This window comes from Bos javanicus, chromosome 5, assembly GCF_032452875.1.
Source record: "Bos javanicus breed banteng chromosome 5, ARS-OSU_banteng_1.0, whole genome shotgun sequence".
Lineage (NCBI taxonomy): Eukaryota > Metazoa > Chordata > Mammalia > Artiodactyla > Bovidae > Bos > Bos javanicus.
In genome coordinates this window covers 89191880-89413543 of record NC_083872.1, presented here as the reverse complement: position 1 = coordinate 89413543, position 221664 = coordinate 89191880, and the positions used below count along the sequence as shown (strand labels likewise).

The 221664-nt window shown below is 38.3% G+C and overlaps 5 protein-coding genes and 1 non-coding gene across 10 annotated transcripts; 4 read left to right on the top strand and 2 right to left on the bottom strand.

Moving 5' to 3' along the window:
- Positions 1–6482: 6482 nt before the first annotated feature.
- SLCO1A2 (solute carrier organic anion transporter family member 1A2) lies at positions 6483–119639 on the bottom strand. Of its 3 annotated transcripts, none has more exons than XM_061417677.1 (15): positions 119400–119639; positions 59052–59173; positions 54371–54512; positions 52242–52374; positions 44427–44533; positions 40062–40208; positions 35485–35583; positions 34180–34395; positions 32078–32242; positions 29474–29669; positions 25588–25750; positions 23130–23302; positions 15184–15248; positions 14520–14637; positions 6483–9327 (listed from the first exon to the last, which is right to left on the bottom strand). In XM_061417677.1, the coding sequence occupies exons 2-15, from the start codon at positions 59109–59111 to the stop codon at positions 9111–9113; spliced, it is 2001 nt and encodes a 666-aa protein (XP_061273661.1). In that variant the 5' UTR covers positions 59112–59173; positions 119400–119639; the 3' UTR covers positions 6483–9110. The 3 variants fall into 3 exon arrangements, with proteins under 3 accessions (XP_061273661.1, XP_061273662.1, XP_061273663.1); XM_061417678.1 differs by lacking the exon at positions 119400–119639 and adding an exon at positions 118870–119111; XM_061417679.1 differs by lacking the exon at positions 119400–119639 and adding an exon at positions 59290–59429.
- Positions 95362–101060, top strand: IAPP (islet amyloid polypeptide). The gene is made up of 2 exons (XM_061419199.1): positions 95362–95447; positions 100576–101060. The coding sequence occupies exons 1-2, from the start codon at positions 95362–95364 to the stop codon at positions 100763–100765; spliced, it is 276 nt and encodes a 91-aa protein (XP_061275183.1). The 3' UTR covers positions 100766–101060.
- Positions 119640–140735: 21096 nt separating the features above from the next.
- PYROXD1 (pyridine nucleotide-disulphide oxidoreductase domain 1) lies at positions 140736–167372 on the top strand. Of its 3 annotated transcripts, XM_061417688.1 has the most exons (14): positions 140849–140934; positions 141987–142212; positions 143765–143845; positions 146220–146326; positions 148957–149076; positions 151540–151668; positions 155328–155401; positions 158736–158896; positions 159607–159707; positions 160980–161115; positions 161991–162103; positions 162966–163088; positions 165009–165146; positions 166669–167372. In XM_061417688.1, exons 5-14 carry the CDS (start codon positions 149005–149007, stop codon positions 166915–166917), a joined length of 1296 nt encoding a protein of 431 aa, XP_061273672.1. In that variant the 5' UTR covers positions 140849–140934; positions 141987–142212; positions 143765–143845; positions 146220–146326; positions 148957–149004; the 3' UTR covers positions 166918–167372. The 3 variants fall into 3 exon arrangements, with proteins under 3 accessions (XP_061273670.1, XP_061273672.1, XP_061273671.1); XM_061417687.1 differs by lacking the exon at positions 146220–146326; XM_061417686.1 differs by lacking the exons at positions 141987–142212; positions 146220–146326 and having other exon boundaries at positions 140736–140934.
- Positions 166998–200089, bottom strand: RECQL (RecQ like helicase). The gene is made up of 15 exons (XM_061417685.1): positions 199729–200089; positions 196105–196152; positions 187258–187455; positions 186227–186406; positions 183273–183379; positions 179345–179543; positions 177339–177505; positions 175927–176008; positions 174665–174813; positions 174460–174577; positions 173802–173940; positions 170113–170204; positions 168781–169000; positions 168333–168462; positions 166998–167737 (listed from the first exon to the last, which is right to left on the bottom strand). Exons 1-15 carry the CDS (start codon positions 200087–200089, stop codon positions 167585–167587), a joined length of 2343 nt encoding a protein of 780 aa, XP_061273669.1. The 3' UTR covers positions 166998–167584.
- On the top strand, positions 197199–197270 carry TRNAW-CCA (transfer RNA tryptophan (anticodon CCA)). The gene has a single exon. It is a non-coding gene; the product is annotated as a tRNA-Trp (tRNA).
- On the top strand, positions 200029–215907 carry GOLT1B (golgi transport 1B). Its single transcript, XM_061417689.1, has 5 exons — positions 200029–200112; positions 208553–208644; positions 210234–210412; positions 211186–211267; positions 213396–215907. Exons 1-5 carry the CDS (start codon positions 200088–200090, stop codon positions 213432–213434), a joined length of 417 nt encoding a protein of 138 aa, XP_061273673.1. The 5' UTR covers positions 200029–200087; the 3' UTR covers positions 213435–215907.
- The last annotated feature ends 5757 nt before the right edge of the window (positions 215908–221664 follow it).

Below are 221664 nucleotides of genomic sequence, written 5' to 3'. Positions count from 1 at the left end.
CATTCATAGGGACCATGCTAGTCTTGTCTCAATTTTAATATTCATCTTTGTGGAGACTGTACCTCCTGAAAAAAGTATTAAGAATGAATCACAACCAATTTGGCAGTGGTCATTGTCACTTTCCTCTTGTGCACCTTCATTAAGGTGCCCTTGTGCACTGTGCTAAGTTGCTTCAGTCGTGTCTGACTCTTTGCAACCCTGTGGACTGTAGACCACCAGGCTCCCCTGTCTATGGGATTCTCTAGGCAAGAATACTGGAATGGATTGCCATACTCTCCTCCAGGGGATCTTCCCGACCCAAGGGTCGAACCCATGTCTCTTCATTGGCAGGCAGGTTCCTTACCATTAGCACCACCTGGGAAACCCTATATAGGCTTGCTCACCACATGGAAACCAGGAACCAACGTGATGAGATGATTAGATAAGCAGTGTGGTTTCAGCAACATCAACTCTAAACCTGTAGTTTATAAGACTACAAGGTTTTGTAAAGGGAATGTCCTCAGAAGTAGATGAAAAGTGGTGTCAACTACACATTGGCACTTGCCATCTATCTCTACAAGGATTAAATCATATGCTGCTGCAGCTGCTGACTTTCAACACCCTCTAAGAGGAGTTCACGGTGGAGGGCAGAATTGAGGTACTCTGTGCTCTGGGAAAAATGGCAGAATAGAGCTTCAGATAGTCAGATATTTTCAGGAGCCAGTTCTTGTTCCTGTACCTCTTCATCTCTAGAAAAGTTCTAAAATCCTTAATGGTGATGACTACTCCTCATGACTAGCAGAAATCTTCTGCAAAAAATATGGGCTTGATTGCATGTATTCTCCCTTCACCAAAACCACATACATACTGACCTTGCCCTCTGCCTCCTAGAAGTAGTTTCTCAGAGCTATCCGAAATCTGTCTCCTGGGTGATAGTCCTCATTTTGCCCCCAATAAAACTTAACTTACAACTCCCACATTGTGCATTTTTAAGTCAACAATAAAATTTTAAAATTATCACTAAAAAAAAAACCCCACAGATACACTTCTGAGTCTCAACCAATCTCCACTGTTAAACTTGAGGCTGTTTCAACTTATATCCTTAGAACATTATGCCTTTGAATTAAGACTTCATCTCTAGTTCGGTTGGAAGAGATCATATATTTATCCAGAGTGAGATTCCAATCACAGTGGGCATGAAATTTAAATCATTTTTAAGCAATATATTTTTGAAAGGAGTGGAAGTAGAAAACATGAAGATATTCAGAAAGCAAGAGCAAAAGTAACATAAAAGTGAGATCATAAGCACTAAACAGCTTTTGTCTATTCACCATTATGTTTAAGACTGATCCTCCCATAATGATTCTATACATTTAAATCCTCTGTAAAATTGTCCTTTTGAGTCACATTCACTTTTTTTAAGTTATTTTTTTAATAATTCTAATAATTTGACGAATCTGTTTTATATCTGGGTTTGGGGTTGATGATTGTCTATTCTGTATTTTTTATTACCTTTTTATGTCTTGTAATTCTTTGTTGAAGGCACTTTCATGCATTGGAGAAGGAAATGGCAACCCACTCCAGTGTTCTTGCCTGGAGAATCCCAGGGATGGGGGAGCCTGGTGGGCTGCCGTCTATGGGGTCGCACAGAGCTGGACACGACTGAAGCGACTTAGCAGCATACATGTAGTAGCCGACAGTTGACATGGAGGTAAGTGTTTTTCAAACTTGGAGATGAGCACATCTTTCCTTCTGCTAGACCTTTAGTGTGGGCTCTGTATCAAGAGTGAAGCTGGGTTTGAGGTGTGTTGTTGCACTGGTTACCCTCAGGAACTTCCCAGGTGGCTCAGTGGTAAAGAATCCACCTGCCAATGCAGGAGACAAAGGTTCGATCCCTGGATCACGAAGATTCCCGTGGAGTAGAAAATGTAAACCCACTCCAGTATTCTTGCCTGGAAAACTCCATAGACAGAGGAGCCTGGCAGGCTAGAATGCATGGAGTCGCAAAAGAGTCGGACACCACAGAGTGACTGAGCATGCGTGCACACACGCATGGTTACCCTCAGTGCACCAAGAGCTTCAAATTCCTCTGGGAAAACTTTATTTAGGATCTTTACCTTTGTGGATTTGGTTCTCCCTTTGCCATGCTACCCATGAAAAATCTGTCTCTTGCCACTCACCCAAATATATCCCACTCTTCTTTTTACTGGATCCTTGTTACCATGGGTGTGATCTCGGGTGGCCTCAGTCTGCAGCAGCTTGAAGCAAGGTTTTGGTTCCCAGCCCGAGACGGAGGTCAGGCCAAGTCAGTGAGAGCACTGGATCCCAACCACTAGAACATCAGGGACCAGTGACCAGAGACAAGGCCCTGGCCCACCAACTGCACAGAAATGAATTTCCACATAGAGATGGAAAGTAATAAAACAAGTTAAGTGTTTGTTTATTAGGAGGAAAAAGAGTCCATGTGGATAGCAGGCACATAGGCAGGCTCAGAGAGAGTCAAGCCCTCATGGTAGTTTGAATCCCTTTTATGGGGCATTTCTTCTGGTTTTTTCTTCAGCAAATCATCTTGCTTTGCTTGGTTCTGAATCTCTATTTGGCTGATCTCAGGGTCGATAGAGTCAAAGCTATGGTTTTCCAGTAGTCATATATGAAAGTGAGAGTTGGACTGTAAAGAAAGCTGAGCACCAAAGAAACGATGTTTGAACTGTGGTGCTGGAGAAGACTTTTGAGAGTCCCTTGGACACCAAGGAGATCAAACTAGTCAATCCTAAAGTCAACAACAATAGGATCCTCCATGTGTGCACGTGCATCTCTTAGCCAAGATGAATTCTAGTGAAGAGGCCTATGAGTAGGTTGATATCACTATGAGGTGATGCCCCCTCTCCTTTGACTTCCAAGGAGCCTTTCTGTATGTTTGTAGTCAAGAAGGTCTCTTTGACTTTGAGAATGAGGAATATGAGGTCTTTGATCTCTTATATGAGCAGAACTCAGCTCCTCTCTCACTCCTGCTGTTTTGGAGGGCACCAATTCCACCTTCTTAGCCTGGAGCCTATCTCTTGTCTCATGTGGACATGGCTATGGAGACAGGAAGGTTTGGTGAACCAGGGTCTTGGGGGTGACCTGTCCTTCCCTGGGTGGTGGAGCTTTTCTTCCTGCTGCCCTTCCCAGCCACAGGAGTTTTCACCAACACCTCAAGCTACAGTTTTTGTTGCCCGTCCTCGTGGAAAAGCTTCTCTTCCTTAGAAGTTGTTGTTGTTCAGTTGCTCAGTGGTGTCTGACTCTTTGTGATCCCATGGACTGCAGCACACCAGACTTCCCTGTTCTTCACCATCTCCGGGAGTTTGAGGAAACTCATGTCCATTGAGTCAGTGATGCCATCCAACCATCTTATCCTCTGTCATCCCCTTCTCCTCCTGCTTTCAATCTTTCCCAGCATCAGGGTCTTTTCCAATGAGTCAACTCTTCACATCAGGTGGCCAAAATATTGGAGCTTCAGCATCAGTCCTTCCAATGAATATTCAGGGTTGATTTCCTTTAGCATTGATTGGTTTGATCTCCTTGCTGCCCAAGGGACTCAGCAGGAAACCTTTATTAAAATTAAATTTCCCATTTAACTCTAATGTTTGCATTGGGATTAAAAAAAAAATCATGATCCTCTTGAAGTATAGTGCATGGAATTTGTTATGACTTTTTTTGATTCTTATTCTAAATAAATATTCACTTTTAACTTTATTTTGTATTCATCATCTTGAATTTAGTAAAAATATTTATTTATTTATTTGGCTGTACCAGGTCTTAACTGCAGGATCTAGTTTCCTGACCAGGGATAAAACCTGAGCCCCCTGCATTGATAGCATGGAGTCTTAGCCACTGGGTCACAGGGAAGTCCCCATTTTGAATTTTTTTATAGGCCTCTCTCTCAAATTTGGTAAGCTTAAAAATCCATAAAACTCAGCCCTGCCTCTGCTAGTGACCAGGCTCTTCCTGTCTCCCTGCCACACCATGTTTCATCATCTTTCATCCCAGTGCTTCTTGTCACTCCTTGAGTCTAGCATCCTCACTTCCCAAAGGAAGAAGGAAAAAGGGCAAAATGTCTTCCCAGAAAGCTTTGTCTTATTTTGGAAAGAAATCCCTTCCCATCTATGCCTCTGCCAGTATCTCATTGATCAAAGCTTGTAGTCTCTGTAACTGTAGCCAGCAGCAAAAGAGATGTTCTTACATTTGTTTCTACCCTTCTGTAAATCAAGACACAGTGTTAATCTTTCTTTTATCAACCCAGAGTCATCATTACCCTAAAGACTGGATGAGAAGCTTTTGGGAAAAAAAAAAAGAAAAAAAACTCTGATTACTTAGTGATTCATCTTATGTCCATAGGGTTTGAAATTACTTTGTGCTGTTTGTCGTTCTGTCATTGTTTTCTATGTATATGTATTCACCTAATAAGATGGCACCAACTTGAATTTTACAGCCTACAACTTAGTTTATTACCATGTCCTTACATACATGCAACAACACGCATATCCTCTAGAACCAAGCATAGAAAATAAATTGTTCAATAAACACCCACTGGAGAACCTTTGAAGCTCTCACAATTGGAGGATTCAGTTTCTTCCCTGACTGTAAAATGCCCTACTTCTTTTTTTATTGTTTTTGCTGATGTGTTCTCTGTGAAACATTACTTTTTCGTTGTATTTTACATGCACAGGGAAAGTGAAGTCGCTCAGTCATGTCCAACTCATTGCAACCCCATGGACAGTAGCCTGCACCAGGCTCCTCCATCCATGGGATTTTCTAGGCAAGAGTACTGGAGCGGGTTGTCATTTCCTTCTCCAGGGAATCCTTCCTGACCCAGGGATCAAACCCAGGTCTCCCGCATCTGAGCCACCAGGGAAGCGAATCGCAGGGAAAAGAAATCAGAATACAAAAGAGACGAAAATGCATTGCTCTTTGCATCTCTTCCTGGGTCTGATGCAGCAGAGGCAACCACTTCTCTGTGGTTCTGATAAGATGTGTTTGCCAATTTTATCTGAATTTATCATGATTAAAACACATTTAACTCTGTGCTATAAAATATGAAACATTTCTCTCCTTCCCTTTATGCTTTTCCCCAATTTTCATGGTTTTTCTAAGTACTTATTTGTAAAGTTCCCATAAATATTAGTTATATTTACAATTATAAATAATATATTAAATCATTTCTTATTCTAAGAACTTAGGCTCCTCGCAATATTAAATAAGACCATGAATGACTCTAGGCTTCCCATTACCTGTTTCCTGCTGTTTCTCTCCTCTACTTTCATCTGCTATACTTTTACTTTTACCCTATCCTGAGAGAGGCCAAATGCCCAGAAAAATAATTGACTTTCCCAGGCTTCATGAACTTGAACAACAGAGGTCAGGAGTGGTCACAAAGCATTCCAACACTCAAGAACCATCAAAATAGAACCCTACAGTAAAATGTCATCTTTCCCAGCAAGGAATAAGGGTGAGCCCAAGACACTGGGTCCAAAATCATATCTCTCTTGACCTACTTTGCTCCATTTAGGGTATTCAAGTGGGTGAACCGTGCATAGAGTTAAGACTCAGCTTTCCCTGATCACTTTAAACCCATCAATAGTAGTCAAGAAAAAGCCACAGGTACTCAAGCAAGACTCTGCTTTTTCAGTTTGCTTCCGTGACAAGGAGTCATGAGGGAACCCAGTCATGACACTGCCTGATTTTGACACTCATGGTCTTGCCAACACCATCTGCCCTGAAATCCATCAGGACTCATCTCTCTGTGTCAGTTACCTAAAAATTCCCAGAATTCCAGATGATCTCTCATCCCCTTTCTTCTAGTTTTCATTGTCTAATTTCCATACTTCCAATTATCAACTTTTTCTCTCAGACTCAAATTTTGAAATCTTCCCACTTTCAGTGCATCCTCTGGAATTCTGAGTCCCTCATCTCCAAAACTGTTCATATTCTAAAACTCATAAACCAGCATTCTTTTTCACAGCTTCAGCCTCACCAAAATCTGGGTTTCTCCTGAGGACTCTGCTTCCCCCAAAAGCTTCTCATATGGTAGCTGTTTTTCTCACAACTCTCTGGATACAAGGTGAGTCCTCGCTCCTCTTTTACCTTCCAGACCACTGTCCCATTTCCTCCCTTCCCAAATACAGCAGATCCAAGTTTCATTTCACCCCAATACCCAATGGTCCCTCATCACAGTTGGCACACCTCTCCTGAGTTGGAACTCCTCAGTTGCGATGATTTTAGCTCCATTCTCCAGTGTCAACACTCTTCCTGTCTTGAATCATGGTTCTTTTTAATACAGTCAGAAATGAAATCTCAAATTTCACAAGCACAGAATTTAACTTTTAATCCTCCACCCAAACCTGTTCTACTCAGTCCTCTCTGTGGCTTTCTTCTTAAATGATGCAACCAATTTTCAGGGGATCATATTGGTCTGCAGAGTTTAGTTGCTAAGTTTGAATAGCTGAAGAAAAAAAAACCAACAATCTTTGCTACATGATTTTTAATTACTTGCTTAAGTTTGTCAGTACTCTGGAAAAATGAGAAATATATGATATGAATCACAAAGGAAGGAATGAACAGAAAGCAAGTGATAGCATATTAGTGAGTCAGTTCAGTTCAGTTCAGTCACTCAGTTGTGTCCAACTTTTTGCAACCCCATGGACTGCAGCACGCCAGGCTTCCCTGTCCATCACCAACTCCTGGAGTTTACTCAAACTCATGTCCATTGAGTCAGTGATGCCATCCAACCATCTTATCTGCTGTAGTCCCCTTCTCCTCCCCCCTTCAATCTTTCCCAGCATCAGGGTCTTTTCCAATGAGTCAGTTCTTTGCATCAGGTAGCCAAAGTACTGGAGTTTCAGCTTCAGCATTAGTCCTTCCAATGAACATTCAGGACTGATCTCCTTTAAGACAGACTGGTTGGATCTCATTGCAGTCCAAGGGACTCTCAAGAGTCTTCTCCAACACCACAGTTCAAAAGCATCAATTCTTTGGCACTCAGCTTTCTTTATAGTCCAACTCTCACATCCATACATGACTACTGGAAAAAGTATAGCCTGACTAGATGGACCTTTGTTGGCAAAGTAATGTCTCTGCTTTCTAATATGCTGTCTAGGTTGGTCACAACTTTTCTTCCAAGGAGCAAGCATCTTTTAATTTCATGGCTGCCATCACCATCTGCAGTGATTTTGGAGCCCAAAAAAATAAAGTCTGACACTATTTGCCTATTTGCCATGAAGTGATGGGACCAGATGCCATGATCTTAGTTTTCTGAATGTTGAGTTTTAAGCCAACTTTTTCACTCTCCTCTTTCACTTTCATCAAGAGGCTCTTTAGTTCTTTGCTTTCTGCCATAAGGGTGGTATCATCTGCATATCTGAGGTTATTGATATTTCTCCCTGCAGACTTGATTACAGCTTGTGCTTCTTCCAGTCCAGCGTTTCTCATGATGTACTCTGCATGTAAGTTAAATAACCAGGGTGACAATACACAACCTTGACGTACTCCTTTCCCTATTTGGAACCAGTCTGTTGTTCCATGCTAGTTCTAACTGTTGCTTCCTGACCTGCATACAGATTTCTTAAGAGGCAGGTCAGGTTGTCCAGTATTTCCATCTCCTTCCGAATTTTCCAGAGTTTGTTGTGGCCCATACAATCAAAGGCTTTGGCATAGTCAATAAAGCAGGACTAGATATTTTTCTGGAACTCTCTTGCTTTTTCAATAATCCAACAGATGTTGGCAATTTGATCTCTCGTTCCTCTGCCTTTTCTTTTTTTTTTTTTTAATTTATTTTATTTTTAAACTTTACATAATTGTATTAGTTTTGCCAAATATCAAAATGAATCCGCCACAGGTATACATGTGTTCCCCATCCTGAACCCTCCTCCCTCCTCCCTCCCCATACCATCCCTCTGGGTCATCCCAGTGCACTAGCCCCAAGCATCCAGTATCGTGCATCGAACCTGGACTGGCAACTCGTTTCTTACATGATATTTTACATGTTTCAATGTCATTCTCCCAAATCTTCCCACCCTGTAGCTCTGCCTTTTCTAAAACCAGCTTGAACATCTGGAAGTTCACGGTTCACATACTGTTGAAACCTGGCTTGGAGAATTTTGAGCATTACTTTACTAGCGTGTGAGATGAGTGCAATTGTGTGGTAGTTTGAGCATTCTTTGGTATTGCCTTTCTTTGGGATTGGAATGAAAACTGACCTTTTCCAGTCCTGTGGCCGCTGCTGAGTTTTCCAAATTTGCTGACATATTGAGTGCAGCATTTTCACAGCATCATCTTTTAGGATTTGTAATAGCTCAACTGAAATTCCTTCACTTCCACTAGCTTTGTTTGTACTGATGCTTCCTAAGGCCCACTTGACTTCGCATTCCAAAATGTCTGGCTCTAGGTTGGTGATCACACCATCATGATTATCTGGGTCATGAAGATCTTTTTTGTATAGTTCTTCTATGTATTCTTGCCACCTCTTCTCAATATCTTCTGCTTCAGTTAGGTCCATACCATTTCTGTCCTTTAAGGACAGAATTTCATAATCTATTTTAAAAGAATCATTTCTGGAATGAATAGGAAGAGTTAAAGAAAAATTCCAAAATAGAATAAAAATATTTAGGCTTCTTTCACTTAAAGTCTTTGACTTTGTTCACCTCTTTTACTTTGTTCACTTAAATTTGAGCAAAATCCTTAAATATTCACATTTGAAGAAAAGAATTTCAGTCTCCTAATAATCATTATATCAAAGCAGGATTTCAATAGAATTAAATAGATTTTCATAATAGGAAATTTTAAAAAATCATTTGGAAGAGATGTGGGAAATATTTTGCATGAGTTAAAAGAGAAATTGTTGTTTTAACAATTTAACATAAAAATAAAGCTGGTTCTAATATCCTGTTTTGTTTATAAATGTCTCTCTGAGGAAAATCTCAAATGCCATTGTTGCCTCAGAAATACTATTATGAATATTTTTTCTTCTTGAGTTAAAAAAAAATGTTGAGGTTCTTAAAAATAAGGAAAAGTTATCTGCCATACCTCTATTGATTTTAAAAATGATTAAGTTGTATTGTGTTTTCCAATTCTGGAAAGCATGATATAAAAGAGTATTATAGCTTTGTTTTCAATTCATCGTCATTCAAAACTTTGGCATTTTGATCCATTTCTTTGCCCTCATTTTCCTTCCCTGTAAACTTTGCCACAAGCATAGTTTCTGAAGAGGCATTTTCCCCAGGTAGTCGATACTTCCTCAAAATAAAGAGGATCAAAAAGGCTGGAATATAGCTTGATCCTCTTAGTGCTGCCGGTAATCCAAGATAGATGTATCTATTTTAAAAAAAAAAAAAAAAAGTTAAAATATATTAAAACTTACAAAGATACAACTAGTTTTGCATATTTTTAATTATTAATATTTTACCCCACAAGGACAACAGCAGCTAATTGTTTTGCATGTCAGCCTTAGGAATGAATCCCATGAATCTTAGGAATGAACCTAATGAGCTTTCATTCATTAGCTGATGAATTCTAACTTTTGTTAAAATGATTTGGGGAATTTTTTATCCAGGAAAATCAAAATTTATTTTCCTCTTTTTAATCTTGTGTTACTGTTTTTATTTTATCTTTTTACATTAAATATACTAACTTAAATTTAATACTGACAGTGATAGCAGTTTTTTTCAGAATTAGCAAGAATGCTTCCAAAGAATCACCACTAATTGTAATATTTACTCCTGTGTTTCCTTACATGATCTTCATCAGGTTAAGGAAATTGCTTTTGCTTCTGAGTTTGCTCAAAGTTTTAGTTTTGAATTTGTAAAATATCACCAAATCATTTTTCTGTATGTAGTTAGCAGAATAGCCAAGACTAGTATTATCATTCAGAACAAACTCTGTTAGTTTTTACACATTAATAGATTCAATTTGTTAACTTTTTGCATGTATGACTAAAATCAGCTTGTACTTTTTGCCTTGTACTGAATTTGTCCAATGTCAATATCAAGATTGCAGTAGCTTTATAAAATGAACAGGGAAATTTTCCCTCTTTTTCCATTATACAAGAATAACTTGTATAATGCAGGGATCATCAGTTCATTGAAGATTTGTAAAACTTGCCTTCAAAGCTTCTGGACTTAATGCCTTTGGAAGATGAAAATTTGTGACTCATTCACATTTTTTAATGACTATGAAAATATAGTACTATATATTTATAGTAAAAGTTGGCAATACATATTTATCTAAAAAACTTCTACTTAATATGCTTCCAAATTACAATGTTTAAAATTCCTAAGTATCTGTATTTATATTTTTTCCATTTTTAATAGTGCTTATTTGCGCCTCTTCTCTTTATTTGCCTTTCCAGATTGTTGTTATTATATTTTAATCTTTTCAAAAGCACAGCTTTTTTGTTACCTCGATGGTCTATAGTCTATTTATGAATTTCTGCTTCTTGTATTCATTTTCCTAGTTCAAAATTTTCTCTTATTAGGAAACATATCAAGAATTAAGGGAAAAAAGAGTTAAACATATTTATACTCATCACCCAGGTTTTTTAAAAGATTAAATTTTGCCATTTTTGTTTCAGACCAATTTAAAAGATATTAATACATTTAATTCCTCTGTGTATTCCTATGATCCTATTATATTCTAACCCACTCCAGATGTAACACTATGTTGAATTTTATGGATTTTGTTCCTACTTTATTTCTATAGCTTTACAAATTACGCATGTATCCACTCATACTTTATACAATTATTGCATATATTTTTATATTTTAAATAATTGGCATAATATTATATTTTTATTCTGAAATTTTTTTCTATCAGTCCACCATTTTAAAACTAGGCTTATACATATAGTTCTACATTGTTTATTTTTAACTATTGAACTATATTGCAACATATGAACATAAAAGCGATTGTTTTGCCCCTTTTCTGTTTACCCATTTCTGTCCCCTGTAACTTTAAAAACCTAATTATAGTAAAGAAATCACTAAACAATTGAAACTAATTCCTGATTTATGCTTTCTTGAATGTACACCATGTGTTGCCTAACCTGTTGATTCTTTTCCTAGATAAAAAGAAGTAAGAAAGAAGAATTAAATAGTTAAAAAATGATATGCTTTCTGCCCTCCAACAGCCCTTTTAGCAATCCTGCAGGAAGATCATTCAGGCAAGTTAACACCTGAAGAGAGAGTCAGCCAGTCTGCACTCAAAGGAGAAGAAAACAGAACCAACTCTCCTGCCTCGATGATTCACTGAGATCCTTCCCCCTCAATATTTTTCCTTTAAAAACAGTCATGACTGAGCAGAATCCTTGGAGTTGGTCTCTGGACATGAGTTCACCTTCTCCCAAGATTGGCAGCTTTTCTGACTCAAGCACATTTCCTCTCTACCAAACTGCCTCTCGAAACCAAACCTGCTGCTGCTGCTGCTAAGTCGCTTCAGTCGTGTCCGACTCTGTGTGACCCCATAGACGGCAGCCCACCAGGCTCCCCCGTCCCTGGGATTCTCCAGGCAAGAACACTGGAGTGGGTTGCCATTTCCTTCTCCAATGCATGAAAGTGAAAAGTGAAAGTGAAAAGTGAAAGTGAAGTCACTCAGTCGTGTCCAACTCTTCGCGACCCCATGGACTGCAGCCTACCAGGCTCCTCTGCCCATGGGATTTTCCAGGCAAGAACACTGGAGTGGGTTGCCATTGCCTTCTCCGAACCAAACCTGTTTTCAGTAATAAACACACCACAGATTATTATCCATTTTCCTATTGGACACTTTTGTTCAGATTTTTTCTAATATTAATAAAACTGCAATAAACCTTGGTTGACATGTCTCCTTGTGCATGTGAGCAAGAGTTTCTCTAAAATATGTCTAAGGATTTTAGAGGATGCAACTTAGTAGAAAGAAAGAAAAGAAAGAAAGTGAAGTCGCTCACTTTCTTTTGTGTCCGACTCTTTGTGAGCCCATGGACAGTAGCCTGCACCAGGCTCCTCCATCCATGGGATTTTCTAGGCAAGAGTACTGCAGTGGGTTGCCATTTCCTTCTCTAGGGAATCTTCCCAAACCCGGGATCGAACCCAGGTCTACCCTCATTGTAGACAGATGTTTTACTGTCCGAGCCACAAGGGAAGTAGGTACGTTTTGATGCCTGCAACTTAGTAAATATTTCCCAAAAGTTTTTTCAGTAGTTTTGATTCACCACCAGCAGTGTATGAGAGTTCCTGATGCTCACGTTTATGTTCTCTCATTCTTCATTGTCTATAGTGTCTTTAATTACAAACAAGTTTTTAGTTTTATATGCAGTCAGTCACATTTGCCCATTTCTTGTTCTCTAGTTTGTGTTTTTGTTTCAACCCAAACCCAAGGCAATAAGGATCATAAAGATATTAGGATCTATGGTTGTTGATAATCTATCCCTATTGGTTGAATCATATTTCTTTATAAGCCATATGTTTATTTCTCTGGGTTGTGCTTATGTTTTTTTCTTAATTTGAACATTTGTAATTTCACTTTGATATGTCTATTTAATTCATCCTACTAGGCATTTAAAGAGCACTTGTGATCTGAAAATGTATGTCTTTATTAAATTCTAGGAAATTCTAAGCCATTAATTCATTCGTTTATTTCTGCTATTTCTTCTGCTCTCTGTTTTGAAAATTTCTGAGATATATCTTTTAATTTCTAATTGATCTTTAAAATTATTAAGGTGGTTCTTTTGTGTTTATGAGATCAAATCATTAATTTTCATTCCAGATAATTTCTATAATACCCACTTTCAGGTCACCAATTCTCATTTTAACTTATGTGGACTTGAAATTTATTATCTATTTAGAATTCCTTTTATTTCAATGCTACCATTTAATCTCTAATATTTCCAAGAGTTCTTATTCATATTCTTATTTCTCCTAGAATTTTTTTTGTTATTTCTTATTCATTTTAATGGGTATTATGCTATCAATTTATTATTTTTAATCCTATTGAGCTGGTTAAACATCTTAAAGTTTGTCAGACTCTTACATTAGAGTAAATTTAATCTGGAATGAAGTCACCTTTCAACTGGTAATTTATGTGCTTGTCATTTTTACTATTGGATTTATTCATGTATTTTAATGTTTTAGTTTACAAGCTCTTTTTGAGTATTTTGTTGTTTGTTTATTTTGGTTTCCTTTGCTTGCTTTGTTTCTCAGTATTTACTCCTCCAAATCTGCTCATTTTCCCTTTGCTTTTCCAACTTCCCTGGGTTCTTAGGTCTTTCCTAGTTTTTTTCATAGTGATACTATAAATAATCACAGAGGGAGCAGATCATTTGATCTAGTTCTTGGGTGTATCTGTATCTTATTCCCTCCTTAGTATCACAGCAATAATATGCAAAATATTTTTTAAAATCTATTTTACAATGAGATTTCTATTATTTTCCTATGGTTGCTGATAGTTGGGTTAAAAAAAATCACTATATTAGATAATACTTGCATAGTCAGATGGTTCAAATCTACTATATCCTCATGAATTTTTCACCTGTATTTTATATTCACTTGTTGTAAAAGTTTGTGTTTCAATTTTCTACTCTGTAGACTGCTGCTTGTAATTTTGTGAATTTTTGTTTTATATATTTGAAGTTATAGTGATAGATTTATATGGATTCATGATTGTTATATATTTTTGGTAAAGTATTTCTTTTATTATTACATAATACCCTTTTTTAACTCTATAATTTTTTCTTACTTTAAATTCTGTTTTGTCTTATAGTCAGTATAACCGAGGAAAAGGGAACTGATGAAAACATGAATCTCATTGTCTGCTTTCTTCACAGTTCTTGACATATATATCCTTTTACTGATCAAGAGAAGACCTTAGCCTCTTTTAAACAATACCAAATCATTTTTTAGTTATTAAAAGAGTTGTCTTACTGCCCATAGTGAGCAATTAAGACAAATCTAAACAGAATTCAGGTCTCCAAATGGAAAATAATCTGAAAATAAAGAGAAAAATGGAAGAGTTTTGTTCAAAAACAGGTTGGTATCAGATGAAGTTTGTTCAAAATCAGATCTATATTTACAAAAAATAAAACTTGAAGAAACACGAAGAATACTGTGTCAGTGAAATTTACTAAGGGAGAAAAATATTTTAAAGATCAGAAGTGGATGGCCAAAGGAAGTAAGGATTTAAGCTAGTAAAATGCTGGAATGATGTAGGATTAAACAGGGATACTTGACAGTAATATAATTTAGATAGGTAGTTACTCCACAGACATGGCCTTCAATAATATACTGATTGCAACCAATTTAAGGAACAACCTTTTGAAAGCCACCTGTGCTTATATTTATCAAGTGCTTTGAAAATATTGAGGAAATAAAATGAATATGTAAATAAGAAATGGCGATATAGTATCAGTACCTATTTTGTAAATAAAACCAAAGTAGTCTAGTCACTTGACAAAGAAAAGTGTTAGACATGTACTATGGTACCATGTACCATTTTATACATTATCTCTGCTTAGAAAGCAAATTTTAAATTACTATCTTTACCTGAAGCTGTTGGAATCGTATATCCTGCATGCCCCTGACTCACCACACTTCAAAGTTCCCCAGTGTAAACATGTGGAGTCCACTAAAGCTCCAAAATATATAGGTGCAGGAATTCCAGCTACAATTAAAAGGGAGAAAGAAGAATCCATTAGCAAGGTAAGAAGATACGTTGTTTTGTTTGAAAGTATTAAAAGTTTCTCTATTTGTAGAACAGTTTAACAGAATATAAATCTACAGCTTTAAATTTTACTTTTAGAAACTAGAAGTTACTTTTAGAGTTAAGTTTCTAGATTTAAAAAGGTAAGTAATTAGATGGATAAAGGCAAAATTAAAAATTATCAGTAGAGAAAAGCATTGAATTAATGATTATTTATACTTTTTTCTGCAATATTTTGGGTGAACCACAAGCACATTTTATTTTAACAAAGCATTGCCTCTTTGCTTTTCAAGTTTATTGATGAAAAGTAGAATGTCAGCTAGGTCTTTTTCAAGTAAAAGGAAGAAGTTTTTCATTTCTTCTTGTTCTTTATTCTCATACTAATTACAAAGTGCTATTTACAAGCAGAAGGGATATTTGCTAAATTGTTACTCTGAGGGAGTGACTTCATTTACTTAGTATTTAATAGTGGTCTGATGTGATATTGGGAAACGTAATTATTTTTACCTAATACTCGTGTACAAAATGCATGTAATCCCACACCAAGAGACTTCTCTTCAGGCTTGACACACCTAAAAAATTAATGAATTCAAAAATTTAAAAACTACCATAGTTTCTTAAAACAACTATTTGTATGCTAGTAACACATTGAGCATTAGCAAATTTTCTTGCATATTCAAGTCTTGGCTATTCAAGGCCTAATTATTCAGTTCATAAGTTTCACAGAAGCCCCACCTCTGGTCTTTGGCATTTTATCCATCACTTTTTGCTCACTCATTTCTATCATAAAGTTATCAAAGAAGAAAACATTTCATATCAATTGATTTCTACCTCAGTATCCTCTTCTCAAAGTAGTCTGTGATTCTAATGGTTATACCTTTAGCCTCAAACCAAAGAAGAATGCAACCCTAGGTGTATTTAAATTATTCATATTAACAAAATACAGAAAAGCCAAGGATTTACATAAGTAAATGTAAAGAGAAAAGAAAACAAAAATAAAAGTTTTCCAAGGAAAGTGATTAAAAAAAAAAATCCAAAGCAAACATATTTTAAGTGATTTGGTATCTATTTAAAAGCTGCACAGATTCATCCATTCTTTCCAAAAATTCCCCCACCTTTTCACCATTGCCTGAAATTCCTTACACAGAAATGTGTGTGTGTGTCTGTGTGTGTATAAGTCACTCAGTCATGTTCAACTCTTTGGAACCCCTTGGACTGTAGCCTGCCAGGCTTCTCTGTCCATGGAATTTGCCAGGCAAGAATACCAACTCAGGGATCAAATCCAGGTCTCCTGCATTGCAGGCAGATTCTTTACCACTGTGCCACCTGGGAAGCCCTTACATGTAGAAATAAAGACTATCATTTCCCGTGGCATTTTCTATGCTCCACTCACTTTAGCATTAGCATGGCTATCTGCTCAATGAATTCACTTAGAGATTTCCTCTGTATTCCCTTCCCTTCTTTGACTAACCAAAGCTGAGAAAATGAAAGCAAATTTTTAAACAAAAGGACACAATACATTTTTAGCAAAAACATCATATTATTGGTTCTTACCAATTATCATATTATCTTCTTAACTTGCTAATGGATTCTTCTTTGTCCCTTTTAATTGTAGCTGGAATTCCTTCACCTAAATATTTTGGAGCTTTAGTGGACACCACATGTTTACAGTAGGGAACTTTGAACTGTGGTGAGTCAGGGGCATGCAAGATATATGATTCCACCAGCTGGCAGAATAGGTTAAGACAGTAATTTTTAAAATTTGCTTTCTAAGTAGAGATGATGTATAGTTCATGATCTGAGCTGACTGTGGCTCAGATCATGAACTCCTTATTGCCAAATTCAGACTTAAATTGAAGAAAGTGGGGAAAACCACCAGACCATTCAGGTATGACCTAAATCAAATCCCTTATGATTGTACAGTGGAAGTGAGAAATAGATTTAAGGGACTAGATCTGATAGACACAGTGTCTGATGAACTATGGACGGAGATTCGTGACATCGTACAGGAGACAGGGATCAAGACCATCCCCATGGAAAAGAAATGCAAAAAAGCAAAATGGCTGTCTGAGGAGGCCTTACAAATAGCTATGAAAAGAAGAGAAGCGAAAAGCAAAGGAGAAAAGGAAAGATATAAGCATCTGAATGCAGAGTTCCAAAGAAAAGCAAGGAGAGACAAGAAAGCCTTCCTCAGTGATCAATGCAAAGAAATAGAGGAAAACAACAGAATGGGAAAGACTAGAGATCTCTTCAAGAAAATTAGAGATACCAAGGGAACATTTCATGCAAAGATGGGCTCAATAAAGGACAGAGATGGTATGGACCTAACAGAAGCAGAAGATATTGAGAAGAGGTGGCAAGAATGCACAGAAGAACTGTACAAAAAAGCTCTTCATGACCCAGATAATCACGATGGTGTGATCACTCCCCTAGAGCCAGACATCCTGGAATGCGAAGTCAAGTGGGCCTTAGGAAGCATCAGTACATCAGTACAAACAAAGCTAGTGGAAGTGATGGAATTTCAGTTGAGCTATTTCAAATCCTGAAAGATGATGCTATGAAAGTGCTGCAGTCAATATGCCAGCCAATTTGGAAAACTCAGCAGTGGCCACAGGACTGGAAAAGGTCAGTTTTCATTCCAATCCCAAAGAAAGGCAATGCCAAAGAATGCTCAAACTACCACACAATTGCACTCATCTCACACGCTAGTAAAGTAATGCTGAAAAATCTCCAAGTCAGACTTCAACAATGTGAACCGTGAAATTCCAGATGTTCAAGCTGGTTTTAGAAAAGGCAGAGGAACCAGAGCTCAAATTGCCAAAATCAGCTGGATCATCAAAATAAGGAAGAGAGTTACAGAAAAACTCTGTATCTCTACCTTATCTCTGTTTTATTGACTATGCCAAAGCCTTTGAATGTGTGGATCACAACAAACTGTGGAAAATTCTGAAAGAGATGGGAATACCAGATCACCTGACCTACCTCTTGAAAAATCTGTATGCAGGTCAGGAAACAACAGTTAGAACTGGACATGGGACAACAGACTGGTTCCAAATAGGGAAAGGAGTACGTCAAGGCTGTACACTGTCACCCTGTTTATTTAACTTATATGCAGAGTACATCATGAGAAACGCTGGGCTGAAAGAAGCACAAGCTGGAATCAAGACTGCAGGAAGAAATATCAATAACCTCAGATATGCAGATGACACCACCCTTATGGCAGAAAGTGAAGAACTAAAGAGCCTCTTGATGAAAGTGAAAGAGGAGAGTAAAAAAGTTGGCTTAAAACTCAACATTCAGAAAACTAAGATCATGGCATCCAATCCCATCACTTCATGGCAAATAGATGGGGAAATAGTGGTGCAGTGGCAAACTTTATTTTCTTGGGCTCCAAAATCACTGCAGATGATGACTGTAGCCATGAAATCAAAGACGCTTACTCCTTGGAAGAAAAGCTATGACCAACCTAGACAACATATTCAAAAGCAGAGACGTTACTTTGCCAACAAAGGTCCATCTAGTCAAGGCAATGGTTTTTCCAGTAGTCGTGTATGGACGTGAGAGTTGGACTATAAAGCTGAGCACCAAAGAATTGATGTTTTTGAATTGTGGTGTTGGAGAAGACTCTTGAGAGTCCCTTAAATAGCAAGGAGATCCAACCAGTCCATTCTAAAGGAGATCAGTCCTGAGTGTTCATTGGAAGGACTGATGCTGAAGTTGAAACTCCAATACTTTGGTAGCTGAGGCAAAGAGCTGACTCATTGGAAAAGACTCTGATGCTGGGATAGATTGAAGGCAGGAGGAGAAGGTGAAGAAGGTGACGTCAGAGGATTAGATGGTTGGATGGCAGCACTGACTCAATGGACTTGAGTTTGAGTAAACTCCAGGAGTTGGTACTGGACAGGGAGGCCTGGCATGCTGCAGTCTATGGGGTCACAAAGAGTTGGACACGACTGAGTGACTGAACTGAACTGAACTGATGGGCATTTTCTTGGCATAAGTTTTTTACTACTTTGAAAAACTCTTCAGCAAATAGAGTTAGATACAGTTGACCAGTTCACTAACACAGATTGTTTAGGCAACATCAATGATTTTACTCAGAAGGAAGTAATAAAATCAGGAGACCTCACATGACCCTCTTGCTCCCATGGTTGCCATTTAATATAGAAAATATGGTATTTAAATTTTACTGAAGAATTTTTCTTTCTCCTCTACCTCTAACATACCACCTTATGATCTCACAAAAGCATGAAATCCTTATAGCTAAGAAGTTACAAAACAGTTAGAAATAAAACTTCATAGAAAATATTAGCTGAGGTATAGCTAAAGCAATACTTGGAAGAAAATTCATCATTTTATATATATATTAATCAAAATGAACAAATTATGTAAGTGTTAAGCTCAAATAGTTAGATATAGAACAACAAAAAAAGACCAAAAAAAATTTTTTAATAAATAAAATAAAAAGCAGAAATAGATGAAATAAAGAGCAACAAAACTAAAAATTGCTTCTTTAAAAAAGAAATTAAAAGCAACCTCTGGCAACAATGATCAAGAAATAAAAATGCAATAAACAAAATAAAGAAAAAATGGAAAATCCTTCAGATAGAGAATATCCAAATGATCAAAGAATATTATAAACTGTTATGCAGTAACATCTGGTATAAGCATAAATGGAAAATGTAAATAGACACTAACATTAAATTGAAATGTTATAATGAAACATTTATGAAAATAATGAAAATAATAACCAAGTATCACTGACCAAGTAAGCCCAAAGTACAAGTAGTTTTATGAGTGAGTTCATAAAACTTTCAACAGATAGATATTTAATGTAAATAGTTCCAGAAATTGAAAAATAGAAAATTTATCAATTCATTTTGTGGGTCTAGAATGATTCCAAAACAAACAAACAAAAAGAATAGAAAATAACATTTATGTTTTACCAATCAACATAGACGCAATAATTTTAAATAAATTATTATTTAAATGTGACTAACTATGGTTTTTCTTAGATGTCCAAACAGCTCAACATAGAAAAATCTATCACTTTTTTCACTACACTAAAAGTACTGAATTGGAAGATTATATGTAAAATTTTTCCTAGAAGAGGAAAAATAGTAGTTTGATGCTGATTCTATGATTAAAAACTCAGAAACTAGATGAAAATATATATACTAAAAATCTATAGCAAGCATCATATTTAATGGAAAAATTTTATATGGTTTCCATTAAAAATACAAAAGAACAAGAATACTCATTATCACCATTACAGTTTAACACAGTTTTGGAGGTCCAAGTTGATGCTATAAGAAAATTTTTTAAATCTAAGATGTATAAGCTTTAGAAGCAAAGAGATAAAACTCTCCTTGTGTGCACATATTTCTATAAAGAACATGTAACAAAGTCAGCAAGTTATCAGAACAAATAAGAAAAGTTGCTGGATAAATAGTAAATGTTAAAAAATCAACAGTATTTCTCTAAACCAACAATAACCAACTAGAAAATATGAGAAAATAGTACCATATTAAATTACAAATAAGCCCATATCCATATATATATATGGATATGTATACATATATATGCATGTTTGGATATAAATGGGTACATATATAATTGTACATGGTGCCATTTTCTGTGTGTGTGTATATATATATATGTATATATATATAAATATATGTATGTATGTGTAGTATCTATACAGGAAATTTTAAATAAATGGAAAAGTATTTCATGGTCACAAATATTTGATGTCAGAGTTTCTTTAATTAATATATATAATCCATACAATCAAAATTTATATGTAAGTATAAAGTTTCATGCATCAATAGCTAAATCAATTTGGGGGTGAAAAAGGGAAGAGTGAAGGTGAAAATGACGAGTGGGTGAAGAAGAGCTACCGTATGACACATGAACATATGCAGTGTCCCTAATTTGAAAACAGACAAATAAAACTCTGGATGCGTGAAAACATCCTGTGTTACATAAAAACTTTAAATATGATAAAGATGGCACCATGAATCAATGGAAACAGGACTTCTTATTTGTGCTATCATGTTGGGAAAACAATTGTTTGGTTTAAAAATAACACTGAATCTCTCTCTCCCTGTCACCACACATAAAGATAAACTTATGATGATTTAAAGAACTAGGTAAAAGCTATATAGCTGGTAAGATAAAATTTAGGGGAATATTTTTATAAATTAGTAATATAAAAACCCTTTTGAAATGGGACTCCCCAATACATAAACCCTAAGGCAAGTAAATTGTCAGATTTCAGTACAACAAAAGTTAGGATTGAATTTCACACACACAAAAAAAACTATGAAAAATTATGAAGAAAAGATGAGAGATCAGGAGAAGATAATTGTATCAAGTAAATAATATTAGATTAACATCTATAATTCACCAGAAAACTATAGGAATTATCATGAAAGTGGACAAAAATAATGAATAAACATCTTGAAGTAAAAGTACTAGTAGCTAGAAAAAAAGTTTAAGGAAATTCTTAAACTCATTGATTTAGGAAATCACGTATTAAAACATCAGTGAGCTACCATCTAATACCCATTGGAATAGTAAAAGTCAGAAAGTTCAATAATTCTAAATATTAGTGAGGCTATGAAAGTGAAAATGGAAGTCGCTCAGTTATGTCCAACTCTTTGAGACTCTAGTTCATGGAATTCTCCAGACCAGAATACTAGAGGGTAGCCTTTCCTTTCTCCGAGGGACCTTCCCAACCGAGGGATCGAACCCAAGTCTCCCGCATTGCGGGCGGATTGTTTACCAGCTGGGCCATAACGGAAGCTCAAGAATACTGGAGTGGGTAGCCTATCCGTTCTCCAGGGGATCTTCCCGACCCAGAAATTGAAGCGAGATCTCCTGCATCGCAGGCGGATTATTTACCAACTGAGCTCTGAGGAAAACCCAATGAAGAGGCATGAATTGATGGTATGAGAATAACTCATAAATAAAAGCAGTATTTGGTGAATTTATGTTTGCATGTGCATTTTGAACCAAAACAAATTTGTAGCACAGTATTGTTTCTGTGCATATAAAACACAATACACAACAAACACGGAGAAGGAAATGGCAACCCACTCCAGTAATCTTGCCTGGGAAATCCCATGGACAGAGGAACCTGGTGGGCAAAGAGTCAGACACTGAGGGAGGGGCAGGCGTTCGCTAGAGGCCCCAGCGCTTTTGATGGCAGAGCCAGCACTGTGGCTGAGGACTCCCGGCTCCCAGGCCTCTCTCACCAGATAGGAGCGTGGAAAACTAGTCTAAAATACGCCTGAGGGTTTTCCTAGTGGCTCAGTGGTAAAGAATCGCCCCCCTGCCAAAGCAGGGGACGCGAGTTCCACCCCTGGTCTGGGAAGACCACACGTGGCAGAGCAGCTGAGCCCATGCATCACAGCCACTGGGCTGGGGCTCTCGAGCTCGGGAGCCGCAGAACTGAGGTCTGTGGGTACCAGAGCCCATGCTCCGCAACAAGAGGAGCCACAGCTAGAGAAAAGCCCACGCAGCATGAAGACCGTGCACAACCATAAATAAAATCGTTAAAAACAACAACAACAACAATACACAACAAACAGTATTTTACAAAGGAAAGCATGTATTTAAGACTGTATGTCTATCATATTAATGTGGATGCCTATGGTGATAGGAAGTGGGAAATGGAATGAAAAAAATAAAAATAAAGTAAAATAAAATAAGAGAAAAACCTCACCCCACCTAGAATGAACTATGAACTGAGAATTACAATCAATTTAACTCTTCTTCAAGATGGAAAAACCTATGGACTTCGTTTACTAGCTATGTTTAAAATTGCTTATGAGGCACGAAGATGCTGTCATTGAAAAAGCTTGTGTGATAAACCTAAGTTTACAATCTAGCTCTCCAATTTCCTAGTTTTAGTAAGCCCTTCAACATTTGTGTTTCACAAGAGCCTCTTAAGACAGTTGAGCATTCATTACTATATCCATTTTTTTTATTAAACAAAAAAAAAGAGCTCAGAAAGATCAATTCACCTGCCTTTGCCCTATTGATAATAACTGGTGAAACTGGGACTTCCAACAGCTTTTAATTCCACTGTCCTAATACATCAAACTACAGGAAATGAACTATAGGCAACCACTCTTACCTAGGAAAATGACCATTTCATATGGTTTACCCTAAAATATAAATGTGTCTCTTCTTGTGTTAAACCATGAGCGTTTGCTTATTTAACTCTAAGTAATAAGGTAGGAAAGATAGGGAGGGAAGTACCAGCAGATGAACATTTAAATTTGCTAACTTAAAAATTTTTGTAAAATTCAACAATGCTTATTTGGAAAATCTTATATTAGAGCACCAAGTTCTTAGATACTGTGAGCTTCATGTGACTTTCTTAGAAAAAGCTTCCATACTAAATAACCAGAAATAAATCCAAATAAAGAAAATAATTCTTGTACCTCAGGAGAACCATATATCCAGGGATGGCAGATAAGGAAAATATGAAACTACTGAACACGGACAAGATTAAAAAGTACTGTAGCATCATGGAACAGTCTTTTCCTTTGTCACACAGCCCAAGAACTGCAGATGAATTTCCTGGTGTTTGAATGCAGCTACAATTTTGGAACACCTGCCAAAAATAATGTATTACCTTATGTAAGGAAGGAAACTCTTGAACACAAATCTTAAATATTTTCTTTTCCCAGTTAGATCAAGAGAGACGTTGTTTACTCCCTTTATTCTCATATCCTTTATGATCTCTCTCAGGATTATAGCGTGTGACAAAACATAGAAGGGTGGTTTCCCAAAAATGGTACTTCTTTCTAAATTTATTAAATAAATTTGCAATAACTTAGCTGTCCTAAAATCATGCTTTTTACAAACACACACTATTTTAACAGACGCTAAATATGACAAATAAAATTTGCTTCAGAATGCCCAATTGAAATATTTAGATACTTACCAATAAACAAAGCTTTGTTTAAAATAAAGCTTATTTCACAAACAGAATAAAGTCAAGCCTTTTTGAATTCTTACATTCCCAGGTTTTAATAAGAATCAAAATTTATATTCTATTTTGATCACCAACCAAGATTTTAAGTGACATTTTGTAAGCAATAAAACATGCCCAATTCCATCTTCTTAAAAAGCTGTCAGGATGTAAAAAACACCGAAAGCACAGGTGCATATACACAGAAAGAAAGAAAAAAATAGCAAAACAATTGACTGGATAATTGAGATCAAAACTGCCAGCTTTATCTCAGTCGATAGTATTATTTTTCAGTCTAGATAGTTTTAAATGAAGTTAAGTAATCATGTCAATTGCTATGAAGCTAAAGATCAATGCTCAGGAATGCTTTAAGCATTCAAATAAGATCTAGGATGTAAAATGTAAACCAAGTGAGCATACACAGTAAGTCCCCTACACGCAAACCTTCAAGTTTTGAACGTTCAAAGATGTCAGTATGCGTTCACATACCCGATCATGTAAGTTAGCTCATGTGTCTGGCATACACTGTCACATGTGTGTATCATCTACAAGTGGTTGTGCTTCTGTGCACTTTACTGTGAAAGTGAAAGTCTCTCAATTGTGTCCGGCTCTTGGCAACTCCATGGAATTCTCCAGGCCAGAATCCTGGAGTGGGTAGCCTTTCCCTTCTCCAGGAGATCTTCCCAACCCAGGAATCGAACCCATGTCTCCCGCATTGCGGGCGGATTCTTTACCAGCTGAGCCACAAGGGAAGCCCAATACAATACAGTACAGAACAGAGTGCAATAGTGCAGTATGTTTATTTCGAGCACAGGATGTCTGGAAGCAAGCGTAAGAGCAGCGATGATGTAGCTTGTACTGCTAAGAAGCACCAAGCAATAACGATGGAAACAAAAGTGAAAATAATTAAGAGAGTGGAGTGAGGTTTAAAGATGGTAGAAGTCACTTGTTCTTATAATACTGAACTCCTTGCTGTGCAACACAAGGAGCTTACTAATAAAGACCTGATAGAACTGGAGGCCCAGAGGAAGGACAGAGACACGAGGAAGAAGTAACTGAGGAACGGAAACGATTCACAACACAGGACTGGGCAAGGGCGTTTTCTTGATTTGAGGAGGCACTGTTAGTTTTTGAGGCACGGAACACAAACGTAGAGCAGTGCACGATCTAGTGCTACTGCGTCATCTGCGATGAGAAACAAAGTGCTACTATCCAGAAGTCAGGATCTTTAGTGATCCACTTCTGGATCTAGTGATCTTTAGTGCTACCATCCAAAGTGCTACTATCCAAAGCGCTACTATCCAGAAGTCACTGCATCAGTTTTTCAAGAGGGTAGATTACGTTGAATCCAGCAAGAAACAAGGACCTGTGCCACCAACATCAGGTGTGAGTGAAGTCGAAGCTTGCCCTCCATCTCCTATTGCTGATGATCCTTCAGTCTACCATCTCCCACCTCCTCTCCCCGCTCCCATCAGTAACTCTTCTTGATTGTTCACTCAATGCCAGCCCCTGAATGCCAGCTCTTGTACTGTACTACTGTACCTTTCAAGGTAACGTACTGTAAGATTAAAAATGTTTATTTTGTGTGGTTTTTTTTTTATTATTTGTGTGAATGTGTTATAAACCTATTGCCATACAGTATTACAGAGCCGATTGTGTTAATTGGGTATCTAGGCTAAATTTGTTTGATTTACAAACAAACTGGATTTACAAACATGCTCTCAGAATGGAATGCATTTGTATGTAGCAGATTTACTATAGAAAGTAACATTTTTTTCACAAAAGTTTCTAATTTGGTTTTGAGGAAAGACTTTAATTTTACTTTTGTCAAATATGGACCGAGTTCATAGCTGGAATGTACCAATGCAGTGCATAAGACAAAAGTTCTGTTTAAAAAAAAAAAAAAGGCCAATAGGATATTTTACCATTTTTCTTCCTGTGCCAGAGGATATCTCACAACCAGCAAGACAAGCTGATGTGTATGACAAGCCATTGTTTCCACACACAGGGTCCCATACTTTAGTCGGACAGTTACAATCCATGTTGCAGTCAGCAAGGAAATTTTTCACATGTAAATTTTGATGTATTCTGAAATGATTTAAAATAATGCCATAGATTTTTGAAAGAATATTAGAGCTTTTTCTTTTTATCTCAATTCACAAGTGTATTTCTTCTGCTCCCCAAAATAAAAACAGAAATTTTTCAACTGTCAATATATGGCCTGTATATCATAACTCTGGCCTAACAGATACCTTGCTTTGGTGACCATAGCCACTTTTTCAGTGATTTCTTTCAAGTAAATAAAAGCCAGTAAACAAGCATTAACTGAAAACTTACTATACAGAAAATATTTTTCCAGGTATTAATCAGAACTCAAAAATGAAGATAAATCCCTGTGTTTGGTCCATGCATGCATGCTAAGTTGCTTCAGTCATGTTTGAATCTGTTTGACTCTATGCACTGTAGCTCACAAGGCTCCTCTCTGTCCGTGGGATTCTCCAGGCAGGAATACTGGAGTGGGTTGCCATGCCCTCCTCCAGGGATCAAACCCATGTCTCTAACATCTCCTACATTGGCAGGTGGGTTCTTTACCACTGGAGCCACCTCCATGCTGCTGCTGCTAAGTCACTTCAGTAGTGTCCAACTCTGTGCGACCCCATAGACGGCAGCCCACCAGGCTCCCCCATCCCTGGGATTCTCCAGGCAAGAACACTGGAGTGGGTTGCCAACAAGAGAGATTATTGCTTTATAAAAGTGATCTCAAGGGCTCAAAATCTGTAAGTGTAATTTATAATGCAGATAATATATTTAGTTCCAGAAATGTAACTATTTGAGTAAACAAATACAGTTCTAGTAAAAAAAAAAAGCTGTTCACTGATCATCAAGAAGACCAACTTACAGCTACCCTTAAACAGACACTACTGTGAAAATCCCAGAACCCAGCAGTGAGACCAAAACACCCTCTGAACCACAGAGACCAAGAATGATGACCTCAGAAGGATAACAGGAGCAATAAAACTCTGACTGGATGGCTCTTCCCCCAGGTTAGCACAACACCACATCAAAAGAGCTCCCCTCCGCTTATGGTTTCTCTAGTGCAAAAAGAGAGCCCAGTGCCCCCAGATTGTGGAAAGCTTCCCAGGAGGCCCACTCAGGGATCACTGGGGGAATCTGCAGAGTCTGACCCTGAGAATATATAATGGATCAAATCATCAGATTATACCTGATGGTTTTTGTCATTTATGTCTTAATAAAATCAGGGGGAAAGGGGCATAACACAGAGAAAGACAAATATTATATGATATAACTTATATGTGGAATCTAAAAAAAATGATACAAATGAACTTATTTATAAAAACAGAAACAGACTCACAGACATAGGAAACAAATTTATGGTTACCAAAGTGGAAGGAGAGGAGGGATAAAATTAGAAGTTTGGGATTAACTGATATATACTATGAAAATAAATGGAATTATATAAAAAATAGTTTATGTAAAATAAATAAGAACCTACTATATATATTCAATATCTTGTAATAACTTATAATGGAAAAGAATCTGAAAAATATATGTGTGTGTGTGTGTGTGTGTGTGTGTAAATGAATCACTTTGCTGTACACCTGAAATTAACCCATTGTACATCAACTATATTTCCATTTAAAAAGAGGGCTTCCCTGGTAGCTCAGTTAGTAAAGAATCTGCCTGCAGTGCAGGAGAACCCAGTTCAATTCTTGGGTCAGGAAGATCAACTGGAGAAGGGATAGGCTACCCACTCCAGTATTCTTGAGCTTCCCTGGTGACTCAGCTGGTAAAGAATCTATCTGCAATGTGGGAGACCTCGGTTCAATCTCTCGGTTGTGAAGACCCCCTAGAGAAGGAAACAACTACCCACTTCAATATTCTGGCCTGGAGAATTCCATGGACTATATAGTCCATGTGGTCACAAAGAGTTGGACCCGACTGAACGACTTGCACTTTCTTTCAATTTAAAAACAGATCTAAAAGTCTAATTACAATAGTTTTCTTGTGCTTAACATAAAATGATAAAAAGAACCCTAGCATGGGAGTCTAGAAACTGAATTAAAGTCCTGGCTTATGACTAGAGTGTGCCTTTTTATACATTTGCTCTGGGAATCAGGATAATTGGACATGGAGGTAATCTTTAAGATTTTCAGTTCAGTTAAGTTCAGTTGCTCAGTAGTGTCCAACTCTCTGTGACCGCATGGACTGCAGCACATCAGGCCTCTCTGTCCAACACCAACTCCCAGAGTTTACTCAAGCTCGTGTCCATTGAGTTGGTGATGCCATCTAACCATCTCATCCTCTGTCATCCCTTCTCCTCCTGCCTTCAATCTTTCCTAGCATCAGGGTCTTTTCAAATGAGTCAGTTCTTCGCATCAGGTGGCACCAGTCCTTCCAATGAATATTCAGGACTGATTTCCTTTAGAATGGACTGGTTGGATCTCCTTACTGTCCAAGGGACTCTCAAGAGTCTTCTCCAACACCACAGTTCAAAAGCATCAATTCTTTGGCACTCAGCTTTCTTTATAGTCCAACTCTCACTTCTATACATGACTACTGGAAAAACCATAGCTTTGACTATACAGACCTTTGTTGACAAAGTAATGTCTCTGCTTTTCAATATGCTGTCTAAGTTGGTCATAGCTTTTCTTCCAAGGAACAAGCATCTTTCAATTTCATGGCTGCAGTCACCCACCATCTGCAGTGATTTTGGAGCCCCAAAAATAAAGTCTGTCACTGTGTCCATTGTTTCCCCATCTATTTGCCATGAAGTGATAGGACCAGATGCCATGATCTTAGTTTTTTTAATTTTGAGTTTTAAGCCAATTTTCACTCTCCTTTTTCACATTCATCAGAAGTCTCTTTAGTTCTTTTTCACTTTATGCCATAAGGGTGGTGTCATCTGTGTATCTGAGGTTATTGATATTTCTCCCTGCAATCTTGATTTCAGCTGTGCTTCATCCACCCTGGCATTTCGCATGATATACTCTGATTACATTTGCACAATGTAATCTGATAAATACTCATATTATGTATTTTATATGATTCTAATCATATAGTCCTTGATAATTTTAAAGGAGCCATTTTATGATGCTCTTAATTTCATCTTAACTAATTACTCCTTTATCCTAGATATGTCCTACAAATGAATTTTTAAAATTCACATCAATATGCAAAATCTTCCTGTGAACCCATGTAACCCTCAAAATGTGAATCTAAAACCATTCAATGATATAGTTATATATATTAAAATAAAATATATAAATTTATAAAAGTATTGCTATACATGTGTTAGGATTCAGTTAAGCTAAATTTAAGCCCATCGAGGAAAGATATAAAGGTGATTGAGACTATATATATATATATATATATATATAATCAACTCTTAATTTTACCTATTTGTGGTTGTATAAAATGTATGCATAACACATCCTAATGCAACCTAAAACCATAGGTAGTTTCTTCATTTTACTATCTACTAGGATATCACACTCCAGTGTTCTTGCCTGGAGAATCTGAGGGACGGGGGAGCTTGGTGGGCTGCCGTCTATGGGTCACATAGAGTCGGACAAGACTGAAGTGACTTAGCAGTAGCAGTAGCAGGATATCACAAAGACACACAAACACAATCATAGACTCACTAACTCTGTGATATATTCCCAACCTTTTTAAATAAGATGGAGAAAGACCACAAATTAACTCCAATAGGCAACTAATCTGGTCATGGATAATCATTGTGGAAAATATTAACAGTTGAAAGAGTATAATATTCATTAGAAAATAACATACCCTTCATAAGACGTGGTTAGGCCAGCAACTGAAGAACTATCACAGATCATGAAAAAACACAAAAAATGGAGAAGATATTCGGTAAAAGATAACCAACATCCTATGTGGGCAGCTTGTATGGCAGTAATCTTGAACTTCTTCATAAATAAACCACCAACTATATATCCAATGCATATTGGAGGGAAGTTATAAATACCTATAAATGCAATTAGAATATGATATACAAAGTGACATAGCAAAGGAACAAATATAACATATTGATCTACTATGTCTTACGTAAAAAATCATTTAGGTCCAGCTCATAGTGAAGAAGTTTAATTTAAACTTATCCCCACTTAGTTACATATTATATACAGAGAGATTTTTAAATGCCTCACAACATCAAAGTAATTTTGGAAGACTGTTATCATTATCATGCATTTAATTAATAGCAGAAGTGTGTAAATTTCTTGTCTGAAAGGGTTATGTTCTATGTCTCTTTTCTTAGGATGCAGGTAGAAGTGACAAATCAAAGTCAACCAGCCATTTGTTACTTTCTGTTCTTTGGGTGGGATTATATATATAATGATTTGTATGTAATGTATATTGTTAAATCATGAATAGTAATAGTAAATCATAAATAGTATGATTTGTATGATTTTACAGCTGTTTATTCCCACTCTGATTCTTAAGAATTTGACTCAGCTCAAGGTATTTTAAAGGTATTTTGCTGAGCTTGTAATTGTCAAGTGTCTTTACATTCCATGCCTTACTGCTACTGACTAGCACTCTCCCTCCCCTAATCCCCTAATAAAGGAAAGAAAAAAGGGGGGAAAGACAGCCCTAGGTTGCATCCTTATAATACCAGGGTCTGTCTACTGAATCACATTCTTGGAAGAGCTTAATATCCATTCTTGAGTCCCGTACCAGAGAGTCCAATTTAGTACGATTGAGATGGGTCCTAGGTATATGGACTTTTAACACTCTAAGTGATGTGGATACATGTAATCTGGAAATTTTCCTTTCAAAACAGTAAAAAAAAATCTCAGGAAAAACTCAAGGTGGAGTAGAACTATGGAGTTAAGAAATAGACTGCTTCCTGCAGTAAATAAGTAAATAAGTCAGTAAATAAAGGACAGCACAGTCATCAGCAATTGCAGCCACCACAGATGGCGAGCAGGTAAGCCCGGAAGGAACTCAGGAAAGAAAGAATAGGTGATATCTAGCAGCCATCAGGCTGCAGCCACTCCCTATCAGACTGCAGCCACTCCCTATGGTGAGCCCTGAGGATGTGAAACTCAGCAGGTTAAAACACCCAAAACTGGCCCCAGATAGCTGAGATGCACTTCAAAGGAATGATTTCAGTGAGCCCAGACTCTTGTATCTTTCCATACATAGGAAAGTGCTAAATTCCTCAACTTGCCATATCTGGTTTCCTTTAATTAGCAATCATCTTTTGATGTTCTGACTACCTGCCCTTTGTTGTAAAAGTTTATAACCTAGCTCCTCACCCCCTTACCTCTTAGGAGCAGTTCTCTCAGGGGGTTACCTGAGATGCTATTTCCCAGGCTAAGAGTCCTAAAAATTTCTCCTGAATAAACCATAACTCTCAGCTTTTAGGTAGTGAATATTTTTTAAGTCCACAGAGATTAGTGTGGTAGCAGGAAAATCAGAATATATGCGCTGCAGAGATATCTCAAAATTCCAGAAGAGGGTCTTCCCTGGTGGCTCAGTGGTAAAGAATCTGCCTGCTGATACAGGAGACATGGGTTATATCCTGGAGGATCCCACACACCATGGGACAACTAAACCCTTGTGCCACAAATACTGAGCCTGTGCTCTAGAGCATGGGAGCTGCAACTACTGAGCCCATGTGCTTTTCAACTAAATGAAACCCACACACTCTAGAGCCCCTGCTCCTCAACTAGAAAGTAGCCCCTACTCACCACAACTAGGAAAAGCTAGGACATAGACACAAGGATCCAGCACAGCCAAAAATGCATAAATAAATAAATAAAATCAGAGGAGCTGAGGAGCTAAGTTAGAAACCATGGAATTAATGGATTGGAGCCAGAAAAGCAAAATCTGGGAGTGAAATACAACTCCTGATGAACAAATTACCAATGTGAAACTTTTATCACACGTGCATTCCCCAAGATTTCTACAAACATTTCAAATTTGCGTTCTGACTAGGGAAAGACCCAAGTGTGTTAGTCACTCAGTTATGTCCAACTCTGCGATCTCATGGACTGTAGCCCACCAGGCTCCACTGTCCATAGAATTGTCCAGGCAAGAATACTGGAGTGGGTTGCTATTTCCTTTTCCAGGGGATCTTCTCAACCCAGAGATTGAACCTGGGGCTCCTGCATTGTGGGCAGATTCTTTACCTTCTGAGCCACCAGGGAAGCCCAGAGAAAGACCCAAAGAGAAAAAGAAAACAGGATTCTATGCCTTCTTCCCTTCCCTACCCTCTCACGATTTCCCTGGAAGCAGAAGGGCGAGAGTAGCAGAGGCAAAAATATCCTAACAGATTTCAATTGAGGAGTTTCCTAGATTCATCATCACACTGTTTAGCATTTCATTGGGGAAAAAAGTAGGCTACAATACAGACAAGAACAAACATACCAAGGAGAAAGATTGCCTCTGAAGCTGATTTTCCATAGTGCTGTTCCATATATTTAGGCATGAAGGAAACCATACTGACAAATGCGTTGAACTGCAGCACACTTATCAGTATGAAAAGCATGTAAATTGGGTTGCACAAAAGACTTTTCATGAAGGGTAAAAAATCTGAAAGGAAAGAATGACAAAGGTGTCAAACTAACTAGGCTTTGCATTTTATGACTGACTTTTTCTGAAATACCAACCTCCCCTCTAAATTCTGTTTTCCTGTTTTGTAATGCACATTTACAAAATGTGCATTACAAAATGATTTTGATTCTTTTTACCCTTTGAAAGGTAAAGTTGTATCATTGTTTTGGTAGCTTCTTCGAGTCAGTGAAGCTGCTGACTGGACAGGGTTCAGAACACAATCATTTACCTTCACTAAGTTACTATCGTGCCTTCAGGAAAAAGCATATGAGTAAAATATTGTTCGAGTTCACACCATTTCCTTTTTTATCCCTTTTTCCTCTACTACTATCCTCTCTTCTCTAGATATCATCTAGCATGAGAGATACTTGCTCTCTTTTTCTGTTCTCTGAAGTCAGGAAGGAAATTAATTTGATAGGTATCAAAATTGATATTATCATTCCTGAGCATTTAAAATGAAGATACATGTGGAAATTCACAGCATAAAAATTTTCTCAAGTACCACGTTCTCTGCTTCTGCAGTACAATTTTGGTGGTTCTGCTTATGGTTCACACATAATCTCTTAAAATAGGTCTCATGCCTGAGATCCTGATTCATTTGGTATATACTAAGAATATACCATGCAAATCATTTGGTATATACAAAAGGTACATGGTACATACTGTGTAAATGCTTTAACCAAAACATTTTCCTGTTTGTATGGACTAAGAAGCTCAGAGTCAAATTTGTGACCTAGCTCTGGCAAAGATTCTGGGTCATGCTGCCTGCATTTAGGGTCAAAGTGTCACTTACGGTTTCTTTTTATTTCTCCTATCTTCACATTCTTCATCTTGATTTCCTTACTTATCATATATTATCTTAGTTTGCTTCATAAACTGCCTAATAACCATTCTAGAACAAAGGATCAATAAATAAACTGGAAGAGAAGGAAAGAAATTAATCTAGTTGTAGGATTCATATTTATGAATAAAGTCCTGGCCAGGGAGAAACTTATGTCAGAGCTCTTTGAAGCTTCTTAAGTTACCCATGTTTGTTGACATTCTGTTCTAATAGATGAGTCTCAGTAGTTTCTATTTATTTTCTAGATTTCTTACACTGAGTTAAGCCCTTGATATCCTTTCCTCTATCAAATATAGAGAATTACATGACCTGTCACTTTTCTTTTTCTGCCTTAGCTTCCAAGAAGCTCACAGATAAACTAGTATTTTTGTTTCAGAACTATATGGTACTGATACAACTATATGGTACTGGTACAAAATATGGTATATTTTGATTAGCACGTATCGTTCCTCTTTTTTTTCTTGGTATGAATTTCTTTTTTAATTAGATCTATGCCCTCTATTGGAGAAGGCAATGGTAACCCACTCCAATACTCTTGCCTGGAAAATCTCATGGACAGAGGAGCCTGGTAGGCTGCAGTCCATGGGGTCGCTAAGAGTCAGGCACGACTGAGCGACTTCACTTTCACTTTTCACTTTCATGCATTGGAGAAGGAAATGGCAACCCACTCCAGTGTTCTTGCCTGGAGAATCCCAGGGACAGGGGAGCCTGGTGGGCTTCCATCTATGGGGTCGCACAAAGTCAGACACGACTGAAGTGACTTAGCAGCAGCAGCATGCTCTATATAAAATAGTTTTTTAAAGAAAATTGGGACAAATTTATTTACTTACTTATTTGAATGCCCAGGTTGACATAAAATTGTATATAAATGCTGATCTGAGATAATTCAGCTTCTAAATAATATCGCTTATTTTCATATAATAGCATGTGAAGAATCAGACTAGCTAGAAATTGCTGTCTGCTAATATCAACTTGTCTTCATGTAGCCTAGCACACTGTAATGTTAGACTAAAATACAGACACAATTATAGAAAATATAAAGTAAATTATATAGACTTGAAATGTTTATATTTGCCTTTAGTGATTGCATCCCTTTTCTTCTTGATGTCTTCTTGTTTCTCTTTGTCATTTTTAATGATCTCAGCATTATCCTCTAGTCCTTCCTTTGGAAGCATTTTGGGCAAAAAGAAAAAAGGAATGGCAGTGAGCACATTCACTCCTGCACAAATCAAAAAGCCAATCCACCATGCACCAACCCAACGAGTATCAGAGGGAGTTATGGTCAGATCATCTGCAAAGAGATATATACATTTTTTTATTAGCTAAAGTCACTATTTCCTGTACAAGCTATAGAAAATTATTACCATTACAACTGTCAAGTTCTAGCCAAGTATAGAATTTGCATAAAATTCAGACATTGATAAAACTTGTCTGAAAACATATGGTATTACAATATCGCCTAGTGGTAAACTAGTTTGACTATCTGTCCTACCAGGTAAGGAATTAATAAGTAGGTACAAGGGCTTCTGAGGTGGTAAAGAACCCCCTGCCAATGCAGGAGATGCCAGAGAGTCGGGTTTGATCCCTGGATCAGGAAAATTCCCTGGAGTAGGAAATGGCAACCCACTCCAATATTCCTACCTGAGAAATCCCATGGACAGAAGACTGGTGGGCTACAGTCCATGGGTTTACAGAGAATCAGACACAACTGAGCACACACAAAAAATATATAAATAGGTACATATTAATTAGCTATAAGGGGACTTCCCTTATAGCTCAGTTGGTAAAGAATCTGCCTGCAATCTGGTTTGATTCCTGGGTCAGAAAGATCCACTGGAGAAGGGATAGATTACCCATTCCAGTATACCTGGGCTTCCCTTGTGGCTCAGCTGGTAAAGAATCCGCCTGCAATGCGGAAGACCTGGGTTTGATCGCTGGTTTGGGAAGATCCCCTGGGGAAGGGAAAGGCTACCCACTCCGGTATTCTGGCCTGGAGAATTCCATGGACTGTATAGTCCATGGGGTCACAAAGAGTCGGTCACAACTGAGCGACTTTCACTTTCACTTTCTACTTGTTATCCACAAATGATTGCTTGATTTTAAAAAATTCAAACCTATGTGCTTAAATCTCCTGAAAAAAAAATACGATTCATGCGATAGAATGAGTATTGGATTCTGTGTTAGAACACCAGCATTTTATGATGCTCTCCTGTTCACTGGTTTGAAATACTTGAAAAATTATTTAAACTCCTCAACCTCAACTTGGTCACCTGAAAAGTGGAGATTCTATCTGAGGGTCAAGTAAGCAAAATTTAAACGTGATGACATACTTGATGATGCTTTGTGTACTATAGACATTGTATAGATTTTATGGAATTACCTGTGTTCACCGATTCAGTGTCAACATAAACATTTGCACAGAATGACGCTAATGAAAGACCAATCAAGGGACCAATGATACCTCCTGTTTTGATTAACCCTAAAAATGAAGGTAAACGTAAAGTTATGGTAAAGTACTACACCCACATAAAGAGTTCTAATCCCATGAAGAGTCTGAGGATCAAATCGTTTTTACCCTAGATATTTTTGCCTTATGTACTCAATCTGTTGGAAACTTAACTTGGTTTACAATAAGTAACACGGTTGTTTCTTTAAATGTTGAAAAAGGAATCTCATAATTTGACGCCACTTTCTCTAGGCCTCCAAATTCTCTTTCACGCCAGGTTACAAGTAAAGGCTTGTGATTAGAAGAGATTAGCTGCAGCAGGATGAGGATATTGTATGCAAACTTCCTTCTCCAAGATGAAAATATCCCTTTTTACTTATGAAAGACTAACTTAAAATGATCAGAATGTTTGTATGACCCCATTCCTTAATAATGATTTTGAAATGAATCTAAGGAAATGCGAATCTTTAAATTCTATGGCATCATATTCCACAATCTCAAATTGACCTGGTAAATTGATAAGACAAAGATTAGATTAATAGACTGTCCATATTATGATTCAAAACCATTTTCTCTTGTGGTATTATAGGTTGGTTAGAGTGATGGCCTTTTATGGCAAATTCTGTTGTGTTTTGTGAGTAAACCATTACTGTGTCCCATATTGGAATAGAATTTTCAATACTGTATCATGGGTGGATATTTTGATTACAGCTGAGATCTTGCTATTGAAAAAGTCACATTATAGAGCAAAATCCTTTTGATTTTTTCCACAGTTATACTTCTGAATGAATTTTAAAGCAATATCAGGTTATGATAAATTTCTTGGGGCATATTTTCAGAAAAATTTCATTCCCAAATCAACAACTTGATAATGTCCTTAAATGTACAAACTTCTAAATTTTGATAAAATCTAAGTATCTATTTTTTTCCTCTTGTTGCTTGTGCTTTTGGTTTCATATTTAAAAACTGTTGTCTAATTCAAAGTCATGAAGATTTACACCTGTGTTTCCGTCTAAGAGTTTCATAGTTTACCTCTTATATTTGGGTCTTTTATCCATCTTGAGTTAAATTTTTGTATATGGTACCAGGTAGGAATCCAAGTTCATACTTTGGCACCTGGATAGCCAGCTGCCCTTTAACCATTTGCTGAAAATAATCTTTTTATATATGGTACCAGGTAGGAATTTTTGTATATGGTACCAGGTAGGAATCCAAGTTCATACTTTGGCACCTGGATAGCCAGCTGCCCTTTAACCATTTGCTGAAAATAATCTTTTCTCATTGAATGATCTTAACATCTATCTTAAAGTCAATTAACCATAGAGGTATGGGTTTATTTCTAGACTAGCACTTCTATTCTATTGATCTATATATCTACCCTTGCGGCAGAATCACAATGTTATTATTATAATTTTGTAGTAAATCTTGAAATCAGAAGTGTGAGTCTGTTTTTTTTTTTTTAATTTTATTTATTCATTTATTTTTGACTGTGCTGGGTCTTCATTACTACATGGGCTTTTTTCTAGTTGTGGTGAATGGAGGCTACTCTCACTGCAGAGCTGAGGCTCTAGGGCACACAGGCTCAGTAGCTGTGGTACATGGATTTAGTTGCCACAGGCATGTGGGATCTTCCTGGACCAGAGATCAAATCTGTGTCCCCTGTATTGGCAGATGAATTCCCAACCACTAGACCACCAGGGAAGTCCATTGTTCTTATTTTTAAGGATGTTTTGGCTACCCAGTGTCCCTTGCATTTCCATTTGCATTTTAAGATCAGCTTGTCCATTTCTCCATAAGTAAAAGCAAGTGGTACTATAATTTTCCTAGGCATTGCACTGAATATGTAGATCAATTTGGGGAATACTCTCAAGTTAGAATACTTGAACTTTTTCTGGTTCTATCCTCACTTTTATGATACTTCTCTTCCATCTTACTGTCATATCCTTTCTTATCCTCCACATCCCCCTCTTCATCCTTACTTGACTTTTTACTCGTCTGGATTGTTATCATCAGCTATCTCATGACTTGTCTATAATTCTGAGTGTATAGTGATCCTTCCCTGCTTCCATTAAAAATCAAGGCATGAGCTTCTTCAACTTTCTTCCTCTTTACTTCAGGATAGATCTTCATTTATTTCCTATGCCTTCTCCATAGTTCTATGGGTTAGTCCACCCTGTACACACCTGACTTCTTGATGCTAACCCTTTCTTTCTTCTCTAATGTCTTGTTCAACCAAACACTCTCTCTTGTGTATCTGTTCAATCTCCCTCATCCACTGATTTCTGCAATATATCAAATTCACACTGATTTCTTTCCTGCCGTTACACTCTGCATCTACTTCCTCACCACTCACTCTGCTGCTGCTGCTGCTGCTGCTAAGTCGCTTCAGTCGTGTCCGACTCTGTGTGACCCCATAGACAGCAGCCCACCAGGCTCCCCCATCCCTGGGATTCTCCAGGCAAGAACACTGGAGTGGGTTGCCAACAAGAGAGATGGGGGAGCCTGGTGGGCTGCTGTGACTCTACTCAAATGCTATCACTTTCTACTCAGAAAACTCTCAGTGATCTCTTTGCCACTTATCTATGTTAGTTGCTCAGCCACTTATCTACTGTCCTTTTTATCGTCTTCGTCTTCTTATCTGGCCAGCTTTCTTTTGACACTCTTCTTCTTAAGACTCAGAAATCTATACATTCATCTATTGTTCTACTTTTTCCCTTATGACTACCCCTTTTTTAAATTTTCTTCCTTCTACTTCCTTCTACTTCCTCCCTTACTTCCTTCTACTCTACAAATAAGAATTGTTGCTTAGTATATTATCCTGGGACCTTTCACTATATAGCATAAGTCATCCTATCACAATCTTATTTCTCTCTCTTGATTTTATTTTTGTCTCTGTATAGATGATTCTCAAATTTTATGTCTAGCTTTTGTATTATCTCCTAAACTCTAGAGACATACACGGAAATTTTTTCTTGGTATATAGCTAGTTAAATTATACCTGGCCATATTTATTTCACTTTCCCCTAAGTTTAATGTAACTCTTGAAATTTAATTATATACATATTTATCAAATTTTATTTATTTATAATTATGTAGTTATTTGGTTTCCCAGGTGGCTCAGTGATAAAGAATCTAACTGCAGATGAGGGTTCAATCCCTGGGTCAGGAAGATTCCCTTGAGGAGGGCATGGCAACCCACTCCAGTATTCTTGCCTGGAAAATCTTGTGGACAGAGGAGACCAGTAGGCTACAGTCCAGATGGTCACAAAGAGTTAGACACAACTTAGCAACTGAGCACATGTAGTTATTTATATACTAAATTTTATATGGACAATGTCTTACTAATCTTAATACATCTAGAGATTATCAGTTCTTTCTATGTATTATATACTCTAATATTTGTTGAAGAAAGAAATACATATTTTAATAAGGCATTTGTTAATTTATTGCAGGTGAGCATTTTGTATTCTTTCAATATAAGTATGTAGAGGGATTTGAAAGGGTTGAATAGAAAGACACTGAAAAAGATAATTGTAAAATCAATGTCATCAAAAAATCTCCCAAAGTTGCTTCAAATAATGGTTCCTAAATATTTTAACTCCTCATTATGTGTAGCTCTGTTCCTACCTTTTCTCACCCTCTTTGATTTTTCTGGTTTTAAAAAGCTATTTCAACATTAACAGCAAAATGTCCCAGTATTCAAAGTTATGATTTTACAATTAACAACAGATGGAATAACTAAGGAATATAAACAAATTATGTACAATAAATTAAGACTTTTTAGGAGATTGTAAGGCAATATACAAAGGTGGATGTTAAGTTGCCTATTGTGGGAGGTACTGATAGATTTTAGGAAAGGAAATTTCAGGAAACATAACCAAAGGTCTGAAGACAGATATTTATGGAAAATGTTGTAGAGAGGTTGTGATATCATAGAGAGATTGTGATAAAGAGAAACTATATAGGAAACTAAATAGATAAATTGAGGGCAGAGCTAGGAATAAGTGGAAGGCTCATATTTAATAAAGAGTCAGCATGCTTCATCAACATGAGAGAGGACATTTAATATATTTGAGAAAAAGTATACTGCAAAAATTTTTATAAGAAATTGATTTTAAATACTACAGATCAAATGACCAAAGCTAACAAAGACCTGAACAAAAATAGAAGTAATGAAAATAGAAAGATTTTGAATAAATGACATTTTAGAGAAAACACTGCTAAATTTCTTCATAGATTGGGTATATATTGGTGCCAAGAAACTAGAGAAGGCAAATAGAACTCCAGGGGAACTAGATTATCAGTATTTTCAATAGTAAAAAGCAATTTTAGCAAAGTGGCTTACTTGGAGATAGCCTATAATTGCTCTGTTCAACAAACTTTAATGATGGCCAATTGCGCCAAAGCCCTCTGTTCAACATTCAGGAAATGCCTAAGCATCTAAATAAATAACTCATATCCATTCTCAAGGAAATTACTGAAAAGAAGCTAAGGTAGATTTTCCAACTCACCAATATACAAAGGAGAGTTTTCAGATTTGGCAAAATCTTCTATGTAGGAAATACCCAAAGGCATGATGGGAGTTTCACCAATTCCACGTATAATATTTCCAACTAGTACATACACCCACATTAATGATTTAACTTCTTTCACACATTCTGCATTAGAAGAAAAAAAACATTGCATTAGTGTTTGAGTAGTGAAATATTAGCAATATTTAACTCTGAGTTTTTGGTAAGCATGTCACAGTTCTTATGTGACCTCAGCACTTGTCAACAATTTACTATGCCAGAGTCTGGATGGGAGGGGAGGTTGAGGGAAATGAACACATGTATATGTATGGCTGAGTCCCTTTGCTGTCCACCTGAAAGTATCTCAACATTGTTAATCAGCTATTTTGTTGTCATTTCATTGCTACATCATGTCTGATACTTTGTGACCCTAGGGACTGTAGCCAGACAGGCTTCTCTGTCCATGGAATTCTCCAGGCACAAATACTGGAGTGGGTTGCCATTTCCTTCTCCAGGGGATCATCCCAACCCAGGGATCAAACCCAGGTCTCCTGCATTTCAGGCAGCTTCTTTAGCACTGAGCCACCCCAGGGAAGCCCATTAATCAACTTTTTCGTTGTTGTTATTTAGTTGCTATGTTGTGTTCCATCCTCTGAGACCCCATGGACTGTAGCCCACCAGGCTCCTCTGTCCATGGAATTTCCTAGGCAAGAATACTGGAGCGGGTTGCCATTTCCTTCTCCAGGAGATCTCTCTGACTCCAGTATAAAACAAAAAGTTATAAAAAAAAACAATATTGAATTCAAAGCAATATTGCATAAAGTGAAAAAATTTACTATGCCAACAAAGACTCATCGGGCCATCTTTTTTGCATTTTCTAATAGTTAGGTATGGCCAACAATAAGTGGTATCCTGGAGCCAGTTCCTACTGGGTTAGGAGAGATGAGTATACACATGTCTTCCCGATTCAGTATTTAGCAGTAGTTTCGTGAGAGTATTTACACCACAGAAATTTACCAACACTAAAAATCATAGCTTTTTTTCCCCTCCAGAGACTTAATTTACTAGCAACTACTAAACTTAGTTAACTGCTATAACTGCTACCCAATTTATATACTAACTTTGGGGAGAGGAAAAAACACAAATATCTCTTTCTAGAATTGTTACTATATTTATAAGATTCAAGAGTTTAAGTTCTCTACAGTTATAGTTATTTTATAGAAACTAAAAATATTTAACTGGGCAGTAATATAGAGTCCACTATGTACTTGACCACCAAATAACTTTTTCTAAAATTGAAGTACAGTGACTTACAATACTATATTAGTTTCAGGTGTACAACATAGTAATTCAATATTTTTATAGATTATACTCTATATAAGGCTATTATAAAATATTGGCTATATTCCCTGTGTTGTACAATATATCCTTTTGTCTAATTTATTTTACCTAGTAGTTTGTATCTCTTAATTCCCTTCTCCTGTTCTCCCCTCTCCTATCCTTCTCCCCACTGGTAATCACTAGTTTGTTCTCTGTACTTATGAGTCTGTTTTGGATTTGATATATTCATTCATTTGTTTCATTTTTTTAGATTCCACATATAGATCAAAACATACAGTGTTTCTCTTTTTCTGACTTATTTCGCCAAGCTTAATACCCTCCATGTTGTTGTAAATGGCAAAATTTCATTCTTCTTCATGGCTAACATATTCCATTGTGTATATGCCACATCTTCTTTATTCATTCATCTGTTGATGGATACTTAGCTTGCTTCCATATCTTGGCTATTGTAAATAATGCAACTGTGAACATTGAGATGCATGTATCTCTATGAATTAACATTTTTGTTTATATATATATATAAATATATATATATAATATACATACAGGAGTAGAATTGCTGAATCCTAAGGAAATATTAAAAAGCAGAGACATTACTTTGCCAACAAAGGCCCACTAGTCAAGGGTATGGTTCTTCCAGTGGTCATGTATGGATGTGAGAGTTGGACTGTGAATAAAGCTGAGCGCTGAAGAATTGATGCTTTTGAACTGTGGTATTGGAGAAGACTCTTGAGAGTCCCTTGGACTGCAAGGAGGTCCAACCAGTCCATCCTAAAGGAGATCAGTCCTGGGTGTTCACTGGAAAGACAGATGCTAAAGCTGAAACTCCAGTACTTTGGTGAAGAGTTGACTCATTGGAAAAGACCCTGATGCTGGGAGCGATTGGGGGCAGGAGGAGAAGCGGATGACAGAGAATGAGATGGCTGGATGGCATCACTGACTCAATGCATGTGAGTTTGAGTGAACTCCAGGAGTTGGTGATGGACAGGGAGGCTTGGCATGCTGTGATTCATGGGGTCGCAAAGAGTCGGACATGACTGAGCAATTGAACTGAACTGAACTGAAGGAAATGGCTACCCATTTTTTTTTCCAGTATTCTTGCCTTGGAAATCCCATTGACAGAAGAGCCTGGCAGGCTGTAGTCCATGGGGTCATAAAGAGTCAAACATGACATAGCAACTGAACAGCAATATGTTAGCTCTATTTTTAATCTTTTGGGGGCTTCCATACTGTTTTTCACAGTGGCTATACAAATTTACATTCCCATAGGGGCCTACAAGAGTTCCCTTTTCTCCATATCATCGCCAACATTTGTTACTTGTCATCTTTTTGAGGACAGCTATTCTGGCAGGTGTAAGATGGTATCTCATTGTGGTTTTTGATTTGCATTTTCCCAACGAGTAGTAAACTGTGCCACCTGCAGAAGTGAGGGTCCTGAACACAGCTGGGTCTTGAAATTTCTTGTGAGGCTATCTGTCAGTCATGTCCAGTCCAGAAAATCATAATCACCATTTCCTGGTATTCATATTTTATCTTTGATGAGCATAAAGATTTATGTCTATAGATATTAAGCAAATTCTAGGTTTTCTCTAAGGCAAAAATGAATATACCGAGCAATCAAGGAATCGACACACTCTCCTGGAGGCACACCATATTGGGAAGGCAACCATATTTATCTACTACAAAGCACATTAAGAAAAATAGGAAATAGGAAATAGGACCTGAATCATTCTTTGGTAAAAACCAGCTCAAGGAGAACACAGGCTACTGCTGATGTCACTGTTTCCCTTTGTTTCCCCAGGGGGTTCCTTTAGCTCAGAGTTTCTCAGACAGCTATTCTTAAACTCCTTTGAACTATTTAGAATAAGGACCCACTACACAATAGCACAGGAAACTCTACTCAATACTTAATAATGGCCTATATGAGAAAAGAATCTAAAAAAGAATGGATATATGTATAACATTCACTCTGCTGTACACCTGAAACTAACACAACATTTTAAATCAACTATACATCAATGAAAATTTAAAGAAAAATAAACTATTTTGCTTCCCTCTTATTCCATGCTGGTAGTGACATTTCCAACCTAGGGGACCACCATAACTTTCACTAATATGAATCCAGCATGAAAATGTCCCCATCACAGGAAAAGAAGTTCTGGTCTGAGGCAAGTCAGTAGGGTCACCTCTTTGCTATAGAATATCAGTTGTTTGCTATTCAGTCGCTCAGTCATGTCTGACTCTTTGTGACCCCATAGACTGCAGCACACAAGGCTTTCCTTTCCCTTCACTATCTCCTGGAGTTTGCTCAAACTCATGTCCATTGAGTCAGTGATGCCATCCAACCATCTCATCCTCTATCATCCTCTTCTCCTCCTTCCTTCAATCTTTCCCAGCATCAGGGTCCTTTCCAGTGAGTCAGTTCTTTGCATCAGGTGGCCAATAATACAACACAACTCTTAAGAATTTTCTTTCTACCTCTGTTTCCTATTTAGATAATTGTATAGACCAAATTGTCAGTAAAACCCATCCTTCTAAAATGCTTTCCACAGTGGAATTAACTCTACAGCGGCCTTGGGAGGATATATTTGACTTATTTTTTTTTTATATCTGTTTATTTATTTGGCTGCAACAGTTCTTAGTTAGGGCAGGTGGGATCTTTTTAGTTGCGACATGTGAACTCTTAGTTGTGGAATATGGGATCTAGCTCCCTCATCAGGCCCCCTGCATTGGGAATGCAGTCTTAGCCACTAGATTACCAGAGAAGTCCCTGACTTTTTTTAAATAACCATTTTAAAGACTAGACAAGGCAGTCTTAGTAAGTATATGCAAATATAAGAGGACTAACATTCTCTGTTTTCCATTCCTATTCTCTGTGATCCTCTCAAAAATCCTGGAGGCGGGGTGGGGGGTGGAATATCTTTTTGTTCATTTACCTTACTTAACCAAACCCAATAACTCATTCAAAGCCCCTCCATAGAAAGTGTTCAGTTACAAATTAACTAAAGTAATGAAATTTATAACCTGATGGGTCTTTCGTTGGTTTGAAAATCTGGGTTCCATTTTCCATACACAAGAAACTGTTTGAGGACAAATTGCCGGAAACTGAAACTGTAGATTCATATTCATATCTGTATGAACACAAAAACACGCTTGTGTTATGGAGTCGATGAGGACAACGTGAGCATTGTGAAGATGTTCATGCTTCATTTAAGATACAACATCCAAACCCAGGAAATGAGATATCCTTTTATCTTTGCCACCCAATCATCCTGGATTGATGTCAAAAAGAACTTGCCACTCATGTAAATGTGCAATTCACTCACAGTTAGCTTTTGATTATCTGCATATCTACACTTTAGATTACCTAACATCAACCTTTTGTGATTTTTAGGTGATCATTTCCTGGAAATATTACTGTGGGATAAGGAACAAAAACTAAGAAAAATAATAGACTCTACAAAGTATAATTAGGAAAATAAAGGATTGTGGGGTGAGAGGAACAACATAATGAAACAAGTCTCCCACTTTATTTTCTCTAAGGTTGGCTCATAAGATACATATTCCCACTTTCTGAGAATTCAGACAATAATCTTTTCATGCATTCACCAATCTCCAAGAAAAACAAAACATTTGCCCATCATAATGAGAGACCTTTGAATATTCAAACACTGTGACAGTGCAGTGTAATGATGTTTTCTCTTCTCATAAGAACAAAATGGTTAATAATTATGAATGTATATCTTATATACCATAGGCAAATTATCACAAGAACATTAGGCCCTTTCCAAAAATTAAATTATTTTTTAATTAATTTTTGTTGGAGTATAGTTGATTCATAATGTTACGTTAGTTTCTGTTGTACAGCAAAGTGAATCAGTTGTACATATACATACATCTGCTACTGTGTGCAAGAATCCCTTAGAAGAAATGGAGTGGCCATCATGGTCAACAAAAGAGTCCGAAATGCAGTACTTGGATGCAGTCTCAAAAATGACAGAATGATCTCTGTTCGTTTCCAAGGCAAACCATTCAATATCACAGTAATCCAAGTCTATGCCCCGACCAGTAACACTGAAGAAGCTGAAGTTGAACAGTTCTATGAAGACCTACAAGACCTTCTAGAACTAACACCCAAAAAAGATATCCTTTTCATTATAGGGGACTGGAATACAAAAGTAGGAAGTCAAGAAACACCTGGAGTAACAGGAAATTTGGCCTTGGAGTATAAAATGAAGCAGGGCAAAGGCTAAGCGAGTTCTGCCAAGAGAACGCACTGGTCATAGCAAACACCCTCTTCCAACAATACAAGAGAAGACTCTACACATGGACATCACTAGATGGTCGACACTAAAATCAGATTGATTATATTCTTTGTAGCCAAACATGGAGAAGCTCTATACCACCAGCAAAAGTAAGACCAGGAGCCAACTATGGTTCAGATCATGAACTCTTTATTGCCAAATTCAGACTTAAATTGAAGAAAGTGGAGAAAACCACTAGACCATTCAGGTATGACCTAAATCAAATCCCTTATGATTATTCAGTGGAAATGAGAAATAGATTTAAGGGCCTAGATCTGACAGACAGAGTGCCTGATGGACGGAGGTTCGTGATATTGTACCGGAGACAGGGATCAAGACCATCCCCAGGAAAAAGAAATGCAAAAAAGCATAATGACTGTCTGCGGAGGCCTTACAAATAGCTGTGAAAAGAAGGGAAGTAAAAAGCAAAGGAGAAAAGGAAAGATATAAGCATCTGAATGCAGAGTTCCAAAGAATAGCAAGGAGAGATAAGAAAGTTTTCCTCAGTGATCAATGCAAAGAAATAGAGGAAAACAACAGAATGGGAAAGACTAGAGATCTCTTCAAGAAAATTAGAGATACCAAGGGAACATTTCATGCAAAGATGGGCTCAATAAAGGACAGAAATGGTATGGACCTAACAGAAGCAGAAGATATTAAGAAGAAAAGAAAACTTCTGTGGCAAGAAAACACAGAAGAACTATACAAAAAGATCTTCACGACGGAGATAATCATGATGGTGTGATCACTCACCTGAAGCCAGACATTCTGGAATATGAAGTCAAGTGGGACTTAGGAAGCATCACTATGAACAAAGCTAGTGGAGGTGATGGAATTCCAGTCGAGCTATCAAATTCTTAAAGATGATGCTGTGAAAGTGCTGCACTCAATATGCCAGCAAATTTGGAAAACTCAGCAGTGGTCACATGACTGGAAAAGGTCAGTTTTCATTCCAATCCCAAAGAAAGGCAATGCCAAAGAATGCTCAAACTACCACACAATTGCACTCATCTCACATGCTAGTAAAGTAATGCTCAAAATTCTCCAAGCCAGGCTTCAGCAATACATGAACCATGAACTTCCTGATGTTCAAGCTGGCTTTAGAAAAGGCAGAGGAACCAGAGATCAAATTGCCAACATCCGCTGGATCATGGAAAAAGCAAGAGAGTTCCAGAAAAACATCTATTTCTGCTTTATTGACTATGCCAAAGCCTTTGACTGTGTGGATCACAATAAACTGTGGAAAATTCTGAAAGAGATGGGAATACCAGACTCCCTAACCTGCCTCTTGAGAAACCTGTATGCAGGTCAGGAAGCAACAGTTAGAACTGCACATGGTACAACAGACTGGTTCCAAATAGAGAAAGGAGTACGTCAAGGCTGTATATCGTCATGCTGTTAATTTAACTTATATGCAGAGTACATCATGTGAAATGCTGGGCTGGAGGAAGCACAAGCTGGAATCAACATTGCTGGGAGAAATATCAATAACCTCAGATATGCAGAGGACACCACCCTTATGGCATAAAGTGAAGAGGAACTAAAAAGCCTCTTGAAGAAAGTGAAAGAGGAGAGTGAAAAAGTTGGCTTAAAGTTCAACATTCAGAAAACAAAGATCATGGCATCTGGTCCCATCACTTCATGGCAAATAGATGGAGAAACAGTGGAAACAGTGGCTAACTTTATTTTTCTGGGCTCCAAAATCACTGCAGATGGTGATTGCAGCCATGAAATTAGAAGACGTTTACTCCTTAGAAGGAAAGGTATGACCAACCTACACAGCATATTAAAAAGCAGAGACATTACTTTGTCAACAAAGGTCCATCTCCTCAAGACTATGGTTTTTCCAGTGGTCATCTATGGATGTGAGAGTTGGACTATACAGAAAGCTGAGCACCGAAGAATTGATGCTTTTGAACTCTGGTGTTGGAGAAGACACCTGAGAGTCTCTTGGACTGCAAAGAGATCCAACCAGTCCATCCTAAAGATCAGTCCTGGGTGTTCATTAGAAGGACTGATGTTGAAGCTGAAACTCCAATACTTTGGCCACCTGATGCAAAGAGCTGACTCATTTGAAGAGACTCTGATGCTGGGAAAGATTGAGGGCAGGAGGAGAAGGGGATGACAGAGGATGAGATGGTTGGATGGCATCACCAACTCAGTGGACATGGGTTTGGATGGACTCTGGGAGTTGGTGATGGACAGGGAAGCCTGGCATGCTGCAGTTCATGGGATCGCAGAGAGTCGGACATGACTGAGCGACTGAACTGAGACTGATACATATATCCACTCTTTTCTAGATTCTTTTCCCTTTTCAGTCCTTATGGAGCATTGAGTAGATTTCCCTTGCTATACAGCAAGTTCTTATAGTTATCTATTTTAAATATCATAGTGTGTATACGTCAAGATCCCCATGCCCTTTCTCTGAAAGTGAATTATAAGCTGCGATAATGGAAGAAAATATCTCCAGCTAAATCTCTCTTTGTTAGAAATTATGCTGGACTAGTTTCTATATTTCTACTAGATAAGAGAAAGCCAAAATAAATAAATAAATAAACTTACCCTTCTGAGTTCCATATGAGCTAAAGAATGTTATACTAGGAAGTCACAGATAATTCTAGTTTCTCTGCCATTGAACATAATAAAAAGGGTCAATATACCTTCCCCTTAGAACAATTGTCCAGTCATGGCCACAGAGCTCGGCTGTGAACTGTGGACAAACGCTTTTGTCTCCTCACCATGATCCCATGACACATGCCAGCTTCAGACAAAAGACTAGCACCTTTAGCAGAGGGTAGAAAGAAATATAAATAATAGCTGAATATTACTTGATGTTGTCTTGGATAGGATAGAAAATAAAAGGATAGTAAAAACTTTTTGCTTGAAAACTCCTGATCCCTTCAGAAATACCTGAGGAGATGTCATATCATTTTCATTTGTCTGATCCACAAAACTCATCAAAATAATTCATTCTAAGTCCGTTCATCCTGAAAACTTCAGCAAAATGACAGCTGATGGGTTATAAAATGGTAAAGGAAATATAATGTCACAAAGGTAAAGAGAATGGAAGATTGACAAGAAGAAAGGGAATTTGAAATTTTGACAAGAAGAGAAGATTTGGAAAATGGGAAAATCAATAAGTGGGTGGCCACTGAACTAGAAAATATAAGAAACACAGGCCTGAGGAAGTGCCTGCAGGGGAGCAACCAAACATGAGCCACACATCCTTGGAAATTTCAGAGAGGATACTAGATAAAGGTGGGAGTGGATATGATCCCAAAAATCAGAGGACTGATTTCAAATGTGTATAAAGAGTAGTTAGACCTTTATAGGCATTGTCCACCAGCCCAACAAAAATGGCCTTTGACTGCCGACAGTCAGAACAGGCACTTTGAGGATAGCTTGTTGTTGTCATTTAGTCCCTAAGTCATATAAGAGGCCACACTAAAAACTAGGGATATTAAGTAAAAGAAGAATCTATGTACTGAAGAGTGAGACTCCCACTCCCACCTGGCTGGTAGCCAAGTTGCACCATGTCTAGAGAGCAGATTGGAGAACCCCTGCCTACATTAACTGACAGGTTATGGGCAGTTCTGAGCCAGCTCTGAACCATCTAGTCCCTGTGCTGTGAAGAACACGACCAGATCGTACAAATGGACACAGAACTTCCGGTTAGTTTGTTGTTGTTATCCCTGTTTCTTAAGTATGAATAGCTAACCAAGGACCACCAGATGTATGAAGACCTATAACATAAGAACAGAGAGAAATAAAAAACTGTACACTTGAAGGAGACAGAGACAAGAAGACAAATGAAGAAAATGTAGATGGAAAAAAAACACTGCGTTCTTAAAATAAGAGCAAGATGTTTCTTAAAAAGATACCTTCAAAGAACAACCAACAATACCTTGAAATTTAAAATATGATAGCAGTGTTCTTGACTGGAGAAGCCCAGGGATGGCGGAGCCTGATGGGATGCTGTCTTTGGGGTCGCACAGAATCAGACACAACTGAAGCAACTTAGCAGCAGCAAAAGTTAGAAATGCATTCAAAGGTTTGGAAGATAAAGAAATCTCCCCTGAAAGTAACAAGAAGACAAAGAGATAGAAAATTGGAGCAAAAAGATGAGAAAACTATAGGTTAACTCAGAGTGTAACAATATTCAGGAATGAATGGAAGTTTTATAAAGAGAAGTGGAGGAGTGAAAGTTCCAGACAGAGCATGTGTACTCAGTCATGTAGCAAGAATACTGGAGTTGGTTGCCATTCCTCAGTTGGTAAAGAATCTGCCTGCAGTGCAGGAGACCCGGGTTGGACCCCTGGGTCAGGAAGATCCCCTGGAGAAGGAAATAGGGATCCACTCTTGTGTTTTTGCCTGGAAAATCCCATGGACAGAGGAGCCTGGTGGGCAGCAGACCGTGGGGTCGCAGAGTCAGACATGACCAAGCACACATACATGCTGTAGGGAAATGAAAATGGGGGGAGGGATATTATCCAAGAAACAATACAAATAATTTTTATAAATGTCCAGATTGAAGGCACCTAGAACAATAAAGGAAAAACACTTATACCAAGGTCATTATCATGAATTCAAACTTTGGAGTTTAAAGGAAAATCCCAGTAGCTCCAGAGAGAAGAAACTGGACACAGGGTTTAAAATGCTGCAGGATTCTCGAGAAAAACATTGAAAATGATGTTTTCAACATCCCTAGAGTGAAAACCTCAAACCAGGATTTTATACCAGGTAAACGGTCAACCAGGTATGGAAGGAGAATAGGAATATTTTCAGGTGTTCAAGGTCTTAAAATTGTTACATCCCTTACACACTTTCTCAGAAACCTATTAGATAATGTTTTCCACAAAAAAGAGTAAGAATGAAAAGGAAAGTGGAAGATACGATACCCAGGAAGTAAGTAACTGAATAGAAGAAAGAAGCAAAATGAGTTCCCATGGAGAACAGTGAGTGAAAATTTCAAGGAAGCAGCCATGCAGCGGGCAGGGAGAGTTCCTAGTTCAGATTGCAGATGGAATCAGTGGTGACAGGGGAAGCAGCTCAGAGACAAAAATGAAACCGTCTGATGTGTACGAGTATATTCAGAAGACATTGCCCTACTGACAGAGAATTTGGTGATGATTAGTGGGAAATGAAAATGAATCAAATATAAAATGAGGGGGATTTCCCTGTTGGCCCAGTGGTGAAGAATCCACCTTCTAATGCAGGGGATACAGATTCAGTCCCTGGTCAGGGAAGATCCCACATGCAGCAAGGCCACTAAGCCTGTGGGCCACAACTACTGAACCCACACACTGCAACTAAGACCTGAGGCAGCCAAAAGTAAACCAATGAATATTTTTTAATATACATAAAACGAGGCAATGATTTAATCTAGGAAAAATTAAAAGTGATATAAAAAAGGAAAAATAGCATGGTTCAGCTGAAATATAAAAATATTTACATAGTCACACATGGAATAGTAACTATGACTTTACAGTAGGAAGGCAATATGTTTACTATATAACACTAAAGTATCAAAAACTAAAAGGATAAACATTTACTTAGAAATATGGAAGCAAAGAGCAGAAGACCAAAACGAGTTGGGAGTGGCCACCTCTGAGGAGCAGTAACATGAGCAATGTTGAAGGGGTGGAGGACAACACTTTTTCAAAATAATTTTACTTTTTGCAACTTTGTACTCATTAATTTGGTAAAAGTTAAAATAAAAATCAACCTGAAGACTAGTCTATCTCTTGGTGACCTACAATTAAACAAAAACTATAATTGTACAGAATACCTTATAATTAAACAGAAATAACTGGGGAAAAAATTGTCCCTAGAAAGGAGTAATCCCAAATTTTTCCAGGTCCTAAGAAATTTCATCAATTTCTAACGTAATTTCACAATAAGAGAACAGACTCTGTATGATTTTAGGCCATGAAATTTTTGCACCTTGTTTTATGTCCCTGGCTATGTTCCAGTGTCTCCCAGTTTACAGTCTATGGAAATTTGAATAAAATTTGTATCCTACTATTGTGTGAAAACTGTATAAATTTAATTATGTTGAATTGGTTCACAGGGCTTTTCAGGTCTACTATATCCTTCTACTTTTCTGTATATTCATTCTATTAATTTTTGAGAGTTTGATATTGAAACTCCAACAAAAATCTCAATTTATCTACTTAAAAAATAATTGTAATATATTGTAACCTCATTCTGTATTTTCCAAGTCTCCTATAAATGTGTTATCATAGTTTGATAATTTTTAAAAATTAAAACTAAAAAAAGAATCTTCATCAGACTCAAATCCACAAAAGCACTGTCCCAAATCTCTGTTTCATAAATTGACATGTTAAATGGAAATCAGACAGCCAAGAGCATAGAAGAGGCATGAAGGACAGAATCTGCACCTACAGTTCTTTTTGCAGTTCTTATGACAGTTCTCTGTGCCTTTAGGAAGCATTATTCCTAGAAAGGAAATCCAAGCTTATTTCCTGCGGCTGAAAATTGCACCTAAAAAATCATCGGAACCTGCAATACTTACCGGCCCATGAGGAAGTGAGGTAGTGATTGTAAGAAACACCCTAGGCCCATAACCACACATCCAACACCAATCATTATTGGTCTATGCAGTTTTGTTCCAAAATAGCTCACGAATATAATCAACAAAAGATTTCCTAGAAAAAAATTGACGTGAGAAATGAATATTTCAATAATTATGAACAAAACCTGAATTAACAGCCTCACCCAATCATTAACTATCTAGCATTCATTGTATAATAAATATATCAAATACCGAATTGGTGCTAGAGGTGCATGAAGTAATAAGTGATTAAAACACAACTCCTGCCATGAAGGAGGGCTCTGTTTCACAATGTGTTTCAACAGAAGTTCTTGACCTGCAATCTATAAACCCTGAAATAGTCCATGAATAGAAATCAGGTGTTCCATGAACTTGAGTGAGAAAAATAAAATTACATCTTTATTTTCACTAACTTAACTAAATATTAGTATTTCCTTTGACAATGAAAGCAGACACAAACTACAGTAGTATTGGCAGCATGTACAATTTTGTCACCAATTATCACCAACAGAAGTTACAGGTACTTGCATATGACATTACAGTTGATACAGATGCCTCAAAATATTATTGACACCAGTGATTACTTCAAAACTAGAGTAGATATTGTTATCTAATGTGCTGGTAAAAAGTACAAAGGATAATTTAAAATTTTGATAATTTTGATAATATTTTGATAATATAATTTATTTCAATATAATTGGCTTCCTTTGTACTCTTATAATTTTTAATTTATGCAATTAAAATGTTATTCTGAGAACATTTGGCATCAGATTGCCAAAGAGGTCCTTGACACAGAAATATTAACAACCCCGGCCAATCTCTTAGTGATTCTCTGTTACCTAGAGGATAAAAGATAAGTTTTGTAGTGAGCATACAAAGCTCTCCAGTAGCTTATTTCTCACTCCTGCCCGTTTCTCCAGACTTATAATCTAGTAATTCCCGCCTGAAGCTTGGCCAGTTGATAATATCGGCCTTAACATTGCTCCACACATGAGCTACCATACTGTTTCATCCTTATGCTGCTTCTTCTAAGAGAATTCTCTTCAAACTTATCAACCCTGTTTCTTCATCTGGAAAACTTTTCCTTCAAGAGCCTACCTTCCTTAAGGGAGGTTGTGTCTCTTCTCTATGTTCCTATAGGAATTGTCATATACCTGTGTCACCAAACTTACTGCATTCAATTAAATTATTTTGCATCTATGCCCTTCATTAGACCGTGAGCTGGGTTTACACAGGACCTATGGAAGGAGTGACTTCTGGCTCCATGGCCAGGATCTGTCACACGTGTGGCGCTACATGAGGTCTGAGAGGACGGAAGACTAGGAGACAAGATCAAGCATCACTGGTTTCAGTTTCGCCTTCTCTGATCCTAATTTTTCTGTCAGATACTGATTAAAAGTATTAAAGGCAACTTTCCTCTTAAAGGAAGTAAAATCCACTATAAAACAAAATGAGTAGCATTTGTATTTTCATGCCAATTTGTTCACAGGAGAAATCTTTCTCTTCCTCATTCTTTCTCTCTGTCCTCACATCTTCCCAATCAGCCACAAATATCAGAGCCCAAGAATAGACTTTATTCTTCCCTACAGGCTGTTTCTAAAATAAAGTCAGTGAGACATAAAAACAGTTTCTTCTTCCCTCTGCACTTAGAAAAGAGAATTGTCAACCTCTCAGAAACAACAGGAGAAGAAAAATATTTGCTTTAAAAAAAATGAGTTCCCTTTTTCCCCTTGATATCTTCTAAACATGAAGATAAAGCCCTAAAAGTCATTAAATGATAGATTAAATATTAGTACTCTAAACACTCTGCTGCTCATGCTAGCTGACCAAAAGACTATTAGATTTTTTAAAATCTAACCATTAGAATAAAAAGTCCTGTGATTGGATATATGGTAATGTTTAAGTGTTATTTGGGAATAATATTTAAATGAATTCTTTCTAAACATATTCCAAAGTGAGCCAGGTTATTTAAGCCATTTTAGAAAAAGTATTCAGTCAGAGTGAATGACATAAAGCAGAAAATAAGGAAAGTAGAATTCAGACTAGATAGATAATACATACAAAGAAGCAATGCAAAAACAATTCATTACCAATCTCAAAACTTCCATTAATAAATCCAACTAGAGATGTTGGGATGTTGAATTGTCTTTCTATTTGTGTGATCATGGAATTCATATAAGATCCAGATAGTGTTTTGGATACAAATGCACATGTTATTGCCAACAGAAACATCTAGGAAGGAAAAAAGTACAAGAAAACATGAAAAACTTATTTTTAAATTGTATATTTGCCACTTGTTGATGAAATATCTTCTACCAAAATACTGATTGTTTCCAGTTCAAGTAACTCTTATGTTTGGAAGAACCTTTTATTTTTTTTATTTTTTTATTTTTTGGAAGAACCTTTTAAAGTGAACTCTTCTTGTTTTCTATGCTATGTTCTCACCTTAAAAATTCAAAGTTGAACTAATTGATTAGTGATATTTAATTTTGTAGGTCATTGGTAGCCTCATTATTTTATGGAAATGTCTTATACATACATAGAAACAAGTTATCATTCTAAATAAGACATAGCAAATGATTTAAATAGATTTTCAGCACTATAAAGCTATCATAGAATAAAAGAATACATGCATGTTAATTTTTAAAAAAGAATGTAGCATTACACAAAGGCATCATATCTGTAGCAAATTTGCTTAAGTTCTCTTTTATGCAAAGCTATATGCAATGCATACAGCATTATTTTGCTATTTACTGCCAGTTAATTTATTTAAAATAATATTTTAATTATAAACAATAACAGAAATATTTCTAAACTGAACAGATACTTTCTAAGATAAACAAATATGAATACAATATTCCACATATTGAATCATGTTTCCTATGTATTGGTATAACTTTAGACAGCTGTCAGGCTGACACAATCCATAACAAAAATCAAGGACAAATTAACAGATAGAATCATTGTGATCAGCAGGAACGAGAATGGTTAAAATAGGAAAGGCTAACATTTTGATAGTTTTATTAAATCAGAAGGAAAAAGATTTAGATCTTAGAAAGGGATTTGAAAAAGGAGCATTGTATACTGGGGTAATCATAAGTTAGGTAGATTAATTACTGCTTCAAAATCAACAAATTATGGATAAATAGATTTATATCAACCTGAATGGTGGTCTCCAATCTAATACCAGGGGCTTTTTCCTTGACCTCCTTAAAAATATTTCCTGATGACATTTCCATCCTGAAAGACCATTCAATTCACTCTCCAGCTAGTACACTCACACACTGAAATCCTTACCCCTCCAATTTCTCAATCTTGAACCAACCCCATAATTTATACACTCCCTTCAAGAGAGGGCTCCAACTCAGCCATGTGCTCCTCTTGATCAGAAAATGATCTCAACATCTTCACCTTCAAATTTACCTCTCCCTGCCCCTCTAAGTTTCCTCCCTCTTTTAAAAGGATGGATCACTCCCCCTATATCAGAGAATTTCTCCATCCATGTTCTGGAACCCATTCTTTCCATTACTGAAGTCCTAATTCATCAATTACTAACCCCCTCCTCTAATTTCAACCTCATGCTCTTTACTACCTCCCTGTCTACTAACTTATAAATATATGCAAGATATTTCTGTCCTAAAAATCTTCCTTCTGCCCTGGTGGTTGCTCCAGCTACTATCAAGCTGTTTGGAAGAACAGTCTAGATTCATTGCCTACACTAACCTTCCACTCACCCTTCAGTCTACTACAGTCTAGCCCCGCCTGAAGCCACTCTGTAAAAGGTCATTAACAACTTCCTGATTGCCACATCCAATAGATACTTCTTGGTCCTCAGCTAACTTGATGTCTCAGAGTCATTTAGCATCATCAATCTCTCTTTTCTTCCTGAAATTTCCTCTCCCAATGCATATTTATGTCTCTGCCTACCTGCTAGACTCTGTATGCAGTCATGTTTCTCTGGCCAACTTCCTCAGGCATTTGTCTCATACCCTCTAGTTTTCGCCTGATATCTTCTTTCTAGTAAATCTCATATTCCTATAGCTTTAACTACCACCCAGATGCTGAAATCTCTCAAATGGATACAGTTCAGCTTAGACAATTGCAATCATTTTTTTTGTCTCTTCTACTCTCTCACTTCCAATCTCCCTTCTACCTGCCACCACCACTAACTTGGCGCATGATAACTATTCATCAAATTAATGAATAAAATTCATAATTAGTATGTGATTCCACTTCCTGAAGCTTTTCAGTGGCTTCCCATTAACAAAAACCCTTACTTTTTACATGACAAACAAAGCCTCATCTATATCTTATTATCTTCTCCTGCCCCTTGTCCCCAAGCATAATATTCTATTTATAGTTCTTTTAATTCACCATGCTACTTTAAATCTCAGTGACTTTTACAGGTGGTCCTCCACTTGTAGTGTTTTATTCACTTTGTGCATCTGATAAATGTATGCTCAATATTTAAAATTCACTATACCATTATTTCTATTGTGGAGTCTTCCTTGTCTTTCTACTTCCCAGGTATCCTCCTTATCTTCCCACTTTGCTGTGTTCCTGCCTGTATTACAGCCCTCAGCACAGTGCAGTTTATTTTTTTTAAGGGACATTATTTTTTTATTGGCCATGCCACATGGCACATGGGATCTTAGCCCCTGCAATGGAAGCCAGAGTCCTAACCACTCAACTTCCAGGGAATTTCCCACAGTACACTTTATTTATGTGTTTGGATGCCTATAGCCTCCTACTTCACTATCCTGCGAGCATCTCAATGAGAGGAGCCATATATTATTTACCTTTAAATCTTCAGTCTCACAAACAATAGTTGCTCAGTGCAATTTATTGAATAAATGACAGAATCGGTATTCAAAAACATCTTGAAAAAGTAGTCAGATCTGAAAGTAAGCTGTCTATAGATGAAATTCAATACGATTAACTACATCTAAGCCAAAAGTTACCTGCACAAATTAATTTGGGGAAATCTGAATATAAATATATGTGGGAAAGACTTGGGAAATTTAAATATCAAGCTCAATATAAGTCAAAATGAATATTGTCATATGACTGACTAGAGAGCATAGTTATATCTCTAGCTATTTATCCTTTTATATTAAATCCTATTTATAAAAACCATGTCTGGCATCTTCCTGTAAATCTTTGCAGAGTACACTGTAAATAACTTTCACATGATTTTATAATTCAGATTTTGTATTTAAAAACAAGCAAAGCCAACCAAGCACAGTACAAATCATGTTTGAAAGAATAATTTCTTTTATTTAACATTTTAAGAAAGGAAACTAGATAAATCATGATCCCACTTTTCTTTTCCTGAAACATCTAGGTAGGCTGTCTAACTAGTGGCTATTCCTACTCGTGTCTAGTACAAAATAACCTTGATATTTATAAAGCTAGTCCTATCAGCTTTTTAATAATGCCCCAGCCTTTGAAGCAAACTTGTTGAAGAGAGTCCTTTATTACTTTCTAAAAATGCTTGCTTAATGAGCGTATTTCTAAGGTCAGAGAATCAGAGAAACCCAGATGATTTATTAAGCAACTGTCTTTTACCTGATAAACTTGTGCTTGCAATATTTGGCTGTCATATTCAGATAATATCTAATCCTGCCAAACTCCAACGTTACAAAAAATTAAAAGCCAATTGTTAATATATAATTTTTTACTTTTATCCACAAATGCTATTAATAATAACTAGTATTTATTGACTGTTTACAATATTCCAGTCATTGTTTGGAGCATGTAAAAAGAAAAAAAATTCTATGAGATAAGAGTAAATTATCATTATCTCTTTCAGAGGAGAAAACTGGACCACAAAGAGGTTAAGCAACCTATCCAAGGGCACATAGCAAACCAGCAGTTGAACTCAGCACAAATCTAGGAAGCCTGGTCCTCAGTCTTTATTTTTAAACCCTCGGTTTTAGGAGATGGACATCAGAATTAAGGAATAATTTAAAGGGATTTTTTAAATACATAATTAATGTAGCATTTCAGGCAAAAGTAGCTTTCTAACTCTACATCATGATTCTCAACTTTCCTGTACATTTGTAGATTTTTCCTACACACATATAAAGAGAAAACAAACTTTCGATAGGAAGAAAATTGGTGGCAGTGTAATAGTTTGATAACCACTTGTAGGCAGTAGCTGTAGAATCAGGACAAGTATCCAGATCTTCTGGTTTAAAATAAATTCAAATTTTGCTTGAAAGCAAAATGGTTTTATGGCTATGCAAAAAGAATTTCTCTGAAGTAGTTAAGAATACCCAAAGCTAGCAAAATGGGCATTTTTCTTACAGAGGATGACTGGTATGCTGCCAAAGCTTGAAGCAAACATTTGTTTTAGTGGGTCATTGTGAAGTCATCACTGAATACAGATTAACAAAGCTTTTCTGTCCAATGTACCATTTTCCAGGAGAGATCTCCATACTCCTCTCACCAGAAGGGTGAACTTTAAATAGGCCTTTGATCCAGGAAAGTAAATGGTACTGTTTTATGTGTGCTTGAAAATGTTTAAGATCCTGTCTCCCATTTAAATCCTTTAAAGCTATTCTGATTAAATTTCCTAGAATCAATAATCCTATTTAGACACACTCTCAGTTACAAACCAATTTCATTAAAGCAAGAAATTATCAATATATCAGGTAGTATGATGTTATTATCAGATCACTGCATGAAGATATAAACAACTTTACAAGATCTAGGTTTAAAAAGAAAATACAGTACATATACATATATCCACACAAAGCAAGTCCATACCTTCAACTTGGAAAGACATCTTATTCTATGAGTTTCGATTCTTTCCTCAGTTTCTCCCATGTTGTTCTTCTGAATAGTCCAAGATATTTATGTTCTAAATCTTGATATTTCTTAATTCTAGTCTTTTAAGAAGACAAAAATCTATTAAATTACTGACAAAGTCATAAAGGGTCGTTCTTCTGAAGAAAACACTGAATCTGAATAACAGAATCAAGAATCCATTGTGTAACAAAAATACCTAGGAAGCTTCTGATTCAGATCCAGAAAGTAATGACGTTAGAGAAGATTTAGCTGTTAGTTTTCCATTGAAAAAGTTACATCAAATCACTTTAGTTACTCTTTAGTGAGATTAAAGATTAGAATAATTTGTTATGGTCTCCTTGCAAAATAATAACCACGTGGTTAAAACAAAACTTTTCACTTCTTCAGCCAAAATAAATAAAACCAAAATGAGCTCCCTGGACTTACATGAAAATGCTGCTTTTAGGAACACATGGACTTTGATTTGTGTTTGTGCTAAGTATCTGGTTTAGCAAGCCTACAAAGGCTCAGAAATCTCATTTGGCCAGGCTCCCTCTTCAAGTTCTTTGGATTCCAAGATTTCCCTAAAGTCTCAAGAAGGGAAATGCTTTCTGGGGCACTGCTGATTCACAGAAACCTGGGGAGACATGGAATTTTAATCATGGAAATAGCCTAAGTAAAAACAACAAATAATTCTTTGATCTGGAAAGGAATCCTACAGCTGCCAGTTAAGAAGTGAGGTCTAGGAGAAGACCAAACAAAGGTGGCGATCTATATTTATACATATATAATAAATACAGATATATGCATGTCTAAGTATATATATGTAATATATAGATACACGCTTTTATATGTAAAATAAAAAGATGGCCATGTCTTTTAAATTCTACTAATGCGTTGTCAAAGATTTTGCCTATTTCCTTTCTTGAAACCAGGGCAATATTTTCTACCAAAACCTAACTATTTCACTCTGACAATATTTATTCTAGTAAATTTACTTCAAGTTGTCAGATGCTATCGTAACAGTATCCCCAGGATTAATTGATTAAAATCCTCTGAAACATCCATTTAACAATATCCAGACTGGCCCTTATTTTTAAAAACCTGAATCTAATTCCCTACACACATTAAGGCAATAGCCACTGAAAAATTATATATGAATTTAATTCTTTTTAGTCCTTCTTTTATGAACACAACAAATATGTATCAAAAGTCTACTCTATGCCAGTCATTGTGCTAAGCATAGGATTCCAGCTGTAAACAGGACAGATAAACTGCCCTAAAGACAATAAATATATATCACTAGAGAAGAATAAGGTTCTGTGGAAGGTACTTGGACGCAGATCCCAAGGAACTTATATATTTATCAGGAAAGGTAAAGCTCTTCAATAAAACATATTGGAATAGAACTGGACAGTGTGTGATCAAATACAAATGGTTTGGTATGTAAGTGGTGAACAAATTCAAAGGTCATAAGTGAAAACTCTTAGAGATCACCCTTAGCAATTCTGAATGACAATACAAATGAACTCACACTAAAATCCCTCCCATAAAATTCCAAATCACCTTAAGTACAGTGCAAGTACATGACATTAGTTTTAGATAAACCCATAGACAGGGATGATTTATCAGAAGACTGGGAACTCCTCTTCTTTGGTCTTCATCTATGGGCATGCAATGCAGGAGATGCAAGAGACTCAGGTTCTATCCTGGACTGGGAAGATCCCCCGGAGAAGGAAATGGCAACCCAGTCACTCCAGTATCCTTGCCTGGAGAATCCCATGGACAGAGGAGACTGGCGGCCTACAGTCCAAGGGGTCGCAAAGAGTCAGACTGAGCGACTGAGCATACACAGTCTTTATCTGGTTTTATCATAAACTTCTTACCTCATTTTTTCCTCATGTTTTCCTTCTCATACATTTTAAATCCCTCTATCCTATGCTTTTTTCCCTTTTTTCCCCATTCTTGCTTGCTTATATTTCAATGTATGAGAGTTCAATATAACCACCCAAACAAACAATAAGAGGGAGAGAACTTATTCCTCTTGGCATCAAAGTTGTACTCATGCATCTTGGCGGCTAAAATCATGACTATTCTAAATGCCCATTTTCCCCATATTGCTACAGAGGCATAGAAGTTGGAGTTGGTAAGAGAAAATCACTACCCTGGGGAATTCTGTGTTTCCTTATATGTACTGTGATACTGTGCAGGTTTTATCAGCATGCCTCAAGGATTTGTTACAAAATGTGTTTCCAGCCTTGAAAGAAGTTTTTAAACAATTGTCTTAACTGGGACAAAATGCAGTGTTTAAAGCTAAGGATTTGGAAAGAATTAAACGTGATTCAATTAGCACTAGTGTTAACCCTCAGTCGTGTCCGACTCTCTGAGATCTCATGGACTATAGCCCACCAGGCTCCTCTGTCCGTGGAATTCTCCAGGCAAGAATACTGGAGTGGGTAGCCGTTCCCTTCTTCAGGGGATCTTCCCAACCCAAGGATCAAACCCATGTCTCCTGCATTGCCAGGCAGATTCTTTACCATCTTAGCCACCAGAGAAGCCCTCAAGTAGCACTAAACTTTTCCAAATTTGCCAACTTATACAAAAGTGAAAACATCTTAGCTTTTCAGACGCTTTGGAAAAATTTTAGTGGAAATAAATAAATAAATACATTCTATTCTTCTAACTTAACAAAATTAATTAATGTCACCGTCACTGCTGAGCACTTTGGCCCTAAATCACAGACTACACATGTTTTTTCCTTCATATCCTCAAGACCAGACTAGGGCCAGCCTTATGAAGAGTTCCCTTTTGTCATCACAGCTCTGTTTACACGGTGATTTCTGCTCCTAGGACTGCAGCATCACTGACCCAATCCTCATCAATCATCACTGCTGATGGAAATGCCTTGCTGCAGTTTTATTAAGTAGAGAATCAGTTTATTTCTCTAACTCCTTCTGAGCATTCAAATGGAAGCAGGTAATTCTGCAGCATGAACGTAGTTGAATTTTTTCCATGTCTACTGGTCACAACTCTGCTTTTTGTGTCTTCTTTTTGTTTTCTTTCTAATTGTGGTAAAATCACATTACAGAATTGTTCACTCCAGAACAATTAGCATGTTTTTGGTTAGTGGATTTCTAGAAATTTTTCATCTTATGTGATTGAAAGTCTGTACCCATGAAACAGCAACACTCTGGGGTTTTTGACACCCCTTGGTATCCAGCTCATAATGATGCATCTCAGCCACAAAAGAATACAATGTTTTAAAAAACAAGTAAATGGTCTTATTGTGTTCTTTTCCCAATGATAAATACACAATACCTTCTATTGTTACAAACCACCTGGGAAAATGCATACATTTAATTTTATATTATTCTACACTATTGAACTAACATAATAAAGGCTTTACTTTATCATGGTAAAACTAATAGTACATACATGAAGAAGATTTAGGAGAACATCCTTTCCCTGGGAAAAAAGACAGGGTCACGCCAGCAAAAATCTTACGAAACTTGTTTATTTCCAGAATCTTCAAATGGCTCCTTGCTCTGCAAAAAGAGAGCAGCCTCTTGGTGGTATCCAGCTGAAATCATATCAGCGAATACCAAGCCAGGCAAGTACATGCCAAACAAGCACAAGGAGAGTCAACAACAGCTCTTTGTATGATGCCTACCAAATTATCTTGCTTCTATTAGTTCCTTTTCATCAGAAATCAAAGAAAAAGACAATGGATTCTGCAAATCAGCCTTACAAATAGAGGCAATATTTTAAGTGCAAACTCAGAGGAGGTATCAGGAATGCATCACTCTACTAACACTAAGGGAAAAACTTAATCAGGCCATAGACTTGCACATATGATTTTACTATGCAAAGCAAAGAATGGAACACTCAGAAATATAAGTAAAAACCATCATCAGTAGTCCAGCAATAGACACACCTACCCCAGTTACTTTGGATACCCAGTTACTTTCCTGTCTAGTGTTAGACAATACGGGCTTCCCAGGTGGTGCTAGTGGTAAAGAAACCACATGCCAAAGCAGGAGACACCGGAGATGCAGATTAAATCCCTGGGTTGGGAAGATCCCCTGGAGGAGGGCATGGCAACCCACTCCAGTATTCTTGCCTGGAGAATTCCAAGGACAGAAGAGCCTGGCAGGCTACAGTCCATGGGGTTGCAAAGAGTCAGACACAACTGAAGTGACTTAGCATGCACACACATTGGATAATAAACCAAGACCTGGAAAAGTAAAGCTAAAATCTGTCTTTTAAGTCTTTAGGAGAGCTGGTTGTGAATATCATCAGTGTTACTTCTCATGCCAAGTAACCCTAGAGAATGATTAGATAATTATGGGAGTAGCCAATGTTTTTTCAAATCAGCAACTTAAACTGTTTCATTTTTCATATTTTTACCCCAATTTCTCTTTCTTTTGCCTTCATAGACATAGTTTTAGATACAAAAACTGTTCTTTTATTTAATTATGGCAAGAAAACACCAAACTCCTCCTTTTTCTCATAAAGATAAGACTTTATCTGTTTATGAAGCTCCTCTAAAAACTGTAAATCCAATAACATGTTTAGATTTTTTTCCAACCCAATTATTTATACATTTGTTTCTTCACATTAATGGAAGCAGCCATATATAATCAGACTTTAATTCTAGTTTAGTTGTGAATTGTTTAAACTCTGAGTTTATTTTCTCTTATCTATGATGCTAGAATATTTATGCCTACCTTGCAACATTGTTTTGAAGATTGAGTTATAAAATTTATGTAAGACCCCTAGCAGACTTACTAGAATGAATAATCACTCTGTAAACAGTAGTGATTATTATTCATTCATTCCACAAATATTTATTAAGGCTCTACTACATTCCAAGCACAGTAGTTGGTGCTCAGAGTACAAAGTTGAATACAATAAGTGCTTACTCTCAAGCAGTATCACAAGCTAAAGGGAGAGATAGACAGTTAAATGTTAATAATAGTTGCTTAGTGCTATCATGCAGACAACTTGAGCCAAGTAATAAAAATAAGCGATGCATGAAAACTGTTTATTTGAAAATTCATTCTGAATATCCTTTGCATACAGCATAGTCATTTTACTTGGGCTTTGAAATGAGGCACAACTGGTTTGAAAGCCTGTTTTTAAGCTAGCTGTGTGATTTTGTACAAGTCGCTTAATCCACCCGTACAATGGAGATAATCTCTATCTTTTTATCAGTCAAGGTTCAGACAAAAGAATAGAACCCATGACAGGTAATTTAATAGAGGATTTAATTATGGGAAATTAGTTATATAAGCATCAGAAGAGTTAAAAAGCCAAACTTGGAAGACAGTAGGCAACCTAGAGACTGACGTTAATGGCAAGTCTCTCTCACTCCCGAGACTATATCAGAAAGCGAAAAAGGCTGAGCTGCCAGGGACAGACAGACGTTGCCAGGGACAGACAGATGCTGCCAGAGTCACCACTTAACACAGGGAGCAGGGAGCAGGAGAAGTGTCTTTTCCCCTCTACAACTCCAGTCTCACACCAGTACCTCCCATCGACAGCCTAACTGGAAATCAGATGCAAGAGAACCTGGAAATTTTATCCAAAAAAACCATGCTCCTTCTTAGTTTATTAATTTAAAGTAAAATTAAGCTTCATAATGTACTTGCCAGGACTTCCCTGGTGATCTAGTGATTGAGAGTCTGCTTGCCAATACAACAGATACAGGTTCGATCCCTGGTTCAGGAAGATTCCACATGCCTCAGAGCACCTGGGCCCATGTGCCACAACTCTGAAACCCATGCACCTAGAACCCATGCTCCATGACAACAGAAGCGGCTGCAATGAGAAGCCCGCGCACCGCAGAGAGGAGACCCCATTCGCTGAAACTAGAGAAAGCTCATGTTTAGCAATGAAGACCCAGCACAGCCATAAATTAATAAATAAAGTTTTTTAGAAAGTACTTGGCACATTTTCAATTATTATCCATGGATGACAAGTGTCTCTACCTGCAGTTGCCTTGTGATTGGCTCAAGCCTGAGCACCCCTTGTCCTCTGGCTAATTGCCTCTGTGTTCAAGCAATGGGAAATCTACACTGTACTTGTTTTTGGTTGTTGTTGATTTACAATGTGGTGTTGTTTTGTTTGTTTTTGTATTTTTTCATTTGTTTTGTAAGTTTTTATATTTTCTTACTTGCTTTTTGCTAGAACACTAATTTTAGACTGGATCCAAGACATTCTCTTTCTATGCAGCAGAATCATGGAATCTGTTATAATTTTCCCTCCTACAATTAAACACCCTGCCCAGAGACAGCAATTACTAGCTGTACTGTTTAACCCTTGCTCACTTACTACTGAGATCAGTACACATTTGTACAGTCTTTATATGTTCATGTAGATATTCTTGGCATGAGGAAGGATGTGTAGGGTGCCTTAGAGAAAGCAAAGTTGTTAAAACCTGAGGAAATTCTGAGGTAAGAGGAAGTTGAAAGAATATGTGTAGAATGACTCCTACATTCTCACCAGAAAGGCAGAGCATCGGGGATGTGGTAGAAGACCTCAATAGAATGAAAAAAGTCAAAACAGTCATCATGGATATTAAAACAGGAAGTCAAATGGAAGTGAGTAAAAAGATTGGTAAATAGCACTGCTTGCTAGGCTGAGTCAGATTGGATCATATGAAATATACAGATCATCAACAGCATCGTGATTTTTATGCCAGAAATATTCAATTTGAAAGACAAAAAAAAGAGGGAGATACATAGACCGATGTGTTCACTCGGAATTTTGAATTGGTTGTTTTGGTTCAGCAATGGGTTGAGAGAGGAAACAAATCTAAGAGACAAGTAAGTATAGAATTGAAATCATGGACCACGAGGTTATTTTGAATATACAGAAGAAAGAAAGAATGAAGGAAGTGACAGATTAAAACCCCAGGGAATGTTGTGTTATGAATAATATGATACAGGTCAAAAGTTGACTAATTGAAAAGTTAGAGAGTTAGATAAATAAAACATTACTGGTTAAAGAAAAAAATATTGAAATGCATTTTCTAGTGGAAGATATCAGATAAAAAGTAGGTTTTTGAGGGGATTAGGCCAGAGAACAGCCAGATATGTGGGTTGTTGATCTAAGGTTGGAAGTGAAAATAACTGTAACGGAAGGTAAGGTCAGGGTTTGAATAATTCAACCAAAGAGTGTGAAATTTTCTCAGACTAAGCAAAAGGCTTTCAAATACATTGTTTCTGAAAATTTTCTGATACATTTATAATTAGCATTTGGCAAGACGATGAGTTCTTTTGCCTTGTTTAAAAAAATCCCCATAGCCAACATTTCAAAACAATCTATAACTGTTTTTCTCTTCTTTTTATGACATACCCCTTACATATAAAGTTTCTTCAAGGTTTAATATTTGTCAAAGGTTAGGCAAGCACTCCTCTAGACTGTCTCTTGGAAACTTAGAAAACCGGTAGTGCACACCAAGTGAAGTAGATGATGGGAGAAGGGATCAAAAAGATCAAAGTGAGCAGGCTAGAGTGTACATATCACATAAGGCCAAAAACCCCCACCAGTCATCTGTATCTCATAGGAGTCCAAAGGATACTCTGTAAACCCCAGCAATATGGAATTCATTGGTGGCATTGTTGAGAACCTCAAGAATGGCTGCCCTCTGCAGGCTAGTGCTAACATTGCTGCTGCTGCTGCTAAGCCGCTTTAGTCGTGTCCGACTCTGTGCGACCCCATAGACGGCAGCCCACCAGGCTCCCCCGTCCCTGGGATACTCCAGGCAAGAACACTGGAGTGGGTTGCCATTTCCTTCTCCAATGCATGAACGTGGAAAGTGAAAGTGAAGTCGCTCAGTCGTGTCCGACTCTTCACGACCCCATGGACTGCAGCCTACCAGGCTCCTCTGCCCATGGGATTTTCCAGGGAAGGGTACTGGAGTGGGTTGCCATTAAGACTAGAACCCTTAATAAAGGCCTTGCCACATTCTGTACATTTATAACGTCTATCCCCGGTATGAATTCAGTGATGATGAGTAAGGGCCGAACTGGAAATAAAGGCTTTGCCACATTCTTTACATTTGTATGGTTTCTCCCCAGTATGGACTCTCTGATGTACAATTAACTTTGAATGACAAATAAAGCTTTGGCCACACTCTGTACAATGATAAGGTCTCTCTCCAGAATGAATTCACTGATGTTGAATAAGAACTGAGCAATAGATAAAGGCTTTGTTACATTCTTTACATTTATAAGGCTTCTCTCCAGTATGAATTTGCTGATGTTCGGTTCAATATGAGTAAGAGATAAAGGCTTTGTTACATTCTGTACATTTATAACATCTCTCTCCTGTATGAATTCACTGATGATAGGTTAGATGGAAGTAACCAATAAAGGCTTTGCCACATTCTGTACATTTATAAGGTTTCTCTCCAGTATGAATTCACTCATGTTGAGTAAGATGTGAGCAACGGTTAAAGGCTTTGCTACATTCTGTACATTTGAAAGGTTTCCTTCCTGTATGAATTTTCCTATGTCTACTTAGATTGGATGACTTACTAAAGACTTTTCCACATATCTTACATTTGTATTCTTTCTGTGGATTCTGAACAGTCTGCTATTGAATAAGTTCTGAAGACTGATTAGAAACCTTACCATATTCACTACAAACCCTCTCTCCAGTACAAGTACTCCTATCTAGAGAAAAACCTGACAATTGATAAAAGGTATTTCTACATTTATTACTTTTAGAATCCTTGTTTGAAGATTCGGGTCCCTGATATTTCTTAAGGTTTGAGTTTCCTTCAACCATATACCCAGTTTCATTGCCTGAATACCTTCTCAGTCCACCATAAATACTCTTGTAATTATTAGAGCTGGAGCTCTTACTTAAGGTCTGACTCATCTTACTACACATGAAAAGTTGTTGTGTATTAACCATATCACAATATGTTTTGACAATGATGGCTGGATTACATCTCTTCCATATCATCAACATTACACATCTCAGAATGGACAGAAAATATCTATTGGGGGAAGAATAATGATCCCCTGCTCATGGATCCCTCAAATTGATTATATTGTGGGTTTTCCCCTCATTGTTAAATTTTAGGTGTTCAGACATGCTTGAATGTAGGTTTAGTTGAAGCCTACGTTCAGTATTTTCTGAATGAGTATTTGCAGTAGAGACTAGATTACCTTCCAGATTTTCGACTTTTCCTTTCAGAGAACATGTATGTTTCAAAAAAGTTTGGAAATCTTTTCTTAAACTCTTACACTTCTTGGCAGATGTTGAAAACTGAAATTGGTGTTTTTCCAAATTTGACTCACTTTGCTCGTTTTCTTTTTGCAGTAATGTTAGCATTATGTGTAACTGTCTTCATTTCTTTATGTCCATATAAACATCCTCTCTGTCTCTCATATACTCTCATATATTCCCAGTCTTTCATTAAATTTAAGTTTCTGAGGTGAACTATTTGATATATTCCTAGGTTTGCTTTTGGGAATACATTAAAGGATGCTATTAAAGAATAGGGCTCTCTGAGAATTCCCTGGAGGTCCAATGGTTAGGACTCGACAGCAGGGGCTCAGGCTTGATCCTTGGTCAGGGATCTAAGATCCCACAAGCTGCAAAGTGCAGCTGAAAAGAAAAGGAAAAGGGAGAAAGAACAGAGTTCTCTGAGAGCAGAGAGGAAAAGAGGATAAAAATCACAAAATAACAGAAGTCAGCTGGTGGCATTTAAAGATCAGAAGCAAAACAGGTACAATTTTGCAATGAGCATCAAGGCTGGGGTGGTAACCAGCGGTATCTGAACTACAGAAAGTTATGGGAATGGTTAATAGAACATGACAACCCTAGGTGCAAGATAGGTAGATGACCAACAAGGACATAACTCAACCTACATAAACAAATGAAAACAAGGGTAGATAATCAGAGGCTGAGAGATGCCATCTCTAATAAAATGTTACAATACCTTATTTAGTTACCCTACTGGAGCTGCTTTTCAAGTTGGAAACCATTGACTGAAGGAGAGGACATGTCTGAGCAACTGAGCACTCATATAGGAAAGAGTAGACATTTACAGAGAGCATGAGAAGGGGAAAAGACAGTGTGAAGAATATGACAAACCTCAGTATAAGAATCATAAAAGAACCCCCCTGGATTTCTAAATCAAGACTGCAGCTACCAGGTGCTGGAAATGATGCAGTGACTGCCCAGGGCACATCAAGTGACCATGTGGCCAGAGCTGCCCATGATGAGCTGGCTTCTGTCGGATTCACTGAGGCAGAAAAGGAGGTAGGTGCTGAGCCTCATTTGAACAAAGACCTTTGTTCTAAGAACAAAGTGATACCTTCAGCATCAGACACAAGCAGGTTCAGAGGGCAAGAGCAAGTAGATCAGACTCCACGTCATCCACCAGTGTTGCATCTGCATCTCCCCATCAAGTTGTACCTATAATATCAGCAAAGTTCCTTAAAATCAGCTGACAGACAAGGCAGGGGAAGACTGAGTTTGATTTACAGATGGGTGATTTCACTACATGGAGGTAAACTGAAAACGAATCACTGCTGAACTAGCGCCCCTCTGGGGAGCAGCCCGAAACCCAGAGACGACAGGCAATCCTCCTGGTTAGCAGACCTTCAGGCAGTGCACTTGATCCTCCACTTTGTGTGGTGAGAGAAATGGCTTAATGTGAAAATGTATCCAAACTCAGGGGCAATTTTGCTTTGAGAATTCTGCCTAACAACCAACCACAATATCTTAATGGCCTGAAACAACAGATACTTATCTTCATGCTAATACATCTGCTGACCAGTCATTTTGTCTAAATGAAAGAAACTAGTAGGCATGGTTTTCACCCTCTCAGAAGTCTTTATATAGACCATACCTCTGCTCTGCAGCTGTACCTAGAGAATAGTTCTGGGATATGATTTTTATCCTGAGGATATGCCTTAATTGGGCTTCTCTGAAGGCTCAGTGGTAAAGAATCTGCCTGCAGTACAGGAGACACAGGAGATGGGTTTGATCCCTGGGTTGGGAAGATCCCCTGGAGGAGGGCATGGCAATCCACTCCACTATTCTTGCCTGGCGAATTCCATGGACAGAGGAGCTTGGCCAACTACAGTCTATGAGGTTGCAAAGAGTCAGACACAACTGAAGTGACTTAGCATGCATTCACGCACATACATCTTAATCACCAAGATATCATCAATGTGATGAGAAACAATTTTATTTTGCAATCACAAGTTTCTGGGCTCTCCATGAAAGTGAAAGTGTTAGCTGCTCAGGTCATATCCAAATGTATGCGACCCCAAGGAATGTAGCCCACCAGACTCCTCTGTCCATGGAATTCTTCAGGTAAGAATATTGGAGTAGGTTGCCATTGCCTTCTTCAGGGGATCTTCCTGACCCAGGGATCAAACCCAGGTCTCCTGCAATGCAAGTAGACTCTTTACTATCTGAGCCACCAGGGGCTCTCCATAATCTCTTCCAATTCTGCTTGCAAACAACCCACTCTCTGAGTACCTCTTTTTTTGTAGTACCTTACCTATTGCAATTAGCAACAACCAATTCATTCAGAAATATCATTCTGAGTGCATTTCACTGATCAAAACATGCCAAATGGCCATGCCAATATCAATGTGTAGAGACATATATACACCCATAATGTCAGAGGTTCTGAAAAGTTATCACACCCATACTCACTTCTCTATTCATGCTGTGCTCCAGCTACACATACCTGCTAGACATTCTTTCAGACTCATCTACTATTGTATCTTCCTGCATGATGGTCCATCTCACTAGAACATGTTGCTGCTTTCTCTGCTATCTAATTTCACTTGTTCCTCAAGATCACTCTTTGAAGTCTCCCCATCCTGTTTTCATCTTCCTTCATATTTGTTGCCTTTCATTGTATCACTGCCCTTGCATTATAAATATGTGGATATTTGTAACATTATAATTTCTTTGAAGAAAGATAGGATATTTAACTGGTTGTCCTCCTCAACACTAGAGCTTCCCAAATTGTGGCCACTTATTTAGTGAATGGATTAAAGGTGTGGTGAGTTAACAGCCCACCAGAATTAGTGTTCTAATTTCATTTTTTTACATGTAGCTGTCCAGTTTTCTCAGTACCACTGATTGAAGAGGCTGTCTTTTCTCCATTGTATAATTTTGCCTCCTTTGTCAAAGATAAGGTGCCCATAGGTGTGTGGGTTTATCTTTAAGCTTTCTGTCGTGTTCCATTGACCTATATTTCTGTTTTTGTGCCAATACAATTCTGTCTTAATTACTGTAGCTTTGTATAGTTTGAAATTAGGAAGGTTGATTCCTCCAGCTTATTTTGGATCTTTTTTATTTCCATACAAATTATAAAAGTTTTTCTTCTAGTTCTGTGAAAAATGCCATTGGTAATTTGATAAGGATTGCACTTAATCTGTAGACTGTTTTGGGTAGTATAGCATGCAGCTCAATATCAGAAAAAAAAAGAAGAAACAGTTCAAGAGAGAGAATATGTGTATTCTTATTGCTGATTCACATTGTTGTATGGCAGAACAAACAAAATATTATAAAGTGATTGTCATCCAATTAAAACTAAATTTTAAAAAATCAAAAACAAAAAAACAAACCCAGACAAATGGTAAAAGCACAATTAGACAAACAGAAAAACAAAAACAAAGGAACATTTGTACCCATATGCAAACAAATGCACCCATACACTTACGAAAGAAACCAAAGCACAGCAAACAAACCAAAGTACAAGAGAGTGACCCAATGAACAAAAGAAGACAAAAATGAAATCAACCAGTTAAAAACAAAACTAAAACAGAAAATAAAACCAAAGCTAGAGTCTAATAGAGGAATAAAGCAAAGAAAACAAAGCAAGCAGTCAAAAATGCTGAAAAAAATAGAAAAGCAAGGTTAAAATAGAAACATATTAAAAGGATGTATATATAAGAAAAACAACAACAACCAAAAACAAAGCAAAGAACAGCAAAAAAAAAAAAAAAAGCATACAAGTAGAAATATACGAAAGAAATAAAAAATATGATTAAAAAAATACCAAAAGCCTATGGGATTTCCCTGGTGGTCTAGGGCCTGAGACTCTGTACTTCCAATGCAGACAGCCAGAATTTGATCCCTGATCAGGGCTTCCCTTGGTGGCTCAGATTGTAAAGAATCTGCCTGCAATGCAGGAGACCCAGGTTCAATCCCTAGGTTGTGAAGATCCCCTGGAGAAGGGACTGTCTACCCACTCCAGTATTCTTGCCTGGAGAATTCCATGGACAGAGGAGCCTGAGGGGCTATAGTCCATGGAATCGCAAAGAGTCAGACATGACCGAGTGACTAACACACAAACTGAGATACACACATATGAGAAACTAGATCTCACATGCTGCAACCAAGACCTGGTGCAGTCAATAAAAGAAAGAAAAACTGGGATAAGAAATTCCAAAAGCCTAAATAGAAATAATAATAACAACAACTTCAACAACAGAGAAAAAGGAAGAGAAAAAAAAAAAAAAAAAACCCAGAGCCAACAACAAAGCCAATCAAAACATAAAAGTAATAATAAATGTTTTCCTAGGATTTCTTTGTCTGTGCTGTGCACCACAGCCTGTCTCTGTCTTCCTAGTGTTCTGGAGAAGAACCAAGTCTGACCCCATGTTGGAAACTGTTTCTTTGATGTTCTTTTCAGACTTGTTTTTCATTGTTGTTGTTATTATAATTATACACAATGACCTGCCTCCAAGGACCTTGCCCCTCTGCCTGTTACACTAAAGTGGCTTTGTTCAGATCATAAAAAGATAATCTGACCCTGCCTACCTGTGAACGGCTACAAAAAAGATTAACACACCCCTTCCAAAGGCTGGCCCTTCCCAGAGATGTTTTGCAAGACTGAAGACCCTTTTTACTTTACTTCCTCACTGCCTTTTCCTCTCCACTCTGCCTTTTGACTTTAGTTCCTCATTGCTTTTCTCTCTCTCACTCTATGAAAGAACCTGGCATTCAGATCCCAACAAGACGGTTACTTTGAGACAATGGTCTGCCATCTTTTGGTCAGCCAGCTTTCCAAATAAAGTCATATTCCTTGACTCAACACCTCATCTCTCAGATTCATTGGCCTGTCATGTGGCAAGCAGAGCGTATGGACTTAGTGACCCTAGGAGGTCCTCCAGTACTGTGGAGGGCTGGGCTTTGGCCCTGTTTTGAGGACAGCTCAGACTCTAATCTGGTCCTACTCCCTTGTATGTTTGCCTCCAATGTCCACAGCTGCCAGAGCTAGAGAGTTTTCTTTTATGGAAGCACTCATTGTCTTTTTATATATTCCAGAGTCTACCTAGTTGATCATGTGGATTTAATCTGCAGCTTGTGCAGCTGCTGGAAAGGTTTTTGATACTCTTCCTTAGTTGTTCTGTCCCTGGAGGTCAACTGTGGTTTTACCCCCTCTTCTGCTTGTGGGTCATCCACAGGAGTCTGCTCCTAAGGCTGCCCTGGAGGACTTGGGTCTGCCTCAGTGAGGAGAGGGCACGGCTGCATGGAGGCAGAGACCCCAGAGACACCACGTGAGCAGGAAAGTCAACAGCCATGGGCACAAGAGATATGGCACTATTAAGAGTCTTTTGTAGGCTTCCCTGGTGGCTCAGACAGTAAAGACTCCACCTGCAATGCAGGAGACCCAAGTTTGAACCCTGGGTTGGGAAGATCCCCTGGAGAAGGGCATGGCAACCCACTCCAGCATTCTTGCCCAGAGAATCCCCATGGAAAGGGGAGCCTGGTGGGCTACCATCCATGGAGTTGCAAAGAGGCAGACACGACTGAGTGACTAAGCACAGGACAGCACAGCACAGGAGTCTTTTCTAGCCTCTGACAAAAGATATTCAAAGGGCAACTCTGGCTAGTCCTGTTGCCCAGCTGTCGGTACTGGCATGTGGGCAAAGAGAGGTTACAGTGGTGACCACCCCCCCATATGTGACTCAGCAGTAGCACCCTGCTTCCATGGCCACCTGATTGTCCCCTAAAGGCATTCCCTATTTTGGATTTATGGCTCGCCTCCCTTCCATTTCCTCACACCATCTCCCTGCAATCAACAGTAGTCCTCACCTTGGGAACACTCTCCTAATTTTTGTAATGTTGAGCAGCCTAAAAGCCATGGTTTATTATATCTGAAGAAAGTTCATAATTCAAAGACAACTGAACTGTACATTTTACAATCACATTCTACTTGTAAACTGTTAAAAACCACTGACTTCTTTTGTATCTTAGGACACAAACAGAATCAAGACAAGGAAATGATGCCAAATACTGTACTGTTAAATTTTTTACCCTTGTTTAGTCTCTCTTCTTTGATTAAGCAAGCATTATAATGTCACCTGTATTATACATTTTTTTGTATTCCCCAACAAAGAGATGGAGGGGAGAAAGAAATTTTTTAAATGGTTCAACTCATTAGTTTGCAACATTTAAAACTGTTCTTTATACAATGAACAATTCCATAAGAACAATACCTTGGTTACAGTATGCACAGTTAATGATTTTGGCTTTACAGCACAACAGCTCCAGCTCCCAGCATCTGTGTGCACTGCCTGTCCCGGTTACATAGAGCCACAGCACAGATTGTCTATGTGGTTCTCACTCTATTCAGACTGTCACAGATGAGCTGTTTCACCCTCCTCCGACAGTCTCAAACGCTTCCCTTCTGTTCCAACCGCTTTCCCCAGATGCAGAGTCTCTCCCCTGCTTCAGCTCCCCAACCCCTGGGTGGAGGTCCATTCCTGCTCGCTTTCCTCCTCCTTCTCCCTTCTTTCTTTCATCCTACCCAGTATTCGTGGATCTGCATAATCCTTTCCGGTGGTCAAGGACTCCTGCTAGTATTCAGCTGGCGTTCTATTGCATCTGTAGACGTATTCTTAACGCATTCGTGGAGCAAGCGGCACTCCACATCCACCTACCCACCATCTTGGCTCCTCCTCCCAGACTAATTTCTACCTGCCCACATTTTCTACATACATCTGAATCTTGGGGCCATCTGCTTCTCCCTTTGACAAAGCTAAAAATAGAAAACATAATAAAGGTTAAGGAATGGGCTATCCCTTATCTTTTCTGTTTAGGCAGCTGTCTCTGCCTATTATTTCACCTTCATGAAACTCATACCAGGACAAATGAGGTAGATAAAAATATCAGTTGTCATTTTTGTTGTTCAGTCGCTAAGTCCTGTCGTCGGTTTTACCAGGCACATACCTTAATTTAGAGATCTGCCACCCAGGAAGGGAGGAAATCATTAAGTATTTGGAGCCATATTGTTCATTTAACATTTTTATTCTCCCTCCTAAGTAACCTTTGATTCAATTATTTTTTCCTCTTTTTGCCACCATCCTAGTCCAATTCACCATCTTGTCTCATGTGGTTTCAATGGTACACTACCATTTTATTTAATAAGAGGAAAATAATTCTTCTTTTATTTGATCACATATCTCTCCCCATTCTTCCTGAACAGATTTGTTCAATAAGCACATTTGTTGTTGTCTAATTGCTGTCCTGTCTGACCCTTTACAACCCTATGGACTGTAGCCCTCCAGGCTCCTCTGTCCATGGAATTTCCTGGGCAAGAATACTGGAGTGGATTGCCATTTCCTTCCCCAGGGGATCTTCCTGACCCAGGGATTGAAGTTGCATTTCTTGCATTGGCACGTGGATTCTTTATCACGGAGTGACCAGGAAGCCCTCAGTGACACACATTATATATACTTAAAACATACAGAATAGTGTCACAGGTGCTTGTAGGACAGGTAGCTTTAGAAGGTATGATTTCTATTTATATGAAACCTATCACCGGATAAAATATCTACAGCAGAAACTATCATTCAAAGTCATGTAATGCCAATGCCTAGGCTAAGGAATAAGGGGTCATGGAGCCAGATCATCTTGATTTTGATGCCGATACATAACTTTCTCCCTAAGTTTCCTTGGAAAAATTATCTAACCTCAGTTTTCTCTTCAGTAAAATCCACTCAATAGGAGAACTTGCCTCCAAGGTTTCTTGTGAGAATCATGTGAATTAATATATGTGGAGATCTTAACATCATGCCCGGAACACAGAAAGTACGCAAAAATGTTAGTTACTATTATTAAGGAAGAAAGGTTTCATGAATTAGGTGATTCTTAAGTTGAACTTAAAAGATAGAGTTTAGGTAGACGAAATGAGAGGTGAAAGCATTCTAGACAGGAGATTAAAAGAACAAGATCAGCACAAAAGTAGCAGGGCTCTTTCAAGAACCTCTGCATTTTCATCACAGGCACTCAGGCAAAAATAGAAGGTGGGAAATTGCTAAGGTGTAGGACTAAATGTCTGATGATTGTTTCTCTTCTGGTCCTTGTCTACCATTCTTCTCTGCTATTTCCTTGCTATTTCTGATGTTTTCTTTGTATAGGAAGACAGGAATGAATTAAATAATTATATCTTTTTTCAGATGGGGAAACTGAAACCAAAAACTCTGAGATTAGCTCAAGGTAACATCTTAGGTATTTGCAGGAGTGAGCCATCATCTGCTAATTCCCAAAGCAGTTCTCTCTCCTGTGCTTTCATCTCCCGGACTCTGTCCTTTTAAACCCCAACACACACACACACACACACCCCTTATTTTCCACCTGGTTGCAGGCAGTTGTATCCTAAGGTGAACACCTAGAGGAAACAACCCCCATTTTCTCTATATTAACCCAAAGGAGTGACTGGTTTCGAACCAAACAGAAGAAATAAGTGGCCCTGTAGCCTGCGGCTATGTGCATTTTATTTATCTATTTAGTTTTGAGTAACAGAACCACAAAGAATTCCTTCATGTAACCTAGTTGTAGCTAATGCTATTGTGTATAAAGGAGAAAGCAGAGCTGATAAAAAATCTAGTCTGCACCCCAAATGATATAACTGTGTCAGGCACAAAAACCATTGTTTAATGCTAGAGACAGCAGAGTAAAAAAAAATTTTTAATTACTTCTGAAATATTCAAACTAGCTCCCTGCATCTTAAGTTAGTGGATACTTGCCAATTTGATCCTTACTTGGGACTGCATAAAATGAACATCAGTATCTCCAGTGATCAAAGTATTATTTAAAGTTAGCCAAGCAACTTTCTAAGCAACTCCCTTAGTGATATTATTATTTAAGATAGATGAAATCCTTTTGAGTTTATCTAATCATCTGAGTTGCTTGCAAATTAGCTGTGTTACACCAAGGGCTTTGATTAATACAACTTACAGAAAGAAATGCAATGTAGGTTGTAGCACAAAGACTTCATTTTCCCAAGTTTTCATAAAAGGTCATTAATTATGATTTATCAATCACTGGCTTTTGTAACTAGATAACATTTACTTTCATTACTCACCAAGCCATAATTCTGAGTTTGTGGAAATGTGCCTGTCTTCCAATTCATCATACAAGGGTAATAGGTTCTTGGTTAGCAGAACAGCTAATAGGTGTAATTTACTAACATGCTTTTTGTTTAAAGTATCACCGGCCCTACCAATATGGAGAGAGTTAATTAAACATCTGTTGGTGGCTTGTTAACTGTTTAGTTTCAACTGAGCCAGAATAAATGGTTGCCTACACAATGGCATTTAAAAAAAAATTTTTTTTTTTATTTTTTGACCATGAAGCACTGAATGTCAGGTCTTAGCTCCCTGACCATGGATCAAATGTGCACCCCCTGCATTGGAAGTGGTGAGTCTTAGCCACTGGAATGCCAGGGAAGTCCCCTGATGGGATTTTAAGTAAACTAATCCCAAAATATCTTTCTCAAGAGGTTACAATTTCCTTCACTCCTTCATGATAAAATCTTGAAAAATCTCTGTTAAAAATGTCTTTTTGTGTGTAAAAGAGGTTCAGTAAATACATGCAGATTGGCTAATTTTATATCAGCCACTACCAGATTGCCTTATGCATAGTGAAATATTGGTCAATAGATACAGTTGACAAAGCTTATAGTAGCACCACATGCCTCCAATAAGCTAAAGCACCTGTGAAAAACCCACACACACATGTGCACCCACACGACCCATACCCATCATCTCCAGAGAGTAAACTGCCCTTTTCATTTTTTTTCTCTTTAATCAATCAAAGTCAGGCTAAACTTCATAAAAATATGAAAACATCTTTTTCAGGCCTTTCCCCTAGACTCCCTTTCCCCTAACTCTTTAGATATGATCCTTGACTGCTTCATTTTACTACTTTCCAATATAACACCTACTCACCTAAGACACCATTCTGATTAGGAAGTAGCTTATCCTTTTCCTCTTTCCCAGATAAAAAGAAATGCATGTTTGTAAAACACAGGAAAAATTTTTCACTTCAGTTATCTCATGCAAGGAATAAGTTTCCATTGGCAGGAATGTGGGATAGATAGAACAGCACAAAATATTGCACTATCTTTTAAATCACATCCACTACAAGGCCACTAACTCTGTCTACACAAAGTCAAGATACAGACATTTGTATACACTGATACATGTTGAGGTTTGACATAAAACAACAAAATTCTGTAAAGTAATTATCCTTCAATTAAAAATAAGTAAAATTTTTAAAAAGATACAGATAAGGTGTGAGAATTGACTGAAAAAACCAAAAGGATGATATGGGCCAGACTTTTTTTCTTTTGATGATGGCAAGTTTGATAAAAAGTACCGCTAAACAGTGAAAACTGATGCTTCCATAACTGAATTTATATATCTTCAACAAAAAAGAGATAAATCTAATTTATTGAGTGACTGTTTGCAAGCAGCATTAATGTTAGGGGTTAAACAATTCTATGTGCTGTCTTTCAGAACGTCTAGCATGAGAGAGCCATTTAGCATTATAGAAAGCCTGACAGAAGACACAATCCAAGGAGTACCTCTTCCCCTTAACCACCCCACAAGCCCACAGTGTACCCTACACTTGGCCTCACAGAGGTATAAATTATAGTACTTCACCTGACTCATTGTCCACAGTGTTTTATGCCCTGGTTCTACTCTTTTCCAGTTGCTATGAAACTAACTGAGTTAATAAATTCATATTGATATATTACCACCTTTTAATTTTGAATTTAATATGCTCCTCCCAGGCAGATACATATTTTGATAGAGGTGGCTCAGACTGTAAAGAATCTGCCTTCAATTCAGGAAACCCAGGTTTGATTCCTGAGTCAGGAAGATCCCCAGAGGAAGGCATGGCAACCCATTCCAGTATTCTTGATGGGAAATCCCATGGACAGAGGAGCCTGGCAAGCTAAAGTCCATGGGGTTGCAAAGAGTAGGACATGACTGAGTACACACGCAAGAAAAAAAAGCCTCAAAGGAACCATGGATCAAGGGAGTATATGAAATGTACCAACACCAGGCTATTGTGTCCCCAAACAACTAAAATCCAACAAACAGCATGGAAGCCCCTGGGTCTTTGAGGCTTAGTTTATACTGATTTGAAATTGGCCTTAGGCCATTTCCTCCTGGATTTCAAAGAAAGTTTATGACCTCAACAAAATCTTGGGACAAATCTGTAGAATAGATTGAGAAGGATTTGAGATGCCTTCAGATCCCCATATTGTTATGGAAAATGTCAGGCCTCCAAATTGCCACCAGCCTCTTAAGCTCTTGCTGGTTTGGTTTGGTTTTGTCTTGGTTTTAGCTGTCCACATCTTAGTTTTATTTTATTTCCATATTTTTTGTTGTTGTTTTTATTGTTGTAAGAACACTTAACACGAGATTTACCGTCTTAAATGTCTATGGATGCAATACAATATTGTTAACATAAGTGCAATGTTATACAGCAGATCTTTAGAACTTATTCATCTTGTGTAACTGGAACTTTATACCTGTTGAACAGTAGCTTTCCATTTCCCCCTGCTCCCAGCCCCAGAAAACTACCATTTGGCTCTGTTTCCATAAGTTCAATTATTTCAGGTACTTCATATAAGTGGAATCACTCAGTATTTGTCATTCTGTGACTGGCTGATTATTTCCTGTAGCATAACCTCCTCCTTGGGCTTCCCAGTGGCTCAGTGGTAAAGAATCCACCTGCCAATGCAGGAGATAAGGATTCAATCTCTGAGCTGGGAAGATACCCTGGAGAAGGAAATGGCAACCCTCTCCAGTATTCTTGCCTGGGAAATCCCATGGACAGGGCAACCTGGGTCCATGGGGTCAATAAGAGTTGGAGATGACTTAGTGACCAAACAACAAACCTCCTCCATTGCATGTGGAGCTAAAACTCCTCAGGGCTTCAGTGACTCAAACCCCTAGTTAGTACCAGCCACCCCTCCTGGTCTTTCCTTCCTTTTGTATTTCAAGACAGTCTTTAAGAGGAAGGTTTGCTGTTTTATTACAAAGATTGAATTGTACTTCACCAAGCAATTGAGTTCAGACTTACATCCCCAAAAGTTAATTTATCTCTGGAAATGCAGAGAAAGGAAAAATTAAGAGGGGGTGGATGTTAGCAATTAGATAAAATTCTAAGTCCTGAAGGGCTTTAGTCTGGTGACTCCATTGCAATAGTGTCAGTAGAACCCCAGCTAAGCCTATTCTATTTCCCCAATTACTGGATCATTATGCTTTTTCTCTCCCTTCATCTGATTGCAATTAGGTCATCTGATCGAGTCAATCTCTAAATTGAACATTTTGAGTCTTCCTCTTAAGGATGTTATTATGGCTGTGTATGTGTCCAAAACCATCACTCACTGTCAAGGAGTCCTTCATGGCTGCCCACAGGTACACACTCCTTTTTGTCTCCTCATCTGTTGTTTACACTTTAACACTCTGTTGTGGTGGGTCTCTGAGTCTGAACATATACTTTCAGAATACATAGATGTTGGCTCTTCTACCCAAAGCCAAAAGCATAGTGCAACAAATATCTTCAATCCATTTATGCTGAAACACATTAAAATAGAAATGCTCTTTCTCTGTTTCTCTACATGTTTGGTTGGTTCATTGGTTGTTTCCATGGGAGTGGAAATGAGAGGAGTATGGGTAGATGTGGGCAAAACTATCTCAGTGAGCTTGGCGATTTTGTCAACCAATTAATTTACACTTAAAGGGAAACAGCTAATCTTTAAAGGAATTTTTGGCATACAGTATTAAACTTTTTAGGAGTGAATATAAAATAGCTAGATTTCAACTTTAATCACATGCTACTTCTCTGAGCAGTACTACAACTTAATCACAGGGTGTTCCTGTTAGGTTATTATAAGATTTGCTTAAAGAATCATATCCAAATCAGAGTTCTTATGATTATGCACATTATCACTTAAAACTCATCTCTATAATTATGGTTAGATAGCATCACCAACTCAATGGACATGAATTTGAGTAAACTCTGGGAGATTAGTGAAGGTCAGGGGAGCCTGGCATACAGTCCATGATGTAGCAAAGAGTGGGCCACAACTTAGCAACTAAACAACTGTAATTATATCCAGCCGCAGCATTCACAACCAGAACAACAACAAAAATGACTATTTAAAACCAGTTAATTTTTATCACATATCTACTTAGTTTGGAAGTTACTTAGCATTAGCTTGAATTGTAATAAAACTCAAATACAAGCAACATAAAGTAATATTATTTGTAAAGTGTTCCTAAATATAAAACAAAAAATGTAACTAAGGCTCCAAAGAGCTAATAATCTCTTGAACCAAAATGAACAGTAATATTGTACAGAGGGAAACAAGGTTAGTCTTAAAGCTTCTACAATCTGGATGGTTCCACAGCCTCTTTCTGTACTTGCCGATTGTTTCTCAGGAAAGAATAAAGTAACAACAAAAATAAAATCAAAGCTGGGTGGCTTTGGTAGGAAATAACACATGATTGCTCTGATGAATCTATAATGTTCTTTTTGTGCTCCCTTTCCATTTAGCTCATACTTGAAAATCTCTAAACAACCTGGCTCCTTCCCAGAGGTTTGCATCGGTCCCAGCTTCCATGCTGTCAGACCTGAAGGAGGGCAGGGTGCAGGACCCAGGGGCTGCAGGACTATGTGACGTCTCTCTAGGAATCAAAGGGACAGTGCTGAAAAGTCAGTAGAGAGGGGTAAGCCAGGCTAATGGTCATTCCCACTGGATCATTCTGTCATTTGTAAGCACCTCTTCTCAGAAGGCCCGTTATCTTGTGGCTTTAGTAAAGTTATATTTTAACTTAACCTTTACAGTGGGTGCCTCCATGCTTCACCAAACTCCCACCCAAGCACTCCTCTCAAGTCTTTTGATCACACAATGCCTTGTCTAACCTGTTGAATTTTTTCTTAGATTGAAGAAGTAGGAATGAAGAATAAATCACGAATGACTAAAACTTTTCTCCAGCTTCCCCTTCAGTAACCCTGTGAGCTGACTGCATGAACAAGATAGCATCTGAAGAAAGAGTCCAAGTCAACAAACCTGCACACAGTGGGAGATAGTGAAGAATCTGACCTTCTCCTTCAATGATTAACTAAGACTATCTAATCTTTTTTCCCTTAAAAAATTTCATGGCCAAGCAGAATCTTTGAAGTTGGTTCTGCGCTCAGCAGTAAAGAGCCACTGCATCTGCCTGCAATGCAGGAGACATGGGTTATCTCCCTGGGTCAAGAATATTCCCTGGAGAAGGAAATGGTAACTCACTCCAGTATTCTTGCCTGGAGAATCCCATGGACGGAGGAGCCTGGCAGGCTACAGTCCACGGGTCACAAAAAGTCAGACACGATTGAGCATGAGCACTGGGACACAAGTTTGCCTTCTCCCCAGGTTGCTAGCCTCCTGAGTAAAATAACCTTTCGTTTTCATGACAAATAGATAGGGAAACAGTAACAGACTTTGTTTTGGGGGCGGGGGGGGGGCTCCAAAATCACTGCAGATAGTGACTCCAGCCATGAAATTAAAGACGCTTGCTCCTTGGAAGAAAAACTATGACAAACCTAGAAAACATATTAAAAAGCAGAGACATTACTTTACTGACAAATGTCCATATAGTCAAAGTTATGGTTTTTCCAGTAGTCATGTATGGATATGAGAGTTGAACCATAAAGAATCCTAAGCCCCGAAGAATTCATGCTTTTGAGCTGTGGTGTTGAAGAAGACTCTTGAGAGTCCCGTGGACTGCAAGGAGATCCAACCAGTCAGTCATAAAGGAGATTAGTCCTGAATATTCATTGGAAGGACTGCTGACGAAGCTGAAGCTCCAATACTTTGGCCACCTGATGCGAAGAACTGACTCATTGAAAAAGACCCTGAATCTGGGAAAGATTAGAGGCAGGAGGGGATGGGGACGACAGAGGACAAAATGGCTGGATGGCATCACTGACTCAATGGACATGAGTTTGAGCAAGCTCCAGGAGATAGTTAAGGACAGGAAAGGCTGGCGTGCTGCAGTCCAAGGGTCATAAAGAGTAGGACACAACTGAACTCCCTTTTTCGACCAACACTCATCTCTTGAATATTGGCTTCCTAGCTGAAAACAGCCGAAGCTCCGTTTGGTAACAATGTGACAGTGAAAACAGAGACTCAAATTTCCCTCCTCTCAAATTCCAGTCTTAGCTATACAAATGAACTCCTTTACGGCTGTATAACTGTCCCAGGTGTGGCAGCTTTGCTGTGTGATGAGTGGAGGTTAGACTCTTCCCCTTGCCACTTTCTAAGGTGAACCTGAAAAAGCTATTCACTCTCTCTAAAGATTCAAATGCTCATCTGTGAAAGCTATCGTTCTCTACTTCACAGGGCTGTCTGAAGATGAAGTTACGTATTGGACAAACATGTTGGAACACGATGCTTGACTCAAAACAGTTTCTAAAAGACACGCATTTCTAGTGGCTACTTCCCTCTTCCCCATGGACTCACCTCTCCATTATGCTCATGACCTCATGGCCTCCCAGTTCTTCGGGGACATGATACCAACAATTACCTTTTCTCTCTCCTGTCTCACCACACTCTCCTTTCCTGATGAAAAGTTGATAAACATTCATTGAATATGTAGTTAGGAAGTGCCAGGCATTTTTTTACATGTTATCTTAACCTAACCCTGACCTCTCCTGGAGCTATCAGTCTGTCTCTCTTCCCTTTATGATGAATCCTCTCTGCCATGAGGCTACAGTAAGGGAATCCATATAAAGGACTATAACTGGGGTGTACTCAGTGCTTGGTTTGGACAGGCATAGAGTAATGGGATAGCATGACAGTCCTGAAATGTTACTGATATAGATCAATGACAGTCCTGAAATGTTACTGATATAGATCAATGGATCTTAACATATTGAGAATCAAGTGTTTTTTAAGACTCTGATAGAGGGAAATGGCCTCTATTTTCTCAAAAATGTGAATTTGAACATGCAATCTAAATTTCAAGCACAGTATCTGGACAACCTCCTTTATACAAGACAAGATTCAGGAACTAGACTAAATCTGAATCCCAGTTCTATCACTAAATCCCTCTCTAGTCTAAAAGAGGCCGAGGGTTGGGGGGGGGGGGGGCAGGGCAGGGAGGGCATACGTGTAAGGATTAAACAAGATAATATATATATAATGCTTGGAACAATGTCTGATAAATTAGGCACTGAAGAATATATTTCATTATTAATATGACAGAACCAAGCCCAAACATATCTATTACATCAAGAAATACATAGGCTTAACTTGCTTATTAAAGCAAAGATATTTTTCCAGGTAATTCATGAAACAAATCTCAATATAGACTGTGTATAAAAGACACGCTAAATACAAAGAGTAAAATTAAAGAATGAGCAATGATATTCCTAAACATATGGAAAAAAAGAAAAGAGAGAAAAAAAAAAGCAAAAGTCATGATCATAGTATCTGACAAGATAAAATTCAGAGTTAAGTGCAGTATACAAGACATTGAATGGTACTTTAAAGGTACTAAGGAGAACAATTTAAAGTGAAAACACAAGTGTTACACATTTTTATGCACCCAGTGGAAGTAAGGCAATTTCATAAAACAGAAAATGCAGGAGGTGCAAAGATAAACAGGTAGAGGGCATTCAAGTAATAAGAATTCATGTCTCTCCCCAGTCCAAGGTAGATCAAGATGAAAAGCTTAAGAAAGGATTTAGAAGACTGAAATAATGTTTTCAATAAAGGAGATGGTATGGATATATATTGAATTTTATACCTGAACTGAAAATATGACTCTTTCTATGTGCTTACGGAAGTTCTATTAAAACTAATCATGTATTAGATCACAAAAAAATTTAATAAAGTCTAAAATATAAGTAGCACAGAAAACATTGCTTGACCACAAAATAATAAAAGAAATTCCTTTACTGAGAAAACGTTTTAAAAAACAGAATTAAAGGAGAGAATATAAAACATACTCTTGCTGAGAACTACCTTCAGAACCACGCTTCTACAGCCAAGGCTGTAAAGAATAAACCATGTGGAGTTTGGCAGGAGGGAAAGAGAAGAGTTGATCCAGGCCTGCACCCTTAGTGGAGGACCCAGAAGAAGGGAGGGACATTACAGGGAGCAGGGGGCTTAAGCTACATGTTAGGAACCCCAGTCCTTGGGACTGACACTGGGAAGACCAGTATTTTGATGGTTTGAAAACCAATGGGGTGTTGTTGTTGTTGTTGTTCAGCCACCAAGTCGTGTCCAACTCTTTGCAACCCCATGGACTGCAACATGCAGTACAGGGAGGGCTATCGAAAACCAAAACTCCATTCTTGAAGAGTGCATGCACAAACACACTTGCTCTGAGTCCCAGCACAGAGGCAGCAGATTGAAAGCTGCCAGGGGTTTTAGCCAGCCTGCCAGAACTACCCCAGTGTGCACTGCAGCCTGCACTGAGCTCCAGAGCCAGCCCCTTCTGCTCCAACCCTCCTCCCCACAAGGCAAGGATCACCATTGCAGACGCATCTGCACACCCCAGGGAAGAAGCAGAGCCAGCTCAGAACCAGCTCTGCCTACAGCCAGGACAGAAGTGTGGCTCAAATTCCTTGGGCCCTGATCCTGCCTCTGACCTAGGCAGAGACCCAGAGCCAGCTAAAAAATTCAGCATCAGTCCCTCAGGGAACCGGCCCCTCCTGCAATGGGACAGTGACTGCCATTGAACCTAGGACATGCCCTGGCTGGTACCTGCCTCCAGCTCCAGCCTCTCTGATGCAAGCCCTGGTGGGAAATACAAAGAGAATGTTGGAAAAGTCATTTTTCACTTAGGGACTTCAAAAAGGATGTCAAGAAAGAATGATTCCTCTCCAGCAAAATGATTCTGCAGTACAAAGCGGTAAAAGGGTATGTGTGTCAGAAAATCACCCAACTTGCTAATTTGTACATTTTTGCCTAGAGAATAACTCACTTATGTCTTCATAGTCGAGTGTGTCAACTACTAACAGCCGCTTGCCAAGAGCATTTGCCATCTGCCTCTGCAGAGATTCAATCTGTGCTACTGTCATTGTTGACCTTTGACATGCCCTGAAAGGAGTCCAGGGTGAAGAATGAGGGGCTCTGTGCTCCAGAGAAATAGGTGAAACAGGTCTTTAGATAATGAGATATCGTCAGGAACTGATTTCATAATCCCTATCCTTTGTTGGAGAAGGGAATGGCAAACCACTTCAGTAATCTTGTCTTGAGAACCCCATGAATGTATGAAAAGGCAAAAAGATAGGACACTGAAAGATAAACTCCCCAGGTCAGTAGGTGCCCAATATGCTACTGGAGATCAGTGGACAAATAACTCCAGAAAGAATAAAGAGACAGAACCAAAGAAAAACAGCATCCAGTTTTGGATGTAACTGATGACAGAAGCAAAGTCCAATGTTGTAAAGAGCAATATTGCATAGGAACCTGGAATGTTAGGTCCATGAATCAATGGAAATTGGCAATGGTCAAACAGGAGATGGCAAGAGTGAACGTCAACATTTTAGGAATCAGCAAACTAAAATGGACTAGAATGGGTGAATTTAACTCAGATGACCATTATATCTACTACTGTGGGCAGGAATCCCTCAGAAGAAATGGAGTAGCCATCATGGTCAACAAAAGAGTCCAAAATGCAGTACTTGGATGCAGTCTCAAAAATGACACAATGATCTCTGTTCGTCTCCAAGGCAAATCATTCAATATCACAGTAGTCCAAGTCTATGCCCCAACCAGTAACGCTGAAGAAGCTGAAGTTGAATGGTTCTATGAAGACCTTACAAGACCTTCTAGAACTAACACCCCCCCCAAAAAAGATGTCCTTTTCATTATAGGGAACTGGAATACAAAAGTAGGAAGTTAAGAAACACTTGGAGTAACAGGCAAATTTGGCCTTGGAGTATAGAATGAAGCAGGGCAAAGGCTAATAGAGTTTTGCCAAGAGAATGCACTGGTGATAGCAAACACCCTCTTCCAACAGAACAAGAGAAGACTCTACACATGGACATCACCAGATCAGAACATCCAACAGAACAAGAGAAGACTCTACACATGGACATCACCAGGTGGTCAATACCAAAATCAGATCGATTTTATTCTTTGCACCAAAATCAGATTGATTTTATTCTTTGCAGCCAAAGATGGAGAAGCTCTATACAGTCAGCAAAAACAAGACTGGGAGCTGACTATGTATCAGATCATGAACACATTATTGCCAAATTCAGACTTAAACTGAAGAAAATAGGGAAAACCACTAGACCATTCAGGTATGACCTAAATTAAAGCCTTTACAATTATAGAGTGGAAGTGACAAATAGATTAAAGGAATTAGATCTGATAAGAGTGCCTGAAGAACTATGGACAGGGGTTCATGACACCATACAGGAGGCAGGGGTCAAGACCATTCCCAAGAAAAAGAAATGCAGAAAAGCAAAATGGTTGTCTGAGGATGACTTACAAATAGCTGTGAAAAGAAGAGAAGCAAAAGGCTAAGGATAAAAGAAAAGATATACCTATTTGAATGCAGAGTTCCAAAAAATAGCAAGGAGAGATAAGAAAGCCTTCCTCAGTGATCATTGCAAAGAAATAGAGGAAAACAATAGAATGGGAAAGACTAGAGATCTCTTCAAGAAAATTAGAGATACCAAGGGAACATTTCATGCAAAGAAGAGCACAATAAAGGACAGAAGTGATATGGACTTAACAGAAGCAGAAGATATAAAGAAGAGGTGGCAAGAATACACAGAAAATCTATACAAAAAAGATCTTCATGACTCAGATAACCATGATGGTGTGATCACTCACCTAGAGCCAAACATCCTGGAATGTGAATGGGCCTTAGGAAGCATGGGCTTCCAAGTGGGCCTTAGGAAGCATCACTACGGACAAAGCTAGTAGAGGTGATGGAATTCCAGTTGAGCCATTCCAAATCCTAAAGATGATGCTGTGAAAGTGCTGCACTCATTATGCCAGCAAATTTGGAAAACTCAGCAGTGGCCACAGGACTGGAAAAGGTCAGTTTTCATTCCAACCCTAAGAAAGGCAATGCCAAAAAATGCTCAAACTACCACACAATTGCACTCATCTCACATGCTAGTAAAGTAATGCTCAAAATTCTCCAAGCCAGACTTCAACAGTACATGAACAGTGAACTTCCAGATGTTCAAGCTGGTTTTAGAGAAGGCAGAGGAACCAGAGATCAAATGGCCAACATCCGTTGGATCACCAAAAAAGCAAGAGAGTTCCAGGAAAATATCTACTTCTGCTTTATTGACTATGCCAAAGCCTTTGACTGTGTGGATCACAATAAACTGTGGAAAATTCTGAAAGAGATGGCAATAACAGACCACCTGACTTGTCTCTTGAGAAACCTATATGCAGGTCAGGAAGCAGCAGTTAGAACTGGACATGGAACAACAGTCTGGGGCCAAATAGGGAAAGGAGTACATCAAGGCTGTATATCATCACCCTGCTTATTTAACTTATATGGAGAGTACATCATGCAAAATGCTGGGCTGGATGAAGCACAAGCTGGAATCAACATTGTCAGGAGAAATATCAATAACCTCAGATATGCAGATGACACCACCCTTATGGCAGAAAGTAAAGAACTAAAGAGCCACTTGATGAAAGTGAACAAGGAGAGTGAAAAAGTTGGCTTAAAGTTCAACATTCAGAAAACTAAGATCATGGCATCCGGTTCCATCACTTCATGGCAAATAGATGGGGGAACAGTGGAAACAGTGGCAGACTTTATTTTTTTCAGGCTCCAAAATCATTGCAGATGGTGACTACACCATGAAATTAAAAGATGCTTACTCCTTGGAAGGAAAGTTATGACCAACCTAGATAGCATATTAAAAAGCAGAGATGTTACTTTGCCAACAAAGGTCCATCTAGTCAAGGCTATGGTTTTTCCAGTAGTCATGTATGGACCTGAGATTTTGACTATAAAGAAAGCTGAGCACCAAAGAATTGATGCTTTTGAACTGTGGTGCTGGAGAAGACTTCTGAGAGTCCCTTGGACTGCAAGGAGATCCAACCAGTCCATCCTAAAGGAGATCAGTCCTGAGTGTTCACTGGAAGGACTGATGTTGAAGCTGAAATTTCAATATTTTGGCCACCTGATGTGAAAAGCTGACTCATTTGAAAAGACCCTGAAGTTGGGAAAGATTGAAGGCAGGAGGAGAAGGGGACAACAGAGGATGAGATGGTTGGATGGCATCACAGACTCAATGGACATGAGTTTGAGTAAACTCTGGGAGTTGGTGATGGACAGGGAGACCTGGCGTGCTGCAATCCATGGGGTCGCAAAGAGTCCAACATGACTGAGCGACTGAACTGAACTGTACTGAATCCTTTGTTGTTGTTTAGTTGCTCAGCCATGTCCAACTCTGCCACCCCATGGACTGCAGCATGCCAGGCTTCCCTGTCCTTCACCATTTCCTGCAGCTTGCTCAGTCTCATGTCCATTGAGCTGGTGATGCCATCCAACATATCATCCTCCACTGCCCGCTTCTCCTCCTGCCCTCAATATTTCCCAATATCAAGGTCTTTTCCAATGAGTCAGCTCTTTGCATCAGGTGGCCAAAGTATTGGAGCTTCAGCTTTTGTATCAGTCCTTCAGATGAACATTCAAGTTTAATTTCCCTTAGGATTGACTGGTTTGATCCCCTTGCTGTCCAAGGAACTCTCAAGGGTCTTCTCCAGCACCACAGTTCAAGGGCATCAGTTCGTCAGTGCTCAGCCTTTTTTACTGTCCAGCTCTCACATTTATACATGACTACTGGAAAAAACCATAGCTTTGAGTATATGAATCTTTGTAGGCAAAGTAATGTCTCTGCTTTTTAATACTCTGTCTAGGTTTGTCATTGCTTTTCTTCCAAGGAGCAAGACTAATCCTTGCATCTCCTTATAACTAGAAAAGCACTAAATCCCTTCACGGTGACATCAGCTCCTCATCGTGATTCTGTTTAACTCCCCCTTCACCAAAGTCATATATATTGACCTTCCCCCACTACATCTTTGGAGCAGTTTCTCAGAGGTATTTGAGGTGCTGCTTTCTGGGGTTGCAGTCCTCATTTTGCCCTCAAGTATAACTCAACTCACAACTCTCACGTTGTGCATCTTTTTTAGTCAACAAGCAGGATAACATAAGTATCATTTGAGACTGTTTGGTGGCTGAAGTGGTACAGAGTCTGCCTGCAATGTAGGAGATGTGGGTTCGATATGTGGGTCAGAAAGATCTCCTGGAGAAGAAAATGGCAATCTACTTCAGTGTTCTTGTCTGGGAAATTCCACGGACAGAGGAACCTGCCACACTATTATTCATGGGGTTGCAAAGAGTTGGACATGATTGAGCGACTAAATAACAACCATCTTTACACTCTGTGTGGCAATCTGTTAACAAGATAGGTTTAAAACTATATAGCAACATAAAAAATGTTTAGATAAAAGTAAGTCATAACCTAGTACTCTAACACAGAAACTTTTGTTCTATTTTCATAAGCAAATATTGTATATAAGAACAATTTTGTATCTTTTATTTTATTTATCACTAATTTGTATCTTTCAGTGTTGGATTCCTTTTAAATTTTTTATAATCAGAAAGATAATCAGTAAGTAAGACATCTTGAAAATTAAAAATATATGATTGTCAAAGTTTTTTAAATTGTGAGCACACACAAATTTGGTCAAAATAGAAATTATTTTTAAAGACATTTTAAAAATCTTTTACTTTTTAAAAATGTTATACAAAGCCCATGCATTCATATTATCCTCACCTGGCATTCATCTTTGTGCTCAATTATCCCTCATTTGTTTCCCATACCTGATCCTTTCCACATCATGCATGACTGTGAATGTGACTTGTATTTGTTTATTTCTCTAACTCTTCTTAAGACTAAGACTTCATCATCTCTCATCTGGAATACCGCCTAGTCTCCCCACAGATGTTCTGTTTTCACTCTTGCCACCGTCTGAGCCATTCCATACACAGCAGTCAGGCTGGTGTTTTAAAGATGAAGAACAAAGCAAGTCACAACCCTGCTTGGACCCCTTCAATAGCTTCAGATTGCTCTCTGAATAAATCCAAGTCTTAAACTCAGCCTCTGAGCCCTGCATCTTCAAGCTCCTACTATGTCTTCAGCATCATCTTTCCACCCCTTGCTCATCCTTCCGTTGGATTTGCACATGCTGCTTCTCTTTCTCCCCACACTGTCTTCTTGGTTCTGTCTCATGGTTTAGGATTCAACTTAAATGCTGCCATTTTTCTCTCACCACCATATCCATTCTCTCCACAGTACTTATCATTTGTAATTGCATATATACTTATTCACTTGCTTGTCTTTGTTTCCTCCCCAGGCTCTAAGCTACATGAGACCAGGACCTTCACTTTGCTAGAAGATTCCCTTTCACAGAACAGGCCCTTGATCAATCCTGACTGAATCAATGAATGAGTGGAATGTACAGAAGGACAGTTTTCCTCAAAAGCCTGCAGATAGCCACAGAAGAGATCTGTTTTTCAACTCATGTTCTGATTGAGTAGATCTGGGATCTGGCCTGAGATTCGGTGTTTCTGACAAGCTCTTGGGTGATGTCAAAGCTGCCAGTGCCTTATTCACATTTTGACTAGCAAGGTCAGAGGGATTATAAAGATGAGTGATGGTAGTGTTTGTCCTTATGATTTGGTAAAGAAGTTGCCTCAGAAAAATTATCTAAAACACCACTGCTGCTGCTAAGTCGCTTCAGTCGTGTCTGACTCAGTGTGACCCCATAGACGGCAGCCCACCAGGCTCCCCTGTCCCTGGGATTCTCCAGGCAAGAACACTGGAGTGGGTTGCCATTTCCTTCTCCAGTGCCTGAAAGTGAAAAGTGAAAGTGAAGTCACTCAGTCATGTCCGACTCTATCGACCGCATGGACTGCAGCCCACCAGGCTCCTCCGTCCATGGGATTTTCCAGGCAAGAGAACAAGAGTGGGGTGCCATTGCCTTCTCTGCTAAAACACCACAACTATCATGAATTTCCTTGGTACAGGAAACCTGTAAGACCTGAAACTGTTTGAAATTGGTGTCAATGTTGACCTTACCCCGAAAGTACACAAAACCAACATAAAGAAATGTCTAGCAATAATAAAATCATTCAGAGTTACAATAAACAAAAAATTTACAAGAAGCAATTGGTAATTCAGTCTATAGGGATAGAGATGCTTTTTTCATAAAGCAATAAATATCATGGGACAGACAGATGGGAATTTGAACTTCATTTTGCCCTTGAGTAGTTGTGCAACCTTAAGTAATTTATATTCTCTGAATCTCAGTCTCATCACTTATCAATCAGGGCAAATGATATCCACCTTAGAGGTCAGCAGATGAAGTGGGTCTCTCATATCAGTTAAATAACTGTGCCTGGTAGTCCTTATTAGGCTCCTGTTCCTTTCTTAGGTAGAACATTTTCCTTATAACATTAATTTCCCAGGGGGAGAGAGAATCAATTTTTGAGTGTATGTTTGGCACATTTATCATCTCAGAGGGGAAAAAAAAATTAGGAAAACAAATAACTATGTAGGTTAAAAACAAGCATTTTGGTTTAAATGAACACTACAATGTGAATTAGAAAAAGCAAAGATCTGGTCCAGGATTCAACACAAACTAAATGTGAGACATTAGACATATTATTTGACACCCCTGGGCCTCTGTATTATTTCTAAATCATTGTATGTGCATACATGCGTGCTCAGTTGCATCCAACTCTTTGTGACCCCACCGATTGCAGCCCACAGTCCATGTCCATGGAATTTTCCACGAATACTAGGGTGGGTTACCATGTTCCGCTCCAGTGGATCTTCCTGACACAGGGATCAAACCCACGTCTCCTGAGTCTCCTGCATTGGCATGTAGACTCTACCACTGTTCCATCTGAGAATCTCCCAAAGGTTCTAGTAAGGAATTGGTAAACAGAGCTGATTAAAAATATCAACAAATATGTTTATTTGCAAAAAATGAAGCCAGGGACATTGAAGCATCTACTTGAATTCAAATAACCCCAAGGGCTTAATTCCATGAATATTCAATAGTATATTGAGGTATAAAGGCAAGGTATATAGAAAAAAAACACAGAAGAGAATTGAAAGCTATTTATAATGAAGCAGGAGGGTTTGAAGCATAAAAGCAATCATTTCCAATACACAAATTCATTTGTCAGCATTTAAATAGAGACAGATAACTTCACAACTCTAGTCAAGCAGTTTTTTCACTCACTTTTTTCATTATTACATAGAAATATTATAATGACTTTAAAAGATTTATTTTTTATTTTCTCCAAATTGTTCCTGTTTTATGTATTTCTAAGACATATTTTAGTTAATATTCTAAGTTATGACAACTTAAGAACATATGTAACAACTAAAATTCTGACTGTCAGTGAAAATTGGCATGTCTGTATAATCTAGATAAGATGGAAGTTCTCCAAATAAATTTTAAGTTCTCGGATTTCATATATTTCTTTAAAACTGAGTAATATAGTTTGAGAGTGTTTATGAAGATCTTCGGAGAAGGCAAATGCACCCCACTCCAGTACTCTTGCCTGGAAAATCCCATGGACGGAGGAGCCTGGTGGGCTACAGTCCATGGGGTCGCGAAGAGCAGGACATGACATTACTTTCACTTTTCATTTTCATGTATTGGAGAAGGAAATGGCAACTCACTCCAGTGTTCTTGCCTGGAGAATCCCAGGGACGGGGGAGCCTGGTGGGCTGCCGTCTATGGGGTCACACAGAGTCGGACATGACTGACACAACTTAGCAGCAGCAGCATGAAGATCTTAGGAGGAGAGAAACCGTTTTCCAATCTTTGTTCTAGTTACCAATGAATCTGAAATTTCAGGTTTTTTTTTTTTTAATTCTGAAAGGGAATGTAAAAATCACATGATTTAGAAGACTAATGATTTCCCATAAGAAGATAACTAATGTATTTTACAAAGTGTACACAATGATTTTGGGCTTCCAAGCAGCACAGTGGTGAAGTATCTGCTTGCCAATGTGGAAGACAGAAAGAGATGGGGGTTCAATCCCTAGGTCCGGAAGACCCCCTGAAGGAGGAAATGGCAACCCATTCCAGTATTCTTGCCTGGAAAATTGCATGGAAGAGAAGCCTGTTGGGCTACAGTCCACGGGGTTGCAAAGAGTCGGACACGACTGAACATGCCACACACACTACTAGAAACTTCTCTTTAATCCTTGAAAATTCACTCTGGTATTTTACAAAGATGGCAAATTCAAACTTCTGCTGTGTGTGACTTACCATTAACTCCACCAAGATGCTTTGTATCTGCTAGGTTAACATTCACTAATGTGTTAGTATAATAATGACCCACCTGCTATTCCTATCTATAAGGCTCTTTCTCTCTGTAAGAATGCAAATTAATGACAGAGTCTCTCTGAACTGTCTCATGTCAGAGCTGGAAAAGGTGTGAAGGGTATATATGAGCTGGACTACTGGCTAGCAGGTTGGGGGGTAAATGCTCCAGTGGATGCAAGCTTGGGGTTTTTCATGAAGCTTCCTTGCTAACAAAGGCATTTTCTGATATTGCTGACACTGAGACATTAAAAGGTAAGGAATTTTCTGTGTCTAGCATACTATTATTTATTTAGCATTAGAACACATTTGGGATTAAATGTATGGCTTATTTCAAAGGAAGACTAAAGAGATAATGTATAATGATATCAATTTTCTAGATTGTTTTTAGAAGGAAACTGGGTAAAGGAAAATTTTGAAAATATTTGAAAATTGCATGAGCAGTCTGAACCATATCAATAAAATTATGATCCTTGGAAATTATGTTTTTAAAAGATTTTTTAAAGTAGGCTCTAGTTTAATATGTCATTAAACAAAGCTACAATAGATTTCTTTATTTTAGAGCTGAATTATTCTTTTCAGAAAATTTGAGAAGCAATGGGTATTTTGAAGCTGCCAGTGGTTCTCATTGTGCTCTGTGTTGCGTTAAACCATCTGGAAGGTGGTGGTAAACCCACTGAAAGGTTAGTAACTTGAAAATCCTAGTTTCTTTTGAAAGTATGAAAAAATTATAATCAAATACTGCTATGTAATTAACGGCCCTTGTGCCATTAGATTTCTAAGTCATATTTAAGAATAGTACATTAAGATTTCCCACTGTTTCTTAAATTCTTTGTTCTTTAAAGAATAAAGTCAGTCTGATAAATCTCTCTGATGAAATTTCTGACAGACAGGAATGGACAGTTTCAGCTTTGTCAAGAAATATGCTATTGGAACTTAAAGGAGCAGAACCAGAACATGAAGCAAGAAAACCCAAAAGGTAGTAACTTCTACTATACTAATCCAATTCTCAAGCAAACTAGGAGAAACTCAAAGTATATATTTTATATGAGGTGGAATTTTGCTTGGTGCTTATATAGACATTTTTCTCAACTCTGGCAATATCCTGAACTTTCACATCTCTTTCTGGAAATCTAAGTAGGAAATAATCAAGTGGCAAATTAAATCTGGTAAGAAGTTAAATTTAGAAGACCCAGTTAAAAAGACATTAGTCCATAGGGGATCTTTCTATATTGCTAACTGCTCTGTTAATGAAACAGAATTATAATTAAAATACTATTCTTCATGAGACTATTTCCAATATTTCTGTAAATATATTTCCAATATTCTGTAAATATAAAATAATATTTCTTGAAAATGTTTTCAATAAGTAGCATGTACATCAGGATTTTTTTTTAAAAGCTTATTTTGAAAGGTGTCATTTTATTTGAATGGTAATTTTAAGGAATTTTAAAAACTGTGAAGGATGAAAATGTTTGCAGTATTTACAACTTCCAAGTGGAAAGCCTTTAAAAATGTTATTATCCATTTATTAAAAGACTCTTAAGTCCATAGGTATACATATATCCCCTCCTTTTTGAAACTCCCTCCCATCTCCCTCCCCATCCCACCCCTCTAGGCTGATTCATGTTGAGGTTTGACAGAAAACAGCAAAATTCTGTAAAGCAATTATCCTCCAGTAAAAAATAAATTTATTTTAAAATGCTATATTTAAAAAGTCTTAAGTCCAAATTCATGCATATGTCATAAATAATATGAAGATTTGCTTGTGTCTAAATTGGTTTTGACTCCATATGGTTTTATAAAACTGAATTAAAAAAAAAAAACTGAATTTAAACTCTCTTGAAGACCAAGGAGAATAAGTTTACTCATGAAAAATCTTTGCTTTAAGTCATATTAGAACTCTTCTCATAGAATTGTCAGCATTTTGTCTATTTCCCTTCTGGGTGTGATACATAAAGGTTGCTAAATCACGTACGTGTAATAGATAGTACACATAGATTTTTCTTTTCCTTTCATTTCAAAGCTTACCTAGTTTACAGGACATTCTTCTCAGAACTGACTGTAATGTTCAATTGGTTTTCTCCTGGATAAAAACAACTTTAAACCTGCCATGAAGTTTCTGGTAAACTAGCAGAACATTTGAACAATGACAGAAAAATTAGTGATATTATGTAGTATTTCTGTCTATATCTTGATCTTTTCTTTCATTAGATATATTTATCTGCTAACTATTTTTACCCAGTATGTTTTTAAGGAAATTCATTAATTATGAGGTGAATTTCACTGAGAAATAGAATAACACATAATGTTATTTATTAACAATTATATTTTCATGCTGGTCTCACAACCTTTTTGAATTACTAGAAATATTTATAAAACATTCATCAATTACTTTTCAGGAAATTGAATTTCCTGGAATCAGTATATTTGGTCAGTTTTTTGAAGAGAGAGGAAGAATTTAACATCCTGAGCCATTCAACCATATAATATTCTATAAAGCTCATAAAAAGCTGAGAAAGCCTATGTAGAAAATATCTCAAACTTTGAACACCTTTAAAAAATAAAGCTGATGAAGATTTATTCTTCAATATTGTCTTTTCACAAAAATCAGTCATCTCATCTGAGATCTTTTTCAACTTTTATACCTGCATGGGACGGGATTAAGAAGTAACAGACTTTACAGACTGTACCAAAACATGGTTATGTTACTTGACACTCATGAGTGAGGCAGAAGGATCCCACACTTGCCCACCAACTTTTTAAGACTCAGAAGTAAATAAGGTTCAGTGGTATCTGCCTGGCAGATAGTAAGAGAGCAACCAAAAGTATAATTACATGAGTTTCAAGCTAGAGTCACTGAACTCACACACCTCCACAGACAACTATTAAGAGCTGGGATAAGAGACCCATTTAAAAACTGTTTCAAAAGCCCCTGAAACTGACATGTTTTTAAAGAGAGACAATTTAAGAGTTACAATCTGGCCTATAATTATCACTGTCTACATTCTCTTCTTATTGAAGTATAGTTGATTTACAAATTGTGCTAGTTTTTCATGTATAGCAAAGTGATTCCGTTATATATATACATATATAGGTATATATGTATTCTCTATATATATTCTTTTCTTTTTTGTGTCCTTTTCCATTATCGTTTGTTATAGGATATTAAACTTATTTATGAAACAGAAACAGATTCAGACATAGAAAACAATCTTCTATTGTGAGTGAGGGATAAACTGGTTTGAGATTAGCCGATACACACTACCATATATGAAATAGATGAACAACAAAGTCCTACTGGATAGCACAGGCAACTATATTCAATATCCTATAATAAGTTCTCTTAAAGCCAAGAATTTCCATGTGTATGAATGGTCATTGCTTTAAACTAGTGTTTGTTATTAGCAGGTGGGTAGGCTGGTAGGTCATGTCTGCCTGGTAGTCAATGAGGGAAAATACATAAAAGTTGGGGTGCCAGGCCTTTCACTAACCAACTCAGTCAACTTTCTCCATCTTAATGATAATTTAGGGTATATCCTATCAGATTTACATAAAAATTCCTGTTTGGGAAAGCAGTTTCACAAGAATGAAACCAAAAAACATAAAAGTTCTTTGTATTTCTTTAAAGTAGAATCATGACCCTCCTAGCTAACTCAAATTAGAGAATATTTTAGTTAGGATAGTTTAAAATCCTATTACAAACCTTGAGACCAATTATCAAACATTCACCAATTATCACTAAGCACAAAGAGTATTTCACATTCTGTTCAAGGCATTCACCAAATATATCCTGGAAAAGAAATCCCTTTCAACCTTCTCAATTTGACCCACGTTTCTTTTATTACTTTAAATTTATTAGTTTGAAATGTTTGGGTCAAATTCTGATTACTACTGTTTTTCAGGAAAAGTCTATCACCTTTTAGAATTGAATGTTCAGTGTGAATTGCTGGTTCAATCTTTATAAGAGCATTAAACCATTCTTTGAAAATGCACATTGGCCATGCTTACCACATATGAAAAAGAAAGAGTTAAACAGATAATATGAATAAGACCGATATATAAGCCAGGTAATTAGGCTTCTGTGGGCTTCCCTCGTGGCTCAGTCGATAAAGAATCTTCTTGCAATGTAAGAGACCTGGGTTCAATCCCTGGGTCAGGAATATCCCGTGGCGAAGGGAATGGCAACACACTCCAGTATGCTTGCCTGGAGACTCCATGGACAGAGAAGCCTCGTGGGCTACAACCCATGGGGTTGCAGAGTCGGACACGACTGAACAACTAACATACACAAATTAAACTTCTAGGTGTGTTTCCTTGCCTGAGTAATTGGTTTGTCAGCATACACTCATGCTCAATAGATACTCAGTTCATGTAATTCTGTAAGAAAAATTTTCTGTGGAGAATATCTGAGAGTATAAACCATAAAGTTTCACATGAGTTTTTAAAATATTTACTCTTAGGCTATCTCTATACAAAGATGCAGATAATGAAGTACTTCCCATACAAAATAAACACATTGAGATAAAAGCCATTGCATATTGCTTCAAATTATGTATATACACTGGCTTCTGGATATTGAGTTTTTAGCCTCCTGCCAGTATCTCCCTCCCACTTTACACTTAATCAAGTTTAACCAAGATTTTGGTTTTTACAGGAGCTGAAATTTCCCTATAACTCCTAATAATCAGCAAAAAAGCAATCATTGTGTCTATTTCCAGTACACTAAAACAAAAGATGGTACAAAAATATAGGATTGATATAAATAAATTCTCTAAATACTAAGAAGTTGATTCAAATGAATTATTTACAGTTATCATTTATGACTTATCCATAATATTATCATGCAATTTTTCCAGGTGGCTGAAGGAACATGATGAATATTAATACCATTGACACAAAAAGCCTTTTGGTTTTAACATTTAACCTATCATTAAAATTGTTGAGAATATAGGAACATAGTACATAGCAGGGACATAGTAATCTTCATGTATTTATGCTAATAGTAATAGAATTTCTACACTACAGTAGTTAGAGTACCTGAATAGGTGGTAAATTTTATTCCCTTGAAATAATACCTGACATTTGTCAACACTGTCAATTCAGTGAAATCAAGAAACTTAACAAAAATTAACTAACACTGCTTAATTCTTGTTTGAAAGGTATGAGAAATGAATATATATATATATATTTAAATTCACATATTCCAGATTACATACATAATTTGCAATTCAAGACCTTTTTTAAAAATTTGGGACATAGATTGGTGGTGGTGGTTTAGTCACTAAGTCTTATCCAACTCTTGAGACCCCATGGACTGTAGCCTGCCAGACTCCTCTCTCCATGGGATTCTCCAGGCAAGAGTACTGGAGTGGATTGCCCTTTCCATCTCCAGGGGATCTTCCCAACCCAGGGATCAAACCCAGGTCTCCTGTGTTGCAGGCAGATTCTTTACCAACTGAGCTATGAGGGAAATAGATTAATCAATATTTAAAAGAATATAAGACAAAAAAAAAACTTTTATTATAATTATCTGGAATATATTCTGAATTGCCAAAGAAAAAAATTACACTGGGAAATTCAACATTAACTATAACAGAGGGTTTGCTATATGATTTCTAAGCTGCATCTTCAAGGTGTCCAGAAACTCGATCAAATCATCCAAGTATTTTGCAAACCAAAACACTGAATTACTGACGTGAAGACGTTTCTTTCATTTTCATCAACATGAGATATTTGATGTCACAGAGATAGTTGTATCCAATCCTGACTCTAAGTTTCTAACCATTCAAATTTGCTCACTGTCACCAGTCATCAGATGGAAAAGCGGAAATGCGGCACTGCCACTTGTGAGACTCAACGCCTGGCAAATTTTTTAGCTCCATCCAGCAACAAACTTGGCGCCATTTTCTCACCTACGAAGATGGGATCCAATACATATGGCAAGAGGAAAAAAGTTGAGATTTTAAAGAGAGAACCATTGAGTTACTTGCCCATTTAGAGGTCAGTGCTCCTCTACAGCTCTTATTGCTTTAATGTATTATATAACTACTCCAGTGATTTCCTTTGTTATTTAACAGTACCTCTTCCGTTACTAGAATGAATATATGAATCTCTGCATCCCATGTTTGTTGCTAACGCATATAAAATGCCATGTTAAGAATTGCTTAAATTAATACTAATTGATTAAGATCCCATAATAAAAAGGCACTGTCTTTAAAAACGAAATGTTCTTGCCGTAGTGTTTATTTTTAAAATACTTTTTAAAAGTTGTTTCTTTTGCCTGTAACTTTATGACCTACCTGCGTTTGATAAAATGGTTGTTGGAAACTTGATAAATTGATAAACTTGATACTTGATCATTGAAATTTGATAAACTCGATAAATTATTAGACACTAAAAATAAAGTTATGATTATAAACACTAGAAAACTAGCAATTGTAGGTATCCTTGTTAAGCAATCCTTTTTTGCATTAGATTTCTGAAATGACATAAAATGCTATTTAAAAAAATAAAAGCCTGCTGCTGACTCAGTCAAAATTTTTTGTTTTAACTCTGTTTTTTATTGCATTTGCTGGTATGAAGAGTTTACTTACAAAATAAATTAAAGCCTTCTCCTGACTCAGTCAAAATACTCTTGTTTAATTCTGTTTTTTTGTTGTACTTGCTGCTACTAAGAGGTTATTTCAAAATTAAAAAAGAAATGTCTCTGTACACACTGCTATATTTAAAATGGATAACTAACAGGACCTACTGTATAGCACATGGAGCTCTGCTCAGTATTATGTGGTAGCCTGGATGGGAGGGGAGTTTGGAGGAAAACGGATACATATATATGTGTGGCTGAGTCCCTTCGCTGTTCCCCTGAAACTGTCACAACACTGTTAATCGGCTATACCCCAAAACAAAATTAAAAGTTTAAAAATAAATAAATAAGACAAATAAAAAAAACAATGTCCCTAAGAGTTTTATTGTCTGCTATTATCAGATCAGATCAGTCACTCAGTCGTGTCCAAATCTTTGCGACCCCATGAATCGCAGCACGCCAGGCCTCCCTGCCCATCACCAACTCCCAGAGTTCACTCAGACTCACGTCCATCGAGTCAGTGATGCCATCTAGCCATCTCATCCTCTGTCGTCCCCTTCTCCTCTTGCCCCCAATCCCTCCCAGCATCAGATTCTTTTCCAATTAGTCAACTCTTCACATGAGATGGCCAAAGTATTGGAATTTCAGCTTTAGCATCATTGCTTCCAAAGAAATCCCAGGGCTGATCTCCTTTAGAATGGACTGGTTGGATCTCCTTGCACTCCAAGGGACTCTCAAGAGTCTTCTCCAACACCATAGCTCAAAAGCATCAATTCTTCAGCACTCAGCCTTCTTCACAGTCCAACTCTCACATCCATACATGACCACTGGAAAAACGATAGCCTTGACTAAACGAACCTTTGCTGGCAAAGTAAAGTCTCTGCTTTTGAATATGCTAACTAGGTTGGTCATAACTTTCCTTCCAAGGAGTAAGCGTCTTTTAATTTCATGGCTGCAGTCACCATCTGCAGTGATTTTGGAGCCCAGAAAAATAAAGTCTGACACTGTTTCCCCATCTATTTCCCATGAGGTGATGGGACCGGATGCCATGATCTTCATTTTCTGAATGTTGAGCTTTAAGCCAACTTTTTCACTCTCCACTTTCACTTTCATCAAGAGGCTTTTTATTTCCTCTTCACTTTCTGCCATAAGGGTGGTGTCATCTGCATATCTGAGGTTATTGATATTTCTCCCGGCAATCTTGATTCCAGCTTGTGTTTCTTCCAGTCCAGCGTTTCTCATGATGTACTCTGCATATAAATTAAATAAACAGGGTGACAATATACAGCCTTGACGAACTCCTTTTCCTATTTGGAACCAGTCTGTTGTTCCATGTCCAGTTCTAACTGTTGCTTCCTGACCTGCATACAAATTTCTCAAGAGGCAGATCAGGTGGTCTGGTATTCCCATCTCTTGAAGAATTTTCCAGTTTATTGTGATCCCACAGTCAAAGGTTTTGACATAGTCAATAAAGCAGAAATAGATGTTTTTCTGGAACTCTCCTGCTTTTTCCATGATCCAGCAGATGTTGGCAATTTGATCTCTGGTTCCTCTGCCTTTTCTAAAACCAGCTTGAACATCAGAAAGTTCACGATTCACATATTGCTGAAGCCTGGCTTGGAGAATTTTAAGCATTACCTTACTAGCGTGTGAGATGAGTGCAATTGTGCAGTAGTTTGAGCATTCTTTGGCATTGCCTTTCTTTGAGATTGGAATGAAAACTGACCTTTTCCAGTCCTGTGGCCACTGCTGAGCTTTCCAAATTTGCTGGCATATTGAGTGCAGCACTTTCACAGCATCATCTTTCAGGACCTGGAACAGCTCAACTGGAATTCCATCACCTCCACTAGCTTTGTTCGTAGTGATGCTTTCTAAGGCCCACTTGACTTCACATTCCAGGATGTCTGGCTCTAGGTCAGTGATCACACCATCGTGATTATGTGGGTCGTGAAGATCTTTCTTGTGCAGTTCTTCTGTGTAATATGCCATCTCTTCTTAATATCTTCTGCTTCTGCTGGATCCATACCATTTCTGTCCTTTATCGAGCCCATCTTTGCATGAAATGTTCCTTTGGTATCTCTGATTTTCTTGAAGAGATCTCTAGTCTTTCCCATTCTGTTGTTTTCCTCTATTTCTTTGCATTGATCGCTGAAGAAGGCTTTCTTATCTCTTCTTGCTATTCTTTGGAACTCTGCATTCAGATGCTTATATCTTTCCTTTTCTCCTTTGCTTTTTGCTTCTCATCTTTTCACAGCTATTTGTAAGGCCTCCCCAGACAGCCATTTTGCTTTTTTGCATTTCTTTTCCATGGGGATGGTCTTGATCCCTGTCTCCTGTACAATGTCACGAACCTCAATCCATAGCTCATCAGGCACTCTATCTATCAGATCTAGTCCCTTAAATCTATTTCTCACTTCCACTGTATAATCATAAGGGATTTGATGTAGGTCATACCTGAATGGTCTAGTGGTTTTCCCTACTTCCTTCAATTTAAGTCTGAATTTGGCAATAAGGAGTTCATGGTCTGAGCCACAGTCAGCTCCTGGTCTTGTTTTTGCTGACTGTATAGAGCTTCTCCATCTTTGGCTGCAAAGAATATAATCAATCTGATTTCGGTGTTGACCATCTGGTGATGTCCATGTATAGAGTCTTCTCTTGTGTTGTTGGAAGAGGGTGTTTGTTATGACCAGTGCATTTTCTTGGCAAAACTCTGTTACTCTGCCCTGCTTCATTCCGTATTCCAAGGCCAAATTTGCCTGTTACTCCAGGTGTTTCTTGACTTCCTACTTTTGCATTCCAGTCCCCTATAATGAAAAGGACATATTTTTTGGGTGTTAGTTCTAAAAGGTCTTATAGGTCTTCATAGAACTGTTCAACTTCAGCTTCTTCAGCATTACTGGTTGGGGCATAGACTTGGATTACTGTGATATTGAATGGTTTGCCTTGGAAACGAACAGAGATCATTCTGTTGTTTTTGAGATTGCATCCAAGTACTGCATTTTGGACTCTTTTGTTGACCATGATGGCTACTCCATTTCTTCTGAGGGATTCCTGCCCACAGTAGTAGATATAATGGTCATCTGAGTTAAATTCACCCATTCCAGTCCATTTCAGTTCACTGATTCCTAGAATGTCGACATTCACTCTTGCCATCTCATTTGACCACTTCCAATTTGCCTTGATTCATGGACCTGACATTCCAGGTTCCTATGCAATATTGCTCTTTACAGCACCGGAATTTGCTTCTATCACCAGTCACATCCACAGCTGGGTATTGTTTTTGCTTTGGCTCCATCCCTTCATTCTTTCTGGAGTTATTTGTCCACTGTTCTCCAGTAGCATATTGGGCACCTACTGACCTGGGGAGTTTCTCTTTCAGTATCCTATCATTCTGCCTTTTCATACTGTTCATGGGGTTCTCAAGGCAAAAATACTGAAGTGGTTTGCCATTCCCTTATCCAGTGGACCACATTCTGTCAGATCTCTCCACCATGACCCGCCCATCTTGGGTTGCCCCACTGGCATGGCTTAGTTTCATTGAACTATTATCAGTGAGCTTGTATTAAATGTATATGCCCTTTATTCTGTTTAAGTGGCTTTCAGCAAATCTTAGTCACATTTTTATACAGAATACTGCAAAATCAATATGTGTTCCTATTAATTCTGTCTTTATTTAAAAGACTATAGATTTCTGGAAATTATGTACTATATAGCAACTTATTGTCTTTGTTTAATTAATTGGACTTTTCTGGCAGAGGTTCCACGTGTGTGATGTTCCCCCCCCACACCCTTTTTTTGAAGGAACCTGCAGTACTAGAAATGAAATGAAATATTTTGCTCTAAGTCAAATTCCTACAGGGTATCTGATTCTCCCTGACTGTGAGTTCCATAATTTTGGAAGTATCATTAACTCATATCAATGGCTATTATGCTGCATTATGCATTGCTCAGGGCTCAGCTTTTATTTTTAAAAACTAAAAAAAAAAGAAGCATTTCAATCAGCACCAATCCAGCTCACTGAGTTAATTGCTACATTAAAATTGCTCCTCATAAAATTTACCTTAGATTATCATCTTTAGAGTTTGTTATTGTTGTTTTGTTGGTTGGTTTTTTCTCAGAGAGGAGGGTATAGAGAAAACAGATGTTAGTTATAATGATTTTATGTCATGAATTACATTCTGAAATAAATGAGTGATTGAATTCTATTTGTGATATTCAACTATTAGCCCCCTTTCAAAGTGGATGTAAGCTCAACATTTTGAGAATCCCATGGACAGAGGAGCTTGGCAGGCTATGGTCCATAGGGTCTCAAAGAGCTGGACACCACTGAAGCAACTCAGCACATATGCAAGGTACAATTAAATTAATCTCTTAAACTTACTCAGTTAAAAATTGTCCCATAATAGTCTACCTTAAATAACAGCATTGCATGTCACATCTATATCAACTCCCCAATCAAGTCTGGTGGGCTACAGACCATGGGGTCGCAAAGAGTCAGATACGACTTCACTTTCACTTTCACTTTCAATCTATCTTTCAAGAGTTAATTAAATTTTAATGAGCTCATATAGTAATCAAGGACATTGTATATAGCAGTGCACAATTCCCAGGTATAAGACAAGAAGAATTAACATATAGTAACCTAACGACTTCTGGTGCTGAGGAATAGGATAGAGTTAGGGTTACTATGTCACTTACTCCAACCAGGAGACTTTTGAGAAGGAAAGAGTTTATTACATTGATACAATAAATATAAATAGTTGATGTTATTGTAAAGTTTACTCATTATATTTATTAACAGAGTGAAACATTTGAACACATTCAGCATTCTTTCCTTCCTTGGCATTCATAGACCAATAGAAATCTAAATATATAAAGGTTGGGAATGCTTTATGCCACAGAACGTAACAAATACTTACCCTGGCCTCTCATAATTACCCTGTGAAAAAAATTAGTTTTTCTTTATTGATGTAACTGGTGATATCAACAGTAAATATTTGTGACTAAGCTTATTCCAACTCTTCTTGTGCCTGTGGTACATGAAATCACAGGTGCTATTGAGTAGCCTTCCAAATACTTTTATGTACATGCTACTAATTAAATTTTATTGAAGATTTAGAAATACAAATGATCCTATGTTTCCTATTGCAATAGTGACCCAGAACAAAGAATTTATTTTCTAAAACTTCCAGAAATTCTCTTGAGCATTGTGAGAGAACATTCTGCATAAGCCTCTTACTCCTCTGAAGCCTGAATATCATTACTGTTCAGTCACTAAGTCATGTCCAACTCTTAGAGACCCCATGGACTATAGCACACTAGGCTCCTCTGTCCTCTACTATCTCCTGAAGTTTGCTGAAATTATGTCCATTGAATCAGTGACTCTATCTAACCATCTCATCCTCTGCCCCACCCACTTCTCCTCCTACCCTCAATATTTCCCAGCATCGGGGTCTTTCTTTTCCAATGAGTCAGTTCTTTGCATCAGGTAGCCAAAGTATTGGAGCTTTAGCTTTAACAGCAGTCCTTCCAATGAATATTCAAGGTTTATTTACTTTAGGACAAAGGAATTAGTTTGGTCAAACCAGTCAATCTTGAATATTATTACCTGGTAATATTATGCTGAAATGAAAGAATCAGCTCAGTTCAGTTCAGTCGCTCAGTCGTGTTAAGAGTAGAAATGCCTGTGAGTCTAAACCTCCTTTGGCTGAGTGCAGGGAGAGCTTTTCATATAAAGCAGGAGAAAGTTTTCTTTTTCTACCCATTATCCTCCCTTTTACACACACATAACCCACAGTGATGGAAAAATCCATCTTCTTTACACTCACTGAATGTGTAATAGATACTGTTAGTGTTCACCAACATCCGCTTCTTCCTGAGCATACAAGGGCGTGTAGTTCTCAGCTCCCTCATATTCAGGTGGTGCCATGAGGCTCATTCTGGCCAACGAAATATTAGCAGAAATGATGTGTTTCACATCTAGGCTGACAATATGTTTAAAAATCTATGGGAAAATTTTAAGTCTTTCTCTTTCCTTTGCTACTGCAGTTCCTGATGAGGTGTCCCTCTAGCTGGGACTCTGAATGGCTTCATGGAGAAAAAGATTCCCTCTCATCTGTCTTGGACATGGAGTGCGATCAAGAAATAAACTTCTGTGGCATTATCTACAGCCTACCAAAACACACACACACAATAACCAAAATCAATCAGTTAGGTAACCTTCATGATACCTAACTACCCTGTTAATACTTCTCTCCTGACTCCACGATGTCTAATAGTAGCAGAACCATTCTTCCACTATAATTCAGCCTTGAATCTTAAAATTATCACCAACTGCTCTAAGTCCTTGTCCCGCACATTCAAATTAGTCATCAAGACACAGGTACTCTAAAGTACTTTCCGGTTACTAAGATATGTTCCTCCTTTCTTCTCCCAGTGCCAGTAATATAGCTCCAGTCCTCTTTACTGCAAGCCAGGACTCCTGCAACAGGCTGCTAAAATAGTTCTCCAACCTCCAATATTTACTGTTATTCTATACATTGATACAGAACAAGTTCCAAATGCACATTTCTTACTGAATCAGTCTTTCTATACAAAATTTTTCAAAGCCTTGTTATTATCTACAAAAATACATCAAGTCCTTTTGCCTGACATTTAAGTCCTTTCACAAAATAACCCCTATCCTCTTTTCCAGCTTCTCCCCACATCATTTCATTTCCTATTCCTACGCTGAACCAAATTCTCTGGTTGCTTTAGTTGTTTCTCTTTAACCGATATCATCACATTTCCTCTTATTTCCCAGGCTCTGGCTCATTCCTCCATTCCCTCCAAATTGAACAACTAACCCGTGGTGCAACCTTTTGAAGTCCTTCAATAACAAGGTCAAGACTCTTTCATCATTGCCCTACTGAATATGATTTCCCCACTCACTGAGCTCTCCTCACACTGTGAATATTAAAAAGAAGTTTGATATTAGAGTATTATATTATTAATATTTTATTTTCATAAAACACTGTATTATATATTATATTGTATATTATTGTATACAATATATACTTGTATATTGTATACAACTGTATATTGTATATACAATTGTGTATTGTATATTATTGTATACAATATACAATATTGTATATTATTGCTGTATTATTTGTGTGAATGACACAGTACTCTTCAATACTGCTAGGTTCCTAAGGACAAGAGACTGCAACTTAGTCATTTTCCATTCCTCAAATTACTTCACAATCAAGAAGTTAAGCCTATCTACATAATCTGGAAAATTTGGACTACTTGAGCACTTCCCATATTCTGTTCTTGATATTGTGCTGGCATACAGCTAAACAGCCCATCTTCTGAAAATAACTTGATTTACCACCAACATCTTTTGGTTGACAACAAATCAAGCAACTGTGCTTTCTAAACATATCATAAAGATGATAGAACACATTATATCCCAGTGGTGTCTTACCATGTAACTAAAAGTAATTGATAAATTGCTGTGAAATGTATCTTCATTAACAGGTTTTCTTGATTTGAAATATGAAACCATTTATGAAATGAATACCATCTCCAAATAAACTAAATATTGTACCATACAACTATACAATATTTAAATTCTATAGCATAATTATAAAAAAAAAGATTCTAAATTTTCATAATAAGTAGGATTAATTAAATTCCATAAATAAAGGGTTTTCTGGGGGAATGAGATAGGAGCAAATGGTCATGTTTCTCACTTTATTGGTAGAACAGTGCTCTTGCATTGGAAAAATAATGTATGCTAGCATACATTCCTTCCCCTTGATTGATTTACAATGCAAGTTTAATTCATGAGCAAATTTTATAAACAAAATTCCAATCTTTGCCTATTGACAAAACTTTGAAAATTAATTTTTGATCTTTTTTTGTGGAGACATAGTGATATACATTGGTCAGTCATCTACATGCTGTTCTTTAATCTATACTTTTTGAGAAAGTTTCTGCTTTGAAATATCTATTAATAGAGCACAATAAGATATCAAAAAACACAGTGAGTCATAGTTCTGCAAAATTTTCAACAGGAGAAATACACAGAACACACCTGAAATTCATTTGTTATACTCAAACATGCCTTAATAATTAAACTTAAAAGTTCTGGTCAAACAAGAAAGAAATGGATTAAGCAGTCATGATAAGTATATTTATCAATTTAGAAGCCAAACAGAAGCTTAGAGTTTACATATTGACAACCAAATGCTTTTCTGTGAAACAACCTGTGAATGAGTTAAAATAGCTTTATCATTTGGCTTGCAATTAATATTCTTAAAGTTACAAAGATTGTCACACTCTATATTATCTGGAATTAGGAAAACTCTCAATAATTTCTTAGAAAATTAAATTATGCTGTGACAGTTATTCACATAGCAACTAATATTAATAGTTTTCTTTTTATACTTAGGGAGAAATCCTTTATTATACAGTGACTTTTTTCTGCTAAAGAAATCACTGAGTAACAAGATTCAGTGGAAAATTTCATTGTGCGTTCAAGGTCTGTTCTACTTCTGGGCATCTTCTAATGGTTTGAGATACAACTTTGCTGGGATGAAGTTAACAATGGTAGCTTCTTCAAAAATTGCAGTCAAGTTCTTCACCTCTTCTTTATTGTATAAGAGGTGTCAATAGCACTCCTGATCATTTTAAATCTGCTATTTCTTCATGTGGCTTCCCTAATGGCTCAGATGGTAAAGAATCTGCCTGCAATGCAGGAGACTCAGGTTCGATCCCTTTGTTGGGAAGAGTCCCTGGAGAAGAGAATGGCTACCCACTCCAGTATTCTTGCCTGGAGAATTCTATGGACAGAGGAACCTGGCAGGCTATAGTCCGTGTGATCTCAAAGAATCAGATACGACTGAGCGACTAACACTTTCATTTTCATTTCTTCATAATGACAGTGTAGAAATGCTTATGAAGTCGAAAAAAAAAAAACAACCGTATGAACCAGAGATTTGAGTTTTGATGTATCATTATTGATCCAAAGCCTTTTATGTCTTAGGAAAGATACTGTATTTCTTCTGGGATGGGGTAGAAAATCTTTCTCTTTCTCAGAGGAGGGAAACCCCATTTTGCTGTTAGTTGCCATGCTTTGGAAGATGAGAGATTTGTGTTTGTTCTACAGCAAAGTGGCTTGGGGAAACCAAGTGACAGCCAGTAAGGGTGTATCCTAAATGTATATGTAGCCTGGAGTCACATCGACTTGGGTGACTACGATCAAGTTACTCTGGACTTCTGTCTCCTCTTGTGTGACATGAACAGAATAGTAACTCACAGATTGCTGCTGCTACTTTAGTCTCTCTGTCATGTCCAACTCTTTGTGACCCCATGGACTGTTAGCCCACCAGGCTCCTCTGTTCGTGGGGATTCTCCAGGCAAGAATACTGGAGTGGGTTGCCATGCCTCTCTCAAGGGGATCTTCCCAACCCAGGGATCGAACCCAGGTCTCCCACATTGCAGGCGGATTCTTTACCGTCTGAGCCACCAAAGAGATTGGCAGTGAGGAAGAAATGAGATTATGTCAGTGATGAGAATAGCTAAGACTTTGGCTGCAAATTTGCCTTACAATAAATGCTGGTTCCCCCTTTCCCCTTGTAGAGGAAAGTCCCTCTTTTTCCCTGTGATATGTTTCCCACAGGGTCACCTTGCCACAGCACATGGTGTTGTATCACACTTTGGAAGAGGGTGGTATCTGCCCACTGCAGAGCTCAGGAAGGTGTTTGAGGGAGAAGTTAATATATTCTTTTAATAATAGAGATTCTACCCTACCTTTGAATTCCCCTTTCTATTTTTCTATCTCAGCTTGTACTTGGCAGTATTCCAATGGTACCTATTAATTTCTGAGCCCCAGTGCCTTCCCATTTAGAGCTTCATTTATGGTAGTCTCACTATGTGCCAGATGCTGTTTTAAACTCATTCAAATTCATATGCATTTACTCCTCATAAAACCCTGTAAAATGAAGTTAGTTCCAATTATAAAATAAGCTGCAATGATGTAATGAACTGCACAGTGACTGAATAATAATATATTGCACATTTGAAAGTTGATAAGAGGGTAGACTTTAAAAGTTCTCATCACAAGAAAATAATGTGTAACCATGTTTGGTGATGGATGTCAACTAGACTGATGGTGGTCATCTTTATCAATATATACACAAATCAAATCATTACACTGTGAAAACCTGAAACCAATTTAATGTTATATGCTGATGATAGTTCAATAAAAATACTATTATTATCACTATCTTACAGATGAAGAAACTGAGGCTTTCTGACCTTGGGTAAATCATTTCACCTTATTCTGCCTCAGTTTATACCAAATACAAACCAAGTCAACGGTGGAGCCAAGATATTAACCCAATTCTTCATCATTCCATATGTTTGCTTAGTACCTCTTATGTACCAGATACTCTATAAAGTTTTGGGGATGCCTCAGTAAATTAGACTGACAAAATCCTCTGTCCTCATGGAATTTACTTTCTAATTTTAGGGGGTGATAGTGTGTACCAAAAGTGTACTCTTAGTCACTATGCTATAACACTTTCCTCAATCACAGGGATTTGTAAAAATCTCTCATCTTCCTTTCACAGCACTTTGAGGAAAATGAGAAATCAGGACAGAATTAGGAGGAAAAATAAGTCGCTGTTTTCTAAGTACCATCTACATGCACTTTATATATATTCTATTGTTAATCCTCATAAAACTCCATCAAGCAGGTATTGTTACACTAATAACTGATATAAACCAAGGAATAAAAAACAGGCTGATATAAAAATTTCATTCTGAATAGATAAGAATAAGAATAGATAAGAATGACAAGGATTTCTTTGCCTTCTCATAACAAGCCACATCTGTCAAAATAAAGGATAGCAGCTATAAAAGAAAAATGAGCTGATTTGTCCAAGATCACACAGTTAATAACGGTCATTCTAAGACTGGGACTGAGGTTTATCAGACTCCGAAGCCCAGGCAATTTTGCCATATTATGTCCAAACAGAAATCTTTTTTTTCTTACTTCTACTGTAGCTTATTTTATGTAGAACCCTGCCAAATCAGTTTGTCTTAGAACTGGACAAACAAGTCAGGCAAAAGAATAATGGGGCAAAAACTGTGTTCAGGATATAAAGAACTTGTTTGCTGTTGAAGATAACAATCTTTACCCAGTATCACATTTTTTCTTGCTTTATTTTGTTTTATAAAGTTTCAACTGAAAGTCTGAAAAATCTAGTACACTTATCAAAATTTTGCAATGCTGAAAGATTGCTCGAGGCTTATCTTTATTCCCCTTCCCAAATCCACTTGAGATTCTCATACTGATCTTTTTTATATCAAAGTAGAGTTGTGGGCTTCCCTCGTGGCTCAGTGGTAAAGAATCCACCTGCCAGTGCTGGAAACAGGTTCAATCCCTGGGTCAGGAAGATCCCTTGGAAAAGGAAATGGCAACCCACTCCAGTATTCTTGCCTGGAGAATTCCATGGACAGAAGAGCCTGGCAGGCCATAGTCCATGGGGTTGCAAAAGAATCAGACATGAATGAGCAATTAAAACAATAATAGTTGGTGTACAATGTCATGTTAATTTCAGGTATAGAGCAAAGTGATTCAGTTATACATAAATATATGTATATATATATATTCTTTTTCAGATTGTTTTTTTTTACAAAATATTGAGTATAGCTCCTTGTGCTATACAGTAGGTTCTTGTTGGTTACCAGTTTTACATGTAGTAGTGTGTATATGTTGGAGAAGGCGATAGCACCCCACTCTAGTACTCCTGCCTGGAAAATCCCATCGATGGAGGAGCCTAGTAGGCTGCAATCCATGGGGTCACTAAGAGTTGGGCACGACTGAGCGACTTCACTTTCACTTTTCACTTTCATGCATTGAAGAAGGAAATGGCAACCCACTCCACTATTCTTGCCTGGAGAATCCCAGGGACAGAGGACCCTAGTGGGCTGCCGTCTATGGAGTCGCACAGAGTCGGACACAACTGAAGCGACTTAGCAGCAGCAGCAGCAGCAGTGTGTATATGTAAATCCCAACCTCCTAACATATTGCCTTTTCTATTGAGACTTTCATTTCTTTGTTCTGTATACTTTGAAGAAAATTTTCTTTTATGGCTCAATGAAAATTCTACCAAGTGAATAAGCCCACTTCCAGTAGCCAGTCCATGAAGGTCCTTCCCATGGAACTTCAGACTACATTTCACACCCCTCACCTCCACACCTAGGCCCATACAGTTTGCTCACCTTGCAATACCCTCCCTTCACCCTGTTGGAGTTTACACCCAGATTTTATTCAAATGCCACAATCTTCAAGGAAACTCTCTTCTTAAGTTACATAGACTTTTATCTGTATTACTCTTCCGATATCAGTTGATTGAAACATTCACTCAACACATGTCTATTAAGCTTGCATTGGTATTTGATACTCTTTTAGTGGCTAGAGTTTAGGGAATATCTTGAAGAAGTTTACAGATTTACCCTGTATTTTTGGTTATGTATGCATAGGCATTATTTTCTCATCTAGCCTGTAATATAGGACAAGGATGTGTGAGTTACCTTGGTAATCCCCACAATCTTTGAATCCCAACTTTGCACATAACAGGCACTCAATCAATTTTGGCTGAATCAATATATTCCATGAATAAAGCACAAGAAAATGAATGAGTGAACTTCAATGTAAAGTTCTGATATGACACAATGATGAAGCTGATAGAGGATGACATCTTATAGTCTCTTTGTAAAATAGGAATAATAATTGTAGGGTTATATTAAAGATTAGGAAAGAAATACACGAAGTGTGGGGCATGTCTCTCGTGTTCAGTCAGTGGTAACTATTCTGACCATGATAACTCTACACAAACAAAAAATGATATAATATTACATGGGTACTTTGGTTATTAATAACAAACCAGACCAGAGGATTGAAAAAGAGAGAGAAATGGGGGGAGCATGAAGGTGGGTAACAAAAGTGAGCACAAAACAGTGTGGGAAAATGTTTAAAGAAACAAAAAGAGAACTAGGATAATGACAATAATCTGTCCAAATCCTAAACAGGATTTGTATCACAGGATACCTTTCCTGCTCCAATAACCAATGATGCAAAGGCATTTGTCCCACACTATCGCATCTAGAATTACAAAAACTTTGACAGGACTACACGAGATGCAGGTTCTGAAAATACCCCCTCTTTCTTCCCTGTGGGAACATTCCTTGTTATTTAGAACAACAGTTATGCTCAGTAAGAAGTGTCACACAAATCCTATAAAGGAAATCTCAAGACAATGCAGAAACAGCACATCTGGCAGAGATTACCTGACTTGTAAGTAGATTAAAAGAGTGAGAGCAAATTCTGAAATGTCTAAAGGAATAGAATTTCAGCAACTGGCAATGTTACCTCCTACCTAACAAGTCATATATTGATGAATTCAATACTTTTAAAATTGAAATCATGGATAGGCATTACAAGAAGGAAAATTAATTTTATCAAAAACATTGTAGACAAATTTTTAAAAATCTTTCTTAAGCAACAAAAATTTACTGTATAGTACAGGGAACTGTATTCAGCATCTTATAATGACCTATAATGGAAAATTATCTAAAAAAACTACCAAAATATATATTTTCCATACACCTAAAACCAATGCAATATTGTAAATCAATCACACTTCAATTTAAAAAGCTATCATGACCCTTTTTTTTAAAGCAGTATCTTTATTTTTTGGCCGTGCTTAGAGGCTGTGGGATCGTATTTCCCCAATCATTTTTAACCCAGGTCCTCTGCAGAGAAAGCATGGAGTCCTAACAACTGGACCACCAGGGAATTCCTGTAACTGTCTTAATTAAAATTTGGAGATTTTTACATTAAAAAAAAAAATCTCTTCTTCATCTTCAAGGGTATAATGCCCTGATTATCGTATAAATGTGTGAATACGGGGCAGATGGAATAGTGTCAGCTTACATGAAGGCTAGGAAGCTGTGGTCCCAATTATAACTGTGATAATAGTAGATTCTGTGTGTGTATGTGTGTGTGCGTGTGCGTGTTAATCTCTCAATCGTGTCCGACTCTGTGACTGTAGCCCACTAGGCTTCTCTGTCCATGGAATTCTCCAAGCAAGAATACTGGAGTGGGTTGCCATTCCCATTTCCAGGGGATCTTCCCACCCAGGGATCAAACCTGGGTCTCCTGGCAGATTCTTTACCATCTGAGCCACCAGAGAAGCCAAAAAAAAGTAGGTTCTGGCTTGTGATAATTCAGTTTCTTTACTGAACACATACCTCCACTTTTGAAATAGGAATTATCTGAATAACAAGCAGGTTTCAAGAACTCATGTCCCAAATTAATCTCCCAAACTTCCTGCAACTTGAAATTCATTCTTTTGCATTTTAAAAACTTTTTAGTTCAAGAGTCTCTTATTAAAAGACAAATCCCTCTTGACAGGGAAATCTTTATCAGTATTACTAATACCCTAGTTGAAGTCACATAACAGGAGCTGAGAGCAAAGGCCTAGAAAAATGGAATGCGCTCCTGCAGACACAAAAAAATGATTAGGGAAGAAAGGAGGAGAGCTATAAGGAAAAGAAAAAGAAGGAGCAAGGAGGAAAAAGGCATAAAGGAGCCTTGATTACCAATTAAAATATCTGTATTCGGGCTTTGGGGCCTACATACATTTGCAACCACTTCCCTGCAAACAGCTATTCCTGAACAATATTGAAAGTACCAGTTGTACTCTGGTTATGAAAATCCTAAACGTTAACCTGGGCCAACACGGTAGAAAAGGCTAGCAGGACAAGAGAAAAGGACAAGACAATGGAAATCATTTGTTTCTCTGAACCTTCTTCAGACTTCCTCAGACAGGATTGCATCCTTAGGAACTGTCTGCTTCCAGAATCCCTCCTGCAGAAAGGACACTGGAAAATAAAAGAGGCTATGAAACAGAACCAAACCCTTTGAGTACCAGGACAACTGGAGTTTTACTTGAAAGTTTCTGGAGCTTTATTTGAATTTAAGTTTAGGATTAATAACTGTCTGTACCAGGACAGACTGTCTAAATGTGTTCAAATGTTATAATATTAAAAGTACAATTAAGCATTTTAAAAATTCCCAGTTGTGCTTTGGAAGAGTAAAATATCAACAAGATGCTGAAAATGACTATGGTAAGACTACCGGTATAATGGGAAGGGTAAGGTTTTTAAAATCAGGCTGACTGACCTTTGTTAAAATCCTAGTTCCTTTTCAAAACATTATATATGTTTCTTAACTTCTTTTAGCCTCAATTGCCTCATTTATATATGAAAATACATATACATGCCTGTGTATATATATGTGTGTATGTGTGTGTCTTCTTGGCAGAGATATGAAGATAGATGATTCATGAAAAAGGCTCAGAATATAATTACACCTGTCTCAGCCACATTTAACAAATATTACCTGTAATTATTATTCATTAAATTCTAGGATATGGCATTAACCAAAGCATGAGATATTAAAAAAAAAAAAACTATACAACTTCACTACTGCCACATGTGCCCCATTTTGATTCTAAGACTTCTGAGTAAAAAGAAGAAAGAAATAAACCCACGTCAAGGCTTTAGGAGCGTCTAATAGCTACAACTGGGAAAATCTGCAAGTGTAGGATTAATTTTCTAGAGTGTATTCAAATATAGAAAAGACCCTTCTGTACTTAATCATTGTAAACACCATAATAGAACAATCTGATGCACAGAGGAGCCTGGTGGGCTACAGTCCATGGGGTCACCAAAGAGTTGGACACAATTTAGCGACTGAACCACAACATATGCTTAAATGTGGCTGTCTTAAGACAGGATGTGCCAAGGCTGTTTAAAATCTTTTAAATCTTATGTGTCTCTAGTACATGTTGTTCTTTTGTTACTTTTGAGTTTTTTAGGAGCTAAATCACCTAAAATGGATAATGCACTGCTTTACCACCAGGAATGAGCTTGGGCTATGACCAGTAATCTGAGGCAAATTGTCTTCCCATCTGTAATACAGGAAGGCAACAGGATGTAATATTTACCTGTCTGAAAATAGTTATAATCATTAGTTACTTTTTATTATATGTTTTTATCCAGAAATTTGCCCCAGAAAAGCTTATGTCTTAGTGTCACCTATACACTTTTCTTTCTAGCCTTTCCTAGGACTATATATTTAAAACTTAATTTACCTTTAAAATTGTCCACAAATGTGACCATAATTTCCAGATACATTGAGACATTACTAGACTACGGTCCAATTTAACCGTAGCCGCCTACCATTTTCTGGTAGGGACTCTGATTAGAAAATGGGAACTTCAAACGGAGTTTACCCTCTGCCCTCTTCCTTTCACGTATAAACAACTTATTCTGCCACATAAATAAACAAAAGATAAAATAGTAGATTCAAAGACAGGTTCACTACTTGTGTATGTTTCTGACATTTCTGAATTTATTCTGAATGAATATCTGAATTCACATCGGTAGTTCAACCAACTAGCCTCATCTAGCATGGGTTTTAACAAGATTTACAGCATAAAGAACAGGAGCTTAGAAACCACAAATGACGTAAACTCGCTGGTAAACACAGAGACAAAAGGAAGAAAGTGGATAGAAAGAGAAACCAGAGCTTTTTCACAATGAAGTGCCTTGTATGGACTTTTCACAAATTGTTGTATTTCATATGCTGTTGGGCTTCCCTGATAGCTCAGTTAGTAACCAATCTGCCTGCAATGTGGGAGACCTGGGTTTGATCCCTGAGTTGGGAAGATCCCCTGGAGAAGGGAAAGGCTACCCACTCCAGTATTCTGGCTTGGAGGACTCCATGGATGGAGTCGCAAAGAGTTGGACATGACTGAGCAACTTTCACTTTTCCCATTTTAGAATACAAATAAAAATTATACCATCTAACTAAAATCATTATATTATATTCTCATAAAAGTAGAGGAAATGACAGATTGTTGCTATCAGAAAGTTTCTAATTTGTGAAACAAAAATGCTGGTGAACCAAGCCAATGCAGAATTCAGTCTACGTTTTTTCATACCTGTCCTACACTGTCATTTACATCGTATATTTGGAATACCGAAGCAGCTGCTTCAGCATTTGAATTAATTCTAACACTGAAATCCAAGTGACCTGAATTTCTCTGAAGAGTCAGAAACTGCCAAGAAAACATTTTGATAAGTCTTGTTAGGCTTCCTAGATCGACTAAATAGGAGATATGCAAATCTCTTGCTGGATCCTAAAAAGATTAGACTTCTACCTGGCATATAACAAAAAAGGAGATGATTGATGTAAAGTGCCAGTCTGAGAGCCTGACATGTTTCAGCTGCCTCTATTGCTAACAAAGTAACTGAAAAGTGAAGTTGTCAACCTTGATTTTTATCTTGTCCACATCCTGCCTCTAAGTATCTAGGAGACAAGAGATGCGGGTTTGATCCCTGGGTCCAGAAGACCCTCTGGAGAAGGAAATGGCAACCCACTTCAGTATTCTTACCTGGACCCCATGGACAGAGGAGGGTTCTCTGGGGTTGCAAAGAGTCTGACGCAACTGAAGCAACTTGGCATGAGCAAGACATTTTCTACTTTCTATCCTCATTTCAAATACACGACATGTAATTCTGTTTATTTATTGACTTATGAGAAGTAAATGGCTATTTTGAAGATTTAAAATTCTATACTCATTCCTGATATCATCATAAACAGGTTGCTTCTGTTTTCTATCAGCTTCTTCCGGCCTCTCCCCATCCCCACGCACCCCTCTCTTCCTCCCCAGTAGAACAAGCCTGCCTTTGTCTCCTGCAGAGTTGAAACTTGAAACTTGTAGGAGTTGGTGTGGGCTGGGGGTGGGGGGCGTGGTGGGGGAGGGTCGTGCGGGGGGGGGCGGGGCAGGGCGGCGGGTTGGTTAATGAAGTAGGAAATGTCATCCTTGCCTCCTTTGGCCAGGATTGATTTGAAATTGATGGCTCTCTGGTGGCCACTTTCAGAGGTCTTGGGCGATCCCACCCCTCATTCACCGTCTCTCACCTGCAGTGTCCTGGCAGGGTAAATGCACTTCCGCTAATTGATCAGGCACAATTTCTCCTTCAGATTTCAAGGAGCAGCATACACGTTTAGCCTCTTTCTACTGGGATCTCAGCATTGCTCCATATAATCCAGTCCAGATGTAAGACAGCCCCAAACTAGCTCTGGTTGACCCACAATTGACTGGGACGTCGCTCCTTTCTGAACGTAGCCCTCTCTTCTTTCCACCTCCTGGTAGGTGGATCCTCCCACAACCTTTTAAACTTCTACAGCAGGAGTTGGACACCAGTCCCTGTGTCATCCAAATTGCAGAGGACAGATAAACCACTCACAGCGAACTTCTTAAAGTCATGCATGCTCACTGGGCTTGAGTTTGAGAGAAAGACTGCCCCCACCCTGCCCTGAAATCAAAAAGGATGGTAGGAAACTGCCATGGAGATACTAAAACCTTTGATAACATTAGTCTGATTAGAACAGCACGTTCTGAGCCAAAAAACAAGCACACAGGTCACTGGTGCAAAACGGAGTCCATCACAACATCCAGTAAAACAGAAAATGTGTATATGATAAATACATTAATAATAGTTCATCAGGAAAAAATAGAGCTTATTTAATGAATGATAGTGATATCATAATTGAATCTCTATCTGAAAAGAAAATAGACTGCTGCTGCTGCTGCTCCTAAGTCGCTTCAGTCGTGTCCGACTCTGTGCGACCCCATAGACGGCAGCCCATAGGCTGCTAGCCCTGTCTAGATACCATGTTTAAAATAAAAAGAGCAAAGGATGAAAGACTTCAATGTAAAAACATATATATATATATATATATATTTTTTTTTTTTAAGTAGAAAAGTGCTACGATTGGAAAAAATTTCTTCAAAAAGACCAAAGAAACTTTAAGAAACCATAACAGGAAAAGTTCTCAAAGTTGAATTCATCATAATACAAAGTAAACAAAGGCAAAAAAAAAATTACCATAAATAATGTTAGAAAAACAGAGATGGAAGAAATGCTTAAAATATATATAAGAAGCAGAAGGTTATATCGCTAATGTGAAAAAAAGAGCTTCTACAGATTGATTAAAAAAAACAAGCATGGGTATGGACTGAGGTTCATAAAAGAAGAAATGCAAATGAAAAATGTATTAAAAGCAGTTTATAAAAGATGCTGTCTCACTAATAGACAAGGAAACACAATTCAAAACAACACAATACTCTCACTTTTTCATATAATAAGTTAACAAAATTTTAAAGAAATATAATATTCAACATAATGGGGTATAGAAACAGGAGAGTTGTGAATTACAGCACACATTGTTCTGTAATTTCAGTTTTGGAAATCTGTTCTATAGAAACAGACATATTTCAAAGAAAAAAATAGGCCAAGAATGACTGAGACACATGTGCTGACCTAGAGGAATACCCAGAGTACACAGTTTAAATGAATACAGTAGTAAGTCAAGTCATGTATCTAATTATGATCCTATTCCTGTGAATAAAAGTAGGGGAACACATGTATATAAATTCATGCAATTATATTTGTTCTATATATTTTTACATGTAAAAAGATATTCACCAAGTTGACTTTGTCTTTTTATACTTTTTTTGTGCTATTTGGCTTTAAAAAACTAACTTTCTCAGTTTTGAATTTTGAAAGAAAATTCCAACAAAGTGTGTGTGTGTACATCTGTGTAGTACAGTATAGTATAGACCACTAATGCTGTAGGATTTCAGGGGAGGGAGACAGGTATGTGGAAAACATATGGCTTGATCAAAACTTGAAGGATGAACTTGGAGGAACTGGATAAACAAAAGGGGGCTTTTCAGACGATAGAAAAAAGCAGGGAGGAAATATTATCTGGATCATTTAGACTCACTTCAAATATTCTAAACCACTGGTAACTATGTATTTGAAAAAAATCAATATATTTCATGACTGAAAATCAACATCTGTATTTCCAGACTTGTCTGTGAATGAGCAGTAGTGCTACTATTACAGGATCCTGAGTTAAATAGAATTGGTGTCACTATCAGGAAATTAAAGACAAATTAGAAAACCCAAGGAGTCTTACATTTCTCAGCGTTAAGTCTACCTTTTATTTTTTGCAACCAGAAGTGATAAACTGCAACCCACAACAGCCCAAATAAATGAATTTCCTTTACCTTAGCATTCACCATCACCTTCATTCATTGCTGCCTCTATACTGTAAGATAGTCAGACTGTTTACAATTATATACTGAGTAACCAATATGAATTAACATCTGAATACATGTAAGCTGGAGCTTCTTGCTCTCCAGAGAATCAGAGCTGGAAATAAAAGAATCTCTGTTTACCTAAGTAATAATCCTTTGGTAAAATTTCTTTAGCTCTGAAGGCTGCATGAAACAGGTGAGAGAAAAGATTAGTCAACTGGAACCAGAGGCTCCTCCTTTCTGTTTTGTTTTGTTTTGTTTTGTCTGAACAGTTAACCCTTACCTGGCCAGAGCTCTGACTATGACATCGTGTTCAGAGACTATAGGAAAACTCAGTTAAAATGTTCACATTACTTAACTTGCTGAACCTCTTTTCTGAGTTTTTTCTTTTGTGCTTTAAGAAGTCTTTTGTAAATCACTTACTGATTTACTCATTCAGTAGGACTTCCCTGATAGCTCAGTTGGTAAAGAATCTGCCTGCAATGCAGGAGACCCCAGTTTGATTCCTGGGTTGGGAAGTTCCCCTGGAGAAGGGATAGGCTACCCACTCCAGTATTCTTGGGCTTCCTTGTGGCTCAGCTGGTAAAGGATCCACCTTCAATGCGGGAGGCCTGGGTTTGATCCCTGGGTTGGGAAGATCCCCCGGAGAAGGGAAAGGCTACCCACTCCAGTATTCTGCCCTGGACAATTCCATGCACTGTCCATGCGGTCACAAAGAGTCAGACTTAACCGAGCAACTTTGCTTTCATTTACTCATTCAGTAAAGTAAGACGCTAATATGCTAAGCATGAATTCAATTTCTTGTGTGACTGGAAAATGTAAGAAAAGATAATATCACAAACAGAAATAAACTTGAAGAACAGACTTGTTTTAAGCAGGAACATTCATTTCTACTGGGTGCCACCACTATTTTTGAACAGTTGACTGAGGTGAGAAAACCACCATTTACCAATTATTCTCATGATAACTTTCTACCTGGGCTTCCCAGGTGGCTCAGTGGTAAAGAATCCACCTGCCAACTCAGGAGATGCAAGGGGCGAGTTCAATCCCTGAGTTCGTAAGATCCCCCGGAGAAAGAAATGGCAATCCACTCCAGTATTCTTGCATAGAGAATCCTATGGACAGAGGAGCCTGGAGGGCTACAGTCCATGAGGTCATAAGAATCGGACACAACTGAGCAACTGAGCACACACACAACTTGCTTGCAGAATTGGATGAGCGAAATATTAGGGACAGTGTCAGGTGCTAAGGTGGTCTTATCCAAATGGAATTTGAGATGAAGTTTGAAGCATAGTTTGGACTGATATGTTAAAACAGGGAAACATAATACAAATGTATTGTGATGCTTAAAAGTGCCAGCTGGACCCAGCTCCAGCACTGATGAGTTGTGATCTTGAGCAAGTTCATTAGCCTCAGTTTTTTATCTATGCTATGGGATAATTATAGCACTAATCAGAAAGAATTGCTGAGATTATAGTTCTTTCTTTCAACAAACACTTGTTGAGTGCCTATTCTATGCCAAGGGCTTCCCTGGAGGCTCAGCGGTAAAGAATCTGCCTGCAATGCAGGAGACAAGGGTTCAATTCCTAGGTCGGGAAGCTCCCCTAGAGGAGGGCATAGCAACCCACTCCAGTATTTTGCCTGGAAAATCCCATGGACAGAGGAGCCAGGAGGGCTACCATCCGTGGTGTTGCAAAGAGTCAGACAAAACTGAAGCAACTTAGCACACATTCTATGCCAAATGCTATTCTAGGTACTAAGGATATAATAATAAGCAAAGTAGTTTAAATTTCTACTTTGTTAATTCTGGTTAAAGGAAGGATGAAAATAAGCAAGTCAACATAGTAAGATTAAGAAGGACTCTTGGGACTTCTCTGGTTGTCTTATGGTTAAGAATCTACCTTCCAATGCAAAGGATGTGGATTCGATCCCTGGTTGGGCAACTAAGATCCCACATACCGCGGGGAGCCCCTGTGCCAAAAGGAGGATCCCGCATGCTACAACTAAGACCCAACGCAGCCAAAAAATATAATAAATGCAATTTTTAGAAAAACTCCGCTGAAGGTGAGTTCACAATCCAAAACCGTTTGAAAAAAAACAAGCAGTTCACTGTGAGACTTTTTCTTGAGACAAAGAAAAAAATTATTCCTTGTAATGAGAACACTTAGGATTTACTCTCAACAACTTTCATATAACATCCAGTGTTAATCAGATGAGTCATGTTTAACCTTACATCCCTAGGACTTACTTATCTTATAACTGGAAGTTTATACCTTGAACCACCTTCATCCAATTCCCCCTCCCCCCGACTCTGAACCATTTTGAGTTGATCGGTAACTCCTGTCAGCTCTGATTGTGCTCTTTAAAGCCGCAAAACGACTCCAGTCTCTCTTTCAGCAGCTCTTTAAATATTGAAGAGAACCATCTTGTCCTGTCGTCCCGTTTTCTCCCATTGTGTTAAAACTTTGTACTTCCCTCAGCCCTGTTACAGCAGTGTGTCCGGTCTCTTGGACGTCTGAAGAGAAGCTTCGGTGGGTCAGTGATCACCCTGAGGCTGACCCAGAAGGAGCGAGATTTCAGGGGTGCTGTGGTCAGAGCCTGGTGAGCCAGGACTCCATCTCCTCAGGTCAGGAGGTTATAAATCAACACAGGTTCAGCAAACCTTCCTACACAAATCATTAGCTTCTCCGCCTCCTTTCTGGAAATCAGAGACACTGAACAGAAACAAACAGCTTTAGTGAGATTTGGGGTGAAAACTCATCTCTCAAACTGTTGAGGGGAATTTAAGAAAATCCTGTGCGGTGACCGCCTCAGGCTGTATCCTCTACTAAAGGCTCAGGAAGAAGGCAGAGGTAAGCTCTTACCACTGAGTCAGACAACCTAACCCTGAATATGGGAGCATGGCTTTACTTTCTTTCAAAGCCTGATAACTGGCCTTACTTCCTTCAAAAACCTAATGACTTACCATTTCGAAAATAGCAGTCCAGCTCTCCTTACTCTTGCCTTCCCCCAAGATTTTATTCTCCTGCTTTTTGTTTTGTTTTACCTCTAAACCCAACTTTTTCCCCCACCTACAACCTTGCATTTCCCATTTGCTTTTTGGGAGCACAAAGAGCAGATGATAAAAGAAATCCACAGATCGGTTAAGTACCTCCAAAAGGATCAAATATCTGAATGTTGAGAGATCTTGAGTTCTATAAGAGGGACTCTTTGCCCTTCACTAGACCTATTTAATAAATACATTTTAAAAGGTAGATGTGTATATGTGTGTGTGTGAATACTCAACAACCAAATCAATTGCAACATTTTTTTCTACCCAAATTCCATTTAGTAATTCTCAGATATTTCTTGTACTGCTCCTCAACCTCAGAAGGTGATATTTCTGTCACTGTTTCCAACCTATTTAAGTAGTTTGAGGAAAGACGAACATAAAAATATCTGCCCACCTGCAGCTCTATGGACAAAAATCTGAGAACTGCTTTGAAAGTGAGAGGGGGTGGAGCAGGAAGTGCTCTGATCCTTCTGGTCACCTCCATTTCCAGAGTGTAAATGGAAATTCCAGCCTTTCCTTTCTCTTAAGAAGCCCCAAGTGGCAGGGTTGTTTCCTAATGTCTGATAATGATAGTTAATATTTATCGACTATTTCTTCTCTGCTATGAGCCTTTCCCAGAACAGAAGTGTGTTAACTCATTTAGTTCTCTCAACAAATTCATCAGGTCGCTGGGACACATAGGCAAGCTTTAATGTCATCAAGATCAGATGGCTGGGAAACTGAAGAGGAGGGATTTAAAGCTGAGTTCTGGCTGCTGAGTTCCAGCACCTCAGCTTCAGAATCACACACTGCACTAACTTTCAAGAGCTGACATTAAGTCAGTAAACAGGTGGGAAAGAGCATTACAATAATTTTGCAGAGATTTGTATATTCTGTTTCCTTCTTACGATGCAATATGTATACACTCTTAGAGTGTTCAAAGCCTTGGAGAACCATACTTCTGAAAACATATGAGTTTTTACATTTTAACTTTTATCCTATGAAAACATAATCCCATTGCCATTATTTACCAGTATCCCAAGACACCTCTCTCCCCTGCCTGAACCATCCCCTTCTCCAAACCCTTAGCCCATCTCCTATTTCTCCATCTTCTGGCAGGATCATCCAGAGGTTTTATGAAATAATTTAACCAGATAATTTCTAGAAGGCATAAATGTCATTGTGCATGAATGCTCAATCACGTCTGACTCTCTGCAGCCCCATGGATTGTAACCCACCTGACTCCTCTCCATGGGATTTCCCAGGCAACAATACTGGAGTGGGTTTCCATTCCCTCCTCCAGGGGATCTTTCCCACCCAGGGATCTAACCCCCATCTCCTGCATCTCCTGCATTGGGAGGCAGATTCCTTACCACAGAGCTACCTGGGAAGCCCTTTAAAAATAAATGTCATGAAGAGAAGCAAACAGCGTGGTATATATTTGGTGGTTTTATCTGGGAAAGCCCTTGAGGAGATAATACTTGAGCTTAAATTCAGAGGTTTGGGGCACAATAAAGGACAGAAATGGTATGGACCTAACAAAAGCAGAAGATAGTAAGAAGAGGTGGCAAGAATACAAAGAACTATACAAAAAAGATCTTCATGATCTAGATAATCATGATGGTATGATCACTCACCTCGAGCCAGACATCCTGGAAAGAGAAGTCAAGTGAGTTTTAGGAAGCATCACTACAAACAAAGCTAGTGGAGGTGATGGAATTCCAGTTGAGCTATTTCAAATCCTAAAAGATGATGCTGTGAAAGTGCTGCACTCAATATGCCAGCAAATTTGGAAAACTCAGCAGTGGCCACAGGACTGGAAAAGGTCAGTTTTCATTCCAATCCCAAAGAAAGGCAACACCAGAGAATGTTCAAACTACCACATGATTGCACTCATTGCACACACTAGCAAAGTAATCCTCAAAATTCTCTAAGCCAGGCGTCAACAGTATGTGAACTATGAACTTCCCGATGTTCAAGCTGGTTTTAGAAAAGGCAGAAGAACCAGAGATCAAATTACAAACATCCATTGGATCATAGAAAAAGCAAGAGAGTTCCAGAAAAACATCTACTTCTGTTTAATTGATTACGCCAAAGTCTTTGACTGTGTGGATCACAATAAACTGTGGAAAATTCTTCAAGAGACAGGAATACCAAAAGACCTTACCTGCCTCCTGAGAAATCTGTACACAGGTCAAAAAGCAACAGTTAGAACTGGACATGGAACAACAGACTGGTTCCAAACTAGAAAAGGAATATGTCAAGCCTGTATATTGCTACCCTGCTTATTTAACTTATATGCAGAATACATCATGTGAAATGCCAGGCTGGATGAAGCACAAGCTGGAATAAAGATTGCCAGGAGAAATATCAATAACCTCAGATATGCAGGTGACACCACTCTTTTGGCAGAAAGTGAAGAGAAATTAAAGAGCCTCTTGATGAAAGTGAAAGAGGAGAATGAAAAAGTTAACTCAACACTCAGAAAGCTAAGATCATGGCATCTTGTTCCATCACTCCATGGCAAATAGATGGAGAAACAATGGAAACAGTAACAGACTTTATTTTCTTGGGCTCCAAAATCACTGAAGATGGCAACTGCAGCCTTGAAATTTAGACTCTTGCTCCTTGGAAGAAAAGCTATGACCAACCTAGATGCAAATTAAAAAGCAGAGACATTACTTTGCCAACAAAGGTCCATCTAGTCAAAGCTGTGGTTTTTCCAGTAGTCATGTATGGATGTGAGAGTTGGACTATAAAGAAAGCTGAGCACCGAAGAATTGATGCTTTTGAACTGTGGTGTTGGAGAAGACTCTCAAGAGTCCTTTGGACTGCAAAGAGATCCAACCAGTCCATCCTAAAGGAAATCAGTCCTTAGTATTCATTGGAAGGACTGATGCTGAAGCTGAAACTCCAATACTTTGGCCACCTGATGTGAAGAACTGACTCATTGGAAAAGACCCTGATGCTGGGGAAGATTGAAGGCAGGAGGTAGAAGGGGACGACAGAGGATTACGTGGTTGGATGCCATCACCGACTCAATGAACTTGAGTTTGAGCAAGCTCTGGGAGTTGGTGATGGACAGGGAAGTCTGGCATGCTGCAGTGCATGGGTTCTAAAAGAGTCAGACACACATGAGTGACGAACCAAACTGACGAAGTGACTTAAACTGCCATGAGAGTGACTCATGTGATTCAGGGGCTCTCTCTCTCTGAGCCTGCTCATGTGTCTATTTACCCATAGTTAATAGATACCCATGCTACTGCTAAGTCACTTCAGTCGTGTCCGACTCTGTGTGACCCCAGAGATGGCAGCCCACCAGGCTCCACCGTCCCTGGGATTCTCCAGGCAAGAACACTGGAGTGGGTTGCCATTTACTTCTCCAATGTATGAAAGTGAAAAGTGAAAGTGAAGTCACTCAGTTGTGTCAGACTCTTTGCGACCCCATGGACTGCAGCCTACCAGGCTCCTCCACCTATGGGATTTTCCAGGCAAGAGTACTTGAGTGGGGTGCCATTATAGTTTCCTCTTAATAAATTACTTGCTTCACTACTTCCCTTCCTTGTGGAAATTCTTTTCTGCAAAGTCGAAGGGCCAGGGCCCTTGTCACTGACTACTGGTCTAGAGGTTAGGATCTGGTGCTCTCACCTTCAGGACCCAGCCTCAATCTCTGAGTGGGAACCCAAGCCCAGGTCTAAGTCATTGCAGGCCAAGGCCATGGGAGATCATATCCATGTGTGGCTGGCATCCTTGGCTTTGCCAATAATTCTGAGATCACAGTTGTGTCTTTGAGCTGTATGGTACAGAAGCTTCCCTCAGAATCTGTACATGCATCTTATGTCTCTTTAAATATCAAACACTGTAAGTGTTCTTCTCATGCCATTGCACAAGTTCTTTCCTCACTGTGAGCTATGATGAGTAAGACATGGTCCCTCACAATTGTTTTCTGTGCTCTATTTTTTTTTTTTTAATGTGGAAAACTATCCTATTAGGGGAAAGGGTTTCTTTTTCTTCATGTGGGAAAAAATTTTCATTTTAGGGACCTCAGAAACAGAGAATTATCTCTGCAGCCTAAACTTAAGACAGATAAAAATAAAAATCTTATGACAAGGTAGATTCACACAGAATTGTGAATGAAGCTTACAGGTTTTTAAACATTTCAGTCATTCAGCAGAGATAAGCTGACTCACTGGGCTATTTCTTAATTATCAAAAATAAAAAAATAATTATCATAGATGTGTCTATGACATATGATTTAAATTTATAAATAAAAAAAAAAGAAACAGAGAATTAGATTAATCACACTCATTGTTTCACAATTTGTTCTCATCATTGTCCACACGTGGTATGTTCTTATTCATCAGATCAGATCAGATCAATCGCTCAGTCGTGTCCGACTCTTTGCGACCCCATGAATCACAGCACGCCAGGCCTCCCTGTCCATCACCAACTCCCGGAGTTCACTCAGACTCACGTCCATCGAGTCAGTGATGCCATCCAGCCATCTCATCCTCTGTCGTCCCTTTCTCCTCCTGCCCCCAATCCCTCCCAGCATCAGAGTCTTTTCCAATGAGTCAACTCTTTGAATCAGGTGGCCAAAGTACTGGAGTTTCAGCTTTAGCATCATTCCTTCCAAAGAAATCCCAGGGCTGATCTCCTTCAGAATGGACTGGTTGGATCTCCTTGCAGTCCAAGGGACTCTCAAGAGTCTTCTCCAACATCACAGTTGAAAAGCATCAATTCTTTGGCACTCAGCCTTCTTCACAGTCCAACTCTCACATCCATACACGACCACAGGAAAAACCATAGCCTTGACTAGACGGACCTTTGTTGGCAAAGTAATGTCTCTGCTTTTGAATATGCTATCTAGGTTGGTCATAACTTTCCTTCCAAGGAATAAACATCTTTTAATTTCATGGCTGCAGTCACCATCTGCAGTGATTTTGGAGCCCAGAAAAATAAAGTCTGACACTGTTTCCACTGTTTCCCCATCTATTTCCCATGAAGTGGTGGGACTGGATGCCATGATCTTAGTTTTCTGAATGTTGAGCTTTAAGCCAACTTTTTCACTCTCCACTTTCACTTTCATCAAGAGGCTTTTTAGTTCCTCTTCACTTTCTGCCATATGGGTGATGTCATCTGCATATCTGAGGTTATTGATATTTCTCCCGGCAATCTTGATTCCAGCTTGTGTTTCTTCCAGTCCAGCGTTTCTCATGATGTGCTCTGCATATAAGTTAAATAAACAGGGTGACAATATACAGCCTTGACATACTCCTTTTCCTACTGGGAACCAGTCTGTTATTCCATGTCCAGTTCTGACTGTTGCTTCCTGACCTGCATACAGATTTCTCAAGAGGCAGATCAGGTGTTCTGATATTCCCATGTCTTGAAGAATTTTCCACAGTTTATTGTGATCCACACAGTCAATGGCTTTGACATAGTCGATAAAGCAGAAATAGATGTTTTTCTGGAACTCTCTTGCTTTTTCCATGATCCAGCGGATGTTGGCAATTTGATCTCTGGTTCCTCTGCCTTTTCTAAAACCAGCTTGAACATCAGGAACTTCACGGTTCACATATTGCTGAAGCCTGGCTTGGAGAATTTTGAGCATTACTTTACTAGTGTGTGAGATGAGTGCAACTGTGCGGTAGTTTGAGCTATTCTTTGACATTGCCTTTCTTTGGGATTGGAATGAAAACTGACCTTTTCCAGTCCTGTGGACACTGCTGAGTTTTCCAAATTTGCTGGCATATTGAGTGCAGCACTTTCACAGCATCATCTTTCAGGATTTGAAATAGCTCAACTGGAATTCCATAACCTCCATTAGCTTTATTCATAGTGATGCTTCCTAAGGGCCACTTGACTTTACATTCCAGGATGTCTGGCTCTAGGTCAGTGATCACACCATCGTGATTATCTGGGTCGTGAAGATCTTTTTCGTACAGTTCTTCTGTGTATTCTTGCCACCTCTTCTTAATATCTTCTGCTTCTGTTAGGTCCATACCATTTCTGTCCTTTATCGAGCTCATCTTTGCATGAAATGTTCCTTTGGTATCTCTGATTTTCTTGAAGAGATCCCTAGTCTTTCCCATTCTGTTGTTTTCCTCTATTTCTTTGCATTGATCTCTGAAGAAGGCTTTCTTATCTTTTCTTGCTATTCTTTGGAACTCTGCATTCAGATGTTCATATCTTTCCTTTTCTCCTTTGCTTTTCCCTTCTGTTCTTTTCACAGCTATTTGTAAGGCCTCCCCAGACAGCCATTTTGCTTTTTTGCATTTCTTTTCCATGGGGATGATCTTGATCCCTGTCTCCTGTACAATGTCATGAACCTCATTCCATAGTTCATCAAGCACTCTATCTATCAGATCTAGGCCCTTAAATCTATTTCTCACTTCCACTGTATAATCATAAGGGATTTGATTTAGGTCATACCTGAATGGTCTAGTGGTTTTCCCTACTTTCTTCAATTTAAGTCTGAATTTGGCAATAAGGAGTTCATGGTCTGAGCCACAGTCAGCTCCTGGTCTTGTTTTTGCTTATTCATAAGATCTAGAATAAAGTACATCTAACCATGTGGTTTTCCCCCACCAACCTATTTCCTGTTTTATCCAACCCAAGGTAACCACCCACTTGAGTCTTTGTTTTCATTGTGAATCTTTTATCATTCTCGTGCTTTCATTTTTATACAATTTTGCATGTATGTATAATTCTGAAGAGTGTGTGCCTGCATGTACCCATGTAGGTGTTTAATTGTTCTAAACTTTATGAAGAGCTTCAGGCTGTATGTAATTTGAGAGGACTCAAGGTTTTCACTTATTGCTATGATCCAGCAATTTTATTGCATACCATATGATCCAAGTTAATTTGTTTGTGTGTGTGTGTGCGTGCACACACGCGCGTGCATGCATATGCTCAGTCATGGCCAATTCTTGCAACCGCATGAACTACAGGCCACCAGGCTCTTCTGTCCATGGAATTTTTCAGGCAAGAATACTGGAGTGGGTCGCCATTTCCTATTCCAGGGGATCTTCCCGATCCAGGTAGGGCAGATATTTTTGTCTGTTTTATTCACCGATGTATCCAAGTGACTGGAATACTGTCTAACATGAAGGAGGTGTTCAGTAAATATTTGTTGAATGAATAAATGTAACAAAAACTTTCAAATGACATTAGAATGGCCATACTGATTTGCATTTGCATAACCTAAAAAAGACAGAGGAAACAGAGATCAAATTGCCAACATCCGCTGGATCATGGGAAAAGCAGGAGAGTTCCAGAAAAACATCTATTTCTGCTTTATTAACTATGCCAAAGCCTTTGACTGTGTGGATCACAACAAACTGGAAAATTCTGAAAGAGATGGGAATACCAGACCACCTGACCTGCCTCTTGAGAAATCTGTATGCAGGTCAGGAAGCAACAGTCAGAACTGGACATGGAACAACAGACTGGTTCCAAATAGGAAAAGGAGTACGTCAAGGCTGTATATTGTCACCCTGTTTATTTAACTTATATGCAGAGTACATCATGAGAAACGCTGGACTGGAAGAAGCACAAGCTGGAATCAAGATTGCCAGGAGAAATATCAATAACCTCAGATATGCAGATAACACCACCCTTATGGCAGAAAGTGAAGAGGAACTAAAAAGCCTCTTGATGAAAGTGAAAGTGGAGAGTGAAAAAGTTGGCTTAAAGCTCAACATTCAGAAAACTAAGATCATGGCATCCAGTCCCATCACTTCATGGGAAATAGATGGGGAAACAGTGTCAGACTTTATTTTTCTGGGCTCCAAAATCACTGCAGATGGTGACTGCAGCCATGAAATTAAAAGATGTTTATTCCTTGGAAGGAAAGTTATGACCAACCTAGATAGCATATTGAAAAGCAGAAACACTACTTTGCCAACAAAGGTCCGTCTAGTCAAGGCTATGGTTTTTCCTGTGGTCATGTATGGATGTGAGAGTTGGACTGTGAAGAAAGCTGAGCACCGAAGAATTGATGCTTTTGAACTGTGGTGTTGGAGAAGACTCTTGAGAGTCTCCCTTGGACTGCAAGGAGATCTAAGCAGTCCATTCTAAAGGAGATCAGCCCTGGGTGTTCATTGAAAGGACTGATGCTGAAGCTGAAACTCCAGTACTTTGGCCACCTCATGCAAAGAGTTGACTCACTGGGAAAGACCCTGATGCTGGGAGGGATTGGGGGCAGGAGGAGAAGGGGACGACAGAGAAGGGGACGACAGAGAATAAGATGGCCGGATGGCATCACCGACTTAATGGACATGAGTCTGAGTGAACTCTGGGAGTTGGTGACAGACAGGGAGGCCTGGTGTGCTGCAGTTAATGGGGTGGCAAAGAGTCGGACGTGACTGAGCGACTGGACTGAACTGAACTGAACCTAAATGTACTTCTCTTAATTCATTTTATTATATTTTTCATTATAAAAGTAAACATGTTTTTTAGAGTAAATTTGGGTAATTTTGATTAATACAAACTTCTGAAACTGAAGAAATATATTCAGATTCAGAAATTGACCACATTATATCATTAAATCGAATCCATGATAATGGGAAGAATACAAAGCCACCACTTGGAAACCAGTTATATTTATATAGCTACCCCAATCAGATCTAGGCATAGAGATAAGCAGATAAACATCTAGAAATTGATATACAGGTTTTAGGCTTCCTGTATAGGTGGCTCAGTGGTAAAGAATCTGCCAGTAATGAAGGAATCAGAGGAGACTCAGTTTTGATCCCTGGGTTGCGAAGATTCCCTGGAAGGGCATGGCAACCCACTCCAGTATTCTTGCCTGTAGAATCCCATGGACAGAGAAATCTGGCAGGCTACAGACCATAGGATTGCACAAAGTCCGACACAACTGAAGCAACTTAGCACTCATACAGGTATTAATTATAAGTTAATCTGTTCAGTGGCCTACTTCCGGTTCACTGTTAACCAGCCTCAGTGTGAATAGGATAGCAAATCGTAATCTATGTCTGATAAAATACGTCACGCCCTCTCACAAAGTAAATTTATCAAAAAGATTTATTTAGACTGGATCTGCAGGAGTGATTACCAGTGTGGTCAGGAATGGCATATGGAAATCAGGCTGTCAGCAAGGCCCCCAAATTATAAATTACATCATGCCTACAGCAAAATTTTGGAGATAAATCACAGTGAGAAATGTCACAATAAATCAGTGAACTTCTTTGAACTAAAAGTCACTTATTTGATTTTGCAGATGTGAGACTCTGCACTTCCAATGCAGTGGATATGTGAGTTTAATCCTTGGTTAGGGAACCAAGATCCCACATGCCTTGTGGCAAAAAAAAAAAAAAAAAAAAAACCCACAAGATAGGATGTAACAGGAGTGAATCAAGTGTTTCTCTTCTAACATACTTAAATAACAGAGAGCTAGGTTTAGGATTATATTCAGCAATAAGCATGAAAAACCAACAGTGACTTAAACATATAAAGATTTGTTTGTCTCAAGAAACAAGAGAGCTTAAAGTATGCAAGCCAGAGTTTAAAAAGTGGCTCAATAAAGCTTTTAGTGAAAGCTATTTCCATCTGTTCCTTACATATCATTAGCAAATATATCTTTATCTTCATACTTTTGATCTCATGGTTACAAAATGGCTTCTCTACCCCTAATCTTATATCCAGAGTCCAGAGTTTCCCAGATGGCTCAGCAGTAAAGAACTCGCCTGCAGTTCGGGGGACACAGGTGCAATACCTGGTTTGGGAAGATCCCCTAGAGGAGGAAATGGCAACCCGCTCCAGTATTAATGCCTGGAAAAGCCCATGGATAGAGGAACCCAGCAGGCTACCGTCCACGGGGTCCCAAAGAGTTGGACGCGATTGAGCACACGTCCACATCTTCCTGATGAAAAGCTTTTCCCTCCGTGACTACCTTTCAAGATACAATGAGAACATTTTTTGGTGTTATACCAAAAACAAAGTGGTTTTTTGTTTTTTGTTTTTTAATGTGGGTCATTTTTAAAGTCTTTGTTAAATCCATTACAATATTGTTTCTGTTGTTTTTATGTTTTGGTCTTTTGGCTCCAAGGCATGTAGGATCTTAACTCCTCAACCAGAATGGAACCTGCATCCCCTGCATTGGAAGGTGAAGTCTCAACCACTGGACTACGAGGGAAGTCCCATAAAAATGCTTTACCCAGCTGTTCTTTCAACTGTCATCCACAAAAGAGACCAGGTCTGAACCAAAGCAAAAATTGGCTAACTTTCTTCTCCCAAGTCTAGACATGAGAATTTCTTTTTTACTTTTAGCTTGATGCCTTGGGTAAGAACATTCAATGTGAATCAATGTGGTTACAACATATGAATTTTATTAAAGATCATTTCGACAGCTAAAATTCTAAAGTTTCATAAAAACCTTAAAATAAGTTCAAGACTAGAGAAACGTACTGAAACTTCATATAAATCTGCCTTCATTTAATGAATGGATAATGCAGTATTTGGAGTATTATTTAAATAACAAAGGTTTGTTTTTCTTTTCAAAACAGATAAAATTAAGAGATACAACCTTATTTCTAATTTCAGTATTTAATATTTACTGAAGTAAATTAGTCATTCACCTGAGAGCATAATTTAATATGTTTCTCTCATTTGGAGGGGAAAATATACTTTACTGTCTTTATACCTTCATTTATTTTATGGGAAATACTAGTGATTTCAATAAACAAGTATAAATACAAAGCATTGTTTGTTTCTAGTCCCTTAATATAATAATTGGCTATGGAATGTATGTCATTATTTTTGAGAAAACAATCAGCATTTCTCTTATCTTCAATGTAGCTGATGTTAAAATGTTGCATTGCATGCTAAAATGGAAAATAATTAAGTAATAATTCCTTCAAGTGCTGTCCAGTAATTTTATATGTGAAAAGCATAGAAATTAAATAAATTATATGGAACTTAAGTAGAAACATTTTATTTAAAAACAGCATGAAAGCTATAAGGTTGAATCCTAATAATATTTGTTATTTAGAGTATATGCAAAATATATGCAAATTGTGTTATAATACCATTTCACATTCTGAAAGACATCTTTTAGAAGTTTCAATCATGACTCAAAAAGTTTAAAAGACTAAAGAGAATTCCCAATTTTCTATAGTAGAAAAAAAGATATGGATAATAAGAGGGAATTTATATTTGACTCTGGAATTGCCTTGTGTGCTTATAATTTAAGAGTGTTTTCTAGCGATAAGGATTGAAATTGAAACTGAACCATGAGCTCCATCATACAGCCTGAGAAGAGCTTGGAAATTTTATAAACCAATCACAGAGAGTTGGAAATCAAAAGAGAAAGGCTTTTAGTAAAGAGCCTGACCTCAGTTTCAATGTTGGGCTGTAGACAGCTATCGACAACCATGCCTTACCTTTTCCCTTTCTGCCCTACAGAGAGGCAAGCTAGGGAAGTTGGGTGTGCCCATCTTTGGCAGTCGGAAGAATTTTTTATATGTTTTTATTTTTTTAATTGGATTTTTTTTTTAATGTTATTTTGGTGTTTAGCCGTCCGATGGTTAAGGCTCTATAGCACATCCACTGCAGAGGGCGATGTTCTACTCCTGGTCAGGGAACAAGATTCACAGCCAAAAAAAAAAGTCAAAGTTTCACTCGTTTATCTATGACATCAGTAATGTCTTTGCTGAATTGCATAGTAGTTTTTGAACACTGGAATAATATTTCTTCCTATCTTTGTGCTATTCACAATGTGCCACAAATGATCACTCAGAAACAATATTAATAAAATTTTCATTTAATGCATTATTAATACTTTTTCCACCACTTTTCTTAAGTTCAAGCAATACAATAAAACAATGCCTGATTTGCATCATTTGCCATTTTACAGGGTGTAAATCAACATGATATCACTGAACGAGTCATTGGGAAAAAGTGTGCAGTAGTACAACGTTATAGGATATCTTCACCATATGGATAAAATAGAAATAACCTCAAGAGTAGATAATGATAAAATACTGATAATTAGGAAATAATGAGCTTTGAGGATTCATTACCTTTCTTTTCACATAGTTCATTTAATTATACATTTATATAATTTAGTATTTAACAACGATTATGTTAACAATCAGTTTACACAATTCCTGAATTTTTAACAAGCAGCTCTCACAGGACAATGACCCCAGCACACCACTGATTCATAGCTGTTCCAGTGAGATAAGGTCTTTCCTACCCTTCTCTTTGCCAACCTTCCAATTTTAAAGCAGCTTAAACACCACCCACTACGTGGGAGAAGAGCTGGGTCAAGAAATCAAAAATAAACCCACTTTGACTGCCTGCAGCTAGGTGAAGCTTTAGTTGAATGAGAGTCTGGAGTTTTGATGGGACTGCCCCTATGGCTCAGCAGTAAAGAATCCTCCTGCAATGCAGGAGACACAAGAGATACAGGTCCCATCCCTGGGTTGGGAAGATCCCCTGGAGGAGAAAATGGCAACTCACTCCAGTATTCTTGCCTGGAAAAGCCCATGGACAGAGGAACCCAGCAAGCTACAGCCCATAGGGTCCCAAACAGTCCGACTTGACTGAGCACACACGCGCTAGAGTTTTGATAATAAGCAGCACTGGACTTTTGGACACTCAAGAATGATCAGAAAAGCTCTGAGGCCAGACAAAGATTTAGTCTGAAGGATGAGAAAATATGTTCACAGGAAAAGTGGTGGGAAGACTTTTTCCTTTGCATGTTCTCTTGAAAGTTCAGCTTCCTCAATAAAACAAAAACAAGAGATTCTGAAAGAAAGATGAATCTGGTTTAGACTCACCCTGGACTTGAGGACACTGGGGGAACCTCAAGAAGATATCCAAGAGCTTTTAGAGATTTCAGTTTTGACGATTCAGAGTAATAATATGATAGAAAGACATTTGAGAGTTAAAAGTATTTAAACTCAATGAAGTTAAGAATGTCAACAAAACTTTCTGATCAGAGATATAGACTGTTCAACCTCCCAAGAGCAGAGAACTTAACCAGTGATCCTACTGTGGTATCTACAGTGCTAGAAAGTTTAATAAGTTATCTCAACTATACTTTAAAACAACTCTACAAAGTAGATCTTATGTCCACTTTGCCAACAAGTAAACTAAGGCTCAGATTCGAAAGTAACTCACTTAAGATCCCGTAACTAAGGAAATGCTAGATCCATATTTGATCTCAGGTCCTCTGATTCAAAAGCTGCTCATCATTACCTATAGCATGAAATTTCCTTGTTCTTTCCCAACATTCAGTCAGCTCAATAAATTAATCTAAAGCCCAGTCATGTCTGACTCTTTGTGACCCCATAGACTGCAGCCCACCAGGCTCCTCTGTCCGTGGAATTCTCCAGGCAAGAATACTGGAGTGGGTAGCCATTCCCTTCTCTAGGGAGTATTCCCCACCCAGGGATTGAACCCAGGTCTCCTGCACTGTAGGCAGATTCCTTATGCTTTGAACCACCAGGGAATTCTCTTATTTTAGACTTTTTTTTTTTTTTTAATTAGTGTGGTGAAGAATGGGTAGCTAGGTTTTCACTTCAGTTCAATTCAGTTCCGTTGCTCAGTTGTATCCAACTCTTTGTGACCCATGGACTGCAGCACACCAGGCCTCCCTGTCCATCACCAAATCCCGGAATTTACTCAAACTCATGTCCATAGAGTTGGTGATGCCATCTAACCATCTCATCCTCTGTCATCCCCTTCTCCTCCTGCCTTCAATCTTTCCCAGCATCAGGGTTTTTTCCAATGAGCCAGTTCTTCGCATCAGTTGGCCAAAGCATTGGAGTTTCAGCTTCAGCATCAGTCCTTCCAATGAATATTCAGGACTGATTTCCTTTAGGATTGACTGGTTGGATCTCTTTGCAGTCCAAGGGACTCTCAAGAGTCTTCTCCAACACCACAGTTCAAAAGCATCAATTCTTCAGTGCTCAGCTTTCTTTATAGTCCAACTCTCACATCCATACATGACTACTGGAAAAACCATAGCTTTGACTAGATGGACCTTTGTTGGCAAAGTAATGTCTCTGCTTTTTAATATTCTGTCTAGGTTGGTCATAAATTTTCTTCCAGGGAGCAAGTGTCCTTTAATTTCATGGCTGCAGTCACCATCTGCAGTGATTTTGGAGCCCCCAAATATAAAGGTTTTCATTTAATATGCTTTAAAAGTTAGAAATGACCTTTATGAAAATTTAATAAAGTAGTAGTAAGATAAAGAGTGTTTTATTTCCTTCAGATTTTCAGATGAATCTTGACCTCCCCAGCTACTTTTTTTCCTTTTTTATCATCTCTTTCATTTCCCATGCTCACTGCTGCCCTGAAACTTTTTGTACTTCAGATATTTCCCACTTAGGTTGCCAGATTGTCCCTTTCAACCTGTTCAAATTCTAGTGGTTTCTTTAAGGTTCAGTATAAATCCTACCTACTCTATGAAGCTGTCCTTGTCTACTCCACAGCCCTCTATTCTTTTCTACCTTTAAGAACACACATTATTTAGCAACAAACTGGTATTTCTTTCTCTCCTCCAAACAGCCACCAAATTGGTGTGCCATTTACTCCTAAGCTTCCCAAAGAGAGTTAAAAGGAGCTGACTGTCTTCTCGGCTCCTCTCCTACCCCTTGGCATTAAGCTTCCCTAATTTCTAAACCAGTTTTCTCAGCAGTTACCTCTTCCCCAACCTCTACATATTCCTGCTTTCTCTGAGGAATCCATGTTCCAAAGTTATCTATATCTTAATTTAACCCATTCCACACACAGAGAGCATTTTTGCCTACATCAATCAACAATGACTAGAGACTATATCTATAGCTAGATTAGATCTATAAGGGTTTAAAGTACAATTTCCTTCTTCTTGAAATGCTTTGTTTGGTTGTCTAAGCTAGTAATAGGACTTAGAATCACTGAACTGCCTACAATTTGATTAAATCAAAGCACAATAAATAGAAGAGATACCAGTAAATATCTGTAACCACACACATTAGGTTTTCCTCTTTATATACGTTGTTTATTTCCAGAGTTTAATGAATTAAAGGAGGATTGATAATTGCCAGTTTGGGAGTTAGCTGTTTAGAGAAATAGTTCCTTCTTAATATTATAATTTAATTCAACCCCCAAGGGAAGTATATGAGACAGCAAAGGTAATAGTAAATAGTATAACAATGTAAATAGTGAATACTATAATAATGTGAATATAGTAAAAGTAGTTTTAAAAAATTACATTATGAATATTTAATTCAGCCTTTACACTTGCTATTTACTGAAAACTTGGGAAGAATGTTATTTTGCCAACATGATGACCAACTCTATGAGCAAGCGTGCTAAGTCGCTTCAGTCTGCCACCCAGTGGACTGTAGCCCGCCAGTCTTCTCTCCATGGGATTCTCCAGGCAAGAATAGTGGAGTGGGTTGCCCTGTCCTCCAGGGGATCTTCCCAGTCTCTTCTGTCCCTGCATTGGCAGGTGGATACTCTAACACTAGCGCCACCTGGGAAGCCCAGAGCAACTTTCTGCTGCTGCTGCAAGTCGCTTCAGTCGTGTCCGACTCTGTGCGACCCCATAGACGGCAGCCTACCAGGCTCCCCCGTCCCTGGGATTCTCCAGGCAAGAACACTGGAGTGGGTTGCCATTTCTTTCTCCAGGGGATCTTCCCGACCCGGGGATCTTCCCGACCCGGGGATCAAACCCAGGTCTCCCACATTGCAGGCAGACGCTTTAACCTCTGAGCCACCAGGGAAGCCCACTTAAAAACTGAGGGTATACTTAACTTCTGGCAGGAAGGAACAGTAAGAACTTCAGAGCAGTTCATTTATTCGAAGAACGCTCTGACCCTCGAGAACACGGGTTCTCTTGGCAACCCATCTACTTTACTTTGGCTTTTGTTTTATCTTTATAAAATCTACACATAAATGCTACATTCAGCTGTGGTGACAGGAAGGCAAAGCCCTGGAATCGATGAGCTGCCTCTTGGCTTGGGCAAGAAACCACAGCCGATACGCGAAGAGACTAAATATGAGCTCCCCGGGCACCCGTAGCTCAATTTTTCAAAAAGTCCGAGGAATCCGTAGCTCGGCTTCTTAAGAGCGCGGAGGGACTAAGTGTGAGTTCCCAGGCACCCGTAGCGCGGATTCTCAGGAGCATGCGCCGGAAGTGGGCGTCCTGAGCCGCTCCCTCTCCCGGAGTGCAAACATTTCCGGCTTCCCACTGTAGTCCTCAAACCACTAAGAGCATGGAGGCTCCGTGCTCGTCCCCGACGGCGGGGAAGTTCGTGGTGGTCGGCGGTGGCATCGCGGGTGTCACCTGTGCGGAGCAGGTAAGGCGGGAGCGCAAGCGATTTCGTCTCTCCGAGACCCTGGAGGCGCTGGCGTTCGAGGCTCCCTCCCGCCCCCTTTCCCTAGTGTTTCTTCCAGGTTGCTCTCACAATTTCCCTTGTCCCTACCCACCCCTTTCGTCTCCTAGGTATTAGAGGCTCTGTCTTAGCTCTCAGAGGATGTCCTTAGTACCTCGCAGGCTTCGCCTCCGGAGCAGGGACGAGGAATGGCGAGCAGTCGTTAGGGGAAACCCAAAGCCAACTGAACCTGGCTGTGGTCCTGGTGATGCTAGAGCAGATGCGAGGAGAAGAGGGATGGGTTATGACTAGGAAGTACTTGGCCAGAAAATTCCCCCTTCCTTCTTAATGACCTGATTGAATCCAGCTTCCTCATATTGGCCCACGTCCTCAGTGCATCGTAACTAGATTATAAAGAAGTCCTTACGTAAGTTTTGTATACTTTGGATTCCCAAGATAGAAGAGATGTCATCTCCAGTAATGTCTTGTAAAACAGCCGACAAGGGCTTAAGTGAAGCGAGGTGATGCTTTTTTGATTTATAGTACACAATCGGACAACATATATATCTATGGAATATATACATGTAAATGTATTTTACATGAATACATGTATTCCAAAAGGGTCTAGATTATTGTATTGGTAAAAAGTAAATATAAGCAATCGTTGAAGTCATTAGAAATTAGGACGTTTTTTCCCTTAACTTTTAGCCTTTGGATGTGTGTAGATTTCATTTATTCATCAAGTAAACATCTATTATCCAGATACTGTACTAAGGACTGATTAGACTGGTACTAACAGAGCATGGTGCCTCCTTTTTGGAGACTCAAAGCCTACTGAGTAATGTAAATAAATAAGTAAATCATTTCATCACTGTGTTCACTACCTTAGGAGTGCCTGTGGAGTTGGTGAGGAGTGAATTAGGGAAGAAGTGTCCTTTCTCACAGGAGATGTCCCTTTGTGTTAGTACAGTCATATCTCATTTTATTGCCCTTTGATTTATTGTACTTCATATAAATAACTTGTTTACAAATTGAAGGTCTTCAGCAGGCCTGTTGGAGAAGGAAATGGCAACCCACTCCAGTGTTCTTGTCTGGAGAATCCCAGGGACGGGGGAGCCTGGTAGGCTGCCGTCTGTGGGGTCGCACAGAGTCGGACACGACTGAAGCGACTTAGCAGCAGCAGCAGCAGGCCTGTGGAGCAAGCCTTATTGGCACCCTTTTTCCAGCAGCATTTGCTCATTCGTGTCTCTGTGTCCTATTTTGGTAACTACCACAATATTTCAAACTTCTAAATTATTACTCTGTTTTTTATGGTGATCTTTGATCAGTGATTTTCGATGTTACTGTTGCAAAAAAAGATTGCAAAAAGATTAACATTCACTGAAGGCTCAGCTGATAGTTAGCATTTTTATCAGTAAAGTATTTTTTAATTAAGGTATGTACATTTTTTACAACACTTTCAGAACATATTTTTATGCACACTTAGTATTGACAACAATGTGTAGTATAAGCATAACTTTTATATGCACTAAGAAACCAAAGTTCTCATGTGATTCGCTTTATTTACAGTCTTCACTTCATTGCAGTGGTCAGGAACTGAGCCCGCAGTATCTGTTATGCCTGTATAGAGGAATGAGTAAGAGTTTACCAGCTAGACAAGAAAATACAGATATTTCAGAGGGAGGTAGCAGTGTAATCTCAGGTGAAAAAGCATAGAACCATCTGGAAGCAGCAGAACTTAAAGTATATGGTGCTTGGGGAAGGTGACCAGAGATAAAGCCAGGAATATTGGCAGGGACCTGATCATAAAGGATCTTTTAAGTCATGCTAAGAATTTAACAAAAACTTACAAGTAGTCAAATGATTGTGACCAATGGAGTGATATGATCAAATGAAAAATTTTGAAAGATTATTAATTATAGTGTGTTTGGAGCAGAGGAATCTGGTTAATATGAGACTGGAAGGCCAACTCAGAGGTGATAGTAGTAGTATGATAATGGAAGCAGAAAGTGAGGAAATAAATTACAGAATATACATAGGAAAGGAGAGATTGATAATGTCAGATATAAAAAAATTTAAGTAAGGTTGTACAAAAAAGAATAATGGATGTGTAGGTGAATTGAACATGCTCAGTTGGGTGTTTTTTTTTTTAAGGTTTTTACAATAACATTTATTTCTTAAAAGTTAACGTGCATAACAGGAAACCAAAAAGCACAAGCAAAAAACAAAGTCTTTCCTAATCACAAGCAGAGACAGATCAAGATAGATGGAGTTACATAGCTGCAGGGGTTAAGAAAATCCTTTCAGGAAATTTAAAGTGAGCAAGAAAGAGGTTGTAGCTAAGGAAGATGATGAAACATTGGCAGATTAAACCTCAGGATTTGAAAAGACTCTCAGAGTCTATACTGGTTGGGCATTTGGAAGAGTAGGCATGCCAAAGCACTTGGGAAAATTGCTTAAGTTTTAAGTGTTTTATTGGAAGTTTGCTGTGATTTCATTCAGCTTAAGACAAATGAAGTTATTTTGCAATGAAGAGAAGTTGGTTTAACTGTTAATTAGGAAGGTGGTTCCTTCTCATCCTTTTCATGGTAATTGTTAAGAGTGTAGTGTAAATGTATGTTTCATTTTAATCAATATCAGAGTTGAACGCTTCTCACCATTACCCCATAAATATAGCCAAGACCCAGGATAATGGAGACCTTTAAAGGGAGAACAGTCAGTTTTTAGTTTCCTAAGTTTAAATTGCATTATCTGTCTCACCCCTCTATGTACTGATACTTATTTATCATAATTTTCCTTTCTTTTTTTTAATAAGTTGGCAATTAATTTTCCATCAGAAGATATTCTCCTGATAACAGCTTCTCCTGTTATTAAAGCAGTTACAAATTTCAAGCAGGTAAGAACCATCATATAACTTTCTTAGTGTTAATTTTCAAAAACTGCAATAACTCACACAGCAATTAGTGTAATTGTGGTATTTTAATTGTTTAACAAATGCAGTTTTGGTACTCATTTTCAAATCATAGCTCAAAGTTTAGAGTTGTTCACATGAAATACCAAAAGCACCTGGAATGCATTAAATTTCTGGTTGTCTCTCATCTTTTCCTCCCCACTCAGAAGTATGTTTCAGAAAGTTTCTCTTTTGAGGAAGGATGTTATGCGCATCTACATATAAATGCAAATATACATGTATATCTTTATTATAAGTGTGTGTGTATGTACAGGTCAGAAGAACACTATCTCTGAGCCAGGTTTACACTTGCAGATAAGTAATGCTTCCGATGTGTAGTAAGCATCTCAGAACACTTTGTAGTTCCATGAATTTATTTTACACATAACATTATAATAGCAGTCTAAAGAGCATTTGGGTCATAGTATCATGGAAAAGGAGGCGCCAAACATTTTTGATCTTGTACCTCATCTGTTAAAAACTTTTGCACTCATATCTTAATATTATAAACTACATACATGTAATGCTATAGTTCTGTATATTATAGGGCCTATGCAAAAATAAATGAATAAAAGGTGAAAAACATAAATCTTTTCTTCCCGTACTACAATGAAGACTACTCACATAGTCTTTGATTCAGTACAAGTTTTCCCTTATAACAGTCTGACAATGGAATATGTATTTTTTTTTCCTTTTGGCATTTTGTATAGATTTAATCTTGAAATAAAAGTTAAATATTTGATCTTAGGGAGAAAAAACAATCTACCCATCTCCCACAAACACACTTTTCCAATCTTGAAGTGTGTTTTCTAAAAGTTCTTAATAATATTGTCTCTCAGGGAAGGGAAGAGATCAGTATACAGTTAACCTACCCCATTTTCATACATAAATCCCTAAGATTTACATAATCTCCTAAGACCAAGGGTAATTTAAGACCATATGTTGCACTTTATAACCTCCCTACAGATAGGTAAGATATCTTAGTACTTAGGTGTAGCCAAAAGAACTATGTATGGGATTGGGAGGACCAGAGAACAGATTAAACAGGCTTTTAATTTCTAAAAGAAAAAAGCATAAATTCAGTTATAGGCTACAAGTACATTCTTAGAGATGTATAGCTGAGTCTTCCAAGTACAAGTGTTGTACAGTAGAAAGAGAAAACTTGGGTTCTAGGCCTAGCGATTATTTACTGGCTGTGTGGCCTTGACAAATCTCTGTACCTGAGTTGCATCATTAGGATAATATCTTCCTTGCTTACTCAACAGGGTTGTGAGCTTAAGATGTACTAATATATGTGAAAGTGCATTGAAATAGCAAATGTCCTTTTTTTTTTTAAGTGTATAGAAGTCAGAAATTGCATTCCTTTTATCACTTATTGAATACTTAGATTATTTATCATTGTGCTAGGCATCCAGGATATGGAAGTTAAAAGTATAGACCATAAATGAATCAAAAAGTCTCTAATGGTTATCAGTGTGGTTAGAAGAAAGAGTGGTAAAGAGGGACTTGGATAGTTATTCTGTATTATGTATTGTTTATTTGTCTAGTGTTAAGAGAACACATATTCATGACTTGTGTAATTTTTAAAGGAGAAGAGGAATTAATAGTAATTCACATTTATGGAGTACTTATTATGCTGTACTTCTAAATGTTTAAGTGTAGTAATGTATTTAATTCTTAACCCTGTGAAGTAGGTTGTTATCCCTGCATTACAGATGAGATAAATGTGTCACAGTGGGGTTTGGTCAGTTTCCAAGTATATTGTCAGGTTTGAATCCAGACACTTTTGACTGTAGAGCCCACATGGTCAGTTTCTCAGAATGATTATTTTCTACTGGGGCAACAAATATGCAAGAAATAGTTATCATACAATTTGATCATTATCCTGATAGAGGCAAAAAAATGAGGTCATTTACCAATATATTTATATCTATACATACTGAACTTTGTGAAAGAGCGCCAAAGCCTACCTTTGGGAATTAAAGAAGGCTTTACATAGGAAATTGCATTGAAATGAAATTTAAAGAATAAGAAGGTTTTACTGTGTTTGCAAGAGATCAAGTGGAGTTTCAACTAAGAGGAGTAGTCAGTTGTGTCAGATCCTATGGAATGGTGGTTGGAAAGTGGTTATTTCTAGTATAGATCATTGGTGACTTTCAAAGAATTTATGCAATTTTGAGAAATTAATGGGAGGTAATTCTAAAATGACAGCATGAACTTTTCTCTACTGAAAAAGTTGGCTATGAAGGTAGAAAAGATTTAGAATGGCACAACAAGAGGACATGAGGTCTAGCATTAAGTTGAATTTTATTCTTTTAAGGTGGGAACTGCTTGAGCATGTTCACCTGTTGAGATTAAAAAACCAGTGGGGAAGCCTGAAGATGAAGGAAAGCAAAGAATATATAACAAGGAAGGAGCCCTGAGGAGGTGAGAGGTGATGGGATCTGGAGCACAGAGCAGTGGATTGACTTTGAAATAGTGGGAGTGGGTCAAGGAAAGTGGACATGAGCAAAGAAACATCTAGATAGTGGGAAAGTAGTCAGAGTTCTTTGTGGTCTCTGTGTGTAAGGTGATTTGCTGAGAATTAAGAGGATAGAATAAGTTCAGGGAACATTAGAATGATGAGAGTTTGAAAAAGTCACTGAGGGACTGAAGTATGTTACTAAGATGTTATTGCGCTTTTCACTATATTTGCACTGACGGTATAAAAGTAGGGGTAGCTACTTAACCCTGGTAGCCATTGTATTCTTGACTGCCACACAGTTAGTGGGAAAAATAAAAGCCATTTTTAAAAAAATATTACTGTGATTAAATCTTGACTCTTGAGTGTGCATATTTTTAATATTCTATGATATAATATGTATGCATAAAGCATTTCTGCGTATGAAGAGTACAACATTGTCTCAAGGAAAAGCAGTTGTATACTTGCTGAGTTGCAAGATGAACTAGCTACTATGTTCATGGAACATCGCTTTTACCTGAAAGAAAACTGACACCACTGTGGCCATTCATGTTTGGAAAATGAATGAAGTGAGCCTGTCACTTCAAGAAACCAACCAATGGTATTTGTTGCCAATATGACAAAATTAGAGCTTTCAAGCAAAAATTAGATTTTTTTGAAAACTCATTCTTCACTGTGAGCCTTATAGTACTTAGCCTTTTCTCATGAGATTGGTGATAATGATAATGTGATTTTTTAAAAATATTTATTGATATGAAATGTGTCAATATTTGGAAGATCTCTGTAATTTTGAGAACCAGTATTATCTGATGTGTGAAATTACAAGATAGACTTGTAACTATCAAAGTGCAAGATAGACTAATGGATTTCACAGTCCCAATATGAAAAGTTCTTGACATAGTTTCAAATTCTACTTTGCATCTAATCTTTAAGAAACCATCACTTGTTGAGTTTTAGTGTAACATCAAGAAGAATGTACAGTTATCTCAAAGGGCTACATATCTGTGTGAGGCTAACTCTCTTCACGTACTTCAACCAAAACAATGGTGCAATGGTTTAAATGTAGAAGTGTAACTATTTTTTACAAAAAAAAAACAAAACCAACTGAGAAAGCAGCCCTGTTTTACATTTTTGCAAATCTCTTTCATGTCTGGTTTAGTAGAATTTAGCTGGGTATCTGCTTCTGCATTCAAACCACTTCTACATTTAAACCATTGCACCATTGTTTTGGTTGAAGTACATGAAGAGAGTTAGCCTCACACAATGGAGTATTACTCAGCCATTAAAAAGAATACATTTGAATCAGTTCTAATGAGGTGGATGAAACTGAAGCCTATTGTGCAGAGTGAAGTAAGCCAGAAGGAAAAACATAAATACAGTATACTAACGCATATATATGGAATTTAGAAAGATGGTAACAATAACCCGGTGTACGAGACAGCAAAAGAGACACTGATGTATAGAACAGTCTTATGGACTCTGTGGGAGAGGGAGAGGGTGGGAAGATTTGCGAGAATGACATTGAAACATGTAAAATATCATGTAAGAAACGAGTTGCCAGTCCAGGTTCGATGCACGATACTGGATGCTTGGGGCTAGTGCACTGGGACCACCCAGAGGGATGGTATGGGGAGGGAGGAGGGAGGAGGGTTCAGGATGGGGAACACATGTATACCTGTGGTGGATTCATTTTGATATTTGGCAAAACTAATACAATTATGTAAAGATTAAAAATAAAATTTTAAAAAAATAGTTATTTTTCATTAGAAGTGTATCACTTTTATTGGATCTGTTATTGTTACTTTTAATTAAGAAATATTTAAAATTTTTCTCCGTTGCAATTTCTAATGCAACAGATATTGCTAGGTCTAACTCAAAAACACAAAAGCTCATTGGGGTCCTCAATTGGTAAGCCTGTAAAGAGGTCTTGAGACTAAAATGTTTGAGAATTGTTATAGCCAAGCAGCAGGATTTCCAGGCAACATTTGAGGGCAAATACTAGTCTATAACATATGTGGGTCTTCTGTAGCAGACTGGGTTTACAACTAGAGAATGGATGTAATTTGGTCTGTGGTTAGAAGTTTTCAGGGTAATTAATGGTTAAGGATAAGAGAGCAAGAAAGTAAAGGATTTGGAAAAAAGATGAAATGATCCACAGTGGAGTGCTAGTGGGATAGGACAGAAGGTGAGTCCAGGAGGAGGCTGACAATTTTGAAGAACAGGAAAGAAGAGTCCAAAGATTAGCTCACAGTAACGTTAGCTAGTAAATAGAAAGAGAAAGCTGCAAGGATAAAGAAATAGAGAAGCTGTTTGATTAAACTGTACAGAAGTAAGTAGTGTTAGCCTTCGTTTTACAGGCCAGGAGACTAAGGCTCAGTGACTTCCTGACTTGCCCATGAGTGGCAGGACTAGTATTTGCATTTAGGTCTAAAGATATGGAGTCTAGCCTTCTTTCTACTGTGTATATTGCAGCTGGCAGACTTTCCTGTTTTATGAATGGGAAATAAATAGTGTCTAAAAAAAAATGAAAGTATTTTATTATTTAAAATTCTTAAAAAATTTAAGTATGCATTTTTATCTCTTTTGTCTCATATAGGTTTCTAAAGTATTGGAAGAATTTGATGTTGAAGAACAATCAAGTACCATGTTAGAAAATCGCTTTCCCAACATTAAGGTTATAGAATCTGGAGTAAAGCAACTAAAGAGCAAAGAGCATGTACGAGGACTTTTTCTTAATGACATTTGCTGTTGTTGAATCTTGGCGAGAGGGCTCGCCTGCCTTCCTTTGACCCCACCTGTTGCACCACCACCCAAGTCCCTGGCATGTAAATTTTAGTGACATTGATTCCTGTTACTATTAGGAAAATGTACCCTTTTTGTGAGTTTCTTAGGGATATATCATTAGGTTAGCCTTTTAGATTTTACATTTTAAATGAGCATTAACATTTGTATAGTGTTCACTGTATTCTGGGCACTGCATTAAGTGTGGGGTACAGGAGCAGTAATAGCAGAAACCTGCTCCCAGCAACTCTCAATGTAATAGGGAGTACAGACATGCAAGTGTTTAATGTTGAAATATTATCAAAGCTCTGGTATAAAGTGTTTAGGAAGACCTCACAGAGTGAGTAAATACTGAGCTATGTTTTAAAAAGGTGGGCGAAGTAACAGTTCTCCACGTGGGAAAGGACATTCCTGGAAGTGGAGACTGCGTGTTGAGAGACCCAAAGAGAGGAGAAGGGGCATGTGGAGAGAGAGAGGCTGTCAAAGCGGTTGGGGTATGGATAAGGAAAGAATATTGGCCAACTAGGCCAGAGAAGTGAGTAAATAGGATTGTGAAGAACTTTTTATGTCATGCTAATAAACTGAGTTCATTTTATCATCAGTGGATAAATAGTAAAGAGATTCTAAGTGGAAGAAGTGTTGATAAAATATTCTTCTAGGAAGATCTGACAGCAGTGTCAAAGACAACCAGGGTAGAACAAGTAGCTAGTAGCCAGTAACCAAATTAGAAGGTGGTTATAACAGTCCAAAATGATGTAAGGCCCAAGCTAAGGCAGTCTCAAGAAAGCACCTTCTCAGTCTCAGATGTCAGAGAGTCTCAGTGTCATACGATACAGAGTATCTTCACATGAACTTCAGGCAGTAAGATGGGAAGCAGGGTTTGTGGTTGTTTCTCTGAAGCAGCTCAGGTTTGAGTTCTCCCTTAGGGAGAAGGTGTTATGTGTCATGTTTGAAACAAATAACTTGACAGGAAAAAATAAAAGTAAGAAAAAGTACTGAGTTTTATGAGAAAAATTTTACAAATCTGAATCCAAACACCACAGCAATTTCATAATATTTGTAATGGTAACACTTGTTCCATAGAACACCCATGTCAGTGAATCTGCACACTGAGGTAGGCTCAGAAGTATACAAATGAATTGTGAGGGAACTGACGTATTAGGGCACTTGAATGAGTCAGAGTGCCAAATGTGTCCTGTATAATACACATGTCTGCCTTCTGTGATCCATCCTTCATATTCTTTAGTGAGTTAGAAATGATGTGTTTACCTTTTTGTCTCCAAAAATTTAACAGTAGTCGATAAAGAGGTTTCATGTTTGTTTTTATAGTACCTAGGTGCAGATAATTTTTTTAATTTGGTCAGTGCCTATAACTTCCATTAAAATTGTAACCAGATTATCTAAAGGAAGACTTGTATAACATTTCTGTATGATTATTCTCTGTTGGTTTATTGGTTTTATGTTGTATTTGTTATATAGCTGAAGAGTTAAAATATGTAACATATTTCAGTGGGTATGTACTTTGCTATTTGCTAAATTTTATAAATCAAACACAAGGTACAAAGATTAACTCCTAAAACCATTCCAGCAAAGTCTGACATCTCTCATAGTAGCACATGCTTATGTCTGTCTGCTTTCTAAATGCTACTTTTACATGGATACCCATTCAGTATTAAGAAACAAAAACCATGGATCTCTGATATGTATTTTTAGACTCATCTAAATTCACTAATTAAAAATTAATATAGTTAAAGCCAGTACATGCTAGGATTTAAGGTTAACATGCTTTTCACTTACAGAAAAATGTAATCTCCAAATAGCATGATGTTTGCTGGTAATGCAATTGTAATTTGTACTTAAGAGCATAAACACTTTTTCAGCACTTCTGAATTTTTAGATTCAGAAGCTATTGTTACCTCTTCTACCATTAACTATTCCTCTGCACCCATAACAGATATTAAGGTCTGATATGATTATAACCATGAGTCTGCTTATAATGATTCCCTTTGAGATTAGAGTGTTTATCAAGGAAATGTTCATCAGAATGCTCAATTTAAAAATTTCTAAATGTTTAGTCTTTAAGGCCAACATACCTTTCCAGACATGAGATTCTCAAAGTTTTATCCAAAATTTTGGTAATGTACCTTTTCCCCCCCATGAGAAAAGGACTAGTTTTCATCAGATTTCTTAGATGGTTCATGGTTCCGAAGGGATTAGGAATCTCTGAGTTATAGAACACATTCTTGTACTTAGTTAGCTTTGTCATTGCTGTAGCAAAGTATTGAGTGCTTCCAAGAGGAAACCTTAATATATTTTTTGATTTTGCCGTATTGAATGTTTCATAACTGTACTCGTGTATAAATGTTTCTCCTCTCTTCATTCCTGTACGGTTTTACAGTGCGTTTTAACTGAAGATGGCAATCAGCATATTTATAAGAAGCTCTGTCTGTGTGCTGGAGCAAAGCCAAAATTGATATGTGAAGGAAATCCTTATGTGTTAGGAATCCGTGATACAGACAGTGCGCAGGTAACATTTGGGTCACGCGAAAGAAACATGAAGACTTCTTAGACGTTTTCTGCATTTGAATCAAAGTGCTATACTTACAATGTTAATTTCTAACATTGTAGCAGCAGAAGAAACTCTTCATGACTCATAAACCAAAAAGTAGTATAATGTTCTAGTACTGCCAGTTTGAGTTTAGTTTTAGTTGATAATTTAGGGCTTCTCTGTGGCTCAGATGGTAAAGAACCCACCTTCAATACTTGGGACCTGAGATCAATCCCTGGGTCAGGAAGATCTCCTGGAGAAGAGAATGGTTACCCACTTCAGTATCCTTGCCTGGAGAATTCCATGGATAGAGGAGCCTGGCAGACTACAATCCATGGGATTGCAGAGAGTCAGACACTGAGCAACTAACAGTTAATAATTTATCTTGTTTTTATTCATGTTCTTTATGTGTTATCTCAGGTATAATGTCTATGCTGAAGGTTACAACTTACATTCAGTTCAGTGCAGTCCTCAGTCATATCTGACTCTTTGCAGCCCCATGGATTGCAGCATGCCAGGCTTCCCTGTCCATCACCAACTCCCAGAGCTTACTCAAACTCATGTCCATTGAGTCAGTGATGCCATCCAACTATCTCATCCTCTGTCGCCCCCTTCTCCTCTTGCCTTCAATCTTTCCCAGCATCAGGGTCTTTTCCATGTTGTCAGTTCTTCGCATCAGGTGGCCAAAGTATTGGAGTTTCAGCATCAGTTCTTCCAGTGACTATTCAGGATTGATTTCCTTTAGGATTGACTGGTTGGATCTCTTTGCAGTCCAAAAGACTCTCAAGAGTCTTCTCCAACACCACAGTTAAAAAGCATCAATTCTTTGGCACTCAGCTTTCTTTATAGTCCAACTCTCACATCCATACATGACTACTAGAAAAACCATAGCTTTGACTAGACGGACCTTTATTGGCAAAGTAATGTCTCTGCTTTTTAATATGCTGTCTAAGTTGGTCATAGCTTTTCTTCCAAGGAGCAAGCATCTTTTAATTTCATGGCTGCAATCACCATCTGCATTGATTTTGGAGCCCAAAAAATAGTCTCTCACTGTGTCCATTTTTTCCCCATCTATTTGCCATGAAGTGATGGGACCAGATGCCCTGATCTTAGTTTTCTGAATGTTGAGCTTTCAGCCAACTTTTTCACTCTACTCTTTCACTTTCATCAAGAAGCTCTTTAGTTCTTCTTTGCTTTCTGCCATAAGATGACACGCTCTCTGGTGTCATCTGCATATCTGAGGTTATTGATATTTCTCCCAGCAGTCTTGATTCCAGCTTGTGCTTCATCCAGCCTGGCATTTTGCATGGTGTACTCTGCAATAAGGTAAATAAGCACGGTGACAATATATGGCCTTGACATATTCCTTTCCCGATTTGGAACTGGTCTGTTGTTCCATGTACAGTTCTAACTGTTGCTGCTTAACCTGCATACGGATTTCTCAGGAGACAAACCACACGTTATTCTACTCTGATTGGGAATATGTGATTTGTATCCTAAATGATGTAATGATCTTTTTCTCAAAAGGCAAAGCATGTCCAAAACTTACTTCTTAGCAAATAAATTAATATTCAGAAGATCTTTGTGATACAGAATCCTAGAACTGAAAAAGATGCGTGGTTTGTTCTGCTCAGGAACAATGATAAACTATCCCCAAAAGGTGAAATTCTATCTTCAGAACCTTTTGCAACTTCTTTTGGTAATTTATTTCAGAATTCATTGATCCTTATTGCCAAGAACATCTTGATTCCAGTCACAATACTCCTGTCTTACCTCAAGCTCAGTGTTGTTCTGTCCTATGAGGTAGTAATTTTATATTTACATAATAAGATTTCACAGCATATTAAAAAGCAGAGACATTACTTTACCAGCAAAGGTCCATCTAGTCAAAGCTATGGTTTTTCCAGTGGTCATGTATGGATGTGAGAGTTGGACTATAAAGAAAGCTGAGTGCCAAAGAATTGATGCTTTTGAACTATGGTGTTGGGGAAGACTCTTGAGAGTCCCTTGCATTGCAAGGAGATCCAGCCAGTCAACCTTAAAGGAAATCAGTCCTGAATACTCATTGGAAGGACTGATGCTGAAGCTGAACCTCCAATACTTTGGCCACCTGATGTAAAGAACCGGCTCATTGGAAAAGACCCTGATGCTGGGAAAGATTGAAGGCAGGAGGAGAAGGGGACGACAAAGGATGAGATGGTTGGATGGCATCACCAACTCTATGGACATGAGTTTGGGTAAACTCCAGGAATTGGTGATGGACAGGGAGGCCTGACATGCTTCAGTCCATGGGGTCACAGAGTCAGACACGACTGAGTGACTGAACTGAGTAAGATTTCATCGTCTGTAAAATTGATAGCAATTTTTTTAATCTTATTCTTAAATAGGAATTTTAGAGAATACTAGAAGAACTTGATTTTGTTCTTGTGAACATTTGAGGTTCATATTATGAAGGATTGAGTTCATAACTATGTTATGGCAGTCCTTTGTGTACATGAACTCATCAGTCCTCATGAAAATCCTGTGGCAGTCATTACTCCCACTCTACAGAGAGGAAACTGAGATGGGGGGACTAAGCTAACTGCTTCAGCTGTTCAGCTGTCATCCTGAAGCAATGGGACTTTTCTCTACTTCGGAAAGTACCATGAGAATGATTTCTGGGCACTTTTTCTCCAAGCTCATTGTGATCTTTTTTGGTGGGAAATGGGAAGTGGAGGCATCAATTAGCTGTTTTACAGTGGTGATAACATTTCAAAAACAAATACTAGATATTATTATGTGCCTGCTACTCCTAACAACTTTATCTCCATCATCTTGCTGCTGCTACTGCTGCTAAGTCGCTTCAGTCGTGTCCGACTCTGTATGACCCCATAGACGGCAGCCCACCAGGTTCCCCCGTCCCTGGGATTCTCCAGGCAAGAACACTGGAGTGGGTTGCCATTTCCTTCTCCAATGCATGAAAGTGAAAAGTGAAAGTGAAGTCGCTCAGCCGTGTCCGACTCTTAGCGACCCCATGGACTACAGCCTACCAGGCTCCATCCATGAGATTTTCCAGGCAAGAGTACTGGAGTGGGGTGCCATTGCCTTCTACCCTCCATCATCTTACTTAATGCTTAAAAAACTTTGAGATATAGTCACTTCTTACTTTCATTTATAGTTGGGAGGACCTGAAGTGCAGAGAGGTTAAGCAGCTTGCCCAAGGCCACCCAGTTAGTAACTGCTGGAGACAGGGACTCTACAGTCTGTGCTCTGAACCACTGTGCCACTGTGCTCCTCATTTCTGTAAGTTCTGAGTGACTGCAGGGAAAGTGTCGACTGAGGGACTAGAAGGACAGGAAGAATCCTGTATCCAGGATGTAGCTCAGTGTCATGTTGGTAAATTGACTTGGTCCAGTAGTTGGGAATGTAGTAAGCTAAAGGCAGAGCCTTGAGCTGCATTTAAGTGTAATGACATACAAGGCAAAGAAAGCTAGAAGAAGCATTGCTATAAAGGCAATCTGGGGTGAAACACGGAGACAACATTTACTATATTAATCAGGAGGGTACATCCTGGCAGAGAGGGAAAGATTATCGGTAAAGCCTCTTGCTTCAGGCATTGCCCATGCTACAAAACACTTGTCGTTTTCTTTTTGATACAGGAATTTCAGAAACAGCTTACTAAAGCTAAGAGAATAATGATCATAGGGAATGGTGGTATCGCACTCGAATTAGTGTAAGTACATGTTTTTTAATATTATGTAAGGATTGCTCTGTGATTGGTGTTGTTATTGGTAGACGAGAAAATATCTTGTCCTGAAAAAATCAAAGATAAGGATACTTGTTTTTCATGCATTTTCAAGGAGAAAATCCACTTTTTTTTAGCTTTTATGAAATAATTCATAGTTGAGAAGGTTAATTTATGAAACATAAAGAGTTTCAGGAAAGCTTTTGGTCTTACTGGCGACTGGTTAGATTTGACTCATGCATGTGTTCTTGTAAGCATGTACTATATTGAAAAACAGTTTAAATACGTACACCTTTAGAGAGTCCTGCCCATGGTCCCCATAGCTATTTATTGCTTATACCCCATCCTGCTTCTCTCATTTACATTACCCGTCTGGCCGTGGAACCCAAAGTTTGAGAGTTTCTGTTTCAAGATACGTGATACTCCCACGTAACGGGAGTAACTCTTGGTTTCTGGAAGTTTGGGGAATGTGAACACCTTAATATGAAAAACTGTCATCTTAATATGGTGTTTACAGTTTGCAAACCATTAAGCAGTATCCTGCTGTAGCCTCCAGAGCACTGATGCACTTTCCTTGTGATTTTATCTTTCCGCAGATGGCAGACATGGACTAGTCTAAATATTTTTCAGGCCAGAAAGTTGGGTCTGGCTACAAAGAGGACAAATTTATATCCAAATAAGGAATCTGCCAAAACCCTGTTTTTGCTCTCTTTCATTTGTTCCAGCCCTGAGACTAGGTTTTTTGCCTCTTTTTAGAGGATGGTGAATCTCAATGGAAGCCTGTAAGAGTTCTTGGATTGCCTGAGTATGAGCATTGGCAGTCATTAATGTAATTATGAAGTTTGTGGCATTGTATGGAAAAATGCAAAGAAAAAACTAGAGTCAAGACCAAATGGGCCGGAAGAAGAAGGCATAGATTTATTGTAAGAGGGGCTTCAAATCCTTACATACATATGACAGATTTTTCTCTATCAGTTATCACCAAAAGTGGAACTTAATACTATTATAAACATTGAAAAGTTTGCTCACATTCAAAAAGTTTCCAAGTCTCACAATATTTAATCCTATTCTTTATTTAGGTTGGAGTTTGAAGACCATATACTTGGATAAAATTCATAATTTTATATTCAGTAAACTCTGATTGTTTAAGAAAGTGCCCATGTAGTGCTATTCTCTCGGTTTAGATTAACTGAATGATTAGGCTTTTTTGTCTTATTGAAAAATGACATGTCCAGACTCTGATGCTAATACTGATTTCTTCAGTATGCCTTCATTTCAGCTATTATCTGTTTCCAAATGTAGGTTATTCCTTTCTTTTTCAAGCAGACATAGTTTTTCATAATTTCACAAAATGTAATACTTCATTGTTCTCTGGTTTTTTTTTTTTTTTTTAAGTGGTTTTAAAAATGAAAGCAGAATTTCCCCAAAGTGTGATGATACCTTCTTGCTTATGCATCTTTCTGAGGACATAGTTCATAGGATAAGAGGATTAGAGGACATCCTGTGAGGTACAGCACATCCAGGAGTTATTTCTGGTGGTTACTTGTGGCCCACTGGTCAAGCATCAGTATTTTATTTTAAGCTATACTGCTATGTGTTATGTTGCTACATTACTTTAAAATACCAAAAAAAAAAAAAAATTGTGTATAAAATTGGAATATAAAAGTTATGTGTATTCTGCTTTCTGTTTACCAGCAATATTATATGATCTGAGCAGTATGAGATATAGAATGGTCTCCAGATAATCTGAAATTTAGTAACTATTAAGTACTCTGCTGGCATAAGAGAGGAGGAGAAATAAAGGCCCACTGGAGAAGGCAAAGGGCTCCTTTACCATACAACAAAAAGCATGAACATCAGATACACCTGGATCAGATGTACTAAACATTCTTTCTTCTATCATCAGCTTACATGTTTGTTAGCCTTGAAAAATCATATAACCTAACTATATTATGTCACTCTGAGAAATAAAAGTGGTAACACTTTTTACCATAAATTGATGTTAAAAACCAGTGAAATTAACACACTGATTACCATTGCAGTTTCAAATAAAATCCTAGTATAGTTAGGATGACCATATATCCTGTTTGTTCAGGATTGTCCCCATTCATTTGTACCAAAACACGTATTAAGAGCAGATAAACTATAGTGAACTCCAGGGACTTTGTGGAGAGACTATTAAGAAAACCACATTCGCAGTGTCCAAACCTAGATAGAAAACTGCTGAAGCCCAGAAGCTCTTGCTACCTCATGAACATTAATGGAAGGTGTTTTCTATATACCCTGGGCATTCCTTTTTTCCTCTAAGATCCTTCATTTTTCTGTGACCTGGGTCTTTCTTTGGCTAAATGTCTTGGAAATTTCTTAGATGAAAGGAATTCATTGCAGGGTAATCATTTCCTGTACAACAAAGTTAAGATTTTCATTGTAACTCTCTCTTTTTTCTCTGTCCTTCATAATGTGCTTTGAGTACATATTAATAAAATATTTGTTTGCAAAGAATAACTGTCTGAACATTGTAACTATTTGTCATCCATCCTTCCATTACTGATTACACTGTAACTAGATAAACCAGGCATTGCTCACTCCTGGGAACCCTGGGGGACATTCATATATCTGTGTTTAGAAATCGAACACGGAGAAGGCAATGGCACCCCACTCCAGTACTCTTGCCTGGAAAATCCCAGGGACAGGGGAGCCTGGTGGGCTGCCATCTATGGGGTCACACAGAGTCGGACACGACTGAAGCGACGCAGCAGCAGCAGCAGCAGGTGATATTCATTAAAAATTGTATATGCTGTTCAGTGCATATGTGTGCATGCTTTGTCGCTAAGTTGTATCCAACTCTTTGTGACCACATGGATTATAGCCCGCCAGGCTCCTCTGTCTATGGGATTCTCTAGGCAAGAATACTGAATTGCCATTTTCTCCTCCAGGGATTCAGAAGGAAATGGCAACCCACTCCAGTGTTCTTGCCTGGAGAATCCCAGGGGCGGGGGAGCCTGGTGGGCTGCCATCTATGGGGTCGCACAGAGTCGGACACGACTGAAGCAACTTAGCAGCAGCAGCAGCAGCAGCCTCCAGGGATTCAGTGTATATATTTGTCATGTATATGTTCTCTAAATAAACTTTAAATTTCCTTTATTATTCTACTTTAACTCTTATTACCCTGAAACGGTGTTATATTCTGCTTAATAGTCATTCTCAGTTTGCCTTAAAATATTTTCTTTACTCTTGCCCTAAGAGGTAATTGTTATTTATCATACAAAGATTTCTTCTTACACTTTGAAATTGCTCTAAGTAACTTTCATATTCCTTTTAGGTATGAAATTGAAGGCTGTGAAGTAATTTGGGTCATTAAAGATAAAGCAATTGGGAATACTTTCTTCGATGCAGGAGCAGCTGAATTCTTGACTTCAAAGCTCATTGATGAAAAACCAGAGGCTAAAATTGCACAAAAAAGAACCAGATATACAACTGAAGGTAAGTATGGTATGTAGCTCATTCATTCACAAATGAGACTTTACTTTCTAACCATATAGAAAAAGACTATAAGAAAATTTAGCAAAATATTTTGATAGGACTATAGATAATACTTATTTCTATTTCTTTATGTAACTTTTAAGATTATAGACACACACGTATATGTATGTAGGATATATTTTTTATGAAAAATATGTATAACTAAAACTGCAAACTTAAAGTGAATTAAATAAACCAGCCCATCTACATCTGTGCAGGCAGATGCTACAGTTCAACAACACCAAAGTTTATAAAATGCAGTGAGTTTAAAAACAAATACAGTTTTTTAGTTTAAAAGAGCTTTTTTTTTTCTTAAATGTTTGGCTTATAAAATTGAATAAGAATTTTGTAAGTTTGGGTCACACTAAAAATTGACAAATTTTTCAAAATTTAATGTCGGATTTTCTTACTCTTTATATTAACCAGTGATTATAACATCCATGAAGCACTCTATATGTGTTTATACACAACACTCAATTGAAAGATTATCCATTTTGTAGCTGTATATCACAAAAAATTAATGAATAAAATAATATAGATAAGTTTAGTCCTGCTGTATGAATGTGTATATGAGAATTATTACATTACCTAAAAACTTCTGAACGCAAACATAATTCTCTGCCTGACAGTTTTTGTATCCTTTGGATTTTGAACTGAGTTTGTCTCTTCAGGACGGAAAAAGGAAGCACAAGCCAGAGCTAATGCTGGTAACGTAGGCAGTGCCCTGGGGCCTGACTGGCACGAAGGGCTGGATCTTAAAGGAACAAAAGAGGTATGTTTTCAGGTACTGTTTAAACATACCTAAATTCAATTTTAAATTCTTGAACTGTTTGTTAAAGACTGGTTATTAAGCCTGTAGTCAAAGAATTGGCCAAGTCATTTTCCTTCAACTCCATGGTATTAGGAATGGACTCCGGGGCCAGTTGGCACATTTGAACTTTAGAGATAGATCTCCATACACACAGGCTTTAGTAAACACAGCCATCCTATTTTAAATTAATCTTTTCTCAAAGGTCTCTTTGGGTGCAGTCTATTCTAAAGATTATTAGATAGATTCTAAATAAATTACACATTTAATATCCTAATGGCGTAAGCAGATGAATTGCTCTTACTCATTTACTAGATGTTTTAGTTATTTGTGGTTAAAAGGTTATGTATGATATTTAAATATTGTAAGAAATACATATACAGTCTTTATTACTGTGTATGATTTCTTTTCAGCCTTCATTAGGTTGGAGTGGGCCTGGCTTCACAGTATATTAAACTTTGTGATGGAAATCACACAAAATCATTTATTCCTGCACCTTCAGGTCCTACAATTAGTGGTATTTTTAACTTGCAGCTTCAGTTTTAGTTCAGTGAACATTTGTTGAGTATCTCCTACCTAAGGGGCACTTTACTAAGGTTCTGGAATATAACAATCGGGATATGTCAACTTACTTTTTAGTCCGTAACAGTTATAATTTTAAAATATATACAGGGCTTCCCTGTGGCTCAGCAGTAAAGAATCTGCCTGCCAATGCAGGAGACACTGGTTTGATCCCTTATCCAGAAAGATCCCACATGCCGTGAAGCCACTAAGCCTGTGCTCTAAAGCCTAGGAGCCTCAACTACCAAGCCCACGTGCCCTTCAGCCCGTGCTCCACAGCACAAGAAGCCTCTGTAATGAGAAGCCTGTGCCCTGAAACTAGAGCAGCCCCCTCTCACTGCAACTAGAGAAGAGCCTGTGCAGCGACGAAGACCCAGCACAGCCGAAAATAAATAAAAATATATATACATGTAGTTATTGATGAGGCTTCTATTAGAAAGTATGCCCTTTGTGCCACTTGCCAATTCAACTCTTGATCTCTAAATACTAAATGAGTTTCTGCTCACTCTTTCCATACACAAAATTAAGAGGCATATTTGGGAGCATTAAATGTGTTTTCACTTCTACTATAAGAATTTTTTTAAGTTTCTGTAAGGGTATTATAAATTTTTTCTTCATCATCAGTAACCCATCCTTTCTGGAAATATTATGGTGACCAGTACTTCTTTATTTTAGTTTTCTCATAAAATTCACATTGAAACCATGTGTGAAGTAAAGAAAATTTACCTTCAGGAAGAATTTAGAATTTCTGAGAAAAAGTCCTTGACTTTTCCAAGAGACCATCATGATCAGTCAGTTACTACTGATAAAGGTAAGTGATGAAATAAGAAAAAATAATCACTTATTTAAAAAGAAGACAATTTTGCTTTATTGTTATATTTAAACTCCATACTTCCATATAAAATTTAAATGTGAAAAGATAAAACCATAATAATGTAAATTATTTCATTTTCAGTACTTAACTCTTTGCAATTTCTAATAAATTAAGTTTTATAGAGCTTAACATTTTATGCAGGGCTCATTGACCATCATACCCCTATGAGTGAATTAGAGTATTGTAGATCAAGACAAAAAAATAAAAACTAAAAAGCTGATGCTCTTAGAGTTGAAGTGACATCCTCAAAATCAGACAGATTGAAATCTATAAGTTGAAACTAAGGTACAGATCTCCTGAAATTCCTATTCTACATTCCCATGAGAACTACTCTATGAAATATATTCAACTAAACCTCCTATATGAGATATCCCATTGCTCTGAATTCTTTGAATTTTTTCATAGGAAAAGGGATTGTCTGAATGTCAATAATAAGGGAAAACTTTGAAAAATGAGTAACCTACTTGGACTAAACTCCTGATGGAGTATAATTTATTAATAAAGATTTTTAAAGAAATAATTTATAAAGTGATTATCAATTTACTTTGTTAGAATTTGTGTCTAAATTTGAAGGAAAATGTTTAGAATGCCTGCCATAGTTTCGTGATTATACCCAAAATAAGAAGATGGAATTGGTCATATTAAAATTGTTTTAGCAAATGTACCTTGTAAATATTCTTGAGTTACTGTTTTAAAGTCACTTCTTGCCTCGTTTAATTTTTCTTTGTTTTACTCGTCATATTCATATAATGTTACAGGCTGTTGGTGGTGATTACACTTGAGAACAATTTTTTTTTTTTTTTTTTTTTAAGAAATATGGCCTGTATATGTGGAATTGACCAATGAAAAGATATATGGCTGCGATTTCATTGTCAGTGCTACAGGAGTTACACCAAATATAGAACCTTTTCTCTGTGGCAACAATGTAAGGTGAAAATTTTTGTCTCACTGTGAACATTGCTAAAGTATTAATTATTTGTGAAGATCTCTAATTCTCAAGCATGAACATTGTTCATTTGAAGCGTGACACAGAACTGTAATTTAAGATGGCTGAAAACAGTTTAATTTATATTCATGTCTTCATGTTCAGTATTTTTTTACTGTCAAATCCTTAAGCAGTTAACATCCCAGCATTATTTAAGGTGACATAATGCACGCTTTATTTATCTAAATGTTGGTAAGAGACTGAAGTGTATGCTAAGTCACTTTAGTCCTGTCCAGCTCTTTGCGACCACATGGACTGTAGGCTGCCAGGCTTCTCTGTCCCTGCGATTCTCCGGGCAAGACTACTGGAGTGGGTTGCCATGCCCTCCTCCAGGGGATCTTCCCGATCCAGGATCGAACCCGCTTCTCCTACATCTCCTGCATTGGCAGGCGGGTTCTTTGCCATTAGCGCCCCCTTGGAAGTGGGCCTCAGAGACTGATACTTCCTATGAATTCTTAAAAAGTGATTACAGAAACCAGCATGTATTTTTTGCTTTTTAGCATTTGAAGCTTGTAGTAACTGAGGAATATTTTTGTAACTCTGAGTGGGGTGGTCATATGTTGATTGGCAATTTTTGATGTTCTAAGAATTTGAAGTTCCAAGAATGCTATGGGTTCATCTTTAGTAGGAATTTGACTGACTGGAAATTCAGATTAGTTGTCTAAACTTGGCAGCTGTTTCACTTTCCTCACTAAAAGTCAGCATATCAACATGTAGAAATTTGACTTGTTCTTTTACTTCAGAACGAAAAAGTCATGTTTCCTTTTCCTTACCCCACGTGCTTATGAGGAACATTGTTTAGTTTGATGTAGGAGAAGACGGTGGCCTGAAGGTGGATGACCATATGCACACGTCCCTCCCTGACATCTACGCTGCAGGTGATATTTGCACGGCCGCCTGGCATCCCAGCCCTGTCTGGCAGCAGGTAAGCCGGCATACCTGATCACAGGTGTTTATCAGAGAGTCCATCTGAAAATAAAGGAGCTGTCACGAGTAAATGCAGCTTTCTGGTTTTCCAGCTTTTCTACTTCAAGTGGGAAGCTATCAGAGGTTTTTTTGGTCACAAAAACAACAAAACTCTAGAATTTTTCCCTTTTGGTAAGGTATTACATAGTGATGGAATAGACTGGGATGTCTTAATTTTAAAAATTATGACTGATACTTTTTCATGCTCAGATGCTTACCAGCAGTGTCCAGTAGAACTTTCTGTGATGACAGATACATTCTGTACTTTTGCAGTGTCCAGTCAGGTAGCCACTAGCCACCTGTCTACTAAGCACTTGAATTGTGGCTGTGACTGAGGAAGTGAATTCTAATTTTACTTGTAATTAAATAGTTATGTAACTAGTGGCTATGATTTAGGACAGCACAGCTTTAGATTAAAAAAATAGCACACTGAGATTATAAACCATACATTGTTTCTGCTGATCTGTTCCCTGTGGGAATTACTCAAAGGATGTTCCCATGGTGAACAGCCTTCCTCAGCCTAACAACCCCTTCCACCTGGATCTAGATTTCTCCCTGCTGTCACAGTGTTGCCTGCCTCGTGATGGTGGGGCAGAAATCCTAGAGGAAGATACTCTAGACAGTGGCCAGAGCTGGTGTTTTAGGAGGAGGAGCGTCAAAGGTAGATGTTACAGATAAAAGAACCAGTCAACACACTTACCTTGGTAATACTCCAGTAAAAAACAAAAACCACTTACCTTGGTGAAAGACCAGTTCCACTGGTTGGGCTATTATTCATTTAGATTAACTGGGGTGTGAAGTAGTAGAAGAACTAGATGTATTTTTAGAATCAGCTTTATTATTTTTATATATATCAGAGATAGCATCAGCAAGAGGATGATGTCAGCCATATTTCTAAAATGCTTCAAACTAGCTTGCTTTCAGTTTTCTCTACAATGACATCCTATGTTGTTTTTATGGCATATCTGTCGCAAACTCAATTACGAATTGGAGTTGCTATTTTTGTTGTTAACATTTCAGCCCACTAAGGGTTAAAGCTGGGCTTCCCTGGTAGCTCAGCTGGTCAGGAATCTGCCTGCCATGCAGGAGACCCCAGTTCAATTCCTGGGTCTGGAAGATACCCTGGAGAAGGGATAGGCTACCCACTCCAGTATTCTTGCCTGGAGAATCCCCATGGACAGAAGAGCCTGGCGGGCTGCAGTCCATGGCATCAAAAAGAGTCGGACATGACTAAGTGACTAAGCACAGCACAGCAAAAGGGTTGAAGTCAGGGAATATGTAAATTACATCCTTCATGTGCCTCATACTCTAGTATAGGAAAGAAATGTCCTAAAATAAACTGGTGTTTCTTACTTTGAGTGACTCTAATAAACTCATCTCTTAATTTGCATAAGCAGTAATTGTTTCACACAGTCCAAGACACAAACTGAAGGAACTTGGAGGCTAAAATGCATTAGTAACAGTGCAGCAGTATAGTGTCACAGGCCACTTCTGTTGGCCATTCTCTAGTTGTTACTGTGCTCTGTAAGCTGCTTTCTTACTTCACCAGACCTAACCTTGTTTAGAGAGGAGACTGAATTAAAAAAAAAAAACAAACTATCACTTCTTTCAGAAATTCTTAAAGCTCATATCCATGCTTACGGTTATTATTTTTTGCACACAAAAAAGACATTAGTTGCCACACATGAGGGGTAAGAATTATCAAATACCAGAAGCAGTTAGTTAGTGTGACAGTGATCCAGGCAGTTAACCTAACAAGCTAGGTGTAACTGTTCTCGGGGACTGTCATGCACTGTAAGGAATTGTACTAGGTTAAGGTGGTAACACTTTTCAAATAATGATAATGAAAAATTAAATTGCATGACCTTCTTTATTTCAGATGAGGCTGTGGACCCAGGCTAGACAGATGGGATGGTATGCAGCAAAGTGCATGGCCGCAGCTAGTGTAGGAGAGTCCATTGACATGGATTTCAGCTTTGAACTTTTCGCTCATGTAACAAAATTTTTTAACTATAAGGTAAGATAGATAGACAAATATTAACAGTACCTTTCCTGCTTGTTAGTCTTATAACTAATTACAGTCATCTAATTTTCTCATGTGAATAAGAGCTTAATCTGGTTTTAATCACTGTACAAAAAATGACAGATTTCCTCATTTCTTACAAACCCATAACTGGTATTATTGCTGGAGGCTTCCCGGGTGGCTCAGAAGGTAAAGAATCTGCCTACAGTGCAGGAGACCTGTGTTCGATCCCTGGGTTGGGAAGATCCCCTGGAGAAGGGAATGGCAACCCACTCCAGTATTCTTGCCTGGAGAACCCAGGGAGACAGGAGCCTGGTGGGCTACAGTCCTTGGGGTTGCAAAGAGTCGGACACGACTGAAGCACCTAACCGTGGTCTCTAGTCATCTGATAGTCGGACCTACCTTCTCACTGAACTCGTGTAGTTCAGGGGGGAAAACAATCTCTTCCAGATTTGTTCCCTAATAGTACATTTCTGAGTTTTATTTGAAATTCAGTCCTCCTTTGTGAAGGGAACTAACAGCTATTCATACTCAAGAATGAGCAGGTACTACCCCCTACATATTATTTAACCCTCTTTACATCACTCTGGGGCAGGTTTTTTCCTCCTCATTTACTGACAAGGAGAAACATACACATACAAATATATACATAAATTTCAGAGAGATTCAACAATTTGCCCATGAAAGCTCTCAGTTTCTTATTCACCCTTTAAATCATGACTCCAGGCTGATGTAGTCCATGTCCTACATGTTCGTATATTCACTAGGTATTTTTAATGTTCATATACATTGTATGGTCGGAGAAGGCAGTGGCACCCCACTCCAGTACTTTTGCCTGGAAAATCCCATGGGCAGAGAAGCTTGGTAGGCTGCAGTCCATGGGGTCGCTAGAGTCGGACACGACTGAGCGACTTCACTTTCACTTTTTACTTTCATGCACTGGAGAAGGCAATGGCAACCCACTCCAGTGTTCTTGCCTGGAGAATCCCAGGGTCAGGGAAGCCTGGTGGGCTGCCGTCTCTGGGGTCACCCAGAGTCGGACACGACTGAAGCGACTTAGCAGCAGCAGCAGCACACATTGTATGGTAGTGTCATCTGTAGAGTAAATGCATACTGTACAAATGTTTTCTTTGGTTCCTTGTAAATGACACTTTTTTTTAATATTTATTTTAATTGGAGGTTAATTACTTTACAATATTGTATTGGTTTTGCCATACATCAATATGAATCCGCCACAGGTATACACATGTTCGCCATCCTGAACCCCTCTCCCTCCTCCCTCCCTGTACCATCCCTCTGGGTCGTCCCAGTGCACCAGCCCCAAGCAACCAGTATCATGCATCGAACTTGGACTGGCAATTCGTTTCATATATATTATGAAACATATATTATGTTTCATGGCACTTTTAACAGTAAAATTTTGTGATTTCCCATTCTAGGAAAACACAAAATAACTGTGTATTTTGTTTCTTCTTAAGTACTCACTAAAATAACATTTTTCTATTTCTCTATATAGGTTGTATTACTGGGGAAATACAATGCACAGGGCTTGGGTTCAAACCATGAACTCCTGCTGAGGTGTACCAAAGGGCAGGAGTACATCAAAGCCGTCCTGCAGAACGGGCGAATGATGGGCGCTGTCTTAATTGGTGAAACTGACTTAGAAGAAACATTTGAAAATTTAATTTTAAACCAGATGAACCTTTCAGCATATGGAGAAGATCTGCTGGATCCAAATATTGATATAGAAGATTATTTTGACTAAAAAGGGCATTTCAAGAGCTATATCAAGTTCCAAATAAGATTTAAAAAGTCAGAGGATTACACAGATTTATGATGACCAGCTGAAGTTAAAATAATTTATTTATAGGGTTTTTTTTTCTAACACAAAATTGACCACTAATTATGTAAAGATAAGTCTGCAGTATTCATTTCTGTGTTTTCAACTCAGAGACATTCATTTGTGATTTAGCTTTGAAACAAATTAGCTTGTTACCTACTTAACCAACAGTGTGGTGTCTGGTTAACATACCAGAGCCATTCTTTGACCCTGAAAGGCAGGGTGTGGTTTTAAGAAGCTTAAGCCAGTTGTGTGAAAAGAAAAATACAGCTAGCTGTGACAAGGCATAAAGAACTTAACAAAGTTACATGAACTTAATCTCCTATGTATTTTACATTTAAAGGGTTTTACAATAAAGTTAATTTATTTTTCCTGTTTCATACTGTAAATTTATGCAATTCATGATCTCAAGACCTCAGAATGTCTCAAAATTCTCAAGTTTTCAATACTTCAGAGATAAATTCTGAAAATGTAGCTCCATATGTATAAAATATTAATGAAATTGTCTTAAAATTAAACTTCTGATTAACTACAAAACTAACAGTGTATCCATGCATAAGTTATTTTCTTGGAAAATTTAGAAACAGTCATCTCATGCATTATCAATTTTTCTTTTCTTAGCCCCTGTATTCTTACAATCAGGTTGCTGAAGCATGTTTGCAGACCTCTTCAGGAAATTCCTTGGAGTTTTTTCTTCCCTCTTTTTATCAGTTCCTTCAGAATGACAGGTTTGAGGTGATTCAGTCTGCAAAACAACAAGACAAACACTGGTAAAAATTCAGCTATTTCATTTTCTCAGGAGATTAATATCGAGTCCTTCTGTATTAATCAGCTCTTTTAAGTGTCCACTGTTATTGTTTTTATTTTCAAATTTCTTCCAATATGAGCCCCATCTTGAATAGGAAAGGCTGTGCTATCAAGACCATAAAGAATACCTGACATGTCCTTGGACACACTGGTGCCTGCTGAGCTTTTGCAGGCTGGAGAGCAGTTAGTTTGTGATGGGGCTTTCAACTTCTGCTGCACAAGCTGACTTCTCAGCTAGCACTGACCACAGGCAAGGTCATGAGAGCAGGGTGCATCGTAACATCAGACATTAAAATGGAGTTTTCACATTCCAAAAGGTTGAAAACCCCTAGTCTTCATTTAAAAACTAGTCTAAATTCTTCCACTTAATACCTCTGCAGAACACAAAAGTAGGTTTTATCTCTTCTACACCCAGATTCCAAGAACACTGACGTATCTCTTCTGTGTTCCACTGGACCCAGAAGAGAACAAGTTAAAGAAAGCAAGACACAGGCTTTAATGTCTTTTTCAAATAATTGAAAATTAGTAATCACCCTGAAACAGTTCTGCGTGGGCTTCTTTACTCTCATGGTAATAACGTGTGCCTCATTGTTCAGAAGGTTAGCTTTAGGTCCTACTTTCAAATATGAAATGGTAGCGTAAGCTGTAAAACTGTAGTCTTCTCTGCAGGAGACAAAGGCCAACAGTCAGGCTTTGAGAAGTTGCAGACGACAAACTGAAATTTATAAAAAATTAGTAAAATAATTTTAACTAACACTGATATGAAATAAAACGTTTAGTATAAAAATGCAATAAAGTATTGTACTTTTCTGCTGCTTTGACATATGATAATTAAAAGTTTGAATCTGTTTACTAGGTAAATTTTATAGTGTTTAAAAGTTCCTATGAAACAACCACTAAACCCTTTGTTCTGTTGCACTTATATAAAAATGACACTCAGGAAAGACAGCATGTGAGGGCAAGAAATGGGTCTGTAGATACTTGAGATACTGCTGTATGAGAAAGTGTGCAATGATTTTCTCCAGGTCTTCACGAGGAAGTGTGGGAGGAGCAAGGCCTGCTACTCTCAATTTCGAGGCACCCTTTCCCATCCAGGAGTCGATCAGTTTTAGTGGCGTGAGCTTTTCATTCAGGTCCTCGGCCTGTTTCAGGATCTTAATAAGATCCCTGCAGTATGCAGTTACATTCTTTCTTTCAAATGCTGTAATGAAAGAGACATGGTTAAAGATGAATGAAATTTTGAAATTAGGGCAAGGATAGGCTGTCCTAAGTGGTTAGACTCGTTTAAAAAATAAATCATCCAATGTGAGCCACCCTAAACACTAGTTTGTTCCTATGTTCTGAATTAAGACTTGCTCAAGTCTCTTTTCATTAGATTAAGCTATAGTCTCTCTAAGACACGAACTTAAATGATATACAAAAAAATAATCTGTTTATTGGAAGGTCTTTGGAGATGCTCTCGGAACCAAAAGGTATCAGCCAGACATGATTATGACAAAGACTTAGAGGTGTTTACAGGAGGGTAAGTCTCTTCTACATATTTACCAGGTTTAGACTACCATATTTAGTCAATCTGTTCTTCATTTCTTCATATTTAATGAAACATGCTCATTAAGCAATATTCTGACAACCAGTGTGACTTCCTAGGGACTCTAATTTGACGACAAGAATCTCCTGGACAGTTATTCCCATCTATTGACACGAGCACTCAGATGTATTTATCAGACTCTTACTAATTTGGTCAGTATAAAACAGTCTAGTAAACACAAACAATTTTCTCTACCTGCAAAGTTAAAATTGTCGTGACGTTCCCCCACCAAGGCATCAGAACTCAGTGAGGAATGGGTTAGTCTAGCTCATCAAACACTATGCATACATACAGAATTTTTTAAAGTGAAAATACAGCACCAACACTACTAAACTAGTGTCTTACGAGTGATTGAGTATTATCTGGATCAAAAATGATACACTATAATCACTATGTTGTACTAAATTTCTCTCTTCAGTCAGTGACTATAAAGTATTAGAGATTATTACAAGAGGTTAGCATTCTCGTATATAAATAGTATTTCTAATCAGAGGAATTTTAAATGTTTCCCTTCATTTCTTAAAAATTTAACATCTCGGTGTAGCAATATAAAATACATGCATACACATAATAGCTTTTAATTTTAAGTGTTACTACTCTCGAATCTGAGAAATTCTATTCACACCTTGCTAATTCTTTTAAATCCATTTTGAGTGTCTAATACTGCCCTCATGTAGTCCTAGTTACAAACATTAGCTTATAGAAATCTAAAAAGGACAACTCACAAATCTCTTTACAGCAGTTATCACACATTTTGTTACATGCTTCTGGACTCCATACTTCATCAAAATGTTGAGCTATCAATACACGGCGACATCTGCAAACACATTAGAGATACGAATTATCCCTGTTTCAAAATACAGGGTTATATACTGTTACTAGTTTCCTGTTGCTGCCATAACATTAACACAAACTCCGTGGCTTAAAACAACGCAGATTTATAATCTTACATTTTTATAGGTTAGAAGGCTGACATGGGTCTCACTGGGTTAAAATCAATAAAAGCAAGGTGTTGACAGGGCTAGATTTCTCCGAGCGGTTCTAGGGAAGAATCTGTTTCCTTGCCCTTTCCAGACTCTAAAGACTGCCTGCACTCTGGCTCATGGTCCCCCTTCCTCTATCTTCAAAGCTAACAATGGGTTAAGTTTTCACATCATTTTGACATCTTATTCCTCCTTCCACATTTAAGAACCCTTGTGATTATAGTATGTCCACCCAAACAATTCCGGATTATCTCCCTATTTTAAGATCAGCTGACTACAACTTTAAATCCATTTGTAACTTTAACTCCCTTTTGCCATGTAAAGTAGCACACTCACAGGTTCCAGAGATTCAGATGTAGACATCTTTGGAAGACTACTACTACTATGCCCACCATATGTAATAGTTTTTTCCATATGTTGTTAGTGTAAAAATAACTTCTATGCACTGGGAAACCAAAAGATTCGCATCACTAGCTTTATTACAATTTTCACTTTACTGCAGTGGTCTCAAACTGAAACTGCAGTTATCTCCAAGGTATACCTGTATTAGAGAATCTTCCTGAGAGCAAAGCAGTTTCCTGTACTTTATAGTATCATTTTGAGTCTAAGTCCCAAAATATGCTTCATGAGGGCCTATTGGATATCTAAGGACATTTTCATTTTCTCATTTTTTAAACTTGCTGTAGCATTAATAGGAAAGAAATACCATTTTCTATCACTAATTACTGCTCACTTAAAAAATTTTGAGTCCTTATAATATGATGGGTAATAAGACTACAAAGATGACTAAGAGTAAAAATAGTCATTGTGAGGGAAGAATACAAATGCAAGATTGTTAAAATGCATTTGAAGTTAAGATAGCAAGTTACATCATCATGTATATAGAGAAACTGGTATATATAAACCTCATGGTAACCATAAACCAGAATTCTATTATAGAAACCCACACAAAAAAAGGAATTCAAACACTAAATTCATCAAACCACAAGAGTAAAAGAAGGAACAAGAAAGACCTACAAAACCACCTCAAAACAATGAAATGGCAATAAGTACATACCTATCAACAATTCCATTAACTTTAAATGGACTAAATGCTCCAACCAAAAGACATAAAGTGGCTGAATGGATACAAAATCAAGACCTGCATATATGCTGCCTACAAGAGACTCAGCTCTAAAGACACACATAGACTGAACGTGAGGGGCTGGGGAAACATATTCCATGCAAATGGAAATCAAAAGAAAGCCAAGGTAGTAACACTCATGTCAGACAAAGAAAGTGAAAGTTGCACAATCATGTCCGACTCTTTGCAACTCCATGGACTATACAGTCCATGGAATTCTCCAGGCCAGAATACTGGAGTGGGTAGCCTTTCCCTTCTCCAGGGGATCTTCCCAACCCAGGGATCGAACCCAGGTCTCCAGCATTGCAGGCAGATTCTTTACCAACTGAGCTATAAGGGAAGCACCATATCAGACAAAATAAACTTTAAAACAAAGACTGAAGACACAAGAAGGACATTACATAATGATCAGGGGATCAATCCAAGAACATATAACAACTATTTATAGATATATATACACCTAACATAGAACCACCTAAATACATAAATATTAACAGACATAAAGGGAGAAACTGACAACACAATAACAGCAAGGGTCTATAATATTCCATTTATATCAATAGACAGACGACCGAGACAGAAAATCAATAAGGAAACACTGGCATTAAATGACACATTAGACCAGACTTGACATATACAGACCATTCTATTCAAAAATAGCAGAATATATTCTTTTCAAGTACACAAGGAACATTACCAATTCTCCAGGATAGATCACATGCTGTGCCACAAAACAAGCCTTGGTAAAGTTAAGACAAGGAAATAGTATCAAGCATCTTTTCCAACCACAACAGTATGAGACTAGAAATCAACTATAAGAAAAAACTGCAAAAAACTCAAAACATGCACAGGCGAAACCATAAACTACTAAACCACCAATGAATCACTGAAGAAATCAAAGACGAATGCAAAAATACCTGGAGACAAAACAAAAACACAACAATTCAAAATCTAGGAATTTAGAAATGCAGTTCTAAGAGGGAAATTTATACCAATACAAGCTTACTTCAGGAAATAAGAAAAATCTCAAATAAACAAGCTAACCTTACACTTAAAGGAATTAGAAAAAGAACAAACAGAAACAAGTTAGAAGAAGGAGTTAATGGAAGGAAAGAAACAAAGATCAGAGCAGAATAAATAGAGAGTAAAAAAATAATGGTAAAAATCAATGAAACTAAGAGCTGGTTCTTGGCACAGAGTCTAAATCACTGGCCCACCAGGAAAGTCTCAAGAAAAACAGAATTAATAAATCTTTATCCAGACCCATCAAGGAAAAAAGCCCAAGTCAATTAAATCAGAAATGAAAAAGTTGCAACCTACACCAGAGAAATACGAAAGACCTAAGAGACTACTATGGACAAATATTTGCCAATAAAATGGATGACCAGATGAAACGGACGAATTCCTAGAAATGTACAATCTCCAAGACTGAACAAGGAAGAAAAAAAAATATGGACAGACCAATTACCAGTCATGAAACTGAATCAGTAATTTGAAAACTCCCAAGAAACAAAACTCCAAGAATAGATGGCTTCACAGGTGACTGCTACCAAACATTCAGAAAAAAGTTAACAGTTATCTTTCTTGAAGAAAGACAGAATAACTTTTTTCTTTTTCTCTTTTTAAACTTAAGATACTATATTTTTTATTGTTGTACAATTTTAAAGGTTACTTTCCATTTACAAGTATTACAAAATATTATCTATATTCCCTGTGTTGTACAATACATCCTTGAGCCTATCTTACACCCAAAAGTCTATACCTCCCACACTCCTACCTCCTCCCCCTACTCTCATCACTGGTGACCACTAGTTTGTTCTCTATATCTTAGAATGCTGCTGCTGCTGCTAAGTCGCTTCAGTCATGTCCGACTCTGTGCGACCCCATAGACAGCAGCCCACCAGGCTCCCCCGTCCCTGGGATTCTCCAGGCAAGAACACTGGAGTGGGTTGCCATTGCCTTCTCCAATGCATGAAAGTGAAAAGTGAAAGTGAAGTCGCTCAGTCGTGTCCAACTCTTCGAAACCCCATGGACTGCAGCCTACCAGGCTCCTCTGTCCATGGGATTTTCCAGGCAAGAGTACTGGAGTGGGATGCCATTGCCTTCTCCATATCTTAGAATATATGTTCTTAAATCCAGGCATTCTGCAGGTTCATGTACTGGTTTCTACACCCTCAGACATCTGCTTTTACTGCTTTACACTTGATGTTTCACCAACCTATTTACTCACTTAAGTGAGGACCCAAGAAACATCACATGCTTTCACGTTGTTTTTAATTGACAAGTGACAAAAAAGTGTGTGGCTTACTTGTTTATGTTTTGACAGTAGGACACCATCTCATAAAGCTTTTGTTGTCCCACATTTTCCATCACCACCATTGAACTTATCCTGAATATATCTCCAAAGCCATAATACAAAATACAGTCTGCTTTCATGTCATCTCGACCTGCAGTGGGAAGCATCTTCAGATTGCATAGTTACTTTAAAAAGTCAAACGTGCAAAAATAATAAATATAAAATTTGCTGGTGATATTTCAGTCTAAATATATCATATCTAGAAATTTCAGATAGAGATGTAAAAGTTAATTTGTAGCAGGTGTCCTCAGATTTTTAAAAATACGACTGAAGAGAACTATCAACAATCAGCTTTATTAGCTTAAAAACCTGTCCATAAATAATCCAGTTGTTCAAATTATAAACTTGAAACCACTAATTAAAAACTCAGGAGACAAAGATGGATATCAAATTACCTTAGCAAATGTAAGAAGAAATAATTCATTACATTCCAATAAAACGTAAGGAAAATTTCTCCATAGGCAAATAAATGTAAAACTTCAAAGGACTTTATTGTTTGTTATAAAAATACTAGCCAATAAAGAGTTAAAAATACAGTAGTAATAAATATCACTTACAGTGTTTTTAAAGCTCTTTTAAAAACTTACTTCTGGGTATGAGTTATACATACCTGCTCGGCCACTCTCTTGGTAATAATTTTCCATAGATTTACTCATTGAATGATGAATAACAAACCTCACATCTGGCTTATCAATTCCCATACCAAATGCAACTGTTGCCACAACTACCTAAAATGTATTAACATTGTATATATTAATTAAGCTAAAATACATTTAAAGGTGAATTAGGTTTTGATTAAAGAGCTATTAGTTAACCTGAATTTCATTCGCTGCCCATCTTCTATGAACCTTGGTCTTATCTTCTGGTTCCATATTGGCATGGTATGCACCTGCAGGAATCCCCAGTTTCTGTAAACTAATTGTAACTTGCTCAGAGTCTTTCTGAGAAAAGCAATATATGATTCCTGTAATAAAGATGTCAAATGGTTAGACATATACAGCACACTCCTGGAAAATTTTTAACTCACACACTCAAGATACTGGTAATTCCAATGCATGGGGAAAAAAAGAATTATGAAAAATTCCAAGGCCCTGAACACATACTGACTTTTCAGTATAACTCAAGATTTGATCAGCAACTTGCTCTAGAGCCTGGAGCCACCAGTTTAGGTTTCCATTATCTTAGTTCTCTCTCCAACTTTATCTTCCACTACACAGTATTTCTAAAACTGATGCTTCATCCTCTAGAAGACGTAAACAAGTATGCTGTGAAAAAAGAGTTCCATGCACAAATGAGTTTAGGAAGCACTGCATTGAACAAAATTAAACAGGTGTATCTATCTGCAAGGCTGGTTAGAACGTCAAAGGTGCTGATATACCCTGTGACTCTGTGGGAAGAATAAATAACCTGCAGATTTTCTCAAACTTATTTGACCCTGGAACTCCTTTTACCCAGGGCACCCACTAATATCTCCTGGCAATCTACAGAATAGTTTTGAAATACAACTTTTATATCAATTCTTTGCTTTAGTAACACCTATCTATGCATTAATCCTGGAACATGTTATACACAATCTCAACTCCATCTACACTCATTCAGCATTTACTTTTTATATTTCTTTACACAACTTTACACTACACTTAACTCATTCAGCATTTACTTTTTATATTTCTTTACACAACTTTACACTTAACTCATTCAGCATTTACTTTTTATATTTCTTTAATGTGTCCTTTATTATAAGAAAACTATATTTTATATCCCTATAGAACATCATTGCTTAGCCTTCCATCTTATACACAGTAGCTACTTAACTAAATATGTGCTATTGATAACATTATCATTAGGCCTATTCTAATACAATTAAGTGTAAATAAGCAAATCAGTTTCATGACTCTTACAATCTGTGTCATTAGTAAATGCCAACCCGATTTCTAAGATCACCAAGCAAATTAATTTTATCATGATATTTTCAAGTATGTTCTGCCATGCATTAATCTTTTTCTAGTGAACTGCTGTAGTATTTGTTACTTTTGTAAAGTGCTCAGTCTTTATAGGTGGTTTGTTTCTGTATTACCTGATTGGCCCTTGTACCTTCCATTAATGAGCTTTACAATGTCCTCAATAAAATCTTCAGTGTTTGAGGGCTTCTGCCGAACCTAAAAAAAGTTAACTTATTAAAAAGTAAATTAATGAGTGCCATTCGTGTGGTTATTTACTTACAACTTTCAAGGTGCCATTCTTTCTTGGACATGGTGTTTTCTCTTATTATTCTTTCATTCATTTCATCTGACCCTGTCACAACCCAGACTCTTCTTGATCCTTAATTTTTAATTCACCAGAGAAGAGGAGGCATAGACGCAATGAATAACTTGTAAAGATGAAGACTTTATTTTCTGACCCTACTTTTGTAAAAACATAAACCATGGCACAAATAACTGTTCAGTAAGAACTCAGAAAAATATTAAGTCTATCCTTAAAGGATTGGAAAGTAAAAACAGCTGTGAGGTTATTTAACTTTCAAGGTTATATACTAAATAAAATCTAAATAGGGAGTATTAGCAAATCTTTAAGGGTATAATAATTTTGCATTATTTCATAATTAATTTTATAGAGATGTCATTAGGGTCCTTGGTTATCTTTTTCATTTTTTTGGCTATGCCATGCATCAAACCCATGTCCCCTGAATTGGAAGCAGAGTCTTAACCACAGGACCATCAGGGAAGTCCCAGGTCCCTCAATCGATGCATGCTTTCTCTCCATCCTTACACAAAACGTGTGTATGCAAATTTAACAACACAGTTTTTTCTACTTAACCAAGCAAAGGATTAAACAGCATAAGATATATGAAGCAAGCATTCATGAATAAATCTGTTTATACTCACCCAATTTTTCAAAAACTTTTGAACATAACTATGACTCATGTAGGGAGAAGGCAATGGCAACCCACTCTAGTACTCTTGCCAGGAAAATCCCATGGACGGAGAGGCCTGGTGGGCTGCAGTCCATGGGGTCGCTAGGAGTAGGACATGACTGAGCAACTTCACTTTATTTTTTCACTTTCATGCATTGGAGAAGGAAATGGCAACCCACTCCAGTGTTCTTGCCTGGAGAATCCTAGGGACTGGGGAGCCTGGTGGGCTGCCGTCTATGGGGTCGCACAGAGTCGGACACGACTGAAGCGACTTAGCAGCAGCAGCAGCATGACTCATGTAAACAAACATAATGAAAAAGTAAACTTTGAAAAGACTCTGATGCTGGGAAAGATTGAGGGCAGGAGGAGAAGGGGATGACAGAGGATGAGATGGTTGGATGGCATCACAGACTCAATAGACATGAGTTTGTGTAGGCTCCGGGAGTTGGTGATGGACAGGGAGGCCTGGCATGCTGCATGGGGTCACAAAGAGTCAGACACGACTGAGCGACTGAACTGAACTGAAACTCTCTGCTGAAATCCTTCACAAAATAAACTGACATAGAATTACATACCTCATAATAGAGATTTGGTCGATTAAAAGAAGCCGTGAAAGTAAAACATTTTTCAACGCACAATATTTTCTGAGCATCCTTCAAAACGTGACTGGTCGCTGTTGCGGTCAGTCCAATTAGTGACGCATTAGGGAACTGCCGCTTCAAGATACCAAGAGCCTTATAATCTGGAAAAAAAAAAAATACAGAGTAGCCCTCTTCCTATTCTTTCAGGAATTAAAAAAAGACCGATCTTTTAGGCAGATCATCAAGATGACCGTGAGTTTATTTCCACAGCCACCTGTATCTAATCTGCCACTGCAGCCTAGCCTTTGTGACAGATGGGCTTTACTCTGCTTTTATAACTGGTTCTTCAGAAACAAGCACTCTTGGCCACAGGTGGAATGCTCTGCAAAATGTCTCCAGGAAGCTAAGCACTGGTCTACACCTGCTGGACAGTGGATTCAAGAGATGGAGTGGAAGCAGTCACGGTGTTTGAATTATGGCAACGGATAAAAGATAAAAAGACCATCTGTCAAAACCCTTCTACCACAGACACCACCCAAGAGTGTTAAACTCAGACAAGAAAATGCTTGATTATTATAGAACCCACTTCAGGGAAACTGCTCTGGGCTCCTATTTTATCCTATACATCGAAATCACTAGCTATGTTGTCCTTGAGTACACCCTCAAGTAGTTCAACTATTTGAAGAAAAGTGAAGAACAAACGTTGTAGAAATGGCTCAATGTTAAGGTCAAAAAGGCTACTATAACAACAGGGAGGAGGAAGTTATCTGTTTGGAAAGTTATGAAAGCCCAGAGTCCAGAAATAAGCCCACATATATATAGTCAATAAATCTTCTACAAAGGAGCCAAGAATATATAATGGGGAAACAATAGTTTCTTCAATAAATGGTGTTGGGAACACTGGACAGACACATGCATAAAGAACAAAACTGGACCCTCATATGACACCATACACGAAAGTGAACTCTCAGTGAACTACAGACTCGAATGTAAGATCTGGAACCATAAAACTCCTGGACAAAAACCAATGAGATAAGCTCCTTGACATCAGTCTTGGCAATGATTTCTTGAATCTGAGGCCAACAGCAAAAACAAAATGAAAAAAACAGGTGGGGTTGCTTCAAACTAAAATGCTTCTGTCTAGCAAAGGAAGCCATCAACATAATGAAAGGCAATCCAGGGAATGGGAAAAACATCTGCAAATCACATATCTGATAAGAGGTTAGCTAATACACAAAATTGATAAAGAACTCATACAGCTCAATAGCAAAAAAAATTGATTTTCAGATTTTTTTGCATAGAACAAGTTTGAGCAATCTGTTTTAGGCTAAGACTGTAGGATTATGCTGATGGAGCAAAGAATAAGGTTACTAAAGTATACCACAGAACTATAACATTGAGGGGTTCACTGGGTGTAGATCCTGAAGTGAGTGCTGAAGATACCTAAAACGACGACTAAAAGAGACAACTTTGAAGCAGAAGCAAATTCCTCAACAGTATGAAGGAGAATCCAGAAATCAGTAAATCTTTATGGCTAAAGATGACAAAGTACAATATATACACATTTCAAAAGAGAAAGGCAACTGGACTAATAAGCACTACTGTGGTGGGTGGGGATTAAAGAGATTAAAGATTCTGCCTTGGCTCCTCTTGTATTAAGGCAAGAAAAAAATAAGTAATGACTACCTAAGAGGATAATTTTAATGGAAAGGATTTGCATCATGTAAAGCTGAATAAGAAAAGAGTCCCTAGCATCACGGAGTTTTCTAGGTAGAATATACATGTGTGTGTGCACTCTGTCATGTCTGACTCTTTGTGACTCCATAAACTGTAGCTCACCAGGCTCCACTGTCCATGGCATTCTCCAGGCAAGAATACTAAGTGGGTTGCCATGTCCTCCTCCAGGGATCCTCCCAACCCAGGGATCGAACCCGTGTCTCCTGCATTGGCAGGTGGATTCTTTACCACTGCAGCACCTGAGAAGCCCAGAACATACATACCAGGTCTGAAATCGTGTCCCCACTGACTACAGCAATGAACTTCATCTACAGCAATTCGGGTAAATCTCCTTGCTTCATAGGCTTTTTCTAGTCTTGACATAAACATTTTGCTTTTTGCAATTTTCTCTGGAGTCACATAAATTAGCTTTAGCTTGGAGTTTTTATTTACCATTTCAGCATGGACCCATTTTACATGCTCCTATTGAAAGGAAATATAGACACAATGATAGAACTAAGCCAGCAGAATGCAATACTCAGTGGTAAATGAAGATGCTCATTACTCAGAAGCAACAGCCTTGGGACACTATAGCAGCAGATGCTTACTTCATTAAAATTAAAATGATGTCCCAGTACTGAGCTTCATGGTAGCTATGCTAATAGCATTTTAGTTATTTATTTACATTCAGACAGTTGATAAAAGAATAATCAATCTCATTTGACAAAAAAGAGAACACAAAAACAAATATGAAGACACTCCAAAAAGCATTTACTCCATGAAGGCATAATTCTAAATTTTTCACAATAAATGCCAAAATGTAAGCTAAATGCAGTAAGTATGGTGATAAAGACAGGTTTTATTAATTTTAATGTTATATTTGAAATCATTTCATAGATCTCATAGATCTGATTTCATAGAACAAAATTTATTCTTGATTAGATACTTTAATGATGTTATCAAATCTATTCATAATCTATTTAGGTTTTACAAAGTATCTGATTCCTTATATCAAGATTTTATAATTATGAATAATTAAAATGAGATTCTATATATTATGTATTATATATAATAAGAATACATCTTAAGAGGTAACAGCTATTTGGTTCTTAGTCCTGTTGTTTTCCATAATATTTAGTACATTGGATGTTGTATTTTTCCTTCTAATCTAATTAAGGATCAAAAGAAGTAGTGAATGTGATAGAAATAGAAACTCAAAATGCCTTCATCATCCCAGGAAAGCAGTTTGTTAACTCCTCGAGATATTCCTAGTTTTGTTAAGAAATGGCGAAGTGTATTAAATACTTCAATTGGTCTATATGTCCCAGAAATTTTAGAGGAGCAAACATCTGAGCTATTGCCTGAGAAGATGCTTAGTCACTCGGTCATGTCCAACTCTTTCGATCCCTGTGGACTCTAGCCCGCCAGGATCCTCTGTCCATGGGATTTCCCAGGCAAGACTACTAGAGCGGGTTGCCATTTCCTCCTCCAGGGGATCTTCCCAAACCCAGTAGTGGAACCCCATGTCTCCTACATTGGCAGGCAGATTCTTTACCACTGAGCCACCTACAATTTGAACTGCATGGGTGCACTTACATGCAGATTTTTTTCAGTAGTAAAGACTACAGTACCACATGATCCACAACTAGTTGAATCCCTGAATGTGGAAGGCTGACTGTAAGTTAAGCACAGACTTTTGACTGTGTGGCCAGTTAGGGCCCCTAACCCTCACATTGTTCAAGGGTCACTGTACTTTCCATTATTATTACTCTGTTTTTCAATTTTAAAAAAGTGCAGTATGAGAAGGCAATGTTCTCCACAGATTCATTTTGTTGAACTAGAAAGCACTTAAAAAGACACAAGAGTTTAAATAAATTAAAACTATTTGGGAAAGACTAGAAGAACCAGAACTTCTTAAAGACGTGCCTGATTTCAGGTCTGGGAAGAAATACACAAAATAAGCATGATGTATCTTAGAAAAGAAACCAAGGACTCAAAAGCTAGGAGTTAGACCTAGGGGCCAAATTAAATAGACTCTCACTACCCAAACATGGGACTACTTCAACATTAAAAAAAAGAATAATAACCATGGATGGAAAGACATCAAACATGTTAAAAATCCATAGGTTTAAAATGATACTTGAAAAAAAAAAAAAAAAAGAATTTATTGACCACCTTTGGAGAATGCTGGAAAACCAACTCTTCCCATAATACTTGACATTTCATTTCCATAATGAAAACTGGTAAAGAAAGGGAAAGAACTTTCAATCTTCAAATAATAATAAGGAAAGGTCCTTTTCTACAGAAAAAGTCTAGCTAATTTAAGAAGTGAGAATTAGAAATCATTTTATAACCCCCTAATTAAATAATGGTCTAAGGTAGGCAATTATTATCAGCAGTTGTAGCCTGCCAGGCTCCTCTGTCCATGGAATTCTCCAGGCAAGAATACTGGTGTGGATTGCCGTTCCCTTCTCCAGGGGATCTTCCCGAGCCAGGGATTGAACTGGGGGTCTCCTGCACTGCAGGCAGATTCTTTACCATCTGAGCCATCAGGGAAGTCCCCAAAAAAGAGAAAGAACTTTCAATCTGCAAAGAGTTAAGGAAAAAGTTCTTTTTTACAGGAAAAATCTAGCTAATTTAAGACGTGAGAATTAGAAATCACCATCTTATAACCCCATAATTAAATAACGCTCTAAGGCAAGCAATTATCATCAGTGGCTACTAAAAGCCATTAAATGAAAAGCTGATCGAGAACTTGATAATTATAAAGCAGGCAGACATAAGGTGACCCCACTGATAAAACTAACATCACACACAAAAAAATAATAACCAGGTGTTAAATACCTCCTGAGTGATACCAGGAGTAAGTATACTCTTACAGAAAAAAAAAAAAAAGCCCAAATTCAGTCAACTTTTAGACTAAAAGTAACAAGTGGAACAATATCACAAGGATACAATCAGGAAGACATAGAATATAGGAAACTTAAGGACCAAGAAAAAAAAAAAAAACAAACAAAAACCTAAACAGTAATTTCACAGGAAACAAACAAGAAATAAAGGGAACCTATGGACATATCAACCAATACAGCATAATGTGTGAATCTGGACCATGATTTTAAACAGATAATAACATTTGATGAGACAGAAATCTGAGTATTTTTATTTAATGGTTTTAAAGAACTAATACTAAATTTTTAGATGTGATAATGGCATTTAGTTATATTTTTTAGTTACTTTTTTTTTTAATGTTAGAGATATATACTGAAGAAGTTACAACTGAAATGGTATGATGTCTGGGACTTGTCTCAACCAAATAAACCAAGGGTGGGCAGGGAGGGAAATTGGGGGTATACAGATGAAAAAAACTGGCCATATGTTGATAACCGTTAAAGCTACTTAACAGTTTTTATACTATTCTATTTTTGTATATTTTGAAAATTTTTAATAATATGCTTTTTAAAAAAGAACACCTGGGAAATGCTTTATTGTACAGATAAAGGTAAGAGAGTCCTTTTCCAAACAAGAAATTCCACAAGGTTGGGTATCTTGTTTCTAATTCATTTTTTGCATTTAATTATATCCCATAATCAGAAATTCTTCCTCACTGTTTTAGAATGGATACTATGAAACAAGTCAGCAAACTTCCTGTAAAGTGCTAGATAGAAAACATTAGGTGTTGCAGCCCATATCACAACTACTCAACTCTGTCCTCATGTGTGAAAACAATCAGAGGCTACACATAAAAGAACCAGGATGGTTCTGTTCCAATAAAACTTTATTTATGGTCACTGAAATCTGAATCTCATATAATTTTCACACTTCACAAAATTTCACACTTTTAATTTTCACACTTCACTATTCTTCTTTTGATTTTATTTTTTTGCCATGCCATACGGCATGCAGGGTCTTGGTTCCCAAACCAGGGATCAAAACTGTGCCTTCTGCAGTGGAAGTGTAGAGTCTTAACCACTGGGACTGCCAGGAAAATTACACTGCTGATTTTTTTATAACCATTTAAAACTATAGACTAATCTGAGCTCACACACCATACAAAATAAGCAGTGGGCTAGCCTGATCTATGAGTGGTGATTTTAGATTCCAACATAGTTACCAGTTTTTTCTTTTATAAGCAACTCAATTGTAGCTAAGGTTCCTACTTCACTGAAGAGTATAAATTAAAAATAAAATACAATAAAAGCCACAGGAGCATACCTTAGAACTAGAAGCATTTAACATGGTAGCTGAAATTCCTAATTGTTTCAAAACCATTAACTGGTCTTCCATAAGGGAGATCAGTGGGCAAATCACAAGGGTAAAACCTAAAAAAGAAAGAAATCCACCTTAAATTTCATACCACCACCAGAGTAAGTTTCAATTATTTACCTTCTTTACTGTAACTGGAGAAATCTGTATGTAGGTCAGGAAGGAACAGTTAGAACTGGACATGGAACATCAGGAGTTGTTCCAAATAGGAAAAGGAGTGCATCAAGGCTGTTTATTGTTACCCTGCTTATTTAACTTATATGCAGAGTACATCATGGGAAACGCTGGGCTGGATGAAGCACAAGCTGGAATCAAGATTGTAGGGGAAAATATCAATAACCTCAGATATGCAGATGACATCACCCTTATGGCAGAAAGCGAAGAACTAAAGAGCCTCTTGATGAAAGTGAAGGAGGAGAGTGAAAAAGTTGGCTTAAAACTCAACACTCAGAAAACTAAGATCATGCATCTGGTCCCATCGCTTCATGGCAAATAGATGAGGAAACAGTGTCAGACTTTATTTTTTGGGGCTCCAAAATCACTTCAGATGGTGACTGCAGCCATGAAATTAAAAGATGCTTCCCCCTTGGAAGAAAAGTTGTGACCAACCTAGACAGCATATTAAAAAGCAGAGACATTACTTTGCCAACAAAGGTCCGTCTAGTCAAGGTTATGGTTTTTCCAGTAGTCATGTATGGATGTGAGAGTTGGGACTATAAAGAAAGCTGAGAGCTGAAGAACTGATGCTTTTGAACTGTGATGTTGGAGAAGACTCTTGAGAGTCTCTTGGACTGCAAGGAAATCCAACCAATCCATCCTGAAAGAAATCAGTCCTGAATATTCATTGGAAGGACTAATGTTGAAGCTGAAATTCCAATACTTTGGCCACCTGATGCGAAGAACTGACTCATTGGAAAAGATCCTGATGCTGGGAAAGACTGAAGGCAGGAGGAAAAGGGTGAGATGCTTGGAGGGCATCGCTGACTCAATGGACATGAGTTTGGGTAAACTCTGGGAGTTGGTGATGGACAGGGAGGCCTGGCACGCTGCAGTCCATGGGGTCGCAAAGAGTTGGACATGACTGAGAGACTGAACTGAACTGACTGTAACTTGTGGTCCTGCCCACCAATTCAGACTGATTTTCAAAGCAGCTTTAGCAATATGCCACCTATTTCTTACCTTCATTATTACAGAAAGTAAATATGAATAAATGATAAGCCAAATAGACATAAGATTGTATATAGAAAACTCTCACCTTATCTAGTCCTATAAAAACGTGGAGAGATATCATTTTGAACTTACTATCATACTTGACAATCAGTATTGGTAACCTCAGTAAAATTACATAAATCAAGTCATATACTATCCAGTTACATCAGGAAAAAGTTATTCCGAAGCTTTCCAAATGTGTTGTACAGAAGAAACTAACACAACAATGTAAAGCAATTATACTCCAATAAAAAGAAACAATGAAAAAAGTTCTATGATAAACTATAACAGAAAAGAATATTAAAAAAGGATGTGTGTGTGTGTGTGTGTGTGTATATAAAAGTGAATCACTTTGCTGTACAGTGGAAAATAACAACACTTTAAATCACTATACTTCACTATAAAAAAATGCTTTCCAGGGACTTCCCTGGTGGGTCCAGTGGTTAAGACTGTACTCCCAATGCAGGGGCCCCAGGCTCAACCCCTGGTCAGGGCAGTGGAACCCATATGCCACAACTAATGATCCTGCCTGCTGCAACTAAAAAAACAAAAAAACCCAACATACTGCAGCTAAGACCAGCAGAGCCAAATAAATAAATAATTTTCTTTAAAAAAAAAAAAAGCTTTCCAAAGCAAACATAGCACCTTGTATCATCCAGAATGATACATGAGTACCCGTCCACTTACTGCACAAGATTAATTCAGTCTGAGCAGAAATCAGTTAACAGTTTCTTGACTGACTCAAGTTCTGGTAATAAATCCCCTTTCTGTGAGAACTGAAATTGTTCACAGCTAAGAGAGCTATTTAGATCGCTAAAATCTTGCGGTCTTAGGTTTCCATAGTTTGTTCCTTAAAACAACCTGGGGCAGAGAGCAGACCAGTTTAAAAAACATATTCAGATTAAGACATTATCATGGATTTCACGCTCTCAACTAGTCCTCTTTGCTGTATTCTCACTTTCTCCCTCTTTACTGGTACCTTCTCATTGTATTTAAATATGGTCAGTTCAGTTCAGTCATGTCAGACTCTCTGCGACCCCATGGACTGCAGCATGCCAGGCTTCCTTGTCCATCACCAACTTCTGGAGCTTGCTCAAACTCATGTCTATCGAGTCAGTGATGCCATCCAACCATCTCATCTTCTGTCATCCCCTTCTCCTCCCACCTTCAATATTTCCCAGCATCAGGGTCTTTTCAAATGAGTCAGCTCTTCCCATCAGGTGGCCAAAGGTTGGAGTTTCAGCTTCAGCATCAGTCCTTCCAATGAATATTCAGGACTGATTTCCTTCAGGATTGACTGGTCTGATTCCTTTTCTAGGGCTTTTTCTCCTACAACATGCTTTTCAAGGATGTTTCAGGAATCAGATAAAAGAATGAACTACTCTCAGTCTTTAACATATCCTCTGTAAGTGAACACTTAAATATCTATTCATGCGTGCGCTCAGTTGTGTCCGACTCTGTACAACCCCATGGACTGTAGCCCTCCAGGCTCCTCTGTCCATGGAATTTTCCAGGCAAGAATACTGGAGTGGGTTGCCAGTTCCTTCTCCATTAAATGTCTATTAGTGGAGAGACAAACAAAAAATGCACTTGATTTTGGCAAATACACTATAGAGATATTTTTTTAAGACTTAAAAATATATTCATAGAAATGATGTTTCTTCACCTTAAAATTAATGTTTATTAATACCCACCATCTGAACACAATGCTGGTAACTGGTAACATAAGCTCTTTCCCCCTCCTGTAGGCATAACGAGAAATACCTCCTTTCCAGACATTGTGACGTTAATAGTTTCTAGCTGAAGTGGCCTGAACTTCTGCAGTTTAAAGACATTTTGTAGAACATCTTTAACTTTACCAGACCATGGAAAATCTAGAAAGAGAATAATAAGTAGAACTATTTAAGATTATAATGAGACACAAATGTGAATGGCTGCTTCTATAATAGAGAAGAATCAGATCAATATATATAAGACTTTTAATACTATGGATAATTTAATGTTTATAATAATAATTTTGAGATCAGTTTAACTCACGAAGCTAAGCAAATCATATATCTTATGATAATGATATATCATAAGAAAAAGTATATCAGAATAAAATGACAACATTTGCCAGTGAGAAATAAACTACAGAGGAGAAAGGAGCAAGGTCAGGTACTTGATAAATAGTCTGTGTTGGTCAGGGAATTCACAGTATCAGAAACCTCAAATACCATGAACCAAAGTTAACAATTATATGGACTTTTTGGTGTCAATATCTTGTTTAAAAAGTGGACAACAAAGCCCAGAAAGCACTGCAATTCTGTCAAGAGTTACAGTATTCTAAACTAATGATAAACAAGATGTTTGGCAAGATCCTCAATCAAGGAAGATTTATTCACTAGGGCAGGGGAATGAACTAGACTTTGATGAGGAGTTTGAATTTTTTTCTTGTTTAATTTCTTCTCATTACAACCAAGAAAATTGAGTTAAATAAACATCTTTCTCCAAGCAAATATGTTTCCAATATGTCAGAAACATATTTGGTCTGAATAATAAAGGCTTTCATTTTAAAAGGACGTGGGTAAAGGCTGGTCTGCCTAGTAGTTCCCTTGCCACCTAAGGAATGGCTAGTTTCACTTCTAAACTACTAAAAAGCACTGACCCAGACACAACGATTCAATTCCAGTTCAAAGAAACGAGAGGAAACAAAACTTGCAAAGAAAAAAAAAAGAGAGCAAACCTTCTTTATTCCAAGAGGCAGGTGAAGAATCACATTCACTGCTCTCCCCAGCATCGGAATCCTCTAAACACAGCTTTATTCTCTTCGTTAGTACGTTTTTTTTCTGAATGAGCTCCTGCTGCCTTTCCAGAAGTTCCTGGATTTGAATGTCTACTGCATGTAGCTCACTTGTTATAGAATCTAGTTCCTCACTCAGAGCTACAAGGGAAGAAAAAAGATACGATGACCAGACAGAATTAATCACAATTTCAGGTTTCCTTATGATTGATTTTCTTGGTATTCCTCACTATCAACTGTATAAACTTAGAGTAGTCTAGAAGAGTGGTTCAGTGCATGTTTTGGAGCCACCCAGACAGGAGGTATATCTTAGGTCTTCCTCTCACTGGCTGAGCGACCTCAGGCTAAGTACCTTATACTTAACTGAACCTCAAAATCCCTATCTGTAAAGTGGGGATAATACCTAGCTTTCACAGTATTGCTATAAAAAATTAAATGAGACAGAATTTTGAAAGTTCTTAACACAGTACCTGGTACACAGTTAAGCATTTAATAAAAAACAATTATTAATTTTACCATGGTGTGCTTCCCTGGTGGCTCAGGAGTAAAGAATCCACCTGCCAATGCAAGAGACGTGGGTTCAATCCCTGGGTTGGGCAAATCCCCTAAAAAAGGAAACAGCAAACCACTCTAGTATTCTTGCCTGGATAGAGGAGCCTGGTGGGCTACAGTCCATATGGTCACAAAAGAGTCAGACATAACAGAGCAACTAAACAATAACAAAAATCATGTTGGAGGCCAGTGGTCCAACAATCTTCTAAATCACTTCAGTAAAATGACTAGACTTTAAAGCAAGAGGAAGTTACCTAAAAGTGATCCCCTAACTACTTAGCTATCATTTACAAAAACGTTTGTATTTGGGTTCATACTGTGACATGGTAAGGAGCTGGTGATTATAAACAAGATGACGTATCAGTAAAAAGAGAAATCAAGTGTGCTACTAAAAATTGGCATTACAAGGGCAGCATGATAATTTATAAAGAAGCCTTAACATATGATACTAGACAATCCAAATATTAAAGTCAAAATGAGATTTCCTTGTACATCAGTGGAAGCTAGAAAATTTTACAGACATCCTTGCTGCTTTCTAAAACATCTGCCTGCTTTAATCAGTGTCCAGTTCTAATGTCTTCCCATGAGATAAAATCTTATGGTTATGATTTAAAATAGGATGCTCTAGTGTTTCTGTATTGTATCAACTGCTTGTGTGATCCAGGTTTAGGGCCGGCCACCAGTGACATCTGTCTGAGATTTGGAAGGTGGAAATGAAACAGAAGCCAGGTTTACAGTCGACATAAGGTCGGGCGCTGCTGCAGCTCACCTTGTGGCTGATGTGCTGGCTCACCTTGGCCGACAGGGGGCAAAAGTCAGTTCCTCTTGTTGTGCTCAGTCATGTCTGACTCTGTCACCCCATGGACTGCATGCAGCCTGCCAGGCTCCTCTCCACTCTCCAGGTAAGAATCCTGAAGTAGGTTGTTATTCCCTTCTCCAGGGGATCTCCCCCAACCCAGGAACTGAAGCTGGGTCACCTGCACACAGGCTGACTCTTTACAGTCTGAGCCACCAGGGAAGCCCAACAATACACAATAGTGAATGAAGCCAAATTTATTGGTGTGGATTCAATAAGAAATTCTGAATTTAGTACACTAAATATAGTGGCCAGGAGTGGCTCTAATTCTTTACTTAGCCGACCCCAAAGATGAATATCAGAAAGTTGGGATGGAATGACACAGGGGTAGGTGCCAATGAAATGGAAAGGCTAGAACTTTCTGGGTATACACTAAAGGAGAGGAACTCGGAGCTTAGGGAGATGGGAGTGCTAGAGTGGTTGATCATCCACTCTCCTGCGATCCCCCAGGAGGATCCAGGAGACCCTCCTTTTCCCAAGCCTGTAAGAAATGCATTCATGAGGGGAATGAATCCCTGAAGAGGTCTGGGTTGGCTGTTCTCTGTAAGCCAGGAATGACCATGGGAAGTACTGCCTTTCAACTAGACAACCTGAATCAATGAGAATGATGATTTCTAAGACACAGGGGCTAATTGTCAGCAATTCAATTCATGACCAAAGGAAAGGCAGATGTGGTTCCCAAAATGGGCAACAGAAAGTGAAAGTGTTAGTCGCTCAGTCGTTTCCTATTCTTTGTGACCCCATGGAGCCTGCCAGGCTCCTCTGTCCATGGGATTTCCCAGGCAAGAATATTGGAGTGGGTTGCCATTCACTTCTCCAAAGAATCTTTCCAATCCGGAGATGGAATCCAGGTCTCCTGTACTGCAGGTAGATTCTTTACCATCTGAGCCACCAGAGAAACCCAAAGGGCAATAACCAGAAGTAACAATTAGAACAGTCTGACTTAAAGACAACTTTGGCACTGGCTAGGTGATCATGAAGTCTGAAATAGAAATAGATTACATGATCTGTACAGGCAGTATACAAAGGCCTGATTCTGGTGAACACGTCTGATTTGAATTACCACCAAAGAATCATAGTCCTTCAACCAGTGCCCAGAAATGAGCCAATTTATAGATCCAAAGCTCCTTATGTAAAGTAGAGGTTGGGGCTCTTTGAAAAAGGACCCTCATATACAGCTAAAACTTCATGCAATAAATCTTACCACTATCCTTCTCCAGAGAAACTTCAGGTAATTGTGTACTGGGAAAAGGAAAATAACTTCTCAGAAGTTCCTGGACAGCGACTGTAATCTGACAATTCCTGGAGAACTATAATGCCATGATGACCCACCAGTTAGAGTGTGGACTGAACTTGGTCAAAACAGATGATAAACGCCGTTCTGCTCAGGCGCATCACGCAAGGAGCTAGGAGGTCTCTGTGCTTACCTCCCCAGCTCCAGGAGGTGCAATTAGAACAGATACCCCCAGGTGGCGCTAGTGGTAAAGAACTCGCCTGCCAGTGCAGGAGACACAGAAGTGTTCCACAGGTTCCATCCCTGGGTGGTGAAGAATCCCTTGGTGGAGGGCATGGCAACCCAATTCAGTATTCCTGCCCGGAGAATCCCAGGGACTGATGAGCCTGGCCGGCTACAGTCCATAGGGTCACAGAGTCAGAGATGACTGAGGCAACTTAGCATGCGTGCATTCAACAACTGGCTGGTTTCCTGACCTAAGAGTAAGGACTATTATGGTAGGAAGGATCAAGTGGAAGGCAGTAAAAAGAGTGCTTACTACCAGAACAGTGAATAGTGCTGTTCCTCACACAGCCAGGACTCATGGGCCTGGGAAACAGGGCTGGAAACATGGCTCCTATTACCGTTAGTGATCCACTAGTGAAATGTTTGCTTCCCATCCTTGAAACTTTGGACTCTGCTAGTCTAGAGGTTGCCCAGTTAGAACTGCTTCTACCAGGGGAAAAAGCAATGGTTCCATTTAACTGTAAGTTGATTACCACTTGGCCAGTTTGGGTTCCCATGGCCAGGAAACTAAAAGGCAAAGAAAGGGGTTACTGCACTGGCTGGGGCAAATGATCCTGACTATTAAAGGAAACTGGACTGCTATGACACTGCAGAGGTGAGGAGCCGTGTGTCTCGAGTGTGGGGGATCCTCCAGGGCAGTGGTCCCCAACCGTTCTGGTACCAGGGACCGGTTTCATGGAAGACAGTTTTTCCAAGGACCAGGGTGGGGTGGGGGAGGGTATGGTTTCAGGATGATTCAGTGTATTACATTTATTGTGCACATTATTTCTGTTATTATTACATCAGCTCTACCTCATCATCAGGCATTAGATCCCAGACGCTGGGGACTCCTGCTCTAGGGTTATCTTTTGGTATTCCCACATCCCCTGCTTAGAATTAATGGAAAACCACAAAAACCCATTACAAGCAAACTGCTAAGGCAAATCCCACCAGGCAAGGCCCCATGACCAGGTGAGCTGTTTGCTGAGAACAAAGGGATACGGAAAGTTGAAAAGGCAGTTATAAAATAACAGGTATAACCACATGATCAGGTGAGACCCAAGAACTGGAATAGCTATTAAGCATTTCTCCTTTATTTTGACATTCCTGTAGAAGCCAATTTTGGATTTCTCTTGTTGATGGTTAGTTAGTTGATGAATGGATGGATAGACTGACCTTTTGGCTCCCATTCCCCTAAATCCTAAAATAATAGGTGTTAATAGTCACTAACTTTGTATCTCAGGATTTAAGTTAGAAGATTATCAAGGAGGATGTGATTGAGCAAGAAGAGGAATGAGCACCATCCAAAGATGAATAAAGAGAATTCCTGTCCTCTTCAGGGGAGAGGATCAGCATGCATTTGTTTGGACAAGAGAGAGCTGTGTCAACTTGGGGAGCCAGAGCTTTAGGAGGTGGAAGTGAAGCAGTAGCTATATTTTCCATATTTAAGAAGGGCAGTGCAAGGTCAGGTCTGGTGACCTCTCCGGCATGGGGCAGCAGCTGGGCCCATGATTCTAGCTGCTGCTAGATATCCTTGGGGAAACAGAGGTGCCTGCAGTTCCTCTGGATCCTGTTGGTTCTCCTCCTTGGGCTTCTCTGAACACTCAGCCAGATGGTGTGCGACTCAACAGGGAAGGACGCCAGCACTTTGACAGGTGCTGCCTCACCTAAACTGGAGGCTTTGAGGCAACCAGAGACTGGTCCAGGTTCTGGTGAGATTCATCTTCACAGGCAGCATTCTGTTCGGGCAATCCTCTTGGCAAAAGCATCTTCTCTTCCTATCTACTGGCACCACCGATGCCAGGCCCACCAACAGACACAAAGAAAGACCCTAAACACTTCCCAAATTCCCACCAAGAATTCCTACAGTCAATCCCTCTTATCACTCACAGTGCTTCTGCTTCTTTCATTGAATCCCACCTAACAGAGATAATGTCAACCTGTGCTACAAAGTCAGTATCACTGCACCCTGGACAAAGTCCTGATTGACTCAGAATATAAGAGAGTAGAGCTAGTTGTAAAAAATCAGGGTCTTTTAATATTTTTGTTCAAAACTATAACCATCTCTAATGTCAGCTTGGACAACACATGACCTTTATGATGAGAGATGAGATTGAAAAGGGAAGGATTTCAATCATTCATCATGAAGAGGGCTTATTACTATATCTCAAGAGCACACAGCATCGAGCAGGGATCCTGCTCCTAAGCTTACAGCTGAAACAAGGGAGGTACCATTCTTCAGAAGCACGACAGTTTCTAGCGATCTCCCATACTGAAGGCCACAGTGAAAAGGAAGTGATTTACCACTTTCTTTGGGAATCACCAAATCCAACTCAACAAACTATCTGAAGGCAATTTCAGAGGCATTTCAAATACAGGTCGACAAGTGGGTAGAACAATAGAAGAGGTGGGTTATTTGAACAGGGTGAAATATTCTAAAAGCAATGATTTAAAGTAATCATCTCTTCTTAAATAAAATTGATCTATGGCATTATTCAGTTATTTTAAAATCATATCCCAGGGACTTCCCTGGTCATCCACAACAAGTTGAGAGTTTGCCTGCCAATGCAGGGCACACAGGTTTGATCCCTGGTCTGGGAAAATTCCACACACCTCGGGGTAACTAAGCCCACACGCCACAACTACCGAGCCAGCACTCCAGGGCCTGGGAGCCGCAGCAAGAGAAGCCACCACAGTGAGAAGACCGCATACCACAGTGAAGAGTAGCCCCTGCTGGCCACAACTGGAGAAAGCCCTGTGCAGCAACGAAGACCCAGTGCAGCCATAGATAAATAAATAAACAACTTTTAAAACATCATATCCTACTGAGAAAGAGTAAAGTCTTACTAAATAGAATAACTCACTGATATGATCCAAAAATAACTATTTTAACTGAGGTAAGGTTTGGTTCGGTTCAGTTCAGTTCAGTCGCTCAGTTGTGTCCAACTCTTTGCGACCTTGTGGACTGCAGTACGCCAGGCTTCCTTGTCCATCACCAACTCCCGGAGTCCATCCAAACCCACGTCCATCGAGTCGATGATGCCATCCAACCATCTCATCCTCTGTCATCCCCTTCTCCTCCTGCCTTCAATCTTTCCCAGAATCAGGGTCTTTTCAAATGAGTCAGTTCTTCACATCAGGTAGCCAAAGTACTGGAGTTTCAGCTTCAACATCAGTCCTTCCAATGAACTGATCTCCTTTAGGATGGACTGGTTGGATCTCCTTGCAGTCCAAGGGACTCTCAAGAGTCTTCTCCAACACCACAGTTCAAAAGCATCAGTTCTTTGGCACTCAGCTTTCTTTATAGTCCAACTCTCACATCCATACATGACTACTGGAAAAACCATAGCTTTGACTAGATGGACTTTTGTTGGCAAAGTAATGTCGCTGCTTTTTAATATGCTGTCTAGGTTGGTCATAACTTTCCTTCCAAGGAGTAAGTGTCTTTTAATTTCATGGCTGCAGTCATCATCTACAGTAAGGTTTAGTAATATCTATGAAACCCACACTTTTGTCTCTTAGTGAAGAATACCTGGGTTAGCATTTAATATAACTTCAATTGTTATCATTTATTATTAGCCCTTAGGCTATTAGTATGAATCATTAAGCTGTGAGAGATGAAGACAAAATCTATGTCACTATTTTTTTCACATTTATATTTAAATAAATTGTAAAGTTTTGGGGTGTGGAGAGAAGGATTCCATACTTAAGAAAACCATTCCTATAAAGTTTGTTAAGAACCTAGACTTGGTACTCCACTGTCAGTGCTAAGGTCATATTTACTATATCCCTACAAAGAACAGGAAAATAACCATAGAATAAGTTCCTCCCTCTTACCATCCACCTCTTAACTGAATAAACAGCAAAACTTCACTAATAAGCACAAAAGAATCTGGTCAAGTTTATAAAAACAAACAATGTGAGGAAATACATCAAAATACCAAGAGTAGCTGCCTGGAAAAGGTAAAACAGATGTCTTTCTTTTATATTTTAAAAATATTTCAAATAATACCACTTTGGAACTTATCTTAAAGAAATAATCAAAGAAATACACAAACCTTTTGATTCAAAGATGTCCAATGCAACTTTTTTTATATTTTAAAAGTAAAGACAGCCTAAAAGTTCAAAACCAACACTCAAAGTGTTAATTCTTTAATGCCACTATAAAACAACAAAATACAGAGCAGTATTAAAAACAATATTGACAACATAAAATTTACAGTATGTCTATATTCTTTATCTACATTGTGTTTTTAAGAATCACATTACCAAACATTATGTAAAAAATATGAAAATTTTTGTTGAAAATAATACATCTAAATGGTACAGTATTAATTTTAGTAGTAACATTATTAGTGATTTACTTTATAATTTTCTTAGGTTCCTAAAATACTATCAAAAAACATATCAGTCCTTGGAACTTTTATGTATTGCATGGTGGGAATGTAAAATTGTGTAGCCACTATGGAAAACAGTATGGTAGTTCCTCAAAAAATTAAACACAGAAATGTTATCCAGCAATTTCACTTGTAGGTATGGTGGTGGTTTAGTCACTAAGTCATGTCCGACTCTTGCAACCCCATGGACTGTAGCCTGCCAAGGTCCTCTATCCATGTGATTCTCCTGGCAAGAATACTGGAGTGGGTTGCTATTTCCCTCTACAGGGGATCTGCCCGACTCAGAAATAGAACCTGGGTTTCCTGCACGGCAGGAGAATTCTTTACCGACTGAGCTATGAGGGAAGCCCACTTGCAGGTATATACACCCAAAAACTGGAAGCAGAGGCTCAAACAGATGTTCGTACACCAATGTTCGTAGCTGCATTATTCACAGAAACTGAAAAGGGAAATAATTCAAATGTCCCCTGACAAACAAGTGGATAAACAGAATGTGGTATATCCACACAGTAGAATATTACTTAGCCTTAAAAAGATACATGGTACCCAACGGATGAACCTCAAAGACAACACAAAAGGACAAATATTGTATGATTCCACTTCTATGCTGCTGCTGCTGCTGCTAAGTCGCTTCAGTTGTGTCCGACTCTGTGGAGACCCCACAGACGGCAGGCCACCAGGATCCCCCATCCCTGGGATTCTCCAGGCAAGAACACTGGAGTGGGTTGCCATTTCCTTCTCCAGTGTATAAAAGTGAAAAGTGAAAGTGAAGTCGCTCGGTCGTGTCCGACTCTTAGATACCCCATGGACTGCGGCCTACCAGGCTCCTCCATCCATGGGATTTTCCAGGCAAGGTACTGGAGTGGGGTGCCATTGCCTTCTCCACTTCTATGAGGTACCTAGAAAGGTCAAAGTCCCAGACAGAAAGCAGAATGATGTTACCAGGGGCTGCAGGGAAGTGGGGGAGTGGAAGTTATTGTTCACTGGGTACACTGTTGCATTGACCATCTTTGAATCACGAGCTTTACGTACTCTTCCACTATTTCCTTAAGGTAAGTTCCTAAGTGGTGTTATTTAAAATACTTTTAAAGTATAAAAGAAAGACATCCATGTTTACCTTTTCCAGGCACCTACTCTTGGCATTCAGTGGGGAGTGATGAAAAGTTCTGGAGATGGATACTGGCAAAGGTTGCACACAATGCAGATGCACGTAACGCCAGGCATGCAATGCTCTTGATTGTCTGCTTAAAAGTAGCTAAACGATAAGTTTAAATATATTTTACAACAATAAAAACAAATATGGAAAAATATCTATAATCAGAATTATTAAGACTAATATTTTCTAAATTTATTTTTATTTATTCCTACTAAAACTTTTTTTAAAAGTAGTTTAAGACTCACAGTAAAACTGAGGGGAAGGGACAGAGAAAAACACACAGTTAGAAAGAGAACAGAATGAACCACAAAATAGAATAATCTCCACTAACCTGAAATGGATGCCATTGTGAAGTTGAACTGGAAAGCCAAATTTCTCCCTAAAAGTGAAAGAAAAATCAGAGCAACATTTTTTTTAAAAACAGTACTGTTGATAATGCTCAATGATAATCTGTCATTACTGAGCACAAAAACTGTTAGAAAGTAAATTATATACTGCAGCGACCTTTCAACAATACTACATGGCTCTTCCTACTCTACTGTTTATGGAGAATTCTCTAGATTTCAGAGAAGTAACCAAAGTCACACAAATACAACAAGTATGACACCAAAAACAGTTAACAAACACCCAGCAAATACTTAGTGAAGTTGCAAAAAAAGAGCAAAGCGTAGAGGTTAAACAGCTTTACCATTACATTATTGTGTGTGATTTTAGCAAACTTAAAACAATCTGTTCCTCTCAGCCACTTTCCCTATCTGTAAAATTGGGATGGTGGAACCTATTTTACAAATAGCAAGTTGGATAGATTAAAATATCCCAGATGAAGCAAAACCCATTAACAAAGTAAATTATTCATTTAACGTTTTACTGAATATTTGCTCTACAGGGTTACAATTTAGGCTCAGTTTTAAAAGAGGAATTGGTATTCCATGGAGGGATGAGATTTCGGATGGAGAGAACACAAAGAGTTCAGAAATGGGGGAAAACCTGGTTTGTATTAAGAAATATTTCTGAATGGTTAAAACTTAAGAGTACACACGAGCAAGTGAAAGGAGGTGTGAGCCTGGAGGGTAGGAACTTTATTTAGCTTATCCATAATCTCCAAGAACACCTTTTCCAACTCTGAAATGGACAACCAACATTTTCTGAAACTAAGCCAATGTTCTCCGAAGGTAGCTTCAGCAGCACCCTACCCTTACTCAAATTGCTCACCCTATGCCCTGCCTCATGTAGAATTCTAAAGCCACCACTAGGCTGGAAAAATAGGTAGGGTCTTCTGTGACTTGCTAAGAAGCTTGAAAGAGTCACAACACTAAAAGATATTTAAGTAGAGGAGTAAACCAAGGACTTCTAATTCTTTATCTATATGAACATGCCTTCACCATTTCATGGAAATATAATTCTCCTTCTCTGGACTGTAGGGCTTCCCTGGTGGCTCAGACGTTAAAGCGTCTGCCTCCAATGCAGGAGACCCGGGTTTGATCCCCGGGTGGGGAAGATCCCCTGGAGAAGGAAATGATAACTCCATTATTAACTCCAGTATTCTTGCCTGGAGAATCCCATGGACGGAGAAGCCTGGTAGGCTACAGTCCATGGGGTCACAAAGAGTCGGACACGACTGAGCGACTTCACCTTCACCTTCCTTCACCTGGACTGTAAGATTCTCCAGCAGGGTAGAGATTGAGTCTCTTCACCTCTATATCCACGTAGCCTAGTAAAATGCCTTGCATATAGTGAAGGCTCAGGGTGGCACTAGTGCCAGTACAAGAGATGTAAGAGACACAGATTCAATCCCTGGGTCGGGAAGATCCCCAGGAGGACAGCATGGCAACCCACTCCAGTACTCTTGCCTGGAGAATCCCATGGACAGAGAAGCCTGATGGGCTATGGTCCATAGGTCACAAAGAGTTGGACACAACTGAAGGAGATCAGCCCTGGGTGTTCTTTGGAAGGAATGATGCTAAAGCTGAAACTCCAGTACTTTGGCCACCTCATGCAAAGAGTTGACTCATTGGAAAAGACTCTGATGCTGGGAGGGATTGGGGACAGCAGGAAAAGGGGACGACAGAGGATGAGATGGCTGGATGGCATCACCGACTCAATGGACGTGAGTTTGAATGAACTCTGGGAGTTGGTGATGGACAGGGAGGCCTGGTGTGCTGTGATTCATGGGGTCGCAAAGAGTCGGACACGACTGAGCGACTGAACTGAACTGAAGGGACTTAGCATCCAGGCACACAGGTTTGCTGAGATTGAAAGCAGAAGCTTTCTCCACTCTTATGAAAGAATGTAGTCTACAACTCTACAACCATTTCCTCCCACTATTTTAAACAACTCCTTTGATTATATCATTTTTTAAAAACTGCTTATAAACTCCTTCCCCAAATGATGTGATTTAATAGCAAAACCTAGCTGAATGTAAAATATGTTCAAAAATTAATGAGCTATGTATAGCAGGTCTGTCAGAAGTATACCTAGACATTGTTTAAAATCCAAAACAAAGGGAGATCAGCCTTGAAAATTCCCTGGGCAGACAAAACCAACATAGCCAGACAAACAAAGCTTAATTTAGCTTATTTTGAAAGACTAACTTGACCTGGGGCACTTCGCCTTTCTGCCTCTGGAAATCAGAAGCAAAACTTCCACTGTTTCCCAAGATTGCTATGAGGTAACCACTAACCAATTCTCCATCTTTTAAGAAAATGTTAATATAACCAATCAGTGTGAAGAATAAACAATCAATGCCCTCTTACTCAGAGAAGGCAATGGCACCCCACTCTAGTACTCTTGCCTGGAAAATCCCATGGAGGAGGAGCCTGGTAGGCTGCAGTCCATGGGGTCGCTGAGGGTCGGACACAACTGAGCGACTTCACTTTCACTTTTCACTTTTATGGACCGGAGAAAGAAATGGCAACCCACTCCAGTGTTCTTGCCTGGAGAATCCCAGGGACTGGGGAGCCTGGTGGGCTGCCGTCTATGGGGTCGCACAGAGTCGGACACGACTGAAGTGACTTAGCAACAGCAGCAGCCCTCTTACTAAACAAGCTGCTTTGTATTAACTATATAGCCCTGAGCCTAATTCCATGTTTCGATTTGAGTGCTCTTGGTTGTCAAACTGTCTTTTTGGTGTATATACAATGAACCTTTACTAATTACTACTTCCATGATTCAGTGGTTTTACTTCTGCTATATCTGAACTTTTGACAGCATCCTTCGGAAATACTTTACAAGGTCTCATGTCAGTCATGCACGCTTGACATCAAGTGTTGCTGTTGTTCAGTCGCCCAGTCATATCTGACTCTTTGCGATCCTATGGACTGCAGCACGCCAGGCCTCCTTGTCCCTCACCATCTCCCAGAGTTTGCCCAAGTTCATTGGTGATGCCGTCCAGTCATCTCATCCTCTGAAGCCCTCTTCTACTGCCCTCAATCTTTCCCGGCATCAGGGACTTGACACCAAGTACCAGAAGCTAAATCACACACACACACACACACACACACACACACACACACACACACTCTTTCCGCCACCTGGGTTTGGCTGCAACAGCAATTTAATAAAACTCTCCGTCACGCTTAGGCGTCCCCTCTGGCTTTTCCCAATAAACAGTGGTTGCAAATAAAAGGCTTTGGTGACCGAGTCTCCTGCCTGGAAAAAGCTGGTGATAAAGAGACCGACCCGCAGTGGAACGTGCCCCTAAAGGCCCGAGTTCCATTAGAACTGGGCGATGATGGAGAGTTCCGTTAGAGGGGCGAGGACCCCTGTTTCTCCCTCACCAACGTATTGGTGGAAGGAAGTGAGCCGGCCTTCCCCATCTGCCAGGAAAAGGAATGTTAGCTCTTTCAAAGAGGTAACAGGAGTTACCCCAGAACCTCTCCCCAGTGAGGTTAAGAAAAACATTCCCCCTCCTCGATCTCCGACCCCAAGACCCCCCTGACTCAGGTCTACCACTTACCCGTTTCAGCCGCACTCCAATAAAAACTTCCCGCCACCAGGCTTTCCTTTCTCTCCAGCCGGAGGCACTCACCCTTCCGGGTCGGTCTTCTCAACCAATTGCAGGTACTACCCTTCTCTAAATGGTCAAGGGGTGTGGCCACCATGTGCGTCACTGAACAAGACCAGAGATTATTGGTTGATGTTGGGAGCTGGTCTAGCCAATAGGAAGCGGGTTTGAACCTAGAGTGGGGGCGGCTGCGTGTTTCCGGAAGACGTGGCGGCTCTCGCCTGGGCTGCTTCCCGGCTTCGTTCTCTCCACTTCGCTCCACACCCAGGGCGCTCCGAGGTGCTGTTGCCGCCGCCCTCACCTCTGCAGCCATGATCTCGTTAACGGACACACAGAGTAAGCACCTGCCCCGAGGCCCCGCCTCAAGCCCCGCACACACCTTCCTTGGTCTGGGTCTCGCCCGCCTTCCCCTTTGCCTGCCCGGGTCAATGAATGAAGCTCCGCGATGGGGGCGGTGGCCTGCAATACTCAGCTAGGACTGCGGGACCCTGGAGGGCTTTCTGGAGGAGCCGGGTGCTGGACTTGCGGCTGCGGACCTGGCGGGAGGGGAGAGTCATGGGGTCTGGGGAGACGCCCGAGCTGGGGAAGGGGAGCTTTCGCCGAGCGCGCGGGGGTCGCGCCGCTCTCACTCTCAGGAAGATGGGCGCTTTGTTCCTGCGGGCGGCCGCTAGAGAAAGTTTGATGCGCGATGCCAGCGGCCCACTCTTGGGGATATTTTTGCACTTGACATACTTGGGGTCCTCTACAAGTTACTGCTGGTGGTTTGGAGGCCGTGTTTTAAATGTCATCCATGATAGGCTCTTTTTGGAAATGTGCTTACGCTTAAATATTTTGAGTATTTGCTTTTTGCCACCAGTGGAAGCAACCTTTTAAAAATCCCTTGAAATAGCTTCACTTTTCTATGGGCTGCTGTCTTCCCAATCGTAAACTTTGTGTTCAGTTAAACGACTTCTTTCGTTAATACTGTATTTTGTGCTTTGCGGTATGTTTTATTATTTTAGCATCTTTCTGTCTGCCACTGAGTTCTCCAGCCTATCTTATCTCTAAGATTCATATTGCTGTCTGTTTCCTTTCAATATAAAATTTCCCTTTCAATATAAAATATAAAAGGGGTAGTTTTCTACCCCTTTTTGTCAGTGTTAATAATTTTGTATTTAGGTATCTGCCACCCCTGTGCTTCCTGTCTTTTGATGGTAGTGATAGTCTTTTTAATCTCACTTTATCTGCCATGCCTTTTTTTTTTTTATTCTGTATAACTTACTTGAATTTTAAAGATTTTTAAGAATTTAACAGTCTGTTGGAATAAAAAATAGAACTTCCTTTAAAAATGGCTTATTTTAAAGTGAAGTCGTAAGGTTTGGATTCAAGTCTTGACTAAGTTGAACTTCACCAAGCTTCTTATAACTCCTGCACACACTGCCACCCCAGGAAGGGTCCCTCCCTTCCTCAGATTGAACTGGGTCTGCACTGTGAGTGCCCATTTTGGTGTATCTGTTCTGATCAGATATAGAGTCCTTTTCTGTTTCTAGGTTTTTATGTTTGGGTTGGTTTTTTTGTTTTGTTTTGGTTTGGTTTGGTTTAGTGTTATAATAAAACTACCTATTATATAAAAGCATCTCATATCAGTTTACCATGTGCTTTCATGTAAAATGTTTTCTTTAGTTCTAAAAGCCTTGTAAAGCAAAGAAGAATATATCTCTTGTATAAATTAAAGAAGGCTCAAAAGAAATCCAGTGTATAATCATGAGGAAAGCAAGAGAAACAAGACTTGATCCCAGGCCTGCAGGCTCAAAAATCTTTGTTCTTTTCACTGTATCCTGCTAGCATCTAAGAAGACTTGATGTTAAGTTTATTTGAAATCTATCTTAGAGGGATGAAATTTTCCCATAGCAAAAAATAGTTTCAACAGTAGATATTTATTCTTTAGAATTATGCATTGATTTTTTGAGAGATTGGGTAGAATATTCAGAGCCTATTTTTGTTATGAGGCAGAACTCTGGTCCTCTTGACTGAAACCCAGAATTTAGCAGAATACTACACATAAATTGCTAGAATTTATTTCTAATAGTACTACTAATTACTCAGAGGAGGTACTTGATCTTTGCGTAGTTTTCCTATCTGTTAATACTCCTGTCTGAGTCTGTGATTATTACATATATATATTATTTACTTACCCTGTGCATATAGATTCTCCTAATTTACATCCTTCCAAAAACCAGAACGAGGGGGTTGGGTTGGAATATGGGCAGAATAGGCAGCATTCTCCTCACTTCATTACAGTGATGAAGAGGAGGAAATTAAACTCTTTGCTGCTCATTTGCTGAATATTTTAAATAGATAATGGATGAGAATACAAAATGATTAGTGGACCAAAAGCTCTTTGGATTTCAACTGGTGTTTGTGTGTGTGTTCAACTGTAGGAATTGGCCATCATTCAAGTGACTTACCAAGATTAGTCTGGGATCCCCATTCTGGGAGACAGTGATCAAGTACTAGTCATAGTAAAAAAGCAGTTCATGACTTTTTAAGGGAATTCTATAATCCCTTCCAGTACCCTGCCCCGCAAAAAACCCACAAAATTTATTGAGGAGGCTGGAGTGGGGCACTTGCCATGCTACCTCTAAAGCTTTACTTCATTATGTAACATTGCCTAAATTCTACCATGATGTTGAGTTGAGTTTTTATTATAACATTTTCTCTTTTTGAAAGGGCATAGACAGCGCTTCCTTGAAATGTCTTAAATAAGAAATCAAAGTGCTAAGGTGATTGTCATTGGACTAAGAATATCTCTACTTATCCAATTTCTACAATAAGCTTTTGATTTTAGATAAATTACTTTTATTAGATTTTTTAAATTAGATTGTGCTTTAAAAATACACATATCTGTGTGCATGTGCACATGCATGCATGCACATGGGCAAGAAGAATGAAATTTTAATAATGCACAAGAAAATACATTTATTTTCAGTCAGTTCAGTTGCTCAGTCGTGTCCGACTCTTTGCAACCCCATGGACTGCAGCACGCCAGGCTTCCCTGTCCATCACCAACTCTGAGAGCTTACTCAAACTCATGTCCATTGAGTCAGTGATGCCATCCAACCATCTCATCCTCTGTCGTCCCCTTCTCCTCCTGCATTCAGTCTTTCCCAGCATCAGGGTCTTTTCAGATGAGTCAGTTCTTCTCATCATATGGCCAGAGGATTGGAGTTTCAGCTTCAGCATCAGTCCTTCCAATGAATATTCAACTGATTTCCTTTAGGATTGACTGGTTGGATCTCCTTGCAGTCCAAGGGACTCTTGAGAGTCTTCTCCAACACCACAGTTCAAAAGCATCAGTTCTTTGGCACTCAGCTTTCTTTAGTCCAACTCTCACATCCATACATGACTACTGGAAAAACCATACCTTTGACTAGATGGACCTTTGTTGGCAAAGTAATATCTCTGCTTTTTAATATGCTGTCTAGGTTGGTAAGTTATTTCTTCCAAAGAGCAAGCGTCTTTTAATTTCGTGGCTGCAGTCACCATCTGCAGTGATTTTGGAGCCCAAGAAAATAAAGTCTGTAACTATTTCCATTGTTTCCCCATCTATTTGCCATGAAATGATGGGACCAGATGCCATGATCTTAGTTTTCTGAATGTTGAGCTTTAAGCCAACTTTTTCACTCTCTTTCACTTTCATCAAGAGGCTCTTTAGTTCTTCTTCACTTTCTGCCATAAGGGTGGTGTCATCTGCATATCTGAGGTTACTGATATTTCTCCCAGCAATCTTGATTCCAGCTTGTGCTTTATCCAGTCCAGTGTTTCCCATGGTGTACTCTGCATATAAGTTAAATAAGCAGGGTGACAATATACAGCCTTGACATACTCCTTTTCTGATTTGGAACCAGTCTGTTGTTCCATGTCCAGTTCTAACTGTTGCTTCTTGACCTGCATACGGATTTCTCAGGAGGCAGGTCAGGTAGTCTGGTATTCCCATCCCATGTGGGCAACTTAAGACTCAGGTTAGTAACTCATCCTTAATCACAGAAACGGCAGATGTGTATGTATGGAGGGGGACGGGTGTTGGGTGGGAGGGGAGTGGGTGGGGTTTGGCTAGAATTCAAATCTAGTCTTGAGGCTCCACAGTTTATAACTATAACTTGGGAACTGAAACATTCCACTGCTTTACCCAGTGCAGTCCAGCAAGAGAGGGTTGCCTCTAACATTTTTGCCAAAACAGTAGCAGGTTATTGCCAAATAGTCGCTCATGTGAATGGGTCAAAAGGCTCAAACTTCTTCGCTGTTCCATTTTCTCCCCTCCAGTTCTTCCCTAAGCCTATGTATTCACAAGCCCTCTGGTTATTAAAGCACTACTTGGAGCTGCCCTCTCACCATCAGAATCAAACCCAGTAAAATAAACATGCTGTTCATGCTGAACAGCGAGGCCAGTTTGAGTCTTTGGCACATTCAAATTAGGGACTATATGGCAATAACCTGCCGGTGTTTCGGCAGAAATGTTAGCGGCAACCCACTCTTACTGGACTGTACTGGGTAAAGCAGTGGAATGTTTCGGTTCCCGTGATATAGTTATAAGCTGTGGAGCCTCAAGACTAGATTTGAATTCCAGCCAAACCCCACACACTTCCCTGCCACTCAGCACCCGTCCCCCTCCACACACACCCATATTTGCCGATTCTGTGATCAAGGATGAGTTACTAATCTGAGTCTTAAGTTGCCCACATGAAACATGGAGCCAGTAATACTTTTTAACCCCCCAGTTTTGCCAAAGGAATTAGACATTTGTTTAGACATCTCATGGCTCAGACAGTAAAGCGTCTGTCTGCAATGCAGGATCGATCCCTGGGTCGGGAAGATCCCCTAGAGAAGGAAATGGCAGCCCACTCCAGTACTCTTGCCTGGAAAATCCCATGGATGGAGGAGCCTGGGAGGCTACAGTCCATGGGGTTGCAAAGAGTCGGACACGACTGAGCAATGTCACTTTCACTTTCATTCGTTAAATGTAAAACCATATACATGGTCTTTCTTTTTCACTGCAGTTTTTAATAACATACCTGACATTATGTTAGTAACAAGCTGATTATATTAAACTTAAATCACCTAAAGATGTTTCTCCCAGAAGTTCAGCATACCCCAATACCCTTGAGTTTCATTTAATCTGATGTATTTAACTGGGGGGAGGGGGATCCTTTGGGAAGCAGTATGGCATGATGGTTAAGCACAGGGACTTTGGATTCGAATAGACCTGAGTTCAAATGCTTAACCAGGTGTGTGACTTTGGGCAAATGAAGTCAATTCTCTAAACTTCAGTTTCCTCCGTCTCTAAGATACTGTAATGATACCTATCTTGCAATATTACTGGGAGAATTAAGTTCAGTAAGAGATGTGAAGCACTTCATAAAGGCCAATTCATGGTAAATTCTCAGCATATAGTATGTTTGTTGCCATATAATTTCCTTTCTGAAGAACAAACATTTCAACATGTCTATGTTATCGTTAGGACAACTTGTGAAAAAAATAGAAATGGGTTGTATTTAAGTAACCGTGAACTTCCTGATGTTCAAGCTGGTTTTAGAAAAGGCAGAGGAACCAGAGATCAAATTGCCAACATCCGCTGGATCATGGAAAAAGCAAGAGAGTTCCAGAAGAACATCTATTTCTGCTTTATTGACTATGCCAAAACCTTTGACTGTGTGGATCACAATAAACTGTGGAAAATTCTGAAAGAGATGGGAATACCAGACCGCCTGATCTGCCTCTTGAGAAATTTGTATGCAGGTCAGGAAGCAACTGACCTGGACATGGAACTGGACCTGGACAAGTTAGAACTGGACATGGAACAATAGACTGGTTCCAAATAGGAAAAGGAGTGCATCAAGGCTGTATATTGTCACCCTGCTTATTTAACTTATATGCAGAGTACATCATGAGAAACGCTGGACTGGAAGAAACACAAGCTGGAATCAAGATTGCCGGGAGAAATGTCAATAACCTCAGATATGCAGATGACACCACCCTTATGGCAGAAAGTGAAGAGGAACTAAAAAGCCTCTTGATGAAGGTGAAAGAGGAGAGTGAAAAAAAGTTGGCTTAAAGCTCAACACTCAGAAGACGAAGATCATGGCATCCGGTCCCATCACTTCATGGGAAATAGATGGGGAAACAGTGGAAACAGTATCAGACTTTATTTTTGGGGGCTCCAAAATCACTGCAGATGGTGACTGCAGCCATGAAATTAAAAGACGCTTGCTCCTTGGATGGAAAGTTATAACCAACCTAGATAGCGTATTCAAAAGCAGGGACATTACTTTGCCAACAAAGGTTCGTCTAGTCCAGGCTATGGTTTTTCCTGTGATCATGTATGGATGTGAGAGTTGGACTGTGAAGAAGGCTGAGCACCGAAGAATTGATGCTTTTGAACTGTGGTGTTGGAGAAGACTCTTGAGAGTCCCTTGGACTGCAAGGAGATCCAACCAGTCCATTCTGAAGGAGATCAGCCCTGGGATTTCTTTGGAAGGAATGATGCTAAAGCTGAAACTCCAGTACTTTGGCCACCTCATGTGAAGAGTTGACTCATTGGAAAAGACTCTGATGCTGGGAGGGATTGGGGGCAGGAGGAGAAGGGGACGACAGAAGATGAGATGGCTGGATGGCGTCACTGACTCGATGGACGTGAGTCTGGGTGAACTGCGGGAGTTGGGGATAGACAGGGAGGCCTGGCGTGCTGCGATTCATGGGGTCGCAAAGAGTCGGACACGACTGAACTGAACTGAACTAAGTAAGTAACCCAGCTGCCAGTGATTAAATCTTAACTACTAAATAGTTATTTAATGGATTGTTACTTGCTCATTTGTCCATATTTTTCTCTCAGAAATTATGTCTGACATCTGTATAGGTATTTTGGTAAGTTCTCCTGAAGCATTTAAGCATGAAAGTATCAGCCTCCAACTTTCTCAAGAATTTATGTCCATGGTATACACTTTCCAGTGTATTTATGGACAGGTACTTTGCTGACAAAGGTCCATACAGTCAAAGCTATGATTTTTCCAGTAGTCTTGTATGGATGTGAGAGTTGGACCATAAAGAAAGCTGAGCGGCACCGAAGAATTGATGCTTTTCAAATGTGGTGTTGGAGAAGACTCTTGAGAGTCCCTTGGACTGTAAGCAGATCAAACCAGTCAGTCCTAAAGGAAATCAGTCCTGAATATTCATTGAAAGGACTGATGCTGAAGCTTCAATACTTTGGCCACTTGATGCTAAGAGCCAGCTCATTGGAAAAGACCCTGATGCTGGGAAAGATTGAAGCCTGGAGGAAAACAGGGACGACAGAGGATGAGATGGTTGGATGGCATCACCGACTCGATGGATATGTGTTTGAGTAAGCTCCGGGAGTTGGTGGTGGACAGGGAAGCCTGGTGTGCTGCAGTCCACAGGGTCGCAAAGAGTCGGACACAACTGAGTGACTGAACTGGACTGAATCTGAATTCTTTTAGTCTAACTCTCAGAGAAAAAGGTAGCTGGAATGGGAGGCAGTCATTAACTGTAAATTGAAGTGAAGGATGTTGAAGAAGACAAATGTAAATTTTTAACTCATTGGAACATTTTACATGGCCTAAATTTTTAAGGAGCTGTGACTTAGATTTCAGCTTGCTGGAGCTGAGGTAACAGATCAGAAATCACTACTGCGTATATAAAATTGTATTTCCCAAAATATGGCAGTTTCAGTTCAGATCCATTATTTTCTACAGGTAGTGCTGCTAGGTAAAGTAAGGATTGATGACTGTTTTCCTGCAAGCAAAACTAAAATGAGCAAGGAAGTAATTACATGGATTGTGCTTTGTACCATTAACAGAGTAGTGCAACTGTAACCATAAAAAGTTGAGACTCTTCAGAAGTACAGATAAGTCTAGGGAATGTAGAGGCAATAAAATCATTAGTTTTATATAAAGAGTAAGCAGAGCCTTAAAAGCTTATACTTTCCACTACTCTATACTCAGTCCCTAGAACAGTTGCCAACATCTAGGAGTTGATCAACAATTTTTTGTTTCTGAGTGAAGAAGTAAAGACCCAGAATGTTAATATTAGGTAAAACAGTGTTGGAGAGATGGTTTTAGGACTCAGACTAAATGTGTGAATAGGTGCATAGTTGAGAGAGACTTATAGTAGATAAATGCATAATAAACCATCAGGAAGTCAAAGTGATGCCTCACCTTCTGAGTATTAACTTTTAGAGGAGACAGCTACTTCATTCTCAAAATCTCTCGTGTTGCCATTGTGAGAAGCAGCGCATAATAGAGTGAAGTCTGTTGTACTGACGTCCTGTAGCATTTCTGGTAGGTTAAGCATTTTAAGAAGAAACTGCGGGTCTTGTGCATATAAACACTAGTCCTGGAACATAAAAGGAGAAGAGGGGACAAAGTACAAGTAAACCCATATACTTATGTCTGCAGCCAGAAGGTTTCTTGGGAGGAAAAAAATACATAACCAAAGGTTTAGAATCCTGATTCATCTTTCTCTATTATGGGTATGTTTGTGAGAAGTCCTCTGTTTCGTATAAGGAGCAGAAATTCTTAACTCATTTTAAATTTGAGAGTAATTTTCTGATGTTAATTTAATTTGTTATAGTTTATAAAGAATGTCATTATAAGTTAACCTGCAGTGTTGGGACCCATGTTTCCTTATCAGTCAAAAGAAAAACTGAACAATCTTTCCTAGTTTACAGGAATCTGAATGTAACTTTACTTTTGCTCTACCCTTAACTGTATGACTTGTGTTGCAGAAATTGGAATGGGATTAACAGGATTTGGAGTGTTCTTCTTATTCTTTGGAATGATCCTCTTTTTTGACAAAGCACTACTGGCTATTGGAAATGTGAGTGTTTCAACATATATTTTAACTACATCATAATGAAATTTTAACTTAATACAAATGAATTATTGCCAGCTGTAAAACCAGGGGAAGATAATTCACTGTTACTCATATGAAGATTCCTGTTACATTTTCTGTTTCCATCAGGAATGAAACTTGCAAGCTTACTGTTTAAATAAAAGGTAAACACTTAATGAGGTTTTCTAATCCCATAACTGCTTGGTTAAATATTTTGATATGTGATTTACAATAGAGTGAAATCAAGACTACCTCTGAGTAGTTCAAAGTAGATGACTTCAAAGCCCCATGTCTTGGTAAATTTGTTAATGTTGTTTTGACTTGAAATATCTGAGATTTAAAATTTACCTCAATAGCATAAGATGAAGAGTTTTTTAAAACCACTTCAACCTTTAAAATATATACCTCTATTAATAATTGGCTTGCTAAGAAAGGTGTGTATATTGTTTATTTGGAATGTATACTCTTTTGTATGGTGAAGGCTCTGCAAGAGCCCTAGAAATTAGTAACCCTCTTAAAAAAAAGTGTTAGTTGCTCACTGATGTCCAACTCTTAGTGCCCCCGTGGTCTGTAGCCAGGGTCCTCTGTCCATGGATTTCTCCAGGCAAGACTACTGGAGTTGGTTGCCATGCCCTTCTCCAGGGGATCTTCCCAACCCAGGGATTTACCGTCTGAGCCCCCAGGGAAGCCCAGTAACCCTCCTAAGAGGGCAGTAAAGTCATTGAGTAAGGATGGAATAGTTTTGAAGTGTATATTAACATTGGGCTTTTAATTGGACATTGGAAAATATAAAGGATAACAAAATTGTTCAGAATTAATGTTTTAATAAACAGTAACATCAACAGTGTTGGCATCTCAGAATGTGAAACTTAAACATTAGGCTTAATAAATATTTGTGTGAAATATTTTTCACCAAAGTACAGTAATGAAGAAAGGCAAGTGTTTGGGAATAAAACCTGGGAGAAAACAAGTTTTTAGTTGACCACCGTCTCTTGTCCATTGTCTGAAAACATACAGAATATATTTGAGAAGGCACAGCTGTATTTCATATCAGCTGCTCCCAGACTTCTGGAATTAATAAAACTAGGATCTTCCTCCTGGGTTTGTGTGATTTCTTCTACTACCAAATGGGCCATGTCAGGTTTTCACCCATCTGTAGGAACTGCTGTCAGTCCTGATAAAAGTTTTCAGAACCAGGAGTCCCTTCAGTTGATACTTTACAGGCACCTACTCTCTTTCGCCTTGCGGCTCATCTTGTTAATAGACAAAGCTCTCACCATCTAGCTAAACCTGGGGAAACCACCGCAGGTGCAGACACCCGTGGGCAATGCCTCATTTGTCTTTCCTTCTCTTCTCTTCATCTGATCACAACAGAAGAGGGCTGAGCAGAGAGGGATGTAACTACCACTTCAACATGGTTCTGCCTCTTGTGTGCATCGGTGGCCTTCTCTGGCCAGTTGGCCACATTAAAACACATGTCTTAAACATTTATCGTATTTAGCTTTGACCTTCCTTTTCAAGCATGTACAATGCATTTAACTGCTTAACTATGTTGCATTTTCCTTCTCTTGCAGGTTTTATTTGTGGCTGGCTTGGCTTTTGTAATTGGTTTAGAAAGAACATTCAGATTCTTCTTCCAAAAACATAAAATGAAGGCTACAGGATTTTTCCTGGGTGGTGTGTTTGTGGTCCTGATTGGTTGGCCTTTGATAGGCATGATCTTTGAAATTTATGGATTCTTTCTCTTGTTCAGGTAAGTCAACTATTTTATTCTTTCAGTAAACCATTATGTCAGAGAATTATTACAGAAACCCAGGTGTGTTTATCAAGTGCAGATGATTGCTTGTGTCAGGGTATAAATTAACTTGTAAAGCATTTTCAGTGCTATAAAATTTACTTTGGTGGCATCTTAAGACACTCTGTCTCTGTTTGCTATTTTCATCAACCAACCAGTGATAGATCAATCCAGCGTTTTAACATGTAGAACCTGATACTGCACAGTTATTGCCACTTGATGATGCTTTCTTTAGTGCGTGCAGAAGTTAAAAAATTTTGGACCAAATACATTATGGGAGGTTTTGATCATTTAATATTTTATGAATGCCGCTTACCAAGTAAATAATAGTATACAATGTGAGAAAACACTTTTAAGTACGGTTGATTAAATTATTTATTCAAGAAAGGTATGTCATTTGTCTTCTATCTGCCGAGCACTGTATTGCCCACAGGAAACATTAAAAACTAAGTGCCAAATCTGCTTTAAGGAATCTCTCATTTCTGATCCATGAAATAGACTGTACAGGAACTGGTGGGATATAGTAGTAGTGTGGTTATAGATGTGCATGCAGAATGTCACAGAGCACAACTAAAGAAGGGATCACATCCAGGGAGAGGGAAGAAATGGTAACTGAATTTTGAAGTTGCTTAAAAGTTCAAAATTTTAACAAAATTTCTTTTTGTGTGGCTAACAGTCGATTTTGGTGATAGAGAATCTGTTTGTTCTAAGACCTTTTCCCCCTCTCCCAGGGGCTTCTTTCCTGTGGTTGTTGGCTTTATTAGAAGAGTGCCAGTCCTTGGATCACTCTTGAACTTACCTGGAATTAGATCGGTAAGTAATCCTATATTTAGCAACATATTTTTTGAACCATTAAAATAAGTGCTGTCTGGGAGAAAGAATGGTTTGGGAGTTTGGGGTTAGCAGATGTAAACTATTATATTTAGAATGGATAAACAACAATATCCTGCTGTATAGCACAGAGAACTATATTCGGCATCCTGCAATAAATCATTACAGAAAAGAATATAAAAAAGAATATACGTATATATATGTATAACTGAATCACTTGGCTTTACAGCAGAAATTAACACAATGTTGTAAATCAACTACAATTTTTAAATTGTTTAAATAAAATAAAAATTTTAAAGATAAATAATTGTTCTCTGATGCTCTTTTTGAATTGATAACATGATTGATATGTTTTTATTATGATATAAACAGTTGCATCACATAAATTGTGGTTATAATGAATAACAATATAATCATTACTAAACCTATAAAATCTGAAATTTGGTTTCACTGTATCCACATTTAATGTTGTTTTCCTTTTTTCATGTGACTTGGATTGCTATGTTACCTTTCTCTTTGAGAGTTCAAAGCACCTTTCAATTAACTTTTATAAGAGCTCTAATTTTAGAAGCAATAATATAAAAGAACACCATTATTTCTTACAAATATGTTCTCTCTTAGACTGTATCACCAAATGGAGTGTGTTGAAACAATTAAATAAAGCATTGTGATACTGAGAGTCAGATGATAAAATTCTGTTCCCAGTTCTGTCCACAGTTAGAACAGTCTTGTCAAATCTGTATCTCCAGGGCAGGCCATCAACTTCTTACAGATGTTTGCAGATTTGCATAGATGCTTCTAGAGATACTCCATAGCATGTATTGAATTCTCAAAGAGCTAAAGGATGGCTTTCCCACCAAGGAATAGGTACCACTGTAAGCCTGATCTCATTTCAATTTTAGAGTCAGAATCTCACAGCTCAGATAACCTAGATATTTGAAGTTACCTTTAGAGAGAAAAATGTGCTTTCTCTCCACCTGAATTTGTCATAAAATTCTAATGAATTCATGAGTGCCAGTCACTTATTTGCAATAATATAAAATGTTGGGACCTAGGCTTATAGGGGTATATCCTGATTTCATTTGCATTAATCCCCAAACTCATACAATAGTCACTGTTGTTTATACTTAGAATGTCTTTTGAGTGTACTAAAACTTCTAGTTATATAGAGTTGTACTTATTAATCATGTCCCTAATTTAAGAATTCTTCAGTATTTGCATAAATGAACATTCAGTGCTATAAATTTTGTTTTCTACTATTGCTTCATTAAAATAAATAAGCATTTCTTAATATTATTATTTTTTTATTATTAAGTAAAAGTATGAACAGTGATAAAAAAAGGGGTAAATGACTGCTACATTTTGATAGTATTGTAGCCACTTGGGTTATGTAACTTAATATCTTCACTAATTACTTTGTTTTAACATCTGTTTGCATCACCATCTGGAATGCTGAAGAAAGCCCAATTGCTTTGTATTTGGGGTGGAGTAATCAAGTAAATAACCACTTACATTACTATGTGTTAAAACTTAAGTTCTGTAATTACCGATTTATGTTGCATCATTAAGTCTCTTTTTAATGTCATTGCCACTTTCAGTCTGAAGTCCAGAATACACATTTAAAGTATTTTTAGTCAATAGCTGTTGTTAATTATTGAACTTAATGGAGCTAAATCTGTTTGTTCAAAGACTACATAGGCCCAGAAGAGATCCACAATAATGGTCAGTTGAAATAATATTATTGGGTTCATTAATGCATGAATGGCTGACATTTCAGCTTTTTTTTTTTTTTAATTTTTCTTTTGTTAAGCTAGAAGCGTTAACTTCATTTTATCCAGTTTTTTTAATTCATTGTGTTGCATTTCTCATGTTGCACTTTTAAAGTCATATGTATAACATGTCATGCAAAAACTTGTAGAAAAAAATTTTTTATATACATTTATGTGTCAGAAGATGGTGAGTAGTACTGGATTAGTCATTGTCGGTCATACCTTAAATTTCCACAAATCTTACAAAGCTGGGTTTTTTTAATCAACATTTAAAGTGTTGATGTGATATTTTTAAGTGCTCTAGGCTTTCTTTTAACTATCTGTTTTTCTTCTCCTTGCAGTTTGTAGATAAAGTCGGAGAAAGCAACAATATGGTATAACAACCATTGAATTGAAGACTCATTTAAAATATTGTATTATTTATAAAATCCTTTGAAGAATATTCAGCACAAAATTAAATTACCTGAAATAGCTTGTAATGTTCTTTACAGAAGTTTAAAACGTATAGCCTACAAAGTACCAACAACAGTTAACAAAGAAGCGATGAAAACAGGCTTCTAACCAAGTCATCTAAGAGGTCAGCAAGCAAACCGAAGGAGGTGAAATCTATGTTACATGCATATTGAAACTTTTAAAGGCCATGTTTATTATTTTTCCACAGTGTGTGAAACACAGCCATCCTTAGAGGACTGTAATCCCTATTTCTTTCCTTCTTATGTTCAAGATGCAAGCATATCCATAGGCATTTGCTTTTTAGAAGTCTCCACTGCAATGGCAAAAATATTTCCAGTTGCACTGTGTCTCTGAAAATGATGCATGGGTTAGATTGGATTATGTTATTTTAATCTATTAAAACCAGGAAAACCCAGTGTTGATGTATGAATCCCTTTTTTTTTTCTTTTGGTAAGAATATGGTTAAAATAAAACTTTCATGGTTCTTCTGAATCTTAATATTTTAAAACCAGATGAAAATCCGACCTAGATACTCTTTGTTGTAATGTTGCAAAGGTCATTCTTTACTAGCTTACAGTTTCTAAGTTACAGCTCACTCAGCACTTTTTCCTTCAGCAACACACTCTGGAAATCCTGATATTCCTTGGGACTCTCATCTGAGCATCTGTATCTTTCATGACACATGAGCATTTAACAGAAAGCCATCTCGGCCATGAAACAGTCTGTTACAAAGCTTGTTTCACTGAATGGTGTGTTCTTTAAGATACTAAGTGATACAACCCAAGTGAGATTTTTCCATGTCATGATCCAGTTTTTCCTTTTATTTTTTTTAAATTTTAGCAGTGGTTTATTATTTTGCTTTTCATACATTGGAATAACTACTGGTAATTTTTACTTTAAGATGTAACACGTTAATAAGGTTAAATTTACAGCTGTTTTTTAAAGGGCTGTTCACAGAAGCCAATTTTTCCCTTATTTTCAGCTTTTTCCTAATATAAAAATCAGTATGCATAATGTGTGTTTCATACACTCGCTCTTCATCTTGAATTCGTGGAGAGAATATCTGAGTTCACACGCAAAAGTTACTTTACCATAATTAAACTGGCTATGGTTCTGAAAAACATGACACTACAAAAATGATGTGTTGTTTTCTCCCCTGTTGCTGCTCGACGGGCAGTAGTAGGAAGCTGGGGGTGTTTCCTCAGTAGTAGTTTTCCAGGGAGGCACCCTTTTGTAGAGGTAGGAAGCCATTTCAAGAGTCATAGTACTATTTGTTTTACTACGAATGATTGTACTATTTGCTCATTTTTTTTTAACAGTTGCAAAGCTTTTTAATACATAAAATCATAATTGAAATTTGTGGTTTTTATTTACAAACATGTCTACAAGATACATTATTGCCTATGTTACTAGTAGTTAAGTCTCTTGATGCACAGGGAAGTCCCATCCTTGCTCATCTAAAGAAAGAACGACTTGGTAGATAGTCTTAATGGTTCAGCCTTGTGGATTACTGTCTTTTCGGTACTGGCATTTGATTTATGACATAATCTGTGAACATAGATGATATTGACAAAATGAGACTCCTACCTCAATAGTTCATGGAATGGTAAGAAACCCTTTGTTGTCTAATGTTCTTCAAAAAAGTACTATCCTCACTTGGAGAGTGTCAAATACCTACATACTTGGGGGACTGACTTATATAAGTTGCCCTGTGGGACTCTGTTATACATATTTTTGACTGACCCATATTATTTACAGTGGCTAGATAAGTCTACCTTTTTTTAGAGCAAGAACAGTATCTGTTAATGTAAGGAGCATCTGTATTATTTAACTCCCTTGTAGACATGAATTTCTATCAAAATGTTCTTTGCACTGTAGCAGAGATCTCTTTTTCAACAATCTCGTTTCAGAAAACATGATTAGACAGAAGTGTATAAAAGATGTGATAATCTCCCAATAAGAATGAGAGGCTTGGAGCAGTTTTCAGTTTTATCAAATGTGAGTTTGGGACTGCTTGGCAGCATTGTATGTTTCTTAGAACCATTGATGAGGCTCTACTTTTAAACATAACTTGTTTTCTGACAGAAAACACTGTACATCATATTGTTTCTTCCTTTCCAAAATTAGTCTTCTGTCTGTGACCAAAAAAAAAAAAGCATCAGTTATTGCTATAAAGGTGGAAGAAAAGGTCTAATACTACTTAGCCTTAAGTGTTTCTGGCATTGTTCAAATCTATTTTCTGTAACAGAAACCTATTTGGAATGTTTTTCTTTTCCCCTTATACATTGTAATTCCTGGAATACTGCTGCTTTTAAAAGTCTCACAGATTATATGATCTAACAATTGAATATTGTAAATACACTTGTCTTACTTCTCAATAAAAGGGTACTTTTCTATTAATTGGTGGTTGTCTCAACTTGGGCTGCTAAAACAAAATTCCACAGACCAACTTACACAAGAGATGTTAGTTCTCATGGTTCTGGATTCTGGGAAGTCCAAAATGAAGATCCTGGCAGATTCAGTTCCTGGAGAGGGCCCTCTTTCTAGCTTGCAGACAGCTGCCTTCTTACTATGTCCTCACATGACATAGAAAAAGAGAATGAGCTCTCATCTCTCTTCTAATAAGGACACTAATCCCTTCATGAAGCATCCCATCTTGGTCACCTCATCTAAACTGAACTACCTCCCCATGGCCCACTCCCAGTGCCAGCATATTGGCGGTTGAGTTTTCAACGTATAAGTTTGAAGGGAACAAAACTTCAATCCATAACAATGGTCAGATGTATTTTTATTATGAAATTCTAAAAATCGAGCATTGTTCAATAACCCAACTTGTGTTTTAAATTGATGGGGAAACAGTGGAAACAGTGTCAGACTTTATTTTTGGGGGCTCCAAAATCACTGCACATGGTGATTGCAGCCATGAAATTAAAAGATGCTTACTCCTTGGAAGGAAAGTTATGACCAACCTAGATAGCATATTCAAAAGCAGAGACATTACTTTGCCAACAAAGGTCCGTCTAGCCAAGGCTATGGTTTTTCCAGTAGTCATGTATGGATGTGAGAGTTGGACTGTGAGGAAAGCTGAGTGCCAAAGAATTGATGCTTTTGAACTGTGGTGTTAGAGAAGACTCTTGAGAGTCCCTTGGACTGCAAGGAGATCTAACCAGTCCATTCTGAAGGAGATCAGCCCTGGGATTTCTATGGAGGGAATGATATTGAAGTTGAAACTCCAGTACTTTGGCCACCTCACGCAAAGAGTTGACTCATTGGAAAAGACCAATGCTGGGAGGGATTGGGGGCAGGAGGAGAAGGGGACGACAGGATGAGATGGCTGGATGGCATTATTGATTCAATGGACGTGAGTTTGAGTGAACTCCAGGAGTTGGTGATGGACAGGGAGGCCTGGGGTGCTGCAATTCATGGGGTCGCAAAGAGTCGGACACGACTGAGTGACTGAACTGAACTGAATATGCAGTTTTCTTTTTTATAGAAGGATCATCACATGTTTCATTTCCAAATTGTTTAATTATAATCAGAAATAGGCTTCAGGTAAAACAAAGTGAGCAGTGAACTTAGAAATTGGTGGAGAAATGCTTAATTTTTTTTCTCAACATGGAAGTAATATATAATATTTAAGTATTCATGACTTAAAGTCACTTAATGGCAGCAGTGTTTTGATCATAAACTTTAGTAAGGCCAAAAGCCACTGGACAAATCTATCAGTTAAGGTACACAATAAGTTTGTTGCATCCGATCATTAAACCACAAATCTTGACTATTGTCTGTTGAACTGCGAGTCTTGAATCCATTATTAAATATCCAGTACGTCTTTCTAATGGTGAAGGACAGGGAGGCCTGGTGTGCTGGAGTCCAAGGGGTCACAAAGGGTCAGACACGACTTAAGGACTAAACAACATCTTTCTAACCTTTTCCTCTGGGCTAAAAGGTTCCAACCTCTGTGTTTCTGCTTGTATCCATGTAGGAGGTTGGACATAGCATCTGCCCCAGATCCTTCAACTGATACTTTTCCATGGCCTTACCTTTACCAAGACCTGTTAAAAGGTCACCTCTATTTGACTAGGCCAAAACAGCTGGCCCTTCCATGTCCTCTCCTAGACCGTTCCACTTGTTTTGTATTTATATGGTTTTGGGAAAGAGATTCTTGAGCTTCAAAGCTTAAGTAAAGGATGGTAAAAACATTGGCCAATGAGTGGGGAGTTTTATTTTGGATAGTGGGCCTTCTCAGCCCTAAATCTCCTAAAGCTGGTAGCTCTTTGGGGAGTTAACTTCTTCCACCCCTTTATGAGACAACTGGCCTATGGAGTTGACTGGCCTTCACAGAGAATAAAGCCAAAACAAAGTAGGAATTAAACCCAGTGACCTCAACATCCAGTACCAAAATCCTCTATTCTTTCATCAAAGGTAATTTCTATCTTTGAGTATCTTAATAGCCATATTGTCCAGGTAATCTTTGCCAAGATAGGAGCTGTTTGAAAAAGACAAACATCATATGTGATTTCTAAAAAAAAAAAAAATTTGATACAAATGAACTTAATAAAGAAATAGACTCACAGACATTGAAAACAAACTTACAGTTACCAAAGTGGATGGAGTGGGGGGAAGGTAGATAAGAATTTCAGATTAACAAATACACACTACTATATATAAAATAGATAAACAACGAAGACCTACTGTAGAGCACAGGGAACTATATTCAGGGAACTATATTCAACTATATTTTGAAATAACCTATAATGGAAAAGAATCTGAAAAAGGTTTATATATATATATATGTATATATATATATATACACATATAAAACTGAGTATTAGTTTGCTGTGCATCTGAAGGGCTTCTCTGGTGGCTCAGACAGTTAAGAATCTGCCTGTGGTACAGACGACGTAGTAGACATTAGTTCGATCCTTGGGTCAGGAAGACCCCCTGGAGAAGCCTGGAGAATTTCCTGAAACTAATATAACCTGCACCCGAAACTAATATAACATTGTTTATAAACTGTACTTCCATTCTTAAAATGTATAAATTAAACAATTTTTTTCTAAAGGTAGGCGCTGTTGTGTGTGTGAACACAGTAATCACGGATCTTGTGAGAATGCAGTTTAAACTTTGTGTTGTTTAAGTTGGGCCTGGGCACCCTGAAGTCGACTAGAAGAATTCAGATAACATCAGTGATAGGAGCAAAATTATCTGCATTAAATATGCCTTTTAAAAAAGTTTCAGAGAGAAAAACAAGTATCACATATTTATGTATATGCAATCTAGAGAAAATGGTATGGGTGAACCTATTTGCAGGGCAGGAAGAAAGACCAGACGTTAAGAAGAAACATGTGGACAGAGGCATATGCAGGAAGGGGAGGGTGAGACAAAACGGGACACGGGGATTGACATACGTAAACCACCGTGGGTGAAAAATAGATAGCTGGCGGGAACCCAATGCACAGCATAGGGAGCTCAGCTCAGTGCTTGTGATGACAGACAGGGATGGAATGCGGGGGGGCGAGGGTGTGTGTGTGAGAGAGAGGGAGCTTCACGAGGAGGGGGACATGTGAATACATACGGTTGATTCTTGTACAACAGAAACTAACACAATATTGTGAAGCAATTACACTCCAATTTTTTTTTTTTTTAATGAAGGAAAAATAGGTTTCGGATCCAATTTGTCCAATAGCCACTGCCAGGTCATCAGGTCAGCAGAATAAAATGTAATGTTTTTGCATGTCAACTGTTTTGTAATCAAATAAGTAACTTCTTTTTTAGCCCATTTCTAGATTTAGACCTGTAAAACTCTTTAACTTTTGTGATTTAACAAAAACATTTGATTGGGAGTCAATGCCTTTTTAGAACAAACTTACCTTCTCGCATGTTACTTTTGATAAGACTAGAATATTGATAACATGTCAAAGCCATTCTCCTCACTTGTGCGTATTATGCTGAAAATGGTGGCTTTGATGTAAAACATCTGCTTATGAATTCATTAGCGAACCTGTTATAGACAAAGCACATAAATTTATTTTTTCTTAAAATCGTAATTTCAAAACACAGTTTGGCAATTTATTTTCCTGTCCCTCTTTCTAGAACCTTTGTGTGTGTTTGGTATGGAAAGGGGAAAAAAGACATTTTAGTTGTTTATTGATGAATGATCAGTCATTTCAGTCATGGCTGACTCCTTGCAACCCTATGGACTGTAGCCTGCCAGGCTCCTTCTGTCCATGGGATTCTTCAGGCAAGAATACTGGAGTGGCAGTGGGTTGCTGTGCTCTCCTCCAGGGGATCTTCCCAACCCAGGGATCAAATCCACATCTCCTGCAACTCTTGCATTGCAGGTGGATTCTTTACCTGTTAAACCAGCAGGGAAGCCCAGTTGCTTGTTCAGTTCAGTTCAGTTCAGTCGCTCAGTTGTGTCCGACTCTTTGCGACTCCATGAATCGCAGCACGCCAGGCCTCCCCGTCCATCACCAACTCCTGGAGTTCACTCAAACTCACGTCCATCGAGTCGGTGATGCCATCCAGCCATCTCATCCTCTGTCATCCCCTTCTCCTCCGTTGCTTGTTAGGATAACCTAATAACTGGGTTTCAGTTATGAGTTCTTTTAAAATATATCTTCTTTTTTCTATTGCTTTTTCTTTGGAACTTGCTACAATCCCTTGAAATTAATTTATAAAATCCTAAAACCTAATCTTTAGGTTTTAAAAAAATCTAAGATTTTTCTCTAGATATGGTGGTAATCTTTTAGTCCTTAGTTTTTATCTTCCTCCTCTCCTAAACAGTAGAAAATACTACATTCACGGTTCTGGCTCTTTCTTGCTTTAATTATTCTTTAAAGGGAGTAACTATTTCTTAAGTTTCTACCTACAAACTCCTTTATATATTTCATTCTCATTTACTAACCAAATCTCCTTTCTGCATATGACTATCAAGTCCAAATGTCAGATGCCCAAACCTCAATCTCTCTTGCAGAAGTATTTACAGGTAGATAGCCTCACCCATCAGAGAAGGCAATGGCAACCCACTCCAGTGTTCTTGCCTGGAGAATCCCAGGGACAAGGGAGCCTGGTGGGCTGCCATCTATGGGGTTGCACAGAGTCGGACACAACTGTAGCGACTTGGCAGCAGCAGCAGCAGCACCCATCAAGCTTCAATCCCAAGACAAACTCGTCTGTTCCTTCTCCATATGCCCTGATATTTCTATTGCTAGCCATTCTCCTAGTCATGCAGACTTTAAGCTTTCAAGTTTTTTAGTTTGTGTTATCACTTTTTATTTACTACTCAAAATGTCCAAGGGTCAGAATAGGATCTATCAGCATCACTTGGGAGTTGATTAGAAATGCAGATTCTCAGGCCCCATCCCATCTGTACTGAATCAGAACACACATTTTAATGAGATTCCTGGATGATTCAAAACCACATTAATAAATACCTGCAGAGCACTACTCTAACATTTAGAAGAAAGAGATCATCTCTCTCATCCATGGTACCTTAGCACATGGTGGCCACTCTGATCCTTGTTCACTGTCTGCCTGTGTGTGTAACTGTTTCAACTAAAGAAAGTCTTGCTGAAAGTGAAAGAGGAGAGTGAAAAAGCTGGCTTTAAGCTAAGCCTAAGCTAAGCTAAAAACTAAGATCATGGCATCTGGTCTCATCACTTCATGGCAAATAGATGGGAAACATTGGAAACAGTGACAGACTTTATTTTCTTGGGCTCCAAAATCACTGCAGATGGTGACTGCAGCCATGAAATTAAAAGACACTTGCTTCTTGGAAGAAAAGGTATGACCAACCTAGACAGCATATTAAAAAGCAGAAATATTACTTTGCCGACAAAGGTCCGTCTAATCAAAGGTATGGTTTTTCCAGTAGTCATGTATGGATGTGAGAGTTGGACCATAAAGAAAGCTGAGTGCCAAAGAATTGATGCTTTTGAGCTGTGGTGTTGGAGAAGACTCTTGAGAGTCCCTCGGACAGCAAGGAGATCAAACCAGTCAATCCTAAAGGAAACTAGTCCTGAGTATTCATTGGAAGGACTGATGCTGAAGCTGAAACTCCAATACTTTGGCCACCTGATGCGAAGAACGGACTTATTGGAAAAGACCCTTATGCTAGGAAAGACTGAAGGCAGGAGGAGAAGGGGACGACAG

Excerpts from the sequence above, each read along its gene's own strand:
- PYROXD1 (XM_061417686.1), top strand. The coding sequence starts at position 140,851 with ATGGAGGCTCCGTGCTCGTCCCCGACGGCGGGGAAGTTCGTGGTGGTC. Across the intron at positions 158,897-159,606 it reads AACCAGATATACAACTGAAG|GACGGAAAAAGGAAGCACAA; the intron begins GTAAGTATGGTA and ends TTGTCTCTTCAG. Across the intron at positions 165,147-166,668 it reads CAAAATTTTTTAACTATAAG|GTTGTATTACTGGGGAAATA; the intron begins GTAAGATAGATA and ends TTCTCTATATAG.
- RECQL (XM_061417685.1), bottom strand. The coding sequence starts at position 200,089 with ATGGCTGCAGAGGTGAGGGCGGCGGCAACAGCACCTCGGAGCGCCCTG. Across the intron at positions 177,506-179,344 it reads GGGACACGATTTCAGACCTG|ATTATAAGGCTCTTGGTATC; the intron begins GTATGTATGTTC and ends TTTTTTTTCCAG. Across the intron at positions 173,941-174,459 it reads CCAAGAGAGTGGCCGAGCAG|GTCGAGATGACATGAAAGCA; the intron begins GTATGTATAACT and ends TTCCCACTGCAG.
- GOLT1B (XM_061417689.1), top strand. The coding sequence starts at position 200,088 with ATGATCTCGTTAACGGACACACAGA. Across the intron at positions 200,113-208,552 it reads CTCGTTAACGGACACACAGA|AAATTGGAATGGGATTAACA; the intron begins GTAAGCACCTGC and ends CTTGTGTTGCAG. Across the intron at positions 211,268-213,395 it reads ACTTACCTGGAATTAGATCG|TTTGTAGATAAAGTCGGAGA; the intron begins GTAAGTAATCCT and ends TTCTCCTTGCAG.
- IAPP (XM_061419199.1), top strand. The coding sequence starts at position 95,362 with ATGGGTATTTTGAAGCTGCCAGTGGTTCTCATTGTGCTCTGTGTTGCG. Across the intron at positions 95,448-100,575 it reads GGTGGTAAACCCACTGAAAG|TCATCAGATGGAAAAGCGGA; the intron begins GTTAGTAACTTG and ends CACTGTCACCAG.
- SLCO1A2 (XM_061417677.1), bottom strand. The coding sequence starts at position 59,111 with ATGGGAGAAACTGAGGAAAGAATCGAAACTCATAGAATAAGATGTCTT. Across the intron at positions 52,375-54,370 it reads TAATGGAAGTTTTGAGATTG|GAAATCTTTTGTTGATTATA; the intron begins GTAATGAATTGT and ends ATTTTTTTCTAG. Across the intron at positions 14,638-15,183 it reads ATTTTGTACACGAGTATTAG|CTGGAATTCCTGCACCTATA; the intron begins GTAAAAATAATT and ends TTTTAATTGTAG.